This window comes from Pezoporus flaviventris, unplaced genomic scaffold (genome assembly GCF_033815535.1).
Source record: "Pezoporus flaviventris isolate CSIRO_AGI_PZ_B2104156 unplaced genomic scaffold, CSIRO_AGI_Pfla_v1 ptg000066l, whole genome shotgun sequence".
Classification (NCBI taxonomy): Eukaryota; Metazoa; Chordata; class Aves; order Psittaciformes; family Psittacidae; genus Pezoporus; species Pezoporus flaviventris.
Genome location: NW_026892614.1, coordinates 24,560,061 through 24,848,418, shown reverse-complemented (window position 1 = coordinate 24,848,418; position 288,358 = coordinate 24,560,061). Strand labels below are relative to the sequence as shown.

The 288,358-nt window shown below is 39.2% G+C and overlaps 4 protein-coding genes across 9 annotated transcripts; 2 read left to right on the top strand and 2 right to left on the bottom strand.

Annotated features, from left to right (window-relative positions):
- Positions 1 to 38,145: 38,145 nt before the first annotated feature.
- NOX3 (NADPH oxidase 3) lies at positions 38,146 to 76,175 on the top strand. The gene is given in 13 exon segments (XM_061471606.1): positions 38,146 to 38,254; positions 38,914 to 39,009; positions 39,056 to 39,166; positions 40,917 to 41,001; positions 49,516 to 49,661; positions 52,931 to 53,112; positions 54,662 to 54,791; positions 57,864 to 57,956; positions 59,091 to 59,344; positions 62,927 to 63,089; positions 70,320 to 70,466; positions 73,456 to 73,580; positions 75,781 to 76,175. Coding segments are annotated over 13 exon segments (1,704 nt in total). The 5' UTR covers positions 38,146 to 38,209; the 3' UTR covers positions 75,908 to 76,175.
- A 21,920-nt stretch (positions 76,176 to 98,095) lies between these two features.
- TFB1M (transcription factor B1, mitochondrial) lies at positions 98,096 to 126,741 on the top strand. Of its 3 annotated transcripts, none has more exons than XM_061471603.1 (8): positions 98,097 to 98,118; positions 99,256 to 99,411; positions 100,886 to 101,037; positions 105,243 to 105,351; positions 106,485 to 106,636; positions 111,794 to 111,913; positions 123,074 to 123,201; positions 125,794 to 126,741. In XM_061471603.1, exons 2-8 carry the CDS (start codon positions 99,279 to 99,281, stop codon positions 126,041 to 126,043), a joined length of 1,044 nt encoding a protein of 347 aa, XP_061327587.1. In that variant the 5' UTR covers positions 98,097 to 98,118; positions 99,256 to 99,278; the 3' UTR covers positions 126,044 to 126,741. The 3 variants fall into 3 exon arrangements, with proteins under 3 accessions (XP_061327589.1, XP_061327587.1, XP_061327588.1); XM_061471604.1 differs by lacking the exon at positions 98,097 to 98,118 and adding an exon at positions 98,399 to 98,895; XM_061471605.1 differs by lacking the exon at positions 111,794 to 111,913 and having other exon boundaries at positions 98,096 to 98,118.
- On the bottom strand, positions 116,453 to 117,142 carry CLDN20 (claudin 20). Its single transcript, XM_061471591.1, has one exon. It carries the CDS (start codon positions 117,140 to 117,142, stop codon positions 116,483 to 116,485), a length of 660 nt encoding a protein of 219 aa, XP_061327575.1. The 3' UTR covers positions 116,453 to 116,482.
- TIAM2 (TIAM Rac1 associated GEF 2) lies at positions 126,667 to 261,330 on the bottom strand. 4 transcript variants are annotated; one of them, XM_061471592.1, is made up of 28 exons: positions 261,206 to 261,330; positions 237,483 to 237,571; positions 213,812 to 213,923; positions 211,565 to 212,767; positions 205,335 to 205,770; positions 199,997 to 200,169; positions 198,738 to 198,962; positions 190,386 to 190,571; positions 189,047 to 189,193; positions 185,612 to 185,674; positions 180,139 to 180,306; positions 177,408 to 177,509; positions 176,910 to 176,991; positions 175,934 to 176,026; positions 174,625 to 174,885; positions 158,174 to 158,277; positions 139,577 to 139,756; positions 138,005 to 138,073; positions 137,510 to 137,635; positions 136,349 to 136,457; positions 135,544 to 135,723; positions 134,176 to 134,294; positions 132,978 to 133,086; positions 131,324 to 131,382; positions 130,377 to 130,482; positions 129,526 to 129,613; positions 128,809 to 128,963; positions 126,667 to 127,943 (listed from the first exon to the last, which is right to left on the bottom strand). In XM_061471592.1, the coding sequence occupies exons 4-28, from the start codon at positions 212,759 to 212,761 to the stop codon at positions 127,291 to 127,293; spliced, it is 5,190 nt and encodes a 1,729-aa protein (XP_061327576.1). In that variant the 5' UTR covers positions 212,762 to 212,767; positions 213,812 to 213,923; positions 237,483 to 237,571; positions 261,206 to 261,330; the 3' UTR covers positions 126,667 to 127,290. The 4 variants fall into 4 exon arrangements, with proteins under 4 accessions (XP_061327576.1, XP_061327577.1, XP_061327578.1 ...); XM_061471593.1 differs by lacking the exons at positions 237,483 to 237,571; positions 261,206 to 261,330 and adding an exon at positions 248,317 to 248,459; XM_061471594.1 differs by lacking the exons at positions 158,174 to 158,277; positions 174,625 to 174,885; positions 175,934 to 176,026; ... (11 more) ...; positions 237,483 to 237,571; positions 261,206 to 261,330 and adding an exon at positions 149,968 to 150,116.
- Between the last annotated feature and the right edge of the window lie 27,028 nt (positions 261,331 to 288,358).

Here is a 288,358-nt window from a genome sequence, read left to right as displayed (position 1 = left end):
AACAACTGACTGCTAGCAACAACTTGTTACACAGCTCTGGTAGAAGGGACTAATGAAGTGTTTTTGAAAGACTTCCACAAAAAGTACTGTAAAGTATGTGTCCTAATTAGTAACAATGGGAATTACACGTTGTCGGAGAAAAATAGACTACTTAGTTCAAATTTAGGTGCCTAAAACATAATTCAGCTTATTCTGGCAGTGTTGTGGTCTACAACTTTTTGCTCTAAGAGTTTCCCAGTGAGCACATAGAGCACATCACTATTAGGCAAACAAACAAAAATAGTGGGTTTGGTGTGTAATTTATCTACTTCTAATATTAGGTGCTCAGGTTTAAATTTTGGGCCCAATTCCCAAGACATATTTCATTTGCTTTGGAAGATAACCCAGACCTTTGTATTAAAACAAAGCAGAAAAGTTTTTATATTAGTGCTTACCAGTGGATTCAAGTGGAGTTCAGACAGCCAAAGTTTCTTTTAAACCACCAAGACTTAAATAGTAGCTTAGAAAAGCAATGGATCACAGTTTGTTTTGAAAAGGAAGTTTGACATATTTTACTTGATGAGTGTTCAGCTTTGCTATATGAGAACTGATGCAGCCTCTGAATAATATTCTTTAACATAAATTGCTGTGTATATTTCAGTATCTGAAAATCAGATATTTTAAAGATGATTTTCACTGAAATCCTCAAACATGAGCATATGCATTCAGCTTTGTGAAGATTCCCTTTCTATTGAATGAGGCCTTATAACTGTCCTATTAAACACAGACAAGTTAGGTAAGTGATGCATTATTATACCTTACCAGATGCACAGGAAACAGCTCTTGGATGTTACCACTTTGCATGAACATGTGCCTGCACACATGTGGCACTGAATGACTGGAACTGATATTTATGTTTGAAAAGTCTTAAACGAAAGGCTTGTTTCATTTACCCTGTCTTGTGTGGATGTCCATTCACGTGGGCAGTTTAAACATATCAGAATTACAAAGGAAATAACTTATTGCCCATGGACTTCAAATTGCATTGCTGAGAACAAAACAAAGCAAAAGTTAATGAAACTGTTCTTTGATGAATCCTCAGCAGAAAGGTGATATAAAGCCCTTCTGGGCTTCATTTCTAGTATCTCTTTCTCCTGGCCTGATATTTGCAGATTGATACAAATGAAAAAGAAATCCTCATGGGCTGCTTGAGATAACCTAGCCCATTGTTTTCTGAGCAACTTCAGTGAAATTGAAATTGTGTGTGATAAACCAAGAAGCTACTTTGAGAATGGATCTACCAGGATAATGGCTGAAGAAAATACCCAATGACAGCTGATGATTAAAACCTGTTATTTCAAAGACAACAATAACATACATACAGAGAGGTTTGTCCTTAATGGGACAAAAATAAAACTAAATATATGAAATATCTATTGCAATACAGACATTCAAGAAATCCGGACTTCTTAGGGTCAGAGAAAGTCAGACTGAAATTCTAGAAACCCCATTGTTGTATCTGTACCAATAAGATGCATCTCAGTGAAAAGATGAAGTTCTATGCCATATGTTCATACCACATCACTGACATCACTTTCATCAGAGACACTAGAAGGCAATATCAAACTTCCCTTCCACAGACTGGAGAAAAGAAATACTGAGTACAAAAATCCTATGTGAAAATCCCTGTCCCAGGGTATTAAAAAAAAAAACCACCCTGAATTAAAATAATGGAATTTGGAGAAAATCTGCTGTCAGCTGTGTACGGCTGATACAATTCATTAGCTTACTTGGGTTTTGTCTGGGTTAATATTTATTTTCAGATAGTACCATGGCACCTGAGCCAGGATGACTGCCACCAACAGCAAGATCCACAGCACTGGAAAAGATTTCTTGGAAGATCATGGGAAAGATGAGTATAGATACAAAACAAGGGATTCTGGTCTAATGTAGCCAGAGCTTGAGCTTCCCTACTTTCAGTGGTATCAAACAGATTTCCACAGCACATATATTCAGCATAGTAGCTCTTCAGCCCTGTATCAACAGATCAGCTGGAATGATTGCAATGGGTTATCCCTCTGATACTTTCAATGTTTGGAAAAGGTGTGCTGAAAGTATTACTATGCAAAAAGCATCTCAATAAGAAACGGCAAACATACTTCAAAACGAAAACAAAGTGTTGTCTAACAGGTATTTCTGTAAGTTTCATGGGAGGACAAGATTTTTTTAAAAGTGGGGGAAGACTTTGGAAGGAAATGGGTCATATGACATTATAAAATGTTTGTGCACATAAACCAAATGCATAAATGGAGAAAGACTTACTTCAAAATCAGTACAGGTACAATGTTTGAAGCCACCAGGACTCTACCTAGGCAAGTATAAAGAGCCAGAGTAACCCCATGCATGGAGAAAGTTTAAACCCCAAATATTTCAGGACAAAGAGCTGTTTAAATGCATCTAATAAATCTAGGATGGGGGTCAGGTATTAGGATACCAACTCTGGAAATATTTCCAAAGAGCTATTTTTGTCTCCTAATCAGCTAAATGATCTATTAGTTAGTTAAGTATATAACATATACATGACTTCATAATAAACTGAATTACGGTACTGTATTGATAAAGCACGGCTTCATTTTGTACTTTCAGCATAGAATCATTAAAATCATAGTGTTATATTTCCTGACCATTGTACATATGTCAGACACTAGATTGAAAAGTGTTTACATCATATTTTATCACTGTCAAAAAATATTTCTCTTGCCTTAGTCTAAACACATTCAAGTCCTAACAAATTAGCACATCATCAGGTTTACTACTGTAATTAACTAGAGAAGGTGGCTTTTATATCAAGGATAAATCATCTCTATTCTATTTATCCCACAGTCCTTAAATATTCTAGTTTGGTAAAAAATAGTGAGGTCTTTGTCTCCCTAAAGTCCAGTCTTCTCTTGCTAACTTTCATAAAATAACTAAACCCAAAACCTTTACACAGAAATGAATCCCACCCAGGAAGAAAGGCATCCTGCAGTAACAATAACATGTGTTCACGCATATAAATAAGACAGTAGAGTTAAGACTGTGTAGATCATCTTTATTTACGTTTTCACGCTCTTGAATGCTTTGATCTACTACCTTTTAATGTAGGTGTCTCTACTATAATTAGGGAAAAGCCATAAACAACTTCACCAAACACAGAAGCTCAAAGATTTCTTTTTGGGATCCTACAGTGAGCCTATCACTGTGATAGCTTATGCAATGAAACCTGAAACAGAGACTTAACTCAGATATGAAAATTGTTTGCCTGGATCTGATTTATCTTTGCAGTCCTGAGTCATTCTTATTTAACCTTCTGCCGGCCCTTCTACTGCATATGCTGTAGTGGAAATTTAAGAAAGGTCCTCAGAAAGAATTAGAGCATGGTAAAGATGTCCAGATTCAGCTACATCAGTTACAGCTTCACTTTTCCAACACTGTCCTGACTTGAGCTATGAAAGGATGCATTTTCAGGTAGTGGAAGAAATGTGTTGGAAAAAGAACCTGATAATCTACAGACTATCACACTGTGTGGCTATTTATACAGGCCAAAGAAGGAATAAATCAAGTCTCCACTCAATCTGCAAACAATGCTGTAAAATATAAAAATATAACAGAAGACAAAACCCAGAATAGAAGTGAGCTTATACTGGTTAGTAATGGAGAAACAGAGAAGGCATTCGACAGAAATGCCTTATATAGACATGTAAACTAAGTATATTATAGTAAACTGAAGTGTAGGACCAAAGCTTGCACACTGTCACACAATTGCTCAGTGCTTAATTTTTAGCATACTTTGTATGACGGTTGTGGCAGAGTTAGCTACTGTTTTCCCAGGCAGTGCCCTGGCATGCACTTCTAGATAACGTGGGCTAGGAAGTGATCCAGTAAGGAGTATGGATGGGAGCATCTGGTTAGGAGCAGGGAGAAGGGAGTTTAGCTGGACAGTTGTAAGCCAGCACACGCCCTTGACCTGAAGGCTAGAGAACAGACTTCAGTCACTGTTGTTGGTTTGTTAGTATAAATATGGCCAGAAGTGTACATAATGGAATAGTCTATTTGCTCTCCTGTAGAAAAAACTTTTTCACCCTACTGTTCATATGCTAAAGGGGTAGGGAGGGGAAAGGATTGAAAGTTAACCATCTTTATGGAAAGGTAAAGACCATTAAAATTATTACGGCAATCTCACCAAATAAACTAGACTTTTAAGTTCATCTACCAGAAGACAGAGAGGGAAGAAAGAGGAAATTATCCTCCTTGTTATCAGAATTGTTCTGTGGCCAATACTGAGTAATTTTACTGTGTTTCCATGTAGGAATAAAGATCCCCCGTGGTTTAAACCATGAAGATCTGATTAGCAAACCTCATGAAGATGTTCACAGTTTAACACAAGTGACACTTATTTGCCTACAGCCATCTTTCTAATAAGTGAAATAACACAATGAATAATTAAAATGTTGCTATTTGATACCTGTTCAATTATTCAATGGTAAAAGGGAAAATATAAATTTTTAGGTAAACATTGCTATCCTGAATTTGTTTAGCTGTGGTGCTAAGATCACAATGGAAGCTTTACCCACAGTGACAGTGAAGAATCCTAGACTGTTTTCTGATGGTTAGTCTATGTTCTAACAGACCAAAAGCATTATTTTCAAAGGCGGTAATATTGGGCGTTCTCACACCATGGGTCTGGGTGCAGTGTATACAAGAACTCAGAAAAGTCAGTTTTACGCATTGTACAGCAAAATTTATTTTCATTTTGGTTTTGCCTATTTTATCTTACAGAAAATTTCTAATTCATTACAGAGCACTGCAGCAGAGCATTCTGTTCAGTTATTGGCAACTGGATTAGATTTCCCGGAAAAATGTAAGAAAGGCAAGATATGAGATTTAGATTGAAGCAATGATGAATTTACAACCTGGAAAAAAAAAAATAAAAAGGTTTGCAGTCTCTGGGTTGCACAAGTAAATTGATGACCTGCAAGAATTATGTACAGATAGACTACATATGAGTACATACAGTACGTATATTTTCATAAAAGGACAGAAAGCTTACAGCTAAAATTGAGCAGTCAACATTTCACATGAGATTTTTTTATCAGACTAGCAAAATATACCTACTTAAAAAATCTATGTGTCAGTAGCCCAAAGTTCAGGTCTGCCCAGAGAAACACCTCAGGCCCACTGTAGCAGAGGATCAGGCTCAAGATCATCTTAAGAATCTGAAGGTACACAACTCCATGGGACATGATGAAATCCATCCATGGGTCCTGAAAGAGCTGGCGGATGAAGTTGTGAAGCTGCTGTGCATCATATTTGAAAAATCATGGCAGTCAGCTGAAGTTCCCAACGACTGGGAAAAGGGAAATATAACCCCCATTTTCAAGAAGGGGAACATGGATGACCGAGGGAATTACAGACCAGTCAGTCTCAACTCCATGCCTGGAAAATCTTGGAGCAGATTCTCCTGGAAGGCATGCTAAGGCACAAGAAAAACAAGGTGATTGGTGTCATCCAGCATGGCTTCACTAAGGAGAAATCCTCCCTGACCAATCTGCTGGCCTTCAGTGTTGCAGCTATGAAACTGATGGACAGGGGTAAAGCATCATCTACCTGGACATGTGCAAAGTGTTTGACAGTGTCCCACACGACATCCTTGTCTCTAAATTGGAGAGACATCAATTTGATGGATGGACCACTTGGTGGATAAAGAACTGGCTGGATGGATGCACGCAAAGAGTTATAGTCAATGGCTCAATGTCCAGCTCGAGACCAGTAACGAGTGGTGGCACTCAGGGGTCGGTGTTGGGACCGGTCTCGTTCAACATCTGTGTCGGTGACATGGACACTGGGATTGAGTGCGCCCTCAGCAAGTTTGCTGATGACACCAAGCTGTGTGGTTCAGTTGATACGCTGGAGGGAAGGAATGCCATCCAGAGGGACCTTGACATGCTTGTGAGGTGGGCTGATGCCAACCTCATGAAGTCTAACCATGCAAAGTGCAAGGTCATTCACCTAGATTGGGGTAATCCCAGGCACAGCTACAGGTTGGGCAAAGAAGAGATTCAGAGCAGCCATGTTGTCGTAGTTTAAAACCAGTCAGGCAACTCGTTCACTCACTTCCCCCCCTTTCTTGCCCTCCCCCTGCTCCTGGAGGGACGGAGAGGAGAATCAAAAAGAATGCAACTCCCACCGGTTGAGATAAGAACAGTTTAGTAACTAAGGTATAACACAGATCACTACTGCTACCACCAATGATAATAATGATAAAGGAAATAACAAGGGAAGAGAATACAACACCTCAGCACCAGCCGACCGATCACTCGCCCCCCAAGCCCGACCAAGCTCCGACTCATACCTCCTCCAACCCTGCAGTCTCCCAGCCCTTCCGGCTAACTCCCAGTTACATCCTGGGCATGACGTGCTGTGGTATGGAATACCTCTTTGGTCAGTTTGGGTCAGGTGTCCTGTCTCTGCTTCCTCCTGGCTTCCCCTCCTCCCTGGCAGAGCATGAGGCTCACAAAGTCCTTGGCCAAACCAAAACATCATTGTTATCAGCTCTGTTCCCGAGCTGAAAGTCAAAACACAGCACTGCACCAGCTACCAAGAAGGAGAAAAAATGACTGCTACTGCTGAACCCAGGACACATGTGGAGAAGGACTTGCGGGTGTTGGTTGATGAGAAAATGAACATGAGCCAGCTTCAGTGTGTGCTTGCAGCCCAGAAAGCCAACTGTATCCTGGGCTGCATCAAAAGGAGCATGACCAGCAGGTTGAAGGAGGTGATCCTGCCCCTCTACTCTGCTCTCATGAGACCTCACTTGGAGTACTGTGTGCAGTTCTGGTGTCCTCAACATAAAAAGGACATGGAACTGTTGGAACAAGCCAAGAGGATGATGAGGGGACTGGAGCACCTCCCATATGAAGACAGACTGAGAAAGTTGGGGCTGTTCAGCCTGGGGAAGGCTGCGTGGAGACCTCATAGCAGCCTTCCAGTATCTGAAGGGGGCCTACAAGGACGCTGGAGAGGGACTCTTCACTGGCAACTGTAGCGATAGGACAAGGGGTAGTGGGTTCAAAATTAAACAGGGGAAATTTAGGTTAGATATAAGAAAAAAGTTCTTTACTGTGAGGGTGGTGGGGCCCTGGAATGAATTGCCCAAGGAAGTTGTGAATGCTCCATCTGTAGCAGGGTTCAAAGCCAGGTTGGACAGAGCCTTGGGTGCCATGGTTTAGCATGAGGTGTCCCCACCCATGGCAGGGGGGTGGAACTGCATGATACTACAGTCCTTTCCAAATGTAACTGAGAATATGGATTCTATGATTCCATATATTTTAAACACTCTGTCTAAACTTCAAGGAATGATGTTTTCTAACTCCACCAGGAGTCAGCCAGGACATCAGACTTGTATAGCAAGTCAATTAAATGTTCTGAACTCCAATCTGTGTATAGAAATCAGACTCTAAGTTTGAAGTCCCAATTGTTTTGTTTCTACAACTCTTTTCAAGGAGTTTCCAGTTCTGACTTGACCAAGTACTCCTCTGTAAGCAACATTTTCTTCTAGTATTTGCTCTGCGACAGATGGATGTGTAGGTTATTAACATGCATAGCTTACATGTACTTCATAAACATGAAATGTAGACATCCTTAACCTGTATTGTTATAGATGTAACATTTGGGTTGGCTCTAAAAACCTGAGGTTCTAGTAAAAATTTGCTCACAGTTCCATAGAAGATACAGTGTGAATTTCTAGATTTCTTGTAAAGGGTACTGAGTAATCTTTTCATTCCTTGTTCTAAAAAGGACAAAATGTTGCAAAGAGAAGCATAATGGAATGATTTCCTAAAGTAATTTAATTGTCCCTGGTGCTTTCCCAAGTTTGACAGCCATATCAGAAGAAACAAGGTACTGCTTCCACAACTTAATGATAATGCCTTCATCCAGGACAGCAATAATTGAGTTTTAATGTCCTGCACTGTTGCTTGTCATAAATCCTCTCTATGTGGAACTCTAACCTCTGCTAGGCAAGATTAATGGTTAACAGTGTATATAATATTTGTTAAACCTCTTATTTATATTGCTTGGCAATCTGTGCTGCCATCAAACAACTTGAAATAATTGACATTTGGCGCATCAACCTTCCTTTGACTAAGCAGCATGACATTCATGTAGATAGTAAACATTTGGCAATTGCTGTAAATGTCTTCAAATTTAACACCATGACCTTTTCTCAGGTAAATGTTTTGTGATAAAATGTAAATAGTGATTTGCTCTATGTCAAATATCATGCAATGTCAAGTTTACTGTCTTATTATTCTTGAGAGGTTTGCAACTTGATTTTTACCTGTTGCTTCATCTTTTAAACTTTTGTACAAAATGCATATGTGTGTTTTTTTTCAGTATATTTTTGACTTGAAGACTAAGAGAAGATCATAGAAATGTATTTTTTTTTTAGTTTTACAGTTCTAATGATAAGAACCCAGTAAAATTGCTACTAAAATAAATAAGAGGAGACACCTAAATTTCAGTAAGGTGGCTTTAGTAATAATGTATATGTTAAAATGTTTTCAAATTTTTTTTTTTTGTTGCTGTTATTTGCTTGTTCTACCATTTACTGTGAAGACAGTGTTCAGAAACAAACAAAACAAAATTCACACTAGAAAAAGTAGCTGAATACAAAAGCAATAATTGTTGGATTAATTCAGGTCAAAAAAAGACATTACTACATTGTGATTGAATTTGGTCCAGAATGAGCGCAGCAGGTTCTCATGTTTGCATGTGAGTTCAGCAGGTAGTTAGTTTTATTTAACCACTGTGTTAACGTGGAAAGAAAACCTGGAATATTTCCCTGTATATACCTGTGATTTAGAAATGGAGGTATTTGGTTACTGACATGGTTTCTACTAGTGAAAACACATCCATGTGAGAAAACTGGAGTGACAGGAACATGGAGTTACTAAGAGATCTGCTTTGATCATGGAAGCTGGGAGGTACATTATGAGAGTTAAAACAAGAACCATGCATGACTTGTCTTCTTGTTATGGTACTCCATTGCCATTTGGATCAGCTTCACTTGCTCCTGCCAACCTTTGGTCATTTTGTGAGGCCTCTAGAGGTGATAGTAGCAACTCCCGTGTGAGAAGAAGCCTCAGGTGTTGTCTGAAAGCAAACTGAAATCCTTTTGATACTGCTATTAACTGTCATTTTCGCCACGAATTTGAAAACAGTTTCTGATATGGAGGTCTCTTCAGGATAGCAACAGAGCAGAGCACATGATCTATGATCTGGCTATCACCGCCTATCACTACCGTCACTCGTCTGTTGTCTTTACCTTTCTTTTCTGCAGAATGGTTCTGCTCCTCTGACTCATTTAATCTGCTGTTTACAGAGTATCAGTTTACACAGGAAATTCCAAGTAAAGCACAGAAAGCCTTAGCAAGAACTGTTCATGTAAAACTCCACATTGCCACTACAATCCTTTTCAGTTCCTTCCTCCTATACCTCCACAAAGAGTTGTAGGATACATGAGGATCTTGGGTTGTTATTGAAAAGCAAGCCCTTCTCCAGAAAATTCCATGCAAGACCAGATAAAGGTCTTACCCCACCTTTGGACTGTTCAACTGGTGTCTCTCACATTTGCTCTCAAAAAACAAACAGCAGTCTCTGTTCCTAATCTTCCATGAACATTATATGTGCCAGGAGCAGACTCTTCCCCAAACAACGTATTTCCTTACCAGTAGTCAGTAAAGCTTCCTGCTCTGTCTCTATAGGGCAGAAAAATCCTCTGCATGGGTAGCCAGATGTGTTTGTTGTGACAATTAAGTTTTCAGGCACCTATTCACCCTTCTATGCCAATGTGGCATTAATGGACACTCTTACAATTGAATATATTGTATAAAATTAAAAACAAACAAACAAAACACAGCTGAAGTGAGTAGCTGAAGTAAAATGCAGAGGTTGGACTAGCAAGACTCACTTAGCGGGGAATATATTTGGATTTGTGTTGATGAAAAGGGCTCAGAATTAATGCCATCAGAGTAGGAGAAGCACACAGCAGAAGCCATTCAAACTAGACATCAGAACACACATTTCAAACATTTGGCAAAAAGGTGGATATGTGATAGAAATTGGAGAAAGTCATTAGTGTGGTCATGAACCAGAGTGTAACCTGAGAACAGTAACAGTCATCCAGAAGTTAAGCATACCCACAGAGTAACAAGGAGCAAAAACCCCATCCTAAGACATCCACAAGTTGAAAGACAGAGCACATTATGTATTATTGGTTGGCTTGCATGACTGCTGAAGAAGCAATAAGGATGAAACATATTCTGCCATTTTGTCACTATCTGCAGACTATCAAATAATAAGTGCAGATATGTTTTCTAAACACTAAGAAATAAGCTTTGTATTCACAGTGAGATATTCAGTGACTGAAGATGTCTACCCATTAACTACATATTTGCAGAACAGGCAGTATAAAATTCATTATCTCTGAACTCAAACAACAATCAAAGACACTGATGAGCAAAAGAGCTAACTCCATCAAGTCATCAGTAGCTATAATCAATAACTAGCCATTGGTTTGGCCATCAAACTGTAAATGGCAAGAGAAGATAAAGGCAATAATTTGTTACAGTGAAACGACCTATAGTCAATGATAACCTCTCAAACATGTAAAAGTTGATTTGGATTTCACCAGCCTTTAACTTCCTCAGATACTTTGTTTCTAGATCATATTATTTAGAAATTTTGACCTTCCCTATTGATTAAATGGCAATTTTATATAGCCAATGATTAGATAATCCAATCTTATCTGCCAAAAGTGATCAACTCTATATGAAATAAAGGGCAGAAGTTGTGTAATTTACAATACAAATGAGCTGGATCCTGTGGCTCTGATTAAATATAACAAAAAATCAAATTAAACAGTGATCAAATTATAGGGGTGGCCCTGTAACCATTTTAATTTTTCATTACTCGTTTAATTTAAAACAGAACTTAGCTAAAAAATAAATAAATAAAGAACCCTTTTTACTCCTTCCTTCTTTGAAGTTAATTAGCCTTACTTCAACCTATTTCTTGAAATGCCATGGTGCAAAATACTGAGAGCTATTTTCAAAATCGTCCAAGTATTATTTCTATACCATACATAAAAGTTCTGACAACATCCTCAGTGATAAACCTAACTTGGAAATAATGCTTCTACTTTTTAACAGATTTTCCCCAAGCTGTGTCAGTCCATTCCAGAGAAGTTGCTTCCATTACAATACTGAAAAGACATCTTCAAAGCATCAGCTCAGATTACCGTGTCCTAAAATTAATGAAGCAATTCAGCCTGGCCAACTTAGGTAACTTTTCTTGAGCATCCATCTGAACTCTGTGCCCATATGCAGGAGGACGAGGGGAGGCAGGTAGCTCCTCCAGGACACCGTTCTCCTGGAGGGAGGGAAAAAAATGTGTCTTTGGTCACTGATCTGTGTTGTGTCAGGCATAGATACAGGTGGGCATGTCAAGCACCAGGGAAGTTGTGCTTGCACTGGCAGAGCTATTTCTGGAGATAGAAAAACAATGCAGAGCAAAGTAGTGGTTTAAAAGCAGCTAATTTCAAACAAAAAGGGCTAAATGGAGTTGGTGAAAGTGTGAAAATCTGTTTTAATAACTAATCATTTCCATTCATAAGAAATGTACCAATTAGAATAGGATGTACCTGCCATCCATGCCTCTGTGTGTTCCTTCTCTATTCAAAAGTATGTTTCTACCAGTGCCAAAATCTGTCCATCATTCTAATTAAGCTTCATTTCTCCTTAGCACCATTAAGGAATTGGTGTCATTGACTCAGACATTACAGACCATTTGGTACTGTGTTGGTGCCATTGTTTATCTTGGCTTATTACTTCAGAAATAATTATATTTTAAAAAGGCTGACATTAAGCTATCAAAAATGTTCTGTAGGTCAGTCTAGACAGATGGTCACCCTACGTGTGTATGCCTGGACAGCGGAAACTTCAAGACCTGTTTTTTCTCAGTTCTTTGTATTAATTCACTGGCTCTCAGATAAACGTGGGTGTTTCAATAAATTTAGTACTTTGACATGTTCTCAGTTATGGGATGCTGCCTCCCTGCTACCAGGAGAGAGGCAGCAAGGTGAATTCCAATTAATGATCAAAATAATTACTTACAGTGAGGACAAAGTGTAACTTTGCCTTGTTTGTAACTATTATTTACTTGATGAGCTATAAAATCTTTGATCTTTTCAGCAAATGGTTGAAATTCAGTGAGGGAATCCTACTCAGGTGACAGGATGGATTTGGGGGGTGATATCTATAAGAAACTATGTAGAGTCAATCAATATACAAACCTATGAAATTCCACAGACTCTGAAGAGTCATAAAAGTAGACGACTTGAGTAAATCAGGTAGTGATGCAGTTTCAATATAGTTGCATATAACAGAATTTGTTTTTATAATCACTGTAAATAACATACAAAAAGAAGAAAATTACAGTTGCAAATTAGAGCACATCAAAGATGGCACGCTCTTAAATCAGCTCCCATTTATTATATATCATAATACAGTCTTTAATGACATGATAACATACCTCTACCTCATTAAGTGTGTAGAATGTACTGTGATTAAAGGAAGAATGTTTTACAGTCGGGTAAAAAAGCACCTTCTGTTACAGCACAGGATGAAAGCCCAGGAAAGCTGGATGTACCCGTAATTCTATCACAGACTGCGTATGTGATAGCTATCAGAAGACAGATAAAAAAGATTTCAAATTTGACTGCATGGCCAAACTTGTACTTGCTAATTTCTGAATACTTTATATTTTCAAAGGTATATTTCTCTTAGCACCATTCTCTGTATGAAATATGAGTTACATGCAAGCAAACCACAGCAAAGTTATGAGATGCTTAAGTAGTCTATTACCGGTAATGAATGCTTTCTTATTTCAATTGCATTAAAATACACAACAGTTCTCACCAACAGTAAACTAAGAAGAGTAATTTTCACCACAATGTAAATTAAATTCTAATAAAGGACTGCAAACTCATAAAGAATTGAAAACATTCTTGCCCTTTTAGTTTGCCTGATACAGATTTATACCTAGAGTCACGAAATAATACAAGCTTACAGTATTCAAAATACAAAAGCTTTCATGTATTTGATCTGCCCAGTTAATGTTTTTCTGTACATTTTTTGGCAAACAGTCCCCTCTATAGAAACAAATTCTAATTCTAGACTTAAAAATATCCTGGTACAAAACAAACAGTGCCTTCCATAGCTAAGCTGTTGTTGATATTCTCCAACTAATTTTTCACTAAAACACTTCCTTTCATGTTTGTTTTCAAAGTATTGCAGAACTTGTTTCTGAAAGCCAAGGAGAAAGCACTGTTTCAGTTGTAAAAGATACTTCTTATATATAAGAGGCAAGATAAAGAAGTTGTTAAAGAGTAATTAATGTACTGAATAATTCACAGTCATATGTTAAAATGTATAGAGTTTAGAGATTTATATTCTGTGAGTCACTACTATCTCATTTTATATAGGAACATTATACATTTTTCAAAATGTTAACAGAATTGTAATTGGCACTTGAAACAAAAGCTCAGTGATAGTAAAAACTTTCATCAACTCTTAGTGCAGGTTAAATGACACTTAATACAGTAAGTATTTTAAACCAATATAATGCTACAAACTGAGAAATTATAAACCAGAAAAAAACTGTCTTGATAAGAATTTTCTCCAAAAGGTTGATGCGGCTTCCTGGAACTTACTGCTAGTTCTTGAAGTCACCTCTATTATTTCTTCAAGCCAAAATGTACATAAGAACACACAAGCACTGTTTGTAAATCTGAAAAATAGATGTTTTCAAAAGTGTAATGCAAACGCTTTTGAACACTCAAGAAGTCTTTTTAGTAATTCTGCAAAAAGCAAAAATTCATCACAGAAAAACACATAGGAACTCATGTGTGACTTGTCAACTGTTTTGGAGTAATATAAAACCTGTGATCTGCATTATTAATGCCTAAATAAATTGATCTACCAATAAGTACTTTTTTTCCACTTAAAATATCCTGGTTTTATTGAGTTCAATATGAGTTCGATATGAGCTCATTTAGAACACTGCCGTATATTTAATTTATTTCTGATTTAAATACCTCTGATTTTCTTAAGATTGTAATTCCATATAAATTAACAATTTCGGTCAACAGAAAGGAGTGACTGCTCTTTCAAATGTGGAAAAGAATATAAAAGTAGTACTCAGCAAATACATTAACTGTCTACTGTCAGTCATTAAACTTAGTTCATGTGGACTTAACAGGCTTAGCAACTGTAATTTGAATGTTGATTTTTTGGTGTTGCTGTAAACTGGACAGCTATGTGGACAATTTACGGAAGATCCTTAGGTTAAAAAAGGGCTAACTAGGTTATTTTTTCTATAGAACAAGTTGTTTCCTGGCTATAAAATGTTAAGTAGAACAGCCCAGACTCACTGTTGTCACACTAATAGTATACTGATATAACTTTTCTTTTTCCTGGCTTACAATGAGCTCAAAATAGACTTCATCAGTTATACCATCCTAAGATGAATCAAGCTCCCTGATTTTATACTCCCTATGAAATCTGTATTCAGGACATTTTCAGAGTTGAAGGCTGACTATTAGAAGACAAAAGCTTTTCATTTCCAAGGATGTCTGAAAATGGAGGAGATTCTGCACACAATTTATAATTCAGACCTGAGGGGACCAGTTCATATTAATTGTTTTTAATTTATGGATCAGAAATTGGGCTCCCTGGAATCATTTCTGGCACTTGTTCTAGCTGCCTGCCTGCTTGTATAGAAAGGAGAAAGCAGCCAGCTGTAGCTAGTGATGGCAGAGGCTCCTTCAGCAGCCCCCTGCAGTGGATGTTTCCAGGAGAAAGCTCCGCAGCTGGATGAAGCAATGCAGTGATGGCTTGTTTCAGGGTTGTGGACACAGCAGGAAAGGCTTATTTGCATCCTCCACCCTCCACTGCACACTGAATGCAGCTGAACCAAGTCAGAGAATATAAATCTGCACAGTGTCTGCATGCATGCTGGACATCAGCAGTATTGTAACTCAAGGTGCAAAAGTAGCGCAGATAAATATTGAATATTTAAATGTAACAAAATGAGACTTTGGGAACTCCGTTAGCACTAAAAATGCTTTCAATAAGAGGTTGTTAGCAGCACATACTTTTTAACCTAGAGAACCCAAATGAATGTGTGTAGGGGGTATCATTCCTGTCCCAACCTTGGGGTGACCTTCTCTGCCTCAAAGAGCTGTAACAAGTTATGCAGCAAAAACTACACAGGTAGGTGGGTAAGATCTTGCTATGTTTTTCCTTCTCAGGCTTCCTCTGGCACTGAGCTGAACACCTGCCAACCTCTGGATGAGCACCTGCGTGACAGAATTTTTCAGACTGAAGGCTGAAATTGTTCTTAGACTTGTTTAAATCTTCCCTCTTTAGTAGACTTGCTGGTTGCTCTAGATCACTAAATATGTAAGTTGAGTAGCCACGCAACTTATGTCCAAAAACTCTGATGCTTAATATTTGACCTGTATGAGTTTTGGGGATTACGATTTTGTTTTTTCCTGAAGTTTTTTACTTAAAATTCCAGGGAAAAAAAAAAAGGAAACTTTGAACGCTGTTTATAAGTTCTTGAATCTACTCAACTTAAAATGAAGGACTACAGGAGTCCTGATATCCAGAATATAACTCACTGTATTTGCTGGAGACATGTCAAAACACACAGCAATGCCCTTCACTAAATAAGGTGGAGTCAGGAAACTTTCTTTGTTCCACTTGATACCACTTTTCTTTGAAAGTCATGAAAGCTTTTGCTCATATCCGCAGCCTCTGTAAAAACTGGAATACATATAGAAAGGCCACTCGGGTATAGACTAACCCCTAGATCTTCAATAACTTTAGTTATCAAGCTCCTGAACTGCCACCGACTCCCAAAGGCTTTAGTAACCTAAATAGCTTTGAAGATATGGCTAGAGACATGACCTTTTTTTTCCCCTTCGTACCAGTCCTCACAAGAGTGTGACTATTCAAACGTACCTGTCCACCACCTGGTATTCCTGCTCAATGAAAAAATAAGAGACTCTTGTTTATGTCATTTCTTAGGGAAGGAATGGAAAAGAAACTCTGCGCGATTGGTGTCCCAAGCCCAAATTTATCCCTGAGCCCTCACACACAGCACTGAAGACTGGCTGGAGGGAAGCCAGTGCTGGATCTCTTTTTTTTAAGTGACTCCGGAAGCATTCTGCCCCTCCTTGTGCAAGTGACACAAGGAGGCTTTTAGCATATGCAGAGGATTTGAAGTTATTGAAGCTTTAGTGTTTTCCTATTAAAGTAAAAAATTCCAGAATGGGGAACAGACATGGTTGCTTGATAGACACCCATAAATGAAACCACTTTTATCCAGTGTTCTGTTCTAACAAAAATTCTCTGTGTAACAGAGAAAATTAGGGTAATCAATCTATTTTTATACAAAGGGCAGAAATAATTTTCTAGCACATCTAGCATGTCCTGTGCAGAGATGTCACAATAAATCTTTAAAATAAAATAAATAGCAAAAGTAATCAATAGACTTATGCATACTTTTTGGCTAGACAGACTAAAAAAACCTAGTTGTCATCAGCTCACTAGCATAAAAGAAAAATTACTTTTATATTTTCTAAGCTACATGTATGAACTTAGCTCACTCTGAGGTACCAGGGACTTCTTGGACAGAGTACAACAGAACACACCGTGTCTCTAACTGAGCACTCAGACAAATGCCATACTTAAGAAACTACCAGGAAAAATATTTGGAAAATAAATAAAAAAGTTGTGAAGCTGCAACTAATAATAGAGCTTAGAACATCTTACTTTTAGCTCCTTTTCAGCAATTAAGCAAAGCAGTTATTAAGTGCAAAGAAATCACCAGTTTTCAAATGTGGTTATTTTGAGTACACTTACCCAGTAATAGCTGTACTATTTCAGTTAAAATGCATGCTAGTAAAATGTCTATGAATTGCTAATAATTAACAGGAAAAATATGAAAGTAATCTTTCACCTTTGTTAGTGAGCTGCTGATAACTAGTTTTTTATGGCATTCCAAACACATGTATTTAGAAAAAATTATGAAGCAAATGTTACATAAATAGAATTATAGAAAAATGACAAAAATCAGAAATAGGCACTTGTTTAAGCCTTTACTTTTTCATTGGACCAACACAAGAATTTGTTTTCACATTAAACATTTTATAGTGTACTACACACAAGAATATATAAAATTAAATACCAAAAGATGAGGGATAATGATTTAACTTCTAGGATGTGATCTGTATTTGATAAAACTGGCAGCATCACTGACAGCTTTAGAAGAAGAAAGATCAGACTTAGCTATTAGATTTCTTCCAGCTGCCAGGAAAATCAAGGTCTTAGAAACCTGCATCCAAGTTGGCTGAAATTTGCATAGCAGGAGTCCTAACTCTATAGACAAGTGCACAAATCTTGGTTGCAAGCACAGAATTATCTACCAGGTCTTAAAGGTGACTTTTTGTTGTAATCGATTTAGGCAAACTAAATCTAAATTGAGCTATTTTGGAGCAGAAGAGTTCTCCACCATATCTCATCTTCCATGAAACACAAAGAAAGAGGAAACAATGGAAAAGATAGATTATCTCTTTCTCAACGGAAGTAGCATGCAAGCCATTTGGCGCAGGTTTCAGTGAAATCTGAACAGCTCTGCACTGTAAGAAAACACATTTTATTTATTCAAAGATTTCTCAAGAATGCTGCTGTCCTCAAAGACTCTACTAGAGACTCTAGTGGATTTTCTGCCAATGGAAAGTCCTTTTTATGTTTGCTAATGCACAAGTAGATTGGTTTAGTAAATCAAAAATTTTCACCCCTCTTTGTATGCTTACATAGCATATTACTATATTATATATGAACTTGAATTATTTTCCTACGTGGAGCAACAAAATGGAGTTAAATTACTACTACTCAACTACTTAAGTGGTCTGTTTTCTGGGGTTGATCCCAATACCCTTCTCCCTGTTCTCTATGCAGTCCTTTGATAGAACTGGTTTGTCTTTTCCAGTGCATCTTTCCACACAGGATGTTTACAGAAATGTAGGATTACAGCTTGCAATCCTTGCACCTAAATGCTGTGAATGCATGGCCAGTAGATGAATTTGACCTATGAATGAAAGCATCTGAAATGATGGCATGACAATGTTGTTATGGTAATGCCTAACATACAAAGCCATATGACACAGTAATTTCAAACATACCTTGTCTAAGAACTAAGTATGAATTCTCAGTTGCATCACCAACAGACATATGGTCTGAAATCTGTCCTGTGAATGTGAAAATTTTGCCAATGGAATTTATAATTATTTTACAGATTGGATTAGTTGATAAGGCATTACATGCGATTTGTTCATATTGATTTAAAATCCTAGTGAAGAAAACAGCATCATTCAGACTATAAAGAAATTGTGACATTTTCACAAATCAGCCAAAGTGTGAGTTAAAGGTACACTGTAGTCTTGGTTTAAGCAAATGAGTTGTTATTAACAAGAGGCTGTGAATGCAGTTGCCGGTATCAATCAGAATTGTCATTACTGAATGTACCAGAAAGGTCATTACTGAAGCAGAAGTCACCATGTGGAAACCAAGAAGAGTTACCTAAGTAGTGAAATATCTGTAGGTCATGAGTGAGAGATATATGTATTCAATCCCTCTCTTCTTCTTTTTTAAGTAGAAAGGAGGGAGAAGTGGCAATCCCTCTCTTCTTCTTTTTTAAGTAGAAAGGAGGGAGAAGTGGCAACTCTTTCTGAGCTATTAGTAGAAATAACAAATCATGGGGGAGGTTCACATGCATGTTCTGTAGTAGGGATGAAGTTAGAGGGGGAGGAGGCAGAGGCTGTCACTCAATTTACAAGTATTACGGGTTATTTTTAATGTCCACTTCTCTACTGTAATTCCTGACTGTGCTTGAAAAAAGGTAATAAGAAGCCAGAATAAAGCTATCCATAAATGTCTGCAAGATTCTCAGTCATATCCTGATGTCTGGGAGGAACAGCTTCTGAAGTGGGAGAAGCAAATGAAATAATTTCTCTCTTCTGAAATGCTCTTGCATAGAGCTTCTGTTCTTGATCTTTTGTTCTCAAGACACTTGAGACGAAAAATGTTTATTTTTAAATGACTCTATGTATAAAGATTGAGCCCTAAAGACAGATTATTTTTCCAGCAGCAAGAAGTCTCATGCTTATTCACAGAAGTGCTCTTTGCCACCAAAGTTAAACTGCATATACCATAGTCTCCTTTTTCTTTTCTTTTTCTAGATGTCAGCGATACAGAAATTCAAAATCTTTTCTCATTATATTTGGCACTGATCTCACGCTTAATTTGAAGCATGTGGTGTAAGACACAGTTGTGCTTCTGTAATCAGTTGCCCTTTAAACAAATAGACTTAAAGTTTATGGCAGACACATTATCAGTAAAATTAACCATTTAATTCCATTTCACACTTATTCCTAGGGACAGCTTATCATAGCAAATGTTAATTTTTCCAGCCAGTGGAAGTGTACATCTTCCAACAACAGTGATATACCCCTGGATTCTTTCTGCTTTGGGCACGCTGTAACAGGCTGCTGTTTCTGTCACAGGCTACACACTACAGCTCAGGAATCACAGGCTTGGCAGAATGGTGCTGGGTAGGTCTTTATTCTCCCGATACGCACTTTTCCTTCCTGTGCACTAAGGAACCTGTAATGGTTCTTAGTTATTTCTGAGAAACCGAGTAGTTTTACCAGTCAATGAGGGTGTCTGCAAAATGTACGTTTCAACTTTTTTCTTATATCATATTGAGGAAAATGAACAGAGTCTGGCATTGTTAATAATTTCTCAGAAACACTGATGTCACTTGGAGTGAACAGCTAAAGGCAGTGAGGCTGATGAAAAGCAAAGGAGATACCTCTCAGTGTTCTGTATCTTCCGTCAGTATGTGGTTTTCCTTTTTAATGGGTTCACTTTCATGGAGGAAAAGATCTCAAGGTCCCCACATAAAACATTTATGTCTAGATCTCAAATATATCACAGCATCTGACTCAAAAACTAAGGCTGAAGAGCCAAGTTTCATAGAATCATGGAATAGTTTGGGTTGGAAGGAACCTTTAAAGGTCATCTAGTCCAACCCCACACCTGCTTTACACAGAACCCCAGTCTGAAAATATTTCCTTCTCAAACTGGTGAAAATTGGTCCGCCAGCAACAGGCCTAACTTCCTCTGCTTCCTCCTCTTTGCTCTCCACAAGACGGGCAACCTCTTTGAATCCCATTTTACGCCCCTAAATGTTCCCAGACAGCACAGTCAGATCTTGAAGCGTGCCTCAAGCACCACACAACCTAGCTCTTTCCCAGACAAAGCAGCGTCCCCATGGAAATTCCCAAAGTTACTTCCGCTACTAGAAAGCATTTTCAGCTATCACATTTCTTCATTCTGCGGGGGACGGGTGGGAGGGAAGACTGACTGGATAAATTGTATCAAGTTCCAACTGCTCAGTTTAGGTAAACTGACATCAAGACAGCAAGTATGGATGTTTAACCAAACAGCATATATAGAATTAATTTAAAACTCAATAGTTGAATTTAGAAGTTTAAAGCGATTAACATTACCATAATATTAATATTAAACAAAAAGCATATAAAATACAAAAGTGTTCAGCAATAAACTCAGTAGTAGTACAATCAAAGCCTTAATACTGTATTAAAGGCAGTATAATAGCTAGATGTGTGTGGTTTATCGTTTTGGGCTTCTTAACTAATATTTTTATTCTTATCTCAGGAGGACATCATTTAAACTAAAGGTATATTACCTTTTGGAATACCAGAAATGCCAGAGCCAAAGCATAATTTGTGACATGCAGTATAAAGCAGAATGAACGCATGAACACAGGCATAGCCTTTTCAGTCAGATTTATTCTGTGAAATAGAATACAATTCAACTACTTAACTATCAGATATCAAGACATGCTCTCAAGTGCCTTTTAATCTTACTAAGGTTACTTATTTTCTTGAAAGAATTTACAGTTAAAGAAACACAGAAACCCACGGGTTGGAAGGGACCTCAAAAGATCATCAGAAGTTCATCAATTAAGAGGCTTAAAAATGTTGCTTCTTACATTTTGCCTCTTCTTTTTTATTTTAAGTCAATATTTTTTTTGTAATGGATGGTGAGATAGTTGCTAATTTCTATGCAATTTCTTCACCAGTTTTATATTATTCTATTTTCTCTGAAAACCCAAGTGCCTTCACGGCAAGTTGAAAACCACTGGGCGATAACTTTGCTCTGCTTAAGTCGTTGATAAAGTTAACACAATTTCAATCACGATGTGTAGGTTCATGCTTTTAAACTCAGTGTTTATAAGAGTAGCTAGCAGAAATACCAGCTGGGTATGCAAATCATGGTGATTGCGATATGATATTACACATGTCAAAGAGTGTCTTGAAGGCCCACCTATACAATTAAGTTTTTGAATGGTTTTGAGACAAGTTTATGATCTTTTGTACTGAGAGAAATAACTTCTAACTCCACTTTGAGTACATACTTTCTATTTCTCTATACGAAAACTCATTAGGCTTGTAGTTTTGAGCTAATGATTTAATTAATATATTTGGATTATCATTAACTACAAATCTTTCCCTAACCACTTCAAAATGAAGCTTAACTGTGAATAAAGTTTGAAGCTATCATAGTGAAATAAGTAAGTTGTAAGTAATTCAGTACCCAAACTAGGTAAAGTACTGTGACTGGAAAGTCGGATGCTAAACTGTACAAATGGTACCAGAAATCAGCAAAGCCAGTAAAGTGTATTTGTAGTTGACTTTGCACCTCCTATACTGTTAATTCATTAGAGAATTTGCTTCTGCTCTTTATCCCAATGCACAGAGACTGAGAGATTCTTCAATGATTACAAAATCAGATTATATCACTGAGCAAAAAACTCTGTTACAGGTATACTGGCAAAAGGTTTAGATGTGTTCTTTCCTATCTGACACTGAAGAATTAAATTTTAGTTTCATGAACACGGAGAAACATCTTTGTATTTCTAAACTTCTGAATTTATATTAGGCACTTACAGAGATTAAAGATCACTTTAGATGATTAAACTCAGACAAATTGAGTCCTTGACCTAGTGCATATTCAAATCCAGAGCTGTGGGAAAAAAATCTGAGGGAAGAGATCAGCTTGCTTCCACAGATGTAGTTGACTGTTGCGTGGAGTACCAATAAATTCCGTAAGATATCTTGCAGAACTCCAAAATTCCAGGGTTTATTTGCTTTTACCTGCCACAGAGTACAAAAGTCACTCCAGGAGTACCAGATCTTTGTATCATATCAAGGAATACATATTCTGCTTTCAGTTTGCACAGTCTTGGAAAACTGGATGAGAACACTTTTTAACTAATTCCCCAAACATACCATGTTGAGATTCTGTCCCAATAAAAGTAATATGCGAACTTGTATTACCTATAGATACTGACAAGCAGCCTTAAACTAAAGAATGAGATACAGAGATGCCCGTAATTACTCACTTGAACAGAAAAAGATTACGTATTGTCCTTTTAGAAAAATTCACCAAATTAAGATTTTTTTTTTTGATCATTATATCTTATTGCAAAATGCAATTGCACTTTTCTTTTAGGTAAAACTGATTATATAAAAGCCTTCTGGATAATTTGATAGTATACAAAACAAAAAGAATCTATGTTCCTATTAGAATTCATTGAAAATAATAGTTTCTGTATTGTTCTTAAGTGTTAATGAGTTCTATATTTTCCTATAAAATAGAAAAGTTCATTTAATAACCTCTAAATTTTTTTTTTAAGGTTACATCAGCATACTATTTAGAGAACAACTTTGATACCTTTCCATCTTCCAGGTGTCTCCTTGCTATCAGCAGCTGAAAAGTACTTTAAGCTAACATTGCCTCAGACACTTTTAGGGTGGAAAATGAGAGACATAACAGTCGTTTTCAGCTGTTCAACGAGCTGAAGTAGTTTGGTTTGTTTCATCAGCTGCAGTATAGCTGGAGGGAATGAATCATCATCCCCCTTGGTCTGTGCTTCTGGATGAAGCTTGGACAGCTTTTCTTTCCTCTTCACCTTCTTTACTTTTTACTCTGCACATCAAACAATTAAAAGCAGGGTAATGTCATGATCAGGCCTTCCGACACAAGGATGAGCTGAATGTGAATGTCACCACTATAAAGCAAAGACAAGAAATGGCTCTGGTGCAGGTTCTCTTGGCAGAGATACACTCCAGAATAACTGTCCCTTACTAGGAAAACATGGCTGGTTTCCTCTCTGCTGGTGATTACTTTCAAAGGTAATCAGAAATTAGACCCCCAGCTACGCACCTCTACCTTAAGCTTGTTAAATTTATAGAATCGTAGAATCATAGAATAGTTAGGGTTGGAAAGGACCTTAAGATCATCAAGTTCCACCCCCCCTGCCATGGGCAGGGACACCTCACACTAAACCATGGCACCCAAGGCCTCGTCCAACCTGGTCTTGAATACTGCCAGGGATGGAGCATTCGCAACCTCCCTTGAGCAACCCATTCCAGTGCCTCACCACCCTAACAGGAAAGAATTTTCTCCTTATAACCAATCTAAAATTCCCCCGTTTAAGTTTGAACCCGTTACCCCTTGTCCTTTCACTACAGTCCCTAATGAAGAGTCCCTCCACAGCATCCCTATAGGTCCTCTTCAGATACTGGAAGGCTGCTATGAGGTCTCCACGCAGCCTTCTCTTCTCCAGGCTGAACAGCCGCAGCTTCCTCAGCCTGTCTTCATACAGGAGGTGCTCCAGACCCCTGATCATCCTCATGGCCCTCCTCTGGGCTTGTTCCAACAGTTCCATGTCCTTTTTATGTTGAGGACACCAGAACTGTATACGATACTCCAAGTGAGGTCTCACAAGAGCAGAGTAGAGGGGCAGGATCACTTTCGACCTCCTGGTCATGATCCTTTTGATGCAGGCCAGGATTCTGTTGGCTTTCTGGGCTGCAAGTGCACACTGCAGCCAGCTCATGTTCATTTTCATTTTATGGTATTATGCACTTTCAATCTTAACGATAAACTCCCTGATTAGTCTGTTAATATCCATTGCAAATAAATAAATTTTATACTCTAAAAGAAACACATGAAGAGCTTACTCTTTTAAATGTAACACAATAGACCACCCACCAGTTAATAGCATAGAAGTCGTTTTTAAAAGTTAGAATTTTAAACAAAGAAAATTGCTACCTACCTGTATCTCTCTGATAAGCAGGAAAAGACTCCACCTGACATTATGCAGGTAAATATCAGGTTTCAATTGCTCTTCAGATTTCTGGAGCCAATAAATAAAGAGGGCTCACACGCCATTACCATTCCATTTGCTTTTTTGGTGAAAAGTAATTTCTTAGGGTAAATTACTTATTTAGTGGTGTACTTTAGTCTTTAGAATTTCCCAAAGACACGTGAAATTTCTGCTTAGATCAAAACTTCACCATGTCTGTGGTAGTTAGTGAGTGTTATATTGATTCAGCTTTCATTTCTAATCAATGGAAGCTCACTGGAGAAGTTGTGCCAAACCGATGTTAATTCCCCCATCATGCACACTGTCAGAAGACCATGTTTATACTTTGCCCTCTAAAATTGTGCCTGCGGGCTGCCCCTGAAGCAGCCCTGAGGGTGGGCTGGAAGAGAAATCACACAGGAGCTTTCCTAGACAGGGGAAGGAACAACTCTTTAAATTGTCATCACTAAATGTGTCAGTCAGCAGAGTCCTTGCCAGTGCAGTCAGGCAGGTTGCAGGAAACAAAAAGTAATATACTGCCTAGGCCTCTTTGTAAAGTGTTAGCTATCTTCAAGATTGAGTGCTTTCTGGATTTTTTATCCCTTTTGTTTCTAGGACCATGAATAAGAATCATGTTATTTAGAATAAGAACAAAGAAACAAATACCACTTGTAATAACAGAGGAGGAAGAAGGATTTGAAAATACCTTGGCTAGTTAGGAGTGTCCCATTGTGCTCCTATCATTACAGAAACAAAAGTAAAATAACTAGAAAGACCTGGGCCCACTCAAACAAGAAAATGATTGTATATGTCCTTAATGACTTTCCTTTACGGATTACATGAGAATACTAAAGATGCATCAATAGCCATAAAACATAGCTTCATTTTTCCAACCAGCATGGGCAGTTTTGCAAAATGACTCTTTTGACCAGCTTTAGATGTAAGACAAAAATCTAATTTCATCTTGGCAAAAGCATCCTCACAAGTAGAGCAAGATTTTTAGAACAGACAACAATACTGATGTGGGACAGGCTATCCATTTTTCTGCTTTACACTGTGTTGGTTGAAACTAAATTATAAGAAACCTTTAAAAGCTTGTTTATTGTATTAAGTGCTTTTTGGAAGCCATTAGTAAAAACTGTTTTCCCAAAGTAGTAAGTAATATTTTCAGGGAGGTTTTTTTCCCTTCTTTTTATTTGAAAAGAAATATTCCTATAAAAATTCCTGTTGCTTAGAAGTACATTTTTTCCACACGGATTTTGATTTCAAGTCAGAAAAAAACAGCAGCAGCAGCTGATAAATTCCTATGTACATATTTTTATGCAAATATCTCTAGTAATCAATTGGAAAAAGTGATAAAAGAATGTATGCTCTAGAGTTATTTCTATGTAATTTTTTTTCAGAACTTCCCATAAGCAGACACTACTTTTTAAAAGGTAAGTTGGAAATGCCATCCTTAATCTAAAAAATAAAATAAAAATCTATGGCAAGTTTTTCACAATATATTTATGAAAGGCCAAGAAGTAAAGATTAAAGGGTGCATGCACGGTCAACTTTGGAAAGTTTCCATTAATTAAATATGTGGACAATTCTAGCTATTATATTGAAAATATGTGTCTGGGAGAGCATCTAGCCTAACACCCTCTGTCATCTAGTCACCAGGTTGCTGTCAGGGAGAGCAGGTACTTCATCACCCAAATACATACCCCAAACCATCTAAACTAGGTGGTTTTATCACTCTTCTACCATAATACAAATTTGCCCTTTCTCATTATTCCCATTAAACTTGCCAGCTGCCTGGTTTCCACTTTAGCTCCCTAGAAGGCACACCACAGACATACAGTGAACAGGGAAATGAAGCTAGAGTTAGCTACAGATGCACAATAGATTGTCATAATGGATTACATTTGCTTGTATCACTACTTTTTACTCAGAAAGATAAAGCTGCCAAGTCATTCAAAGACAAATTTCCAGAAGTCCAATTTTAGAATTCTTCATTTAGCCATTCATGTTTAGGAACACATGCAAGAAGTTCGTAGCTTGCGTGCCCTGTCTTTGAAGACACCTGCAGCTTGACAAACACACATAAAAGAAAGGTCAAACTTTTCCTGCATGGTCTGTTCTCCAGCTTACTCCCTTCTACCCACTCCGCCTCTGCCCCTTGAGATTATTTTTCAATTTATTGCATGTAGTCCTTTTTTTTTAATCCAGTCCCTTTGAGGCATTTTTCTTCAGAAGCAAATACAACTTCTTCCACCTTTGCCTTAGGCTTGATGGAGCCCTTCCAGCTAATGATGGATACACAGGCAGCGGTTATCATTTGCACAACAGCTTTAAACCTATCAATCGGCTATATACTATTTCACCCAAATACAAGACAATCATGAATCTAAGGCAATCCTCTCTGTCAAAAGAGTAAGAGTCAAAAAAAGACATTAAAAAACAAAACTTCATTTGCTCCTCCTTTACCTAGATGCCTTTCCTGTACCACTGCACAGCTCACTTCCCCTGCAGTCTGACTTCATCCCTCATCCTCCTCCAGCAGATAGGTTCTGAGTAAATAGGAAGCTAAAGAAAATTCATAAAACTTGAGTTTATCCTCTCACAATGACATTTTGGCTGATAGAGGACCTATGCAGACAAACAGCCCTTAGGTTATCCACAAATACATGGTGAGCTGTATCTTTCTGATCTTAATTCCCAAGGACAAAAATCTAGCTTTATGCTCAAGTTAATGTGTTGAAAATTTCTTAATATCAGCATTAACTCCTAAACTGTTGTCATGATTTTACCTGGCAGGCAGCTAACCACCACACAGCTGTTCGCTCACTTCCCCCTCGTGGGATGGGGGAGAGAATTGGAAAAAAGATTAGACTGGTGTGTTGAGATAAAGATACTTTAATAGGACAGAAAAGGGAGGGGAAATAAATAATAATAAAAGGGGGAATAATGATAAAAGAATATACAAAATAAAAGAATATACGATACACAATGCAATTGCTCACCACTCACTGACCGATGCCCAGTCAGTCCCCAGGCAGAGGGCCACCAGCCCCTGGCCAACTCCCCACAGTTTTATTGTTTAGCCTGAAGCCATGGTATGGGATATCCCTTTGGTCTGTTGGGATCAGCTGTTGTGGCTGTGCCCCCTGACAGCTTCTAATGCCCCCCAGCCTCTTCACTGGTTGGTAGTAACAGCTGAAATGTCCTTGACTTAGTGTAAGCATCGCTCAGCAACAGCTAGAACATCAGTGTGTTACCAATATTATTCTCACACTAAATCGAATCCAAAACACTGTACCAGCTACTACACAGAAAATTTACTCTAACCCAGCTGAAACCAGGACATTGTATTGAAAGGTTCCTTAGATCATTGCCCCAAATTGATTGCTGATCAGGTCAGGGTAAGGTCAGATTCATCCTTCACTGTCCTTTGGGGAAAAAGTAGATAAGGTACAAACCAGCTCCCCTCAGTCCACCTCCAGTATTAATAAAACACCTTAATTTTGTAGTAATTTCAGGATGCATTCAGCTGAAATATATTCACACACTTATCAAATAAATACTTAGAAAACTATAGATTCTTTAGAAAGAAAGAAGATTTTGGGCAAAAAATCAGCTTGGGAAGATCAATTCAATATCAGTAGAAAGGTAACCAACACTGGGCACAAATAACGTCCTGTTTTTGACTTCTTGACTGCACTCATCACATTAAAAAATAAGAAAAATCAAAATATTTGTAAAATTCTTGGACAAAACCCAAAAGTAATAAGCAAACACATAGTCATGATGATGGAATCTTTACCAGGGACTTTTATCAGCACACTGTTTTATTGAGATCTGACACTTTTATGAAATTATCTGTTTTAGTTTGTCCATAAAGATCATTGTTAGTGACAAAAAAAGATTTTTCTGTTCAATGAAACTTTCAGATTTGGAAGTGTTTTGTACTCAAAATTGGGTGAGGAAACAGCATTAATAATACTCATTTCCAAAGCTGCTTAGGACAGTTAAACTACTTTATTTAAAATATATGCAGCTGGGTTTGACTGTTTTAATGTAATTCCTGATAATTTTTCTCTGCAAAGAGAAAAATAAAAATTGAAAATTAAAACCAAAAGTCAGTTTAACATGGTTTGAGTATAAAACACCACTGTAAAGAGATATTGACAAATTTAATATCATCATTTTGACCATTACATCTTGGACCAAATAGTATTTTCTGATGAAAACTTGAATATTAACAAATTTTCTAATGGCTTTGAGGATCAGAAATAGGATGAAAGAACATAGAAGTGGAAAAAAAAATGTACAAATTGTCATTCAGTTGACGTTCAGACAGTGTAATTTACATGTAAAGGAGACAGAAGGAAGTCATTAAAGGGAAAGCAAATTATGGGATAGTGTAAGTCAAAATCTGTTCCCTTAGAACTTTAATTAGCTAGCCTCATCATTGCTTTTCTCTTGTAGGCACTTCTGCCCCATCTCACTCAATCTATACCAACCTAGTGCAGCGCCTATATTCAGGGATAAATTATATGTTTTAATAAATACACCCATTCTCTGACAGGCTCAGTCTACAGCTTGTCACTGTTTATGATGTTGCCAAAATTAGGCCAGTTTTGATGGAAGATTCACTCACTCACCACAGATCTTTATTGATCTGTCTCGGAAGCACAATCTGAGGCAACCTTCTTATGTTTTGTGGAACTTCAGTGAAAATTTTATGGCAGCAAATATTTATTTTTAAGGATTATTCTATTTGATTAACTACAACAATGCACAACATGATTTATATGAAGTATCTGGTATTACATTTATTTCGTAGCATCCGTGCCACTTCAGTTTTCAATGTACCATAGGCTGTTATTTGCAGGTTTGACTTAATAGCTCATTCATACATGCAGGACAGTCCATGTTCCTCAGCAATCATCCTGTGATGCCTTTAAGGTCTGGAAAGCATCACTAGATCAGTTTATATTTGATTTATATTTTCAAGCCTGTCACCACAACAACAAGGTTTAGGATGTTTTTTTATTTATTTGTCAACTGAAAGCTGAGATTCTTCAACACTGTTCCTGGGCTGATGCATTTTATTCCACTGTATTTGGAACTGACGATGTGCAGAAGTTTTTCAAAATATGGTATTATCTTCAGCCCTGACCTTTGTGGCTATCTTCTCTATCATTAACAATTCTTCTACATCATTTTTGACTACCAGCTCTGGATACATTTTGTTTTTTTGATTTTACCAGTGCTATAAAGCATGCCATATTCCTACTCCTACTCAACTCCCACAACCACATAGCCATTGGCTTGCTCAGGCAGCTCACTGTAAGGAATTCGGAATGACTCAGTTTTCTGCTCAAAACCAGGAACCTTTCAGAAGTCACTTCTTGTCAGGAAACAAAGCTTCATACTGTGAATGCAATTTTAGTCTTAAATACATAGATTAGCACTTAGAGTCCGTTTTGTTTGAAATGGTCAAAGCTGCAGCAGGATGAACCAGCCTGCAATTGTGGCCGGTGTATCCTCCCCAGCCTGGGCAGAGGATGGAGCTTCTTCCTACACAGCAGATCCTGCCGCAAGGGCAAATCCCAGTCGCCAAAACCAGCATAAGACCTAATGTCAGGGCAGGGATGCTGGAGCAGGTCTCACAAGGTACGGCAGCAGTTTCCCATTTAGGAAGTATTAATAATACATGGGTGAAAAAAGACTTTGGAAGACAAATAATGAATTAAGCAATAAATCTCCTGTCATCTTCCTTTTTGTTTCTTGCTGCCATTCTCTCAAATAATCTATCAATTCACAGTAAAAACATTTGGGTCTAGTGATCACACATTATCATTTTCTCCACTACAATAACAATTAAGGGTGCAGTTTTCATGTTCTCACATATGAAGAATGTTTTCACTTTTTTCAAAACAACAGAAAAAATATTAGTCTTGTGAACTGCTTATAAGTTACAACCTGTTAACAGCTGCTGTGACTTTTTGGCAAGTCACTTAATCTTCCCTTCTGATTTTTTTAATAACTTATCTTTTTCCTACAGAGTTTGATGTAAAGACCAAACAGAAATGTTTGAACAGTAATTTAAGTATGACAAGAGGAACCAGAAAAATTAGTGCATTTTCTTGAATGAAAAATACATTATTATATAATAAAATTATATGACTATAACTTTGCAATATAAAGTACATTATAAGAAAAATACTGTCAATTGAGTATTGAAGTAAACGAAACAGAATATTTTAACTTTTTAAAATTAAAACAATTTAAAGATTAGCAAATAGATTTTCCTCAAGGATTTATTTCTAAAAAATAAATTTTAAAAACGTTGCTCAACTTTAAAATTACTAGCATTTTACTCTTAGTCCTTTAAGTGTGTTTTAATGCCTTTATTTTCAAATCATAGGCAGTTGTTGCAACTATTATGAGATCTGAAATGAGCAATATTTGAATATAAACCAACTTTAATCTCTTCTAGTTTAAAGTACTACATTGGAAAAACCTTTAACAAAATTGAATTCATTAGCTTAGGTTGTAACTACAATATAAACCAGCATACATTAAATACTATAATCACCACGTCCTTGCAGTTACCTTTACGTGCATACTTACAATATGGTAAATTTACAGATCCATAGAAATTGCAGGCAACTCAAAACCTAGACACACTTGCAACATTACCTAAATTTAGAGCAAAATGATGTAAGAGCTGTCTTACCAGAGCCCTGTTGGAGAACAGGCATGGCTGGGGCAGGACCATGAGGCCAGGGCAATGTGGTGGTACCTGTGGTGCTGACAGGTCAGCAGGGATGTTGCTGGTTACTTGTAGAGCTGATGTGCTGTTTGTGCTGCTTTCTCAATGAAGCACTGTGGCAGAAGACCAGCCTGCATCCAGGGAGGGAGTGAGGAAGATCCTGTACCTTGTCCAATGGAGAAGGGAGGTGAAAAAAGAGCATGAACTGGTCTGCTGCTTTTTTCTCCATGCTCGGCCTCAGACCCCTATTGATTTGGAATCACTCCGCTACAGGAGAGAGAGAATAAAATCAGGGTCTTATCAGAAAAGAATCACTCAAAATTTAATTCCAACTGCAAGGACCAAATCATGATATGTGTTAAACATGTGCAAACACTTGACCGTTTGGGATGGATTAGATGTCCTAAAACTTCACTGCTTTGTCAGCAACGTGTTAAATCACATGTATCACAATTTTTAAGTTGAAGATGTTTTATCTATGCACATTATTGCCATGAGATGTTGAAACCTGAGAAAAGACTAATTATTTTTAGTTGCTAAAACCTACAAGGTTTTTATAAGAAGTTTAGAGAGGGATTAAAGATATGGGGAGAAAATGTTGAAAGGAAAAATAGGTGGAATCAGGCATCATTTGGAAACCTTTGCTCACAAGGGTACTATTGCTTAGACTATGAAAATGTTGTTTAAGTGGCTGTCATCCTCTCACTTTGTCTTTATTCATTGTTTCTTCACCTCTTCTTGGTATATCTGATCTTTATGTCTCCCACCCCCCACCCCCCCCCCCCAACCTATGCCTCTTCATGGCTTCTCACAGCAGATACTTTACAGAAAGTGCCACCGGTTTATTTGAATTTAAGGTAATGGAAGCAAATAACATTTTAGTGGCAGAGAAATGAGTCCAGAACACTTACAGCTTATGCTTTTATATATCGCTATACTGCAGTGTTAAAAATGATGGCCTGTAATTACTTTAAAATACAATTTCCACTTCAAAAATGTTAGATAATGCTTTCTACTAGGTGAACTCTTAGCTCTTGACCTATGTTCCTGTGCACAGCTCTGAATAGCCATCTGGAAGGGCTGCACATATTGCTACACCTCCTGCATGTGCATATGATTACTGACACCAAGGAGTACATAGGAGTGACCTTTTAATGCTCCTATACTAGGCAAAATGCATTTCATTTTTAATTTAATATGGAATAGGACTTAATAACAATGTAAGAATGAATTTGGGAAGGAATATAAAGTCTAAATGAGGAGAAATAGTTCACTGAAAGCCATTCAGATAATATAGAGTTTTATCAACTCTTGTAATTTTACTACTGTGCAAATGAGGAATTTACATGGTGATGTGTTTTTTGGAAAAAAAATTATTTTCAGCACACAGCCTTAAAAACATACCTACAAGTCCTTATATTAATTTTATGAAAGTCTTTATATATGTTATTGCTACTCATTGTACAGGTATATGAAGTCACTTAAATACCTGTGTTTCCTTCTTATCCTTGTTTTTGGTGAATTTAAGACTGCATCAGCAAAAATTGCTTTAAAATATTCCACTGAAAATATTAATTGTAGCACTCAAAAACATTTCATCCTCATAAAAACAGACTGCTAATGGGATCACAAAGTTCTGAATAAAAGCCAGAAATAAAACCAGACTAATCTAATAACTTCTTCATAAAAATTTTAACAAAAGACAAATTAATTTAGTTAAATTAAGTGTGCTCATAGACTAGGGTGAGAAACTTCTGAATGTTCCATTCACTTTGTTCTAGTAAACTTAAGTGGAAATCACAGATATCACAAAATGTCTGAGGCTGGAAAGGACCACTTGAAACCACCTGGTCCAACCTCTCTGCTCAGAGCTGGATCACCTACACAATGCTGATCAAGGCTTTGTCCAGGCGGGTTTTGAGTATCCTCAAAGAGGGAGACTCCGTATCTTCTTTGGGAAAACTGTGCCAGCTACCCTCAAAGTAAGAGTTTCCTGATGTTCAGACAGAACCTCCTTTGTTTCAGTTTGTGCCCATTGCCTTTGGTACTGTCACCAGACATCACTGGGAATAGGCTAGCTCCATCTTCTTTGCACCCTTCAGGTATTTAAACACATTGATACGATCAGCTCATCTTTAATCTCTTTTTCTACAGCTTGGTTCCTAAGAAATAGCTAAAAGGAAAATTCATATGAGTAACCTATGGACACATCTTACAAGATCTCAGCTGTTTGAGGGGTTGGGGTTTTTATGAAGCTGGAAAACAGTTTGTGTGGGAAAACTAGAATTTTGCACCTGTAGTTAGGAAGGTAGGATACTCCTGGAGATGCACATTCGAGAGCTGGGAGATTCTGGCATTTACTGAAACAAATAGTTATTCGGTGTCTGAAATTGCTCTTGAGTATATTTTGATTACAGTGTGAGCTTGGTAATAAAGGAGGCCTTTGAGAGAAAAAAGATTTGCAGTCAAATATTAATATAATTTGGAGTATCTCCCAAGCTATAGCTGTTGAGTTTCTCATTGATAAGCCTTTCTGCTGACTTGTGGAAAGAGTCAGAGTTGTTGCTCTCTGCAAACAGGGTGACGAGTCCCGCTTCAGGCAGAAACAACAGTTCCCACACTGGTCAGTGACAGTTTCCCTTTTAGCGCCCAAAATGACCTTTGATTTTGATCCCAGACCTTTGCATTCTGCCATTTTTTCAACTCCATTTCTTGACTCCTGTAGGCATCATTGAGGTGTGCTGCAATTCCAGATACTGGCACTACTTGGCAATTGAGGTACTACTAATACCAGTATCAGGTCTTCTAATGCTGGGAAAGGAAGTGGTTTATCGCACTGTGTCTGTTTTATTGCACTGGCTTGTGGAGTTCAAGAGAAACTGGACCTGTAACCAAAAGACTTATTTTTAAAGGGGTTCTTAAAATTTATTCTGCTTTTCTGGATAGACACAGAAGACTTTCTCTCCATTTCATGCCTTGTGACCACTGATGGGATTTGTGAACATAGTCAATACTTGCTATCCCATTGCTAATTCTGCCAGCTGCATCACAAGTGTTTTAATAGCTGCATGATTTTTTGTTGTTGTTCAAGCCCACTTCTGGGGCCAATATTTTTAATATTTTTTTTTTTAAATAAACACAGTGTTACTGAAAAAAGCTGTAAACAAGAAGCCAGATGCCCTTGAAGTCTTAATACTCAGGCAGCTCTCTCCCCCAAACTGCATAATCTTAATTTCATAAATTTTAGAACAATCTGATAATTTTTGAATCTTTGGCACTGACAAGTCTTTTAGACCTTTGCAGTTCTCAAACTGCAAAACAGTTACCTCATTCATAATGTGAGTACAGTTCATAAAAAAATCCATTAACATTAATGAGGTAGTTAAAAAAAAAAAGACACCACACTATAAGAAAATCTCTAAAAATTACATAGCTGTTTTTCTGCTACTAGTCACCCAGCCACTGTTAGGAGAAATTCATTAAGTTTCTTTTACGAAGCTAGAATCAGAGCCCTGAAGAACAACCAAAGCTGAGCCTCATCCTCTATTCCTTCAGTACCATCTTTAAAAGAAAAAAAGGGGAGAAAAGGAAAAGGTTTGCACTCTGATCAGCTTTAGCAGTTTCTCTCAAAAAGTTGAGTGGTTTATCAAATATATTGTGTCACTTCTTCATCCATTCAACAAACACAAATCTCTTACTTCTTAAACATTATTGCAAAACATTACATAGAAATAATGTAAAAATTAGAGAACCCAGCAGAACCACCATTTTGTGTGGTCTAATACAAAGTATACACTCTTGGTATAGTCAGCAATTAAATGGTTGTCAGATGGTCTGCAAAATTAAAGCACTCTGATCCTCTGGATCATTTGTTTATCTATATCCATCTCTATATGTAGCATGGTAAAGCTTATCAAGCTCATCCAGGTTACTAACAGACATAAAGTCAAGCACACAGGAAAACTATGGAATGGCTAGGGCAAAGTTTAGAGTCAACTGAAATTATTTTGCCTTTGAAAAACAAGGCATGCATATCTAATAGTACAATTAGGATAGCCTAGCAAAATGAAATATATATAGGAATATGTATACAGTCTCATGCTAATCATGAATTTGTCTTGTAAAGGGTAAGTACTATTGAAAGTACTTTAAAAAATTACTAACAACCTCAGATAGAGGTTGCTGTCAAAGAGAATATAACTAACTGCGATTGAGATCTGCAGCAGTAATTGATATAAACATTGACATTAATGTCGAGATACTTACATGGAAGAATTCAGCACCTCATAAACCTTTTTCCATGCAAAAACTGACCTTTTAAGTTAAAGACAGAGTTGCCTGTCTCTTGCATAGGAACTCAGCATGCCCATCACTGCTTTTTCCCCAGCTGCCGGAACATATCCCTTTTCATCCTTCTTCTATATCCTTTTTAGGACAGTTGCAGTTTATGATAATGATAAAACAATAACAAAATGGAATATTTCTTGTGACTTTAGTTAGATCTTTAATCAATAAAATATACTTCTCTGAGTCTTACCTGAATAGTGTGTGTTAGAAATTGGCTGAGACCACTGCAAATCAGTATAAAATGATGATGACCAGCTCCTTTATAGAAAATGAAGCAATAAAGAGCTTTTGTGTTAGCTTTATGTTTTTATTGATAGATACCATACTACAGAACACACACGTTGCCGTTATATATGAGAAAAAAACATAGCTGTTTCAACAGACAAAAAATAAGGTGCAGTTGATTCATCGGCTCCTTTAAGAGAACTGGCATCTGGACCACATGCACTTCAAAGTTAAATGCTGTACTGAGATGTACTGCTTTGAAGTACAGCTGCTGATCCAGACAAATTTTGGAGCCGAAACCAGCATATGAATCTGCTGTACTCTGAAAGAAAAAAAGAAAAAAAAAAGACTATTTCAGATGCCAGTTTTGACTCATTTTAGAAAATTGCTGTCTGGATCGGCTGAACTTCAAAGCAGAACATCTCAGTGCAGCGCTTCCCTTTGAAGTGCAGCTAATCCAGATAGTAGGTTTTCACTCCCCCCCTTTTTTTTAAGTAGTTAAAATTGGCATCTGACCTTACCAGTATTTCTCCTCACCCTCTGCACATTCTTCTTCCCTTTTCCCTTATTTCTTCTTCTTTTGACCTTTCTGAAAAATACAGCAATACTCATTACCTTGTTAGCTCCTGCATTACCAAAGCTACTATAAAGAGGGTGGTTGTGGGAACAGCCTATTTCAAGTCACATAATAGACAGTGGCCAATTACTGCACATGGTTTATCACAAAGTTTGTTAAAAAGTAATGTTTAATTTTATCATTCAAGAGAAATAAAACTCAAAATAAATCCCTTGTAACTGCTTGCATTCAGAGTATTCAAAACCATATTCCCATGGCTCTGCTAACTCACATTAATGGTCATTAGCCCTGGTATAAAAAGTAGCTGAGTTTAATAGCATTTCAACTTTAAGAAATTTTTTCTGCGACAGAAAGTTGTCCTTCACAGCCAAGTCAGGAAGGCCTTAAGAAAATGGGTTTACTGGGGAAGGAATGAGTTTACTACAAGCAGAGTTTGTATGGCTTCTGGCAAGGGGAGCCAAGGGTAAATGTAATGTGCTCACCAGGATGAGGACAAAAGAGGAGCTAAGACTTGGTCAGCCATGAGGACTTCCCTGCAGTGGAACTGACCATGTTTTAAAGCAATCTCCTCCTTACCCCAGTTGTTGTCAGTGCTATTTTGTAACAGAGGCCAGGGGGGAATGTATTTCCCTCTGGAGAAGTGTATTAAAGTCAACAACTTACTCTCTTAGTAAAAGCAAATCTGGAAATCTGCTCTTCATATTGAATATAATCATGGTGTTGGCTGCTCAAATAACCACCTACTATAGAAAAGTTTTGAATAGACTAACAGCATTCTCTGTTACACTGGCCTGTCAAAAAGTTTTGATCTTTTGATTGAGAGGTACTCAATCCTGCTGACTTATTTTTGCAGATGGCTTGTTAGATCATCACAGGAGTAAACCTCTGAGGAGAAAGAAGTAGGCTGAACAGTCCTCAGGACAAACTCTGAGGAACAAGAACATCTGGTTTTATAAATAAAAAGCTGATCTTGGGGGGAAAAAAAAAGGCTAAGCTCTAGCATAGGACAGTGTTTGTGGATTGTATTTGGAAGAGTTTTATATTTCCTGAGTACCTTAAGTCCTGCCAAAGCAACATCACTTTGCAGACAAAATGTGGGAGCAGGGTCTGGAGTGCATGCATGGAGAGACCTGCTCAAGCCACATGCACAAATCAGGAATGGTTTTGCCTAACCCCTCTGGGCTCAGATCTCTGAAATAAGCATCCTCTCCTCACCTCACAGGTCATGGGTGAAGGCAGCTGATGTTTGTGAGGCTTGACACAGGAGCCCAGTAATTGTTACTTCGCCTAGCAGAGAGGGAAGGAAGTAGGATTCATGTCCTCACACAGAACAACATAATAGGAAAAAGAGAAAGTAACTGCTTATTTTAGGACTGAAGCCAAGTGAATGAAAAACTATCACGCATTTTAACATTGTCAGAATCTATAATTGCAAGAAATCCAGATGAATGTTAGAGGGGCACCCTTCATTCTGACAATTCCCAACTTCTGACTGATTTTGCCACTCCCAAGATCTTTTAGCAATGTACATGTAAGGAATGCTCCCATTTGACACTAAATTAAAAGACAAATCTTGAAGACATGCTGCCCTCTGTTAAAACTGCAAAGACAAAGCATTCTAGTACAGCAGGACAATTTAATGACAGCATCTCATTTGCTGAGAAATAACTCTGCAGAGAGAAAGGACTGGACAATGACCAGCATTTTATTTACACAGGTCATGAGACATGTCACTTGGGTGATCTGCTCTTGTCAGGCAGTCCTTAATTAGAAAATTCCTAGAGAGAGCTTCTGCTCCCACTACGTGCTTATTAAAATCTAAAGACAAAAGGAGTTAGTAGAAAAGCCTGAGAACTCAGGTTATACTGGAAGGCAGAAGTCAGCTGCTGCTAACATAGGGAGAGGCACTCAGGATGGGATACTGGATTTTGAATGAAAAACTCTTGGTGCTGTTATTAGTGAGTATTTTTAGCATTAAAATATATCTAATTGGATACATATAAATATTTTAAGCTTGTTTAAAAGACATTTTATGGTTTGCTTACAGTAATACTCCCAAGCTTAATGTAAAACTTGCTATAAAATATTCATCAGCCTTTTTATAACTTGTCTTAAAAACAATTTAAAGTCTTTCTTATATTTTTTTTTTATTATTTTTAAGTTCATGTACTTTAGACCTCAGATAAAGGGAACAAGGGTTTGCAATTGTAATTGAAATTATTTTCCAGAAGTTTTGATGATCTAAGTATGGGGGACAGGAAAGGAATTTCCTCAGCTTCTAACTCCCTCCATTTCTGGAATTCTTTAATTTTAGCTTTTATAGCCTTCTTAGAGACCAGGCTAAGACCTGTGTTTAAAATCAAGTTTAGCATCACACAGTAAACACCACCTATCTCCTCTACTGGGGATATGGGAATAGGATTGTAATTGTGCATTTGCTGAAAGATAGCCTCATTCCAGCAGGCATTCATGATTTCAATCGTCTGTGATCAAGAACTGCACTGCATGCTGATTTTGAAGTATCTCTCAGATACTTTAAAAACTATAACCATAACCACTTTATATGCATTAAAAAATACTGTAAGTGTCACTAATCTGTAGCCTGTCTGCTTTGTAGCTGGTGTGGCTGGGACTGAATTTCTATTTGTTTATTGATACCTTCCACTGGTATGAAGACGAAGATGCTTACATTTACACACGGATTATGCTGGGAGTAAGTTTGCTTGTAATTTAATTTCCTTATACTGTTATATCTACAGTCAACCCTGGCTTGGGCAAGAGCTTCTGCAACGTGCCTTAATTTTAACTGCATGCTAATCCTGTTACCCATCAGTAGAAACCTTATTTCATTCTTAAGAGGAGCAAGCATTGTAAGTATCATTTCTTACATAGCCACATTATTCTCCCTTTTTTATTTCCATAGTTCAGCAGTATTATCCATATCAAACATTTTCCAAGGAATTTTAATTTTTGATAGAGAAGTCTATACACTATTGCTTAGTTATTACCACTTAAATTCATGACTGAAGAGAAAAGAATGGCTTGTTTAACACAGTGCTGTAAACGCAACACTGATTTTGGCAGCCACTGCATATCATGGAGTCATGAAGAGAAAAGTGAGGACCTACAAAAAAAGGGAATGTAATAATGCAACTTGGCCAAACGGAGGAAATATGCATCCATCATGTATATCCTGTGTAGCTACAAAGTAAAAACTGCAGAGGGAAAATGTACAGACAGATAAAAGTGAGGGCATAAGGATAATAAGGAACATATTTAAACCCTTTTGCCTGAATGGCCACCATTCAGGTCTTACTTTTTTTACACACGTTTTTGTAATGGAGTGGTCATCTGTTCAGATGCAGTGAATTCACTTGCAGTGGATTACTACAGTCAGGGCAATTCCAATACCACACATTTGGGTAAAAAAAAAGCACTGATCACTTCATGACTTCAAGAACAACAGGAATTTATAAATGATAACATTATTTTGTTTTTGTTTTTTTTTTTCCTTTTTTTTCCTTCAGAGTTAGAATTACATTTCAAGCAGTCTGTAGGCTGGGAATCAGCACCGTTTTATCATTGTCTGAGACCAGGAGCTGAGCATTTAAGAAAGCAAAGTCTCATTGGACTTCTAAATCAGTTTGTGAATTAGCATTAAATATATGCATGCCCAGTTACATGCTGAGTAAGAACTCAGCAAACTGGAACTCTTCTCATAGAAAATCAATGTTTTGATCTCTGGACAATATTCTGCTTCAAGGAGCATGGTACACAGCAACTTGACTGGCTCCAGCATGGTCAGCACAGGGCTGCATCCAGTGAGCAACTCTCCAGTGAGGTGCTGCAGTTTTGGCATTGCACACAGCAGTGCTCCAGATACTTGAAAGATTTATTAGTTAGGAAACAATGCAGATACACGCCAGGATCTTTGTCATGGCACTGTGCCAGGTCAAGAGATCAATCCAGGCACCCACAGCACCATTCAGAGACTGAATTAGGTCCATGAGAGCTGTCTACGTTCCAGCAGAGCATGTTCATTTTGTCTCACTTCAGCCTGCCCCAGCCACAGGCCAGCTCTCTGCAGAGACAGCCAGCTGGCCATGAACACACCACCATGAGCACTTCTAATAACGGGAAGACAGCTCAGGAACACAGAAGACACCTGAGGTCTAGACAGCCTCACCCTCCTGGGGTATGCATTTCATGAAAGCAGTGAAAATGTTTACATTGCAAGCTGGCTTTGCCAACAGTTCAGCTGTGTTTATGCAGCTAAACCTGAGCTTGCAGAGCAGTGGTAGCCCATGATGGTATCCTTACACCAGCAAATGAGTTAACCACCAGCCCAGATAAACCACTCGCAAATCACAGTTAAATGCAGCAGAGTTTTGTCAAGATTGTTATTGAGCCCCTACATGAGCTTAACAGCTTAAGAAACTTTGGAGTGTCACTATGCTGAAAATAGTCACCTGAACCCGAAAGTTAAGGCTAACCCAAAACTTCCACTGAAAGCCTTCAATATTCCATTTTTAAAAGTACTGAGCTCCTCTCTTCTTTCCAAAATGTGAGTTGTAAAGAGTAATAGGAATGATATAAAAGAAGTTCTGCTTTTTCACCAAGTGCTGTGGAGGAGCACTGAGGAGATAGCTTGACAAAAACATCACATTTCACAAGATGGTTGCCTATGGAATAGCTATAAACGCAAGTAAGCGTTTCCTCTTTTTTTCTTTGCCTTTGAACTGTTTTGAATTTCACAGTGATTCTGCATAATGCTGTCTGTAATCCCTATCAGCTCTCAGGCATGCTATTTTAGTGCAATCATTTGGTGACTGCAGCTTTAAATAGGTGTAGGAGTCCCATCTGATTAACTATTTGTAACCTTTTTGCTTGAGAAAAATTTGACTGTTAAGTCAATAACCTCCCAACCCAATGGCAGTACTAGCTGCCATTCAGTCAACATGAGCAGCTTATATTCTCTTAACATTTAGTGTAAATGAGTTTCATTAAACTCCTGAGGGTAGATGTTGGGGAGATGACATGGCATTACAGTCTGATTTCCTAAGGAAATTGTGCTTATGAGTAAAACCACTCATCTGTGCACCACTACCTCTTCTTCAACAACTTTTCAACTAAGTAATAAATTTAATCTGAATTTTTGACAGGCAGCTGCCTCAAAACCTTAGGTTTCTAAATTTTTATTTTATTTTTTTTTTTAAATAGGGGATGGGTACAGGGAACTAATGGCACCCTTGAGGGAAAAAATGGATCTTGAAATCAAAAGTTACCTGTTCTGCTGGTGCTAGTGACTTACTGACTTATAGGTTGAGCCTCGCTGGGAAGAAGACATGGCATCTTCCTGTTCTCCAAGTGATTAAAGGACCTGAAGAAGGCTGAAGCTTGTAGGAATTAAGAGAACATGAGGCGAACAGGAGATAGTATGGGGAAAAGGGATATGCAGAGAAGGAAGAACAAAAGGCAACATAAGGAAGTACATAAGCACATAGAGATGGAGAGGTATCTGAGGCATATAGTTTTCTTAGAAAATGTGAAGGAGGCACAGGTTTATTTGCAAGCATAAGACACTGCAGGGTAACAGTTCTACCCCCAGGCTGTTAGAGTGGATCCTGGACCCAACATTTTTTCAGTCTACATGGGGGAGCTTCCTTTGTGTGTATAGGCTTCTAATGTTCCCACATAGTGAGACAAGAATATGAAGTCAGGATTGCCATCAGGAATCAATAGCTGAAATTTATCCTTTGTATGGAGTGCTGAAGAATTCAAAGGAGATTAGGGATGAGAAAATGCATCTTATAGGGCATTATGATGATTTACTTATCTGTTATGGCCATTAATTTATCAGAGTTAAGTTTCAGCATAAAGCAGATTCTTACAGAATGCAACATTGCTTCTTTAATTAACAAATCAACCCAGGAATGTAAATTAACCAACTTCTACTTGGTGTATAATTTGTCATGCTCCAAAAAGAAAGCAAATCTGCGCAGTCAAACCTTTAATGTTTTTTGGGTTTACATTCATACAAAAATGTTTGCTAGTGCATTAAGGTGGATATTCTGGGAAGTGCAAGTCTATCAGAAAAGTGATTACTTTATGGCTTCAGTAATCCCAAGGAAAAAGGCACAGGAGATGACGTGAAATGACAGAAAGCACCATTATTTAATTCTGTCACTCTCTAGGGAAAAAATGAGGGTTCATCGTTGGGTTGTTATTTGGGTTAGGTGTTTTTTCCAGAATATAAAAGCAACAAATAATCGACGACATATTTGAGGAAGAAAATAAAATACAAGGAGGTCTAATGAGCAAAGCATGACGACTTATGAACTTATGCTTCCCTAGCAGACAGGCGAGAAACAATTATCATATTTGGGAAAACACTGCATTACTGCATAGTCAGACTTGGGGAAGAATGGCCAGTTGCCTGAAATTAAATTTCAAATTAATTAAAAAAAATAAATAAATACAGTACATATGGTGAGAGATACATTTCAGAATAAAGAGGTATCCGTCAGTATACCGAGTCCTTTTTAATAAAATTTAAGTGTTAAAATGATGTGTAAACATGCCACTTTCCTTTCAACTGACACATTATTTATCCAAGTACTACCTATATTGCCTTTGTTACACAAAAACATAGTCAACTTCTATCAGTCTATTGCAATTTAGTAACTTTTAGTCAAATTAATGTTCTTCCCTGTATGATCAATAGCCTAAATGTGGTGGCAAGAAGTTAAAACAATTTGAAGATCAGATCAGTAATCTTAGCCTCACAATATGAAATTGTAGACGCCTTTATTATTAAAGTAACATGTATTCATCTCAGCATGCCAGGTGGTGTTATTCCAGCATACTTATTTAATAGCGTGCTAAAAATAGTCAGTACAACGTTAGTATTGTCTGGCTTCTAAGAGGCAGCCAGCTCAGCCAAGGTGCACATGGCCTTGGAAGAACTACATCTATAACTTCTATTTTTCATCAGCTCTAATACAAATTCAAGAGCAGGCTTTAATTGGTCAGGTCATAAAGGGATATAATTAGAGACTAGTGGAAGAGCGAAGTTGGAGGAAAGAGAGAGAGTAAACAATGCTATCTATAATCAAGGGCATCATTGAAAATTCAGTAAAGGGAATTCTGCTTAGTTTGGCTCCCTGCGTTCTGCATGCCTGTCTCTGATAAGAGCTGTCTGGGAGTTATTCACCCACTAATAAATCTTCCTTATAGACCCGTAACTCTGCTAGAATAAAATCATAGTTTCATGCACTCTCAGTTTGATCAGTGCAAATCATTCTATGCTTTCTAATGCAAAAGAGACTTTTCAGTCGAGACACAGTTGTCTGGAGCCTAAAGATACATACAAGTGATAGTAAATAACATTTCATACAAGTCCTTCCTCTTAATGTATTGTTTTTAGCCTCTTAAGAAAGTACATTCATATGTTTTCTGATGTGGGAAGTGTTGGGAGAGTTTTATTTTACTTTGACATACAGTGCATATTTTGAAGAACAAACTGCTTCTTGTTTTGATGTTTGCAGAAAGGCTATATAGATATATTGCTCAAACACTTTTTGAACTATGATATGAATAAAGCTTAAACAATTAAGGGAAAGGAGGGGAAGGACAGTAAGGCTCTTTGTAGTTAGGTTGTTTGAGATGGTGGTTGCTGCTCCTTAAAAATTGCAGCACTGCAATTTTCTTTAGAAACATGAAAAACACAGACTGAAATACAGCAATGCCAGGTACGTTTGGCTTCGTACAAGCACTGAAAAATCTATAGCTAAAAATACCAGAAAACCTTTCCATTCACAACCATGTTTTGGTAGTGGTAGCTGTGTAAAAAGCTTTGGTGACCTGACTCACACTTTTGTAGAAGTGACGAAGTTTTCAGGGAAGGAGATGCTTATCTTCAAGAGGTTGAGCTGATATCTCAGTGTTGTACTTCCAGAAATGACAGGAAATCCAGTTTCCATTAAACTGCATTTTTTTTAGACATGCTGCTTAAATCCAGACTTAGTGTAAGGACTACAAAAGAAACTACATTAAATTAAAGATTACAAGCTTCCCGCGAGGATAAAAAATGGTCCAAGCCATTGAATTCTTCTTTGATGTTTATGACCATTCTAAAAAAAAATAATCCAATGCAAGTATGTGTATGGTCACTATTGTAATTTTTACAGAACCTGCACCTTTTAGTCCACAAAGACATTATGAAACGGAATGAAGGTTCCTGTGTAACTAGAAAAGGCACAAGGCAGTGTGTGGCTAAAAAATCCAGGCTTGGTCAGGCGCAGAATTCCCCATGCCTAGGTTAGCTGCTTGCAAAGCTATTCTCTTCACTGTGGGCAGAAAACCCAGCATTTGACTCTTTGATTTTATCGTGATGGGTTTGTTAACCAAAACATTTAACTGCCTGCAGCAAGCTCCAGTTTGATTATTATCCTGTACAGGCATGCAGAAAAAGAGTGAAATCTTGTTCTCAGATAAACACATGCAATTTCTGTTTAGTTCAATCAGAGTTGTGCATGCTTCACTGAAGGCACAATTGGCTGAATAAGACTAGCTAAATTGACCAGACTTTCAAGATAATTTAATTACATGTCTTTGCATTTAAGAATATGTACAGTAAACACACTGCTCTAATAGCAACCCTTTTCCTTTCTCCCTCCTCCCAATAAAACCTTTTATTTGGTCTCAGAGATGGATTAGATGTAACATCTTGGGGTCAAATACAAATTAATGTATGTTAGGTGCTCCAGACTTTCTAGATGATGCTAAAAACAACAATGAAAAGTCTTCAGTCTTCATGTAAAAAAAATGTTTGTTTAAAAGATTACATAATTTATTCTGTACTTTATATTTGGTTATGCAGAATGAGAAAAAAATTGAAATGAAAATCCTAAGATATAATACCTTAAACTTTGCTCTCATGGTTAACTTCCCTAAATGGTGCAGGGAAAAAACTCACAATTGTTCTAAGCTCAGATTTCAGAAATTTGCATATTAATTTTGGAATTGCTTAGTAAATTCTATACACTGCAGATGCAAAGACCTTCAGAAAATGCACTTTAGGGATGTAAATGTAAAATATTTTAGCTAATGGTAATGTATCCAGTGCAAGACTTTTTAGTCTGCCACAACTATTGTACATTAAATGAACCACACTGAAAAGGGAATTAGATCTTTGCCTTACTCTTACCATCCAGCTATAATTCACTTTTAGATTGCATTCATTTTTTCCTAGCAGCACACAAAACCCATCAGAGGCATTAATCTAATAACACTCTAGGCAATATTTAAGATGATGGGACACTCAGGTAAACCAACATATTCAGTATATCATTAGCTTGAATGTTAACATTTTCAGTGTACCATTAGACTCTGTACATTAACAACTTCCACAGAAAAGCTTGTAGAAAAAAAAAACAACCAAAACTCTCCTGTTCGTTCTGGAAGTCTTCTATGCTTTCAATATCCTCTACCCATTAGCTGAAACCTGGAGGGAATATCACCCAGAAGGGAAGGTGCGGTAAATCTCAGAGAAGTGGGTATGATGATATTTCCATTGACATAACACTTACAGGAAAGCAGAACAATATGCAGATAGACAAAATGGTGTCCTTTAAAAACCTGCAGAAAAATCTGACTAGGTAAAGTTGCAGAAAGTGGATCATTTCTTTCAGGGAAAAATTGCAGTATGACTACTCCATTAAATCTTCGGCTCAAGACCTTGGGAAGCTACATCCATTCAACCCATTTTTTTCTGTTCAAGACTAGAAATAAATACTCTGATAGGAAATGTAGACCTCTGTCTGTCTGAAAGAAACTACCACCTCATTTCACCCTCAGCACCTGGCATACACCAGATAGCACCAGGTTTCCTATTGCTGCTGACATAACTAGAATTTGTACAAATCATGTACAACCCTGCACTTTGAGTAAAGTGTGGGATTTCATAACCTCCTAAACAACGGAAATGTTGTAATTTCGTGCAGACTTCACAATCTGCAGCACTGCTTTTTAAAAAATCTATATGTTTTGTAGGTGAAAGAGAGAAAGTGTGTTATGCTATGAACAGATTCAAACCTCTGTTTGTAGTCAGTTACTATTCTAAATGAGCAAGGACAGTCAAAAACCTGCAGTTTACATGCTGCGGAGAACCCTTGGTAAAACAACACTGGATTATAACTGTGTGAAACTTACATGGTCCCAAGGCTATGGTGACTATTACATCATACCAGAGTTATAACGAGCATCCTGCAGGTGTAGAGCACAAGAGGCCCAAGCACCAGTAATCACCAGCAAATGCCAAGATATAACTGCTCAGTAGATTCACTCAGAGAACCACTGTCAGGGCTTCCCATCCTTTTAAAGATTTCTCTCCCCTTTCCCATAGTCCAGTACCACACTACATGCAGCATGTAACTCCATAACCTACCACAGACTGTGGTCTGTTACCCCACACTCCTGTCCTCCGAGTTCACTTTGAGATGTCAGAGAAATCAGGTCCTTGTCAAGCAATGACTTGGTTCTCTTCCAGCTGGATCTGATAGCACCCTTACCAGGCCAAAACATCTGTTCTGAAAGGAGTCACTTGTTTGAACAGTTTCCCCCCTTCTCACTCAGCACTTAAAAGTGCTGTTACACTTAAATACATAAACAGTGTTTATATACTGCTTATACATCAGTTGTACGCTGGGGAACAGATTGCCACAGCCCCCACACAGATGCCACCTAAACCCTGCAGCTCAGAAACTCTCAGGCTTTTAGGTTTTGACAGCCTGAATCCACACATTTCACTTGCTGCCTGTGGTCTAGTGTAACCTTCCTTCCAGCATCCCAGCACTGCAGAGGTGATGGGAGCACCCTCTCACATACAGATTTGCAGGAGCATTTTCTGCCTGACGCTGGCTGGGTTGTTTCACATGCAGCACCTAATCCATAACAACGACATGCCAGGTCACTGAGTTCAATACCCTCTAAAGCTCAGTCACGTCATATATGCTATTTCATAAAATGACCAACCTTCAGCTGAAAGCTTCTTAGATTGCTTGATCCCATTATCCCGTTTATTGAAAGGTTATTTTAGAGTCTCATTCCTTTGATGGCTTGAATCTGTCTTCTAATTTCCAGGCTCATTTTATCTCTGTGCAGTTCATACCCATTTGGATTCAGTCTCCATTCTGCTGAAGCTATTCCAGCTTGTATAAATAATGTATTATTCATTGTGCCAAAGATTCAGAAAAAATGGGAGCTTGGTTTTGCAGTTTGGGTGCTCAGGGCATTCCCTTGGGATGCTTGTATCAGTAAATGTTTGATTATTTTTATTAAGGGTGTCATTAGGAGACAGCTCACAAGCGAATAAATAGTCAGCCCGGTGACTAGGACATGTGATTCAGTTTAAAGCCCGACTTCAAATTCAATGTAACAAGGATTTTCAAACAGGCCTTTCATCTCTTAGTGAGCACCTCAGCATGGGGCAATGAGGTGAAGCAGGTGTTAGGGAGTGGCAGGAGGAGTCCCCAAGGTGACATCATATTTTGAATGAAATGCAACCTGAAAGTCAGCCAACCCCAGCACATCTACTGATCTAGAAAGATCACCTCAGGAGAAGAGAGTGAAAATGACCTCGCTTCAGCCTGGACACATGGACTAACCTACTGTTGGGGAAGAGAGCAGTCTTCTACCTTTTTGCAATGCCTGCTTTAAGCATGTACATGGCCAGCAGCCTACCTCAACTCATATTCCCATGCCCACAGCTCTCCCTAGGTGCTGCAGAGGAGCTTGACTCCAGCACCAGGGTGAGGGAGCTCTCTGAGCGGATATGTACCTAAAAGACTTAACAATACCAAAGTATTGATGCATTTAATCCTGTGTTTTCATCTGTGATTACACAGTAAGACATTAGTTTTATGCAAACAGTTACAATTAAAAAAAAAAGAGAAACAAAAAGAGGAAGAAAAAGAAAAGAAGAAAGAAGGAATAAGAGAAAGAAGAGAGAAAAGGAGAAAAGAAAAAGGAAAAGGATAAAGAAAAGGAGAAATAAGAAAAAAGGAAAAAAGTAGAAATAAAAAAGGAAAAAAGAAAAAGAAAAAGATAACATAAAAGAGAAGAAAAATAACCTTATTTTGCGAGAATGTTGGTCAGGGAAAAAGATTGCATTTGGTTTACGACAAATACTGCCTTTCAGAAAGGTTTTTTAAATGGTGAGGAACAGGAACAGATAAAAGCTGAAGGAGAGATAACGGGAAGCTAATTATAAAAACTAGAGATAGCATATCCTAATAGCTCTACTGTAAACATATAATTGTTTTTCATTGTAATTTTTTTCATCCTTTGGCGTTTAATATTTTGCATTAATTACAACTTTACTGTAATGGATTTGAGAATCTCTCATCCTGAAAACTGAAACTCTGCATGATTATGACTTTACCTGTTAGCCAATTATAAAACAGAATTCTTTTTCTTTTCTTCTTTTGAAATTATTGCCTTTCCCCTGAGGAAAAAAATTACAGGGTTTCTCACTTCACTCTAAGGTATTTTTCTAAACTGACCATTTCATATACCTTTGGGAGCAGACCAGAAGTAGAAGAGATATATGAAGCTCAGAGTAAGTCAGATCTAACATTGTGATTCAGACTTCTCCATTTAAGCCATAGCTCTGGTGGTTTTCCCAGGCTCCACCTGTGTAAAGTAATGCTATAGCTACTTGTTAATAGGGGACAGATATTGGACGCATCTCTTAAATATCCCCAGTGCAAGCTGCAAACTGGTCTATGCCTAAAAGAGATAAATTAGTGACCTGCGTAGCAATATTAGACCATTGCACATCCTAATACACTAACGGGGGAAAAGGGGGATTTTAATCAGTTTAGCTCATTTTGAACAATTTAAAATTAGAGGCAAACACCTTTATCTCATCTCTCAAGAGGTTCTCCTTTGATGACACCAAAGACTGTGCGGGCATTTGACTGTAGTCATGGAGGTGACCTCAGAGCTGTTTGTCTCCTCTCCAGTGTGAAGCAGCTGCTTCACATTAGACATGTATTTCATAAAATTTTCCTTTTCTTGTCACTTTAACCCTTGCAAAGTCCTCAGTGTATGCCCAAGGTTTTCAAATAGTTTGTAATGTGCTTAATGAAGTTACTTCTGGCACTGTGGACACATACAAGTGTGTCTGTAATTTCCCACCACTCTTTCTATCATGAAGCCATCCATATTGTTGCCCACTTGATCAACATTGAGCGGTATCATACCAGCCAATCTACGGAAGCTGGGGAGTTACGGAATAAACTCTCTGGCCTTGGCAAGGGTCCAAATGAAAGCTATTTGAACCCCATCAGGACCTATGAAACAGTAAGCTGTCACTTTCTGGTTTTCCTCATCTAAAAAGTTTCCTCTGTGGATTCTATTGTCGGTAAAACTGTATTTCAAAGCCTTTTAACCAGAGTGAGAAGGTGCTGCCAAAGGTTAACCTCAATTTCAGCTGAAAACACTTACTGAGAGCTGCAATTTTCAGGTTACTAAGCTCAAAGAAATGTCTACAGTATTTTAATTAGTTTGTCAGGAGACAGCTGGTGGGGGAAGGATAAGGAGTGTTGTGAATTGTAGACAATGAAATAAACCTGCAAAGAATTAAAAAAAAAAAAAAAACAAACCAAACAACAAAACCTAAACTATTAATACATGGAACAAACACAACTTCTTTCTAGAAAGAAAAAAAGATAAATAAACCAAACCCCAAACAAAACAGAAATAGCACTTAATAATATTTCTTTCACAGTTGCTATTTGCCTCTCCCAAGGTTATGCAGTATTTTCCCAACCTGGGGGTTGATTCTGCCTTGTTACATGTTGAGCATGGTGGTCCAGGAAGAGCACATGTGAAAACACCCTGAGGCTTTCTGTGTATAGGAAGCAGTGCATGGGGAAACTGTGTACTCTTCTGAGCTAAGCAGGACTGTGCAGGACTCAGCCCTGCAAATAAATGGTTCTGTTTACTTTGTGGAAAAAAAGTGACTGTGCCTCCTGTCCACCTCCTTGGTGTCTCACGACAGCATTATAAGCTAACCCTTATAATACTCATAAAAGAACCCGGCCCCTTTCTGCAAGGTGTGCATGTAAAACATGCAAAAGCTCATCAGCTTTTTTCCTTTTTCCATTACTCTGTACATCACATTTATATGTTTGCTTGTGTATAATGTAATATACTGTTACATATTAGAGGGTTGAAATGCCCTGGTGAGACTTTCGCATGTATTGGTTCTGCTCTTCAGAAAATTTCCACATAGTCAGCACGCAATAAAGATTGCTTGAACACCATGGTGTGAGGCTCTTTTGATCAGTAGTGTGCTTCATTGAAACAGGAAACAAAGTGAGACAAGGGCTGCACAACCACTAGCAGGATTTGACAGTACTTTTCAGATCCAAAGCATGTTGCTCTGCTTTTTCTCACTTCCTTTCCAGTTTAGATAGGGTGATTTTTGCATCTTTCAAAATAAAAAAGTAAATAATTCTCAAGTTTGAAAAAATCAAGCAAATAAATGGTCTCAGCAATATGAACACAAAAGTCTTCATGTTAGTGTTGACGAAGTAGTCAGGTTTAACAGAACAGGACAGTGAGCCAAGGATGCAGCTGCACAGTCTTTCAGAACAGAGTGCCCACTCTCACTGCACGAGAGATTCCCCAGGAACCGAAAAAAAGCTCTATAAACATGAACCTTCTATTTTTCAGTATGCATTTTTTTCTTCACTAAGCCTTCACTTAGGTGATACAATTGTGAGGTACGCCTCTAATTAGCAGTAACATCTTAAATACCCTTGAGGAATTAGGCTAGCATTTTTTGAGATACTTTCCTAGATTTTTCACACTAATATGCCCCGCAATTGCCTTCTGATTTACAGTCTAGATTTTACCCCAACCTCCAACATTTGTATTTCTTTTATCAGCCACTTGTGCCTCAGTAGCTACATTCAGAATTAATAAATTATGAAGGAAAGCAAATAAAAGATTGTTTCTACCTTTGGAGAAGAAAGTTCTGAAAGCAACAATTCAGGCTTCCATTTCAGCTTCATCCTACCCCTGCAGCAGCAATGTACTAAGTGTCTGACATTTTTTCTTGTTTCATCTCAACATTCAAACTAGCCACTGTAGTGTAAATGTTCAAAATATTACCTAGATCGATGCTGCTAATAGGTAATAGGATCTGAACACACTCTTCACAGGCACCAAATTGAAAATGTACTGTGTGCTGCCAAGTGTGAACATTTGAAAGAATGATTTTACTGTAAAAAGTGACTGGAAAAATGGCATTGTGGTATTTTATCACCTCTAGGATTTCCATATCAAATCAGAGCACTTTACAAGTACAATATAGGGTTTTTTTTTACTCCTAGTATATTAAGCTGTAGAACCAACTCAGGATCCAGAAGGCATGCTGAGTTCCTTCATTCTTGAGCATCAGCACCAAGAAAACTGATATATATGCTTCACAGGCCAAATGACTTCATTTACATTTTGCTGGCATATTTAGCTTGAGTCTCGCCTTGTATGTGAGATTTTTACTGCTGTTCTTCATGATTTGCACATTATAACTGAGATCAGCATCTGACTGTTGTATTCAAAATACATCTTCATTCTCACTTCAGTTTATTTTGGTGGGTTTAGACAGATGTAACAAACCTGTGATGATTCCTGTGAGTCATGAACAAGAAGGAACATGTTCTAGCCCAGCATAGTGACGTTTCATCACTGACAAACATAGAAATGTGAATTTAAATATGTCTTTTAAAAAATAAACCCAATTATTATCCATTGTATCTCCAGATAAATGTAAGAAACAAGTAAATGAGGGATTCTCTTAGGTAAATGAGAGCATGCTATTTTAATACACCATTTCAGGGCTGCTAAAAAAAACCACAAACTTTGAAGTAAATTAATCACAAAAGAGCTGCACACTTTTATGGTTCCAGGTGTCTTAGCACCTCGTTTTATCACCTTAACATGAATAAGCTGGTTTCTAGTGCTGTTTTACTTATTTAATCTCTAGGACTAATCTCACTTCTCTAATAATTTCCCTTTTTTACTGAGATACTTTCACATAAGTAAACTAAATAAAAGTACTATGGCACTGGAAGAGTTTGCCCAAAGAAGTGGTAAATGCCCCATCCCCAACAGTGTTCTAAGGCCAGGATGGACAGAGATTTGGGTGACATGGTCTAGAGTGAGGCAACCCTGCCCATGGCAGGAGGGTTGGAACTTGATGATCTTAAGGTCATTTCTAACCCAAACCATTCTACGATTATATGATTTTACTAATGAGACTGTCTGATCTCCTTCTTACAATTCCTGAAATAAATAAGTGATGTAAACATTTACACGTGTCTGTGATAAGCCTGAGTGGAAATAGAGCAAAGGGATGTTTTTCCATGCTTTTCTGTGGTAAAATTGAGGTTTACCTCCAGGTCTTGTTCTGGTTTTCTTCTTTTACTGAAAATATATCTTAGATTTTGGCTTCATATGTAATAGCAGCAGCAGTAGCAATAGTAACAGTAACAGAAGTAGTAATAAAAAGAATGATTATAAAAAGAATAACTACTAATACTAATAATGTATTCTTATTCTAGAACACAAGAGCAGAGGTACTAGCTACCATCGCTGGAATAACTGGAGTTGTGATAATTGTGGCTTTAATTCTGATCATGACTTCATCTACTGAGCTCATCAGAAGGTCATGCTATGAGGTGTTCTGGTATACCCATCACCTCTTGGTAGCTTTCTTCATTGGTTTAATAATCCATGGTATGGGGTAAGTGTCTGAATAAACTACATGGTGTATATGTACACAGTATGAGATAAAACACGATTCAAATCTCTAATCCTGTGCCTTCCTATTAACAAACTGCTGGGATCTTTGCTTGGAGTCAGATTGCAGATTGATATTGCCCACCACTAAAGTGCCTAAAGACCACTATTCTCTGACACAGAGGAACTTTCTAGTACCGTGTGCCTGCGCCTGTGTTCTGGAGGTACATGACATCTCCGTGGAGCAGGGAACAGGCGACACAATGGTTTGTGGTGTGTTACTTTTCTCACCTCTTTCCTTGCAATTTGAGAGCTGCCACATTCAGTTTGGCATTGAGTGTCCCTGAAATTGGCTCAATTAATTACTCCCGAGTTTCAGAGGCACAGCTGCAAACAAATGCGGTAAACTGTATCCTGGCCCGATTAAAATGGCCCCTTCCCCTCTCTCCAGCAAATCCTTCAGAATCCAGTTTCAAACAACTGTAATGAACCCTGTAAGCCTCCAGCTTTACAAGCACCCTCTGCCCAGCCAGCTGATCGACACTCCTCAGCAAGAGAATTCCCTGAAAAGGGTACACTTCTTTAACCGCTCTGTCAACAGCATTCAATGAGCACATTGCTTGCTCCAGACTGGGAGTGCACTGCAACAGAGCAGCTCCCTGCTGCCCCAGCACATCCTTACCACTACCTGATTTCTGAAAAGAAGTCAAAACACAAGGTTTTGTTCTCTTCCCATGTGACTGAACAAAACTCACTCAAGTCTACCTTCTTTTCTGTCCTTCTGCCTGAACTGGTGGCACATGATAACACTGCCATGTAAAAGAAGGCAGTACTTCTTATCTCCTCGTCTCTTGTTAGACTCATGGGCAAGACTGGCTAGTGTTTTAGAGACAAAGTATGTATGGAAAAATGGAAAATTCAGAGAAGAGTATGAAACAAACACCATTTCCCCATAAAAATCTTTCTTCTCTATCCATAATCAACACCAGCTGAAACCCATTTAAACTGAACAGTCAGGATTTATATGTTTGGGAGAATTCATATCATTCTCAGAAGTAAAAAAGCTAGTATTTAATATGTTTAGAGAGTGTACATCTAATTACAGTACTCCAACTTTATTTGCAGCTTTTAAAAATGCATTTAGAAAGCAGCAAAGGAAAGAGAAGGTCTGTCACTATTAAGTTTTATTTTTTTTCTAACAATGCAAGATGCTCATATAGAGAGGAAGTCAAAGTGTGTGTTCTAAAGAACTTGGAAATCATTCTGATTTTTGCCACAAACAGCAAAATGTACATTCTCTATGCAAGGACTCTACACACTTCAGCTGCATTGGTGTATACCGATACTATAATGCACTTCTTGCATTTGGTCAAAAAAAGTCATGGCAAAGCTAAAGGAAAGGTAATTTGGACAAGAGAACAGAGCAGGGTTGAAATGGCCAGTTCTTGAACTTTCAGTTATCTCCAAATCTGAATTTAACTAGTAATTCAAAATGCACAGATGCACAGAAACCTTCAAAGAAGCATATCACTGATGGACATTTTTGTTTTAAGTCAGCTTGTTCAAGGTCAGACGCCTCAGAGTTTGCTGCTCCACAACGTCACTTACTGTAGAGATCACTACTGGGAATGGGAAAATGCCACTCAGTGCCTTTTGCCTCAGTTTTCTGGCAACAAACCTGTGGTAAGAGTGCTGTTTGCCTTCTGATTGTAACTCAGTGTCCTTCCTTGGAAGGCTAAATGTCTTAGGGAGCAGGGAGCTGAAGTGTATGCTAGTGACTGTTTAGAGAGTAGCTGCACATTTCTGTTCCATGGCCTCTCCCTGTGCATTAAAATAGTGATCCTGACCTCTTTTATAATCAGTATAGACAGGTACAGATGAAGAGTGATGAATAAAATTTTGGTGTCATTAATAACAATTTTTATTTCTGGAAGATCCTTTTTGTAAGCAACATTCTCTTTGTATGGATTTCATGAAGGGTATGGATTTCAGAATTACACTCTATTTAAAACTCTTCTGTACATTTATTTTTAATTATTTAGTATCAACAATATCCTTGATGTGCTCGCTGCACAAACATAGGCTCCACGTGAAAACCTTATGAGGGTAGAGATGCAGAAAATACAATGGAACAGTAAAGCTAGGAATTCAAATTAGTATTATTATTCTAACTAACTGTACTTTAATATGGATAGTCTAAACACCATGGGAGAATAAGTCAGAGTTAAAATTATGTCCTTGTTTTAGGGCACATTCTTCATACCATCCAGCCTTGATGTCTTAAGTTAGGTAAAAAGGAGAGAAATTGAAACAATGAAAGGAAAAGGCAGGAAAAATGTCCCACGGAAGGGTGACTTTCCTGCAACAAGATTGCAAATCCACAGGGGGTAATTAAGTACAGACTTGTACAGTATGTCAGATGTCTCGCATCCAAACACAATCATTTAACATTTACAGCTCAAGATTTAGCTTGCTCATATGCAAGTTTTTGTTGTTTCTTCCAAAAAGAAAAAAACATACCAAAGGAAATCCTGAAGTAAAGGAGAAAAATTAGCATTCAGTGTCTTGTAGCTCTTTTAATGGCTGACGCAGATTTTTCTGAAACTAAACTATTGTTAGCCACTATCCAACCTGCATATTAATGAGAAAATGAATGCCTCTCTAAAAATTTCAGCTACAATGTCACCATAAAAATCAATACATGGCTACGCACCATGAATACAGACACAATTTTGCTTCCAACAGCATGTCTTGATATTCGTTATCATAAAGCCAACTGGAGAGAACTTCCACTTCCCTATGTTAAACCTATTTTGCCAGGCTTTCCTGAATACCCACAGCCATATTTGCAAAGTCACATTATTTTAAATGAATTGTGATAATACCATATGGCATATAGATCATCTGTAAGAACAGTGCAACAGTGCTTTGCTGGATGGGTAATGCACTATGGCGTGATACTTGCTAGACCCTGCAGATAGCACAAATTCATTCAGAGGCTAAAAAGCTTGTGCGGCACAAGCAGGGGCAGGTGCCGATGGGACTGAGAAGGGAAGGGACAGCCTTGCTGGAGTTGCACGAGGTGACACTGCAGGGCACACCCTGCTGGCCACGCTTCCCAAGGGAGGCTACCACGGCAGAGACCCTCTCTCAGTCATGTCACATATGATCCGCTGCTTCGTATTTCAGCCTGATCTGGATCCTGCTTGAGGACAATGAAGCATTTCTGTTGCATGCAGAGTGCCCAGACTTTTATCCTCGCAGCCTCTCCTGAGCCATCACTGTCCATCTCAGTTCATTCTCATTACAGGAGGAAAAACCACTTGGGCAAGAATACTGATGCCCCCATTAGTCAGCCAGGAGCTGTTTCCTAGCAGCCCACCCTTCCTGGTGGTAGCCCTGTTGCCCCAAGACAGCCAAAAGATATTTTGGACTGAATGCTCTGCTGCGCTGTAGCAATGGCACATTTGGAACATCAGCTGAGCTCACAGAGGGTAGCCTCCAACCTTAACATTCCTGTCACATGCTTTTATTTACAAGTAGCACAAATGGAAAGGAGGAAAAACAGGTCTCATCATTATTGTGGCTTGATATATGCAAATATATTCAAGACGTGAGATTACCCACTGTGCAGAGACACCTGTAGTATTTAAGGACAACGGATGTGATGAGCTTCTGCTTTAACCAACAATCTTCTGGCTTATGCTGGTTGCTTCCCATTATTAAATCATGCATATTTTTATTTAATTTTCAAGACTTAACCTTGGGAAATTGCCACTCCATCCTCTTAGCACTTTCTAAGGAAGCCACATAATTTTATGGCTTGCTTCTCATAAAAGATACTTTATAACCCCTGTTACCCAGCTTGTGGAGCAAAGTCAATGTTTCAGCAAGTAAAGTTACTCTTTGGAGGTTTTAAAAGCCACACAATTGTGGAGTCTTCAGTTTTCTAGAATGAGCTGTGTAATTAAAAAAAAAAAATGGAAATAAAACAGTATCTCTTCTAGAAAAAAAAAATCATGAAGATTCAATAACAGCCAATTATCTTAGCTATCAGTACAAGTCAGTGAAATTGTTAGTTAGTATACTTGAATAGCCAAGTATCTCTGTTATAGTGATCAGTACATGAGATTAGCAAGTAGAAGCCCAACAATTACCTGCAATACTTAAAGTATGACCAGCTTAGTATCCTAGATAAAAAACCCCACATTTATTGATACAGAGACAAGTCATGGATTAAATGGAAATGTATCCCATTCCTCTAATTGAATATTTGGGACTTAATGCTTACTCATACAGTATCAGAAAACTTGCAGCTGACAATAACAGCTGACCCTTATGAAATACTTTAGACTTTGAAGAGGAAAAAAATAATAAGGCTATGGGTAATTTTGTATAAATGTGTGCAGCCCTATGTCTTCAGGTCCAATGATATCTATATGGAACACCTAAATTCATTAATCCTTTTGCCTTTTAGCAGGAAAAGATTTAAAAGGACTCTTCTTGGCCAGAATACAGATGGATATTAGCACTGCTTTTAGAGTGCATCTGTGAAGGAGTCCCATATGTTTGTTCCACAAGAAAGCCAGAACTGCTACAGTAGCAACAGAAATACTCCCTTGAGAAAAGCAAATCAGAAATCACAGAAGAAAAATCAAATTAATTTTATGCTACCCGCTGATTTAAGCCAATGATGCAAAGCATTGTTGTAGACATTCAAATAAATGTTCTTTTTTAATATACAACTGTCTACAGGCTTGGAAGTGGGTTTTAAGTCCTGTGGTGTTGTACATCTGTGAAAGAATTGTTCGGTTTTGGAGATATCAACAGGAGGTGATCATTACTAAGGTGCGTAACATACGTTGCATGTCTGTGCAAAAAAAAAACAAAAAAAAAACTATGTCAATGAATTTCTTTTTTTTACAGGTAACTTGTCCATTTTATGACCTCACTTTTCACTCCTAACTTCAGCAGCTCTTCCATCACTACCGTGGTTTCAGCCAAGTATCAATATCAGATTTTGCGTTTATTCCAACAGCAAGTCCATAAGAATATCCCATACAGATCCAGACTTGATTAATGAAGTGCCAGGCTTTACACCATCATAACACAAACATCTGCACAGAGGTTCCCTCTTTTTAATGAACTGAAACCATGTCCCACACCAGTAAATGTGAGAGATGCCCTTGCCTTCAGTAAGACATGGTTTTTACTTTCAAATCTGGAGGCTTCTGAGAAGATTAAGGGTTATATTATCAGAATAAATAATCTAAGCTTCATTAATACCAATGTAACAATTTATCCCAGTTGTAAATATCTCTGTGTGCTAAGGGCCTACATAAGTCACAGCAAAATGGATGGGGAATGGTGCTATTGAAGTAGCTGAGTCCACATGTATCAAGACAAAGATCAGAAACTGTGGTTTTTTTTTTTGTGAGGGGAAAAGCATGTTAGATGATAAATCTTGCTGCTGATTTCACAGAGGGTCTGTGAATCTTAGTATATATGACATACAAAACTGGCTGCTTAAATGCGATTATCTCTTAATAATAGTATGTTAGAATTGAGCTCATAGGGCTATTCTTCTTGTTGAACCAACAATAATCCCATTCATGTTAATACTGTTACGCAACAGTAAAAGTGGGAAATTATTCCAGTCTATTAAGGAAGAGGCTCAACTAAAATAGAAAGATCACAAACTCTTAAATTGTTACAGCATTTCCTCTGCCTCTTACACTCACAAAGCAAGCTGCCCCACGATACACGTTGTACGTGTTCTCAAGCTACTGGGCAATACCAGCACTGCAATGTGCAGTTTAGGATATAAACTACAAGACACTTAATAATTACTGTGCATACCAATTTGCATTAACTTGTTGTTGAACTCAAGTAGAAGTGATTGCAAAGTCACCTGTAACTTAATGAAAACAAACAGCTATTCTTCTGAAGGAAAATAAAACAGGTTGTTTTATTACTGTTTAGGTGGTGACGTATTCCTCTGGAGTCCTTGAGCTCCACATGGAGAAATGTGGCTTTAAAATGGGACCTGGTCAATATATCTTTCTACAGTGCCCATCTGTCTCATGGCTGGAGTGGCACCCTTTCATCCTCACCTCAGCTCCTGAGGAGGACTTCTTCAGTGTTCACATACAGGTCATTGGGGATTGGACTGCAGCCCTCTTCAAGGCCTTCGGAGCACAGGAAAAAGCTTTCAAGGAATTGTGGATGTTACCAAGGTTTGATTTACAGAAAATACATTTAAAAATGTTAATTCTGCATTTTAAAATAAATGTTAATATTTTAAATTTCATGAATTGTGTATGTGTTCTTTATGTTAGAGTATTAGATAGTAGTTCTGGATACAAAATATGCCATTATGCTAAAAAGAATGCAGAAAAACACAGTCATGAACTTTGGCCACAGCTACCAAGAAGACATGATGACTAATCCAAGATTTAAAGTCCATATCCATATCTATATGTCTGTCACTATCATTTACATCTCTAACCTCTGTATCTACACCTAAAGTAATCCATTTTGACAGATTAAGAGCTGAATTAGAACAACACTGGAATCTGTCTGCTACTTTTGTGCCTCTATGTTTATGCTCTCATGGCACCCATCCCCTGCTATCCAAAATTCCAGCTTTTCCCTTTCACTTACTTAGACATTTTTCATTACTTAGACATATGGCCCCAGAAACTTATGCTTGAACCTTATTTATTTCCAACAGCGTCCCTCAGCTCTGTCTCTAATTTTCAAACTCTGCTCCACTGGTTACTGGTGTTCAAATTCTGTATCTCTGACAACTTAATCCAAGCAAAATGTTGATGCTTTGTTGTTGCAAGTCAGGAGGGCTCCTCTGAAGTTAATGGAGCCACCCTGACCTACACCAGCTAAGCATCTGGCTTTATACATAATGGATTCAAACCATGTAGCTCCTTGCAGGCATAGTGGCGATTTTCAGCAAAGAAAGGTCTGGCACAGGATCATTTCAATTCTGGGGGAGTGTGTAGAGCCTGGGACCGAAAGGCCTATTTTCCCCCTGGAAAATTGCTTTTGATGAAGCAGTTCAAGTAAAACTGAATGGCAAAAGGCACTTGTTTAACTAGATTTATATAATTTAATGGGACTTGGATGTTAGAGAACATTCCCCCCAAAAGCTTCTAGATAGAACTGAGCTACAGAGGCATACTAGAAGGTAAGGGCAGAGAAGACAGTCTGTTCCAGTTCTTGCATTGTATCAGTTAATAAAAATTACAACTGAAAGACACACCTTTGTTAAAGGCAACTGGAATGAGAAGTATACCATTTCACCACAACTGGAGCAAAAATGGTCCAAGGTGATTGACAACCAGTGTACAGAATGAGAAAAACTGTTATCAAATGCTGCTGGCAACAATGCAGAGCTGAAATTAACAGTGGTGTCGTATATAAAGACTCTTCTTTTTAATCTTTTTAAGGTGCCTAATGCCATCATTCAGTTGCTTTCCTGCAATATATTAAAAAGAATATTTCAGTAGTTAAGCTAGCAAAAAAAGCAGAAAAAGAAAAGCAAGTCTTTTCCAAAGGTTTCAATATCTAAGCAACAAATTGGTGACTATATTAAAAATAACAGCAGAAACTGAGCAGAGGATAGAAGATCTTTAGAAACTGAAAGATAAGGTAAGGTTCTAAAAATAAAACCTTTATATTGTAAGTAATAAAAGAAGACTAAAATAAAAGGTACATACATATATATATAGGTAGTAAAGACAGTTAGCTGTGATTTATGGCCAATTTGGGAGATAAGACCATAAAAAAGACTATTGCTGTAAAAATAATCAAGTTCTGTATTATGCATCTTTGGGATTTTTGGCTCACTTAATTGCTGTTTTAGCACATTGTCCAAAAATCTAACTTCTCTTACAGTCAGGGGTACTACACAATCATGATGATGAGCAAATGTTTAAATTCTAAAAATAGTACAAGAGTCCGTTATTGTTACTTTTCCAAAACTAATACCTGCCTTCCCCAAAAGTATAAAGCTTCTTTATAATCAAATTGTGTAGATGGACACAAAGAATATGAACAATCCAATGCATAGTTAGAACCAATCTATAGCCCTATTTTCTACTCCTCCCTTGGCAAGCACAAATGTAGCATTTGTTTTCATTCTGCTTCCTATCTTCTTACCTTTCTCCACCCCCTCTAGATCAACTGAATGGGTTGTACAGCTCAGTTTATCTTTCTCTGTTTTCTCCTATTTCTCTGAGCCATTGTATTTGGCTAAGCTCTCTATCTACAGCTGAGCAATGTGTTCAAACCAATAACAAGTTCTCTGTCACCTAAGGAGTTAGGAGCAGACTGATGAGACAAATGTCTGTAAGGAATGATTCAGAAGTCATTGATCTGTCTTGTATCAGAGAAACAGTTTAAATAACCTCTTCAAATTCCTTCGCAATGAATTTTTTCTCAGTCTACTAACAATAATGAGAATTGCTTCCAAACCCACACTGAACTTCATAGAAAGCTCAGTTTCACACAGGCACTTCACACATATACCCTAAATTAATCATATTTTACAGTGTTAAAAGTGTTTAAAAAGTATAGAACTGGGCAATAATACAAATAACAATACAATTTTTTAAAAAATATTATTTTGTTTATATCAGATGCCAGTTTTCCAGAAGTCAACCCTGAGTAGCTGTTTCATTTGATACAGCACATGCAGAGCATCTGGAATCTTGAAATAAAAGTGACAAGTACAAATGAAGGGGAAGATACTTGCTAAGACTTTGGTACACATTAAGAAAGCAATGATAGGGTTTCAGATACATTGTTTCTCCATATTTGTGTGTACCAATTACTCGGCGATCCCTCCGTCTTTTCCTGTTAGAGCATTTCATTCTTCTTGCGTATTTAAGCTGAACTTTAAAGATGATTAATGCAATAAAGTGCACAAAACAATACAAAATCTGAAAGAAGGAAAAAAATAATTTTTCCTAAGGACTGGGTGTTAGTGAAACCATCTTCCAGAGCACTTACATTGTTTAAAGACAGGCTAGACAGAGATCTCCAAAGTACTGCATATATTCACATTCATGCTGCTAGAGGAATGAATCTGATTATTTAATAAACTTTTTCATTTCTAATACTGATCAAAATGAATGCCTCAGCATCAGCAACCTTAATTATAGGAGGTAGCAACATAAACAAGCATTTTACTTATATTTTGCCTTTATGTCAGATACTAAATACAGTTTTATTTCCAAAAATGTATTTTTAAAATATTGGGTTTTTTTTTTCAGAAAGAGCTGGGAAAAAAGGAGTTTCCTTGCATACGATGACCTCTTTCTTGCTTTCTCTTTTATTACTTTAACATATATAAAGAACTTTTCAAAATTATTCGTATAATCTGTCCCTCTTTACTTTGATATACACAGTACAGAAAATAAAGCTCTAAACCAGGATGCTTTTCAGTAATTCATAATTAAATATGCAAATTCCACAGCTAAATTTGGACATGCAATTATATGACTAATCACATTTCAGAAAGCCAGAAAATTGCAATTGCATGCTTAAATAGATGGCCAGGCCTCAAACCCACATGGGTGCTCTTGTTCTCTCACTTCAGAAAAATCAGTTGTTTTGCTATTAAATTGCCCCCACTGAAAATTAAATGCGTTTCTATGGGTAATTTCTGTGCCAGCTTAGACATGTCTTTTCTCTTTTATTTTAACAGAGTGTCAGTTTTGAAAATATGTAGCCCAACAAATGGTAACCTTTCTGTCATTTTACATGTTGCTGACCCTTGACTAAATGTCTTGATGCTGTAGACTGGCTGTGGATGGACCATACGGATCAGCAACCACAGACGTCTTCCACTACCAAGTGAGTGTGTGCATTGCAGCAGGAATTGGAGTCACACCATTTGCCTCTATTTTAAAATCCATTTGGTACAAATACTGCAACCCTAACACAGAACTGGTGCTGCAGAAGGTATGTAGGGAAGTTTATCGGTCCATCAAAAAGTTACACAAACAAACCTATTTCACCAGGTGAGAGAGGCAATTCAGAGCTGGAGACTCATTTGAGTGCTTTAACTCGCTCTCAGAAGCAGGCAGTCATTTTCCAGTTGTGTCAGGAGGTGTTGTTGGGTAGGGTCTCCTGAATTCACTGTCATTCTCTGAGGAAGAAGGTAGCTCTAGCTGCAGTGTTTTTAGTAAAAACTGAAGAATTCAGTTTTCAATAGCAACTGGAGATAAACGTGGAACATCTTTCATAGCTGCACAGATAGACTGAGAGCTCGAATAGAAATCTGACCTCTCTCCTACGAAAAATAAATCCTCCAAGGTCATCTCAGACAGAAGTGAGGGGTGGCACTTGTTCCTTGTCCAGCTCTAGGTTTCATGGGGCCCTTTGGCTGCTTGTCCTGGTTGAGAATGCTGCATTCAGTAACCATTATCTGCTTTTCACACCTTGCAAAGTCAGGATATTTTCAGGCATAGAAGGAATTAAAAAAAGGCATTTAAGCTCTGGATGAGGTGCACATATCAAGATGCATATTACTGCTTCAAACCACTTTAATCATTCTGTTGAAGAAATATATTGGGGTCTGTAAGGCATGGATGGAACCAATTAAGTTAACATACTCTCGATCTGCTTACCTGTTATACATCTTCTGCTAAGGATACATGAAACAGCACTGGGGAAGGATAGACAAGAGATAATACGGGTGAAGTAGGGAGAGGGGTAAGTAAGTAACAGAAAAGAAAATCAGCATTAAAGACCTTGTTCCCTAGCTATCATAATAAGTGGTTGGTTGTGGACCTTAGAGTTTCTTTTAGCTAATTTTCCAACGTAAAAGCTGAATCAGGAACTGTTCCTCATTCACATTTAAGGACAAATGTTGAAATTACATTGGAGTAGACAGATCTCTGAGAGGGTCAGTACATATGGAGCTGATTGCAGGACCCACGGGCTGATCTTTTTAAATGAAAGAGTGTTAAAACTGGCATCTTAATGACAAGCTGCCACTGAAAAGGCATCTGGGATTTTAGTAACTGAGCAGTTGAGGACAGGTTCAAATTGCCAGGGGGGATCTTTGAGGCAGAAAAAGCAGTGAGAAGGGAGGGAAATATAAATGAAAATGTGTTAGATGTGAAGTGTATTTGCAAACACTATGATTGTACCAGAATTATCGTCTCCAAGAGAACTAAATATACTTATATGCACATTAGATATGTGTATCCTGTATATTCTATATGTGTGCAAGTAAAATTGTTCTTATTGTCATTGCTGTTGTTATCTTACAGGGAAAACAACAGAATTTAACTATGCATTGGGAGTATAATATACTTCAGGGTGTTCATCCGTAGGTTAGGGAAAATCTTGGGTAAGTGTGCCTGCAAATATAAATGCATGGTGCATTCTGCCACATTTTTTCCGCTATAGAGTTCAGTTTTCCTGAATTCTTGTGAAATACAAAAGTACCATGATTTCTCCATGTCCTTTCTCTGTACCCTTACTGGTGCAGTGGGAACAGTGATGCTCATTTTTCACAGGTGTTAAGAGGCTAAACTGCATTGGTGCTTGTAAAATATTTTGAAAGCCTGGATGAAAGGTCCTGGGGAAGTTCACAGCAATACTTAAAAAATTTAGCAGTCATCTTAGTAAGAACGATTAATCTCAGGGTAGCTCCACATTTATTTTTTTTTCCCATTGGTTAAAAGCTTCCACTTGTGGTATAATTACAAATAATTTAATCTTCCTCAAAGTATTCAGCACTCTCTTTCTGCCATGATGAGTACCATAGAAATGTCTATTAAGGAAATAAATAAGAGGTTTTTCTTTTTTTAACAACTTCGTTTTGATTTGAGTACAGCTATCATTACGCTCATTGAACTAATATTTCTTAGTGTTGCCCACATACGGTTCAGATATAAATACTCATAGCTTCCCTAATGTCTGCAGCTGTATAATTTAAAAAACCCAGCAAATCAAAAGGAATACACATTTATCTAATTGATTCTTCACAATTAAATAGTCTTGGAGCCTTAATTTCCTTGTCATTTTTCTGTAGTGAGGAAGGGCACTACTACTAGTCATGGCTGGAAAGTTTCTACCAGCTTTAGTTATGTGTAAAATGATCTTTCTTTCACATTAGTTGTCTCATTTTTCAGATCAATTAATGCTGAAACTGATGAAATCATACTGATCCATCAGACACTAATACTAGCAAACACCCACTTTCACTTTTACCCTATACAAGGATGTAAGAAACGTCCTACTGATTATCACCAAAGATCCATCTAGCCCAAAATCCTGTCTCCAACAGTGGCTCTTCATGAATGCCTAGGGAGAAGTATACAGCCCAGAAAATCATATGGTGATAAGTCTTCAGTGGACACTTTCTTGACTTTGAGCGACTTCCAGTTCAGTAATGTCTTGATACAAGAGCTGCAGCTCTCTGCTTAATATCCTTAGCAGTTTTTTCTTCCATGAATTTGTATAACTGCTGTTTGAATCCATGCAGACATTAGACAACCAGAGCATGCTGTGGTAGTAAGTTCAACTACAGACTGTGAGGAAAACAAAACTAGCCTTTTCCATTTGCTTTGAGACCAACTGTCCTTGCCTGAGGTAAGCTTCTGCTGCCAGCTCTACCCTAGTCCACAGCCTTCTCCACAAAACATCTTCCCCCAAAGACCTAAAAACCTGGGCTCTTTTTTTCTGCCAAACATAACCATCTTTCAGAGCTGCGTTTGAGAACAGTTAGGACTCCTGCTTCAAATTTAGAGGCATGAATTCAAGCCTTGTCCTGCATTTACACAAAAGGCTGCTTGCTGCCACCCTAGCTCTAAGTCAGTGCCTCGTGTAGGTGCGCAAACCCCCATCCTCCCCTGCATGCTCCAGGCTGCAGGCACTGTTGCGTCTTACCTCTAGTGTTCCACTGGGTCCATTGATTAGGCTGAAGAAGATGTCAGATGCTCTGGTATGCTGCAGCCCACAGGTAGTGTGATATACTCAGGAGCAGAAAGGACTGGGGTTTTGCAGGGAGGTACTCAGGTGCAATGTGTAAGAAGGTTTTGCAGGGACTAGTCCTGTCTAAGAGGGAGAAACAAAAGTCAGGGATGAAGATGCCTCCCTGTGCATCCCCTGCTTCATCACCTTTTACAACCCTTTGATGAAAAGCTGGCTTTGCCCAGAGCTGCTGCTCCACCTCTGTCTTCAGGGAGAAACAGATGGATGGTCATCAACAGATAATTATTAATGACTTCCCACATGATGGAAGCTGATTTACAAGGTACCTTTTCTCACCTTACAGGAAAGAGGTATCAGAACTCTTGCTCTAATCTGTTGTTCAACACTCAGGATGTGGGAAACTGAATGATAAATATGTACACATTGTAAGAGAGCAGAGTATTAAATAAGCAGCTACTCATAACCCTGCATTATGGATCTGATTAATAGCAATACTGCATCTAACTCAATTTGCAAAAAGAGCACTTGGAAAATTTAAGACAGTTTACTTGGGCAAGCCATCAAGCTGATGAATGTAGTCAATGGGGGTAGCGTGGGTGGAGACTAATGAAAAATATATCTAAAACAGATTTTAAGGGTCCTAAATAATTGTAGTCAGTTAATAGCATGAGGCTTACAAAAAGAAAAAAAAGATTCAGAATAATTGTTTAATTATAGAATGCACTGATGCTGGCCTTATTCTACAGTTTTAATAAGGATTAATTTTATTGTGCATTTATTGTATTTTAATTATATATGTAATATGTTATGCTATGCTATGGGCAGTCAGTGTAAAGAAAGGAAGACTTCTCTGTAAACACCATTTATTTTAGCATGTTATACTAGAAGTCCTCTTTGATCTAAGGGGAACAGGAACTTTTTGCCCATGGGCCATCCTTCTTCATTACCTCTTTTCTGCCTAAGATTATAATCCTGGCACAAAATACTTCTTATAGTGACAGTCTTTCTTCATTACCAAATGCTTTCCAACTCAAACATGAAAATCAGCAGCAGTGCAAGGGGTACTGCTTCAGCAGAACCACACCAGGGATGAGTTTAAGGAATTATTGCAGCTTCAGAAAGCTACATCTTTTATTGAGAGGACTGCGACAGAGGAGGCTTGACCCAATTCAGTTGGACTGGCTGTTACTGTAACAGCTAGGTTTGCAATCAGCTAAAAGCATTCCTTCAAGCTTCATAGCCTGATATTCTGGAAACCAGCCCCCCATTTGGGGGAAGACCACATCATCTCAGCTCATCACCTAGCTTTTCTTCCTCCTTCCCTGAATGTGCTTGGCTCTCAGTCCTGCCTACATGCTCCCAATTGCTACCCCATGCACAATTCATTATTCATTTAGAAGCACTCCATACACATGTACTAAATATACGTTTCCATAAAATGAACTGCTGAAAAGACTTGAGAAATAAGCTGATCAAGTAGACGCTGGAGGAAGAAATTTCTCACTACAAATCAACAGCCGTGGTATGATACAGACTGACAGCACTCAGTGGGCTGATTTTTGAGGTGCTGAGGATGTGAAACAAGCAGGAAATTCAGGATTCAGACACAAAAAAATACATAAAGGTTAAGGCTCTAAATCTTACTGAGTTTGGGTAATTTAAAATAATGCTATTGTTGGTCACAGAAATGAAATGCTATAAAGTGAGTGGGCTTTCTCCTCCTTATGTATGCCAGTGTAAATCAGCAGCAACACCCCTGTAAAGTAATAAGGTCATATTTAAGGGAAAACATTGAAACAGGAGGGGAAAAAGCAAACAGCCAAGATGGTTTGTACTAAAGTTCTGCAGGCAGTCCTATTCCTGGGCTGTAAAAATACACTACTTAACCCTGAATACTTTATCTCTGTTTCCTGGGATCATACTTCATTTATATTTCTCACAGAAACCACAGATGGTCCCTTACAGTACACTCAGATCTAGGAAACATCTCAAATTACTGTTCGTCTCTGTCACCAAATCTCCAGTGAATCATGGTGTTACCACATTTTTCTCCCACCACCTCACCAGAAGTCTGACAAGCCAGTATATTAAATCTTTGGGAAGCCTCTTTATAGCTCTCTGGTTTCTTCTCTGATTTTTTCACTTCAGAAGTGTCTAATATGCATCTTTATCTCATTGATCCTACAGAAAAGGGCTACAATTTCCAAAACATCAGAGCTTCCACAATGATTGCCCTAGGGACAGACCTTTCAGACTACCTTTGACATTGAGGCATAATAAAAGACAGAGGGACTGGTGAGCACAAATTGAGATGGGTTGGAGGAAATGAAGGGATTTTGCGACAAAATAAAAATCACAGTTCCAATGAAAAAAGTTCCAACCACACCTTTGTTATAAGCTTATACATTGCCCTCAGTGCCATTCCTTCTTAACCTGAAATTGTGTATTTTCAGATTTCCACTGTGTTTGTGAATTACTTCTTTGGAGGCACTATGAAAATAATTACACTCAAAATTACACAGTTCACAGAGGCCCATTCAAGGTCTGGCAGCCTCTGTTCAAAAGTAATGATGGATTGCATGGCAAGAGCTACAGAATTCAAGTTCTAAAAATGGCAGTCAGATTTGCCTTGTAATTGTGGTTCAGCTGGGCACCAGGGTGGTGCCTAGACAGCCAGCCAGGGAACTTCAGCCGTTCATTCTCTGCGTGCTGAAGGAACTCCCAGTCTAGTCAACTGCACATCTGGACCTCCCTGAGACAAGGAATGGAGCTGAAATCAGGGGATGGGCTGTGCTCCCACTCCCCTGTGCAGCACAGCATTGCTGGAGGAGATTTCCAGGTAGAAAATTTTGACTGCCCTGAAGACTCCCTGAGGTAGCTCCTGCTCGGCCTGGGACAACCTATGTCTTAGTGTGTTATTTCAGATCCTGAGAAGGGAATCTCATCAGTCCCAAGGCTCCACAGATAGTTCCTGCTGCAAAACTGATGAACTTGTTCACAGATAAGACATTTGCAAATGGTCAGCAGAAACTGTTAATGCAGGAGTGGTCACACAGGACAGTCATTTATACATAGTTAATTAGCTAGAAAATGCTTTGTATGTAAAGGGCAATAGATCACATTATATCATGCACATGCTTGAGTGGTCACAGCAGTCCCTGGGCCAACTGGCTATAAGAACCGAGCAGAAAAAGGGTTTGGAGGAGTCTCAGCTGATCCAGCTGAAAATGCCACATCAATAACTCCTGAAATAGAAACTCTCATCATATGGACACTGACTAACAATCTTGTTTGAAATACTTTATTCCCTATGCAAGCATTATCCTATGCCAAGATCCTAATGAATTAGCTTTTTAAAAGATAAACTCTCTGCTTTGTTTCTAACTGACTGCAGTCAAGGAGGAACAGACAGAAACAAGCCACAGGAATATTTTAAGGATGAAAAATTAGTCTCTCAGTGACAGATCCCAGGAATTTTTGGTTTATCGAGAGGATTATAGTATGACTATATAGATGCCAGTCTCTAATTCCTACCTGTGGAACAAAACTTTAATAACAGGGTCTCCAAATCAATAGACAACTATAACAAGATCCAGCATATGGAAGAAGAAGCTAGAGAAATCTGGATGAGAAAAACTGTGTAAATTTTTCATAGAGAGGAGGTTTTCAACCAATAGAAAACCAGTCATGGGATAGTGGTTCAATTTACCCCTCTAGCAACTTTAAAATTAGAACTTCATGTTTGTCTAGAAATTATGTGCTCAAATTTAAACAAGAAATACATTATAAAAAAGTAGGGACATGTTATACCCTGTTTTATACAGGGCATCTGACTTAAAGAACATAACTCTATCTTTTCAGCACTTCAACTGTTAACCTATGGCATTAAGGTTTTGAGAAACTGAAATTCCATTTTAAACATAACTCAAAATAAATCCAAAATTTTAAGGAATAATGAAGTTGTTTCCAAGAAATGCAGCATTAGGCATTGTAAGTCAAAGTTGAGATGCACTGGCAAGGGGAGATGTATACTGCCTACCTTCACTAGTGCATTAATATATTAACTCAATGTTTAAGATGAAATTTTTAAGAGATAGAAACTACATAATCAAAATGATTTGCAATTATGTTTAAATTTTACAGTGGAGAAGAGTCGCACACTATTGATTAATGAATTGAGCCAATCATTAAGAAGTTTGACTGAAATTTTGCTTCTTGTTAAATCTATTTACTTTTATCTGACAGGTTTATTTTTACTGGATTTCTAGAGACCCATCTGCATTTGAGTGGTTTGCTGATCTTCTGTTCCATTTGGAATCAAAAATGGCTGAAAAAGGGAAAAATGATTTTCTAAGCTATCATATATCTCTTACAGGCTGGGATGAAAGTCAGGTAATAATGAAACTCTTATGAGTCTGAGTTAATGTACCTTGCTTTTCCAGTATGGTAACATATGGAACAGGAACAGCTGAATAAATGATGGATGGAGCAGAGACCTGAAGGATTGTAAATATAAAGACACCAAGCTGTCTGTTTGCATCTTGCATTTAGGAAAACAGGAACGGAGAAATCAGGCCAGCCATCTTTCCAGTCCTGTATCTTGTCTTGGGGAGCACTGATTACCAGATGTCTCACAGAAAAGTGCAGAGCCTTTCAGGAGCTTGTGAAGGGACACTTTGTCCACATCTTTGGAATGGTCTTTAAATAGATTCTGGCATTTTTGTTCTGAAATATGGAGGGTCGTATAAAAAGTGTTAGTTTTATTTACTCTTTATTCTTTACTGTAATTTTGGTTGTCCACATATACAGCCAGTGCATTTTTGAAACCTGCTATGCTCAGAATATTTTGCCAACAAACTGTATGGTCTAATTCATATTGTTTGAAAAGACATTTTCTCTGATCGACTTTAAATTTGTCATCTCATAATTTTATTGGATCATCCCAGCTCGAGGCACTTAGTCCTCAGACAGGGTGATTTTACTCAACTTCTTTAGTCTTTAGCTAGACCCAAATGAGTTACTTTCTCTTTTCTTTAAATGGATCACTTGGATCACACTTTGACCAGTTAGGCACCTGCCAGAAAAACTCTCACAGAAAAAGTCTTTTCTTTACTGTTTTATTTCCTGCTGCCTCTGTTGAATGAAGGACTGTCTAGCATAGGTTAAAAAAATAGATTTCATAGAGCTTTTTCCTTCCTGGCTCTGCTGACACAAAAAAAACCCACATTGTTTCTTTCTGTTTGCCTTAGGGTTTCTGTCACGTAATGAGGCATGTGCATAAAGGTGTATTCAGAAGAACCTACTCTCATTGTGAAGTATATGGCAGTTACAGAAACGACCACTCTGCATTAGCAATATTACCTAAACCTGCTTTAAAGAAAACTATTGAGGAACTTAACAAAACGCAAAGTTGCCCTTATCTCTCAGCTGTCATCATCCCACTTCCCTCTTGGGCAAACATCAGGCCTGACATCAGGTAGGGAGACAACTATTCTTGCTGAAATGCCTGACTCTTCACTCATGTGCCCTACACTTTTCTGAAGTGCCTCCTTCTTCTCTTCAAACCCCATTTTCCAGTCTCCTGTCAGCACTGACTCGTTATCCCACGCTGCTGGTTAGGTGACACAGGAGCATCCCTGAAGCTGTGCCGCCTCCCAAAGGCCCCTATCACCCTACCTCTAAAAGGTTGTGAAGGAAAAGGAATGTGTTTCAGTGGCCACCCCTCTTACTCTGACCAACTCTAAGGAAATGTGCTGGGTAACAGGTTCACCTTCTTCACGCATCCACAAAGCTCTTTCTTCTTATAAGTCTTACTGCATCTGTAGTAAATTCCAGTTCATCACGCCTCAAAATCTGAGCTTCAGCACCAGTAATATTTGGATGATGCTTTATTTTACTTCACTTGTGCCTTAGCAAATAACAAAACCTACATTCTCTCCCTATCTCACCACATAGTCTTGACAAGTAGTCAGGTGTGGCTGAACTCAGTTAAGAGGGGTAATTTACACTTTCTAGTGCACTGTCCACTACTGGCAGGTGTTTATTCCTTGCATATAATATTTGTTCAATGCTTCGAGATCTTTGTAGATTCCATGTTGGGAACTGATGGGCAGTTATGGCACGTGTTTGACTCTGCTTGAACAAGAACTTAGTTTCAACCTCTTGCTCCCTACACTGCCCCTGACATTTCTAAGCAACTTTAATGCTGTGAGCAATAGCAAGGGCCAGCACCAAAATTTCTGGAGAAGTTCCACTTAATGTGGACAGAAATAGCCCATCTGCTCAGTGGCACAATTTCACTGTAAGCGATTAAAAAAATCCCACAGTTCCCCACCTCCCACTCCCCCAAGCACTTTCAGTTATTTCTTAGACTATTCCAAGTTATCCGTGACATTGGCCTGAACTAACAAGAGCCTCTCAGAAGCATGACCTTTTGTGACAACTGTGCTTGACCAGAATAACTGAGCTGTTAAGCAACATGGAAGACTCATTAGCACAGGAAATATACAATATTCCATAATAAATTTCAGCAATGACTTCTGCAAGAGATTATAATGATGCCTAGTTCATGCTAGGGCCTGAACTAAATGTAAAGCCCATTTTTTAACTTAGCTTTGCTCTGGTAATTTCTTGACAGCGATAATAATGATGATAGTGTGTAGTGAAAACAAGCATATTACTCCTACACAATCACAGCACAATTAGGAGAGATGGTGGTTTTGTTTTTAAATGCACCCAAGAAGTTCTCAGATAGCACAGTAATGGGCATAGCATAGACGATGAAAGACAGTAAATGATCATGAAGATCAGGATTTGTTTTCTTGGCACTGGGAGCTGTGCAGTTCACTTAGTTCAGTGCTTCACCTGAGATGATCCACTTTTGGCACCTGCCTCCACCTAAGGAAAAGAGTCAAAACATTCAGGGTTTTATCCCTGTTGAACTGGTACATCCGCCATCTCTTCCATCAGCAGCAAAATGCTCTGTACTTACTTAAAGTGCATGTGATAATATTTATTGTCAAACTCTACTACAGTACACTTTACTCCCTTTCCTAAACTCCAACTCAACCTTAAAATGGTGATGACTGTCACTTCAGGATCTGGAATGAAGAAAATGTAGAGTGAGATATTTAAAGGCTGAGAGCTGCCTGTAAAAGTGATTGAGGCACTCAGGCCCAGGCTAATAAAGACAGGTGTTTAATCCCAGCTCATCTCAAAAATTCCATCTCAGGAAACTGAACTCCTTGGACACTTTTGGAAGTGCTTTTCACAATTCTAGTAACTTGCATCTCTCACAGCTAAGCAGCAATATTGCTCTCTCTTCTTACCTGGAGTATATGTTGTTGACTCTAAAATTACTATCTTGTAAATTTGCCTTTAGGCTACTCACATAGCCCTACACTATGATGACAAGATGGATGTAATTACTGGATTGAGACAGAAGACCTACTATGGAAGGCCAAACTGGGACAATGAGTTCAAGCAATTAGCCAAAAACCATCCTAGGTAAGTAAGGCAGATTGGCTTCTAAGTTGGTTTAGGTAACTCTTCTCTCAGCATAAACAGTGGGAGAAGGGGAGGGCAAACCTTTCTAAATGACCCTTTTAAAATAATTTCATTTTTTCCTGTGTGGAAAGAAGATTTATGCTTAATGAAGCTTTTAATGAAGAAATCTCGGAAAGAGAATGCCAATAAAATCTAATTTTTGGACAAGAAAATCTAATATTTAGAAGTATTTCAATATCCTGGCCTTTGTCCAGATATAATTGAAACACACAATCCAATTACTGTTCTACACAAAGGACAAAGTAGCATTAATTTCCCTTGAAGATGGTTATTAAAGAGATAAACTGTGATTTTTTTTTTCTTATGATGTCAAGGATATGTTTGTTCCCTAACATATTTGGCTGCTCTTGCAAGACTATGCTGTTCTGTTATTAGCTCATCTCTGCTGGCAAAGACAGTTCATTTGAACTTGGTGGATTCACTACTGGTCTGAGAAAAGCTTCTTTGTTCCTGAAAGCCTTTGAAGCAAGAATTTGAAATATTTTGTGTTCAGCAGTAGAAAATTCCAGAATCTTTGTGACTCTACGATTTCCAAACATTTACCTGCTCATACAAAATAAAGGCTTGCACTTGGGACACAGAGATACAAAAAGAAGAAGACTTTTTTTTTTAAGATGAAAAAGACCCAAGAAGAAGCTGAAAAGGATAAGATCAAAGAGAATACAGTAAGCTACAAGAATACCATAAAACTGCAAAAGTAACAGTAATAGAGAAACTACTTCATGGAGGTCAAAATAAATACAATCAGGAAATATGAAAGATTAAAAATAGAAAAAGGCCAAGAGTAGAAAATATGATTTTTGAAAGACCGTTTATAGGGATCCTACTGCATAAACAGAGCTTTCAAAGTTATAGTTTAAATATTACTCTTTGTTGCTTTTGTTAAGTACAACTGAGAAAAACCTGTTTTTCTGATGCTCAAGGTGGGAGATGAGCATTAACTTTCTATACTGGATCTTGTGGTACTTCCTCAGAAAGCCAGTACTAAAATGACAGCAAAAATCTGCATTTGGTTCTGAACCTAAATGCCCTTGTTTATGGCTGAACCTTTTAAAGAAAATCTTGCATGACATATGGATTTCTTATGAGAAAATAAAATACCCTACCTTTTCATGTTCTGAGCTACAGAAGGTTCAAGAGGCAAAGAAACTTAAGAGTTTCTGATCTGTGATGGAACAATCAGCTTTTACAAGCTGACTAAATTTTGGATCCCCACACTTAGGTCCATGGAATTTCCTTTGGCTGCAACAGTATCTTTTAGTGGCTTAGCAGGAATATACCACTCCAGGTTAAACCTAGTGCATTCGAGCACCACAGTAACATTGGCACTACTTCTGGAGACTATGACTTGGGCGCCAAAATCTTTTCTAAAGCCCCTTCTTCACAGGAGCAAATTTTTTGAAACTCATGCTGTCACTTGTCATTTGCACTGTGTGTACATAGATTGAGCTTTCCCCAGCAACACAGCATGTTCATCTGTGTGTACATATATAAGTTTTAAAGCAATATGTGCTATGTACTTAGAAGCAAACCCTCTAAGGCATTTTGAAGCAAGTAACCAGGTTTCCAGCCTGCTGTAACAGACTTGTGTGCTTAGGAACACAATTATTTGTTCCACTGGTCATGTCCTTATTTTACCAGAACTACATATTTACAAATTTTATTATTAAATCAGACATCTAAAAATTGCCCATAGGCAGAACATTTTAAAACAAAAGGGGGAAAAAAAAAAAGAAAAAAAAAAGAGGAAGAAAACTTAGAAGTAACTGAGAATTTGGGGTATATTTTTATAAAGAAAAAGTAAAAATTAGCTGGAGGAAATGTACTGAAACTTTTTCAGCACAAGTAGTGTGTTTGTTTCCCTGATTAAAAAAACTATGAAGATCAAACCCAAATAACTACCATTTAAACCAGATTGTGACCTCTAAAATAGCAATCCAAATAAACAATGCAGTAAGACATAATAAACACTAATGTATTAAAATAATTATACTGCAATACTTTGTGATAGTATCACAAGTTTTTTCAAATGTATTTTTCAAAAGCCATTTCAAAAGATGCAAAGCCGGAGGCAGCCAAAAGGTACAGTTTATGCATTTACTCTCCTACTTTCATTTTTTCGTTGTTATTGCAATTACAGCAACAGTATTGGAGTATTCTTCTGTGGACCCGAGAATCTCTCTAACATCCTTCAAAAGACATGCAACTCATATTCATCAATTGATCCAAAAGGAGTTCATTTTCACTACAACAAAGAAAGTTTCTAGGCTGTATTTCTTAACTGTGTAATAGGTATTACCAAATCCTGTATTTTTATCTCACTTTCCCCTGTCCTCTACTCAATCTGCACCATTTAGGCCAGATATTAGGAACTGTAAATTGACATAGGTACATTAACTTCAGTAGAAAAATGCCATCTTAAGGCCACTAAAGATTTGGACCTCATCCTTAGCCTTTCCTTCAAAGAACTGAAGAGCTGATTCTTCTTTCTTACTTAATGATGCTGTGAATCCATCTACATCTGTGTGAAAACAACCAAAACCACTAACCTCTGAAGCAAAAGGCATGAGTAAAATGGACATTTAGAACTGTTCCTCACTGTTGTGTATGATCAAACTACTACCGCAGGCAATACTCACATTCCTGCTGTTTAAATCATGCCCAGGCATTCAAAGCTTTTTCCTTCCTGGTGTTCTGATTTTGCACTGTTTATAGCCTCCCACTGCAAAAACATCCATATCCACATCCCCTTTTGTGCTGTAGCAATGCTGTTTATATGTGCACTGCCCAACAAATCCTTTTCCTTACCAAACCATGCACCATTTAAACCTGCCATTTCCACAGTGATGGTGGCTGTGCATGCCATAAGCTAATATGTTCTCAGAATTAGTATGCTTAAGGAGACTCCATAAATTTTTGCACTCAGCAAATGGATGTCCTGAGACAGGCAACTGAAACTATGGAAGAAAGTTCCAGGAGCCTTTTAAATGTCACATGGCTTCACAGGCACTGAAGAATGGGCTTTAATAGATACAGAATCACAGATATATGACAGAGTGACTGAAGTGGGAAGGCACCCATAGAGATCATCTACCCTAAACCGCTTTCTCAAAGCTTATTCTTTGAACACAGGAGCATTCTTACAGTTGTCAGGACCTCATCCCATCGCCATGACCATTCAAAGATAATGAAGAACGGGCAGCTCCCTCAGAATTGTGGGTGAATCCCATCAGTTTCTATGGGCTTATTTAAAAGCTTCCTTGCCTGATCTTCCTTCACTAAGTCTGAATTGCTTCAGATTTTCCCACTTGTTTGAGAAGCCTGTGATCCCTGAAGGTCAGCCTTACCTGAGGTGAAAAAGTCACTCAGTACTTCTACCTTTGCCATGGCCCTTGGCATCCCCATCCTATTCAGAAGTGGACCAACATTTTCCTAGTCTTCCTTTTACTATTCATGCACACGTAACAGCCCTTCTAGCCCTCCACCTTTCAGCTTCAGCTCCCAGTGGGCTTTGGCTTCCCTAACCCCATCCCTCCACACTCAGTGTCTCTATATTCTTTCTGCATTACCTGTCCCTTCTTCCACCTCTTGTACACCTCCTCTGTGCTTGAGTTTTGTCAGGAGGCATTTGTTCATCCATGCAGGAGTCCTATCACCTTTGCGTGACTTACTCCACTCAAGAGGAATCATTTTTGAAGAGGCAGTTCTTGAAAATCTTCCAGTTTTCCTAGACTCCTCTTTTCTCCAGGGCATCACGGGATCCTTCCAAGCATGGAAGTCAATCTCTGTCCTCTCCATGCCACATGTGTTAGTGTACGGGCACTTCAGATAGACATCCAGTCATATGGGTTTTCCAGAAGAGGTGTTACAGCTGTCCTGTAGGCCCTTGCTTGTTGTGTTCCACCTTGCACCCTCAAGTATTACTTGTACTTAGCTTTGTGACTTTAGCACTATTAAGCACATGGAGCACAGGATAATTTTGGAATGAGGGAGAAGCAAAATATAAAATATGGGAATGTTGTGACATCCACATAAGCTAGAAAAAGGAGAATCATATTTCCCTATTCTCCAGCACAGAAAATTAAAGAAAAACTATATTTGAGTTGGACTGAGGTGTTAACTAGCATCCTATAATACATTTACTCAGCCACACAATAAAACCAGAAGGTAGAAAACATCCTGTGTATGTCAACACTCAAGTAAGACAAATGATAACATTATGTATGTATACTTATACACATACACACAAAATGCCCACTAGAGGGGACATAACTGCACAGACAAAAGAAACAGAATAATAAAATTTATGTCCCAGAAGACTCCATATTATTTTATACCTCTTCTATTAGGGGATAGAGTATGTGTGAACAGAGATTGCTGTACAAGATACAGTTGTATTATTATTAAGTTTAGGGCAATGAATCTTTGTTTTAAAATTGTTGAAGTATTTTTAAATGCCTGCCTATGTGAAATGATTAATGCGGTGCATACTGTGTAGCAGTAGAGTAAGTGGAGAATTAGAGCCTCTGCCAGTTCACCTAGAGACATTTATCTTTTATTTTTTCCCCTGGTGCCCGTGCTGAGCCTCAGGGTAAGCTGACACATTTTTTAATATAAATTAAGCTTCTTTTTTTTATGTGTGTTGAAAATCTTGAAGGAAATAAGAAATGTGTGTAGGCACCAATACCAGCTGCCATTGCATCAAAGAAAGAGGTGACAATTTCCTGCAGATTCTGAACGATTGTTTTAATGGGGTTGGATCGGAGGTAACGAGCACAAAGATATTGTGCTGCCAGAAAAACAGGATCTGTTCTTCCCCTAGCCTCATGCAACAAGATGTAACATTTAGCTTCTGGCTCAACATGGCACCTCTTCACTGCTTTGATTTATTCCCACTTTTGCAAATCACTGTGGTACGCTACAAGAGATGCATTTAATGCCCTTGTTACAGTTCATTGAGTAGCACTGCTGTTGTCACCACCAGAGGAGAATTTCACTTGTGTCAGGACTGACTGACCTAGAATAAAGGAAAAATAATAACAATTTAAAAAAAATGAAGTGGGGAGGTTTGTTGGACTAGGAGAAAACTTCATTTTAGTTGAATGAAAATCCCTTTATTACAATTTAAATCAAAATGGGAACTTGGAAGATTTGGCTTCCTGCCTTGTTCAGAATAACACTGAGCACACAGCAGCTATGATAATGTGAGTGCATATGTAATGCTCTATTATTATGTTTATACATGGAAACATCATTCACTGTCAGGAAAAATGTAAGATATCTTCATGGATTTGTCCATTCAGCTTCTTCAGAGGGAAGCATTCAGCACTGTGTAAGAAAATATTATTAAATAAAATACAGTCATAACAGCACAGACTCACCACATCCTGTGACAGAAAACTAATCATAGACAAGGATTATAAATATAGAGATTAATTACTTTGGCTCTTACAATAAAAAGAATGGCATTATAATGATTGAAGTTGTGTTATGATAATTTAAGTTTATTCACTAGTAAGTATAAATTGAAATACATGGGTTTATATGTTCTGGGTTCCTCCCCTCCCACTCTCCTCATACATTTTGCATGTAGTAGAAGTTTGCTCATTAGTTTACACTGAAAGATTAAACAGAAACTGTCACCTATAATAGAAGGTCCATCATATGGTGCCTGTCCATATCATCACCATTATAAGGACTCTCTTGTGTCTTTCCTGCTTTTAAATATAATTAAATGGTTAAGACGAAATACTGTTGTCGTGGTTTAAGCCCAGCTGTAAATCAGAACCACGCAGCCACTCTCTCACTCCCCAACCTTCCTTTCCCCTGCTCCCGGAGGGATGGGGAGGAGAATCGAAAGAATGTAACTCCCATGGGTTGAGATAAGAACAGTCCAGTAACTAAGGTATAACACAAACCACTAGTGCTACCACCAATAATAATAATGATAAAGGAAAAAACAATAACAGGCGAAGAGAACACAACTGCTCACCACCTGCTGACCGATACCCAGCCCGACCGGAGCAGTGATCTACCCCTTCCGGGTAACTGCCCCCAGTTTATATACTGGGCATGACGTACTGTGGTATGGAACACCCCTTTGGCTAGTTTGGGTCAGGTGTCCTGTCTCTGCTTCCTTCCGGCTTCCCCTCCTCCCTGGCAGAGCATGAGACTCACAAACTCCTTGGTCAGAGTAAACGTTACTAAGCAGCAAATAAAAACATTGGTGCTATCAGCACTGTTCCAAGGCTGAAAGTCAAAAACACAGCACTGCACCAGCTACTAAGAAGGAGAAAAATGACTGCTACTGCTAAACCCAGGACAACTGTTAATGGCAAAAAAGTGACAAATTTTTCATAGGTTTGAGTTCTCCTGATTTGTAGGAGATTTTATAAGAACTGCTTTAAAGACAGGTCACATGCCCTAGAAAAATAATAAACTAAATAACATGGTAGGTTTATAATCAAAACTGGCCAACAATTTCAGTGTGGGCTTTTTTGGTTTGTTTTTTTTTTTTGGGGGGGGGGGGGGGGGCCGGGGGGGTGTTGGTTTGTTGGTTGTTTTGTGTTTTGTTTTCTTTTTGAGGGAAATTAACCCAGATTTCCTCAGAAACAGAAAAAAAATAAAGAAAAATGTGAGTGCTTCCACCCAGCTTGCCCTCTGAATACTAAAAGCTTAAATGAAACATGCACAGTCAGTCAACTAATAAGGAAAGCAAACCCATATACAGCAGAGGAAAATTGTCCTCAGGTCATCAGCTCTTCTCCTGACACTTCTTAGACCATCAAATACCATGTGTGAAGTCATCTTGGTGACCACATGTAAGGTGGAGGGCACTCTACTAATGACTGGCTGGCCTGAACCTTCCTAGTGCTGGAAACTGGCTGAGCTGAGGCTTTCTCACCAAAGTCAGGTTATCTATTCTGCAGCAGCAACTCTAACTCCTCCAAGTACTTAATTGTGCATCTCTGTGGAATAAATTTGGGCATCAAATTTAGCCACAAAAAGAATAATTTTCCAAGAACGTCTACTTACATGTCACTGATCATGTTCAGTGACAGTGGACTGATGATCTGCATTTTAAAACTCTAACTAGTTAAGACTATCTAACGAGTCTTCTTGACCTTCAACACCTTATGGTGAAAAAAATCTCACTTACACAATGGTCTTAATATATGTGAAAAAATGTGTTAGTTGACATGGAAACATGCTTTTTCCCCTTTCAAAAGCAGGAAAGGACAAAAAGGCTTAAACACTTTAAAAGATATGTTAATATCCTTCCAAAATATACAGAAACAAACAAAAGTTGTATAGTATAGTCAGCCACTCAAGCCAGCATATTTCGAAGGCTATCTGCTTCAAGTATTTGCAACTATTATTACTAAACAGTAATGACTTCTAACATGGCAAGACATTTGTATTCACTGAAGATAAAAGCCCAGAGCCTTCCAGTACTTACACATGTGTTTTACTAACTTCAAACAATCTTTTTACTGTCCTAGAGGACTAAATATGGTTTCCTTTGAAGCTCATGCACAGAAGACTGATGTCAGGCTCAAGGCTGGGTCCTGAAGGCTGATCTGTATTATTCAGCTGTTAAACTACTGGACTGTCTTGATTCCTGTCTGAAGACCATTTCTCTGGTACAGTAATTCTGAATATGAAAGACAATTTACAGTCATGCTTGTCTTAAGGCACACAAATAAGATTGCACTTACTTCAATAAAAGTCTGTTTTTCAGGGGTCTTACAGCTTCTATTAAGCAAAAAACTGTGGGTTTGAGGAAAGTTTTTCTCTTGTTTTGGTCAAATGACAAACACACAGATCTGAACATTTTATTATGTGAATATAGGAAATCAGCAGGAAAGATGGCAGACACAAGCCCGTTCTTTTGAGACAGAAGTCCTGGTGTCCAGCCTACTGCTGATCATTCCCCAGCATCGCTGCCTTGAACATTGAATATCTTGGCCTACTCAAAGGCCTGTGCCCTTGCTTGAGAGAGCGATTCTCTGCACAACAGCAGATCTTTCCTTTTGCTACTGTCAAAGGCTGCAAAACCTCTCACTGATGTCAAAAAAACCTGAATAAAGTGGGACTTTGTCAGCAACAATAAGGAAACATGCACAAGTGCAATTTAGCACACAGTAGCTATGGCATGACCGCACACAGGAAATCTGTAGAAATCTATCTGGTTTAGGTCTCATAGAAGCTGATGTCCACAACTCCCTCTTATGGTAACAAGCACAATGTATTTATTCTCATGTTTCCAGGAATTGATCAAGGTTAAAAAAATTAAAGACAAACTTTGAATTTAAAAGGTCACAGGCATACAATCAACCTGCAACACATCACACTCATTAATTATACATTACTATACAATTAGATTACATTTAGATAAAACTGTTCAGATTGAAGAATGCCCATCATTTGCTCATTAATATTACGAAAATATCCATGCAATTTTCTGAGTTTGTGTGCTGCTAAGGAAATTCAGAGGACTACACAGAATGCATACCAATGTAGAGTTAGCCATTTAAGATCTTTCTTTTTTTATATTCTTTACCATGCTGGCAAGAGGAAGATAGTTAAGAGGCACAGCTGGAGAACTTTGAACGCAATATCAAAGGTTTGAGGATGAAACAAACAAATGTATGCTGTGATACTGGTTAATACAGGAGCTACTTCAAATATAAATCATGTGGAGAACAGCTAGATTTGACTGAACTGGACCTTGTGTAATACAAACATGCCCAAATATAATTTCTCTGGCAGGAATGTACATCAAATATTTTATTATTTAATGGAAGCTGTGGTCATCATTACAAAGATGCATCTATATTAAGAGACATCAAGCATAATCACAAATGCTGGCCACCCTATGTATTAGAGCAAGTACATCAACATCCTTCTGTAACACTGTGCATTCATAAATAGGCCTGAAAACAACCTAAAAATGGTCTGATGATGGGAGGTGCTGAGCTGAGAGAGATTTTAGTGAAACCAAAAGAAACTGCATCTCCTCGGCATTCTCTGGAACCAGACCTTTGGAGTCCAGACAATGAAATTAACTGGAGTTTTGCCAAAATGAGGACAGAATTTGACTCAGTCAATGTCAGTGCAGAATGATATATTGCAAATATCGAACACTGAACTCTGAAGGAAAAAAATAATTCACATCAAATTGTCTGACTTGTTAATAATGAAATAGCCAGTGCCTTACCACATGCTGACTGTCTTACCGCTATACATGTAGGCAGCCATCAATAATTAAATCTGCAAGTGAGGACACACCTTTTGGGGGATGGATGCAATTATATCCATATATATAATACATATTATTAATGTTACTACACAAGGCTCCATTTCAGCAGAGCATTTGTGCTTATGCTGAGTTGAAAGTGTTGAAGATGGGTTTTTTGTTACAAGGGGTAAGACAAATGCCCAAGGCTCAGTCCGTATCTTGAGAGCTTTTTTCAAGCAAGACACCAAATACCTCCACAGGGAAGTTTTTCCTAACTTAGAAGAGACTTTTCTTACAGGTTTAATGAAGAAACTGGGAATCTCCTTGGCTTTGCTCTCCAAATAAATCTTATATAGGGGTATGAAATTGGTTGTCCCCTTTTCTGGGGAGCCAAGTATGACCAATCTCAATTCTTAGATTTGCATTTTCCATAATAACTGGTTGCAATGTGGTTCCTTAAAGAAATAAGATTTATGCAGTTATGATGTGTCTGTCTGTCTACTGTGGTTCTCTTTTCTGCACCTCTATTCCTCAGCAAATACTGCTTAATTTGCCAACCAATTTCAACCAAGATCTAAGATACGTAATCTTATTCTAAACTCTTAGCATGTTTCACCAAAAAAGATCTGAATACTTCAAAAGCTTTAACAAATGGGCAATGTCACAGAGCAGTCACTCAAAGATAAACTGTTTGAACACAGGCAACTGAGAAGCTGCACACCTCTGGGCATGGCAAGCATGCCAAACTCATAGCATACTGCTGGACTCCAGAAATTAGTGACACTGAAGAAGAAACTGAGGCTTTGCTTTACTAGATAAACATCTCATCACATGCACTCAGTAAAATAATGCAGCAAAACAGGTAATTGTTCCTTTATACATGGGAGGGATGAGACTAATACTGGCATATTGCAAAATATTCTATTGAACATCTTAGGATGTTAGTAAATTAGGGTAAAGAGCCACAAACATATTCAAGGACTTCAGAAAACACCTTGCAATTAAAGGGCTCAATCAGTTTAGCATATCAAAAATTAGATTATGAGATGACTCTATAACAGCATACAAGTACCTTCATGTGGAGAAAATCCAGGCACTACCAGTCTCTTTAATCTAGCATAATTTAAAGCATAACAGAACCATTTCAAAGAGGAAAATAGGCACTCACTTGCAACAGAGGAGGTGGATAGCTACTGGAAGGCCCCAGTGGAAATGGTAAAACCTCTATCTCTTGCTGTCATCCAGCCAAGCCTGGGTGCTACTCTGGAAGAGATCTATGCTCACTAGATACAAGTTAGGCTCAGTTACGTGGAAGTTATTGGTGCAACTCACTGAGTTCAAACTATTGGCTGCTGCTACTAAAGCACCAAGGGTAAAAGATGTAACGGTCCCTCTGGGGCTCAAAATGCTTTTGAATGTACATTTTCTCATAATATCCTTGTCAGGTCAAAAATTTATTACTTCCAGTTTTAGATGGAAAACTGAGACATAGAAATACTAAGTGATTTGCCTCAAGGTCTCACAGGAATGGCAGAACAAGGATTAAACCACAGTCTTCAGGACCAAGACTACAGCAATCATCCTCTCCCATAAACTGTATTATGTATATTTTACATGATCCTTAAAAATGTCTGTGAGCTTTCTGAATGAACATAAAACTGAACTGAATTATTATCTTATTAGTTGCCATGGTTAATATTGTTACTAGGCAGCATGCCTTTGAAAGGCAAGTATTCTGATTCCCAGGACCAGCATGATACATGCTTGCTCACTCTTAGAATTATATGTATGACATAAAGTCTTTGCATGAAAAGTAGGTCCTGTGACATACAGTGAGTAATTTCTGTGATAAAACAGGTGGTTAAAAAAAAAAAAAAGTATCAGAAAAGAATCAAGATTTTCTACTAAGTGGCATTATCTAAATGTCTGCGTACAGATTTTGATGCTGGACTCAAGCCTGATCCTACTCTGAGCAAAGAGCACAGGAAAATGCTTGTTGCCTCACACAGTAATAGGATCCAGCTAAACACCACATAGCACAGCAATGTGCTGTCAGGAAAGCCAAGATTTCATTTTCATGTAGAACATCAGGAAATTCTCAACTGTATTAAAACCCTTCTTCAAATATTTCATGTAAAGAATATACCAAGTAATAAAGCTAGGTAAATAAATAAAATTCTGCTTCATTTTTCTGGGATACATTTACCCCTTTATGACTATTTGAGGCCACACTACATTTGCTTGCTTTCTGATTTCTGCCATCTTGCTTATACTTAGATAATTTTCTAAGATTACAAAGATGGACCTTGCTACTTCTTATGTCTACCCTCCATTAACAGCTTAAAATAAATTCTAAAAGAATCAGATATGAAATCTTCATCCCAACTCTTTATCACCTCTCTTACTGGCTCCAAAGTCCTAATGGTATCTGGTTATTGCCCTACTTAGAGGTACATTAAAGCTGTGTCTGCAATAATACTATTTACAAAGTAAATTCATTCCTGCTCATTCCATACACTAATATTTTCTATTAAATTAATGCTAGGGGAGGAAGGATTTAGTACACTTCACCTCCTGCAGAAGTAATGAGAAAACATTTATGAACGTTTGCAATTGTGATGCAAGGAAGAGAACAGAAGGCATTTTATTGTGCTGATTATATCCTATTTCTTTTGACTGGTGTTAACTAGTGTACAAAAAAATGAAACTCATTGGAGAAAATGGATCTATAATTTTTCAAAATTCCCTGTCAATAAAATAAGTTGGGGAGGAGGGGGAGAAGTAATTCACACTTTACTGTGTAAGTACAACTCTGCTAGCTGACAACACCACAAAGCACTGGGACAGACTGTTAAGCAAAGGAATAAAAACTATTCTAAAAGACAGTATGAATCGAGAAATTCAGTCATTGAAAGCTTGCTTCATGCACTGAAGCTAATTAATGCTCTCGCGTAGGGTTGAACCCAAACCATCAGAATGATAGCAGCTCCACAGCTGAATTAGTTTTTTAGTATGCTGCCCCTTAAAGTTCCTCCCAGTCACTAAAAGAATGGAGCACATGATTAAATTCTGCTATGGGAAGGGAAAAGGTGAACAATCAAATTAAAATCTCCTACAAAACAAAGATCGCGTAAGATATTTAAATACAGAACAACTTAATATTGAAAAAAAAAAAGAAAAGCTTTATGCAAAAAGCATCCTTTAATTATCTGCACAGTTACTCCTTGCACCGCTCTGCTGGGAAGCTCTAGAGGAGGTACCCTTGTCAGCTCAGTCTTACACAGCTGCTTCAGTAAAGGACTGGAATTTCCTAGCATCAAAGCACAACAATGACACTGACAGCATCAACTATGCATATTTTTTTTTAACCAGAATAATTTGTCCATGCAGATGTCTGGAAGAATATAAAAATAAAAACCAAGCATAGACTGAGCAGATCACTTTCCCTTAGGAGTGGGAAACAACACAGATCATTCTTACATAGGGTATGAGACTGGAATATTTCCAAGTTACTTTCACATTTTGCAAAACGACTTTAACTTGGGACACTGTCCATAACACTCCTTTCAAACTCTTTCAGTTTATTTGTATTCCTAGCTGCTCTTGTTTGGATACTTTGCTTTCTCAAATAGGCAAGAATGAGATTCCTATGTGTGTTTAGGCTGGGAGAAGACAATCAGATGTATATGGCTATAAAACCACATCTGCTTATGTCTCTAAATGATGCTACAGCTGCTGAAAATCATAACATTTACTTGGCTAGGTTATCAACTAAATCAAAATTATATTTACAACTGGATTTTTCATCAAATACATGGGATTATCAAAGGTAACATTTCAAAAAGAATTGAGTTAGGAGACTAAATCACATTGACTTTCAACACAATGCAGGCATCTATGTGACATAAATATATGGCATATATAGATTAGTATTTTCAATACTAACCTGTGTTAAAGGTATGAGGCCTTTCACTGAATTGGAAAACAGCACACTGTAATTCAGAAGACGCTAAGGGAAAGTGAGGGGCAGAGGAAGCATACCAGGGGGCACAGCATTTGTAGAGGTCATTCAGGGAAGCACAGTTTTGGCCTCAACCAGGAATAGCTGGAAGGCTTCCTCATGCTGCCCTGAAGGAGAATTAGCATCTTCTTCTGCCTGGTGTTTGCATTTGTTGTGATTTATGCAAACTAAGACTGCTTGTGAGATGCAAACCAAAAAGGCTTTGGCAATTTTTTGTAATAGTCAGAAGATATAAAGATTAGTCCCACAGTGGAGCAAATGTACACAATGAGGCCACGGTCATGGAAGAATGGATGCCAGGGAAGCAGAGGCTGTAGGAGGCTGTAAAGCCTGGGGAGGCCCAGCAACAATTCTGTTTCTAGCCATTGGACAGGGCTCAGATTTGTCACTTAAATGTAGTGGCACACAAGGAGAGGGAAGGCTGATATAGTAGCAGTTTCTTTACAGATGTTCCGGAGTCATACGAAATGCCTAGAAATACCCTAGGCATGTATGGGCTGCGTGACTGAAATGGTGCATAGATCAGCCATCCCTGACTGTACCTATGTGAGTGAAGATGTCTACTGATGATGACTTAGGCAGGAAATGTTCTTTTCAGGACAACATCACTGCAGCTCAGAATTTTGTGCAGCTCCCCCAGAAGCATGTTTCCCTGCTGAATAATTGATTTTGCAATAGCTTTCTACCTTGCACTATACAAAGTTTTGCTTCCAGCAATGTCTCTAGCCCTGAGGAAATGATGTAACATGCAGAAAACTGATAGAATTTTATCTTGAGGCTTTAGACAACCAAAAAAGCCAAAAGCCTAAAGTCTTGAGTTTTTAAGTTCGTCAACTGCTTCTGAACTTCTAGGCAGCTCCCCTTCTAGACCGGATCAACTTTCTTCTGTGTATTTACACTGGGAACCATGGTAGACAACAAAAGTGATTTAGGAGTGGTGAGCACCTTAGCAGAAAGGAGAAGTCCTTAATTTATTCCACAGTGAATAAGTCACAAACCTAATGTCTATGGTTCCCTCATTTTGAGTACATGTAGATGAATCTCAAAGGCTGATGAAAAGCTTCTAAAACTACAATGGGAAGAACACAGCAGACAACTCAGAACTCCCAAAGCTGAGTAACAGGCCCCAGGCATGTTTATGGATGCAGCTGTGGATCCTACCACATGGCGAAAGAGACACTGATGCTGAAGTCATGTAAGGTGAGGATGCCAAATGTCTGTGACCCTGTTCTATATAGGTTTAGGCTTGAAACTGGAACCTAGGACACTGATTCCTGTTACGGATCATTATGATCAAGTTCTGTACACTTGTGTAACTGCTTAGAAGAAACCATCATTTTCTCGTATCACTTCAAATCAATGAAAATTAAGTCCAGGATGGTTGCTCACTGGAAGATAATAGGGTACCCTCAAAAAAGAGGCTCTGCAGGTTGACTTTCTGGGGCAGAAAAAATTCCAAGAGGTGAAAAGGTTGTTCCATTCACTCTTCAAATGACTGGCAAGTGAGATGCCAGTTTATCCCTTAATAGGATTCCCAGTACCATAGGAAAGGTGCGCATCCTGATGAGGATAGCACTGAAAGAAGTGATCAGGTCTTTCCAACATCAGATCTTGATTCCCAGAATGACAAGATCATTCAAGAGCAACAGAATCCCAGGCTGCATTACGGAGAACCAGTTGAGAAAAGTGATCTTTCCCCTCTACTCAGTGCTGGTGAAACCTATCAGGATTGCTGGGTCCAGTGCTGAGCTACCCAATATAAGAAATGCAACAGACTTACCAGAGTGAGTCCAGCACAGAGGCACAAAACCAATTATGGGGCTAGAGCATTTTTCATAAGAGGACAGGCTGAGAATGCCTGGAGAAGAGAAGGTTCAAGGGGATCTTATCAGTGCGTGTAAGTACTCAGTGAGAGAAAATGAAGAAGAGATCCGGACTCTTCTCAGTGGTTCCTAGACATAGAACAGGAGGATATAAGCATAAACTGAAACACCGGACTAGATTATCTCAGGAGCTCCCTTCCAACCTAAACAGTTCTGTGATTCTTTAAAGACACTGCTGTATTTCTTGTTTGCAATTTAACAAGTCTCAGAGTCATCTATGGAATTCTCCCTTTCCATTATTATACATAAGGTAGCACCAAGGAATATTGAGCATGCAGGGAAAAAAAACCCAAACAAACAAACAAAAAAAACCCCACCCATACACAAACAAAAAAACCCCAAACTACCAGGAACCAGAAGTAAAAATGCAATCTGACATACCCTCAATCTGAAGAAGTTGCATGGAGTTAGATCCTTTGTCAAGAACCTATATGCCACACAGTATTCTCCATAGTAATGCAATTCAGCAGCTTACCAAAAAGCTGATCAGATTTTGCTTTCTGATGAAATACAACACCAAATTATCAGTAATTGTCATGTCTCATTTGAGATATCAAGGTTAGGGGGGAATCTGAAAATGCCATTTTTTTAGAAGGGAAATTTGGCCACAATAGTCTGCAAGTTTGGAAAACAGGGAAAACGTGTTAAATTCAAAGATGCCTGTCCAAACTAGCCATAACAATTCAAGTATGTGTCTTGGGAGAGGACCTGAAAGACTCCTCAGAGAAAACTTATCAATCTCAAAGAGGAAGCAACATCATTGGTCAGGAAGGTGTCAGATATGTTTACAACCAGGTCAGCTAAGCACCTTTATAACTATATGGAATCATTGCCTAAGTTAAAGGAACATTTTGAGAGGTGATTGTCAAAGACCAAGAAATACTTGCAAAAAACAGTTCATTTAAGCATCTTTGAAAAGTCCCAATTGTTTTAGCTTGTAGTATCTGCATTTTGTATTGATTACTACAAGGGTACTAAAAAACAAAGCAGCTGAATTTGTCCCAGTCCGATGCTTTGAACTGATGAAATGCAAGAGATCTGGAGAACAGCCATTGAAAAAACAATCTTGAGTTAATGAATGTATATTGGCAAGCTCTGTTACTCCTGAAAACCAACAGTTACGTTAACTGCCTCTCTAGTTCTTACATCAGCTGTACCTGTTCCACATACTGCTGTTAGGGCTAAATGGAATGGTTTGACAACTTGAAGAAGAGATAGTTTGTTACTGTGGATATTCAGACATACACCTTGATACACAACCTTGTGAACTGAGCTCTTGCACAGACAACTCCTCAAATCTCTAAGGACTTTTTCTATAACAGTGTCACATAACTGACTGCAGGCTTTAGTAATATCTAATAAGGTGTTTAGATCCTCTGCAGCTTAGTTACAGTGGGTTTAATCAAAGGAAATCTCCATTTCTCTCACATCAAATATAAGTCACTTATCTTCACCCCAAAATCCCCCAATGCCCTATTTCCACTCTTTTATGATCTCTTGTTCACTAGTGTAATACTACAAGTCAGTAAGTGGATTCCTGCTGATTTTAATTCCTGGTTTAAAGCCTTTTATTTAACACAGAAACAAAATTTCTGAGGTACTCAGAGCAACAAACTTTGAGAGTCTTAGTTTGGTCTCCTTCTCCATGATCAGCTGTTCTTCTAGATTGTAGCCAGATCCAAGTTTTTGTATCCTTCTCATTTACAGCTTCAATCCTAGTAGTCTCCTCCTATCCTTTAAATACTTTCCTAATTTTTTCTCAGTATCCACTCATGGAGTCTTTCAAGAGTGGTTTTTGATCTTGATCTTCTCACTTTACTCTTAGCATATGCTAAGGGGGCAAAAGTTAAAGCTTCTAGTGTGTAGCGGTGTGCCCAGAATGAGGCCTGAGATGGCATGGTCTGGACAAAAACATGTTCTCTGTGCACATTCTTAACTATATGTTTTCTGATCACTGTCAACTATATTACCACTGTGCTCCTATCTATTCTTACAATCAGATTATCGTTATTCCCTTGGACCTCTAACTGGGGGGCCTCATTCCCAACCCTTGTCATGCAGATCTTTCTGCACAACATCTGTAAGATACTTTTTCAGTCATGTAGTTAAAATTTTCATCCAATTCCCAAGTCTTCATACCTTGCATATGAAAACCACCTTAACTCTGGCCTTCATAAATGCTTCCTTGTCCCACCTGTCGTATCTATCTACCTGTCCCATCACGTATCTATCTACCTCTTGCTCTGGCCAAATCCATCCTCTCTTTACACCTTCCACTGCTTCCCCTTTTATATTGCAACACGTGCCGCAAACCCTCACGTTCACTTGCCCTTTACAAAGTTTTCTGAGTCTGCTTCCTGGAAACTTACTCATTGTTGAGAGGACAGCTGGTTCATGAGAGCAGCCCATGTTTCAAAGCAGCACCTTGATGTTTCTTCCTTTCTGCCCTCCCTGTAAACATCTTCAAAGTTCCCTTTATTTTACCCTTCAGATCCTTTTGTGATGCTACATGAAAAATGCTGCCTTGCTGAGACCACAGTTTGTCATGCTGACCAGTACTAACTCACTGCCTCCTTATTCTCTTAATCTGTTAGTATCCACTTTTCCCTATTCTTCTGGATCACACGGCGAGGTTTTCCTGACAGAGGTCATACCTTCTGCTGTGTTAGTACAATTTCTGACATGGAGTTCTGCTGGGGGCTTCTGGGTGTAACTACAATTAAAAAAAAAAAAAATCATCCATTCTAAGCTTTGAATACACCATTGAATAGCGGGCTAAACAGACACATTCATTCCAAATTAACTTCAAACAAGAGTTTCACAAGTGAAGAGCCAGAAAACTAAAATCAGTCTATCCTCCATCTCCCTACGTTTTCAGACTGCAGCATGACAGAAAATATCTGGAAGCAAGCAGATCACTGTTTTATTTTCAAAGATGTTAATTTTGGTTTTAAACCAAATCAAACTAAGACGACATAAAAGAATTAAAAAGTATTCCCACCTGCTAGAAGTCAGCACAGTCACCATGACTTTAACAGAACTGTAGCAATTTATGCCAGGTAAAGCCTCAGCACAATATACTTAGAAAAAGCTGACACTGCTGATTAGGGGAGCAATTTCTTGCAGATGATTTTTAATTTCAGTCCAGCACTTCCCTTAGTCTCAACAGAGAAACCATTCCAGCTAGCATTACTGTCCCATGCTCATCACTATAGCAGTGGTGGTCATTTGCCACCTCAGAAACATATGGTCAGAACACTGTGGTAGCTGCAGCACCCCCATGATGTACGCAGGTCAAGGTTCAGATAAAGGCATCACGTTTTATTGTACCAGCTGCATTAGATGCAAAAAAGCTGACTTAAAATTTAGCAGTTAATGAAATGCTTTCTTTTTAAAACTTATTTTTGATCAGTCTTCTTACCTTTTTCTTAGAAAAATACAAATTCTGACCTAGCCTACTTAGGAGCTCCCAAAAAGCAGAGTAACTATGATCAACAACCTACACTTTCATGTGGTATATTCAGTAAACCTGAATCTCCAGGTGTCACGGCTTCGATTTTGCTTCCTAAATCTTCCATTCTTGTTTACCGTAAGTGTCTAAGTGACCTTCTGCTTTTTATTTCTGCTGGGCAGACTACACAGCATTCGTATTCTGCCAGCCTGACTCGACGTAAGAACATAAGGTGGAGTCAGTTAACTTTCTGGTCCTTGCTAAAAGACTATACAGTTCACTCGCCATGGAACAAGAGTGGCACCCAGTGGCCAGAGAGATTGAACCAAAACTCATGTCTTGAAGTGTCTGCCTTCTGCATTTCATAAATCCCCTCCCAGCATTTTGAAGACAGAAAAATCCTTCTGTGTTCAAGTTTGCAGACCCCACTCCTACCTCTGTACTTGAAAGGCAGAAGGTGGAGAACTGAAGAAGAAAGGTTTCCTCTCTGTACTCTTTTTGAGTACTTTTTCTGAGAGCATAAATAATCCACCACAGGTATTACAGCACTTTCGAAAGAGTACTGCTGATTTCTGAGGGATCAGGCAGTGACTGACTTGTCTGACATAAGCACAGAAGAAGGAGTTCAAAGACGTCATCTAACTCTAACACATTGTCCAGTAAGTCCAGATAAGGTAAACATATGTTTTTAAACTGTCCCCCAGAAAATGCGGCAGCAGGAAAGGAGAACCCAGGGTTGGAGTCTGCTTTTTGATGTCCCCTCATGGGGAACACACAGGCTCTGTGCTGCTCCCAGTCTGTGGCTGGGTTTGGTTTTACAAGACCATAAACTAGATTGCTGCATAGGAGGCATAGGTGGTGACATAGTGTGGTGATGAACGCTGTTACCTGTGTGATGGTACACACTTCACAGGCATCTCAGAGGTTCATGTAATTTCATATTAATTTTTCATGATATACAATCAGACTATAAGTCTGGCTTTCAGTTAATACGGTATGCTGTGCTTTTAATGAAATTCTTTGTGGGAGCTGTTGCAAGTAGGGAGAAAGCTTTCTCTCTCATTTTTTTCTTTAATTTAGAGACACTTAATGCTTAAAACTGGAACATCAATTTTGAAAACACTCTGCCAGACAGCCTAATTAAGATGCAAACAACTATTACCTTCATAGAAACATTCTCCAAGATGGAGACCTGGGTATTGAGTGAACAAGACCAAGCTCTCTAAAACACCAGTGCTCCACAAAGCTGCAACATTCCCAATCATAAATGGGTGATAATGGTGCAGTGGCTTGCAGTGCTGAGTCTGCACCATTAGTTTTGTGGGTTTGGGTTCTACTTGCAAGTGTGAAAATTCCCATTTCTACAGATAAAGTCCAGCAGATAAAGTGAGAGTAGTTTTGATTCTCCTAATTTCCTGGCACTACGAAAAATTTACTTTGCATTAACTGATATTCATTCTAAATGCTCTAGCACCGAAAACAGTACAATCAAGAGGAAATCAAAACTGTCAATTAAAAATAAATGTTCTAGTATGGATGGCTATAGCTAGAACTTGGCAATGTGACCCGAGTAGATTAAATGGCTCACAAATCAAAAGGCACACCAGAAGAATCAAGCATTAAAAGAAATTCTAATGTTTCGAAACAAATACAATGATTTTTAGACATCTGCTATGGCAATACTGAAAGCCATGGATCACTGTACTTCCTGAGTTATGATAGTAAAGAACTCAGCAGTCTGGACAAAATTTTCTGCCAGATTTTCTGTTAACAGGAATTCTTTGCTCTTTGACTGTTTAGTTTTTGCCACACAATATAACTGAAGCGGTAACAACGAAAACACTGTTCTTGATCATAATGCGGCTTGATGAATCCACAGTGGTAGACTGACAAAAGTAGGAAGATTTTCCCCATAACTGGATTGTTTTGCTCTAGGGAAATACATTGATATAGTAATATCCTGGTTTATTTAACACTGAATATAACTATTGCATTAAGCAAAACATTTAGTTCAAAACCAGTCTAAAATGCATTGCCTCCACATTAAAGAGCAAGAAATGATCTTGCAGATCCTCTACAGTTAATATGGAAGATGTTTCATGACAGTTTTGCACTGCTTTGCAGCTTGTGGCTTCTAAAATTACTGTGACTATGGAAATGTACACCTCTCTGCTGCTATCATACCTAACCTTTTTCCTATTTGCTAATTTATTTTCTTCTGCATTTTATTTGGTAACAGAAGTTTTCACGAGGGAGGGCAGTCACTGTGTGTTTGTAGAGTGCCAGGTGCAATGGGCTTCTAAAATCTATTTAGGATCCTTATGAGCTAGTGCAATAGAAAAAATAAACATCTTATTTTAACAAACAATAGAAAACAGTGTCTTTGAGAACAAGCCAAAGAATAGACGCCTTGTGGTATGAAAGTACTTCCAGCAGGGTGGAAAACAAAAGATTTTCTGTATCTAACCTCTTCTGGGTATTACATTTTCCTGTAATTTTTCAGTGCAATCTGACCACTAACAACTTGTCATCTTATTTACCTTAAGATGGTTTAAAATAATTGTCAAATGTATTTTTTCTGTCTCACATTTTTAATGGAAAGTGGCATTTCAAAAGCATGGTGTGAACCCCATTTTCTACAACATGATGCCGTAACATGAAACTAGTAACAATAATCCCAGCAACACAATCGTTTTAGGTCAGTCACACTGTACTTTCTTTTAGAGGGGGTTATTTTTAAATTATAACAACCTGAACAGAACCAGTAAATAATTTTAGTACCTATGAATGAGCTCAGCAAGTCTGCAAAAGACCTGAAATTGCCACTGAAATTCTGTAACTACTGTGGAAGCCTTCCACTGGTGCATATGCTCCTTCATGATAAAGGCCACAACTTTGTTTTTAACCCTTGCAACTTGAACTGAAGCTGCAGTCAAGAGAGAAACTCCAAGTAATCCCATTAGGGTGTTTCTGCACAACTGATCTCAGGACCTAAATCTGAGCTGCTTCAAATGCCCAGCGTATTTTTCCCTGGCATCTATCTGATCTGTGGAAAACATGCTTAATGTTTTATTGGCTTCAAAATTAGCAGGCTCTGCCTCTAAGGTAAAGACAAAATGGAACGATAAAATAATTCAGATGACAGATTCCTGCCATTCACTGGCAGGTTGATTTTTGGGTTTTGGGTTTGTTTTTAGTGGGGTTTTTGGAGGTGTTTTTTGTTGTTTTTTTTTTTGTCAACTTCTGTCACCCTGAAGGAAGGAAAGAAAAGAGATTTAAAACTTCTTTAATAGATTCTTGGGCCAACATCCAGCATCAAAATGCAGCTGTTCAAAGTCCAAGTTGAGGAGTCATGAAAGTTTTATTATTGCTATTTATGGTAGTGCTTTCCATATTTCAGCTGCTTTCTACATATTTAAGAACTGTCCTGACCATGGTGCTCATAACCCTTTGCTTTTACACAAATACCAGAAAAATCAGTCCTATGACTCTTATTACCGTAAGAGTTATGGCTACATGAAGTACCTGAAGACTTCTGTACGTGCATCTCATCAACAAAAAGCTTGTACTTTAACTATGGCAGAACAGTATTTGTATACAAAGACTGAGTGGACTTGAGGTTTCGAAATGAAAAAGCTCAGCCTTGGTGACAATTAAGTATGAAATGCATCTTTAAAACAATATTCTGATATTTGTTATGTACTGAGAAAAAATTTCAAACTGACATCTTTTTTGCTTTAGTGCTAAAATAGCCGGGATGCCTCATCCGGTCATGAAACTGATCCATCCCATGCCATTTTCACACCCGCTCCTCCTAAGACACAGCCCATATTTCTTCAAATTTCTCCAGATTTTTAAGTCAAAAAATTACCATACAATTTTCTCGTAAAGCCCTTTTGGAACTGGACAAAGTAACAAATTTTATTTGAAATCTCACTCTTAATTCATAACTATTTTAAAATCGAATAGTATATATTAAGATAAATGCTTTATACTTCACAAACTCAAAACTCCAGTGTTTCAGGTAAGAGTAGGACCATGACATTTTATCCCAACATTCCACGTTATGTAAACATTAAAACCTAGGCCAATTTCTTTTCTTCTTGACACCAACTGCAAAGTTCCCAACATTTTTATTGACTACAAAATCAGTTCCATTTTCATTTTTCTTTGAAATGAGGCCCCTTCACAACATATTCTCTTTCCTGTTAGCTCTGCTAATGCTCACACACATCTTACTTGTCTCACATGCCTAGGGTCTAACTGTGATAAACTGACTGATCTCAGAACATGACTGAACCCTCATCTCTAGAGAGATACTGATACTGATATTGTTTATCAACCTTCTTCCACTCAATTCTTCACAGGACAACACCAGAACACCTTACCGAATCTGCTGTTATTACTTAACTAGAACAGGCTACTGATGGCTGAAGCCATGTCTAATGCATAAAGCTATTTACAATTGCACCCATTATTTATCCTGAGTGAGGAATTACTTTCTGCAAATGCTTCAATGTCTTCGTTTTCTTACATCTACCTAACAACATCCTCAATTATCTGTGGCTTTTTAATAGCTGCTTAGCTTTCTGGAAACATCTTAACATTCAATTTCACTGTGGTAACAGTCATTAAACACAGAATTTTAAATAAAAATGGAAAAAAAACCCTTAAAATCCAATAATTGTTCAAAGTGCTGAGAGGAATGGAACTTCCTTAATCCACTGTGACAAGAAATAATGCAGAAATACTCCACCAAAATGGCTCCTGATGCTACCAGTGAATTTTAGGATTACTAAAACTGGACAATATATACACAAACATACATGCCCATATATATGAACACATGGACTTACATGTGGGTACAATTTACTGCAGCTACAATTCTGTTGCAATATGCAATTTCTCAGTTTATAGAGTGTAATTACTCATAAGAACACTATTATGGCACCTTCCATGTTAATTTCCCGGTCAGATTAAGACCTGTGTGTTGTAGGGTAAAACTGAAAAAAACTTTTATAGAAATACAGAAAATTCGTATTTTCAAAGAAAATGAGCTATCGGTTCTGATCACACTATATTAATAATTACATTCTATTAATGATTACATTCTATTAATTTTGATACATAGAAATAAGCTGTACCATCCATGCAGTATCCAGGCTACCTGTAAAATGGCCTAGCAATTAGAATAAAAATGACAATAGAAAAAACTCCACTCTAAGTATGGAGGCCAATTCAATTCTACCCTGATCTGCAAATCTCTGAACCTGCATTCCAATCTTACTTCCACGCCATCTGAAAACATACAATCAACGCTCAAACGCTTTTTCCTGGAGTCTGCAAATAACAGTTCTACCCATCTGAAAGGGAGTCACGAGTTACCCCAGGACAAACTGCACTTTAACCCACGATAATGTCTGACAACAAGGTGTTTTTATTGTCTAGAACCTCCATCGCGGTGGTAATGCGCTCACCCGGCGTCACCCCAACCATGCCGTCCCAAACCAGCAAAGCCCGCAGCTACAGCGGGGCCTTGCTCTGGGGAAGAGAGGCAACATAACCCTCCCGGGCAGCTGCAAATGAACGTTTTCTGTACAGTGCACATGCGCAGAAACACCTCTGCGCCCGACCCGAGCAGGCAGAGCCCTTAGCCCGCGGAACCGCACAGGTAACGCACAGCGCCCACCCCATTCACAATATCCGCCCGCCGCGGCTACACGGACAGCACGGCGGCCGCGTTCCTAGCAGCATACTCGCGGCCATGCCTCCCCGGGACAAGGTGCCAATCACGGCGCCGAGCAGCCGGATACGCCCGTATGGAGACACGCCGGGGCAGAGGAAAGATACTTCCTTTTCCGGGTCAGCTCCCACTGCACAGAGTAAGGAGGCGCGGTAGTGCTGCTCCGAGTTTCCCTTTTCGTAAGAGAACAGGGAAGGAAGCCTGTGCGCGGCCGGATGGCGCCTCTGCTCTGGTCCCGGCCCGCTCGGCTTCTCCTCTGGACCTTGCACCACCCCGCTTGCCCCTACGCTAAGGGCCTCTGCGCCTGTGTGAGCACTATCGTGCCATCCCTCTCGTGCTGTCACTAAGAGCATGCGCACTGCGGAGCCCGTCTTCGGGGGGCAGAGGCAGGAGTAGCCAATGTGGGGTGGAACTTGCATGCTACACTGCTACGCCTGGCCGGGATCGGGGCCGTTATGGGGCGGAACCGGGATTCGGCTTCCTGCGAGGGGCTCTGACCCAGGCGGAGTGGCTTGTGCTTCATGCGCTGTCCCCGGCCTATCAGCAGCTGCCAGTGGCGTGTGCACTTGGAGGCTCGCCTTTTCACGCCGTCTAGTCCTGCTGCTCCACGGCTTTGCCGCCATCAGTCCCTGTCGTGAGGCCGCTAAGAGCTAAAGTGCGCTTGGCGGCCGCTCCTCGGACAGGCTGCTGCGTGTTGGGCTTCAGCGTTATATGGCAGGCCCTGCTACCCCAGGGTGGGCGCTCGGTGCTGGAGCTTGTTGGCCCCGGGGTCTGTAATGGCGAGGTCAGGGGTGTCAGGTGCAGGTAGAGGAAGGTGAAACATTTGGACCTGTCATCCTCAAAGTAAAAAGAATTTTTATTCTTAATTAGTTAATGTTACTGTTTACGCTTGGGATTCTTCTCTTTAGAAAGGCAGGTGATAAAAAATAACTCTTTTTTGATGATACTTTAAATATATTATTTCTGTGATGCCATGAATTCAAGCAGATTATCCTTAATGGTCCTTTTTTACAGTAATGAAAGATGGACACTGGACAATTGTGAGAGGGTTTTTTTTTTTACCTGGTGTTTTGGCAAAGCTACAGAACGAGAGTTGCCTAAATTGCATGAACACGTGCAAAGCACTGCATACAGTAGTCAAAATACTGATGTTTAAAATTGAGCACTTGCATAATGATTTATAAATCATGTATTTGTAAACTTTGTAGTGTTTTTAGTGTTAAGTATATTAGAATTTATTGCATATGCTAGAACCATCTCTTAAATGTCTCTTTAGGCGGAAGTGGGAAAAGTTACCATATGGCAGCTCCAGGAAAGGCGGCAGCTTTCCGTCTGCCTCCCCTGCCAACTATTGGAGAGATTATTAAACTCTATCGCCTTAAAGCACAGAAACAACTTTCCCAGAATTTTCTACTGGATTTGCGACTGACAGGTTAAATATTTTGTTATTTTTTTTAATCCTCTATAAAACACGTATCCTGCTTCAAAATCCTGATTCTAGCTGAGGAGATGGTGTTTGTATGATGAAATCTGTCAAGTTAATAGCAACTTAGTGGTAAACCTTTAAAGACTTATTTTAGTTTTAGCTTAGACAAACTTTACTTGTAAATGCCTAGAAAATGTGTTTCTGTATAAATAACTTTTAGGTAGAAACTATATTCCTATATGAAATATGGATTATTGACTGAAATGCAAAAGTCCAAGCCTTAATAGTATTTTTACCATTCAGGTGCTATTAATAGTTTACAAGTTTGATTTAAAAAAATACTATTTTTTTTTGCTTATTATGTATCATAGAAAGTACTGCAATTCATTGCGCAATTTTAGTTAATGTATAGCCTGGCTAGGAAGGTAATTTGTCTTAGTTTATCAGAAATGTAGCTTTTTTGAACCAGCTTTATTGTTCTGAACAGTTTAGGTTTCTGTATTTTTATGTCTACACTGATGGCAAAACTGGCACTGTTCAGTCAGCGGTGGGTTTCTTTACTGTTCTAGCGGTGGCTGGGTTTTGCAGTAAGAAATGCAGTGCAGCTCTGTAGCTGATGGTTTGAATACATTTGAAGATTCAGGTTGATAAAGATTTAGAGTGCAAACATGAAACATAGCTCCACTTCCTGAACAACTGGACTCTTACCTTGGAATTAAAATGTCTGCATGCATTTAGTAAAACCTTATGAGTAGGCAGGTCTTCAGGTATTTCTTATTGCATATTTAAGAAGTTACGGAATGAGCAGTGAAGTTTCTCTCAGCATCTTCTCTCCATGCTTCCTAAGGATCCCTTTATTTCATTTGCTACATTTTTAATGTTTATTTTAAAACCTTAATCTGTTTTCTTTCCTGGCTGTAATGCCTTCCAGTATTGTATCTTTCCAGTAATGTATAGGTATTCTTTCTTCACCTTTCATCTGACCCACCTTCTGTGACTACCAATTGCCTGTATTCCAGCTGTTAGTTTACTCCAGCTCCTCCCTCATAACAATTGCTGGGTTCATATTGAAATCTTATTATCTTTTTAAATTTCCTTGAAACATAGGCTCTAAGGAAATGTAGTGAAATACTGTGGCGAGACTTTAGAATGTTGAACACAGCTGCTTACTTGCAGGAGAATAGTCCTGATGGTTTACAGATGAGAAGTAATATTTTGTTTTCATTTGATTCTGTAATGAGCAACAATTATATTACATTAAGCTGAAAATACTATTTTAAAAGTAGCTGATGGTGTCTTGCAGTATGAAACAAATCTGATTTCTGTGCAGTGTAGCAGGTGTGTGATTAACTGGGATGTGTCACTGTTTATGTCTGTTCTGAGGTAAGCACACTTGTGGTTTAACAATAAACAATGAGTTTGTTAAGTGAGCTGGATCTTCTGCAGAATAAAAGCTTTGTATGTTCTTTGTGTCTTGCAGACAAGATAGTGAGACACGCTGGCAATCTGAAAAATGCCCATGTTTGTGAAGTGGGCCCCGGGCCAGGAGGGATTACCAGATCCATTCTCAGTGCTGGTGTTGAACAACTCCTTTTAATTGAAAAAGATGCTCGATTTATTCCGGGATTACAGGTACCAGCTGGAGAATAATTTGTATAAATGTATCCACACTATTGAATAAGAAGACTTTAAGAACATAGAAAGGTGCCAAGTGTCTTGCTGAGATCTCAGCGTTGAAAATAGGTTTGCTTCTTTGGCTTAAATCAGAGCTATTGTTTGCTTGAAGATAAAAATGCACAGTATAACAAGCAGATAATTGCTCCTGCTTTCTCCTAGGCCCCTCGGGACCTGACACTGCAAATGAATTAGTGCTGAGTCTTTTTTTTTTTTTCTTCTGATTGAGATGTTTCAGTTGCATTTCACCATTCAGATGAACTAGTAGTTTGAGGGCTCAACATAATGTCTTTTGGTCTTATTTTGAATTTTAAACCTAATAATTATGCTTTATAAAATTGTGAAATCATATTTCCACTCCAGTTCATGTTCAGTATGGGTAATATCATAGAATCATGGAATAGTTAGGGTTGGAAAGGACCTTATCATCTAGTTCCAACCCCCCTGCCATGGGCAGAGACACCTCACACTAAACCACGTCACTCAAGGCTCTGTCCAGCCTGGCCTTGAACACCGCCAGGGATGGAGCATTCAGAGATGGAACTTCCCTGGGCAACCCATTCCAGTGCCTCACCACTCTCACAGTTAAGAACTTCCTCCTTATAGCCAATCTAAACTTCCCCTGTTCAAGTTTTAACCTGTTACCCCTTGTCCTGTCACTACAGTCCCTAATGAAGAGGCCCTCCCCAGCATCCTATAGGCCCCCTTCAGATACTGGAAGGCTGCTATGAGGTCTCCACGTAGCCTTCTCTTCTCCAGGCTGAACAGCCCCAGCTTTCTTAGCCTGTCTTCACACGGGAGGTGCTCTAGTCCCCTGATCATCCTCATGGCCCTCCTCGTGGCTTGTTCCAATAGTTCCATGTCCTTTTTATGTTGAGGACACCAGAACTATACACAGTACTCCAAGTGAGGTCTCATGAGAGCAGAGTAGAGGGGCAGGATCACCTCCTTCGACCTGCTAGTCACACTTCTTTTTATATCCAAATACAGAAGAATAAACCAGTGTTTATTTTACATTAAAAAATAAAAATGCCCTTAAACTTTGTTTCCTTTCTTTTAAAGTTGGTATAATTTCACAAGTTGTTGTGGCATTTTTCAAATGCCATTTACTTGTGTTGCTATTAAATTTCCTTGTTCATGGAATTTAGATATATAAATCTATGAAGAAAAACAGTTAAAAAATCTCAGTTTAAATAAGATTTAACTGTTTTCTTGAGCTTCTACAATCTCAAAGGTCTTTCCTTGTATTGTACTGTGTCTTCTGTAGCAAATCAGTGAAAATAAATAGGCAGTTCAGTTGAGAACTGCTACCATCTCTTTGTCGGACAAAACCAATCTAAGATAAGAATGAAAATGCTCATATACTTAAACCTGAATATGCATGTAACTGTGTCGTTGTAGGCTTAGCCATTAATAATTTATAGTATGCCATCCTTACTTTATGAAGTATGAAGACTTCATGTTTTCTCTTGAGTGGGGCAAATCTGTATTTCTGTTTCAGATTTTAAGAACTGTTTTGGATTTGGAGAGAATTTGAGATTCAGTGGTACTTGGTAACAGGTTTTTAAGTATTTACACGATTTTTCTCATCTTCCAAAATGCAGCCGTTACAACAGATCTGTCTGAATAAAAGTATACTTTCAGGGTCTGTAATAAGGTTTTGGTATATAATTATCTTTACTGTTCAAGTGAGTTAACATTAGTCATTATTTTTAATTAGCAACCTCTTTAAAGTAGAAATAAATATGCCTGAAGTTATTGACTATAAAGATGTTATAATTTGGTAGCAGTGGATGTGAATGAAAACTATATCTGTTGCATCCATTATTGTTAAATTTGGGGTTTCCCTCCAAATAAGATGATGCATAACAGAATGAATCTTTCTTTTGTGATAATGCAGGTTGTAATACCTATTTTTTCTAGTTTCCTGTTAAAAACATCAAAACCAGATGCTCATAAATGGGTTGAGGTTTAAATAACAAAATAGCAGAGATTAAAATAACAACTGGGGACTCTTACTTAAAAATGTTTGTTTAGATACTTACAAAATCACAAATTGAACGTGTACAGTGTTTTTTATTAACTTTTTCAGGCTGTGGTCTCTATCAAAAAACTGAAGTTGTCATCCTCTTTACTTCAAAACTGAAATATAGTGAAAAACATACATGTACAGAGTAAAAGTTTACACAAGCTGGGAGTCTGTCAGTTCTGTCTCACTCTTAAAGAATCACAAACTCCCTGTGCCATATGCCCTGACAGTTATTAGGCTGGAAAGATTGATGAGAAGAGAAAGGGGGCTCTCGTCCAGAGAGTGGATTGAATACAGAATTCTTCCAGGAACACCTTTTTATTTTTTAAGCTGTGCCCTGTGTGTTTTGTTCATGCCCTTTTGGTTGTGTGTGATCAGCTAGAGGATCTGTGTGATGGAGAATCACTTGACTAGTGTGCTTGGTGCACAAGAGCTCCTGGAACACTTAGCTGCACACATCAGCTTTAAAGTGGAGAATGTTTCAATGGGTTTCCAAGTCTTTATTTCCAAGTATAAATATACAACTGTGGTTTTTCTACTCACAAATTAAATCCAGTTCTCATTTATGTTGTGATACTCAAAAAAAACCCAAAGTCCTCTTGACATGAAAACCATTATTAAAAACAGTATAACATATGTTAATCCATTACTGTGTAGGCAGCTGTCTGCTTCCTCTTATGCTATTTTCTAACTTTATTGATCTTACATTATCATTCATCCTGTTATAGCATTTATTACAGCTTCAAAGAAAGATTTGACAAATCATGGCAGATCAGTGAATCTGTATGCCATGTAATTGCTAGTGTGATGCTGAAAAAGACATAAAGTAGTTTGGAGTTGATGTTAGATGTATTTCTTCTATTTGAAAATAATTGCATTTAAATCCCATAGGAACATGTAGATTTAGTTAAGATTTCTTTATTTATTTTTTTTTTTTAGTATTCTACACAAAATTTAGCTGTTTTGATGGTTAAAAAAAAAAAAATTTACTCAAAAAAAATCATGTCAAAGATTGTAGAACAGTATGAGAAAGCAGCTCTTCCTTTGGCTCAAGAGATCTGTGTAAGCTGTTTGTGCCCATGAGCATATAAACAGGATTCGGACTGGAGATTAAACTAACAATGGTGGGCAGTTTATTTCAGCATCAAGCCACTAGCACTTAACTGTTTATGGTTTTGGATTTCTGTGCAAAAGCAAAATTGTTCTTTGAGCCATTTTTCATTATTCTGCTGTAGGAATAATAAATATCCCCAAAATCTTTGTAAAAGTTGACTTTTGCTTTTGAATTGTGCTGTTTGTGCAAAGCTTCATACTTAAGAGAAAGATTAGTGCAGCACTAAAAAACTTAGCTAGTTGTGATTGTGTAAACTGACACCAGAAATGAAAGAGCTGGTCATCAAACCACAGCTGGTTCTGAGTTTGCATTTCAGTCTTAATTAAATATGAGGTAAGCTGCAGAAGTAGGATAGAGAAGTTGGCAACAGACTGAATTTTTTTGAAATGGTTAAGAACTTACAATTTTTTGAGATGTTTCTCTACTGCTAAATACTCATTCCGTCATTTTGGGGAACTCCTTGGTTTTTAATGGTGTGAGTACAAGCTACTACAGAGGGAGTACTGAGAGATTGTTTTCCCCCTTTTTTATGTAAAAGAAAAACCGACTAAATTTTTGTGCGGTCTTCTATCACATATGGCTAAAATTGGATAATAGACCCGGCAGCTGCAGGGGAGGCAGAATAAACAACATGAGCATTGTTTCCAAAGGTAATGAATCTAAAAACTTTTCAAAACCTGCTGCTCGCATTATTACTTAAATCAGGTGGGTTTCTTTTGGTGGCCCAGGTTTGTTAGTTGTCCTTATCAAAAACACTCTTAGCAGTCTTCAAGTTTAAATTCACTGTTGAGAATTCTGTGGCTGTGAACAGTGTTTACAGAGTTACACATTAAACTCTTTTTGTTAGTGTTTGCTTTTTGAAAGTAAATGCTTACTAATAGTACCTCGGTTTTAACTACTATTGTGCTTTTTTATGTATTGAAGATAAATACACAGCAATGTTTTATTTCTGCTGTGGCTGAAACTGGAAATCCTTTGGTTAATACTCACTGTGAATTCTGCTTGCGTGCTTACAAACAGTTGTTATCTGAAGCAACTCCAGGAAAAGTGCGCATTGTTCATGGAGATATCCTGACATACAAGATGGAGAATGCTTTTCCAAAGCACTTAAAAAAGAACTGGGAGGATGGTTAGTATTTGGATTTGGTTTATTTTTAAGGCTTCTTGTATCTTAAGTGTGGTGGTATAATTGGAGTTCACTGAGTGCAGGTGTTACTCTCTTCTGGTACATTTTGAAGGTGAGAAGAGAGAGATGAGCTTGTTTTCTTCCTTTCCAGAAGGAAACAGAATCCTAAGACAAAACAGTGAAACTGATGTGACATTCATCTTAGTCAACAGTGAGGAGCTTTGCAGTGATTAACCTTTCAATGTCTTGACTGTACAATAATGACTCTTGGAAAGTATAAAAGCAAATATTTTTTCTGTATTACTGTCATTTGAAAATCTGAAAGGCTGGTGGGTTTTAGAAAGATACTTGGCCATCTCTGATACATATGTAATACCACAAATATTCTAGAAACATCACGGCCTTAAAAGTGCATAGTAAGTGTGCCAGAAAAGCAGCCTGAATTAATATTATCATAGAATCAACCAGGTTGGAGAAGACCTTTAAGATCATCAAGTCCAACCATTAAATGCATGTTATTAAATGCTGTAGTGTCTTAAGAAACAGCACGTGCATTTGTTTTGCCCGATTCCCTTGCACTGCTGGGTAGACATAAGGATCCCTGCTAATGCAATGCCTGCTTTGTGTTTGTACAACACACATACACTGATAGAATCCATAATTGAAAGATACCTATCACTTCTTAATGGTTAAGTCTTGTACTTGCCCTAAACCCTTTTAGTTTCAGAGGAGATCTCTGTCCAGTTTGGTCTAGATGATTATTTTGGGGATTATGAAGAGTTCATGAGCTACAGTCTTGTAGTTTTGCTGTTACAGTTTTGCTGTTCTGGGGTAGCTCAGCTGAAATTTGCTGATGAGCTGAAAGTCAGCTGAAAGTTACTGGTATATTCAAATGTAAATGAGAACCAAACCTAACCACTTTTTTCCAAGTAATTACTGAGAATAGTAACACAGTTTTGTTAGTGTAAGACAGATGTAAATGGAAAGGCATAATTCTGGTGAGGCACAATAAAAATTGTTTTTGTGTTTTAAGTCTAAGTTGATACGTGCATATCTTTCTTTCTTACATGTTCTTTCATGCAAAATCTCATCCAAAACTCTTTGACAGTTGTTTTTCTTCCATCAAATGTTAACAGAGCCACCAGGTATACATATCATTGGGAATCTCCCCTTCAGTGTTTCAACTCCTCTAATCATCAAATGGCTTGAAAATGTTTCCAAAAAGGATGGGCCTTTTATTTATGGCAGGACACAGATGACATTGACTTTTCAGAAGGAAGTTGCAGAGGTAAGATACTAATGTTTTCCCAAAATTTTACAGATGCTAATTTGAACAAAAGTTTGCAGCCTCTTTAAAAGTACAAACCTAATCTTAGATGGCTTTAAAAAGAGCGGAAAGAGTTGGTTTGATTTTTATTTGATTTATTGATTTTTATTTCTGTGGCTGTAAATTATGAATTTTAATGTTGAGTTAATCATCTGCTCTGATTCTTTTACAGCGCATAATTTTTTTATTTTTTTATTTCCTTACAGAGAGACCTATTTCCTTGAGGTATTTAATCTGTTATTTTCTGAAGTATTGATTTCTTAAACATTAATAAATTCCACAGCACTCTTCTGTTTTTAACTGTCTTCTCTCTCGATCGTTCATGCACCATTTCATCAGTCTGTTCTTCCTTACCTTTTAATCCTCTCATGAAATACACTGATAGTTTTTTCCTTTGCTCTCTTAATTAAAAATATTTTCTTTTCAAAAGATAGCTTCCTTGAAATAAGGAAGAATGGAGGGTTTGTATTATTTCCAGTTGTGATTAAACACTTCACACACAGAAAATGTTCATCAAGACCATGGAAGCTGCCTTTTGCTTTTTTGAATGAGACTTGATAATCAGAATTATTAATGGATTGCTGCCAGTCTTGTGTGTGTAGAAAGGCATTACTGGAGTTCTGTCAGAGGAAGTCCAAGAGCAAATTGAGATTGTACTTTTTGTCAATAGTTAGATTCTCAAAACTAAACTAATCTGCTATGTAGTATCATTAATTCTAGATAAGTTGATACTCCTCAGTGCTTTCAGATTTTAACAGTATATTTCTGTTGCCATTGGATGAAATATATCATATTGCAAAGGCTGGAAGACTTTTTGCTTTGTATTTATAAAAGCAGTATGGCTTCTTACCAGCATCTCACTTGCTTAAGAAAAAAAAAAAAAAAAGGAAAAAGGAATTGCACATCAGTCTGAAAACTGAATTTCCATCTAATTAGTCCAGTGTTTGTAAATATCAGGGGTTTGGTGTGCAACCTAACATGTGTGGGTGATTTTAATTTTAATCTTTGAATGTAAAAATTCTAATAGTAAAATTTTGCTGGCCTTTGTTTGTGCATAAATTTGTAATAAGTATATATGCAAGTTGGATATCTGTAGTAATTTGGGGGGGGGTCACAGAAAACCATATTGTGCTGTCATTACTCTAGCCCTGCAGTCAACATTCAAGACAAATACTGATATTTCCAGTAGATGGCTCTAGAGAACACCAGGGACAAACATGAAATAAGCTGGATTTCTTAATTCAGCTCTGAGCTCATGTGGTTTCAGGTATTAAAAAAATCTAGGAACACTTTTCCAGAAGAACTTCATGTCCTATTAGATCATACCTTGTTGCAAAAAATGGACTATGACATAAACTGCAAAGTGGTAATGGGCAAGATGCAAAGTTTTGTGACAGTGAAAAAATTGGCTTAGCACTGAGTGAGAGCATAAGTGCACTCACTTTATATAGCTGTAACTAGCTGCATATGCTTCTTGTGACATGCAGATTATAGTGCTTCTTCACCCAGCATAGCTCATTGAGATCTTACATACCATGCACTCTTTTTAAGTTTCTTGTACTTAGAATGATGAGAAGTTAGAAACACCAGGAAACTTGAGTATGTTGTTCAAGGTCATGCAATGAATAGGTGTTCATTACTGAGTTTACATTCTGGGATCTCTTGATTCTTTTTTCTTACATCTATTTAAACTCTGAACTTCTACTGAAGACTGAGTTGTTCAAGGTTTCTGGTTTGTGTTTCCATCATTGATTTGACATCATGAAAAACTCTTTTGAGAGAAACTATTTTGGTTTATGATTAGGAGGAAGAACGGTAATCAAAATCTCTGTCTTTTTCTGGCCCTCTGGAGTTGCTTGGTAATTGCAGTTTGACATACACAAGCATATTCAGTACAAGGAAATAGAGAACAATGTCATGCATATAATAAGTTGCTACTGATATTTTGTGTCTGTGGTTTGATATTATTGAAAGGGAAATGTATGATACCCAGAAGTTTGATGTCCTCAGTCATATTTCTAAGCTTAGAGTGTAAATATCAAAGAAGTCTCAGTGCATATGCATAAACCCCGCAGAAGGGTAGGAAGCTGTCATGGAATGAAGCCATGTGCTTTATCATTAGGATAAATTGATGTTAACAGTAAGAAAATAAAGTATTATTTGTGGTCAAGCTCAGTTTTGCTAGTATAACAGTAGAAAATACTTTTGCCCTTGTTGAAGTGGTAGTTTCCTGCTCTTCTGTTTCCTTGTAGTGCAGGTATGCTGGCATGAGTTATGTCAGTACAGACCACTCTGTTCTGATATGATTTGATTAAATCGATTACAACTTGGTTGATGAGAGCCAGCAGTTGTTATATGCCAAGTTCTGAGACCTGTTAATGAGCGTAAGACCAGATATACACAGCAGTAAAAAGGGTACTTTTAAGTGTTGAACAGATTATTTTTGTCTCTCTGTAGTTTAAATTTGTAAATTGGTTAATTACTTTGTGGGTAAGAATTTTTACCTTGCCTCAGATTCCTCAGACCCAGCCCTCCATCACCTTAGTCTGCAGCCTAGGCCATGTACTTCGAGGCCCACTTCCGTTAAAATGAGGCATATTTTAGTTCAACTAGAAGATCATTGTAAGTCTCTAATTCTGAGTAAAACTGGGTAGGGAATAGTTTGCCTGAACTGCTCTCCCAAAATGATCTGCAAGCTGGGAGGTGGGGTACCTAGAAGACAGGCGTGTAGAACACTTAATCATTTTGTATCTAACGCTGCTATTTCGAATGCTAGGCAAAAGGTGCTAAAAAAGTGGAAAACAATTCAGCTCTTTGAGCAGTAAACAGAAGAAAAAATACTATTTGTTTTCATAACTGATACAAGTTGGATATAAATGCTTACTTTCTAAAATAAAATAGTTGTTTTGCAGAAAGTGGTGTGTACTAAAATGTATTTAGTATTCCTTTATATGGTCAGCTTTGATAGTCTTGTTCTTCAGGTAGGTTAATTACTGTGACAGATATTGCAGATTCTTTGATAATGGTTTTTTAATATGCATTTATGAAAAGCACAGTTGTATGGTATAGCTTACTGAAGAAAAACCAGTCGTTCCTGAAGTTAGTCAGTGGTTGATAGTAAACAGCATTAAGAGATGTCAGATACCACTGGATTGTATTAAGCTTCAGAATCTTTGTTGTGCTTCATGCCCTGCAAAGATTTTAATAGAATGTTTCCTAGTTAGCTGAACTTCAGTGTGTGTTCATATGCAGTTTCAGATGCTATCCCTATTTTAAACATAGGAACTAACTAAATTTTGAGAACTGGGAGAAAAAAAAAAACCTACAAAAATAGGATGTTACAGAAGTATGAGGACAAACTTTTTAGCAGGGCCTGTTACAACAGGACAAGGGGTAGTGGTTTTAAACTAGAAAAGGGTAAATTTAGACTACATAAGGAAGACATTTTTTACAATGCAAGTGGTGAAACACTGGAGCAGGTTGCCCAGATAGATACCCCATCCCTGGAAATGTTCAAGGTCAGGTTGGATGGGAGTGTGAGCAACCTGATCTAGTTGAGGATGACCCTGCTTTTTGCAAGGTGGCTGGACTAGATGACCGTTAAAGGTCCTTTCCAACCCAGACCCTTCTGTGATTCTGTTCTCATCATTTTTGTGTTCCTGGAGCAATGTCATACACAAGTATGTTCTTGCTGTTGTGGGTTGAAGTATTTTAAGATGTTACTGCCCAGAGGTGGATATTAAGTTACCCCTTCTGCAGCTGAGAAGTGGGAACTATCTGAGGCTCATTACATGGGTTCTGTGGGAAGACTGGCTTGTTTAAATTGGCATTGGAAGGACTAGAAGCCGTGTCATTAGGTCTGCTTCATTTCTATTTCAGAGGTGAAGAAGTGTGTAGACTTTGCAGGCTGTTTTGATTTTTGTTTTGGTTTTGTTTTGGTGGTGTTTTTTTTTCAGAGAATAATAACGGTGGATAGAGAGGGTTTTATTCTAGTAGGTTTCCTCTGAAACAGTGATGACAGTAGTTTTAAATGCTGATGTAGGCAAAAAGCACCCAGCTTTCAGAAAAGTCATTAAAAAGTGTTTTATTTGCTCTATGCTCATACCAAAACTGCCTTTCAGGAGAGTTTTTTTTTAAAAACAAAATAAAACTTCAGCAATAGGTTTAATTTTATTTTTCAGGGATATTTTTAATAAACATGGCAGCATTTCATGAGTACTCTTTTCATCTGAAGCTATGTAATGTACAGATATTGCCAGATATGCAAATTGGTTTTCATATTTCATTTTTTTTTATTAAGGTACTGCTAAATAAGAACAGGAATCTTGAAAATCCTGTTTCTGAATAGTTAGTGCGATGTCTTTTACCATTTGAGACTTGTCTTACTGGATGCTTTTTTTTGTTTCAACTTTGTTTATGCTAGCAGAGCACACAGAACATGTTTCTTGCCGGGTTATGAAAGTGTAGACGACTTCTGTCCAGGCTACTGTTTTGATAATCTTTATAAGAAATCTCTTGGGAAAATCAGAGGAATGCTAAAATGAGCATATTAAGTATTAAATGCTCTTACTGTTTGGTATGCAAATTTATGTAAAGTAGATCCAGCTTCCTTGCTTATATTGTAAGCATAGACCAGTCAATAATGTAGAAAATTTTGGTTTCTATCGGATTCTGAGTTTATGGAGCTTTATTTTATCTTGAAAGAGGAAAAAAAATAGTATTATTTGTTACAGAAACAGTGGAAGAAAAGGCTGTGAGAATGTGTCAGCTGATGTTATGCTTGTTTTGAATCCTGCAGTCAGAATAGTTTTAATTTTCTCTTGTGCTCACACAGAATTATTTGACATCATTAAGTTCTGCAGGAGTTCAAGGAGCATCTTTTCACATGCATTTGATTGCAGGATATGGGCTGTAAATTAGGATGGTATTTTAGTGAAGTGCTGCTATGCTGAAGGGAAAAAATCTAGATTAACTGGGCATAGACTTCGACACAAATTTTTAACAGCTGTTTGTTTTAGTTTGTTTTAGCCTTTGATTATACTGAAAATCAGTCTTTAATGTAACTCACCACATGTAAATCTGTGAAACTGAATTGACTATGTTTTGATTCTTCAATAGAGGCTTACAGCTAATCCAGGAGGTAAGCAACGTAGCAGGCTGTCCATCATGTCTCAGCATCTCTGCACTGTTGAAAACTGTTTCGTGATTCCAGGTGAAGCTTTTGTTCCAAAGCCAGAGGTAAATTTTGATTATTTCTTCTGGGGCTTTTTTGTTCATATGTTAGTCAAACAGTGTATCTGATTTTGAGTAAGGAACACAGGTGCTGTAGTTCCTCTCCATACTATGAAGTGATGTGATTTTCCTGTAAACAAAACATACTTGCTTCAATAAGGTGCTTTTTGGTTATTCAGAACTTGGCTTTGGCCTTCAAGCTTGTCTGCAAGATCAGAATACTTCTTTGGGTGCTTCTGAAAAACTGATCAGGATTTAATGATATGATACCTCGTTAGGATTGTAGCATCTTTGGAAAGCCTACAGTTTTACAGTTTGCATTTATAAACAGTTTGGGAATTATGCCTAGAAAAGTTGATGGGTCTTTTGAAAGACCCTGATAAATAAAAGCTTTTCATTTGTCATCTTTGTCAAAGATCTCTAATTTTACCATGTCTATAATCTTTACATTCCACCCTACTCATCTTTATCATATTTAACTCCCTCCTATTCACTATAGCACTTTGTCAGTTACATCCCACTGCCTATTTAAAAAAGTAATGATCTTTTCTCCCTTTGTTCTTGAGTAGAGAACAGTCTCTTTGCTGTCCTATTATCTGCTGGTTTTTATTAATAGCCAGTATGATTATAGGAGTCAAAAATTAATAAACTGTATTTTGGGCAAGAATGTACCTTATTTGTTTGTTTGTTTGCTATGTAAAAATGTGTGCCTGACACTTGAGTGGGGTCTGTTTTCCCTGAATGCATACGGAAATGTACTGTTCTGTTTCAGAAATGAACTTTCAGCTTCTGAAAGTTACTCTTAAATTGGTTAGTTCAGCTTATCAGTACATATCACTTCTCCCTTATTGCAGTCTATTTCCTGGTCTTTCTACCCTTCAGGCTTACCTCTTGACAATGTTTGCAAGATTATTCTCTCTCTGTTTATCATAGAATCATAGAATAGTTAGGGTTGGAAAGGACCTTAAGATCATCTAGTTCCAACCCCCCTTCCATGGGCAGGGACACCTCACACTAAATCTTGTCAACCAAGGCTTTGTCCAACCTGGCCTTGAACACCGCCAGGGATGGAGCATTCAGAGATGGAATTTCCCTAGGCAGCCCATTCCAGTGCCTCACCACTCTCACAGTAAAGAACTTCCTCCTTATAGCCGATCTAAACTTTCCCTTTTTAAGTTTTAACCTGTTACCCCTTGTCCTGTCACTACAGTCCCTAATGAAGAGGCCCTCCCCAGCATCCTATAGGCCCCCTTCAGATACTGGAAGGCTGCCATGAGGTCTCCACGCAGCCTTCTCTTCTCCAGGCTGAACAGCCCCAACTTCCTCAGCCTGTCTTCTTACGGGAGGTGCTCCAGTCCCCTCATCATCCTCGTGGCTTGTTCCAACAGTTCCATGTCCTTTTTATGTTGAGGACACCAGAACTGCACACAATACTCCAAGTGAGGTCTCACAAGAGCAGAGTAGAGGGGCAGGATCACCTCCTTCGACCTGCTGGTCATACTCCTTTTGATGCAGCCCAGGATACGGTTGGCTTTCTGGGATGCGAGCGCACACTCCCGGCTCATGTTCATTTTGTGATTGACCAACACCCCCAAGTCCTTCTCTGCAGGGCTGCTCTGAATCTCTTCTCTTCCCAGCCTGTAGCTGTGTCTGGGATTGCTCCAACCGAGGTGTAGGACCTTGCACTTTGCATGGTTAAAATTCATAAGGTTGGCATCAGCCCACCTTACAAGCGTGTCAAGGTCCCTCTGGATGGCCCCTCTGGATTTATCACAATAAATTTTAAGGCCTCTATCTGGGCATATTCTGATGATAATTTAAAGTTTTGTTACTATTTTTTGAGCAAGTAATTGATCAAGTATGTTCTGTTATTAATCATGACAGCAGTCTGCTGTGAAGAAAAATGACCACGTTTAAGACATTTTTTGCTTTACATTTTTAGATTGGTGGTGGGGATTTTTTCCTGTCTCCTAGGTGAATGAAACATGAATTCAGTATATCATACCCCTTTTAAATATGTGAAAAAATCTCCAGTAAGGCCAAAATTCCACTTTTATGGTGGTTTCTCAGTTGTGGATGCAGTGTAAGGGCACAGTAGAGCTAGTGTAGACAAAAGTCGTGCAGACTGTGCCTCAGAATTAGGAAGCTGTACCTGATATTCCCGTTTTCCTGTGCTGAAAAGACCACAATTGGTTCAGGGATAGGTAACTTATAGAATTGTGACAAATGTTTAATATAAGCAAAATCCTACAGTCAGCTGATGCTCTGTTGAATAAAAAAGTCAGTACCACTAAAGGCAAGCATATCTTTATTTGATATATTTCTTTGACTTAATACCATTTGTGTTGCAAAAGCAGAAAGTACAAATTTTTCAGACAGACCTAGCACCTGTTTTGAATATATTTTATTTCCTTCAAACTTCTGTTTTACGTGGATCTTCTGCTTTGTCCCTGTTCTTTTAGCCATATACTGACATGTGGGTTTAGATACTTGCATTCTGATAAAATCTTTTGTTTTCATGGAAAGCTCTTCAGCATATTTTGAACAAAATGGCTCAGCATTTGATTTTTGTTTCATAGGTATACGAAGAAGTTTAAGTACTTCTGTATAAAATTCACTGCTTTTGTAATCAGTGAATATTTCATTTTGCTTATAGTTTACAATTCTTCCATTTCACTTATGCCCTCCTGTAAAAATGCTGTTGGTTCTTATTTTACAGTGTTAATTTTAATTCACATACATAGCAATGATCACACATCAGTGTCATGTCAACCCCCTTACAACAGGTGGAGATGCATGTTTTTGGGAATGAGTTGTTTAACTTATTTGCTCACTGAATGAATAGTACTTCAACAATACTATGAATGTTGAGATGCGAAAGGATTTTGGTTTATGGAGTGTAATGGTACTGCGCAGCACTTTCTAAGCAAAAGAAAATTTGGCTTTTTGGTCAGTTAAGTCTCTGTAGTGCTGAATAACTAGTGATACTAGAATTAGGATTAGTACAAAACAAGCTCCTTGATGAATGCATAGGAAACTCAAAGCAATTGTGTAATGTTAGTAACACAAGCAAGGTGTAATTCCATTCTGTGTGTATTAGAATAAAGCGTCTTTACACATTAGATGCATAAAACATTCCACTTTCTCAAATGCGACAACAGAAGATCTTTTTCCATCAAACTATACATATGTTAAGGCCCCTTTTTACTGTTTTAGTGAATTTCAAGCTAATAATATGGGAAATGAAAGTTGTATATAAATAAGTAGCAGTTGGTCATGTTAAATGACTTGCCCAGCATTATCATATTCCTAAATTTAAAGGCCTTTATTATATCCCTTTTATTCTCTTACCTGTGCTAGCAAATTCACATCAATTTAATTCTCATTTAGGGAAGCATTTAGATAGACCATACTCTGCCAGAGATCAGTACAAAACAAAATCTGTGTGTTGGAAGAAAAGGTTAAAGGATCCAAGATTATTAATCAAAGTCAGGGAGTTACTTGTCTCCTTATCACCACTGTATATTAAATTTTACAGTAACAAAATATGTGGGCCTGAAACAGAGCCTAAAGTGATCATTAAAAAGACTTACAAAGTTCTTGTAGAAGGCCAGAAACATAGAAGACAATAAATGGTAGCTATATTATTTGGGCTGTTAAAAGCTACTTTGAGGAAGTAAAAGCCAGAATGTTCCCAGATTTTTCTTGAACATAGATTATTTAGTTTGTATCCTGTATGTTACAGTTTGCAGGTGTTTTCATAATCGTGGTTACATTTCTGTGGTTGTATTGCTCCTCAAATCTAATGTTCATTGTGTAGTGATAGATTAGTAGCTATTGGTGAATGTTGAGTAGACATTTCTTTAAGAATAATAAATGAAACCCACAGCAGGTGGCAATTTGGGGCAGGAGAGCCATTTTTGGCAAAATCTGAATGGTACTGCTGATTCTTCAGCCTGATATGTAGCATATACAATGCAGCTGAGGTTTGGGGCTTACGGGGGTTTGGTGGGGGTTCTGTTTTGAGGCTTTTGTGTGTGGTTTTTTGTTTTGTATTTTAAGAAATCTAGTTACTGAGGCAATTTAGAGCTGAAAATGAAAGGCAGATTGGTCTGCTATTTAAAAAACATTCAGTTTGGCTCCTTGGACAAAGAGTGGTTGAGGGTTTTTTTTCCTTGCACCATAATTAAAGATAAAATTTAAAATACACTATAAAATGTTGTATGTTATTGATAGCCTGATTTGCTAAATAGAATGCAGTTAGTTTTTAAGCATCTTTGCTGTAAGAAGTTATCAGTATATTAACTGTACTGTCAGTTATGTTTTAAAATAGTTCCTGTTCAGTAAATGTTACTTGGAAAGTCACAGAGAATGGTTTGAAAAATCAGCAGAAAAGTACTCTTGTAGCAGACTTAAGCATTATTTCTTAATTTTATTCTTTTTGTGGATGCCGCTATAAATTAAATACTTTGCTTAAACATAAGCTCAGATGTAAGTGCTATGTTATACATTCTTTGAAATAATCATACTACACTTAGCACAAAAAATGGCATCAATGGATAGAAATAACTGTATTTACACATAGTCCTTCAGGTTGTAGCCTGTGTTGCTCTCCTGCTCTGTAGATGGGAAATGGTGCTGCTTTGGAGAGTAAATCCATGCTCCTTGCTGCTTTTTAAAACATGAAGTGCAGAAGATAACACCTGCGGTAAGCAGAAACCCTGCTGAAATAAATCCTGTGTAAACTGCTCCTCCTGGTTCATGTTTACTGCTCTCTGGAACGGTCTGGTCCAGAAAATTTGAAATAATTTCTTTTGTATACCAGGATGTTGGTACTAATCCAAAAATTCCTGCAAGAATGAAGCAGACTCCTCCAGCAAAACAAGCGTGACTTTTGCTGTCAGTGTCCCCTCCCAACTTTGTACACTTCATTCCAACTGTAGTGATGCAGATCCCAAAGGCCGATAAGATACAAGACAGTACCATGGTTGTCCGTGCAGCTTGGATGTAGATGGGGAGAGAGAGAACAGAGTATTTTAGAGTACAGCTAAACATCCCAGTGCTGTACCATGTGCAGTCCATCCAAAGTCCTTGCATCTGTGTTATAGCTGTTATGATATTTGAACCAACATCTGCATTTACCTTCCAGTTTGGTAGCAAGGTGGCTGTGATATCTCCAAAAACACCAAACAAAGCCAGAATAAAAGCAAAGAACTGCAGACTTGCTGATGCCATGTTGATTATCTGCTGTCACCTTTTGTCTGCCCTTTCTCTCTTGTAAATGAGTGTAACTGGTTGGTAGCTTCGTAGCCAAGGCTGTAGCCCTGTGTAACAGGGAGGAAGGGGAGGGAGGAGAAATGCAAGGGGGAAAGAAAAAGAAATCAGCAAACCACAAAAGCTTGCATTTAAAATTAGAGCTATCTGAATGAATATCTGAGCATGACCCTGAAGCAGATGAGAGCAGCCGAGCAGCTGTACACAAGGTACTTGAGCATAAATGATGGCAAATGGACAGTGTTTTAGAATTGCATGTAACAAGGAGCTGCTGCCCTTTCCTACATGATTGCAAGCCATCAGGCTAAACTTATTTTACGGTAGTTGTTTATAGCAGTAGTATGCAGATTGCAGGCTTGCTAGACAAATATATATTGTCAATGGAATATTAGAAACTTGCAGATTAGAAATCATTGCAGAAAAACACTGTGGTAGAAAATATATTCTACTCTTCAAGTACCTTCCTTAAATGTGTTTATGGCTGTAGTCGGTTCCTGTTGACTATTTTATAACAATGAATATTGATAATATTTTCTTTTGTTTGAAGAGTGGTTAAAGGTAACCCTTTATTTCAGTTATTTTAATGTTGTCCTTTTGTTTAATAAATTACAACATTTCCTGGGTTTGAAGGGGAATAAGATTGAATTTCTTTTTTGCAGTATTTTCACAATTAAGTCATGTGACTTTTGTAAATCAGTATTTTATTTTCAGTCAGTGATTCATTGACTTAGAGCAGCCTGTCTGAAAGAATTTACAAATTTGCTATGAAGTGGCAGTTTTAAAAATGCATTAAAAAAATGCTCCTTGCTATTCCTGCATAAAGAGTCAAATTTCATTTGCCAGATGAGAATGTTTTAGGCAGTATGATAACTGCACCTGGAAAGTCAGAACCATTGCTGTTACAGAACTGGACTGTTGGGACAGCAGATGAAGAACAATGGTTTTAGACCCTTGTAAGGAGGATTAGAAATGGTGGCCTGCCTTTCAAGTGGGTCTGTGTAATTGGCAAGTTTTGTCTTTTATCAGAGTGATAACAGAAAGGGCAGTCCTCTTTTCTGGATTATGCTTCCTGAGACATTATCTCGAAATATGAACAATAATATTAAAATTGCTGTTTAGCATTAGAACTTTTTTGAAAAGCTGTGATAATAAGGGTTAAGATTGAAATAAGTGGAACACAGTATTTGTCGCATTGTACTCATTTCATTATCTGTAAGACGACAAGGTTTTGATCAATATATATCAGTATTTGGTGGCATTACATAACATGTAATTCTCTAATTTATATATTGTACTTAGTGCAGGTAATTGTTCAAGGGTATGCTCACTCTCTCCAGCATACATCTATTTAAAAATTATTATAGTTAAGTATTTGACTATTCACAGCTACTTATTCTTAAAATCATACTTCAAAGACATGCCTATTTCCAAATCCCTTAATTTTGTTCAGACTGAAGAGTATGTCATTTGCTGTATCAGGCCTATGAGAAAGATGACTTAACTTCCTTTTACAGAAGGAACTGACATGTCTTGGTAGCTCAGAACTCATTCAAAAGCATATTCTGGACCAGCTAATTAGGGTCTTGAGTTAGCTTTTTTCATTGCTTCCTTTTTAAAATTTCAGCGTATAAAAACACACGAGCATAAACGCAAATTACTGCAAGTGGTAGTCATACATTACATTTAATGGGATGAACCAAAGTAAAGGCAAATAAATCTAAGTATATGCACTGCAAGTGTAATAAAAAATAGAGTTATGTTTCATTCCTGGTTTTGTAGCACTTACTGCTGGATGTGAGGTCTGAGATGTTTTCTTCACTGTAGACGTCCTAGAAAAATGCAGTTTTTCTTGAATGGAATTGTCCTTTCTCATATAAAACTGCATTAGCAAAATTTCTTGGAATGTTGTTTTTTTCTCTTCTCTACAGCAAGTGCATTACTGCTGTTTGTTCGCTCTCTTAGTTCCATCCACCCGAGAATAAAGGAGTACTTTGTTTAATGAGTTTTGTTTGACAAAATGCTCAGTAAGGGAAAGCAAAGAGATTACGGAGGAAAACACATAGAGGTCCTTAGTCCTAAATACATAATGATATCCAGGTTCTGTGATGAAAGCTCTGGGCTCTATGATGAAAACTGTGAGCAGTGATTAAAAGGAATAAAATCTTGGGAATCCAGAAACTGTAGACTTAGGGATTGGGGGGTGAGGGGGTGAGAGGTGGGTTAGACGCTGAGGTGGGGGAGGGTAGGTTTCATTTAAGTTGAACTGAGACCTGGAGGGTTTTGTTGTTTGTCGGTTGTTGGATTTTTTTTGGGGGTTGTTTTTTTTTTTTTCATCTCAGATAATCTTATTAAGAGTTTAAATTTCCTGGGAAAGAACTATGCAATTTATTTTAACTTGTAATTGGAACAGCAGGGCATTTCTATTAAGTACACTTTTTGCTTATCCTTGGTAGCCTTAGCCTTCTGTAGGTCATTCTATAACTTACTACCTTTGTATGCATCTGTATAAAAGGATGAAAGGATAAAGCTGCTAGAAAGGCTTGTGTGGTAACTGCAGCACATCAAAGAAGCGTCCTTGACAATTTGCTGTGTTAAATCAAGTTAGGAGAAAAATCTTGCCGACTGCAGCAGTGATATATACACATGGGTTCTGCACCTGACTTTTAGCTTCCTGTGATCCTGTTTGTGATCCTAGTATGAATGGACTAATTACAAAGCTGTTCTTACAGAGGAATTAGATTATTGCTGTTAGTGTAGTGGCACAGTTATTTTCTGCTGAAAAGTGAACCAAAATGAAGCCTTTGGATCAGAACAAGGTTGCTAAGAGGTACACATATGTGGTGTTAGATGTAACATTTATCTGTAGTAGATAAAATTCTGGTACTGAGCATTTAGCTTGTGAGAGTGCTTGCATAGAAGTGTCTTAATAAGATCTCAAGCAGTCTGTTTTAATGAAGTTGTAATATGCTGCTTAGGTTTCAGTTCCCTGTGAGGAAATTGTAGCTTGAAAAAGGATCTTTGGGTTTCTTTTAATACAGCCCTGTTGCAAGATACATGTATTGCCCATCATGAGACCCTTATTTGTCAAGAATTATTAAGTAAAAATTGCCTCGTTTAAGCTTATTCTGATTTATAGTGTTGGTTTCACCAGTAAGGCAGCAGACTTCTCTGAATTAAATTGTGTTCTTCCTACCCTACTAGAACGTAAACTTTCAATGTTCAGCTACCTTAAGCCAGCAAGGGGAGAATAATTGCCATACTACTGACAGTTCAGGGTATATCAGTTGAGTAATATTCATATTCATTATGTTGTGAGAATTGAGTATTGTTTTGTAAATATGTCTGACATACTTGGTAGGGTGAAAAAGAAAAGTTTTACTGGTAAAATTATCAGCAAATTAATATATGCTGTTGTGTACTCTGTTGGCTTTCATAATTCTACTCTATGCATATTAAAAAGCTTAGAGAAAAATAGCGTGTATAATTTTAAAGGAGTGGCCAATTACAAGCAAAAAGCTTTCCCCCTGTATCTGTTACTATAGTAACCAGGCAGCTTTCCTGGGGTCCAAAGAAAACAGCGTTTATAATGGAACAAATGCTGAAAAGTGCTGTGTTTTGTTTCAGAAGCAGAAATTATTGCCCACTGGCCTTGAGATTACAAATTGAGCTGTTTTTTCTGTTAAACTGTACACTGCATGTAGATGGTGTTCTTTTTTTTAGTTCTTCAGAAATTTTTGTTAAAGGTGCAGCTCCAGCTCTCGGAGAAACCTCATATATCACCTGTGAGCAGTTCTGCAAAACTGAGGTCTCAAAAGATCTTTCTGGTTGTTTTCTTATCCCTGATTTTGTGGAGAAAATACTTTGTTTCATTTCTTGACTGAAGCATAGGTAAACATATACGTATGTGTATGAAAGCCTTCAGTATGTCTGTGAAAACAGCTGGTTGGTTATGTGAAATACGTATTTGCCCTGTTCCGCCTCAGTGTCAGCATAAGGTTTTGCTGTCTTCTTGTGGTCTCCCTGACAGGTATCCGCAACCTGTGGCAAAGGTAGAAACTATTGGCACTTCAGAAATTCAGAAACTGCTTTGGAAAACAAGTTTATGTGTCTTTCACTGCAGATTCCATATGTCAAATTTTCTTTGTTACATAGTTTTTAAATAAGTTCTTGTGTCATTACATTTTAATAATTTATGTTTTTTTTTTCCTATCTTATTCTTAGCTCTAGCTTTCAGAAAGGGTGGAAAAACAAAAAAACATTATCTGCAACATCTACTTAGGTTAGCACTGCTGATACTGGAAACTCGCTGTAGTTTTTTTCATCAGCACCGTTAATCAGTGGTTATTTCCTTTTCCTAGCCAGTATTTTCATTTAGCTTCATAAGTTCTGTCTATGTGAAGAAACTTGTTTGAATTTAATCATTTCTGTTGAAAGCAAATACAATACCTCTGCTGTTGAAATAGTTGTAGCGGATGGATGTACTTGACAGCTGAGCTGTTTCCACTGAAAGTACAACATGGATGGATGGCACTTTTGTGCCAGAAGAATATGTCCACATCAGAGGTTACTACTATTTAATTGATTTTAAAACCCTCCACAAACTTAGAGCAGTTTTGGTTAAAGCAGTAGAAAAAAACACCTTACTTTTTTTGAAGTATTCTTTTGCTATGGGTTTTCTCAAACAATTGGTACACTGAGAGTGTGCTTAGAACAAAAGGTGTATATGAGTATATGTCTTATTTCACCCAGAACAAGCACGTCTTCAGTTTAATGTGACATAGACTGTTCCATAAATGACAATATTGGCTTTCAGACCTTTTAAAAAGATGGATTATTTTTTGTCCATCATACGAGCAGACATTTTTAATAAGAAACTGAATATTTTTAAAAGTCTGGAACTTAAAAATTTTGTAGTCATACAGCACCAGTACTTGTAGAAATCATATAAATTGTCAGTGTCCTTCTTCACAGGAATTTTTCATTTATATTGTTGTTAATATCTAGTGTGGAAGGCAAACTGCTTTAACTTGGTGTTGTGCAGAAGTGGATTTTTAGCACAGCCTCTATTTTTTTAATACAGAAGTCTGAATTTAGGGCATCTTTGTGTAATACAGTATCTCTATAACTGCATGACATATATACATATTTTGGGGGTTTATATATATATGTTTTCAGACACAGGGAAAATAACTATTTTGTGAACAGAGCTGATTTTAGAACTATAAAAAATAAAACAGTTGAAAAAGATCTTTGTAGAATTATTTCAATATAATTTTGGATGAACTGTGATACACACTATAAATAGAGTTGTATGGTCACTTAAAATGGGTGCAAACTTATTTTAACCTACCATTCCTTTAAATGGACAAGAATTTTACACTCTTAGTATGCTGAAAACTTAATTCCTTGGCTTACATTTGAAAAAAAGCCCTAGAGCAACAGAAAACATATAGGGAATGGGTTTGATTTCTAATTATAATACCAATTTTCTCCAGCTGCCCTTCAGCCTGTATATCAAATATTGCCTAATTTGTGTATCATGTCAGAATTATCTTGTGGAAGGATTTGAAGAACAGAGTGCTAATTACTTTACAGATTACATGGAAGTTGTTCTAGATTGAGGAAGTGCCATGGGGAAAAAGGTACTGAGTATTAATGGCATATGAACTAATTGGAAATATGTAGATAAGTACGACTAAAATTCTGTAGGGCCGTGAAATTTGAGCTGAATTTTTATATTCAAATACCATGACATTTGTCACTGCAGTTACGTTAACTGTCACAATAATGTCTTCCTATGTTCTGCCTGTTTCCTGAAGTCTAGCTGGTTAACATAGAAATAATGTGTCTCAGAGGAATACATACTCAAATTTCTCTTTCTTTTCCATATAGGTGGATGTGGCTGTGGTGCATTTCACTCCACTGGTGCAACCAAAGATAGAGCAGCCATTTGAACTCGTAGAAAAAGTGGTTCAAAGTGTTTTTCAGTTTAGAAGAAAATACTGCTTCCGTGGACTTGAGTAAGATCTCTTATGATAGCGTCTCAGATACTGGTTTTGAAAATGCATCGGCACTTGTAGCTATACATTTGATTTTATTCCTCCCATTTTAAATTTGTCATCATAGTTTATCAGATTTTCCATTTTTGAATAATTTCTGGAGGCAAAGTATGAGATGAATCTCTGCTGTAATTATGTAGTAATTATTGTTAGTGTAATTCAAGTTGTTAAAATTACTAGGATAAATTACTGATAATTTATGTCTTGGAAAGAAGCAAACAACAAAAACTATGGCATTTTTTGGTTGAGTTACAAAATGAAAGTGTCAAAATTCAGAACCCATGAACAGGGAGAGCATCACCTGTGGGAAATTTTACTTATTTGGGGTTAATGTCAAAAGGTTAAATTCTTTCTGTGCTTGCCCTTGTATGGAGTTCTTACTGACACTTTAAAAATCCCTAGGTTTACTGAGGGAATTTACTAGGTTCTCTAAGTGATGTGAGAAACCTGCAGTCTCTTCACCAAGGATCCTGTTAAAACTCCAGCAATGGCCACGTGTCTGGCTTGGTATGGGAAAAACCCAGCATTCAGCATTGTAGAATGCAGGAGAGAGCTGCTGTTAGGACTAGAGGTGTGCTGTTGCTGGGTGGGCTAGCTGAGTGTTACTGGGCATGGTCTTGGCCCTCATGTAGTCCAGAGTTAGGTAGGATGCCACCGTATGGAACTACAGGCCTTAACTATCACTATTTTAAAGGTGATTATAGAAATTTTGTGGGGCTGTTATTTTTTTTCTTGAAGTAGTAAATGCCATTGATGTAATGGAGGCAGACACTGGATCTAAAATGAGTATTAATTTACCTGTGTTAAGGTTTGAGGTAGTTAGAAAATGATGTAGTCAATCTCTAGATGAGTTTGATTTACAGGATGGTGGTTTGGGTTTTTTATTTTGTTGGGGTTTTTCTCGTTTCAGTTGACAGTGTAAGCAGAAGGCATGTGCAGTCAGCATATCTACTTTATGTAGAATGTATTTGGCAAAGTTAGAAAAAAAAAACACAACTAATCTCAAGTGGCTACTAACTGCTCAATGGTTGTTTTTTTTTTGAGGCAAGGAGCCAGAGCCTGAACTTTTGCACATCACATATCCCATAGCAACTTGTGCTTTAGTCCTAGTGTGCAGCTAAGAAATACAGTCCTCTTATTCTTCAGCTGACTTGAAAAAAATAGCACATTTTGGGTGTGTAGTAAGTCTGAGTTCATTATAAGGTATTTGTCTACCTATGCATCACATACACTGTACAAAACCAAGGTAATAGAATCAGTTGATATTTGTGTGTAAATTCTGGGATCTGAGACAGACATAGTATATAAAGCTGTTAAATCCGCAAAGAAATGTAATATAGCTCAAGTTGCTGTTCGTGGACATTTATAAGATGGTTCTGTATATAAAAGGTGATTAAACATTTTTGGCTTCAGATACCTCTTTTAACTAGCAAATCAAAGAGTGAGTTAAGGATCGGTATCAAAATAAGGATTGGTCCATTTTAACCTTGGTGCCCTAGATGCTGAAGTAATGGAGACATTTTTGACCAAGGCCTGGAGTAGCCCATACCTGAAATCAGGTTATTCCTAGAAGTTCCATCCTTCTCTTGTAATTTTAAACCCTTTCTTGACTTTGTATTCCGTCTGCTCACCAAGAGCCACCTATCACTTACTTGTAGAAAACATTTTGAGTAGCTTGTCCGGTCAACCTGTGAAACACAGCTAGGGCTGTGGGGGTGTTAATGTATTAGGTGCATAGCATTTTTAGGTCTTAGGTATGTATGATAGAGGCAGATCATTTGAAAATTGAGACATACACATCAACCATGTGCAAATTTTCTGCCTTCCTGACCCATTGTAGACTGAGAACTACTGCTAATAAGAGCCAGTACTTTCAGTAGTTTGCATTTTGTAGTATGCATTTTTATGAGACATTAAAATTACTCGAACTAATACTATTCATTGAAATTTAGGGAACTTGTGAGAGGTGCTAATGCATCTGGCAATAGAGTAGATGATTAACTGATGAACAGTGACAAAATCTAGGACTCCTAGCACATACTCCAAGTGAATGATAATTAAATATTCCTTTCCTCCTCCTTGGCTTTTTTTTTTCTGGCATTAGAATTATAGTATTAATGACAAGTGATAATATTTTTCCCATTGGAATAAAACACTTACTTACCATGAAGGTCATATGGTTTGGATCTGATCTGTTTTCCAGTTTAATCTGTTGTTGCTCTCTGATTATGAGGTGAATTCTAACTCTGTGGCTGTATCTATCTGTACCCAGAGCTCCCTTTAAATACATGCATGTTTGTTCCTGTATGTTAACATTAACATACAATGTATGTATATGCTTTTCTATGTTGTCATAATTTGCAGAAAAAGGGCCCTTACATATTTCCATTTGCTTAGATAATGATCTATATTGAGTGCTAAAGCTAAAAGAATTACATATTTAATATAGGTTTACTATTAAGTACGTTCTTAAAAGGATTCTGTTACTCTTAAAGGAAACTGAATTGTCTGTCTGAACTCTGAATTTGATTGTCTTCTCCCCACACCTTTTAGGACCTTGTTTCCTGAAAGTGGACGTTTGAAAAGAACAGAACAGCTGATGATGACAGCAAATGTTGATCCAACTCTGCGTCCTTTTCAGCTCTCCATGTCGCAATTTAGAAATCTGTGCAATACATACAGGAAAATGTGTGATGAAGACTCTAGCCTTTTTGTGTACAATTATAGAGAAGAACTAAAGGAAAAGAAGACAAGAAAATTACTTAAAAGTACTGAAGAGACTGAAGAGGAAAATGAGCTGTAACAGCTGTAATTGCAGCAGACTGGTTTTTTTATTAGTTTTAGCTCCTTAATCTAGAGTTGATTCAGTAAAAGGAGGCTTATATATTCCTGCATCTCTGCAGGGTTGGAAGAATTACTTTTGAGAAAGTGGTGGAGAGAAAGGGCTTTCCCATTTTATTTATTCATTCCATTCAGCTGCAGACAAAAGTGAAAAGATAGTCCAGTTACAAGGTGCCTACGGGGTTCTTTTACTTCAGGGGAATGGCTAGAACACATACCGAGAACAAGGTATGTTGTAAGACATGTAATTAAGTTGGGATGCTTCCGAAATAACTGAGTTCTATATGAACAAAAGTGCATTATTAAAATGTAAGAAAAAATACTTTTCATACTTCAGCATGTAGACAGTATTTGGTGTTTTGTGCTCTTTTTATCCTGGAACAGCCTACTGTCCAGGGTAACTGAAAAAAACAAAAGCCGAAATTCCTGTATAAATATACTCAAGTGACGGGCTTACAGGAGGGTAAAGTGCACAGATTGTCTCAAGGTCTCCTAATACTCTTCTCATTTATGTAAAAGCAAAGAATTTGGGATTTAAAGCTCCAACTAGGGAAAAGCAGCATGATAAAAAGTAGAGAACATGGCTAAGTACAATACTTATTTGTCTTTTACTGTACAGGCTGGTATAGAAAACAAAAAATACAGTCAAATAAAAGATTACAGGCCAAGCTTTGTTTTTGTATTTACACATATGTATAAAGTATAAACAGCATCTTGAAACTTACAAAAATGAAATTCTTGCACTATTGTGCACTAAAACACATTAAAAATAACTTAATTCTGCTTTAAATAAAGCAAAAATTAAAACGAAAGAACTAAAATGCCCAAGGTATTGAAAAATTCATTTTGCAATGCTGCTTCCCATTGTAAACCCTTTTGCCACTCGCTAGCACCTTTTCCACATTACTTACTTAATCTACTAATGAGGCCATCCTTCCCCTCCCCTGGAATACTACATCATCTTAATAACTGCTTGAAAGGGATGAACTAATTTACAGACCTTGGCTAACTTAATCTATTTTTGAACCACAATAAATTAAAATAACTTAAGAATCCTTTACAGCTGTTTTTGTGGAAAAATGTCTTAGTGCACAAAATCAGAGAGAAGTTTTCCTGCAGCTTCCATAAATTTACTAGTTTTAAAGCAAAATAGGTTTGTTGAATTTTATGCGGACTTCAAATGAATATTTTAAATATAGTGCTAGAAAGCTAGGATTTCCCATGCCTCTCCGCAGCTTCATAAAAACAGTCCTCATTAACTACAGATGTTAAACTCTGGACACTAAATTCTCTCTCCAAAATAGAGTTCAGATCTAGATTTGCAGCATCAGAGTGACTGTCGAGGGACTCGTGGTGTTCTTGCATTGCCATTAAAGTTCCCTTGTTGCGCTTTGTGCTGTTTACTTTTCTCTTCACTGGGCAGAAATGGCCACGCACGAGCTTTGGGTGCTCACGCATGTCTCCTGTCTCAAAGCCATCTCCTTCTTCATTTTCAGCAGCCTGATCCCGTTCAGAGTCAGTACTTGGCTCCTCTGAAATTTTCAGCCGTTGGAACTGTATTTCAATGTCTTTTGTAGGGCTGCCCTTCTTTAGGTTTCGATAGGCATCGTCATCATCATCATCACTGAGAATATCAGATTCTTTGACAAGAACATTAGAAAAGTCAGATGCACAGCTCTGTATGTGCTTATCATGAGATGAATTTTTGGGCTCCTGTATGCTCTCCGTGGTGTGGCAGCTGCTGCTCTGAGTACTACTGCTCAGGCTGCACTCATCGGAGTCCGGGAAAGTGCCCTTCCCTGGATCACCGTTCCACTCACTACTGGATGAATTCTTCAGTACCTTCAAGGACCTCGTGGAAGCTGTGCAGAAGAAAAAGACAGGTTTATTTTTGCAGCAGAACATCAGCTGGTTATACTGTTTGTCTCAATCACCCACTTACAATTACAGTGTACATAGTCTCATTTGATAATCATCCCAGGCCGGATGTGGCAGCATTCTTTGCTACTTTGTTAGTTTTTTTAAAAAAGTTACTTTGCCCATATCATACAGTGTGATCCCATAGAGTTTTCATTCCACCTACCCCAGGGCTCTATGCTCGCCTTCATGTGGACTATATACAAAATCTTCCAAAAATTGTAGTAATGTTTTATACACTTATGCAGGAAAGCAAGATGGATTCAGGAACTGCAAGCACTGGAGAGCCAGATTATAGGTGGAGGCTGAGCTGTCCTGGTTCCTGTGATGTTAAGGGGATTTTATAGACAACTGATAAGATGGCAAACTTGAAATACTAGTAGCTTCTCATTTAACTAAAATGTTTAAAGCCTGTACTTAATTAGGGTATCTGCTGGGATGCCAGTTTAGTGCACTGAAAGAAGCAAGACTTCTGCCTTTTGCCAGTTGTTTTAGCTCTAAATGTTATCAGGGCTGAGTTACAAAAGGGAACCCAGAGGAAAGAACACTAATACTGCATGCCAAAGGGAGTCTCTTTCTTCCCAGCACAATTAATTTGGGCCTTGTTAAGTCTTCCCTTAAGAGAGCTAATGACACAGCACAGCTGTGGGGGGATTGAAAGCCTGCTTATCTCCTTTAGCCTTTGCCATGCACTGGGTGGTGGTGAAATTCTACAATGACACACTAGAGTCATGGTAATAATTACAAACCTTCTGCCAGTGCCAGAAAACAGACTCCATTTTTCACTTTGAGAACACATTTCTTTCTTACCCAGTTTGGCTGTTGCAGGTACACGGTTCTTGAGTGGAACAAGGCGCTCTTTACTTGTTTTCTCCAGTGGTAGCTCACATTTTATGTGGCGTCTGAAATTCTCCCGCAAAATAGAACGGATCACCTTCACAATGTTAGTCTTGTTCTCACAGTCACTGCAAGTTTAAGGAAACAGATAACTTACTTAATTTTCCCCTCTGAAGAAGACACTATTGGGATAAAGTTTGCTTGCCTTCTTTCTGCTGACATGCTTTAGTGCAGTGGGGTTTGCCAGTAACTTGCTTTAGGGGTGGTTTTGCAGCTAACATCTTTATGTCTTATTAGGCATTTCACACACTTCAAGATCTCAGTTACTTCCCCTTAGGCAGACAGCCCAAAAGGTAACTTTATACCAAGGGATCACCCATTAAGTGGCCTTTGTCAGAAAGTAATTTCTGCTAAGCAACTGAGAATCTGATAAAACAGTTACTTTTCCCATTTCACACTGGAACTTACGAGCATAGGTCTGTGCAGATTTCTGACACTGGATCACTGTGCCAAATTCCCTCTAATTTCAAACTGCTACACTTTATGCAGTTAAACGCTGACATAGTGCCTGGATTCAAGGAGAGATGCACTGGAAGTGCTGAGGCAAGGGTCATGGCAGGGGAAGATATATATAATTTTTTTAATTCCATTAATGTGATTCATTGAATACAACCTTCATGTAAAACTTACCTGCTACACAACTGAAAAATTGTTTCTGGCCTGCCTTCCAGTTCTGACTTGGTGTGAATCAGTTCCCAGATACAGCTGTTCTCTGTTCCTGCACATGGAAGAAAACATTATTTCTGTATATATTTCACAAAACCTTTGTCATTAGATGAGTGTAGAGCTCCTTCACTTCCTGAAGGTGGTGTTAACATAGCCATGGGTGGATCCACAGAAAACCTCACCCAAGATGGAACCCAAAGGAAGGTCTCCTGAACTCTCCTGTTGCAGCAGCCTAGCGCTCCCTTTAAAAGGTGCTTGCTTGGAGAGTTGCTTTCCCCATTCTTACTGCTTTTTGCTGCTTTCCAGCCTTAAGCACCTGCTCCAAGGTGCGCAAAGCATTGAATTTTTCTCTAAATACCTAGTATCACCTTTTACAGAAGATACAGAACTGGATAGGATCATAAAGATCAACTCAAAGGGAGAATAAAAGTGCAGCCCTCTACTACCACAAATTACAGTCATGTTTCCCACGTGGAAAAACAGAAGGGTCGGCCCACACACAGTGTAAGGGCATCACCAGGACATCAACCATGGTAAATCACCTTCTGTTCATGGTATCTTTTCATTGTGGATTTCCATTCTGTCATTCCTTTACATCATGTTGCATCTGCCTGAACTTGTGGAAGAACCCAACATACCAAATGAAGAAAGTCTGTTAATGTATCAAGCTCCCCTGCATGCAAGACACAACAGCAGATGGTATTTTCTCCGCACCTGCCCATTTCCAGAGGCTCCAGAAAGATGTATGGAAGAAACAGTATTACAAAATCCCAGAAAAGCATTCAATCCTAAAGTATTCAGACCAAGGGGATTACCTGCTGTGTTCCCCAGTCGAACTTGAAGAGCAGATAAAGGAATCAACCAACGAAATTTAAATGGATCCAAGTCACCATAATTATGTACAGCACGAACATTAGTAGGCTGCAAAAAGAAAAACAATCAAGGATATTTCCAAGAAGCAAAAAAACTGGGTGCTTTTTTTTTAATTACTCTTGAAGACCTGCCTCTGAAGAGAAACTAAATTCATTAGACTTTGCTACCTTAATATGTGCTTGCAAATGTAGCTGAAATGGTGACAGACACAACATTTGGAATTTGTAATTGCTTCAACTTCTAAAAGCACTTGGTTTTAATGGATAAAAATAATACTTTGCATATAAGTACTACTAGTGAACAAGCCTTCCATGAAGGAACCTGCAGACTGTTGATTAGCCGAATACATTAATCATGTAGCTGCTGCTGCTACTTTTAGAGCCACTCCGCCTGTTATGGTAATCTTGGTGCAGTACTTCACCACTGGTACTCAGAATATGCAACCTGCTACTTGGCTTCAGCATTCCAGTTTTTTAAATGGGGGACAGAGGAGGTTATGTTTATAATGCCCCTTTTCCTTCCCTTCCAGGGTGATCAAGTGTCTATAAACAGAGGTTTTTATCCTATGCACTATGTTAAGGAGGGCATTATAAATGCCATCTGAAAGAATTAATGATTCCTACATGGCAATGTTTCATATTCCACCTGACAAAACTAAAATGGGGCTCATGCAGAGAAGATGTTGCTCCTCACTAAGTAACAAAAAAAAAAAGTATGGGTACACAGATACTGACGCACTTGTTCTGGCTGTGATAGGTAAAATTCCAGCCTAGTAAGGGAAGGTGGTGTCATCACAGTCAGTCCCCCTTCAATGCTGGTATTGTGCATCGCACACTGCAGTAGGATCCCGTGCTTAAACACCTACCACCGCCACTGATACCTGACTTACCATTTTCTTTTTCAGTTTGTAGTTCTCCTTATACACCAGTATTACAGCCCTCTTAAAAACTAAAAAAGAAATCAGAAAAGGAAAACTTAATTACAGGTGTAATATTCAATGAAAACATTGTCTCAGAGAAGCTGTTTATTGTAGGCATTGGAATGTGAAGGACGAGATAAGCAAATGGATTTTAAAGCACCTGCCCTGCATTAAAATGACAATTAGGTTTTTCATCCTACACTTGTTCATGCAATGGCAGTATTATTTCCTCAGATTTTGTCCAAACATTTAGGATTAAGCCATTCTGCACATTTATTCTGAAATTAGCAGCAACTTGTCTCCTGTAAGTCTTTACATAAACAAATACAGCAGATGTAGGTTAGATAAAAGTTCAGATTTCCTTTTTTGCAATCAGAAAGGCCTATACAGCAAGGGAATGCCATGTAAAAGGACACTAAGTCTGTTCTTCCTGCAGTTCAGCATTTGTTTTGTTGGAAACTCAAACATCTCAATTTCTACTTTTCCATCTGCAGGAATTCTCTGGCTTCCACAACATCTGACTGGAGTGGCTTACTAATGTTACCTAATCTTTCAGCTTCCAGGGAGGCAGGGACATGTTCTCTCTCAGCTTTAAGGAGGAACAGAAACATGGGGGCATTGAAGCTGCAGGGAGCTCTACAGAACAGTACCAGAGTCCAGATTGGACTTTAGGACAGTATAGCTCTGCTTGTGCAGCCATGTTTCCTTCCAGTGGAAGAGGAGAGAGGGATGATGATACGCAGTTGTCATCCCTACATGAAGCTTGGATACAACCATAGCAAGCACAGCATTAACCCTAGAGGTTGTCAGTTTCCGTCAGTTCCATATTAGGCACATTTTCTAAGCTGCCCACATAAGATTTAAAGTGAGAATAAAATTTGGTTTCCCAAGTGGCAGATGATCAGCCTTAAGCTAAGCATCAGGCCAAAGTCCTTTCATTCGTATGTGTCCTTCTGGGAAGTGTCTGGCATACACAGATCATCAAGCAGCTTATCCAAGGAATCTGACACATAGTTACTGTTTGTTCTGTTAGAAGCAACCCGTCTCCAACCCATCATGCTTCTGAGGGAAGAAGTACATGACAGCCCTGAGAAAGACAAACTTGTGTCTTGTCAACCCGGAGTCATTCTGTCATTGTTTATCCAGTGACATTTTGGACAAGTGCCTAAGACGTTTCACTGGAAGATTTAACTACTTAGGTAATTAGTGAATGATTAATAGTATATATACTATTAAATAAAACTCTTGTTTGTATGCTCTCATTTCCACATCCATTTTTCAGGTTAAAATAATCTGAATGGGGATTTTTCCACCAGCCTTCCTAAACTTGGTTTAGCAGATTGCTGTAATGACAATATTGCCTCTTGAAAATCACTTCATTTCCACACTTTACGTATAGGCAGGAGAGCAGCTGAGGCTGGCTCACAAAGCAACCAGCAACAGCAAACAAATGGAAACTTTTCTCATATTAGGAAATACGGCTATGTACTTTTTCAGATGTTAGTCTGCCTTAGCTATCACATGGCTACAGGGAAAGGAGCTGGTGGCTTTCACCTTGTTAGAAGATTTAATGTGGTAATCTTTAGATTTGAAAGAGCAGAGAGTCATTAAGGAAGACACTTACCAAACACTGTAAGTTCAAGATCTTTTCTTGCTTTGCCCAGCGAGGGGAAAGGATTCAGCCAGGAAACTGTGGAGTGCATCAGAAGTTCTCCCATTGAAAGCTCTGTCACCTATATTAAATTAAGACAGTAGATAATATGTGAGTGAAACCTTAATGAGTACATATCAATATGTTTTCACTATGTATGGACAGAGAGAAAGGCAGAGAGATGTGTACTACAGAAGGATAAGCATGAGTAATTCCCTTTTTAAAATAGGTTAACAGCTGTAAAAAGTAATAGCCCCTAAGTTATGGAACCTGGATAGAAGTTCTTACTATTAATAACTTAGAAGAATATTAAGTACATCAGATGATCTGTCACATATAGCCAGTTCTGAACTGGCTGATTTATTAGCTGTAAGTATCTTTAATTTCTATAGAGTAATTAGTATTAATGACACTGCCAATGGCAGAATTAATGGAGGTCTTGTACTCTGGGGCTGCTTGCTTCTGTGAGACAACATGACACTGTGAAGAATCTCCCAGGCTGCCCAGTTTTGTTTCTCCATAAATGATGAGATACCAAGCAGCCAATGGGAGAAATTTGGTGCTTTTACTAGGAGGAAATAAAACAACTGAGCCAGCATCTCTCATATTTGATCTCCACCTTCATAAATTTCATCTGCTTATAATTGTTTGATGTAAATGGCTAAGTTGAGACCTTGCTGCCCCAGTTCTGGGAGATGCGTGCACACAGTCTGTTTAACTAATGGGTTTTGCTCTGACAAATACCCATGGGTGCCTCAGCACTGGAAGTGTAGAGAATGAGAATAACAGACCTCAGTGTGAAATCCCTTGAATTGCCATTTTCATTTATACGGGTGAAAAAAAAATCTTAAGAATTCTATAGCATAAACCCTGAATGCCTTGGGGCATGGAAAATCCCTGCAACATTTGAGAAGATTTTTCCTACTGAGAACTATATCTACTCCTGCTTGCAATTCTTGTCAGTCCAGAAGGCGTCTCTGGCAGCTGTCTGAAAATTTTACCGTAACCTACTGACAAAAAGAAACTTGACAGGCAGATATGAAACAGAAGTTAAAATATTAAAGGAAAATGGAGGAAGCCCAGCACAAATAAGTTGACAAAATCAACTTCAGGGAGAGATAAAGACCCAATGGCAAGTGAGATGAATAAAAAGTTCTGTTCCTTCTCTTACCTCCTTCTCTGTTCCACTTTGATCTGCAACCAGTTGGTCAAATACAGTGCCGTAATCTTCATATATCTTCTGCATCTCATTGATGTGACTTGCTACTTTTTCCATTGCCTTCAGTGCTTCTACAAGGTTTAAAAATTTCATAGACAACTGTGTAATTCAATTGTATTCTCTGAATTCCACTTGAGGCAGGCAAAATGATCAAATGTCCCCAAGGTTCGGTGGACAGTATTTTCTCATAGCAACAGTGGAAGAAACGCTTTCTAATCAGGGTAAGTGAAAAACGCTCATGTGGTGTCATGAGTGCCCGGAAAGACTTCAGTAGTATTCCAGTGATAAGCCTCAGATGTTTATAGCAAATACTTATAGCAATATGATAGTAACCACACTTAAGTTTTGCTTCTTGTATATATAGAGCCATTTGGCTCACCACAGAATGGACAAAGAAATACAGTGCTAGATTGTACAAGTTCCTTATAGACTGTATGTATAAAATAAATGCTGGTGGCCAGGTTTTGTTTAATTTTTGTTTTCAAAGCAAGAATGATGCTAGAATTCATTAGACTTCTGTGTTAATTTAGAAAGGAGTTGGACAAGATTTCTCTAGTCCTGCCAGCTCTTAATTGACCTGCAAGTAAGTTACCCCCAGTTTGGTTGTAAGGGCAAGGGAACATTATTAGAAATTCCCTTTAAAGCCAGCAACAGCCTTGTGACTTTTTGCTGACAATGTATTTTGCCTGAATGTATTTTGTTAAAATGACAATCAACCATAAAATAGATCTCTAGACTTTCATCTACCAGGTGATGACAGACCTGAACTGGAATTTGCCAGGGTCAAGTCCCAAGCATCTGAGCCTAGAAAAGCAATCAATCCTAATAAACGTTAGACAAACATGTCACTCTACACGGGAAGACTGCAAAGCTTTGACACAGATCTCCTCTATGTATGCAACAGACACAGCCAAACCTCAAAACAATTAAGATTTCCTTCTGTGGCACCTTTCAACTTTGAGTTAAAGAGCTAAGTAATAACCACAAGATGGAGCTTTGCTCAGTGTTTCCAAGTGGGAAAAACAGCAACACTGACCTGACATGCTCCTGTGCAGGAAGTGAGGAGAAAAGACCCCAGTCCTATTTGCCATGGCAAATCCTAGGCATATCAACTTCTCAAAGGGACTTGGACATACCAAGCAGGACTTTTTGCTATAAGCATGGAAAAGTTACTTCTTATTTTTAAGGAGAGAGAGGGAATTTCCTCTAGGTTTTGACAAGTCTGTGCTATCTACCAGAACGGCTACCTCCATCTTTAGAAAGGGCTGGAAAGAAAAATTTAACTCATATTCATTCCTGTAGAAGAAAACAGAAAGTTACCTGTCAAATGATAGTGCTCCTCACTCTCGTTGTCTGTCAGAGACACCAGCTCTTTTAAAAGCAGAGGATATTTCAGCACTCTCTGAACAGGCTTTATGAGATATGACTCCAGTGTAGATGAGTGCTGCTTTGTGGGATTTCGGGCATCCAGAAAGGCCTTAAAGGCACTATCTGTTTTAGCTAGAAGTAAATAAAAGAGTTGGTCAGTTGAACATGGAAGTCGGAATCACAGAACACCAGGTTGGATGGAACCTCAAGGATCATCTGGTCCAACCTTTCTTGGCAAAAGCACAGTAGAAGCTACAATCATTTGAAAACACAGAATTGCAACTTGTAACAGGCACCAAAAGCCTCACCATTTTTAATAGATGGTTTACGAAGTAGTTTACACTATTCATTTCATAATAATTTCCTGCATTAAATAACATATATAAGGGCTAAGCAATTATATCAAGGTGAGATCTTCAATGTAATTTTTCCACCACACTGCAGTGGATGGCAGAGGAAGGCAGAGGAAGTAACTTCTACCATTTGTTGCTGCTTTTTGGAGCATGAGCTGGATCTGCAAGCAGGAAAAACTTGTGGAAGATGTTTCTGTAGCTATTCAAGCTACTGTCTGGATGTTACAAAGAAGATCTTACCCCTTCAGTTCTGCAGAACCGCAGATCTTAGCTATTTCAATTGAAAGACATCTATTAGTCCTTACTTTGCACTAATATTGTCTACAAGTCAATGAGATGTTACAGTAGTTCTCAGCAGTTTAAATTCATGCAAACTAATTACAATAATGAAGAAAATAAATTACCTCTCTCAAGAACTTTCTGAACTTTGATGTGGTTTGCACAGAAGCCGCTGTACAGTTTAAAGTGGTCAGCATAATACAGAAAGGAGCCTCCGAGGGAAAAGAGCAATTTCTGAAAACACAATCAAAATATTAATTCATTACTAGAATCTTAAATAAATATTCAGGCACATAGCACACAGGCTCAGTGGTGTGATTATCTGCTCTTTCTATAAATATCCTGTATTTTTATATGTATATATATATTTTACATGAATACACTACTGGTAGTAACTCCATGACATTGCTGTATTTCTCTGAGTGTAGAGTTCAGCCTATTTAGTCAAAGCCTACAATTTTCTCCTTTCTGCCCAAACAGGTAACACGACTGCAGATACTTTGTCTTCTGTATCCTTCAAGCAGCATGGGAACAAAAATTAACAGACGCATACCAGGGTATATTGTGCTGGCAAAAAGCATGAGCAATAGGAAGCAAGGCATAGAAGTGCCAAAGCCAAAGACGACAGTGTAAAACAAACACAGAGGATTGCTTTCCAGCTGTTTTCCTACTTTCATGAGGGGGTAATCACAGGGCATCTCTGATGTTCTTGGATGAAGGAGAGGTTGGGAAGATGTGGGAGGGACTCAATCACAAGGGAGATGTTTTTAGAAAACTGCTTCGCAAAGCAAAGATAAGAAGAGTAGTGAGGGAAGAGGAGGGAGAGGAGAGCAGAGCCCTCTCCCTCTTTAAATCAATGTTTGCTCCACAAAAGGCAGCATCTGGGAGACCTGCCAACAGTCTCACCCTGAGCCACACATGAGGCATTTAACAGTAAAAGCTCCCAGACAGTAGTGGGTGAACTGGGCACAGCTGGGAGGCACACCTGGCAGGGCAGAATTCAGCACAGCAACATAACCTTTCTACAAAGGAGTTCTGCATCATTAGCATTGCTAGTTTAAAACATATTCAAAGTCCACTCTGCATCTTCCGCGTTTCATCTTCTGCCATGGCAAAGAGGAAGATAAAACCATGACAAAATACACTTTCATAGCTGAATAGATGTCTGTAATCCTAAGTAAAGCTTTAAGCATAAAAGCAGCCATATGAAACTTAGAGTTCTTAAAAGCCAGATTTCACAAACATTTGCAGGCATACTACAAAGTATCAAATGACAAAATATTTACCCGGAACTGGGATGGCGTTTCCAGTGTATTAAAATCTGAGGATGAAGATATTCCTTCTTCAAGGGTCTCCAAAAACACCTTCTGGAAATTCAGCATTTCTGGCAGACTGCCAAACAAGGACTCCATCTGTGAAAAACATCAGGCTATGAGGGACAACACTTCATGCACCTAACACTGGTCTTGAGAAATACAGTCCCATAAGGAGATGGGCACACAAAGAGGCCAGTAACATCTTCATTAATGATTTTCAAATTGTTTTTTTTATTAAAAAATCCTCACAAAAAAAAGCAAGGATTTCTCAGCAGTTAAGTCAGAAGAACAATTACCCTTTAAAGTGACTGAAGCACAAGACAGAAAGGTACTGACTGATGTAATTCCTATTGTAATCTTTGTTGTTTGCTTTTTCTGTCATGCTCTCAGCAACAAAAAAAAAAACAAAAACAAGGGGCAAACTTCAAAAAGAATGAAAAGCACACCTTTCAGTTTTTCCCTCACCTCATCCTGGGTAAGGAAGGTTTCATTCTGAAGAGGCTCCAAGTATAGCTCAAAGAGGCAGCTCAAGTCCTGCAAAAGAGAGAACTTGTTCACTTTTATGTAACCATTTGAAATTGTTCTTTATGATGTGACAGCTGTGGGATAGGGGTAATTTTGGGGAGCAAACTAGAGATGCTCCTTTTCTATAATAAACAATACCTGCGTGTCATTAGCCCTAAAGTGATGGCTAAATCGGACACAAATTGATTTGAGTAATGTTTTTGTTTCATCCTTCAGGCTTCACAGCTTGATTATAATGAATTATATTCGGAATAGGATGAGGAGACATGTTACAGACGATAACTTTCTAAAGAGTCCATGTGTATGGACAGCACCAAATGTCTTAATCATGTACGTTAGATAAACCACATAGCCACTCATTTAAACTTCAGCAGTACTATTCAGAAGGGAACCTAACATTTTAAAATCCTATTAGTTATTAAAGTATTCAGTTATGTTTTCAGGGAGGATGTGATCAAGGGCTTTTTCAGTCACTTCTTCAAAGAATTGGTGTCACTTCTGAAGACTTACTGTCCCATACCAAAGCATGACAACAAGGCTGAGACCCAACAAAGGGCTCTCTGAAGCTGAGAAGGGATACAGCAGAAATTCTTATGGAGGAGTAATAAGCATCTCTCTGAGAATGACATAATGGGTATGTGCAATGAGTACGTGCCAGGATTTTGCCTGGTGCAAAATTTCCCATATGTCAGTGATCTCCAGGGTCATGTCTTTCTTCAAGCAATTCCCCTATAATAAACACCAGCTGGACATATGTGGGGGTTCATGTTCTGCAACGCTTCTTTGAGCTTTTCAGCATATGGCTGCATTAGTGCACTGATGGAGGTACTAACAATAAAAGCCTGGAAGTGTTTTCTCTTTTTCCATATGCAATATTGCAGTAAGTGCTGTTATCTGTAAGCATGTGCTTTGACTTCCGGTAAAGTAGATGATTCCTCCTTTCTGAAGGTCAGTGAATTCAATGTTTTCAGGTTTTGGTATCCAGTCACATGAATTTGGGGTTTACAGAAAGAAGAGACATACATCTAACAAATCATGGACTTATCAGGGCAGAAATAACATATGCATTACGCTACAACCAACTGGAGTCATGCCTTTTAGTTGTGCTGATTAAGAAATGATTATGCATCATTTTCCGCAATTAAACTTTTTTCCATTTTGTAGGAGAATATTCTGTTCTTCTACCAGATTTATTTTCATCTTGAAAATTAGGGAAACGTCCCATGGCAAATCCCTATGTTAACATACTGCAGTTATCTACTCCCCACAAATTGACACTCTCCAGTATCAATACAAATTGAGTAGACCTAAAGGTACTAGATCAAATCCGACAGCCTCTATCACAGGAGCAAGGCTGTTGAAAACAACAGGATAAGCAGACTTTATAGATTATGACCCTTGTAGAGGGCTGGTTATATAAAGGGTAAGCATGAATATGTTAAGACCATCCGTAAATCATGGTCAGCCTCAAAAACAAGGCTGTAGGTAGCCAGATTTTATTTTACTTTTTACCTTAACATAAGATTTCTCAGTGTCCATAAGTTCTTGGATGACTTTCCTCAATCTATCTGCATCAGAAAGGTGGCGAGCCAGTGGCCGTGGTGGTGGGTCCTGGTTGTCCTTCTGTCCTTCCATGCTGTTTGTTTGGACTTCTTGGAAGTTCCGGCACAAAGCACTGATCTGTTCTGCACTCTGTTAAACGAGACGAAAGGGACAAGCGCCAATGTTTTAGACTACAAGCTGTACTACAATTATTTTTAAGTTCCTCAAATTTTGCTCATGTTCCAAATTCAGAGGCCAGAGCATGCCATTGATTTTTGTCAACTATGTATCCTGACAGCTCTAAACAGCTTGAATATACAGCAGATCCAGATCACACTAGTAAAATGAAATGAAAATTTTCCAGTGATTTTCCAGCACAGATTATTTTCCGTCTTCAGACACAAGCTTATGGGATGCAAAACATGAGAGAGCCCTAAGGTATATCATATACTTTGCTTCTTATGACACTAGCATCACACTGTTTTCCATCTCTCTTATTTTGCAACACTGACTTCATAAAATAGAAAGAATTACTAGATAAAGATCTTTTAAGCATCCAGAACAACTGTTTTATTTGTCACCTGCTGCCTATATTGTGCGGTGTTTTTTTTCAGACAATGAGACATGGAGATGAAGGTTCAGATTCCAATGTCCTGGCGTTGTCAAAAGATATTTAGACGCTTTCTCTCCAAGTAAATACATAGCAAGATTTTGTGCTTTCAAGAATGGCAAATGGAAACAAAAAAATTGATATTCTTTGGAAGAATGATAAAGATTATACCCCCCCCCCCCCCAAACCCAAACAAAAACAAAACACACAAAAAAACCAAACAAAAACAAACAAGCAAAAAAAAACAACAACAAAAAAAAACAATAAAAAACCAAACCACCAGGAAATTTTCAAGCAAGGTAGGAATTTGAGATGGAACAACAGTTAATCTGATAAGGAAAAGATGGGAGAGAGATATTTTTCTGACATTAAGAAATGGCTGTGTAGCTCACTCTTGCATGATCACCACCACTAATACCCAAGAGCTACTTTTGCAGGCAATAATCGTTAATGCTTACCTTGAAAATTATTCCACTGTTCTCCTTCTTACATGATGTTTTCCTGAAAGCTAGAGTATTCCTGCCATTACTCAATTCTACCATAACAGCTGTTGGTATCCATCTCTTTGTACTACATGAAACAATTCTTCAGTACTATCTGTACCATCTAATATCTTCTATATTCTTATATATATCTTCTTGAGCAAATGCACTCCAATGAGGACTACATGAATGCTGCCTTATTTCAAGTGGAAGTCTTGTTAAGAAATTGGGATGAGTGCATTTCAGAACTGTCTTAATCTGCACTAATTTATTCCCCACTCTTTCAAGTGGTTCTTTGGGGGTCTCCTGATTCACCACTGGTTGTCTGTATAGCTAGATTCACCAACATACTAGGCCATCAAATAAGCAAATGTAAAAGTTATTCTAAAACTGAACTGAGCTATACAAAGCCGCCTGTAAGGTGGAGGCTAAATGCACTAACAATATTAAATCACAAACATTCATGTGACAAAACATAAGTACATCACTCAGACACATATGATGGGAATATATGCTAAAGTATCAAATATTTGCCATGTAATCTATATTACTCTGTGGTTTCCAGTCCCCAGTTTTTAACACTGCCATGACTAAAAAAAATTCTTTTTCTCGCTCATATGTGCCACCATCTTCACAGTCCCTGCAGGACTATGAAATTTTGATACATTTTGTATTTACAACATTTTTTAGGACCCAACAAAACACAACATAAACTGAATGTTTGTTGGAATTACAGCTGCACACTGATGGAATATATTCAGAAATCAGTCACACTCTGAAACTAAAATTAATTAATGCTTTACAAATAAATCACATCTTAATTTAGGAAATGTGCGTGTATTTTAAAGCAACTTTTAGACAGCTGAATGCCAATGTACTTGAGCTTTGTTTTCTTTGTTTCTGATGTTAGAAAGATCTGTATTTGTATCAGAATTACTCAGATTTTTTGCTCTCTACAGCTCAAGATGTGCGTGGGCAGCTACTGGATACCCGGTCAAGGACACTAAAGGATATGAGACAGCCTATTGAAAGCGAGTCAAACATCATCATGAGGCGCAATTTTATAAGGAAGACTTAGAAGTCCTCTATTCTTCCCCAACTACCTTTGCACATAGGCAGACATTGGAGAACATGTTACATTCTCTATCCCCTTCCATTTTGGGGCCAGAGCTGCATCTGCCACCAAGAGGCACTGGATAAGAAAGCATATGGAAAGAGATGGTAGCCTTCAACATAAATACTATTTGAGCATAAGAAATTTCATAATAACAAATAAGTGGAGATTAATATAAGCTATTCTTGCTTACATTTCTTCCCAAAACACCCTTACCACCCAGGTTGGGATCTCTGCTTTTTTCCACACTGCTCTGGATGCTACTCTCTGCCTCCCACACTAAAGGATGTCCTGCACTCTATTATTTTTGCTGTTTAAAATAAATCTTTTTTAGAAAGGTTCTAGTGACAACCCCTGTGAACACCTCCTTTATAACTTTAATGTATAGGCAGAAGAGGCTCAGCCTCTGCCCCGTTACTGATTGTAGCTGCGATTTCAAAGCTACCAAAGCTACCTGGGCATTCTGGATGCCAAAGCATAGTTCAAGCAGTCCAGTGTCCTTAAGCCAAGAAGTCTCAAGAGGAGTCCTAAGTTGATACTACAGACACTCACCGTAATCTTGAATTGACCCTGAATTTGCTCTGACAATGACACTGCATTAGCTAACACAGGCAGATGTGACTCTCTTGTACATCTGGTAAACTTGTCAAGAATATAGCTTCTTCTTTTATTTGCAACAAGACTGTCTCTACTTAGTAAATGGCAAAAAGAAATTGTTTATGACAAACTCTATAGTGTGCAGCTTATCAGAATGAAATAATTTAAATTGACAAAAAAGAAAAGTGCAGATGCCTGACTATGAGCAAGGCTGCAAATTAACTGGGTGCAGAGAAAAAGCTGAGGAGGGCATACAGTGGATTGCTACAAACTTTCTCCAAAATCCATCACTTGAGCTTACATATGCCACTGTCAGCAACACGCACAGAAGACTGCAAGCATCTTCAGCTTACCTTTGGCGCCGAACAGAAACAGATAAGGTTGAAAATGCAAAAATCTAGACTAATAGTGATAAAGAGTTGGGAAAGCCAACTGGAGCTTATGCAGGGTTTATAGAAAAAAAACAAAACTTGCATTCTAGAGAGGATGAAGTTAAGTAGCACTGTACAGTTTTATTGGCCGTTTTCACAGATTTCCCACAAAGCTGTATAAATCCTCCTGCAGACCTAACAGTTAAGGGAAGCAGCCTCCTGCCTCTCTCCTGGCCTCTAAGAGAACAGAAAGATGTGTAGAAACAGCCCTGAGAATGGCTTTTCATCCCTGGATGTTTGGACTTGGACTTGTACCCATGCTCTTTTGCAGGGAGTATTCCCTGTGAATGTGGATTACTCACAATAACCTTAGAAGGGGAAGTTCCAGTGCACATAACTGTCAGCTTCACCCACAGCAGTCAGCTAATACAGTGATGCTCAGATTGTCAGATGGAGATGAAGCACATCTCATTTTCAAGAATACTACTAATATGAAATGTTAAAAGATTATTCCTTTAAATTGAGCGAAAGGATACTCTTACAAAGAACTTCTTGCAGATTTTCTTTGCTTCTTGAAGACAAGCATATCATAATTTGAGGCTGTGCTATCCCCACCAGAATTTAAAAACTCCATAAAATTAATTGGTGAGAGAGCAGACGACATTAATCAGCAGTGGTTAAGCATTAGTAGAACAATTTCATGGCTACCCTGTGACTTTCTACTGAATTATACTGATTGAGCATAAATGCTGCACAAGGTCAATTAGCGTTATGGTGTCTCTGCTCATTGCTGTGTATTTCACCCTCATTTATACACCTCATACGCTCCATCACTCAGTCAGGGTTTGTTTGAAAAAGTGATGAAAAAGTGTATTTTGAGTAGGCTTAGAAAACTCTACAGCTTAAGAAAGACTCCTTGAGGGGGAAGAGTGGGTCTTAAAGCCATGCCTTTTGACGAGTTTCCAGATTTCTGTAGCCTTGAGCAGGACATCGCCCACATCTACAAGGTGATCACCAGTCTTTTGAATTCCTTATCCAAAGAGGAAGCATGCTCAGAAAACATCCTGCAGAGATAGATTAGTCTTGTACCCTCCAAAACCAAACAGCTAACAGTTCAGCTCAGCTTGATGTATGCATTTCCAGGAAAACTGAATGCACCATTCAACAGAAGAAATACAATTACATGGGATTCTGAGAACCGAACAGCTGGCCTGAGACTTCTGAACATCCTCAATCTGTGGAAAGAGAAAGCTTTTGGAGATGTACATCACTTCTCCTTTGTGTTAGAAGATGCTTCTCTCCAGAACAAGGCAGTCATAACAGACCTTTTTTTTTTCTTTTTGTAGGTCCATCACTCTACAGACATCTCTGTCATCCTCAGACTGGGAAGTACTTTGTAACCAAGCAATGTGAATGGCTAGAGAGCTGCAGGGCTTAGCTTCCTTAAAGACCACTGCCTTATATTATGCACCAATGCAGTACGTGCACTGCCCTTAATTGTTTATTAAGACTTAAAAATGTTAGTAGAGTTTTACTGAAAAATGCCTTGTGGGATTCCACTATATGTATCTGGGCAAAACTGCCACTCAGCTTCAGGCAACAGAAGCTAAAACAAAGTAGTAGCCTCAGTTATCACTTACGTTTTGGCACTTCTCTTTTTCATCCCAACTTCCAAGAACGTGAAACTGTTCCTGACTGACACTTCTGAAATCCTAGGGGTCTGTTTTGTTTTGCTGTGTATCTTGTATGTCTTCTAATTAAAATGTGTAAAACACTGCTAAAGAAAAGGTATTTTTTTTTAAAGTGTCCACTCAGATCCTCTGTAGCAATAAGCCAAGCATAGTTACAATTATGCTTTAAGGAGGAAGAAACAAGCCCTTTACATCGCATTATAAAAAGCTGCCCTACCAAATACTACTGGACCAGAAAACAGGGGAGGAATTAACTACCAACTTTAGTCTTTGAGTCAGAATTTCCTAATTTCAGGGAGATTGACTTTAGCAAAGTCAACCTGTTCCATAACTCAAGCAGGTGTCACCACCCTCAGTTAGAAATCACAAGTGCGGTAAGAAGAGGGGTTGATGACCTAGTAGCTCTTTCCTGACAGCACAGACCAAGGTCTGAAAGAAGGCTCGAATGCACTCTATGTAAAACAGCTAAGATGCAACCCACCTGACATGGTGCCTGAGCTATTAACATGAGTTGTGGAGTGGCAAATCTTCCCTCTCACCTGCCATACAGAGAGAGATGCCCATCCTTCTCCTTGGGTGTAAAGGAAGGACTGCTGGTGATTTGAGTACTTGACTGAAATGGTTGTTATAAACCAAGTCACAGATACCTGGGCCCAGGAACCTGCATTGACCAGGTCCCAAGGACTAGCAGCTCCCACTTTCATAGATGCTGTGGCTCAGCTTCTCTAAAATCAGTCTCTAAAGTCACCTGACCCAGTCATAACAAAGTCAAAGGCAAAACAGAAGTCACTTCCATTGTGAAATGCTAAATCCTGACCATACAAATTGTAAAGCTGAGAGCATCAGTAAAATGAAAAGCGAGGAGCCTTGACAGCCCAGGTCACAAAAAGGAGACTCTTGTCAGATAATATTAAAGCACACAATGCAAGTTTTCCCAAACCCTGACCTTGTGAAAATACTGTCATTCTTTCATTTTGCATGTCCTTATCCTGATGTTGGCAACTTTTAATGTATTTTTCTACCACCCGGGTAACATATTTACAGCCTTCTTATATTCCCACAGCAGTACCTTGATTGTAGCTCTTTTTTTTTTTTTTATCCCTGTTTCCACAATCCTACATTATTTATGAAAATCCAGAAAAATAGTTAAAACATTCTTGCTGCAGTTCTTTCCAAATTTCCCTGAAGAATCTTATTACAACCATCCCACTTCTCTTCAAAATCTGGATTATGACTTAGTCCTTCCTCTGACACAAGTGAGAAATAACTATTTGCTTGAGCCCAGCAGCAAAGAGTGCAGGCAACCAACGAACCCTTCCCTCCCCCAAACTTCAAAAAGCCAAAGCCTTTTCTCATGCAGAGTACTGGTAAAAAATCACCCAACACCACACTTTACCCGACTCCATTATTTGATGCTGGGACAGTCACTGCTTATAAAGCTCAGACAGCCTGGAATGCTCCTGCAGCCCCATTCACCTACCTTAGCCTAACTAAGAAGCACTCCACAGCTTAACCCGTGTCGCTGAAGAACTCACCACAGAAAACATCCTGTGCAGGGAGCCGTACGCTGCTGCTGCCTGCTGCTGGGTTTTGCGAGCCAGCGCCAAACTCTTCGCTCTGGCTTTACTCCTCCTGAAGGCGGGCATTGTGGCTTGTCAATACAAACTTTGCCAGAGGAAAAGGCCCCTCAGAAGGAAGCCACAGACGTTGCGATCCCTCACAAACACACCTTCTTCTCTCTGAGCTCAGCTGCTCAAGTTTCTCTTTTGTGCCGATTAACGAAAATCAGAGACACTGATGACATACCAGTGTAACAGAGCTAAGCAGCGTACGAGAGAGCACAAACAGACCTGCAATGCCTCCCTTTTATTACTACAAATGCAGGGAAAATGTGCCAGATGAGAATGGTGTTTTTATAAATAGCTTGATGTAGTGAATGCAGGACAAAGTGCAGTCATGGCAAGGGAAGATGGGTTTTAGCTCCCCAGAAAGGTACCTGCCTGTTAAATTTACTGCATAAACAAAACATCAGGTGCTTTGAGAAATTTAGCCAAATACCTAAAAATATCTAGAGGGCGTTGACCGCCCTGAAGGTCAGCATGAATTATCAATGGTACTGATGCTGTCTCAAGGGTATATGCTGCTAAAAGGTATGGCATACAAATATTCTTATAATGATAAAGTGAAAAACAAATAGGCAGCTCTTTGGATGTCTTCTTTACATAGTTGTGCTTGTTCTTTGTTTGAACTTTTTAGTCATAATTACATCAATAAAAAGAAATCTAAATTGTGCTCATTAATAAATTCAGGCTTGAAAGGCGAAGTCCACATGCTGATACATATTCACACAAAACCAACCAGGTCTACAGACAGATTATTCTAAAACCAATGTAACTTTAAAGAAAATATAATAGGACATGACACCACTGAGCTTAAGAGTTGTAAGACTGACAAGCAATTCATTGAAAAGACAACAATACCATTGGCATAATAAAACTCCCATGTTCCCTCTATCACAGCTCTGACAGTATGCAATGAAGCTGAGCTATAAGGGTTCATTCCACACCGCCCTTGTGACAGCCTATTGCTCTCCAGAAAACTCTTTTCTAGAACCCAAATGATACATCCAGCCTGGGTATCTATATCATTGGTTATGAGGGTGCTGCTTCAGAGGTTTCAAGGATATTCACCTTCATACAAGCAAGGGAATGGTGCAGCCTTCTCCTTTAATTACTGCAATTAAACTTACATCCATCTCTTTCCAAATCATTAGCACAACTTGACAGCTCAGCATTTGCCAAACTGCAGAGCTCAGTTGCTGAGCAGCTGCTTATCAGAGGAACAATGATGCGAGCCCTGAAACAACACTCTGCTGATAATGATGCAGTAGGAACCTCTTGCTTAGCTGATGTGCTTTGCCCTTTTTTCCTTTTTGGAGACAGATTCAATGGGTGAGAAGACTATGTAACAGAAGACTGAGGAAATGGCCTCAAAGGATTGAGAGAAGTTTTACCTGCTCCCTAACATTTCATTTTTCAATGGTCACACAGCTTGGTTTAAAAATCCAGTTATATGGACTACTGTGTAGCATGTACAAGGCTTTTCTTATCCACCATTAGTGGTTGCCTTTGCAGTAGTCCACAGACCCTAGGGATACACAGAGCAATTCTGAAGAGAACTAAAAAAAAAAAAAAAAAAAAAAAAAAAAAATCACTACTCTGTGGAAATTAAAGGTTTACAGCACCACATATGTCATTTTAAAAATAACACAGGTCAGGTCACCAGATCCACATTTACTAAGAATATAACTATACTGTCTGGAAAAGTACTGTTTCTTCGTTTCCTATCAGCATGAGTTGTGGCAATTTCAAGCTCATAACAGATTATGTCTTAAAACACAGCTCATCCACTGGGACCTGGGGAAAAAAAAAACAGGCTGCTAAATTTCAGGCCCAAGCAATATCGTCAATCTTGATGAAAAACAATGACAGGCCTTTTCAGTTCCATATTAGGAGTTATTCTTCCCAGATTTGTTAATTAAACCTGTGTTATTAGCTAGCCATATGCCAGCTAAAAGATGTTACCAATTAACAGCTTTTTTTAAAGTATGTATTCATTAGAATAAAACCCAACTATGTTTTAGTAATCCTTCCAGCTTGTATTGAGGGACTTGCATAAATCAAAAAAGTTAAAAAGATGCTAAAATAAGCCAAATTAATGAAAGCATTTTCTTTAGCCATTCTTCTCCTCTAGAAGCACACAAACACACACTCAAGCCCTTTTCAAGAACATGTCTCCTATGTAAAATTTACATGTAAAATAATCAATCACCTTAAAATACTTTTAAGATGACTGGAAAAATTACATAGCCTTGTTGTTTGTTCCTGTGTGCTTTGAGTAACGCACATTCCCTTTACAGACATCTGGTTTTCATCTTCTCATTTTAGAGGCACCAGGCTTGATAGTTAACATAACAGTAACATCCTTTGTAATACAGGCTTCCCTCTATTGTCCTGCTATGTCTAGGTGCACTTACCGTCATCGAGTTCATTTCCCATCCTGCTTTTGCCCTTAATGCATGAAGGCAAAAGGCTAATTTTGCTCGGTCTGTATATACTTTGAATGAAAGGAAACAGCAGCTTGCCTCCGGGACAATTCTGAGCATTGCAGGCTACTTTGTAAGTTCAGTCTGGACCACCAGTGAAGCAGAAGCATAATTTGTATATACATTTTGTATTTTTTAGATATTTGTATGTGTGTGTATATACGTACATATATGTATACATATGTATACACACATCTACATAAACATACAATATGTACATACGTATCTTGGATTAGGAGTAGCCCTGTGACATTAGTGGTCTCTAAGTGTTATAAGCTCAGGTTTAATTCAGCTGGTCTCCAAATCTCTACAGTGATCTAGAGGAACTCTGCTTTTTACTTTTTTCAAATGGGGGGGGTGATGATTTTTCTGAATATTTTTCTGTTGCACTTATTATACTAATAACATGGCTTTTAAATGCCTTCAAGATGTATTTTCAAAGCATAATTTGCCACAGTGAAGACATCTATTTTAATTCCAGTGCTGAAAAAATAGTTAACATTCCAAATATTTAAAATGAATTACTGTTTAATTTTTAATTCCAAGCATTGTAAATACTGTTTGTAACATTCTCACCCAAAGTCTTTCGGGCTGAATGCAAAAACTTTTCTCAAGAGCTGAATTAGAAACTATGGCAACCGCTGAGCCATTATCTTTGCATTCATCTTCCACAATATATTTTTGCACTGTGCCTTCTTTGGAGTCAGAGAGGGCAACACTTAATCTCTTCTTGTTAGTAACAGGTATATTGCATTTCAGATGCTAAAAGACCAAATAATCCCCTGTAAAATACAAATACAGACCCTCCAAACTCCACATCACTCTCCCCTAGTTTTGCTGGGGTTTCATTTAGGCACTACAGAAGGATTTTGCTGCCTCAGAAGCAAATAATCACCGTGTGAGTAAAGGTCTATGTAAATTATTAAGTGCAGACAGGCACATAGTGCTATGGACAACAGGTACCAGAACATGAAAATCTGGTGGAACTTCCCTGTGCGTCTGACTCAACTGACCTCTTATTATCTCTGATTTTGCAGAATCAGCTGCAGGTAGCAGATTTTATTAAGTTTCGGAATTGCCGGTCTACCTGTTGTCTTACATATTGCTGACAGCACAAAATATGGATCAAAGCCTCACCGAAGTATGTAATAGCACCCAGGATGCGGTATCTGTCTGAAATTCTATACTGCAACTTTGTGAAACCTTAAGAGACTTTGTGTCTTATGGGTAACTGCTGGGCACATGACATACCTTGACATGCACTAAAATTGTGCTCCAGTGTTCTGCATCACAAGGGGAAAACACATACATTATAGTCAGCACGTTAACTGAATAGTGTCAAACTCTTAAAACAAACCCACCAAATAATCTACAATGGGCAAAGAGGTTACCCAGTTCCCTGGGTCTGTCAGAAGTGTGATTAGATAACTGCCTTTCATTGCAAAGCGAAATGCTGCCATCATATCCTGCACTGCAGGTGACAAGGATTGCCTTTGGAGGCCCAGGGTGGTGGACTCCCAGGCGACTTCCTGCCCCTCACTGGTGAAGTCGCAAGCATCTCCAGAGGCACTGCTAACTGTATCCTGTCGCAATGAACCAGGACTGCTGTCATATGCTTCTCTTTTCATCTGCAGGCAAGCCTTGTGGATTTTTCCCAGAAGACTACAAAGAATAGCTGCATTGTAAGAGATTCTCCCACCGGCTTCTTTCATTTGCAAGCATCCATACATCACAATTTCTTCTCCTGATCAAAAACATCTGCACATTTTGCACTGACAACTGCCACAGTATTTTCGAAAGGACATTTCCTTCAGCCAGAGGAAAGACAACAAATATCAATTCCAAATGCCAGTGACTCAGTGTAATAGCACAAAACAGAGCAACACAAGTTCACACCTCTGCATACAAGAACTGCAGTTTCCCTTTGCTCTTCTTTCTTGGAATTCTTATGCCTCCCTACCAGTAACTATGCACACAGGTCTCCATCCTTGACCCTATCTTGACCTAACATCTGGTTACAGATTTCACTCTAAATAAAGCACCTTTAATGCTTTGAGCTTTATGGTTTCAGGGCTCCTTACTATGTTTGCCAGTCAACTGCAGTATTTGAATCTGGGACAATCTATACTGTGGGTCTGATGCATTTAAAGAACTACAGGATCGAAACAACGAAGTGAAATCCAGGTCTGGGGTTAATGGCAAGCATTCTGTAACCTGCAATCCATCAATTTTGGTGTCTTCTCTGAGGGATGGAATAAAATCCTGAATTAATGAGAAAAATTCTTACAGACTTCTAACAGGCTACAATTTCATTCATATCACTGACACTCTCCTCAAAAGGCACATGATGACAGCAGGGGCCCAGCCATGGCTTCACACTTCTGGAGCCAACAACTCTGGTTGGGCTCACTATAGGCTGGGCTGTCTGCAAGGGAAGCACAATAATTAGCAGAGCTTCCTGTAGGCTTCTCCTTAGATTTTGATGCAGAACTGTCTCCTCCAGGCACAATGGAATCAAGCAAAACCACTGCTGATGAACATGCTACGTTCCCATGTTACCTCTTACACTCCCTAAATGCATCTCACATCTGGAAGGAAATGACACCTGTATTGCAGAGAAATATACATGATTTTGAGAGTACATCATTGTTAACCCCCTTCCTACAAAGGACAGGGGAAAAAAAAGTATGTTAATTGCAGATTACTCCCCAAGCTTCTGGATCTCATCAACTGCTAAAACGAAGTTCTCACAATTAAAATAAAGGAAAGATCCTTAATATCCTATGGATGCTGAGTAAACCTTCAGGCAGGCAGCTCTCCTGCAATTAATGACACGCTGTGCAAGTGCAAACTGCCTGGGCAATGCAAAATAGAGCTAATGAGAAGCTATCACCATGAACATCATTTAACCGAGATTGCCTCCATGCAAGAAATAGGTTTGGAGCCTTATGGACATCGTAGTTTTTTCTTCCTCTTATTTTACTTTTCCCAGAGGGACCTCTGTTGAGCTTCTGGTCATTTCTACTTGGCTTTCTTTCAATGTAACTCAACAATTGATGTTTATTTGAAGAATAACATTTTACAGTCTTTGCTTAAAATTCATCCACACACATTTTTATTTTGCTTTCTTTTGGGTTTGGGGGGGGGAGTTGTTGTTGGTTGGTTTGTTTTAGATTTCCCCTAGTTTTATTTCAATATTAACATTTCTTTTGGGATGTTTTGGGTATAAAGGTCACTAACTGACGGGCAAGAAAGGATGCCACTTATACCAAATGGAGAGAAACACAGCTCTGAAACCTACCAGACACATGTTGACATACATACATACACTGCCACACCATTCTAAATGTAATCAAAATACAATTTGTACTTGTCAGTTTTTATGTTTTATGCACCATATCATTACAAATCTTCTTTCTGATTCAGTATATTTTGGTAAATCTTTAACTTTCTCACTGAAAAGTTTTACTAAGAAACTGTTGGACTTTGATGGGAAAAAAAACACCACATCTCTCGACATTTACCCACTGAAAGACAATCGTCCAATTCTTACATACACACACCCAGAATGATGATCCTTATCTCATCTCTGAAAGTAAGTGAGTGTCATCACCAGATCAAAATAAGTAATTTAACCACCATGACCACATATATAGCATTTACTGACAGTGCCAAGAGAAGGTCATTGGTTATGTTTTGAGTAATGGTGTACCGAACTATCCTACAGCACATATGCTACAAATCACATGCTTGTACAATGTTTTCTAGGTAACAAGTCAGAAGAATACATAATTCCTAGCATTCACTTGCTTTCTTTTGGAAAATAAAATACCATTCAAACAAACCATAAACATCGAACAATTGTGTTAATTTTCTGCTGGGATTGGACTACATGAATAATGATTACTAACTGCTTTTGCCTCTACTATTCCATAGCAACTGTCATAGTTGCCCACTTCCTCTCCCCAAAAATCAAACCACATTTTTTAGTTTAACAATTGAGAATTCAGCCACCAGCAACAGGACAGGCATTCTTAATTCAGGTTTCAACCTAGACCTGAATGCATATTATATCTCAGGATTTTTACCCTTAAATTAGTCTGTCTGAATGAGAACTTGATGGCTTTAGCACTACTTCTAATGAAGGGGTTTCAAAATCAGTTTGAGACAGTTTGAAGATAAAATACTAATTTTTTCAATTTATGAAAGCCATCCCTTGGGTACATGGGTATGCTGTATATACAGGAGGCCAAAACCAAAAGCGTAGCAAACTCTTTACAATACTTGTTGATTTTCATTACAGAAATAGCCATATGAAGTCAGCTAATAGGTAACACAAGGATTTCCTTTTTGAAATCATGACACATGTTTTTCATCTGTTGAAAGCACTGTCTTGGGAAACTTGTGGTGGTAGCTGGATGATGCAGAAGTGGGAAGATGGGTTTGCTTTCTGACCCAGCCTCAGCATTCACACTACTTGGGCAGCATCTGATATGCAAATCAGCAGCTCAATTGCACATACACTTTAGATTGGAAGGGTTGGAGAAAAACCTCGACAGTTATCCAATTTAGGCACATTTGCGCATTGGCTCCTTGAGCACAGGAAGCGGGACTGCATGCAGGAAGACCAAAAACCAGATTCCTCAACATGGTCCCAGACACACAGAGTTCATGGAAACATCTGCTTGTTGCTGTACTTGCAAAAACTCCTGTCTGGCAAACGGAGGACTGTCCACAACTGGCATCACAATAAACAAAATACACAAACTTCAACAGCACTGGAAGGATGATTTGACATTGCGTAGGAAACTTGAGCATCCAAAAGCAGACTTCTGAAATGCCCAAGCACATAGGTTTTTCTACTTTATTTTTTTCCCTTATATCTATAAATATAGACATTTCAAGTAGGGCCATAATACTGATCTGCACCTCATCCCTATAAAAAGCTGAAAGTATTTGATGAAAATGTTCCATCCTGCAGGAGATGAAGATTTTCATTTGCCAAAGATGCCATTCGGTCTGCTGACCAGATAGACGGCAAGTGAACACAGGAGTGGAGAAGCAGTGAGCTGAGCTAATCTAAAGCAGTCCATGCTAAGGAAAGGTGTTCAGAAATTTTTCATCATACTCTCTGTTCATCGCATTAAGAATGATATTCCCAAGGAAAAAAAAGTTTTCTCCCTCTGCAGTGAGTAGTATTTGTTACTTATTTTTTATTAAGAGGTGGTGGGATAGACTTGGCCATATATACGCATACTAATGAATGACCAGTAACCCATTCTGAGAGTAGACTGACTATTTTAAGAGTTAACAGTAAAGCAAAGGCAATTTCTGTAAGTCTCTATGCGCAACTTATTGCCAGAATCAATTTTACTTCATTGTTTGAAAGAAATACAGCACTACTTCAAAAACATTATAAAATCAAACCAGTTGGCCATTCTTTAGAGGGCAAATTCTTGTTAACATCCAAAATGTCTCATCACTGAGTAGCTTCCGTTTCTGCATCTGCAATGTTAATTTTTGAAGATGCCAGCATAAAACCATTCTGCATTCATTTACTATTTTTACCATGATTACAAACCATCACATTAGCTATTTTTACTGGGTTTCTTAGGTTTCATAAAGAACTCTAATATACAGCTGAGACTATAATGAAGTTATGTGAAATATTTCACAGACTTTACTCTAAGGCTTTTTCTTAAGATCTGTAAAATAATATTCTCCCTCACACATGCATTTATATGAAGTTCCTTCTTTCTGTCTGTTCAAATTTAATATGATTTTGGAAATACTTAACTCCAATGATACTCAAAAGATTCAGAGCAACTGGAAGTCAGATTGCAGCACTCTTACAAGAGACCATAGAATAAGAGGTACTTAAATGGTAAAATTTCACCTTTTAGCTATGTTTGTCTTTCATAAAAGGATATTTTTAATATATTGAAAATACAAATTAAAGATAAATTAGTAACAGACTTCTAAACTTCATCTTTAAAGAAACTGTGGGTTAGAGAAAGTATTTCTAACCAATGCAGTTCGCAATTAGAAATCATGAGTAGCTAAAGGAAAAGTTGCATTTTTTTATTTATTCAGCTTCATGCTACTTGGATGTACAGAGAGCTTGATTCTTGGCAACTGTCAACACACCAGGATTTAACTGAGCACCAGAAACACAGATAATTAGTTCTCAAAATGAATAAACACAACTAAAACTAATTGCACTGACAAGCATATTCAATTCCTACATTTTCTGAGGTCCTCTATTCTTCTGTCAACAGCACGCCTACATACTCCAGAACCAACAATTGTAAGGACGATATGCCACAGCAAACAGTATTTTAACACAGTTTGAAAATGTACTGCAGCAGAATGTGTTAGAAGTATAACATCTAACCTTGTTAAATAAAATAGAAAATAAAGTTAAAGGTGTTAAAGGTATTAAAGGTATAAATGGGCATCCCAGAACTACAGAGCTGACAAAACTAATGAGCATCTTGAATTAATGGCTCTTGATGTCCATATGTTTTTAATATTATTTTATAACTAAGGAATAGTTTCCTTTTCTGGAATGAAACAATCCTCTATTGCCTTTCTAATTAATTTTTTAGTTCTCACTTGAAACACAAACATACAACTATTCTAAATTGATTAATTTCTTGGGCTACAAAAAATGAATGACTGAATGAACCCATGTTTGAATGTAGTACACATGCAACAAAAGACTCATTCTTGTGAGATTACAAGGAACTTCTGAAATGCCTCACTGTACTTTCAGTTAAGATGATGCTTAAGCTTAGGTTGTTGGTATGAGATGAAAAAGATAATAATGAAAAAAAAAAAAAAATGCTCCAAATGAGAAACACAAAATCTAGAAATCAGACATGCAGCCATTAAATCCAAAGCTTTAAGACTCCCATTATTTACTTACATTTTATGGGACAAAATTCAACCCAGCTTCAAAGGAGTCTGTCCCCTCAGAGCCAAGTAATTGTATCTACAGCTTCTGACAACTGGGAAGTGAGCATCTCTAGCTGCCTCTCCCCTGAAATATCCCAAGCTGTTCCTGTTCCAGGCTGTGCTCAGGCTGTGCTCAGAACCTCTTAGCGCCACCAACATCTCCACAGAGCAGAGTCTACAGATTTCCTCTCCCCCATACTTCTGCAGCATTGCCTAATGCTGAGGTGTCTGCACTCCTACTCTCCCACAGGCGTGGGTCAAGTTAGCATGTGCAGGAAACAGAAGGCAAAAGAGAAAAGAAAAAATAAACCCAAATCCAGATGCTGTGCTTTTGGAGGCTGCACAATTTCCTCAAAGTAGCTTTTATTAGCAATAGCTGTTGTTCATCTGGCGAGCAGTCTCAAATCACAGCTATAAAGACAGAAATCATTTTAATTCCTTTTATACTCAACCACAAAAGCACCTACTATATACACATTACCTACATTTACTGTAAGGTCTGGGTGTTTTTAATTCCACATCTATCAGAGAAATCAAAAAGCTCAGATAAAAAGCTCTGACAGTAATAGGCACCTTCCAACAGAAAGACAGCAATCAATTACAAACCATTTGCAGAAATTGTAGAGCTGTCACAGGCTTGTTTACAGCTGCAGTTCAAGTCAGACTGCCTCTGCCAAGCCGTTTTTGCCCCTTGCACCTACAAAACTAGGACAGCTTCAGATAATTCTCTAAAAGGGCACTAGCAGACCTGCATGCCAACCCAAGAAGCAAACTGCCACATGCCATAGCCCATTACTTCAGCAAATTGTGTACAAGCCATTAATATTGCTAGACATGACAGATTTAAGGCTGCAGAGAGGGCAAGGAGTGGATCTGTGTTTCCCCCTCTCCTTTTTTTTATCTTTAATTGCAGCACGTCATTTAGAGCATTGGGGCATATTTAGTACGTTCAGCGCAACAACTAGTGTACATGAATTGTTCTTCATGTATTTAAATCCTCTTGAACTCTCCCTTTCTGTCATCTGGTGTATTTGACAGAGATGATCAGGACTGGCTTTGTTTTTCTGCTAAAGTAAAGCTGATGCTCCAAAACCTCCTCCCCTTTATCAGCACAGGAGCTCAGCCACGTATATCCACACAGTGCATGAGGGGGTGTGCATATAGCCAGGTCAAGCAGGGTACCCCAAGGCACCTGGGGGAACCTGCCCAAGCACTAGCCTGCTGGTGCAGTCAGCTACAGAGTCATCCTAAGCCTTGGGGTCACCTCTTCTGTGCTTCTGCAAAGATCCTTGCCCCTAAAACACTGCAGAAGCCTTGAAACAGGACAGTACAGAAATAGAAATCTACATTTTCCCTTCCAAAGGAACAATTTGTCCTAGGGGGGAGGAAAATCCAGTTCATTCTTGTCTGGTTGCAGAGACTTTTAGTAGTGTAAGCAATATGTTTCACAGGATATAGATTATCTCTGTGGGAATCCCCTGTGCAGCAGGAGGTGGGCTGAAGAGTCACAATCACTGGGCTTCTCATTACTTTGTCAGGAAACTGCATAAAGTCACCTATATAGACTAAGGCAGATTACAAAATAATACCAAAAGTAAGACAGGATCAGCTCCCCTAGGTACGGCTAGAGGCACAATATATCTTCCCTATTCTCGTCTTCAGAGTTTTTACGTTCTGCCTTATCTCTACCAATTTTTCATACAACCTAGTACAAGACAGTAATATATTGCAGAACCATAAGAACTTTATAACTTCATTTGTATTATGCAAGAGTGTAATGCAAGTGTTATCCTAAATTTGCTTGGAGATATAACCAACTCAACAGAAGTAACAAAAATGTTTCTGTTGTCAGGATTGCAACGCCTAGTAAAATTACAGCCACCAACATGAGAACACTCCCACGGTAGCAGCGGGATGTTCATCTTGGACACAAGCTGCAATTTGACTGCCTCAGAGCAAAATTGCTCTGAGACCAAAATTGCTCTTCGAAGACCAACACATTTTAAGGTGGACACGGATTCTGGGGGTCCCTGCCTCACCTTCCAAGGTGCTGACTGAGAGAAGATCTGAGCATCCATTACTTCAACCAAAGTCAAACAGTAACTGCAGACACACAAAGGCACTCCAAATTAGAGATTGGGCTCCTAAACACTGTTCCTCTCCAAGTCTGCAGTCCAGTGTAAAACTACTGACATTAAGCAAGTATTGCTATGGTCATTGCAGTCTTAACAACAGCCGTAGAAGTAGCAGCAAAAAGAAAACATGAACCAAACTGAATCAATTTGAAGGAAGGCTGTAGCAGCTTTACGGTTCTCTGAGAACTGGCTTCAAGCAACAAAGAAAGATGAATTTAACAAGTTTCAACCTATTTGCCATTTGTACTCATCACACTGCTTTTGGAGACCCACCAGCTGTGCCAAAGATGATGACCTGTCAGGTGACCTCAAGATAATAAAACACTAAACAAAGGTAATACACATAATTGGGGTTTTTGTCTGTTACTTCATTTTTGTTGGGTTTTCCTTTTTTTTTTTTTTTAAATTAGTGCAATACATTAAATTCTTTCTCACAAAACACAGAGCGTTAACACTACAACACTCTTTTTGTTCATAACGACTATTACATCAAGCATGTTCTTACCCTGAAAGGTGGATCAATCTTCTCCCTGTATGGCACTTGGTCCAGAATGCCATCAGTACTGCTCCTTTTCAAGCTGGATGTGACATCAGGCACATTACTAAAATCTGCATTCAAAAGAAAACAAAGAAATTAGAGTGTTATAGGACAGGAACAGGAAAATTATTTGCTTTTATCTGCAAATACTTTTGGTACTAGCCAAAATAATAGTAGAGAAGGAATACAAAATCTGTGATCCTCTCCACCTGCCAGAAAAAAAAATAACACAAAAGGTCAAAGCAAGGAGCAACTGTGCCTGGAAACTCTGCTTTCAAAACAGCAGCTGGGCACTTAAGACTGTCTGAAGCAATGTACAAATCTGATCTACCAAAATAAACCTAACGCTCTTTCTAGCAGTGTGCTTTCAAAGGTAGCATTAACTGTAATAAGCACACACTGAGCTGAGACAACCAGTGAGGATAATTAAATGCACTCAGTAGTTCTCGGATGAGCACACTATTGTTCATCATGACTTACTCCTGAATCCCTTAAAGATTTAAGAAAAGAGAATTTTGCCTTGGAGTAGGCACCACAGTTCATAATACAGATAACATCTCTTCTTGCTACTAATAGTCCACCAAGTTTACCAAGTTTGGAGTCCATGCACATAGTAGCTGGCACATTGTAAAAACCAAAGGAGGCGCTGCCCTGCTCTACTTATTGACAGACTGTAGCTTTTAATAACATTTATATGTAAACTCAAGATCTATTCAACAATATTGAACATTCGGATAAAAATGATGGGTTTTTTTCTTTACAGTGCCTCAATTGGCTGCTTAAAATCTGCAGAGACATTTACATGGAAATTCTAATTAAACTTCTAGAAGTAAACAAGTGATTTTTGAGCTGCAGTATTCTCAATCTGAGTAGCCTCAAAAGATAAAATAGTAATAAAATGAAGCCTTGTTTTAATTTGCTGCTTTGTTTTCTAGCCTTTAAGCCTCTGGGGTATAATTCACACCATATTACCATATTTTCAAGCTCTTTCTCAACACCTACAAATGCTGGAGATTTATTTTTAAGTGAAAGGCAAGATTCTCATTTAATCACTGACTCCAGCAACTGATGTGGTAATTAAAATAAGTATCACTCATCTTGCAGCAAAATCATGAGAGTTAGCAATAATGAATTGTGAAGGACAACAGTATCTCTCTGCCTGGGTGCTGCTGTGGTCCCTGCAGAGCAGGACCAGCTCCTCTCAGCAAGAACTGACAAATATGGACTGAAGCTGGGAGGAAAATGGGAATTTTATGGCCAAAAGAGCACCTTAGGCCCAGGAGGAGTCTTCCTGGGAAAGACTAAACATGGCAGACAGACCTATGCAAATACCTAAGCATGATCTCATCTCGATATTTTATTTTTCCATATGTTACTAAGGTGTCTATGCCAAGCTTAGCATAAAGGTTGTCACTTTTCACCCAAAGATGTGACTACTCTGTCATTTCCCTATCCTTGCAGAACCAAGGTCCCACTGCTTTTCTCTCCTCAAGCTTTTTTACCTTTTCCTCCTGGAGACAGGTGTGGCTCCTGATATTTCAGAGCCTGTGTAACATGCAATACCCCAAGTTATCACCTTTGCAGGAAAAACATTTTACACAACTCCATCAATCAACCACCTATCTTCTTTAAGAACTTAAAAAGGAGTGTGACTTGTCTATTTATTTTATTATGCTTTTATCCCTCTTCCTCTACCAAGCCTGAAAAATTTTCTCCTGCCCTCTACTTTTAAAGTAATTTTTAGTCTCTCTTCCATATATGGGTAAAATCAGGAATGCCTATTGACTTTCACCACTGTCTACTCCTGGGTATACAAAAGGTAAGCCAACTCCTAAAATTTGAACTGACTTTTAAATAACGTTTTTTTGTGGGGGTGAGCCAATGCCAAGGATATTACTTCCCATTTTTTTCTTGGTTGTGCTCTTTGTACTTGCCTTCTGGGTTTTATCACTCTTCTCCCCTATACCTCCAAGCAGCATGCAATTGAGAGATTCTGCAGTGGCATAAAGGATCTAGAGTTTAACCTCAGGTAGCTATCTAATGAGAAAAAAAAAACTATGTCTTTTCTCTGATTTTACAAAGTGAGCATTCAATACATTTGTCCTTTACAAAACAGGAAGTAAAACTAACCTACGTAAGCAATGAAGAGAAAGTATAAAAGTAGGAAGAGGAAAATAAGATAAAATGATCAGCAGACAACAAGAACGGAAGAAATCAGGATGACACCACCCAAGTAGGTAAACAGAACATTATATCACTTTGTCCAGATGATATATTTTTTCCTCCCTTCACCCCAATCTTTGTTTTTCCTTTGTAGTCTATAGGACTGTCAGCAGTAGGTCTATATAGCCTTGACCATTTTAATAGCACTTGCTATTGGCAGAATGCATTGCTGATGGTAGTTAGGGTAAGCAACAGCAAATGTTATTTTAAATAGTAAAACCTAAAAAAAGTTACACGGAAAGGATCCAAGGTGGAAAAGGACATCCTACTGCACGTTGCATGACAAACTAACAGGGGGAGGGAAGGAAGGAAGGACGTATGGCTCGCTGATCAGTTTAGCATCCATATCCTGTCTCTCTTTCCTTCTCTTACTGTGGAAGCAGACTTCCTTTGGATCTGCTCCTATAAACTACCAAATTATTCCCAAAGAGCACAGAAACACCAATATCAGCTACATAGCTAAAAACAAACAAAAAAAAAACCCAACCAAATTCAAAGGGCAAAGAAAATGAGTATTACCTTGGAGAATGGGTAACTTCAAGTGCAAAGCCTAAGGTCATCAATACAGCAGCAAGTGTAATATTGGAATTCTCTCTGCTTCTAGTACTACACGGAAAGGGAGCATCAAGCCAAACCATACAAAATGTATTGTCTTTGAACATTCAAATTTAGATTTAGCTCTACAATGGGATTCTTATTAACAAAGATGTTCAAAAGTAGTAGTGTACCTTACAGGCAGGTAGCCACTACCATTTCAGGGAAAACTAGCAATAAAACTGTAGAGACTATGAACTGAATTAATTCAAAGATGTGAGAATATGAAATCATTCCAGTATATAATATTCTGGATTAATGCTGGGCATGAGCATAGGAAAGAATGCAAGGAGATATACATTCCTAAAAATCATCCAAATGTGAGTTCAAATCAGCACTTCCTGACAATTTTTTTAATTAATATTATTATTTTTAGAAAGCTATCTCTAATGTCACTTACCTCACTATAATTACATTACTGACTAGTTAAAGAGAACACAGACTGTTTTGCTGGAAACCTTGCTTAAAGGACTTTACAGCATAGCAGTGGTGAGTATACCATGACTCAGTCTGACTATACAGCTCCATTACAGTAGTACATCAGATTTATTCTATTAACATACTTGTGATAAACCTGTCTGGAAGAAAAAAAAGGAACTGATAGTACTGAGTTAAAACTTGGAGCTGGCTGGCATTGGCTCTATCAGACACAGGGTAAGCTTCTAGAGGCTTCTCACAAAAGCCACCCCCTGTAGACTCCCCACTACCAAAACCTTGCCACACAAACCCAATACAGTCAGCAAACAAGAAGAGTCGCAACCTCAGATAAACGCTAAAATTCTCAGAAAAGTACAGGTAGAAAATGCCATTATGTGAAAAGCTTAACTACATCATATGAAATGCATAACAAACTTTTTGCTTGGTATCTAGCAATGACCAACCAAGTACTAAGAACCTGCTTAGCACCTTCATCTGCCAATGGCATCAGCAAAGAAGAGTGCCATTACTCCTACAATATTGTGTCTTGCTCACAGGCAGATACGTGACTCACAGCCATTCAAGAGAAATTACAATGTAAGCACTGAAAACTGAAAGAAAGTATACTTCCTAAGTCATGCTCCTCACTACTCAACATTCAGTTAAAAGTAGGCATAGAGCACACAGGACAGTTGGTGAGAAAAACAAACACATACAGCATATCCTGGAGCTCTGTACGCCTACAGCAATGTCGCTTTCCCACATCACTGTGGTGATACACATAGAAGTGGTCAATATGGAAGTTATTCACATGTTTGTGAGCAGTAAGGTACAGTGGAAACACATCCTCTAGCAGATGTGTGAGACAATAATAATTTGTGCTACAATCCCAGCCAAGATACCAAAGGAAATCAACTGGAAAACATCAACATCGACCATCCGGCAATTCATTTACCATAAAGAAGCCATCAACAAATGCAAATGTCACTTATCTCTTTTTTTTTTTCTGTTTAATTAATGAAGAAGCCTTAATTACTTTCTAGTCAGCACTGCTCTTACCACTTTAGCCACTCACTGCAAAGGCAAAGTTACCATGAGAAGAAAATAGGAACTGAGGAACCTGTTTCTTTTATGATTTCTTTTTCCCCATAATACTTCAGAACTTGTTCTGGTTTATAATATTTTTTTTCCACCAATTTAAAAAAAAAGCTAAATAACCATCACAAGCATGTCAAGTGTTAACACATGTCAAGCACTATGCAGGTGGTGTAACCACCCCCTTTTCAAAGTACAGCAAGAGGGTGTGTTTCTACCTGCCACTCTACTGACAATGGTAATTGAACACAACATTCCTTCCAGCTCTACGTGAGAAGATAACACAGCAAAATTAAATGTACTCAGTCACTCACTCCAAGATAAATTAAGACCACTGTAGGGCACCATTTTCAGGCCTAGCAGGAGCAGTAGTTCAGTGCATCACTTGATAACTACCCTCAGCAAGTAAAGAGGCACCCTGACAGGCAGTCCTGACCTCAGTAAAAATATAGTGACTATGCCAATATGGAAAATCAGGTTTCCATTCTGCAATGTTTCTGAGATTTCAAAGACAGTTTGCTTTGCATCAGAATGAAACCATATCCTTTACATTATCCCTAACAGAGAGCAAAAAGAAGTAGCTTGACACCAAGATGTTCATCCATGATGTAGGAGAGAGATGAAATCACCTGTTCTGTCAGATTCAGGTGAGGAAACCAAATGGGTTCTGGGTCTGTTCCAGTGAAGGTAAGATGCTTGATTAGCAGCTAGCAGCTGTAAATCTTTCCTAGTATCCATGACTCCACTGATCCACTTAATCATATCACCAAACATTCCCTACAACAAATAGATTCAGAGCCTAAAGTTCATGGTAAAGCTAGTCCCATAGGATGTGACTGACTCAGGCTGAAATTTGTCTGTCCTCAACAGAGGAGAGTGAGGCAGGGTAGCAATTAATGACTAGAAAATTACATATTTGAGGTGGGTGCAATCAGATTTGAACTCATGCAACTCATCAGAGGATTAAACTTTCCTTAGCCCTCAACACTGTAAACCTGGCATATGAAATTGAAACTCAAAGAGCACTGATTTTAATAAATGATTTTACTGATGATAGGGAAAAGTGGATGATGCAGCTGGTGAATAACAAGCAATAGCTACGTTTAAAGAAGAAACAAGAATGCTGGGGAAATCTAATGAGATCTGTGACCTATGTAGTAACCTAGGGCTTTCACAATCAATTTTAGGAAAGAAAAATTTACAATGTGGAGATAAATTGAAAGTTATATACATACAGTATGGGTAAACAGACTGTGTCAAAATAACCTGACATCTGTCTTTGGTAAATTCAACCTTCTGGAAATTCAGTTAAAAATAAAAAAGTAAGTAAGTAAATAAATAAATAAATCTTTATAATATCCCGAGGGAAATTATTAGCTAAAATGAAAAGGATGGGAATTAAGGCAGAACTGCTAGCAGATAATATAACAGTAGATCAGCCTGAATGTACTTCTAAGCCCAGGAGAAGCTAATGATAGATTTTGTCTAGCATGGATTTGGGGACCAATTTTACTTGGTGTTTTCATTATTTGTTTCATTAAAGAAAGTACAATAGGAATTACTCTTATTAAATACTTTAATCATTCAAAGTTAATACACAGCATTAATTAAGAGCATGACTGGAGATGCATAAAGGAGGTGCAACATGACCTTGAAGATGGGGGCCACAGTCCCATAATGAAATTACATAGAACAAGGTTTCAGGGACCAGTAAGAGCAATTCCTTCTATAAGCTGTGGCTCCTCAGTTGGAAACATGAAAGAAGCATGGAAGTGTGAAGAAGGGTTTAACAACATGTAGTTGTGAGATAGAGCTACTTAAGCAATGGTCAAGGCCAGCAGATATTGTTATAACATCAGCCAGGAATATGCCTCTCTCTTCAATACACGTCTTCAATATATATGTCTTCAGTTAAAAGACTGGCTTTCAACCATCACATAAGCAACTTACCTGGGAGCACACAATAAAACCACTCTATCCTATTTTAAAATCAAATAGGATAAATGCATCAACAGGGTTGCTGAAAGCCTTGACTAGCAGAGGACTGGACTCACTGAGCCTGGAAATTGTTTCCCATTCTAGGTTTCTCTGTCACCAATGTAGCACGAGTATTACACAGATACCTAAATACAGCTGCATGGACAGATCACTGAAAGGCTCTGTCTGTTCAGTAGAGTGCAAGAAATACTTTAAGTTTCATTAGTACTGATGTGTAAAGATACTGCAAAGGGTGTTTATGGGTAAAAGAATGCTTATATCACAAGTGCACATTGGTAAAGAAACCCCAAGAGCTGCCCTACACCCCAGTCACTTGCTCATTCCAGCTCAGATGTTCATTTAATAAGGAACTCCAGCGGTTACTCTGCTACAAACTGATCTTTTTCTCATTTGTAGTTCTTTGGCACATGAGAGGGAAATGGGGCTCTCATTTCATGTCCTTGCTGATGCAGTTTTTTTACCTGGAGTACTTAAAACACACATGCAGAGCTTCAAGCTTGGTCTAGGCTTTAAAGTACAGATACCCTGATCTCAAATCAGAGTAACTGACAGCATTTTTAAACACTAGTATTATCCAGTGATTTCAGATAGATGTTACAAAAAAAGTGGGCATCAACTTATTTCTGAGAATACTAATAGGAATTTTAGCTTGAAAAAAAATTAGGATCTGTAATTACAAGGAATTATAGGAGGTCCAGTCTATCCACTAGGAAAGAATGCATTCAATATTTTCACTAATTCCCAAATGCTCTAGAAACTGACAATAAAACACAACACAGCCAATCTTCAGCATGTAGAATATTCTCCCTCTCCCCATTACAGAGCTTTTCCATAACACAGCTGCACGGTTTGGACGGAAATGAGATATTACATTCGGGTAATAAAGTTAAGCTAGGTGTATGGAATGCTGCATTTCTTATTGTTGTGTTAATTCTCCAGACTGATCAGTTAATTATGATAAGCTTGCAGTTCCCATATTTTTCTAGCCAATGTTACTATCAAGAGAAAAGTAAGCTTCCAAGAGAAGATAACAAGTATTTCCAAAATCCCTGGTGCAAATCATACTAAAGTCTGAGCCAACTCTCAGAAAGGTACAAAGCCTTGGTGGTCTTAATGCCTTCAAACTTACTGAAAAACAGGGAGTGGTAGGTGAAACATTCCAGCACTGCCTGGAGAAGTATCAGTGTGGTGAACTCTGAATGTACTCCTTTGGAGTCTAATACCTATAACTTAAACAGTTCAACCTGGCAGGTAGCACATGTGCTTATTTCTTTTGGTTTGATACAACCAAATATATTTCAGGTTTTCAACAGTATATTTACTCTTTTGTAGTGAAGTTTAAAAATAGGTATGTAAGCATTTCCTTCTGTTTGCTTTTTCTTTCTGACTTCAAGAGAGATCTTTCAAAAAGTAACAGTTGATCCACAGGAATTTACTGAATGGCTTTCAAGAGACATTCTCACAATCTTTGTTAAAGAAAGCATCCAAGTTTCACCAGAGAGATATGAAGGGTGCTGGGTTCACTAGTTCAGTTATTCATAACTTGTGTGTCTTGTTATTTGAGGATCAGACCTTTCAGTTCTTTGGCTTATGTTATCTCCTGAGATCAGCAGAGAACAGTGTGCAACTGGCATCCAGTACAGAGCCCCTGCAGTCTCTGCAGCCCTTTAAATTTCTATCTAGGTTGCAAAGAGCACATTAACTGTGATCAGGAGAAAAGCAAGAGAGCTCTAAAAGTAGAATTCAAACTCCCATGGAGGATTCATTAAGTGTCCCACAACAGACATTTGCACTGGAGAAGGCAGGTAGGTTGCAGCCACTTATGAGAAATACCAATTGAAACATCAATCTGAAAGCCAAAGCAATTTAATTCACCTTTCATCTTCACTGGGGTTCTCTATGAATCTGGGCAAATGACTAAGGTACCATGGACCTTAAGTACAGGCTCCTATTAATCTCCAATTAAATTTTCCAGACTTATGGGGGTGTTAGTTCAATTCAGTAATTTTAACTGGAATTTAACTGAAGTTTTTAACTATTGCACAGTTCCAATTCAGTTGTTACCCCACAGCCGGTACTAACAGACATGTATTATTACTAGGCATTCACACTCCAATGCTGGAGTAAATTAAAACCAATTTGCGGGTGGTAACTGTGGTTATTAACTGTACAGTGGTTTACAGCTTTCATTCTGCTTTAGCCAACAGATAAAAAGACAGTGAAACAATAAATTTGTTACCAATTCAAAACCCTTCCTCTTTTTTGCCTAGAAAATTTTCAAGTTCTTCTGAAAGCCTCTGACCTAACTTCAGATACCAACAACTAGCACATATTCTTATTGCTAAATTAATATGACTTGAGTCTCCTAGTAGATGTAACTTCAGTTTCTAGACAGCTAAAACTAAACATGCTAAAGAAATTCACAAAAAAGGCACTGGATTTTAATAATTCAGAAATCTTTTAATTCTGCAAGGTATTTTGTCTTTTATCATTTGTTGCTTTCCAATGCATTTTGCAATCTGTTTCGGGACTGGCTAGAAGGTATGTTCTCAGCTTAGCATAAAGGCTGTAACAACTGACTCTTTGGTGTAGCTAGAAACTTCATTCAGAAATTCATTCAAGATGTTAAATCTGGGAAGAAAATTAGCATACAGCTGTCATAACACCAGTCTTCAAATAGGGTTCTTAAGCACAGAATTACTAGATGCCTGTCACTGACAAATTGTTACCAAACAAGACATGCAATCACAGGCCAGAGAAGAAAGTTCCCTTCATATCCCCTCTCATCCCTTCAGGGAGCAAACTACGAAACACCGGAAGGTGCTCTACATGCTTCCTGAAGGACAGTGTAACCAGGCTGCTTCTTTTTGCAGATCTGATACTGCCTAGATAAAGAGAAACTCATACTTCTAGCCAGGGTCTGAAATGCTCAGGCAGGACATTTTCTTGTTTAGAAAAAGCCAGTATGTTAATGCAAATATTCTTGTATCGTACAGCTTGCTTAAGACATGTTGTGCCACATGCTGAACAGTGGCTTAGCTCCAGTCAGCCACCTACTTGTGCAAGTGTGACTTTCTGTAGGTTGCTTTATGCTCCGTTTTTTGTTGTTTTTTTTTTTTCGGGGGGGGGGGGGGGGTGTGTATTTTTTTTAATATCTGCAGAAATACCCATTTTGAAGCTGGAGCAGAGTCCTTTAGATCCCTTGGGAGTTCCTTTGTTAATTTAACTGTTCATGATGAAGCAAAGTAATTTGACTCATTTGGTAATTCAGTAATCAATAGGAGATACAAATTAGCAACATAATAGGGAATAGCTGCTTGCAATTCTGTAGCACTGCCTGATTAGCCCTCTGCATGTCAATGGTATGTTTTTATAAGGTTATTTAGCTTTCTAAACTTTCTCTGTCCAAGTTCTGCCAGTGAGACAAGAGTTCAGGCTTTTCAGTTTTAAGCTTAACACTCCACACTTGCTTCTCAATTGTTATTTAAATACATTTGTTTCCTAAGTGCCTTCTTTATACAGTCTCACTGGAAGCCAGTGTTAGCTGTAGCTATGTATCACCCTTCTACTCCAATTCAACAACTGGGGCTATGTGTCTGGGATATGGAGGAGGAAGATACAGCAGAGCCCATGTTGGGTGGCTACCATCCTCTACAAGTGTCAGCAAAGGCTGCAGCCCACTGTTGTCATTGGGATTCCAGGCTGGGGCTACTGGACAAGCAGAGGTTCTGCCAGTGGTTCTTCTCCTGGTTTCTGCTGCTACTGTAGGATTGCTCACATAGAATGGTTTTGGCCATTCTCAGAGGTCATTTGCACTGAGGAGAGTTGGAATGCAAATGGAGCTGGCCCTGTCCAGGTACCAAGTGTACCACCTTACTGGTACATTTTCTTCTTCATCTCAGATTTATAGGCACAAAAGTAGTGAAAACAGAAAGAAAAAAGAAAAAAACAAAAAACAACAAAACAAACAAACAAAAAAAAAACAAAAAAAAAACCCACACAAAAAAAAACAACAACAAAAAAAAAACAACCCAAAAAGTTACTTAATAGTTTAGCAAGACTTTGTGGCTAGCTTAAAGAGGTTTTATAATTACTCAACCTATCTTACCTCTGTGAAACACAGAATATCTGCTGTTTGATGTGCTTTAAGTCATGCCTAAGACACTGGTCTATATCTAGATGTCTGTAACTTTATCATCATAATAAATCTTCTTGCTGTCCATATTGTCATGCCACAGAATTCAGTAGGACAGGCAATGTCATGATTTATGCCTACATATTGTCACTGAGCCTGAAGGTGCAGCTCCACAGGCTTTAATGGAGTTTATACCAGGAAAGAACAATTAGGCCCGCTGATTTTACAGGGACTAAATCACAGCATCACTTAGCAAAGCAGAACAGAATGCTCTTTCAGTAGAAAAGCACAACGAAGAGCATTTAAGGCTGTCCCATTTTATAGCATAAACAATCTTCTAATTTGTAGCATACGCATCTAGCAGGAAGCCAACAGGACAGTTTGTCAAGTGCCAGCAAGAGCTCATTAAACCAACACTCTTGGGAAACACTGCATTGCAAAACATGCAGCAGGCAATGAGTGCTCCTGTAGATCAAGCTTCTGAACGCTAGCATACACTGAAGAGGCAAACACTTTGTTTGAATTAACCTCTATACTGCTAAGGTTCTGGGTATTGTCACAGGCCAGACCTAACTTTTACCCAGTGATTCACATGAGCACAGGACAGACACTTGCATTAGCGGCACACAAATGGCTGGAGTGGGAGCTAACCTCCCACAATTGTCCAAGTCTACTGTAAACACACACCTCACTTCTGAGCTTGCTTTGATGAACAGCCACTGCGTGTTCAATCACATCTGTGTGGCTTCCTGCTGAAGTAAATTAGGTAGTGATTAAAAACAAGAAAACCCAGCAGTCATCTATCTTCAGGCAGATAAGCAGTCATGTTGCATAGGCAACTACATGTCTATGTTAAAAAGAAGCAATGCATTTCTCGTGTGTTGCCCCACACCACACAAAACCACCGGATGAGATCTACTAGGCAAGAGTGAGCGATGTGTGCAGACCTGCACAACTAACACAGATCAGGACTGTGGGTTCCCTTAGAACTTGGGAAGCTAAGAAGCAATATTCACCTCTTCTGAGCTCAAAAGTTTTCTGTGAAAGAATAAAAAAATTCTTTGATTCCTCACACATGGAGTGGAAAGAAGGCCATGACCTACAGCACAATCAAGAGAATTTAACTGTTGAAACAGCAGCTAGGTGAACAAACAGGACTTGGTTTGGGAACTGCTAAATGCAGAAGTTAATTTAGAAATGTTTCTCAGTTAAGTTTTAGTTTTAAAAACTAAACTTTATATTAAAAACTTTATATTAAAAGACATGGACAAAATGCTTTAAAAACTACAGGCAAACAGCAACAAGCAGAGTGGTCTGAGCCAGTGCTCCAGGCACAGCTCCCAGCTTCTGGAGGCTACAGATGACCTTAGTTTCACATCCTCCTGACTTGTCTCTAGTCTTAAAAGGGACACACAGGTCTTTCTGATATTCAGGCTGGATTGGGGCTGGAGGAGGATACAGGGACTGCTTCCTGGGGAGGTGTGTGCAGCAACATGCATACAGCCAGCTGGCTGCAGAGTCAACCTCTGTCTCCCTTCTTTTCCTCCCTCAACTTGGTGGTATCTGACAAACCTAGTTGGAGCAAGTTTTCTGGAGAAGCTGTGACCTGCAGTTACACTTTACAGAGGCACCTAAACCATCTAGTGAAGCTTATTGAAACAGAAAGCACCTTGGAATTTAACCCAAGCCAATTAATTTTAAAAACATGCTCTCAATAATAATTTAGTCATGTCAAAATTAAGCTTCTGGCCGACTGATGTGCTTTGCTTCTGTGAGTGCTTACTAAGCTAAAAATCAGAAATGGCTCATGTCTTCAGCAACAGAAGAGCCACTTACCACATGAGGGGAATAGGTTCATCAGGAGTGATTCAAAACAGCATGTCACAGACTATGCTCTTTTTCAGGAATCAGTGCAAGAGGTGGGAAAGCAGAAGGCAAAACCCATGCTCCAAAATGGGAACATTTTCTGAAGATGTTCAAGGCAAGGCTGGACAGGGCTTTGAGGAGCCTGGCTTAGTGGAGGGTTTCCCTGCTCATGGCAGGTGGCCTGGAACTAGATGATCTTTAAGGTTCCTTCCAACCTAAACCATTCTAGGATTCTATGAAAATGGCTGAAGAGGTGTTCTGTGGGAAGGTCAACTGAAAGAGAGCTTGCCCTCTCCGACAGTAACTCTCCTTGCAACCAGCTCTCCGCTGGCACCTGCCTGCTCACCTTCATCCTTATCCTCCTTGCCTGGCTCTGGCTCTTGTCAGACCCCTGCACCCACTGGCTCAACTCACCGAGTTTGCAGGGGAGGGGGAAAGAAAGTTTCCTCCTCGATTAGCTTCTTCAAAGGCTCCAGCAAGTGCCGCTGCCAGCACAGGGGTGGGGTGAGTGCTGTGGGGCTGGAAGGGAAAGCTAAGGCAGTGCAGGGGAGGAGGAAGAGGAGGAGCAAGCCTCCCCTTTGTTGGCAGCACCCAAGACTTCTTCATGCTCCTGGGGCCACACCTCTAGAAAGACGGGCCAGATAGGAACCGAGACCCTATACAGAAGGTAAGTGCCTTTCCCCAAAGCTGAGGGCTACAACAGAGAGCAAAGGAACAGCACAACCATCTTTATTTTTCCCATTTAGCTCTCTAACCCACCAAGAGGAAAGTGTGTTAACTCATTAAAGCATATCGAAACTGCCATTCACCACTTTTTTCTCTCCCTCCCCCTTTTTATTTTTTTCCTCTTAATTACAGAGACCTATTTACAAGTTAGGGTTGATTTCAACAGTGTCAGCGAACCAGAAATGACAGCCTTTGTGGCAAAACCCCACTTTCTGGGGGAAAAAAAAATTAAGTACAACTCAGACAGCAACTCACATACTGCAATGAGTTTTCACACCTACTAACACTTCTACCTCCTACCTCAGCACTCTATAGATATACCATTAACCCACACAGGGTTGCCCTAAATATACAGTTTTCAATCTTGCGCCTTCTCTGTTGTTTATTCCTCAAATATCCACTGGGAGGAAAATATGAGGCTTTTTTTTTCTTCCCCAGCTGTAAGAATTCCAGTCCAATTCCCTCATTTTTTATTTCTACACAAATATTTGTTTAATTTCCTTAGCACTGGAGCTTGAAGCAAATTCAGTTGCTCTGTTATTTGGTTTTCCACATTTACAAGTGCATTTTTTAAAAGTACTTGATCTCATTTCTTTTCCAGGATAAGCTTATTGCTAGCCAAGTGGCTAAACAGTCACCACATAGCATTGCCATGTGGGAGATCAAATGATATGAGCACAGCCGGTCCAAAATACAGCTAACAAGGGTATAGCAACCTCTTGGAGAAAATGAATCACTCTCACAGAAAATTCCCTAGGAATTACTTTTAGGACTGGCAGAGCTAGTGGCTTTGGAGAAAGTCAATCATAGAATCATAGAATCGTTAGGGTTGGAAAGCACTTCCCTTCTGTACAGTAACGGCTGCCAAAGTTGCCATGAGATACAATTGGGTATCCTTAAGATAGCGTAACACATAGAAAAAGGCATTCATCACAGTTGTGCTAAGCAGTTACAAAACCATAAACAAATGTGGACAAACTGTTACCATCCAAGTTATATAAAGCCAGTGATTTAAAGTAAATTCTAGTTTGTTTTTGCCTGGTGGTTGCCACCAAGCACCAGGCAGGGTATTACCACCTGACTCAGCGCCGAAAATTACTATTTTCCAAACACTTTGTTAATTTTAGCTCATTAACACTCTAGAAAGATAAATACAGTCAGTTAATTTTTAAAAGCAGGCAGGTGCCAGCAGAACCATTTATGGTTTTAACTCCAGGTATGTACCTTGAGCCAAATTGTGCTTGATTTTTGAAAGATGTTCCCCTCTGCTGGCATTAACTGACTTTCAAAAGCACTGCCTTGGAAGAACAGGCTCAACATGGACAAGCAAATGTCACAAATTATTTCTGAAAACTGTGGTCTTAAGAGTGACTCACTCAACTCTACCAAAGGAGACAGAACAGTATTAAACACTGGATATGAATTTAGGAGGCTCTGGCCTCCAAATCCCTGCTTGGATCATTAAATGCTCCCTCTTCTTACCTAAAATCTTATTAAAATCCTGAGCGACAGGACACAGAACAGTTAAACCCTTTATGATTATCTATTAATTCAAAGTAATGCCATTTTCTTCTGTTTCTATTTGAACTCGATCAGGTGATCAGACACTAAGCACTGAATTCAATAAACATGAAAGTCCTTCTCACAAAGCTTAATTTATAACTATTTGTTCCCTTTCAGAATAAAATAAATCTTCCTTAGTTGCTTTTAAGCAGAAAAGCAAATACACTATGTCCCTTTATCCACTAGTGCTTAGAGTATAATACATACTCCAGTAATTTCCTATTATAATGGAATATTTGCGCAGGTTGCAAATTTATCCCGGAGGAATGAAGAATCTAGTGAATGGACACATACATTTATTATATGGAATACTCCAGGTAATGCTGGCCTATGATAGCAAGCCAACAAGCTGAATGATAGCCCTGGTATAATTATGTAATTAATTAGCTCTATCATAATTTTTGGTTTATGACACTAACTTTTATGTGCCACTAGTCAATTTAATGGCATTTTAAATTGAAACAAGGCCCCTGAGAGAGATGCTACTTACTATATCACAAATCTTGTATTCAGATTTCTTCTAATTTCAAAAGATGACCTAATAAGATTGCTTTATAATTAAATCCATTCTAACAACTTCTCCTATGTGATTCTTTTTCTTCTCCTATTTTTAATTACGAAAAAAAAATCCAATCAGAAAACACTTGCCACCATAATTATATACAAAAATCGGGATCCCTTTTTGCACCTCTTGCTGCGCTCCTCACAAAGCCGTGCGCATTGACTAGCCTTCCTGCAGAATTTTACTAGCATCCCCCAGAGGTGCAGCAAGGAAACTGCACCTTTTACACTCAAGAAACGAGTTAAATTTGCTTCTATCTTGTTTGAAAAATAATCAAGACGTGGGAAGGAAGGAGAGCAAATCCCCACATACTTTCTACTTCAGACAGACGTCTGCAAGTATTCTGTTATCACAAGATGAGATTCTCATATGAAGTAAGAGCAGCTAAAGGAAGGAAAGGGTGGTCACAGCTCTCTTCAACCCAGCGCAGCAGTACCCCTCTATGTGACACTATCTATTTCCACCTGAAAAGGCAATCCAGCAATGAGTACTAGAACCTTCCTGGAGGCTAGGGAGGGCCGTGTGCCATCCAGGAGCAGTCCTTATCACATAGGCTTTTGGCACCTTCCCTGCCTGGTGCTCCTCATGGAAACTCATCAGGATCTCACTCTGAAACAGCACTTTTAAAATATTACCTCCATGCAATGCTTAATACAGTGATATTACATTAAGTAAGAAATATAAGCAGGTAGTAGCAAAACAATTCCTATGAAAGTTGTTTTCACAGACTTTCTTCTACGCAGTGAGTAGCTGTGTCCAATGGGAACACAATATCACTGGGTGGGAGCAGAGCTAAATGACTCCCTTCTGAGGCAAATGTGATTTTTGCATTAAAGTACTCTGAATGCATGTGGTACTTTACCACATGTAAAGCATGGTAAACATAGAACAATACTTCTGCCTCAAAAAGTCATTGCATCATTTCAACCACCAGTGCCTGGGAAATAGATGTACTAGAGGTACCCAAAATGACACAGAACAGTTAAGAGAGCACTTGATAATACTGGATGTGCAACTAAACAGATTAAAAGAATACAATTTCCATGCAGAAATTCATATTCTCTTCCATTTCTACTTTCTAGAAATTAATATAACAACAGATGCAGAGCATAAATGGAACTTAATTTGCACTTGGGTTTCTCACTAAGGCAAGCACAGGATTTTAAACATAACTGAGCTTTAAAAAACAGTGGTATTGGAAGTAAGGTGAAATTAAGGGAATTACTGCCAACCTCTTACCATTTGCTGTGTTCTTTTTGAAATTATCTAGAAACTCTTCCAGGAGCTGTGACTGGTTTGGAGGGGGCAACAAAGTTTTTGGGTCCCTGGAAATGTCACCATCAGACCAGGATGCACATAAGGGTTGCTGGGTCCCGTACTGGTTCATTCTCAGACTGAGCATTATGCTTCTCTCTGAAAACAGTAACTCCATCTGCCTGAGGTCAAGATCAGACACTGCCTCTCCATTTACGCTCAGGATTTCATTGCCTACTCGAAGCCCTGGGAGCATATGAAAGGAAAGAAGCAGAAAGAGAAAAAAAAATAGGGAATACAATTGTAAAGGGTCACAAAACAAAGCTTACACTGATTCACCATCTATTTTTATGGTTTTAATTCAAACAGCCTAATGCTGCAAGAAATCCATTAGAATCCATGGGAGCTTTATTTGTGCTATAAATACACCCATTGACCTCATGCTTACTTTGATAGGTGTTACACACAGTAAAGCAATTGAGTTGTGTCTTTCAAAAGATACTACAGAATTTGTGGATGGGAAGGCAGCGCATCTTTCAAGAAGATTAGCATAGAGGCACCTCTCATGAATCAGATACTACCAGTGTATAGGACCACAACACCTAGCTCATTATGTGGGAAGAACAAGGCACTAGTCACAAGGGTCAAATAATTCATGCAAAACTAGAACAACTGGGGATGGAGTCTTTATCAGCTTTTGTATAAATCTAAACAGTGGCAATCACTGCCTTTCAAGGTCAGCTATAGCCAAGTGGTCATTACCCTCAGATAGCAAATGGAACTCGCTGTTGTCTTTTTTCCAGGTTTCTCTCTCTGCTTTGTGGAGAGCAGAACTCATGTGATCCTGCTGTGCCAATGAAGAGAAGCACAGTTTCTGAGCAGTGCAGTAAAGAAGGCACTCACAGAAACATATGCAGAAAACTGTTTTGGGAAGGGAGGCTACTTTTCGTTGCCAGCAAAAGTGGAAATGACGGGTCTTGGAGACTGACCAAGCCCACGAGGTTCCCCAGTGTGAGATGAGCTCCTTTGAGCAAAAGCACTTGGTCAGATGGCTGAACAAAGGTTTTGTTTCCAAGGCTGAACAAGAACTCTCCCTGCTATATTGAAAGGATAATTCAGCTACTCTTTGTACAGTATCTTTCCTAATATCACATTTTTCCGTGGTCTTCAGGAAAGAAAACCATGAATAATAAAAGACAAGAACCATTTCAGACAGTAGTACTAAAGCTCCTTCATGTTTGGGGCTTTAAAAAGATAATGAAGTACAGTTTTAAACATAAATATGACATAATACCTTCCTTGTATGCCAGTCCATCAGGGAGAACATCACTTACAAATATATGGGTGAGATGCTGATTTTCGTCAACTTGTGCTGTGACAGCAAAGCCTAAAGCAGAAGAGGTTTAAATAAAATAAACTCCCTTGGGAACATTTCCCTTTTTTTGTGTATTTAGTAGACTACAAAACAAGAGGAAGAATTTTTCTCATCAGAACACATCCACAGAGCAAAGAAATTATCACATTGTTTCTCAATCATTGCGAGGTTAAGTTAAAGTTAACAGAACTTTTCAACTTCCAGGAAAAGTCACGCTGTGCTGTAAAAAAAACCCAATTATATTAAAAAAAATTTCTACCTCAGCCCCATATGACATTTCAGTAACACAGCCCATTGTTATAGTAAGAGTTCTATAGTGCGTCCATCACACATAGAGGTCTCTTAAAGAGATCCAAAACCTGGAAACCCAAACTGTAAAGCAGAAAATCCATATACACCATGAGTGAGACAGCCCAGAAAGGAATAATTTATACCAACACACTTGCAGTTAAAGAACAGCACAGAGCTGCCTTACAGAAGTATCTTTGCAAGGGACATAATTATTCCTAGGTATAACTTTCTCCCATGCATAAAAAGCCTGTCAGAATTTGACCAAAAGACACACTGTTGATAGTGTCCCAACAGAAGATCCCCCTACCAAAAAAGGGCAGACCTTGACCAATTTTATTAATCCTGGTAAAGGACATTTGTCTTGTGATAATTCCATTCTTCAGTCATTTTGGACTGAAGCAGCAGTGGACCCTTATCAAACATAAAAAAATTGCTTGCCAGTGTAAAACAACCAGTTTTGTCTTTGTTGTAATGCCTCAAGTCCTTTGCAGACTCAGACTTTGAGCTATTAAGGATGGCTCTACCTGCTCTCAGATACAGAAAAGTCCTAAAGAAAGAAAGAAAGTAATGAGAAGAATAAAAAGAAAAATTCCTGAGAGCTTACCAAAATCACTTATGTTTTCAGTCTTTGTAAGATGAATGTGATAAACATTTAATGGACAAATTTCTATTTCATCATACACCTGTTGGGAAAAAACAACAGCAGTCATCAAATTATGAAACTGCAAACATCAAAACCCAAACGTACAGCACGAGAAATAAGCATAATATTATTTCTATCAACAAAGAGCCAAACTTTGCTGGTTTTACACATAGAACTTGCATTACTGTGCAAGCATCACTGGTATCAGTGGGACTAAATGCATAGGAAGCTAAAGACAGTAAACTCAGCCTGCAGGAGAGACTGACACTTTGCTTTTCCACCAGAAACCCCACTTATGTCTGCAAAGGCATGGAGTGTGCGAAAGAAGATGGTAGAATGCAACACAGGAACAGCTTTAACACTTTCATTTAGATATAAATCTCATACATTCTGGGGTGATAATGCAACTGTAGTTACAGACATCATGAAGCTTTATCTAAAAGGAGTCACACTTTCCTGGTCTACTATGTATTCATATGGTTCAGGAGCACAATACTCAGTATTTTCATCAACCAGTCTTCTGAGTTGTAGGCCATAATGTCTTGGCTCCAGCTGTTTCATCTAAGGAATAAAGAGAATGGGGTTTGGATTTCCAGAGTCCCAGAAGACAAAGAAATGACACACACACCCACACCCCCTGCACCCCCCCCCCCCGAAATCATGCAAAAGCAATCCTCAACAAGTCATTTTCTAACTATTTTTGTGGCATAAACAAAACTAGCTGCAATGCTTAGAAGATAAGGTTCAAGTGCAATTTCCATTTTCCCTTATGATCCTCCCAAATCTTTTCATAAACACCTATCTTGGCTATTAGATTAAGTGAGCACTGCAGTATGTTTCCAGAGATACCAGAACTGTTTTCTGTCCTTTTGAACTTGCACTCACAACCACCTTTTTCTGTGACTGTATTTAATGACTCAGTTTTGCTCAGCAACTTTTTCCTCTGATGTAGGAAAGGTATATGCACGTATGGGCTGTTAGGAGAGGGGATGGGATGGAAAGCAGGTTCCCTAAGGGTTTGCCTTTATTGGATTTTATTTTTATTGCTGGATTTAATCTATGATCAGAGAGTTTCACCTATTTTTTTTCCACCATGTGAGGTCAAAGCAAAAATCCTGTCTTAACAGGAAGTAAAAGGGAAATAGGAATATTGCCAAAGGATATTAGCCTGAAAGTTCCAAGCCCCTGATGGAAGTCTCTGAGAATCAGGATGCTGGTGAGACCACTGCACAACAGTATTTCATTTTTGCATATTAATAGATCAACATTTCTAAAGCAGGAGGAAGCAACGTTTCTACAAGACAAAGAATGACTGCATCCCTGAGGGTTACTTAACCTCTTTAACACATCTCTGCAGCTTACAAAATCTAAATCTACTGAGTAACTAGCAATTACCTTAACGTTTTATTATGTGCAACAGTTTACAAGTTGCATATGTTCTGTATCCTTAACAACTGTATTCAAATGCACACTTTTTTCCTATATGTGCTACCCAAAAGCCTTGGATGGAAAAGAGAAATGAGAAAAGTATAAACCCAATAAAGTACGAATGAAGAGGGGAAAAAAAAACAACAACCCCTTTGAACTTTATCCTTATACACATAACATCCAAACATGTTCTGTTAAGAAGAAAGATTCCTTACACTCACCAGAGCAGAATGAAAATGTAAGAAGGAAAAGAACCACGACAGATGAGCAGAAAGTATTCAGCGTTAGAGAATGCTTATGAAAAGCTTTACACACAGAATAGAAAGAACAAATAAAACAGAAAAACATTTAAGAAAAAAAATCAAATAATTCAAAACTAATTTTTTTTTAAATGCGATACAGACAATGAAAATTAAAAATCAGCTTTACAGTTGCAACTACTTTGGAATGATGGAGTAAGAGAGGTAAGGAATTTCCTTTTCAACTTAATTCTAAGTTTATAAAATTTATTTCTTCTTTCAGTGGTCTTGCAAAGCGCCGTAACTGTTCCAAATGTTTCAGCTCTACCGCGCCATCTTGTGGTCAAATAACATCTCAGACAACTGCTTTAGCGAATGTTCAAACAGTAAAGCCAGGCATTAAACTGTTTCTCCAGTATTCAGTTTCCACCAGCCAACGCCACGAGAAGATCATTTCCTCTCAGTGATGCCAGTGAAATGCATTGCCACTTGGCTAAACCAGTGTGCTGGTTTTGATTTAAAAAAACATAGTTCACCCCGGATTTTTAAAAACTTGTATAATTTTTGTTTGTTTACAACATTACCAGCTGCAAAGAGCCATTAAACTGGGTCTTTTCCTCCATTAGAAGACTCAAAAGTCATTAACTTCAAGCCAGTTGAATGAGCTCACCTGAAAGTTCATGCTAACTGATACCAAAAGCTACAGCTGGATTTTGTACAGAGCAGGACTCCTTTTTTTCCTGTTTTCCCCTGTACTCGTGAAGTAAATAAACTGTATTTGCCAGTTGTCAGAAAACTGACCATGGATGTAAGAAGTTAGTTTTTCTAAAAAGCTTTTTTGCATGATTCATTAGAGCTAAATTCAAGCACTGACACGTGATAAGACAAAGGTGCCAGGTCCATTGGTATGTTTTAGAGGTGCTACTTTTGCCTGTAGTTAAAATTAGTATTTCTACTTTATCTTCAACCTGTGATTCAGTTTTCTGTCCCAAGACCTATAGCAATCCCTCTCAAATTGCTGGCACTTGCTTTCAGAAGAGAATGCACTCTGACATTCACAAGTAGAGCTGGCATTTAATTAAAAGCTTAAAAGCATTCTTTAAGGAGCAAACATAGATGATAGCCTTTGTCACAGCAGTCTTAAATGTCTAATCTCCTAGCATTAACTAAACCAGTCCCCATGACTCCTCTGTGATTAATTTGCACAGAACAATTGGGTTCACTGCAATGACAACATAACACAATGACATGTGCTGATTACCTGGCAAACCATCACTGCTCTTTAAGTATTCCCTGTGTGCTGTCTCAAGCAATGCTTCTTGAAAATCTTTCTGTAGCCCTGCTACTTTGGCTACAACACATAAATGACACAACTAAAGGAAACCTGAGAATGTCCCTAAATACAGTGGGAGAGAGATGCTGGTATTATGCTCTCACTATTTAGTCATCCTCTGATATATTACATTCTTTCTCAAGTCCACAGCTATTAACAAAGGGCAATCATACACTAAAAAAACGAGTACCTTGCATGCCAAAGACAAAACATCTTCCACCCTGTGCTCTGGCTTGAGAGTCAGTGCCACTCCTTGGCCATCACAGAAATGAACATATGTCTGTGTTTCCCAAGCACTCTCCTTCTGGATGCTCTCTGGCACTGAGTAGTAGCCATTCAAAAAGTCATCGACTTGCTGCTGGGAACAAAGAAGAAATGTTCAACATATGTGGATATTGACAAAAAAAAACAACAAAAAAACACCACCAAAAGTACACTCACATTGGCAGTTTACTGTGGACATATATTTTGATGGTGCTGTGTGTTTCCCCATGGCAAGACAGGGACAAAGTTCTGTTACCTGCTCTCATTCACTATCAAAGACTTGATTCTCTTGAGAACAGATTTCACTCTGCATTCCCATCACAGGCTTTTGTGCCTTTATGAACTGTTGATTTGACTCAACATGAAAATATGTAGCTACCTGACATTATATCACAGTGGGAACAAATTCTTAGGGAGAACCGACTATTACAATTTTACCTAATTCACAAGTGTGAAAAAACAAGCAAAATTACTGCTGATAGAAAATTATAACATAGTAAACTTCCAGCAGAGAGCACTGTGGAGCAAGGCTTGCCGTAACATAATAAAGGACTAAAGCAGGAACAAAGTGTTCTTATTCTATTTAGAGTTTAAGAACAAATTATTTCATAGGTAGCACAGGATATTTGCTTGTTTACCATTCAACTTCACAGTCATCCTTGTTCCAGACACTCGGTCAAATAACAACATCCACCCTGAATAAATTCCCTCTCATTTTCTCACCCTTCATTTTCACACTTCCTCCTGTATTGCACTTTAGGCTACAGGTTTCAAAAGTGTCGTGGTTTAAACCCAGCCAGACAGCTCGTTCTCTCACTTCCCCCCCTTCTTGCCTTCCCCCTACTCCCGGAGGGACGGAGAGGAGAATCAAAAAGAATGCAACTCCCATGGGTGGAGATGAGAACAGTTCAGTAACTACAGATCACTGCTGCTACCACCAATAATAACAATAATAAAGGAAATAACAAGGGAAGAGAATACAACACACCACCAACTGATAACTCTCCCCCCCCCCCCCCGACCAACCAAGCACCGACCAATACCTAGTCCAACCCTTCAGTCCCAGCCCTTCCGGCTAACTCTCAGTTACATCCTCGGCATGACGTGCTGTGGGATGGAATACTTCTTTGGTCAGTTTGGGTCAGGTGTCCTGTCTCTGCTTCCTCCTGGCTTCCCCTCCTCCCTGGCAGAGCATGAGGCTCAGAAAAGTCCTTGGCCAGACCAAACATTTGAGCGTTATCAGCTCTGTTCCCAGGCCAAAACAGCCAAAAACGCAGCACTGCCCCAGCTACTAAGAAGGAGAAAAAATGACTGCTACTGCTGAACCCAGGATAAAAGGAAGCCACCACACAAGGAGAATTAAAACACGGAAAGTAGCTTGGAATTTGGAGCTTCATGTTTATATTTGTGTCTGCGTATTCTGCACATCACTTAAATACCCATATCAAGGCATTTAAATTTAGGCAGATAGGGTCCCTCAATTCCCCTTATAGGCAACAGAAAGGGACAATAACTCCATAAACTGGCAGAACTGCCATCCAAGATGTATCTTCAGATGTCCTGAGCTGTTCTCAGTAGCACCTACCTCCCTAATGCTTTTTCTTTGTATGTTTGTGTGAATATTTGTTTTGGTATGGGGAAGTAGGGGGGCTGTGCCTACATAAAGGCCCTTGACTATCCAATTCTTCCTCCTGACTCTGCAGGGACACAAGCCCCGGGTGCACTGCAATTAAAAGCTGTAGTAAAATCACTACATAGGGACTGCTTCCTTTGCTACAGGCAGCAAAGTTATTGACAGCAATCTACCAGCAGCAACAGAGATCAGTATTATTTTGTTTTACAAATAACAACCATGGCTATGAAAATGATGTAGTAAGCAGTCCTATCCAGATAATTACCAAACAATGCAGAAATTCAGGTTGCAGCCAATCCAGAGTATGGCACATTAATAATCTGATGTTAAAGTAATGCTAGTTTTGATGGAATCATACTAATGAACTAATGGCATTCACATATCATCAATCTCTTGCTCAACTGTTCCTTTTAGTTAGTTGAAAATGAAATTTCAGTTAACACAGGTCCATGAAATCCTACTAAAATTCAGCAACTACTATACATAACAGGAATCCTGTTATGCTACTGCAATTAACGGCGTGATTAAATCTACACCAGGTTAAGTTTCATCTTGGCAACTGTGGTTCCAGACTGCTCATAAAGCATAACACACTGGTTTTGTTGAAGAAGGTAACTCCCACAGAAGTGTGGTCCTCTCAGCACTAAATCAAGTACTGGGAATAAATGCTGACCTCCTTCCACGATGTAAATAACAGAAAGGAGAAAGGGCAAGGCAGCCAGGTTGTGAGAGTTTAGCAAGAACGAGTTGGACTAAATTCTCCAGTGGCTTCCTCTAGGGAAAACCAAAGCTAAGTTGCTACAGCAAGGCTGACGCTCCTAGCAGCTCAGAGGTTTGTAACTGCCACAGTGGTTTATTGCACTGCAATAGCAGTTCTTCAAATCTGTGCAACTGAAATACTATTGCCAGACACGTAGAAAAAAAAACAAAACCAAACTCAAAACCACTGAGGATTAAGGTGATGAGAAAGAGGTTTTTAAGGCCACCTTTTGTTTCAGAAGCTTCTAAGAAAGGACAAAGTTCTGCAGCCAGTGTGAGATACTTCCCTTTCTTTGCCACGTACATTGGTGCTCAAGTATATGCCTTGAGATAAACTTGCCTCTGTTATTAAACATGACTATGTTCCTTAACTGCAGTCAAGGTACTGTTGCTTCACCCACATTTTCCATCTCAGAAAATCTGACATGAAAAGAGAGGGGTTGTTTTTTTTTTCCTGTTATGCCTGCAGTGACTAATTCTACAATAGTTCATTCATTTGTTGCCACATAAAGTTATAACAACCCATCCAGTTTTCCAGAAATAGGCGCCAGGATTTGCAGACTGTCACATGTTGTGCCACAGGGCTGCAGGACCAATAGGTTACTTCATAATTTCCTTCCCCTATTTGCCTCTGGTTTTATCATCTTTTTCAGGGAAAAGAGCCTCCGTGGCAGACTTCACTATTTGTCATTCTTTGCACTCCTCAGGTAACATTTTATAAATGTTTTGATGCTGGTTTGTTTTTCTTTTGAAATCAGCCAGTGAAACCAGGTTGATGCCAAGGTAACGGTTTTCAGAGTTATGATGAATCACTTCTGAGGTGTCGTATGAATCATCAAATGTCAGGATCTTACAAATGCCCAGCTATATTTAATTGCCATTAAAAAGAAAAAAAAAAGTTTAGAAATAAGGCTGAAATAATAATAACAGTTTTTCTAGAAATAAGGTTGAGCTCCAGAGGTCTGCTTCAGCACCTAAATTGACACATGGGTTTTAAGTTTTGAAACACAACCCTGCCAAGCTTTGTAAAAGCCTGGCCCAAAATCTGAAGTGACACTGTCCCCCTCTGCTTGGGGAGTGGGGCTACGAGCCCCTGCCTGAATTTGGAGAAAATGCTTTTGTCCAGAGCTGGGTCAAGAAGTCAGACTTTATCCATTCCCTGACATGGCACCAAAGGGAAAGGACTTAATTCTGCCTCTCCCTGGTATCTTTCTGTGTCTCCTCAGAAGTATTCAGGAAGAGCAAATATTCTTGCTAGGCCAGAGGACCAGAGACCCACAGCAGACCCTGCTGCACAAGGCAGCACCATTGACCTCCCAGCCCTGAAAGGGTTGGTGCTGAATTGAGGGACTGGCCTCACAGCCCTTCAGGAGAAACCTTCAGGGCGGGCACCCAAGAGATTTTGCCTATTCTCAGTTTTAGAAGGGACCAAAGCTGTCCATGTTTTAACAAGCTTGGGCAGGGATGAATTGAGTTTGCTGTCTCTAGGGTGGGAAATGGATGCCATCTCACACCACACCCCGTGGTACATTCTGAAGGAATTTGTAAGTGTTCTCTATAGGAGATCATTTCACCCAGAAATCCCTCATAATTATAATTTATTTTGAAAGGAGAGGAGTGATTTCATTTAAATGCTTTCCTGCCCCAGGAAAAAAAAATGAGCAAGTGGTCAAGTAACTGAGGGTATTTCAATATACTTCTTCAAAGAGCAGACAAAACGTGAAGATCCTTTGAGGATACATAACACCATTATAGGATTAGCTGCTGTCAGTGGGAGATGCCTCTCTCAGTGGTATAACTTCTGTGTAATTATATATTTCTTTATTACCTAGCCATTAAATGAATACACTTGATGAGAAAATAAACCATGTAGCACATAATGATACAAGAAAACCAATCTAAAAATGTATAAGAAATTATGAACTTTGTCCAAACCTTCCTAATGCAATTCATTACAGCTCTTCATTATAGTTGATAATTTTCAAGAGTAATATTTCATTTTTAAATGCAGGTTTTGACTTTTTGTCAAATACCTGGCATACAAACTCAGCTGAGAAGGAACAGTACTGTGGGATCATTTTTTAAAGTCTTCAACTGTGTTGGGGGAGTATCTGGCTCAGGGAACAAAGGACAAAAAGAGACGGGTGTAGATGGGAAGACAAATACCACTTTGAGTCTGGCAGATGTTGCCATTAAAGAAATCCAGCTGTAGCATACCGGAAACAAAGTTCAGAAATCCCGTGCCTAAGACTTAGTTTGAATTTGTCACTTGGAGCCTGCACAAGCCTACCAAGGGAGGACTCTGTCTGTGTAAGCCCCACAGTACAGAGTCAGTGGTCCTAAATGTAGTTATGGATTTTGGAGCATCCTGCTTTGCTTCCAGACTGGGGGACAGCAATGTTATCCTCAGGGAGGCTGTGGGAGCTGAGAGGGACTGACTCACACCAGGCAGGGATGAGCAGCAGCTCTCCTCCCCTGAGCACTGGAGAACATCAGCCACAGCTATTTACTTGGGTAATGCTGTTGAGGGGACATCATTTCCTCTTCCTTTGCTTGGGCAGCCATACATTAACTCACACTTCTCTGCTGGTATTCTCCACAGACTTTAATTAGACTTCATACCCAAAATACACAGGTTCTGTTGAAGCATGCAATTGGGAAAAATACACCTTGGGTTTCACCATACTGTGAAGGATGCTTTTAAACAAGTTCAGTTCCAAATCTCTCTTAGAGAGCGTACACTTTTGTAAGGATTAGGGCTATGAAGAAGGTTCTAGGAATTTTTTTAAATTATTATTATTTTGAAAAAGACTACCATGCATGTTCGGAAGCTTACATCAAAGTGGCTTCATTAGCACAGTTATAATCCTGTCATCTAATGCTAACTGCTTTTTATGAACCTCTGTGGGGTTTCTGAACCAATCTGATCAGACACTTAGTGATTTACATTCAGGAATTTAAAACCAAGATGGTGCGACAGTGCAGAATGAGGACAGGCATATATTACCTCAGCAGAGTTGGCCGAATCCTGGACACCAGCAAATCCATGTCCTTCGGCTGAATCAAAAATCTATTAAAAATATTACAGATGAATAAATAGGTTTCCTGTGTTAATTCTTTGAAAAAATAAAAACAAAATTAATACTTACCTATCAACCTGTTAAACCCTGGAGATACTTTTGAATTTTTTATCATTTTATTCTGACTGGAAGGAGTATTAAAGAAATCTAAAACTTCCTCTATAAAGAAAATTTAAGTGAGTGCTCTCTTTCAGGCTCCATGCACTCTCACATTTAAATATGTATAAAAGCATCAATGTCCTTAGTTTTTTCCTATTTACTTTTCATCAATAAGACTGAAGTCATTTACCTTCAAATCATGTACTATGATGGAAGTAACAGTTTCACCCTTTGGGATCCTGTTAGGTACAGCTACAAATCCCATAATGATATAAAGGGACTATTTCAAATAATTGTTGCTTTTTTCTAAAACTTCTTACCCTATAGTTTTTCATCTCTTCTAACCAAGCATTTAGCTCGACACTATTGATGGTAACTTTTAGCTTAGCTTTAAAGGCATACTTGACCCAAAACCTGCACTATGAAGTAATAAAAATAGCTGACTACCATGTCTGCTTTGAAAGTGCTGAAAGCAGAAACTGAGACTTACGTTCCCCATCTGTTTTGAAAGCTTAACTGCTTGTATCTTCCAAGGGTTTTAGGCTTATTAATGGCATTTTAAAAGATCCATAAATAGCTATGGATACAATCAGATATTTTGATGATAAGGGTTGTATAAATGCATGGATAGACCTATACAATTTATCGGGACAATACCAAACTTATATATGAGGTTTTTTTCTTTTCTTCTTTTTTGGTACTAGCAAAAACCTTTTGGATAATCCACGACAACAACGAACTCTCTCTCTTAAAATTTCATATGAAATCCTGTTTCTGCCAATGCAAATAAAGAGCACCACTTCTGAACTTCCTCTTCCTTGTCTCATCCACAGATATAAAGTATTTTATTGTTTATGATTCCTCAAAACAATTTAGCATTTAGATACAAGAAAGCAGATAAGCATTTAAGAAACTGAGGATAATGTGAGCCTAGACATCCCCCATCTGCTACAGTGCAGTTTTATTAACTGATTTGTAAAAGACTCATTAATGTTTACAAAAGCCTCCCAGCACAGAATCTCTGAACCTCTTCTTATTAATACCATAAAATTAAACTTAAGATAAAATTAAAGACTTCTCTGACACAATAATGCTCAAGAATATACCAACTAAGTTTGAAGCCAGGGTACAACAGATTAAAACATACCAGCTCCTGTCAAATGAAATTTAATTAAATACAAGAAAGCAAGAGATTTTTAACCTATTGTTTGACACAGACATCACAGCACAATGAGCAGAGAAGCGAGCTCCACTTCTCTGCTTAACCCAGTTTCCCAGTGGGCTGAAAGAGACAAGAAGAAAGGCAGCCTCAGGCCTATTCTGATTTTGCTATACAATTATGTGCAAATACACAAGTCTGAGCAAGGATGTGACTCCGTTTTCAGCTACCTCCTTAGGTTTATGGGTCAGTTTTCAAGAAATGCCCTTAAAAATTCCTTACATTTCCTTAATTTTACTGTTTGATAAAAAAAAAAGAAAAAAAGGCAGGAACTCAGCTCATGGATTAAAAATGAACATGCTTTTGGGCCAGCTGGTTGCAAGGTTTGGAATAAGTAGAGTGAGGACATGCCAAGGACACCTTCATCTGTGCCATGGCTCCCTCCTCCATGCTTGGAAAAGTGCTGGGTGGGCAGCAGGCGCCTCCTCTCCTTGCCATGGATATAAGATTCCCTATTCCCAAGCTCTGCAGAATCCCCTTCATGGACTATAAAGCATATGGGAAGATGTATTGCCCAGTTAAGACAGTGTGAGGTATCAGCTCTGCTGGGAACAGATCTAAGGGGCGTAACATTCTCAGCAGAGAAATAAAGGTGCAGGACTTGCAAAGAACCTCATCTACTGGGGAACATAGGGGAAATGACGTGAAATGGATGGCCTGGACAAAATTTCACCTTCGATTCCTTCTTTCATAAGGCTGACTTGAGTTCTCTTATTCAGTTTCACCATGTTTCTTGATCGGTATGCTAAAATGTGCAACAGTCACCCAAAGAAGCTTAATCCTAGTGTAACATATAGATAAATATTTACCTACTAAAAATAGAAACCACTAGACCAGAAAATCCTGACATGTTATTTCACAACATTAAATCTGTTGCATCAGCTCTGGGACTACTGCAGTATATGCGCAGATAGGCTTGCTTAAATATCCCACAAGCAGATTACCAGACATGCAGAAACAGCCAATTTTCAAGCACTGATCATAGATTTCTTGACTAATAAAATCAAAATGCAAGGGCCAGGGAACAATAGGAACATAGTCATTTAATGAACAATGCACATGATACTGCTTTGTGGGAGAAACAGCAGGGGCTGGTGAAAGCAGTAATGTCCTGAGTGTGGGTGCACCAATATACGTTCTGCCTCCCCATCAAAGGATTGTCTCTGTTGTAATTTACCTTTTTTTTTTTTTTTTGCCCCCATGAAGAAGGCAGCAAACTTTTGTTCCACATTTAACTGTGGTTTTATTGAGAAAATGCAGACTCCTGAAGTGCAAGGTTTACACCACATGCATGCACGGGGCATTAATTTCACAGGGAGAAAGAAACCATGCGAGGGGCTGTCATTTCATTACCAATGCAGCCCTTCAGTGGGGGGCACATGAGCCCAGCCCCTCTCCCTGTGGCCAGCCTGATCAAAACTGCACCAAGCCTTCATCTGGCATAAAATGGCATGGCTTTATTTGTATACACTTACAGCTGGCCTCCTGCATGACAGCAATCTACTCTTGCTGGCTAAAATGTTTCTCCAAGCAGCGTGTGTTGAGAGGCCATACCAAAACTGATGTCTTTGCAGCTGTATCTTTGGTTTCTTCCTTGAAGACTCACTTGTGTTACTCTATATTACATTGCAATAGTACCTTCAGAGTCTCAATCCTAAACCAGCATACACTGTGTTAAGGACTGTGCGTACAGGCTATCTCCAAAGAATCTCTGCTTCCAAACAGTTTGCAATGTGCCAGAAGACAGGTTTTCTTACAAATTCAAACCTGATGGTCTTGTGCTGCTGCTAATAGACTAAGCCACTGGGCCAAACCTCTCATTCACTATAATCTTATTTATCACAAAGGAACACAAAATTAGATATACATTCTTCTCAATTGGATGCTTCCATTGCAAATCTGCCATGTGTACTGAAACTCCGAACACAGGTTTGAGGGACAGACATCTCCTACGCCATGCAGCAACAGCATTTTGTGGGATGAGCTCCAGCATAAAAAAAAACAACAAAACAATTCTATGCTATCCACAGCAAACAAGATCTACCTGAGTTATAGAAGGTCGCTTCTCTTTTCCTTTTCTTGCCAATGTGTCCAGTCCTTTTAGCGAAGAAAATAAACCCTTCTTATTTCGGACCCTTTGTGACAGGGATAGGGTACGTTTCCTGAGAGCAGCTTCATCCCTGGAGCAGACCTATTTAAACATAGAAACAAGCCTTTCTATATCACTTTCAGAACAGCAAAATACTGGCAGTTATTTCAGCATGAGACATCAAATGAGAGTTACTTCAGTTCATCCCAATGTAACATCCCAAAGTGCAAGGACAAAACTTTAAACTTTCAGCAGTGATGCTTATTTTGGTATTCTAACAGTGTGATAGTCCAATTTTTTTGTCATGAGGTGAAATTAGAGGGTCATAAGAAGGGAGGAACTGAGAAAATATTGCATTCTACAACAAAAGAAGTTAATGAAAAGGTTCTGAAGAAGAATGAGAACCTATCATTCAAATATGAAATTATTAGAGGAAGAAAGACTCTAAAAATTGCCAGAGATAAATGTTTGATGGCATGAAGTTATTAAGAAGCAATGACACAAACCACACAGATAAAACCAGTGGCAGACAGAAACACATTCCGAGATAGTGGTAGTCCTGACTTCTCATGCAGCAAATGTGGCCCATCCCTCTCTGCCAAGATCAGCCTCACAACCCTGCCAAGGCTAAACAGCAGAGGTGAACCTGCTGTTGCTGTACTTCCCTTGAAGCCAACAGGCCGACAACTCACAGCAGCTGAGGATCTCCCTCATTCTTCTTTGTAAACACAGCCCACAGTTCTTAAAAAGTGATTTATAATTTTGGATTGTCTCTACTTCCAGTCTTCTAAAAATACTTCCTCTTCAGGAGGGTATTCAGACTGTTTCTGAAAAATGGAGCCATCTGGGACCTCCAAAATAAGCCAGCTCAAGATCAGCTGGACTTTTGGAAATTTCAGCATTAACCACTTTAATTGCCTTAGTTCCTACAGACTGTAAACTCTTCACTCAGTGCAGGTGAAATCACAGTGACACCACTTCAACACAATGATTCATTTACATCTGCAGAATATTTTGGTTTGTCTCTTTTTTTTTTTTTTTTTTTTTTGGCATAGGTCAGGAGTACCCAATTTTGGAGTCCTCGGGGACCAAATACAGTCATAGCCAAAGTCTGTTTCTGGAAGACAACATATTTGCAGTCAAGGGATAGGCAGAAAGGGTGAGAAGGGAACAGGACTGTCTACGCAATGCATGAGGCTGCAACCATGTATTATCCTAGCACAGTTCCACATCTAAGTACAATACTAACAAAGACTTTGTGCAACTCACGCATGAAAAGAGCATTTAGACTTACCAATGCATGGAAGGATGAGACAGAGAAAATGCCGAGCCGTCCCAGTGCCAATTTTGAAGGACGACTGGCAGCAGCCAAAAGGCTCTTTGGGTTTGGGAGCTCCCCACCTTGCAAACTGGCTAGGTAACATCGCATTCGGAAAAGGTCCATGTTAAATTTTTCCAGGTTCTGTTCCCACTGCTGGATCTGTTTAGGTATAAAAAGGGACAATTAAAAGGGGAAAAATGTCTCTGCGGGCTGCACTGAAAATTCAAGCTCTTCCCCAAACCCATAGTAAATTACTTTCATCTGGTAGCCTATGGATTAGATTAGTTATTCCCTGCCAAGACACATTCAGTCATATTGTGTTACATTAACCCAAAAGACGGCTTGAAATAAAACAAAGCTGGTGGTCTTAAATGCATACTGACAAGATGAACATACCATGAACTTTGGGTAGTTTGATAGTCACAAAAGCAGTTACATAAAAACAACCCTGTGGTTCATGAAGGCTTTTTTTGTTGTTGTTTCTCCACTTCTCCCTCTCTCCCTTTTGGAGATTAATTTTGTTTCCTTCATTTTTACGAGCTTAGATTGTACAGCTGGCTGGCTGAAAGCAAAGCAGCATAGCTACACCAATACACTGGGCAAAATGAAGTAACACTGATAGGTCTCACTCACAATTTACTACCGTCCTATGGCCTTGCTATCTGTGAACAAGAGACAATCCTGCCAACACAAGCATGTGTGGTTCTTTGTCTGACTAATAGGTTAAAACATGCTTATGTTCAGGCAAACTGCAAATACGAGCTATATTTACACCCGACACAAACCACTGGACCAAAAGCAAGAACGTACGTATACTCTTCATGTAACTTTTAAACATATCTAACACAGGTACAGATGTAACAGACAGCTTAATCCAGTTTCAATGTAAAAATAGGAAAAGGAAAGAGACTTATATATTGCTAGACAGATAAAGTTCTCAATCAAGGCTTAGATGACACATCTTGAGTATCTGTGTACATACACACTCATCTATACAAGCATATATGCTTATGCACTGCACGGAAGTAAAATTTTTCTTTTCATTTCCCCAACTTACAGATTGGTAGTTGCAGCTAAAATTTCCCCTGTGGTGTACAATATCCATTAATAATGATTCATTCAAATAAAAAGGCAGTTGTGTTTAATGGAGTAGGTACATTCACACACAGGAAGGCAGAAAATGCACATCCATTAGGTTAATGTGCACCAAGTTCATGTACTGAAGATAGTAAAAATCCTCTAACAATGCTGATCTTTCAATGTCAGCTCCAATCACTTTTTGTTTGTTCAACCAGTGGTTGAGGGCCGCGGAGAAAGTTCATTATATTTTCTCTAAGGTGCATTGACTTCATACCTTTCCCTGGCACACCCTGCCTGACCCTGTGCACACAGGACATTATCACCCTGCTTTGAGATTAGCCAAGGCTGGGCAAGCACCCTTGTGCCTTAGAAACAAGCTGACACACATAATAAAAATCTCAGGTGAACTATGACCTGCAGGCTCATCTAGAAGCAAAGTCAGTTCAGTTTCCTTATAATTGGGCCAAATATCCTAAGAGCTAAACAAGTATCTTGCTTCTTTCAACCATGAAGTGAGCAATAAAAGGGCAAAAAAAGCCCTGTTAACAAAACAGTCCTGAGACTTGTACTACAACTGATAGAAACTTTACCTAGTCTGGCTTTCTTACATGTATGCTCACAAACTGTGGTATCAGTTATGGCTATACTTTTGGAAGTAAGAGGTAATCTTATTAAGCAGGTAGGGTGAAGAAAGGGAAGACAAGATACTATTTTGTACATTTGCAAATGCAAAATTATGATTTACAGTACACTAAAAAAAAGTTTTTCAGGGAATCAATATTAAAAGCAAAAGACAGAATTTACAAAATATTATGAGAGCAATTCCCAAAAGTCCAGCGAAAAAGAACAGACATGTCCACGTTATGAAGATGCCACATCTAATCTCTCACCACAAACATTCAAAACATGCATCTTTGAAAGGATAACAAATTTTTTCTTGGGTTTATTTGATCATTGCCCTTTAGTTTGCTTCCTTTGTGCTCTCAGACAGTCCTCACAGAGTCCATGTTTCTGCTTGCCAGTACTTTACATATGGTACAACTCAAATAGGAGGTTTTGTGATGAGCTCTTTCTCTGTATCAACACTTAACTAGAATGAAAACATGGTTGTCAGCTTTTCACAAAGCCAAAAGCTACAAGCTCAGGTGAAATCTTTCCCTTTGGGATGAAACCTTCATGGGTACAGAGCCAAGCCAACTTTTAATAGCTCAGGAACAGAGCAAGGCTTGTTCTGCATGCTGCTGGAGTGGAGCATCCTGTCCCTGTTGAGCACAAGCTGAACACAGGCATCCATCTGTTTCTGTGGCCTTCTTCAAAATCTCCATTAAACATTGTACTGAGTTGTACTTTAAAATAAAAATAATCTAAAGAAGAGGGAGTGGGGTATAACACAAGGACACTCTGAAGAAATAATTAAATTACTGTGTTTATCAGTCACGCAGGATGCTAGCTAATCAGCTCCAAAAGAATCGGTAATCACAATGTTACATTTAATGGCATTAGCAAAAGCTGTAGGCAGGGAATTTCTGGGATTGTCTTGTAGTCTTATCAAAACCAGGGATGTCTGCAACCAATTGTAGACCACGAAGCAATACCAGCTGCTATTTGTCTAAGCCTTTTAAACTATGATAATTCTTCCTAAAGATTTATATTCTTGAAGAGTAAATGGGGGAAGCACACAAATAAAAAAGCAACAACTTCAAAGCACAGTATGAGCTGATCCATGAAGTTAATTTACAGCCTGCAGACTAGCCACTGCTATCCTTATTCTACTATTGTGTGAGGCAAATCTCCACCCCATGTGGGAGGACTGCCCAAAAGATGCTCAAGGACTTAACTTCATCATGCACAGACAAAACAGCCCTTTCAAAATCTGCTCAAAAGCAAACAAGAAAAAGTGGAGGCACCAGGCAGCCATAAGAGCAAGAATGAGTGACAAAGGCTAACAACAGCGTGAAGTCTGCAAAGAGAAAAGATATACGTCCCAATGTGAGGCACACCGAAACAGCCAAACACACATGAAATGCTCCCCACATGACCTGCTCAGCTGTTGCCTGTACTACCAGCTACAGTACCCAGGGCATCCAAACCCTCCTCTCTCAGTCACTGTTTCAAAACCTCCATGTGAATTTCTAGTAAGAGCATTAAAGGCTTTTCCTAGAGGAAAAGGAGGATGTCATTCTCAGTACAGGCACATGCTAGGCAAGAATTTCTGGGTTTAGTGGCAGCCTGGGAAAGCCTGGGAGAAAAGCAAGGAGGGGCCACCCAAATAAATGTCTTCAGCCTAATAGGAGCCTGGTAAGGTAGAGATGAAAAGGAGGCTGCGGAAGAGAGACAAAGGAGTGAAATGTAGGAAACCTTAAGAATTAGGGTCATTAATTATTTAGCCTGGGCCCCCAGGAAAACTCATGCAAGGAAGCCTCATGCAGGAGCAAGACAGTAATTACATGGGGAGGACTAAGTGAGGGGACAAGCTTTTGCATCAGAAACAGTTTCAAGAATGAGTTGTTTAGAGTTACTATACAAAGGAACATCAGCATGATACTTTCAGCAGTACGTTCATTGTAATGATCATTTTCAGAACATAAATAGCTGATTGTCCTCCAGGTTAATGAAAAAATCTATTCAGACACCAAGAAACAATCGTAAATTAATTACATTTTAAATCTCACAAACAGATGGCATAAAGGAAGATGCTTGAAAGCAGGTGTCTGCTAATTCAATAACCCTGCTAGGTTTTCTACAGGTAAACTGAAGTGGGAGCTTGGGAACAGCAAAGGAGTAAATGCATTCAGACCACACAATACAGATCTGTGGTTTCCAGCAGGCGATATGGAGATCCATAGCTCTTACATGTTATACAGTTCTCTCTGTAGGTGACATTTCTAGTGTCACCTTCACTTGAACTTGCTAACGGTTTGCAGACTCAACAGTGTGGCTCTGGAATGGTCCCTGGCTCCTTGCCCATCTTACACTACAGGGCAAACAGCATCTTTTGAGGGGCTGGGGAAGGACTGTCTCACTCTCAAATACCCGTTTTGTAAAAAAGCAACAGCAGTTCAGTGTAATAAAAGCCAAACCAGTATGTGAACTGTGAAAAGCAGTGCCAGAAATGATGCCGTATCAACTGGAAGTAGCAATACTTCAAGAACCTGGAGGAAGGATGCAAGAAACTTCTGGACAGCTCAGTTAATAACAGAATACCAGTTTTCCACTTGGCACTTATTTAAGGCTGCACAAAAGAAGATGCACAGGAAGGAGGGCCTTCTCTCAGTGCTTAAAAAAAATTGACTGGATTTAGTAACACTTCGTATACCATATAGAAACATGAGCTCCTGGCTGACACAATTCACTATCTATAGCAGTAAAAAATTCAGAATTTTCCCCTAAGCAGTATCATCTTCCCAGATGGAAAGTATCTCTGCAAGCTGATGTAGGGAACTCTATGGATTTAAAAGAAACTTCTGCTGCTGTTTTATATGAACAGCTTTTCAACCACATTACAAACAACACCAAACTGCATTCCAGTCCCTGGTTCTCAGACACAATTCATACTGTTTCCATCTGGATAAATGAGTCACTTGGTTTCTGGGGACAAGAAAAAGATTTTTATTGTCATTACTTCCTAAAGAACACTCAGAGAAGCAAAAACATCACTCTCCCAGATATTCCATTACTTTAAAGGACACGACAGAGATACCATCATAACTTTTAGCTCAAAGAAATAAAAAGGGAACATAATAGAGCTCAATAACAATGATGCACAATTAGCAATACCCTTTAATCTTAATTCTTCCTAGTGACTTAAAAAATTATTAAGAAAATTTCCTGAAATAACAATAGTTTTTTTTTCACAATAAATGTTATTTTTCTGCTTGTTGTGGGAGAACAGCATTTTTATTATTTCTAACCAACACAGGGGAAATCTTATTCCCAATACCACGGACAGCACAAAATTGCACCCACATGTACTCAATTTACATTCTTGTTAATAATCTGATCGAAACTGGCAGTACCACATGTATATCTATAGCTAGGGATGCAATGAAGAAAGCCAATGAATCTTATCATTCAGCTGCCCCTCCCCCCCCCCAAAAAAAAAAAGCAGAAGACGAGCCCTTTCTACACATTTTCCCTACCAGCTTCATTGTATGAGATCATGATGTGCAACTCCACATTCAGGAACGGTATATTCATTTTTCGTTATTTTATACTAAATCCTTGCAATACAAAGACTGAAATTCATCCTTCTGCAAAACCGTAATTAGAATGGTCAGAAGAATGAGGATGACCTTCCCTAGCTTTCTGTTGGCCTACTCATTTCATTCCTTAGAGACAGTCCACTACTACTAAATAGAAGGATTTTGTGAATGATGCAGGGAGGGACCATCCTACACTGAAGAGTGATACCTGAAAAGAGTATTGAACTCTCAGAAACTGGAGCCTTGCTCTATCCAGTTCAAAGACTACCTAACCTGAAGATCTGTTCTAACCAGTTTAGATGTATTTTTTTTTAGTATAGGATGGTAAGAAAGAAAAGTAACTGTGTATCATAATTCAAGTTGAATTTGTATGAGGGAAAACTGGCAAGTGTTAGCAAAGTTCCCTGAAAAGATTATTTTTGAGTGTTGTTATTGTGAGTCTTCATCAGACGCTTTACAGAAAATTAAGATGTGTAATTTGGATTTGGGAAGCCTGAAAAAAAAAATTCCCAAAACGATACTTGTCCTCTTCCTATAAATGTGAGAGAAAAGAGAAAGGGTCTAGTACATTTTAAACAAAAAAAAAATTTAATGAAGTTACGCTCTGTGTAAAAAGCCAAAGACCACTAAAGGGAAGGGAAGAAAGGTACTAACAGATTTAATGACTACTCAGAGTAAACAGCCCACCACCTAACCTACACCCTCCTCCCCTTTCTTTTTTACAGTAACTTTTAGTTGGAGGACACATGAAAACTTCTATTAAGAATATCTCCAAGCACGTGCCTGTTCTTCTCATTAATGCCTTATCATTCCAGTGCCTGCAAGTAAATACCTGTGTTCATAACGCATCTGATAAGTTGAGTATCATGTGCAAAGAAAATATGAATCACATCAGAAACCTCTGAATACCTTGGAAAACATGATTATACCAACGTATTTAAATTTGAAAAGAAAACCCCATAATGCTTTCAAGCAACTATTGTTCATATTATTCTAAAGCGAGACAATGGAATAGATTTATGTACCAAGTACATAAAGTACACCCAAGAGCTGTGGTGCCCTCACTGTGAGGTAGATTTTCCATCCCATTAAAACCAGTTCTACAGGCACAGACAGCCCCACTTCTGACTTAATGTGCAATATTTTGTTAAAAGAGCTCCAAATAAATGCTAATAATCCATTTTACGAATTTCAGTAGCAGTTAGACAGGGCTCCATATTCACAGAAAACACAGAGCTTTCTCCAGCAGGTTAAACAGTGAGGAAAAGTAATTTTTTCTTAAAGACAGGCTTTGAAATTCATCTTGGTGCCAGGGGATTTTCAAACTTTCATCCTAATTCTCTTCAGTTTAGGGGAGAAGTTACACCCTGGGGGAATACCAATACCCACAACATATTTATTGCATATAGAAACAGAAACACATGTGGTTGTAGGTAGTATGTGCCAACCTGGGATTTCCAGCCATGCTGCCAGTGGCATTGGCACTGCTACTACTGGCACTGCCTGCTCTGTGTATAATGCTCTTGCAGATGCTTCACTTACCTCTTCTAAGCTGCCCCAAAATACCAACAGCTGTGTGAATGGCTGCCATTTTCTCTTAAACAGTTATTAAGTCTATTATTATTACTTGACCAGATAGACAAGACTCCCTGTCTTCAGGCCACAAGGCTGAAGACATTTTTCAAGCAGTTCAATACAATCATTACTTTAGAAAACCCAAATTTTCCTTGTAACTTCTTGGTTGCATTTCTGTTTAGCACTAGGTTTATCAACTGATAGCCTGCAAATCCACCAAGTTTAAAAGACTGTATCGGATGAGCTTCTTCAGCTCCTTTGCTGAACACCAAAAAGAAACATGTATGTACATTAAAATAGGTATAGCAATTTTAGAAGTCCAGGTTTCCATACTGCAACTGCCTTTTGGCTGATGGTAACTGTGAAACAAAAGGTTTTGCTTGCTTGTAAAGCCCTGTGAATTACTAAGTCTTCAGCAGAGAAGTACTGGTTTAAAATCAATACAGATGTTAAAGAAAATAGAAAGTTGAGGTTGGGTGGTTGCTTTCCTGAGGAAGGAAAAGGAGAAAGGATATAGAAATCACAGTTTCCAAGGTAATGCCCCAGTGGAAATAAATTAAGACTGTGCCTCATCTTTCTACATAAAAAAAACGCCATGGTCCTTCTGAAGTCAATCACACCATTTCCGCCGACTTCCCAAAATACATCACCAGTGAAGTTTTCCAGCACAGGATGTAGGGCAAACTTACAAACTACAGTGTTGGCAATACAATATACATCAGCATGGTGGAATGATAACTGCCACATGATTGAAAACACCACCAAATTTACACAAAACCAAATCCAGAATTCATATTCCTCTTGTTATTCAAAGTGGGAAAAAGACAACTAAATAACCACAGCTACTAAACAACTGAGCTACATACATGTAAACTTTTCCCTCAGGAATGTTTTTTGAGAACTGTTAGCTTACTAAGTATATCAAGAATTCTTGGTTACTAATTGCATCAAGATTTTTTTTCGTTGCAAAAGTCAATCTCTGAGATGTCAAATCAGAAGATTAGGAAACCCAGTTATCTATTGACTTTTCTCTGAAGTGACTTTGCCAAGTCCTTCAGCAAACTTCAGCAACAGTAAGGTAAGATTTTATAAAGATCAAAGGGATCAAGACCAGAGGAAAGGCTCATTATAAATTTATCATTTGCTAACTAGTGGATATTTGCACATGATCCATCTCACACTCTGTCTCTCTGGTCTGCCCTCATTCAATATTCTTTCATAGGTAGAAGATTAACAGGCATAAATCTGCAGCCCTAGTGATGGATTTCTGTTCCAGGAAAATACAGCCAACTTCTTCCAGGGACTGAGCTGGAAAACCATGGCAGTTGTTCAAGGACAGAGTGTCTAATTAGCAGATATTAAAAAAGCAGCATTAATACTCTATAGCTCACTCTAAATAAACTGCTAGCATCAGTCAGAGCCCAAAATAATGGTAAACGCACTCATGTAAAAATATTGTTTCCAGTACCTGATTCTCTATGGCCTTCCTGTTTTTTGGATCACTAACGATTGAGAGCTGCAACTCTGCCATCTTTTTCATCTTGCCATCCATGTCAATCTTCTGGAATAGACTCTTGGTTTGATTTTTTAGCAGCCTAACGGTGTCCTCTTTCCCAAGCTTCTTTGCAAAGAGGGAAGCACAGGCTGAATGTATGGCAGTAACCCAGTTTTCTAGATCTGTCTGGCTTGTTGCCTGTGAAACAAATCAACAGCACAACATTATGACCAGACAAGAGGGGAAAAAAAGATAATAAAAATCAGCAGCTCTAGGACATGAAGTGCTTGACAGGTTCTCTGTGATCTTAGGAGTTTATCTTAAAACAAGTGAAATAAGGTTTTATCTTTAAAACTGTGCAAACAAAGGAAGCTTGAGCTTTTCCTCCACTCCACCATAACTTGCTTCCAACCTTCACCTTCTGCTTCTTAGACCTGCAAGGTCTGAGAGCTCCAGGAGCACAACAGAACCTCATGAGCTGTGGGAAAGATGTAACTCCAATTAACTGAGGTAAACCCCACCAGATTGCAAAGATGAACCTCCTCTTCTGCAGGTAACATTGCAACAGAGAAGACTGTACATGTAAGGTCTGAGGAAAAGAGTTTCCTTCCTTAAAAAATGCCAAGTTAGCGGAGAGAGGACACGCAGGTATCTATGCACAAGCTATCCCTGGAGTTCTGTACAAGCGTTGACTATGAATCAACATGTTTCTATGCAGGCAGTTCTACATAATACTGTTCTTTATTAACATTTACAGTGGTGCAGATAAGGAGCCAAGATCTTTAGATTATTTTTAGCTTTCGCTTTTGAACATCTTGCACAAGCAAACTCTCTTCAAGGCCAACAGATTCCGGGTTGAGCACACCATTCTGTAAGGGTGGAATGCTAACAGATGCAAAAGAAATTGATAAAAAAAGCTGATTTTTTAGAAGCTTGTAACAACCATGTACCAAAGCAGTTTTGCAGATTTGTGATCTTTGTTCTTTTTGTATCTAAACCGTAAGTGACTGAGCCAACTGGTGTAATACCATATACCTGAAGTCATGTCATACACATAAATCAATATTATAATAGTAGAGTGTAATAGTGCAATTATGCTATTCTTTTTAAGTTAAAGGCACAGGCATGATGTCTGTGTGCATATGTATATACAAACATATGCACCCATGTGCATACTCATAAATACATTCTAGAATGGAAACAACTACAAAGTTCCGTATGCATACTGTTACCTGAAATAGGTAAACATCTCCAAATGAATTGCTGAGACAGAACACGTTTTCTTTCTTGGGATGTTCTGGAACAGACTGCACTATACTGTCTTCTGCAAACAGGGCGTATCGAGGCAAACTGCTCTGCTCCATCGAGTTCCTTCCATAGGTCTCATAAAACAGCAGAGTGCAACCTTTGCAGTTCAGAGGACAAAAAAAAAACATAAGAAGAAGGTAAGTTCTGGATCTCCCATTTGAGTTCTCTTACTTTAATGCTTTTGTGAATTAAGACATCCTTCAGCAACTGCGAACATCAGTTCTGATCAGTCCCTCTTCTGAACAAAAAAAGAACAAATGAAGATCATCTAAACTGGAAAAGAGGCAAAGACAATGATGAAATTGCCAATGAAAATTGGAACAGGCATCTAGTAGGGACATAACAAACATTCCTGGATTTAAAAAATAAAACAGGATAACTCAGAATGGAAGTGTCAAAGGTCAGATTGAATGGGGCTTGAGTAACCTGATTTAGTGAAAGATGTTGATGTCCATGATAGCGGACTGGACTCTATCTTTAAAGGTACCTTCTAACCCAAACTGTTCTGTGATTCTATGAATAAACTCAGCCTATTAAAATTTTAAAACCTGTAGAAAAGATTCATGCCTGCTTAAATTGACTTTTCTGTTTATTAAATTAAACCAACTTTCTCATAAAAGCCACCTAAGAAATCTTTGTATTTGATGGAAAGATTTGCAGCACCTCTTATCTTTATACAACATGTAGTGAATAAACTTCTCAAATTTAACCTGGATTTCCTTCCCCTTACCTGCAAACTGGAGACTAAGACAATTCTGATTAATTTAAAACAGGTTTAAAGGGGCTGAGTTTCAGGATGTTTGGTCTTGCAAATGGTGTAATATCCAAGGTACAAAACTTGCATCCTGAAAGCATGCATTATCCTTGATGATGACAATCCTGAGTGTAACAACAGGAATTACTTCTGGAGAACAGCAGAGGAAACCTGTTCCCAGTCCCAGACAATATGACTACGTTGCCATGTTGCCTTTAGGAGTGAAGTTGGCTCAAGGAGGCCTTGTCTCCTCCATCCCCACTAGCCTTGCATTCCTGCCTCACGTTAAAACCCACTGTCTCCTGAGATGTATCAATTTGCCTGTTCAAGGGATCACCAACTGAACTAATCTAGTTCCAAATTAGATTTCTCAAGAATTTCTAAGGCTAGTTATGCATCCAGAAAAACAAGTAAATAACCCTCACTTTCACCCCTGGGAAATGGCAGCTTAATAATGGAGGGTTTGGTGCCTTTTTTTTCTTTTTAATTTGGAAGATAAATTAACACTATACTGTGGCTGAAGGTTTAAGCTGGAAGAACTAAGACCAGATACTGTAAATACATTCTGAAAACTGAGGATAAGCTAAGCAGTTAGAAAAATCTGAGGCTGATGATGGACTCTCCAGCAAGGCAAGCCTTCCCCAAAAGATAAGCTCACATTCAGTTAGGAATTAATTTAAAGACGACCTATGGCTATTTTACATAGCAAGTCAGACCAAAGAATCACAGTGGTGCCTTAGGGCCTAGTAATCCATGTATATATTACTTCTGTAAGATCAATACATATTCAGTAGAGGACTTAAAATTCAGCCAATACAAGGCTTGAGTTTTCTTTTGCTAGAGCTACAGCATTGTCATCTCTCTATCCTGCTTTTTGCTGTTTTTTTCTTTAAAATTAAAAAGGCACCACAACACAGGGCAGCACCAAAACTGAGATTTGGGTTGACATGCTGATTTTCAGTCATTTGTGTGTGTGACACAATGTGTGTACATATGCACATGCACCTAGGAGCGTATCAAGGGGATATAGCCAAACTTGTAAAACAGAAATGTTTCCTCTGTGAATGCTTGCAAAAGACTTAGGTAAAACCAGAGTTCAAACTTTATTTTAGCAGTTCTCTAACATTTGCACTTAATGCTGCACTAAAAATCCCAAACACATCATCCAAAGCCACATAAATTTGAGGGGAACTTCCTCAAGGGTAAAATCTGACATCAGAACCAAAATCAAGGGGATTTTTTGATTCTTCTGTCTGATAAAGGGGAAAGCTGGGCCTACTAGAGTTTATGGAACACATTTGCTGTAACAAGTTATGAGGTGGAATACACTTGTCCTCATACAACCCGGATTTCAAGTGTACAAAAAGTGAGGCATCAGAACAAGCATCAGAAATGGCCAGGACAACTCTCCAGAGGGCCAGAAGCTCTCTGCTGTTTGGCAGAGACAGATTCCAGTGATCCTCAATGGAAGTACTTTATACCTGCTCCTCCACTGCATTCAGGCAATCGCATTCTCCAGTGCTAATGTACAGTTACAACAAAAAGGGAAGTATGTATCAGAGCTTACTGACCAAATCATCTGATAATTGAACAGTTGTCAAAGGAAGGAATCCAACAAATAGAAATGCTTCTATACTGCTTAAGTGCACTTTTTCCTATTACTGTCCAGAGTGTTTGGCAGAATATTTAGGATAAGAACAAATCCTATGAGTTGATCCCATCCTTTCCCCTTAGCAGCCCTCACTTGATCTTTATGACAGAAAAACTTGGAGATTTCTGCTGTTGGAAAAGAAGGATATGGTTTGTTATATTCTGCGTATCAGGCATGGCACTTGTCATCATTTTAACATAACAGGGCAAACTATACCAACAAAACCAAGTCCCCTCTTGTACTCAGCAGCAGCAGCAGGACTGTACAACCACTACAACTTCTGCATTTTAGGAAAGAAAATTAAGTTCTATTTTAAACTCCCATATGCTCCCCTATGTGTTATCAAAAAGGTAACTAAAGATATGTCACTTTTATCCTGATAGTTTGTATGTACATTAATAAAAAATTCTGAAGGGCATGCATGTGGGTTCAGGTGTATAGCACCCCAGGTGTATGTTTAGGTCAAGCCAAATGATCCCAGAAAGCAGCTAGTTTCATAAACTCTGAAAGACCCACTGGGACTGATTAGCATCCAAGTATTTTAATCAGAACTTGAGGCGAAGGGGGAGGGTAATGGGAATGCAATTTCCCTCTTTAAAATAAACTAATTAGACAGGACAGATGGAAAAGAGAGTTCCTTTTGTTAAAGGGTTACTATTCCAGCTCAGGTCTTGGTGGCCCTGAAAGTAGAGCAAGGGGCCTCAGGACATATATACTTTGAAGTCTGGCAGGTAACCAGATGGTTATAAGCCTTCTGCATATTTATAATTAAACACATCTCAATGGAGTGCAAAGAAACATGCTGTTCTCCATTTGCATACATGGCTATTTTTAGCCATATTTTTAAATACCTTGGCTATTTAAACTTCAAGAACAAATTAAATACAGATTTATTCAAAACTCTGTATAAGGAAAACTAAAGCAAGCGCCTTGATCTTGATATAGCATATTATGAAAACAGAACTACGCCTTGATATCCAGACAGGCAAGTTTATTTTGGCATCAGAAGTCTCCACAGGACAATAAAGGTACAAGATCAAGGAAATGAAGAATGTATATTTAAAACAGCTAACAAAGCGGAAGAGATTCTGCACCATGAACGCAGCCATATCACGCACCCAAAGTAAAAAGCATTGTATTTAATACGTCTTATAATGTTAGAAGTTAATAAAAGTTTATTACAAAGAATTTTATTATTCCTTTTTATAGCTGGGAAAATTCAGGAAGCAAGAAGGGATGCCACTTGTTCAAGGTCACCAATGGGCCAATTTTACAAAGAACTGCACATGAAGTACCTAAATTCCTTTCCAGAGCTTCATTATCCTACAAATGCATGAACTACTAGTATAGAATGTACTTCAGTTTAGAGTGTTGATAGGTTTAGAAATTACTCGTATTTTAGAAGAGGCAAATCAAACTCATATTCATATTCCAGAAAACAAACACATACAATAAGAGGGTAGAACACAGGTACTGTGTTTCCCTTTTGTATACATTGCTTGCAAGCATGAATCATGCTATCTGATGATCAAGATAAGTGATTTAAACTGTTAAGAGTGCCTACATTTTGATCCCTTGATAACGGGTCTCTGAATCATTAGGCAGAACTGCTACATTCCTGCATGTGTGCTCCTTTCAAATCAGCGCTATCAACGGCAACATGCCCAACACTTGCTGTTTGCTGTTCATTTTCCTTCAGGTCTACACCCATGCAGGATTTTGAAAAGGGCAACCTGTGGGAAAGCTGTTATTTTCTCTCTTCCAGTCCCAGATATGCTAGGAAATTATTAAGTTTGATCATTTCCTTACTCATTAACTTAGCATTATATTTACTGAAAGGCAAATACTTTGGATGCAATTCAAAAAATAAAAATAAGACTATGAACTCACCCATTAAATTCCTCTTCCTCCCCACAATAGATGTTATTTTTCGTCTCACACTGCCTGACACCCATGCACTTCTTGTGGCACACCTACCTGCTCAATTACCCTGAGCCATGCATGCACACTGTGAGAGCAGCAATCGCACCACAGCCCCATTAGCAGCAGCCCCTTTTAAGCAGATTCCTCCTAAAGAGCTGTTTCACAGCAGGAGCAGCCAGGGAAAATGGGAAGATGGGCATGCTGAAAGCCAGAAGGGATTGGCACTGCAGGATAAAGTGAAAGGTCATCAGGGAAAGGAGGGAGAATGGCAAGCCATGGCATTCATGTTGTTCATGGCAGCTAAGCCTCAGGCACCTCAGGATTTCCCCTGCTCCTACTTCAGCTTCCTCTGCCCTGAACTGCACACTTTTCAGTGTAAATGCTCTAGCATGGGAGTTCACCTCTTCACTATGTTGCCACATGAGGTACTGCACATGAATTGAAATTTTTCACATTAACTTTACCCAACTTTAAGTAAACCTCATAGAAAAGCCCAGGGAACTGTGTGCCTGTGACTGGGAATTGAGCACCCAGGACTTGTCCTGATCATTAAATTTTGAATCCCCTTGAGACAGTGGTGTGGCTTCTGTATTTTTCTCAGTTTTGGTTCAATTTGGTCTTGGATCTCCTCCATCCAAAAGGATCTTCTAAACCCCCAATTCTAGAAACTGGGAAGTCAAACAAAACAACACTCTTGCTATGGTATGAACCTCAAGCCTGCACATACAATCCCAAAGACATGAGCACTACCTCGATTAAGCGGGCTTCTTAGGCACATGCTCCACTTTAAGCATATGTGTAGACCATGTAAAGTTAGGCATGAACTTCTGATCCCACTTAACCTGGTCACAGGAACCAGCACATATGAAAAGTTGCCGAGACACAATGGAAACAACTGCCACTGCAAAGCCTAACGAGCAACACGATGGTTTACCTTTGAGTGTGACCCAGTACTGCTTCCACTTCCGCCGTGTGACCAGCTCCAGCTTCTTCTCCTTCTGCAGGGTCACCAGGGGCTTAAAGAACAGCCACCCTGCCTTGCGCACCACTCCTTGCTCTTTCTCATACAACAAATCCAGCTGTTCCAAGGAGCTGAGGGACTCGCCACTGGAGTCCTCTGTTTCTGAAGAAGTCTCAGTGTTCTCTAGGTTTGTCCTGCTCATCTCCAGCTCCCGCATGAAGTTTTCATAAATGTTCTGCCTCAGAGCATCACTGCTGACTGCGTTGGTGGACTCGCTTCTCTGGGACAGGACATGGCTGGAGCCGGGTGCCCACAGCAAAGCAGAGAGCTGTGACGGTGCCAACATGTCTGTAGTGAAGTTGTCCATTCTGCTGTCAAAGTATTCACTCCCATCTTTACACTTTGGCTCCTGTGCAAAGGAAAAAGGAATTTGTCGGGGATCAGTCACCAGAGCTACGATGAAAAGACACACATATTTGTATTTAAATTTGCTTCAAGTTTAGCCACAGCCAGATCCTTCATCAAGGGCCACCTCTTTTCATCATTACATCATAGATTTTCCCTCAGCAGTCATTGACACTGTCAGTGCCACCACTTACAGTTTTCTCAAAAGGACCCTGTTAAACCTTAACCACTAAGTCTCTGAGCTTTGGTAAGTCAGACCCCTGCGAGTAATATCCAAATTCACTACTAACTGCTGGGACTTCCTCTGGCTGAAACCTGAGGGACTGCAGGAGACAACCACATCATCCATCTGAAACCCAACAACCACTACTTACATGCCTGTTTGAATATAAGCAGAAACAGTGTCACAACAAGTTTCTTTATTATTGCAGGGTTTTCAATACTTTGGTGACACCTATATTTAGCTTCAGCAGAGCTAGGCTGATTTTACCTTCACTTTCTATTTGACATATAAACTTTGCTTAGCCAACACAAAAAGGGTCAAAAGTTGAGACTATTTTAAGCTGACAGTATTGACTAATTGACAAAAATCTAACTTGTGATTAAAAAAAAACAAAAGATGTGCTTGCTGACTGGCACAAATCCAGTCTCCAGACCGCAGAGGTGTGCATTTTCTTACTTCTTGGAAACCCCCAGAAGCCTGACTATTTCATCAAGCACTGCCAGGCCTTTCTCCTAATTGCATTGTGCAACTTCATCCCCTGTACTGAGAGGCCGGCTAATGTTATTTGAAATACCCATACCCGATGGTAGGCCCATTTCTTGCAATTGCTTATTAACATGGGACATTGTTGGCATATTAGTCCTTTTCTTTCTTAAGCCTTTCCCAGTAATGTGCTGAAGGGTCCCAACTCTCTCAAGGTCCAGTAATGGACAGGGATTTTCATCCTTGGTTAGACCCCTTCGTCGAACTTCACTGTTGAGAATCACATCACCCATCATACAAAACCATTTATTGTCTTTCCAACTGAAGCATTGCTGATGCTTTTTAAAAGCAACTACGATTTGAGAACACAAAAAAAAAAAACGATGCCTTTTGCAGTAGAAGTGTGAGGGAAGAGACTGCTATGAACAATTCAAAAAGCAAAGCTATTAGCCTCAGTAATAATAAAAGTATTATACTTTCAAGTTTAGACTGCCTCTCTAAAAGCATTTATTTGCTCATAGACTTCTGCACATGAATGAAGTAAATAAACCTTGGTCTCCCCTGAGCTGCTCTCATCAGCAGCTTTGAAAGCAACTACTTTTTGTTCCTTTGCTTCCCACCCAGTGCTCTTCAAGACTTCAGTGGAAAAGCTGTGCCGTGTTTTGATAGCATCAGGACCTCCAGAATGTAGCCAAGAGCAACAGTGGCATCACACACCCTCCCAAGTGTCACCAGACAGCCACTTCTTAAACAGCAGGACGCTGCTGGTCATGGCCTCACAAAAGCCAACTTGAACAGAAACCCACATTCTCTTACAGTACACTGAAGTTCAAATCTGGCTTTTCAGATCACTGTGTCTGGTGTCAACAATTCAATTCTTCTGGGTAATGGAGCACCTTCCTCAAATCTTATTGCAGACTGTTAATCAAAGAGAACTCCCTAAACATCTCCCTAGGGAGAGTAACTCCCTGAACATCAGCAGGTTTGCTTTCCATGTGGTAAAGGGAGAGAAATAGAGGGAAGGGAATAATCAGGGAATAATCACACGTGCAATGTGTTTATGCCCACAAAGCAACTGTACAATATGGATCGTACAACTGCAGATCGGCCATCTGCAGTTCAGTGGGAAACTGGAAGCTTTCTTCACCCTCTTTTTAATTACTGTCACTGTACATGTGTGCCAAAATCCTCTATTTTAATTGTTTGATTATTCTCCAGGAACTGACAGTGTCCTTTAGAAGACTAACATACAGTTTACGAAAAATACATGTTTCTTTCAGTCCCTAAGCACTAGTGAGAAAAACAACATGAGATGGTGTCTGCTGTGAAGGGCCACTACTGAAACAACAAGCATTAATGAAAAGGGTGGGATACAACCTGTCCACGAACAACCACTAACCACATCCTATTTTTTTTCCATGCACACAGAAAGGGTAGAAATGAGGAAGTACCAGAGCAGAGTAAACACAGGAACCAAAATTAATATGTGCAGTTCACCATGACAACATCACTTGTATTTTGTTTTTTTTCTTTAAAGAATAGAATTGGCAGAGTCACGCAGTCTCTGCTGGTCCTCAGTGAGGGTGTCACTATAGCAGTATCTGTTCACCACTGAAAAAGTCTGACCCAAATTACTGCTGGTGGTGGTGGTGGTGGTGGTTTCCCTGCTGGCCAACTCACCACTTGTTTACTCTCTGTTGCATCTAGCAGTGAAAGAAAACTACCACTGTTTCTGCTCAGCTGCACTCAAGCAGGCCTCTCAATGTCTGAGATACACCCTGGAATAGTTGTAGATTATACAAAAGAAAGAGTGGCTAAAATATCAGTTAGACAAAGTGATGCATGTTATAATAAGCTGTGAAGAACAATACAGGAAACAATGAAGCCTGCTAAATTCATTAGGGCCCAAGCTCAAAGTAGAATCTAAAACTAATTTTCAAGCCAAAGAAAGAGGTTGTCTCAAAGTACTTTTAATTCTCTTTACACCACACTTCAGGGCTCTGGCTTACGAAGTCAGGAAATGTCAGAAATTATTCTCATAAAGAGGCTATTTACTATTTAATCTACCTGCAGCAGTATCTGGTGGCTGGATTTTCATTATAGATAGCAATTTCTCCATGTTATACAGCTGCACACTGACCTTACATCACCACCTTAGCCATGGCTGACTGTGCAACAAGCCTGCCTAAATTCTCTCCACAGGTTGCACATGCATCATATATACCTTGCTGCTCACACAGAATGCATCCTGATATACCATCTACCTAACACCATTTCAGCAGCAATTAAACCAAGTGAGGACATACCGTGCAGCCGAGTGCCAGGGAACACATTAGGACACTCTCAAGCCACAAAAGCTGGGTCATGGCACAGAATGGCTGCAAGTCTTAACATGAGATCATTATTAGAAAGGCAAACTAAATTCCAGGATGTATCAGATCAAGTATCAGATCAAGTCAGACATAAGGAAACATCCAAGTCACTAGACAGGGTACAGCCATGGGCTCCTCTGAAATATCCCATATCCAAATCTGTTTATGGATGATTTAAAACAGGTGCAGAGGAAGGGTGCCAGAATTAAAAAGGAAACAGACTTCCTATCTTCAGACAGCAGACAAAAAAGAGTCTGCACAACCCCTCAAATGTGGCCCGAGAAAATAAACCATTTCTCCCTTTAACCAAATCAGAACAGATTAAATAATAGGGAAGAATAATTAATGTAGCAGACAATGCTGGCATCAGAACAAAATGGCGAGGACTACATTTACTCTACAAATTAGCAAGTATTGGAGTAAGAGGATCTGGAAACAGACTTCAAGATGGGGAAAAGCTCACTTGATTTTAAATTGCAATTTGCTCACAAAGGAGATTAAATTCTACTGCCTTTCTAGCAGCAGGGCACCGGCCTCAATATCCCAAGACTGTGCCTCCTGGTCCTGTGCCCCATGAAGCAGGAGGCTTGGCCAGCTTGTTTCCACTGGGTCAGCTGGAGGTACCTATCCACCCAGTCAGCACTGGTGCTTAGGCCTACTTACAGGGAAATATTCCAGCTTTCACCTACATTCAGTCCAAGTGACTCACAGTCAGTTATTAGTAATGTGCTGAGGAAGGGACACATCGTTCAGAGCAAAACACGAAGGCGACAATCACTGTGATTAACAGTCTCACAAACAGCGATTTAACCCTCTGACACATCATACCCACACACGGTACTTCTGCATTTTTAAGCCAAAGGACCCAGTGAGAGTTTAATCGTTACCAAACTACAACACAGCAACCCCCAGAAGAGATGGCAGGTTACTCAAAGTGTGCAAGGCAGAAAGGAACTGACCAAGCCTCACGAGGAAGGCAAAATCATAAAGCATTCAGCACCCCTCTTATCCCTCCTGTCACTGGGTATTTGTCTGATAAAAATCAAGTACTATACCCTATGCCTTTTCCTAAGAAATCACCATTTTTGAGCTAGGGCTTATTTCCTTCTTCCAGAATCAGATTCAAGCTTGATGCAATCTCACCAGCCAAATTCCCTTGCTGTGTCTGAAGTCAGCTCACTGCATAGCGAATTCAAAACAGCTATGAATCGTGCACCATAAATACCATTCTGAAAATGTCATAACTAAGCAATACATGGCAAAGGTCTGCGATGCAGAGATCATATGTAAAGCCTGGCTGTAAAATCCAGAACAGCTACAGATGTTGAAACCAGTGAAGAATCCCAGCTCTAGGTGCTGAGGCTTTCCACTGATTCCAGTTTTTCTCCCTCACCTTCTCTTTCACAGCAGAGTAAAAAGGTGAAGAGACAGCATCTGATAAAGTACATGAGCACCAACTCACAAAAGAAGTGATCCAAATAAACAGCTTTCATTTTCATTTTCCCAGTTCTGTAGCCTGCACCTAGGATTTACACTGTCAAACCTTATGCCGACCTTACTTCTGAGCCTAGAGGTCTGTCAGTGGTTTACATCGCTATGACAGGTGCCTGCTAAGCACAATAGCTATCTGAATTTCCAACATGGGAGACAATATTTGCTTTACATGCCACATAAAACGTGTTATGATCTACTGCATAGCTGCTGCCTAAGTTACAGAAGAAGGTGTTGCCTTCACTGCTCACTTCTGAAGTGGTCAGCACTCCAATGTTTCTGAAAAGGAGCAGATCCTTCATTTAGGGAAGCACAGTGACTCTTCCTGTATAAGAGACACTAGGGAAGATTAAAAAATAAATACAAAAAGATGCAAACCAAAACAAAAAACAGTCTGTGCCCTCCATTTCAGCTTGTGAACTCAGAGGCAGAAGTGCAGGCACAGTCTGGCATTTAAAGAGCCAATTCTGGGACCTACAGCTAGAGATGAGAATTTCATTACTAAACACAGGCATCTTAAATTCCTGTTAATGGGATTAGCCTTAAATTCTTCTAAGGAAACATCCTTTCCCTCCATCTTGTCCTCCTCCCATCTCTTTCTTCACACCACCATCTCCCAGCGAGCCAGATGGCAACTCAAGCTTTCCCATCTGGTGAACTAAGCACCATGTAATGCCTTAGTGGAGGTGGAGGCAGAATCAGCAGCCCTGGTCCATACTCTACAGCTGCTTGCCTTGCTAGAGATGGACCAGCAATGAAACCAAAGTGAATGGTAAAGCAAATAATACGAACAGAGAATACTTTCAAAGATATTTATAACATCCTCCTTCTACTGCTCTTTCCACACTCTTCATAAACATATGCTGATTCATGGCACAGGTGAAAAAAAGAGAAGGCTTAAAAAATCCAAGTTACTTTTTAAGTGATGCAATGATTTCAAAAATTATTTCAAAAGCTAATTCACTGAGAGATTAGGCTGCAGAGACTGGAGTTAACTAAGAAACTGACAAAATAGGAAGGAAAATTTGCACATACAAACATTTATCTTTTTTTGCTATTGTATTTCAGACAGCTCCAGCGATGCAATGCTTCTCAGAATTCCACAAATTACTAAATCAGATTAGCAAGTAATTATCCTGTGAGAAAGACAAACATGATGCAATCGCTACATTTGTAAGAGAAATCTACAAACCAACTTTCAGGCACTTAAGCTGGGGTTTCCTACATACCTGCAGCTTCCTCTTCTTCCTCGAGAGGCTTCCCGTCCAGTCACTGATGCGTCGCATACGGTTTTTTAATGTATCCTTCTTGGATGCATCCTCACTGAGGGGCTTGGACTTTCTGCACGGGAGCGTGTAGGAGGAGTAATGTGCAGGACTTCCCTGCTCTACCCTGGAGGGAACATCAATGTCTGAGGCAAATGAGACACGGTTGCTTAGGCTTCCATGAGTGTCAACGTACTCGTCAGACAGCCTGATCCCAGGTGAAGGAGTGCTTTCCAAATTTGTATCCTTATAGAGATCTCGGAGTGAGGAAAGAGATGAACTTTGGTTGAAGGACTTCTTGTTGTCGCTTGCTGGGAAACTGGCATGAATCCTCGTATCTGGAGTGCTCCTGGTCAAGTATGGACCATCCAGCTCATTGATATCCCCAGCATTTCCCCAGAGAGAGTCATACCATGAAGACTCGGAACTGAGGGAGCTTCCTTTACTAGATCGAAGCCTTGAATCGGTAGGTGACAGACGATGGCTTGAAGAACAGTCTGCACTGGAGTTCCTCCTAACATCAAGCAGGTTATTTGGCTTAGATTCCAATGCAGGTGAATACCTCAGCAACTGGACTGGTCCACTGGACTCCTCAGTCGGTACCTTGCTGTTGCTGCTATTGTGGAACTCGACCCTCAAGCAACCATCCAGCTTCCCCAATGTTTTAATGAGAACTTTCGGACTTCTCCTGTCCTCTGATGGGAAGGTTGATGCAAGACTCTCATTCTTTCCGTAGCAATTTAAAATGTGTCCATTGCATTCTCGAGAGGCAGTGTGATTGTTTCCAGCTTGAAGGCCAATATAGTGGAAACCGTTCTCTGGCAAAAACACTGCGCTACTTCCTTGGCAGTAGTCCCCCGAGGTATTTGTCCTGTGTTTGGCGTAGGCATTGCTTTTAGAGACCTTCACCACAGTGTCACCAAGTCTAGATGAATAAGGCTGACTACTCTTGAAGTGTGAGAGGCAGCTTCTGGCAAGGGACCTTGATTTGTAGTTTGAGCCACTATTGGTATGTCCCCATCCATGCATAGAGCAAGACTTTTCATCTTTAGCATGAATGCTGCGAATTTTCAGAGAACAAGGCTTCTGCTTGGCACTAGCTGTAGCAGCAGCATGATTTTTCGATCCCTGAAGACTGTATTGGCTTTCTGAATTCCCCATTTTCCCCTAAATTAAGTAGAGCTTCATTAGAAACAATGGCTATTAGACAGCAAAAAGTAACAGACCATTTTTACCGTCTACACAGGAAAAGTGCCTCTTTAAAAATAATATGAAACAATTGTTTCAAAAAAAAAGCCATTAGCCATTTACAACATTAAATTCATAACTGAATTTCTTTTAGGGGCAAGCTAGGAAAGCCTATTCTCTGTGGTTCATTGCCCCTCTGTTATAGAGCTGGAATCTAACTCCATTGAAATCATGTCAACACCTTTCTCCACCCACACCCTTGGCAACGTCCTTTTCTTATAACTTACAAAATCTCTGGCTCCCCAGAACAATGGCATAATGAAAGGGAGACAGCAAGATAATCATAACTTAAACATAAAGTGAACTGTACTTTCAAAGAAATCCCTTCTGTCAGGAGACAAGCCCACTGCAGTTTCAGCTTGGCTGGTTTCTTTGCAACCAAGTGTTGCCTCAGTGAACTGTTCAGCAAACCCCAACTTTGTGTTTAAGTGGAGTCAATACAGGATAAAGGAAAAAGAAAATCCAAATAAAAAATAACTCGGTTATTGAACAGCCTCATCTTCTATTACAGCACAAAACAGCATTATGTTTGTTCAGCATGGCACAGTTTGGTAGTTCAGTTAGTAAAATGCTTTTCAGCTTTTTACTAAATTCACAGTGAATAGCACACACTGGAGCAGTCAAATTGGTCCCGTGAGATGACAGAAGATTTTGAACATACATGAAGTGTACCCCAAAGTAAAAGAGATTGATCTGTTTTGTTATTTGGAGTGAATCTCCACTGTTTTGTAATTTACAGAAACAACATCAAAGTGGTTTTCCATTGGCACTACGCTTCTTTGCATGTCGGATCTCAGACTATCACTCTTAGGAAAATATACTATAGCCTCATTAAAATTTTGTCAAAATAAGCCGCTGCAAAAGCATAATCTTATCTCCTAGAGTCTGCATATATTTTAACATTCCTACGTCTATCCCTTAGCACTTTTAGATGAAAAGCATAGTACAGAATGAAGAGCAAACCTGTAGAATCACTCTTAAACACGGGCACAGTTAGCAGCTAACATGCTCTGCATTGTCTTTGTGGCCAGCCATTACACTTGCCAAAATCCGGATGGAGTTGCACGCAGCCTTCCTAGAAAACACCAAAAAGACAAAGAAGGTTTTTCATTCAAATAGAACTTACACTTTACTAGAGCTATAAGCAAAACAATTACAAAAAAAAAAAAACAACCCACAGACTGAAGTTAAAAACAGAGAAGAGAGGTCTGTTCCAGGGATTCCTGGACTTTTTTATACACGGACTTTTTAATACATTTTTATACACGGACTTTAATAACTGACATTGAATTAACAGGATTAAGTCACTGGGTGGTTTTTTTCTAATTCTGTCCTTGTCCCCCCTCAACAACAAATTAAGGCAAAATTTGAGCCCCCTCCAGTTTTCTTTTTGAAAGACGAATTACAGATGGCAGGACTGTTCAGTGATCTTTACAATGTGGACTAAACCGGTCAGAGCAATGTCCCACAGCACCCGTTTATCCTTCCCCAAACCTGGATTCCACTATGACCCCTGCCGTGAAAGGCCACTGTGCAATTCACTCCATCAACTACCCAGCAACCTCCCTCTTCAGGTTTGTTCTGGTTTTTAAGTTAATCTGCCAGTAAAACAAGAAAAAGACAGCACCAAGCGCTGCCCACACACAAACGTAACAAGACCTAAGTTCTTCCTGACCATCTGAACATACTGTCTCTTCAGTTGGCACACAAAAGCCACAACTCAAATCAAAAGGACAGAAGCTGAATCTCACAGAACACACCAGCAGTTTAGAGACTGAAACACTCAGTAGAAAAGACAATGTACAAGATTGCAGGCTCAGTTCTAGAATACACATTTTTAGCTAGAAACCATTCTTAATATACTACCCAAAAAAATATTCTTCTCTGCATAAATTCAGTGGCTGCTGTTCATAATTTTTAACTGAATACCCGCTTGATTTGAACGTGTAGAGTTTTGGGTTTTTTTACTTGCTTTGTGGTTATTTACTGTATAAGAACCTTGAAGATATTTAAAAGAATTCACTGGTTAACCTAGGTATTTTGCTAACCTTACCAAAAACAAAGGTAAAGACTGCAAGCTAGAGCTAAAAACAGTCTCAAAATGCCTAGAAAAAATTATCTTTTATCTTATTCTAACAATTTGGAACATTCATGTTTAAGACACTCTTGCCTCATGGATTTGATTTGCCTATGCTGTTAAGTGCACACATTTATGTAAACAGTTTTAAAAATGTCAGATGAAACATGGATTAAACAAAAGATTGAAGGTAAACAGAAGACAACACACAAACTTCCTACACTCCAAGCTGCTGAACAAATTGTGAACCCCCAGCAGAACTGCCTTCCTCGATCCAACAGGCACAGACCACAAATGAGCAATGAGTTTACATTCAGAATTCTTCATCTGGGAGCAGAAAGTACATTCAACAAGGGGCTTTGAAGGGTTTATATCTATTCATAAGGGAACACTGAACCCAATTTGTCTAAAGAAACAGGCAAAAAGACCATCTGGTCTCCATAGCGATTGTGCAATGGCAAGGTAATCCTTTTAAGAGAGTGGGTAGCGAGCAAGCTGCTGTCATGAACCTCAGAAGATAGACATTCAATTCATCAAGGCTCGAACTGCTGCTACCAGGCTCTATTGTACATGTCTGATCCAATACACAGGTCACATAATGGGTGAACGAATAAATTTATCTCGGGGCACAATGTCTACAAAATAGCGCCTCAGTCTGTGAAGGAATCAGTCAGCAGTACAACAGAACAGTCAATAAATCCCATAGAAATAGCCCCAAGGAATTTCTCTCAGCATCCTGGCTGTCCAGAAAGCTACGGTAGGCTAAACATTCGTGCACACTGCAATAACCAATCGGGGCATCTGCAAGGCTGCACAAAGACCATCAACCTGAAAATCAGCTGTGGTGCCTTTCTCTTGCCTCACACTTGTATGAAGCAATTTTCTTTCTGCAGATTATAAAGGGGATGGTGTAGGGGGAGAGAGCAGAGTGAATCAGCTGGTGCCCAAAGGCAGAGGGACACTGGGGCAGGCAGGCAAATGTGGACAAGCTCTGGCTGTGCTTGCTCCAGTCACACATTTTACACTATTTGAACTGTGGAAGCACTGGAAGTTACAGTGCAGGGAACAGAGTTCAGCTTCCCCTATATTTCCCACAGCAACCTACCACCGCAGACGAAAATGTGCTTTTCTCTCTTCTTACACAGAGGGATGAATACTTCTTGTGAGTAAAACCAGTTTCTATGAATATTTTCTTCAGTTATAATCAGCATATTTAGAAAGCAGCTCACTGTGCCTGAAGACGACTATTAAGAGTTTATTTGCTTTCAATTATACCACATTCCCTAAAAAAGAAGTTTTTAATCTTCACCCTGGTTCATCTTAACACATTCAAAAAACCCAGCTATGCAAACATACTAATCTGGGGTGATTAGTATGTTTCCCCACCACACCCAATAATTAGCGCAAATCATAACCCCAGAGCTAAAAACGTATTTCCCCACCTTTGGGCTTCTCCACATTAAGTTCCCTTAGACTTTTTGGGCTCCAAAATACAAACACGCGAGCCGTTCTGGAGAAGCGCCTGATCAGGTCCTTTCCAAGCCTAACTATTCTACGATTACTACCACTGCACCTAGACTGCTTTATAAATGCCAGAGGGGTAAATGCCTTTCTTAAGATGAAGGTGAGTGCACGTACAAGTAGTGCTCTACAATTGCATGGGTGCATTCCTCCTCAGTCTTAATCTCTCAAAATACAGGTTTAGAAACCTTAACTTGCTAACCATACTGCAAGCAAAACTGAACTATAACAACAACATCCCAGTACTAGGTTTGCTTATAAGATACAACAAGGAATTATTACATTATGAATTAGCGGGAGGTCTGAGTCAAGGGAGACAGGCTCCTGTGTTGGTCTCATCTGCTACAGTGGGAACACAGACCAAAATGATTTTGCTACTGCCAGCCATCTGCTTCCTGTACAGTCACACTAGCCAGGCTGAGACCCTAAAACTAGAGGTCAGAAAATGGCAAGCTCCAGACTGATGGGAGGCAAGCACAGAGCCATAAGTAGACTGAATGCTCCGCAACCACAGTCAGCATTGGACAGTAGCTATATACCAGTTACAAAAAGGCAAGAGACTGCGGTAGCATCTTCCTAGGGAGGTTCAGCAGGTTTCCCTGACTGGAACTGACTATTTCACCACCCAGGATGTTGAAAAGAGCTCAACTAATTTCAGCCCTAGCAAAGTTAGGCTTTAGCCTGGATCGAGAAGTTACCCCCATGAGGCACACAAACACATCCACCAAAGCTATCTCTCTGATGTATTTTGATGCCTTTATTCCTATGGATGGCTGCTGACAAGGAATCTTCACTGGCAGCTGTATAAAAAGTGATCTGCAAACCATTCAATACCTGCTGAAGCTTTCCCAAAAATCTGCTGATGAAGTAGAGGGAAGTTGATCTTCACTAAACAGGGCATCAGTGCAAAACCAGCAAAAACAATGGCAAAAAAAAACAAACAACAGGTCTAAATGAGGATAACATCATGCCATAAAATAAGCACCAGAGTGAGGACTCATTAAGAAATGCAGAAACTCATGAGTCTTCAGCAATACCAGGAACAGGAACTCTTCATGCACATCAGAAGGGCTTAAATTAAATGTTTTTAACAATAAAAAGGCTTTTAAAAGAAGTGCTGGATCAAGAGCTAAAAATAGGTAGGAGCTAGAGCTACCCGTCTCACCACTAAAAAGTAAAAGCCTACATCTTTTCAGTTCTTGACAGTGACACACCAGGATACAGTTTAAACTTTTTAAGAAGGAATTTCCTTGAGGAAATTATTCAAGAAAGAAATAAGCTAACCAAGTGTTTTATTCATACTTGTAGCTTACACAGCCACCATGTGTCACCACCTCTTCATCAACAGGAGGATTGTTACATGCATCAGTGCAGTACCTTTAAAGAAGGCACCTGCCTCTGGACACAGTCCCTTCTCAGCTATCCATACTGGTATAAATATCTGGCAAAGTAAGGCAGAACTTCAACTCATTCAGTGGCGATATAAATACTTGTGCAAAGAGCCTTTACATGCAAAGGGCAGAGTATATCCCATCAACTGCTCTCTAGTAATGAAGCAAGAGGAGAGTCTTGCATGCTTTCTGCTGTATTTGAAAATCCTATTTCCACATGGGCAGGTAAGGACACCCAACTGCAGAGTCAGACTACAATGGCCATCTCCAGGCTGCACATGGTGGAGAGGGGAGGCATGGAGGGAAGGCTTCACCAGAGTCTTTACACAGGTGGCTGCTCTGAGTGCGTGGTTCATAAGTGCAGAGCAGGAGACTGTCATCAGGATCAGTGGAACTGGGATAATGGAGAATCTGAAAGCATTTCAGAGCAATAAAAAAAAGAAACAGAAAGCCCCCTCATTTATATGAAATGACCAACTTATTTTCTTTTAATGGCAGATCCAGTTAGAAATGTTGCATGCTGTCATGTACAGCAACTACATTACTGGCTTTTTACATCAGGAAAAGCCTTTTCTGTTTTTGGTTTGGCTTGGGTACTTTTAATTGACAGAGCAACTCGTACTTTTTTTTTCTTTCTTTTTACATTCTCTTTCACTTAGTTGTTAAAACACTGTCCATTTTAAATGGCTTATGTAAAGTCCTAGAAATTGAATATAACTATCTTTCACATACTAACATGTTCGTAAGCTTTGCAAGCAATCAGTGCACTTTGTGAATTCTTACAGGGATACAGAATTACAGGTTTGAAGTTTAATTAAGTTTTAATCTACTTGGGGTTTTAATGCAAAAGTAATACAGAATGCTAGAATGCGAACCTGTCCTCCCCTTCTTGCACGTATGGATGGATATGTGAAATTAATGAGGGAGGCAGGTTAGCACAACATTGTGTCTGGATTAAATGTAGAATTTCTTACTGGAAACAATTTACTGTATTTTTTAGAACTACGCATTTTGGTCACATGCTTCCACAAATCAGAAGCAGATTTCTTATTCCTGCAATCTCAATCGCATTCCTATTACAAAAATATACCATAATAATTATACCATGGTATTCTTGGCAGGATACTTTGCATTATATACCACTGCATTCAAAGAATGAATAACCAAAACACCACAAGTATGCCTTTCTTTAAAAAAAAAAAATAGGACTATTTTGTCTTAAAAATCCAATTTGAAGCCAGAATTCCTCACTCACTCATTAGCCTTTTTAAAGCTACAGACTCCTGCATTAAGAACTGCTTGGTAGCTCACAGATCAAATCAAAACAAATAGTTTTCTTATTAAAAATCAGTAGTCATTATGACCCCAGAAACTTCTTTCATGCTGTGAATCATACCTACATGGCATATAGACTTCTAATTTCACAGTTTAAGCAAGAAAGGGACACTCTTCTTTACCAGGATTCTTTTCTTTAAATACATTAATCCAAACAGGTCTACACTGCATCACATATATACTGCATCAGAATTACACATTCCTTACCTGGGACATGACTCCTTCTTTTACTCAGCCTATTCTTCTGGGTCCAAAACATTGGCAGCTTAATTAAATTATGTTCTATAGTTTTCAAGTTAGGGCAATATGGAAGACTGAGTCAAGCCTAGAGATCCTTATCATATTACACTAGTGCTTATACAATCTAAATCTCTAGGGACTTTTTCTTTGGCAGGAGAAACAAATTTCACCATCTGTAAATGTTATTGAAATTATACACAATGGCTAAAGTGCACATCCATTTAAATAAAAGCCATTTAGCTTAGGAAAAAGAAAAAAAAAAAGAAAAAAAAACAAACCCCAACAACCAGGAATGCCAGCTAACATCTTGGCTTAATGCAGTAGCTGCAGTAGTTAAAGAGTTGATATGTCAAAGGGTCTATTTCCTGCCCTCAAAGGGGAAATGAGCCCAGTGATTTGAAAGGTCTTTACTCTGGTTGTAAGCATACTGGCAGGTCCCGATGTAGATTAATATGGTGCTTTCAAAGGATTTCAAGGCCTAGGGGAGAGAGGATGGTGCACCTGAAAGGAGCCAAGATGCTCCAAGCAAGGGATCTTCGGCTCCAGCCTCGCTGCCTGCCCTGGGCCAGTGAGTAACAACATTTCAGAGACCAAGCTCAGACCTGCAGACTTCCTGCCTGAGCTTAGACATAACCCTGAAGAGATCGCTGCCTTAGACCTCCTTATTCATGGTAACAGCTGGAGGTGAGACTCTGATGTTCTTGTCAAACTGGAATTCCCAATCCCCACCAGGAACATCTGCCCTCCTCTTGTCTGTTTCAGTAGCAATCACAATCAACTCATGTCATCAAATAGTCATAGTCAGCAGGCAGCTATGGGGATATTCTCTGACCTGTATCCACCCAAAACTGTAGATTACAAAACATCAGCTTTGAAGAGGGTAAAAGAAATGTTATTTCTGGACTAGGACACAGCTCACAACACCATACCCTGAGCATCCCTGTAGACAAGCAATCCCAGGTAGAGCAGAAGTGAAGGCAGCAGAGCAATTCCAGGCAGGAACATTAGCCCATTCTGCCCCAAAAGATCCTCCCAGGTCTATTGGACCAACTCTGAACCCTTGGCACCAAAGAAAAATTTGCAGTAGCAACTGCAAGACAGTGGGCTTCAGGCTGTAGGATAGGGCCTGGGATGGCTGTGGGACTCCCTGCCTGCCACCTCTTACATAGCCCACTCCACAAGTGGGAGGGGAACCCATGCTGCATTTGGCATAGTCTTTTCTATTTCTCAGTTTACACATTCATAAACACTTGAGAGTGTCAGTTCCAAAGTAAATGCTTTCCCACCTTCGGCCCCGGGACTTCCTGAAGAGGACAGAGGATCTGGGAGTTAGACACCCGAGGTAAACCTGAGACACAGCCCTTTGGAAAATTAAAAGCAGATCTTGATTTTTGCATGCCAAGAGCCCTATAGCAGTCACACAGCTCTGGGCTTCCTTTTCTATACCCCTGTAGTACCAGTGCATTACTCACACATCAGAAGAATAAAAAAGTACTCTGAGGATTAGGCTTCCCCACTGAAACACTTGCTTTGTAGCTTCACAGCTACCGACTGCACTATTCAGAGTCCTCTCTTCCATGACATATGGATATCTCTTTCCTGCTGAAGGTGATCATGAAAAAAATACAATCCATCTATTGCCTCTAACTAGTAATTTGCCATACATTGTATAGTGTTAATGAATCGTCCACCCAAAAGGGAAAGAAACGCACCATTTCCAGAAGTAATACATCAGCGTACAAAATTAACTCTGTGACCACATCAGCAACAAGCATAAACAAAGTAGCAAACTTTGGTTGCATTGTACAAGCAATTAATCACCCCATGCTTAAAAAAAAATTGGGGGATGCGGTAGTGGAAGGCACTTCTCCATTTCTGGGGCATTTCTCTCTTTTTTACTTTTCCTGTGCCACAAAACATTGATTTTTAACAGTTTTTTGTACAGTTACATATTAAAAATCTACATAATATCAAAAATCAATGTAGAAAGATCAAAACCTGTGCAGGATCTACCTCTGCCAGATGCAGGAGCTCCAGTTTTCCTTACCACCCCAGTTCAGTGGTGGTTGTAGTGCTGACTGAAACTTGTCCTCTTAACTCTTCACAAACATATAACCCTTGCTTGGATACACTGTCTATTTACTGCAGGTTACTTGGAGTATTCAGGAGAATAGACAGCATAATAAAAAAGATTCACAACGATTATTAATCACACTGTATTAGAGAGTCACTTTAATGTTGCAGCAACTGTAGCACTCTCAAATATACTTTCTCATAATTTGCCTTAAAAGAAATCCAGCCCTGTCATAGCAGAGCTGAAAATGATCCTAGTGGTGGTTTATTTAGCAATTCAGGCAATTGAGTTTGACAGATGACCACCGAGAACTGTTTTCTAGAGGAAAACCATTCATCGCGGGCACAGACAGCGATAGCCGGGGCAGCGCGAAGGCTACAAGACCTGGTGCTGCCGTAGCCTGCTCTGCCCTTTGCTTTCAGAGGCTTCCCAAGTCTTTCCTTACTTTTCTTGCAGTTTTCCAGGTCTGTCCGGCAGCAGGCAAGCAGACAACTGAATGCTCTCCCCCAGCATCTCCCTCACTGGCTCCAGTCCCTCTTCCCGCTTTCACTTACCTTCCCCAGGGCACTGGCTTCAACCTCCTAGCTGCCCCAGCTCTGCCATGGCGACACAGACACGCAGGCACAAGGACTCTCCCTGCCCTGGACACGCCAGGAAACTGTGCCTAACACTTCAAAATGCTCAGCCGTTAGGAACTAAAAACAGATCTTGCGCGAGGCTGGATGTATTTTTGTCTGCAGGCTACACACCCTCCTCCCGTTCAATTTTTTCCATTGGTGGAACAGCATGATGCAGACTTAACCAGAGGGTGGTTTTCCACGGGCCGCCTGAAACGATTATGCGGGCCAGCCTGCCACGATGCTGGACAGCCGCCGGAGAATATGCTGTGACTGGGCTCTTGTCTGACCCCGCATTCCTCAGCCTCCAGGCTGCTTCCACAGGAAAGCTGCTCAGAGGGCTGCTGAATTGACAGGGGTTTGCTTGCCTGAAGATAGCTCCAGGGTATCTTGTTTTTGGTTTTTTTTTTTTTGGTCTTCTGAGGTTTTTCTTTTTACCTTTTTTTTAACTTGCTAGGAGGGAGTAGGTATTCCTAACATCCGCGTGAGACGCCCTGGCAAAAACACAACTTGCCAAACCACAGCGGGAATGCTGTAGTCATGAAAACCAGCTCTTAAGAGCGGCTCTCAGTCACGTCTAACAAATGCACAACAGCATCACGTATACAACCGCAAACTCAGGCTCTCTCTTCCTCACTGCTTTCGTCAGACTTTTTATACTGTCCTATGGAGACAATCACTTGGGATTTAATAACTGACCTCAGATAAAACAGGTCTCTTTGGATGCAAATGACATCCCCAAGTTCCAATATACAGAGCTAGGCTGTTAAATCTGTAGTTAAGCACATGAACAATTGCTTTATTATCAGAAAAGCTGAACACTTCATTGATTGCAGCAACAGTTGGTGAGCAAACTCAGCCAAAAAACAAGGCATTTATTCAATATTCTAATAAAATCACAGGGTCACATGCAAGTGCCAAGCATGGAAATACAGCCAAGTTACGCTGCAGATGATGTATTGAATTGAAAATAAACACATGAACACTACAACAGAAATCACTGGTAACCCACAAAAGCCCCAAATCAATATTTATGTCCACAAAAATGAAATAACAATTTGCATAGCAACACAGGAATTGACACCTAAAGGTGGACCTCTGTTTCACTGTGTCTGCTATCCTGTCTCATTACACAGTGAACTCCAGAACCCAGCAGCTTTGGAGTAATTTGAAATAAAATCCTATTTCACCTCTTAAAAAAGCAGTACATGACTTATGCCCATATTCTTAATTCTACAACTTAATACCCATCTGAGGGCTTCACATCTGCTTGTTCTGGTAACAACTTTGCTCTCTGTGAAAAGCAGACTATTTTCTTTTTCCTGTTCCCAGTACAGCTATATTCTCTTCACTTAGCGTTGCTGTGGTCCAACTATTTCACTAACAGGCCACATCCAAGCCCTGGGACTAATGTGGAAGCAATGACAGCTAACCACGAGGTTTCTCTGGTTCCATCCCCCTTCTCACACAAAAGTACTGTACTTCCTTCATGAATCCACCTCTTACTTGATTAAACAAAGCATGTTCGAATGACTCCTTAGATAAGATTAGCCTCCAGCCAGCCCAGAAGCCTTTCATCACCTGTTTTGTCGAACTTATCTTTCTTAAAGGTGAATGTTCAGAAGCATAAATACTATTCCCAAAGATGCCTCTCCAGCACTCTGCTCAATAACAGTAATTCTTCCCTAAGTCAATGAAAATACCTGGACTGACATAACCTAGGACTCAGCCGAATCACATTAGTACTTGACAATCTTCCAGCAACGGGTAATAAAGCTGTTGATTCCCTTCCGCTTTCATTTTCAGAGGGTGACTCCCAAATGTCAACAGGCATTTTTGCTATTAGTGCAAAGCACTCAACCCTGTACTTTCTCCTCCAAGTTCACTACATTTTATCGCTCTAATCCTAGAGGTCATTCAGCTATTTACTACATTATATCTAACCTACCTGTGTATTTACTGTGTCTCCCACTTATCAGCCATTCCCACTTTTCGCATTTAGCTTGGTCTCAGGACTCTAGTTGATACCCCCCAGTTTTTTTATTCTTGCTTCCACCCCTAAAGTACCTTTTAGCACACTCACTGGCATTACACGCTGAAGGCATACTCTTCTGGCTTGACTTAATGGAGCTTTAACATCCTTCCAACTCAGGGCTGCTGCGAGTGCCCTCGCCCTGACCACAAGGCTTCCTCCTGCCTTGATCCCTGAGGAGCTCCTTGGGGGACAGGCAGAAGAGCCTGAAAAGGGCTTTGGTAGAGTCTAGCTTGTTGGTTGCAGCAGGATGGTCCTTGTTTATTACACTAGCAAAACTAAGTCTCCACATCCACTTTGTACCCTTTTTCTACCCACTGCCTTGCCATTATCTATTTGGGGCAATCTAGTAATGAAATATCCTCTGAAAATCAACAAGGAGTAGGCAAGCTCCATGCTGAACACATGACATTAATCTCTTCTTACTATGCAAAGTATTTACGTGCTTCACAATCTTCCACAAATGTATCATCACAACATGGCAGGAAAAGAGAAGGGTGCCATTATCCTCATTTTATAGGAAGCTGCTAGATCACACAGGAAATTAAAGGGTATTTCAATACAGAAACAGGAAGCTCCATAGCTTGTGTTAATGCATGTCTCTGCTAGCTTAATGGCTCTTAACATCTCTGTTTTGCAGTAAAAACAAACTGTAGTTTGTACAGTGAAGTCTGTAATGGAATTAAAAGTTGTGCCTTGGATAGCAGGTTGGCTATATAAACATTCTAGATTAAAAAGGTGTTATGAAGGTTGTATGTTAAACATATGCTCTACAAAATGTTTTAAAGCCAAGAACTTATTTTTATAGATGGAGATGAATGAATGATCAAAAATAAAGACAGCTATTTTAACCTATGTTCTACACTACTTTTACACTACAAAACCACTTAAATTTTACTTTGAAAGTGCTAAGACATCCCATTGTCACCACTGTTTTGTTTTCTAAGCAATGGAAATTCATTAAGGAAAACTCAGAAAATGCACATATTCACAGCATTCATGCTAAGACAATACACCTCCTTCCCTAAACTCAGCCCACTTTTATAACATATGCCACCCCTATAAAATATCTTTTCTTAGATACACTCAAGTCTGCTTCTGAAATGCCAGTTCACCACTTGCCTTTTGCCCTCTCCTGCCTGGCTCACCTGACATTCATACAGCTGAGCTGTGTGAAAATCCCTGGTCCATAAGGTCCCTCTGCCAATACTCAACAAACAGGCACTGGATGGTCATGGATGAAGAGATTTTGGTATCTTGCCAATCATGGCTTAACCACAGACTGGCAGAGGTGTAAGAAGACTTCCTGTGAAATCCAAAACATGCACTTATGTTCTCCAAAACAGAGTTTGGGTAGGAATTAAGGAAGTAGAAATTGCGTTTCTCAAATCAAAAACCTCTAATGGAGCTCTCAAGAAAGCTGGGAAGCTGTGCTAACTGTAGCTAAGCTGTTAAAAAACAATTACATGTTATTGTCAACAAAATAATAACCAGAGATGAGATTCAAAGCCTTGATGATTTCATTACTAAAACATCTGAACCATGCAACATCTGCTAGAGAAATATTCTCATTGAGCTGTACTCAAGGTCCATCCTTGGTATCTTCAGCCTTGAAAGAGAAATGCAAAAAAGAAAACAGCAGTCTCTCATTCAGCCCATGGTGAAGGGAAACCTTACACCACATGAAATTCCTCTAGAAGATGTCAATTCAATTTCTGAGAACTTCTCACCTTTCTGCAAACCAGTGCTCATGCACTGTTATTGTTAAAACAGTTGCTTAACTCTGATTGAGAGGAATGTGGGAAATGAGTAAATAGAAGCTTATGTGAGCTTCTCACCAAAGCTCACAGACCCCAGCAGGCCATTTCACTTACTGAATGACAGCATCAACGTGAGTCTAACAGCTCTGGCTGTAGGTCAGAACAGATGTTAAGCAACAAAAAATAATGCAGATGAGCACAATTTTATATCCTCAGCTATCACAGAGACTTACAATGCCCTAAATGGCTACCATCTTCCTGTCAGAGGCTGCAGTTCTCCCTGTGAAATGCTGTAATTCAAGAGATCAAAGGGATGCTCCCCACTCCCACCTTTCTGTGGAGCCAGCATGCTCTTGCCCAGCTCAGCAGAGAGGGGCTGCTGTCCAGGCACTCTCCACATGTACCTCAATGCTCCTCTCAAATGGGTTTTCCTAATGTCTGAAACAGGGAGAACCCACTGACACTGAAGGCATGTAATATGCCATACCTGATGTCTAAAGGAAGACGAACTTTTCCTTTATTTTTGTGCTGTGTGGTTCTTTATCACTGCTGTAGGCATGGGCTTACTATTTGTGGTTATGATCTATTTTCAAGTGAGTTACAGAGAATAGTTGGGGAATCAAAGTGATTCTGGTTAGTGTCTTATTAATTTCAGTATGATTAAATGAAGAAAGAGAAAGCATGCTCGTGATGGCAGGGCATGTGGCAGAAGCATTACAGAAAAACAGGAAATCAGGAGAGATAGGTGAATTACACAGCAAACCTACCTCCTCAATTTAGATGACTAAGCACAATAGAAGAGGGAACCATCAATCAGTACTCTTGCTCTGGGTCTTGCTGAGATGGAGTTAATTTTCTCCATGGCAGCCCCTACGGTGCTTCTGGATTTGTGACCAAAACAGTGTTGACAGCACACCAGAGATTTTGCTGCTGCTGAATAGCGCTGGCACAGCATCAAGGTTTTCTCCATTTCTCACTTTGCCCTACAAGCAAGTAGGCTGGGGTGGGCAAGAGGATGGGAGGGGACACAGCCAGGACAGTTGACCCCAAAGGGCCAAAGGGACATCCCACACCATATAATGCCATGCTCCGCAAACAAAATGGAGGGTTGCTTTGCCAGGGTTGCTGTTGCAATGTCCAGGACCACTGAGGCCCTCATAAGAGTTAATCTCTGAGCCCCAGGTGATGGCAGCTCACAAGTGGTAGCAGCTACCACTACAGAGAGGCTTGCCCTGCACAGCCTCTGAGGCTCGCATTTTTTAATAGCCTTTTTTTCTTCAGAACTAAGAAAAACAAAGTGAGCAAGAAACACTGAATCACAAGATCAAGATGGGAACCCCTTCTGAGCAGTATTTGCTACTTTCTGTATCACTAGAGCAGAACTGAGGCATCTGTTTTGACAAGCAGCCTATTTCAGCAGTACCCTTTTTCAATACCTAATGGACAGAAACAAGTTTTAGTTAACTAGGTAACTCTATCTTCCAAGCTATAATCGGAAGTTCTTTTACAACCGCAGGTAGATGTGTAAATGCTCTCGACTTAATCACGTTAACTTTGCAGGAACAAAAATCTAATGAACAACTGAAATGCCATAAAAATAGGAGTGGAAAGGTTTACAATGCATTCGGTTAAAAAAATGAGAACTGAAGACTTCACACATGCCATTAAAAAAAACCTATGCCTATTAGACATGTAAAAATATTTGAAGGTGGAGTCATTTGTCACAAGAATATACTAGGAGATCTTACAACATAAATATTTATAAAACACAGACGTTATTTCACATTGCATTACTACCATAGCTTGTTCCATTAACTGATCCAACAGATCAGCTAATTGCTTGTGCAAGCTTGACTATTTGCTACCACCCATTCAAGAGAGAAGTGCAAACAGTTGCTGGGGGCGGGAAGCTTTAAGGGGTTGTTTTCTAACTAAATTTATTAGATAAATTTTCATTATAATACTGATCACTTCTTCATCAATTAAGTTAAAAAATCTGCAGACATAAATAAACATTACAGAAGGATAATTATGGCAAAGTTTCTAAGAAAATTGTGTTAAATCAGTATTTGCTTCAATAGCATGCCCCAAAGGGCATATAAAAGAGATCTTGTTGCATAATGAGTTTTAACTAAAGTAGTCCTGCATATGCATATGATTTTATAGGAAGTTTCAAGACATGAATGTTTCCCCTGAAACTGCAGCTCCTAGGGTTATATGAGAGCACAGCAAATTCTGTTTGACAATACCTCTAATCCTTCTGTTCGTTGATAAGCACAAAATGCAAAATAAGGAATTAACACAACAGAAGGAATATTAAAGAAGTCAAATGGGGGGGGGGGAATGGTGTTTGTTTGCTCCCTTTTTTCTTTTTTTTAAGCTTTGATTGTGATTTCTCATTATAGCTGGCTAGCCAACCTACTAAAAGTGGTATATGGCAACATAAGCAACTTATCACAATATCATTAAATTAACTAAAAGAAATACTGTGGTATAAAACCTAGAAGTCTGGCTAACATGTATTGATTACACCCACACACACTGCCTGAAAGGAGTGATGCACAAATCCTGTAAGTAGCTGCAAAGCTATTTGCCCAAAGCAGAGTGAACAATGAGAACAAGTTCAACATCTGCCAGGGCGTCCAACTGTTCACAATCATTTTTCTGGTCAGAGGGGGCATTGTTTAAGTTGACAGGTTCCTAATGGTCTGAATTATTCAGCAATTCTCAAAAGAGTCTTTCTACTCATTAGAGAGGAAAATGCAAACCACCAAAGCCAGGGCTCCCAGGGAGCCGATCATGCTAATTGAGAACATCACAATGTGTCCCATTTTAATCACACAAGTTAAGCAGGCAAGAGGCTTCTATTATCTCCACTGTACAGTAAAAGATGGAGGGCATCAGCTTCTGCAAGGATACACACCACAGTATATCATCTCAACATTTTTTAGGAAAACTCAGTTTAAACAAAGAGGACATATGTTGCTGATAAGCACTGCCCCTACCAAATGAAGTAAACAAATTATACTAAAGAGAAATCTGAAACATGCTGTTTCAAGCCTGAACACTCAGTGAACAAAAGTAAGCATGTTAACATACGGAAAGTTATAGGAAGAGGAGGCAAAATAGCTATTTATTGGTTTTTCTTCTCATCTGCCATAAGATAGATGACAGGTATAAACAAATTAATGTAGCAGCATGATGGGTTACAGACAAATGACGCTCATATTTGAAGAGCCAGATCATTCAATGATATTCCCACTTCTAATATCCCTAGAAATGAAGGGGAAGACTACTAGTAAGGAAGCAAAAAAAAAACCAGCAGCTTTACTTACCAAGGATTATTTCTCAGTCATTTATCTTAACAGTAATCAAACATGCTCTACAGCAATAATTATCCCATGTAAACCTAACCTTTCTGAACAAGGGAAAAAAATGCAACAGTCTTACAATCGAGAGACTATCTTCTTCACAGAATCAAAATACCTCTAAATCTGAAACACCTAAAAATTGTAGCACCTGAATAAAGTTCCTCATGTAAACTTTGTAAGGAATGTTAGTAATTACGAATGCCTGCAATAGACCTCTATTACCAAAACACAGACCATGTGTGAGAAGAAAGATTTACAAATGAAATGCATGCAAAGGCTATAAGGGAAGACATTTAAATATTTAGTAAATTACTGCATGGAACATAACAGCTAAAAGGAATTAACAGTTTGATGGAAGTACAAATGGAAGGAGAAGACTTCAAAATTAATCTTATTACTTCCGTTCCTAAGCAACGACAACATGGATAAAAAATAGCAAAAATAATTTACCTTAAGGCATATAATAGGAGTTCAGGAAATTCTTTTCCCATTCTTTAAAAAAGATGCCACAGAGATAAGCCTTTCAATTAACATGAGCAAAAAGTAAGCCACCAGTTTACACAGAAAAATCTATATTTTTTCATCTGCATATAAGCATTTCCAGAAGCAGAAGACTGAGTCAGTGAGCTAAATGGAAAGACATAAAACATTTTCCCAGCATGACATTGTGAATAAATAACCAAAAGCCCAAAAAAGCAAAGAGACAACATGATGCCTATTCAGCCATAAAATTCATTTCCAATAACCCCATTTCAGCATGCAGCTTAGATCATATGTAGCATTTTCCTATTTGAGAGCATGCAAGATTGATTATTAGGGGCTCAGTTGTCCCATACACAGGCAAACAACATGTAAGGAATAATTAAATCAGGAAGATTCCCTCACTGAGCCTCCTACACAAGCCTACACTCAGGCAAAGGAGAGGTATGGTCCCTCCAAAGAAAAAAAAACATAGGATTATGTGAGAAGCCTAACACCATCTGCACAAAGTCATGTGGCCAGAGATTTCCTCTTCCCCTTGCCGTGTACAGGGCATCCTTTCCCACTTCCAGTCTGAGCCATGTGGAAGGCAGCAGAGCCAAGCTTAATTCTCAGCTCCAGGACAAAAAGGAACCAGGGAGCAGGTTTCCAAGGTCCTCTTTGCCCATGCTTACTGCCTTCAAAGATAAGCCACTTAAGAATGTAATCCTTAATACCCCAATATGCAGAAGCCCACAATGTCTGGGTCATTGTGAAATTCTGCATACTCTGGTCCCAGCTGAGCGCTGCCTGCAGCCTCCAGAGCAGATCTATCCAGGCACGGTCATCCTGCTTCCATCTATCTCCCAATCACAGAGGCCTTTCCCCACACATATCCCAGTTTCATGTGAGGCATGAGCATTTTTTGTTTCCCATTTTCTCTCAACTAATTTGAGTTTCTTTCTTCCTGGCTGAGGTAGAAAGCTCAGATCGGGGAAGAAAAAAAGTGTTCTTGACCTCAACAGGGTATCTTGGGATGGGTATCTTGAGGGTATGGCAGCCTCAAGAACTCTTTCCTCCTTCCTGGCATCTGAGAAGGGGGTTAAAATTAACATTCTTGTTAGCTCACTTTTTCCATGAGGCCCAGAGGGGAATTTGATAGCATTTTTCCATATATAATGAAACATTAACTCTATTTGCAGTAAAGGCAACTCACAAAGCAATGTTTGGATGCTCTTTGACTTCAGTATCCCTAAGCAACTTGCAGAAGCAGATCTGTTTTTCCAAAATGCTCTACCCTTTCTAAACAGTGCTGCCTGCATGAACAGTCTACCACGAAGCACTGATTTCTAAGCCCTGCCTGCTCTCTCCCACCTTATCAAGCTGTCTTTCAGCTTCCTGAAATATTATTGCTGAACTAATGACATTATTAAGATGGAGCCCAATCCAAGCCAACCACAGACAACAGAAAGGCTCCCATTGACTTCTGCGGGCTTCGGATCAAGCCAAAACCAGCGAAAGTACCCAGAAAATGAAGTTACACAGATTTGCTTTTCGTTTCAGTATGGCCCTTAAAAATATTCTTGACTTTGTGGTGGGCTGGCAAGGTACACTGAGCCAACATACTAAAACATATACCTTGTCTCAGCTTAAATTCAGATTATTACATCTTTACTTCGCTGCAAATTTGAGATTTTTTTTTTAAAAACATTAAATAAAATCAAGAAAATGTTACCTTCACATAAAGCAAACTATCATCCCATTTAACTGTGCTAAATATAGAAAAGAAACACTTCGCTCACCCAACACACTCGTTATATACCGAGTTTATCAATGATGTCATTGGTCTTGCAATGTATGGGACAGTCTGCAACATGTTCTTGTAGGCTGCATTTATGTGAAATGCAAGATGACCTCAGGGCCATCCTCAGGAAATCTTTAACTCCTGTCTATTCATCAAAAATATCAGGCACTCATTACCTTCCAGGTCCAATCAAACCTTATTAAATATCCTCCAGTGACATACACAAATTGGTCAAACTTCCAATGTGAGATTCATTTCTCAACCTAGATTTTGAACTATACTCAGAAAGTAGGAATGTCTGGATCAAAAAGCTTCACTTAACTGTGTCTGGAATAAATGAAATCCACAGTCTAGCTTGCATTTCAGCTCTACACTTTTAAAGTGGTTCCAGTCTAATATTTTAATTTGGACAAATTACTACTTTTAGCAGAGGTGCTTGAAACTTTTCAAAAATCACGTGTTTAGTAAAATGCTTTTCTTGAAATGTGCAACTTTGGAAAATACAAAGTCCATGTAAAAATCTGCAACACGCTCTGGTAACTAACCATTTTTCAACAAACTACTAAGTCTGATAACTATGAAATGAATAAAGGAACACACATACAGAAACACAATGCAGAGCACCTCACTTTCAGCACGGTGGTCTGTATTTACAAGGTCACTGTCACTGACTCAATGCCCCTTACTGGCAGCAAGTCTTCCAGGGGGGGCAACTGTCAGATCCACCAGCATCTGAAGAACTGAGTGAAACTATACCAATAGTGTGGCAACAGTACATTGCTTTTAATAAACCAGATTAATTACAGTTACCTCACTTGTAGCTGCTACAGCAACCAAGTGAACACCTCGACATGAACTGAAGTGAAAACTCAGCAGTGACCCTTGTAGAGCCTGCTACCATTTTTGAGCTTGTTTCTTGTTACTCTGTCAAGGTATGCAGAAATAAACAATTTAAACTATGAGCAATTCCATTACTAGAAAACAGGTATTTATACCTGAAGCTAGTAAATGAGGTTCACTGATTCACTGATATTTGGTACCCTTTTCCATGCTTGCTTTCTACAGGTTTCTAAAATGGACACCTGGTCATTATAGATACTGAAAGCAAGCAGTTGTTCTATTTACATGTAGCACATTATTTGGCAATAACAGGCAAAATGTTTTTCTTCCCTTGACTCTTAAATACAAGTTATAAATAATAATAAAAAAAAAAGGATGCATGGGCATTTCTTAAAGACAGGATTACAAATCAAACTTCACTCCTCTGAAGAACACTCAGCTCCCTTCAAAGTAGTCTCTAGAGAAGACTGTTTCGTATTCTGCAAGTGCAGGCTGGGCATCAAATTTGACCCATGACAATATGTAGCATTTTTCTCCTGCTTTGTACAGCACAAATGAATGCACAAAACAGAAGGTTCTTGAGAGATGTTCCATGTTTAAATGAATTTTTGTTCAAGAACAAAGTGGAAACAGCAGATCTGGTCTTTCCTTCTGTCATTTGTTCTTATTGTTTTAGAAAATAAGAAACAGTTATAATCGAGCTTGTCTCAAGTATGTTCGGCAAGGAGAATAGTCTTTTCAAAATAAGAGAAGCTGGGTTAAATAAATAGCTGAGTTCACAGTGCAGACTCAGAGGATGGCATTTCTGGCAACTGTACAACATGGTCTAAGAAAACCATATCATGCTGTTAATCTGGGAAACTGAATTTCTGGTGACCCCAAGTACCATTTACTAACTAGGAAATACAATTTCCCTGGAGAAAAGCATTCTGCAGTTCTTCTGCTATACACATATTTAGAACTATTGATTTCTCGTTTCTTTCTGTATTATTGCATTCCTCATACTACATTGAGCTTCATGTAGGTACACTTAGGAAGCCCATAAACAGCAACCTTCTTCCTGTGCTTGGTTTATACTACTCACCCATTGTACTGCTATTTCCCCTCTCCTCCCTGGGGACTAGAAACACCAGTTCCTTTCACTTTCACTTATAATGCAAGTCTTGCTCAGTATTACTTTTTATGTTTTCTATTGTTACTTTGTACTCTATGAGGGGATGTAGCCATTCAGGATCCAAATGAGGTGACAGATGAAACAATAACTATCCCATAGGCTCCAGGTTGATAGCAGAAGTCAGGGGTAGAACACACACACAAAAAAAAAAAAAATATGAACCCCTCCTCAGCAAAATCAAATGCAAAACCTCATGGTTTCATTGTTTGAATGACTCTAAATAAGAGGCCATGTGTAAGATTTTTCTTTTAGTGGATATTAGTTTTTTCTTTAAAATAATAATAAAAAAGGGCACTTCTGTGGTTTTTGATTTTAAATCAATTGATTTTAAATCAATTCAGTCAGTAATACCTATAAATCCACCTACGAGTCCACCTGCATGACAAAGACTGCTACTAACAAGGCCTGACCATCATCTTTACATCAGGAATAACTCTAATGAAATCACTGCAATTATTCTGAAGCAAAGAGAAAATGACAAACAGGCTGATTCACTGTGTTTTGTTTATTTACTATAGTTTCATCTGTTTTTCTTCTTCCTCTGTATCATCAGCTGAAGGCTGAACCTGCAAGGACCCTCGAAAACAGGGAAACTGAGAAGGTTTAAGTGACTTACATAAGTCAACTTGGGAACAGCAGGGAAAAAAAAAAATTAATTCCTTCTGAAAAAAAATGGTCACAACAGATTTTTCTGAAGACAGGGAAGGCTATGGGAAATGATGCTGGAGCACTGAGTTTTCAAGCTGTCTTTGACCTTTGAGAAAACACAGTGTAAAGCTGACAAACGGGAAACCAAAACCAAAACATTTCATAGAATCATAGAACAATTGGGGTCAGAAAGGACCTTAAGATCATCTAGTTCCAACCCCCCTGCCATGGGCAGAGACACCTCACACTAAATCATGTCACCCAAGGCTGGCCTTGAACACCACCAGGGACAGAGCATTTCACTTACAGAATATTAATCCAGCAGGAACTTCATGAACTGAACAAATTGAAACTGTGGTAACTCCCCCCTCGCCTGAAAAGAGCCCACAACAGATGACAAAAGTGTCATAACTGTCTCATTTTCCCACTAAAAAGGCCTGAAACCAGATGGGGTTCCCCAAAGACGCACAGCCTGTGCTCCTACTTAAAGTTAAAATTCAGATCTGATCATTTTAATCCACCACAATGAATCCTGTTTGCCTAACCAAGAGTTCAACTAGCTAGCACAGCTCTCCTTTCTCTGCTGGTTCAATGGGTGCCATCTACTCTGCTTTTCTCTGTTTTATGCACTCAAGCTCTTACGAGCCACAAGTCATTACTCTACAGAGTATATGACATACATATTCTTTATTCTTCATCTTTTGGGAGAGAAGTTCTCCATTTTGATTTCTCATCTGAAGCTGTGGACGGCCCTAGGGTTTGGGGTGGGTTGTTTATTGTTTGATTTGTTGGTTTTGTTTTTTTTTTTTCAAAAAGCCACATCTGTGGAAGTTTTAGTTACACCACTAGCTGACAGAAGAGGAAACCTGCACCTACAGTAACACAGGTCATTAATCAGCCCGTTAAACTGTTGTCAAGACCTGGACTAAGTTCACAGACTGCTCAGTGTTCATAGAGTTTTCACAGAACATCTGCAGAGTGGCAGAAGGAGTCTAAAGCACTTAAGACAATTGATCTTGCCAAGATTAGATTTAAAAAACATACAAAAAAGAAACAACAAAACCCCAAAGATCAGTGTTCAGACCACATATCTTAGTGTGCCTCCTTTTAACTTAGCTTAAAAAACATCTTTCGGGCAAATTTTAATCTTTTTCCCCAACGCTGTCCTCAAATACTCATTGCAGTCCTACTTCCTCCTTCCGCAATAAATTCCTCCTTGGCCAACATCACACTGCTTCCAGGTACCATTTAGTTGCTTCCATACTTTGCATCATTTGCTCTTCTCATAAGGAACTGGAGGCCAGGACATCTCCATGCCAATCAAAAGGGGTACAGAAACACTAGGGGTCTGCTGATTTCTAGCTTCTCCCTCCACTAGCAGTAGCCTGCCTGGGTGGCATGGAAAGGGCTGAGAAGGAGGACACCAGAGCCACATTTCCATGGGTCCTTTGAACTAACTTTTGTTAGTTCAGTTAAATAACTGCATATTTTGATAAACTTTCTCTAGTCTCATCTTTTAGCCACTCCAGTTAAGATGTTCTGCTCAATAAACTAAAAGAAATACATTGTTTATCCATTTTAAAGACAGCTCAGATTTCAAAAATACAGAACTTGCCACAACTAGAGATTAACAAGCCATGAAAGCATCATGTGTAAACGTACATATGAACGTGCCAAATTAAGAATTTGCTAAAATTAGGTACAATCATACAAATGTTTAAACAAGAATGATTCAGCATAATGTGGTTCAGCATAATTCGGCGCAAGCACGATGACAGCTTCTCAGCTGCAAAACTAAGCTTGTCACATTAATTAACCAAGGAGAAGCAACCCAGCTCTATGAAGACAACTAGTACCCAGTACAAAATAAATTTAACACACTCACTACTACCATACATAGGTGACCCTTAGCATAGCAGCACAAGTTGCTCCAAACCCTCCCATGCTGATGAAGGCCAGTTTCCATACATACAGGATATGAACACAGCAAAAGCCTACAGTCAGGGATGCCAGACACTGGTCTGGTTTTCTCCTACCACAAATCAGTTCACGTTTAAAGCTCTGGTTTATCACCAGGGAGGTAAGTGGGTTGGTTCACTCTGCCCTCCCTTCCCACTTCCCTCCCCAGGCCACACATGAAGGTAATATGATTGCATAATAAGAATCAGACGAAATGCCATTTACTGCTTCATGCACATACAATAGCTGTGCTCAGTTGGGGGCCTCTTTGCATGGAAACCACATGAGGAGGCAACCCCAAAACCCTCCTTTTCCAAGACTCTTCCCCTCAGATGGCAGCTAGACGCAATAGCACTTAGCTTTGAGGCATCTTATGCCACCTGAAAAGACAACTAATGCTTCTTGTCATTTTTCCAGAACAGAACAAACACAGTTTTGAAAAGAGAAGGAAAGGTCACACACAATCCCCCACAGGCAGGGTACAGCCTCTTTATGCCCATTCATACAGCCAGGGAAGTGATGAATTCGTGGCACTGCTACTTGCAATTTAACTGGGCATGAGTCACTTTCTAGATGTAAACAAACATTTTTGTTATGCAGCTAATTACTCAACTGCAGATGAGATACTTCAGCAACAAAGAACAAGACCCTAGGCACCAATTTCACTTACAGTGAAGCATGTATACCAGATTTACATGACAGTGATCCCACCACTGTCCAAGAAACTTTATCCATTTGGAGCAAAGCATTTGAGCCACAAGGGCAGCAAATAGAGACTGTAAGCAAGGCCAGGCAGCAGCCAGGTTCTGCATTTGCTGGGAAAATGAGCACATCTAGCCCAAAACATCAAACCAGCAGATGGAGGAAGCTGAAGAAATTCAAGGTCATCGAGGGAAACACTTTTATCCTGGCCCTGAGATAAATCAAGACAGTGCTGTCTCAATAAAGTGATAGTTGAAAAGAGGACTTGGATGTTAAAGAAAAGGAGAAGATCAATCCTACTGCTGGATTCCAGCTGCCTGCTGAAGAGGGAGCTTTATATAGTCACCATAAAGGAACAACGCTTCCTCAAAGAAATGCTTCATTCTTTAGGTCATTCTGCTTCCTAATGTAAACAACCCAAACAGCAAACCAGTACCAAAAAGCAGGCCACTATTTTACACAGGAAATGTTACTGAGATCAACTGCTGACTTTCCTTTAAAAAAAAAAAAAAAAAAATAGCTTAAGGACTGATATCTGTTTGTTGGTCTGGCCTCTTGGGTCCTTGAATCCACTTTATTATGCCCAAAGAAAAGTCTTTTAAGGACACTTGAAAATATACTGGCACATACTCCATGACGGAAAGTTATTCTTTTGCTCTTCATTCCTCTGAGACAATCCCAGGAAGCTGCAACTCTTGAGATCTCCTGATCAGCTTCTCCTATAATCACAGTCGAGCAGCAAGGTCAAAAAGGAAACAGTAGCCATAAAACAATTTTTAACACTGCTATTATTTTTTTATTTTTTTGTCTCTAAGAATTACATTGCAAGTAAGACCAAAAAAAAAAAAAAAAGTGCAGTTTCTCTCAAAAAGGAAGCATTTCTCCACTTAGATTTCAAAGGTTTTTCTTTCTTTTTAGCTTTAATGCTTTTTTCCCTTCGAGAGAGCGAGGAAAAAATACACACACACACACACACACACACAGAAAAAAAAATACATACACACAGAGAAAAGAATCCCAGCCAGCTTCCTGTCCTGGTTTGCATCAACAGTGTCATGAAATGAAGAACGACATAATATGCAATAGTTCCCCCGGCTTTGAAAAACATATGTTAGGGTGGTGCATACGCTCTAGAATACTGCAGCCAGAGTACTTAACTGGAACACTCAGGTTTTCATTTGTGAAAAACTTCAGAAAAGCATTTTAAGCATAAGTTTAACTTTTAACATATCTTTATCCTACTGAGGTCCTGTACCTTGAAATACAGCTGAAGGCTTAACTGATGCTTACTCCTTGTAAAAAACATTATTTTGATGAATTTTCTTCCGCATTCCTGAAGGTGAACTCTCAGCTGGACCAAAATTAGCATGAGGTAGCTTACCGCAGAGCTAGCATTTCACACTCAGTTAAGAATTTTCTTCAGATTAGCTTGGACAAACTGTGTCCTTGAAGGTGCAAGAGTATTAGACAAACAGTACAGAACTGTACCCTTGCTGTGCACCTTTCTGCCTATATTCTCCATGAGAGTGTTGAGCTGTGCGGGTAGGGCAAAGGCATCAAGGAGTCCAAGGAACACTAGCTAAAGCCTGGAACTGCACAAATAAATGACAAGCAGGGTTTTGTCCACTTTCCTTGTAAGGTCATCATGTCCAACCCATTTTTCTTCCCCTCCCATAACGAAAAAGCACAAGGCAAGTTACATGCAAGTCTTTTAAGAGAAGAGCATAGAGACTCCAAACATGATCTGACCCCTCTTCCCCACTGTCCCCAGTCAATGTCCCAAAAATCGGGGACCCAAGCTTTGCAGAAATCAGTATATATCAACACATGCCACTTTTGACAAAGCTTTTTAAAATTCTTTTTAACTATTCCAACTACTTGGTGCTGCAGCAGCCAGCACACGTGGGTTCTTCTCTTGTTTTCATGGCAATCTTGATGTGCTTTCCCTCACTGATGTCTGAGGAGGCATAGCATACAGCAAAGGTGGTCGGGTTAATCACTTAGCAGTCCTAAACTGCAGAATCCCTTGTTTTGATAAGGATGTATGTTTCATGTTATTTCTTCCATTATGCAGCCATTAGTTGGAACCTGGGGAACCTGCAGACTGGGCAGGAACCAGGGAGAAGGGAGATGACAAAGGTACTCCAGATGATGAATTTTGCATGGCTGAGAAGTGTCATGAAACTCAGTGCACATGCACTGTATAGGGAGGGGGTGACTAAGAGCGGGCGATAGCTTTAAGTCCTTCTCCATCCTGCCCAATAAATATGTGTCTGACAGATCCCCACAGGCCTGTATATCATTCTCTCTTTCTGTAATTAGGAGACCAGCTGCAATTCCTTGGCCAGAGCCCCGCCAAGCTTCCCATGCTCCTTCCACAACTTCTCCACTAAACAATACTAAGAAGCAAAGAAACTGAACACAAAATTTAGCATGTGACAAACTCTTCCATGTGTGACCTCTGCACCACACAACCTGTGAATCTATGTGAGAACGACTTTCTGCATAAGGTCACAACAAGAAAAAAAGATGGACCTGGACAATCTATGAACTGTTTCCTACCCAGCCCTTCCCATTTTCCTGCTTCTCCACACATCATCTACCATTTCTGCTCAATTTAAATGAACAAGAAGCAAAGATCCCAAGATATATATGTGCCATCTAGAGAAGGGTAGTTCCTTGTTTGGTTCAGGTGAAGATACAGCTAGTTATATTCTTACTGGTGGGAATCATATGGCCCCAGGAAATATTTTTACAGAGCATGAGAACTTAATCCCTGAAGCAGGAAGAGGCCAGTGTCAGAACTCGCTTCCGTTCTGTATATCCAAGATAATGAAATATAGCTTTTGCAGTGTTTCCCCTTCCTCTTTCCTCCAAGGAGAAAGCTACTCTTTCAGGAATTTGCTGGTACCTTGAGACTGGCCATTGGATATAGCAATTGCTTGCAAGAGGCTGGAAACTGGAAGTAAATCTAAACAGTGCATGCCAGTCTGCCACCAGTGAGTTTAGGAAGAGTTAACTTTAACTGCTGTCCCATGTATCATCCATCTGCTGCTCCCCCTATTTCCTCCTGGAACACTCCATTTAAAATAAAACATTTAAAAAAGGAAATATCACAGATCAAAATGATTCCCCAGCAGGCACTGAACTGTGCTACACAGGCACCAGCAGATTTGATTAAATCCTGTGAGCTCGTTTTACCCTCAAAGCTTGGCACCATTTTGAATTTAATTCTTTCAAAGAAAAGGTAAGAAACCCAGGACAGGTGCTGAGGGGCTGCTACAGCACTGCCTGGAAAGGTCACCAGTCTGACTGCTGCCCCTTCTAGTGCTGCTCTGCTGTAGTAACAGGAATCAAGACTTACCCATCCAAGTCCATGCTTTTGGAAAGCAACAGTGGGGATGCTCCTAAATCCATTTCAAAGTTTGTTTCACCATAAGTCTGTATAGTTTCCATGATAAGCAGCACATTTCGTCACCAACCTAACTCTGAAAATACCAGACACTGCTGAAGTAGCTTCTTATCAGTACAGTGAATTGGCAGTGCAAACACAAACAACTAAACTCATCACTCCCTCCTGCTCCCATCCCGAGTCCCACATCCCATTTCCTCACTCATCTTTAGTCATGTCCCCAGCATGTTCATCAGGGAGCAGCACTCAATATTAAATCCAGGGCCCCTTCAAACCTAGCCAGATGGATAAGAATAGGTCATATTTTTAATGGAGCTTGAGAAGACCATTCAGAAGAGATGAAAGGACAGTGGACAAAAAAAATACATGTTTGATTCTACCTCAGTCTTTCAAGATAGCGATCAGACAGCGGGTTAGTTTTGTACAGGATATAAAGGGGGGAATCATGCTCCACACTCCTACAGACTACACGCTCTTATCACTGTAACTGCTCTGCTGTTATAATGATAGTCTCAGTGTCCAGAACTAGTTAAAAAACAAATGACTGCTGGGAATGACAAGTCTGTCAAGACATTAGGCTGCTGTGAAGCCAAGTGCACTTAAAAACAGTCCATGCCACAACTCTTACAGGAATCCAGTTCTGTCCTATAACAAGATATGGCAGATCATATGTTTGCTGTAAGACACAAAATACTGGTAAAGGGCTTTCTAGGCTTCCTAACAGATGCTCTAACCTCTAAAAGCTTGGCAGGATGGTGAAATCGCGTTGCTGTGCTCCCCTGGTAGGTGCACACTCTGCGCTGGGGTGCGGGCATGCTGGATTCTGCAGCTCCTGGACCCCTCAATGGGGAATGTCCAAGTGGCAAAGCCTGCATCTGCAATGTGCCAAGAGGGAAGGCCACTGTGGTAAACAGGCAGCTAGGGATCAGAGGGTGAAGAAGCAGATGGCCACAGGACTACCTAGTGCACCACAGCAACATTCTGCCACCACCATCCCACATGTACCAGGGGTTCATGAGCATGACTGTGCAAAGATGGCAGGTCCTGGTCTTTCTTGCAAGCCGTAAATTCATTACACAGCTCTAGCCCTCTAAAGTTATAGATAACACATTAGAAAACACTAACAAGATCAGGCCCCTAGGGTGAGATTAGGCTCCACCTATGCCTTAGAGGATACCAGGCCCATCCAAAATCACCCCCAAGAAGTTATCTAAAGACTTAGGTAATCAATTTGGTCCGCTGCTCAGTGTCCTTTGCCCCCAGTTATTCATCACTGCCCTGCCTAATTCACCATAAAGGAATTCCTGAGGAACTGCCCTGCCGTCAGGAAGGCTCTGTTTATTCAAAGGCAAGACCAAAAACCACCAATAATTGAATGATTTCACTTGGCACAGACTGCTTAATTTAAGCAGATTTCTTTAGCAGAGCAACAGCTTTGAGGTGGAAAAAATTAAAACATTAAAAAAAAAAAAAAGGAAAGAAAAAGAGGCCATGTGCCCTAAGTGCTATGCTTTGCTGTGGACCCTTCAGCATTCCTGCAGAAAGCACATGCTGCAGCAAGAAGAACCACTGCAAGTTCAGGGCTTCTGGTCCCCATTGGCTTTATACTTTATATCACATTTCTGGAGTGCTGGGTGTGACCAGTGGAGAAACTGGTTCCTGTCCATAACTTTTGATTAACTTATGCTATTGTCCCTTACTTTTACATTTTAAGATAGGGCCGTTCCTGTCACAAAATGTCTGAACCACATTGGCCAATACTGGCAAAATACAAATTATTAAAACAACAAATGCATTAGCACTCATATATAGTCTTTTTAATAGCAGTATAATATTATTTTTCTTCCTCAACACTTTCTACCCCATTTTATATGCGCTGCAAGCAGCCACTCTACACATCAGAAATACCAGCCACTATAAGGCAAACAAGCTGTTTATGTTTGCAAATGGTATTAGGACTCGATATTTGCAGAGCTGTGATATAATGCATTAGAAAGAGCTTTCATTGCTTTATTTAGGTAATTTCTGTTTAACCTTTTCATTTCCTATCCCCCTCAGAAATTCAGAAAACAAAAGTGATGCGCTAAAGCTATAGCAGAGACTCGGAAAGAAAGGTGCACATTTAAAGTATTTCAACTCTAACCCAGTGATTACAGCACAAACCTAGCATTTCATTTCCCAAAACATAGCACAGGACAATACAGGATTAAAACTAAATAGGAGGACATTTGATAGAAAGCTAGAGGAAAATTGGAAGTGTACCCCACAAGTTCTGCAGCATAATAATCTCTCTGCGATAATACCTTCCCCTTTCTTGCAAAGTCACATGAAAACATAGGTTGCATAGACACAAATAGATACTCCTACCACAGCCACTTGGCTGTATTATATCACCAAGTTTAGCATTTGTCACTAGTCACATCTCTAAAAAAGCGTCACTGTGGGAGTCCTTTCCAAGAAACCCTTCTGCAGCATGTTGTTCCTGGCCTGTACCACGTACTTAGTGTCAGAAAAGCAAAATAATCATTTCCAAATTATTTGTATGAAAGCTTCACACTCTATCAATTAAAGCAGGAAATGGGATGTTAAAGAAAAAGCTCACACCTAGATTTTTCCATAAAACCTTTGCTATTAATATACCCAGATTCACTCCATGCTGTGTTTATGATTAGAAGCCCTTGCGGAAACATCAGCTGGTTAATAATCATCTACATCTGTCACAGTATCCCATTTATGCCTCAGCCTACATCCTTCCATTGTTTTATTACCTACCTTTGATAAATGATTGTCAGAATTATTTCCTCTCTGTTTGCAGGAATAACCTGAAGATGAAAGGCAAGAAAATAAAACCCAAAAAGGTGGCGCTGACTTGGAGTATAATTGGGATGGCACATAAAGAAGATTCTTAAAGGTCTCGTGCATTGTTCTGCCAGTAAAACAGAGTGTTCATTAACTAGGTTAATGACTATCCCCCAAGTTCTGAAGGGTCTGACTGACCAGCCCCAGGTGATCTGCCCTTTCTCAGGGTTCATCCCAGCAGCAAAACCCCGTGACCCCAGCAGCTGAGGGCACAGATGATTCACTCGGGAGCCACCAGTGCTGTTGGCCACTGCCCCAGTGCTGGCAGGAGGCCAAGGCAGCAGGTCTCTGCCGGACCCCTAATCAAGCCCCTGTCCTGGGGATATTTATATATAACCCATGATAACACAGCTACCTAGCCTGCAAGAGGAACCAAGCCCAGAAACCCCTGCAGATGTCTGTCAGGTAAATGCACAGCTTGTTCAGTACTGTCATGACCAGTGACATCAAAACCTCTGTTCTGTTGGATTCTTAACTGGGAAAAAAGCTAGAGATCTCAGTGGTTCCACAGACTGAAATAAATTGGTGGGACAAAAATGCAGTCTATCACTTTCACAAGAAAAAAGGGAGAGAAAAGGACATTTTGCAGGTAACAGAGACCTACAACCACATCTATAGCTAGGGCAGTTTCCAGACTGATTTGCCCCATTTTACAATCTGTTTTCTTATTTAAAATGAAGCACGTGACCAATTTCCCCCAGAGGTAACACAACATCATCTGATCACTCAGGAGCCTGGGGGCTGTCCTGGCGGATTGAGGAAAGCCCAAGCAGTCTGAGGGGGGGTATGTAAGCACAAGGCTACACAGCTTCTTTGTGAAGTCTTTGCAAGGACAAAACCGGCTCATGTCTCATGCTCCCTGCCTTAAAGGAGATTTGGTTCCCCTTCCTTTGATGCCCTCAAGAGGGAAGCATCTAAGATGGTTTGGGTTGATGGGTAACATTATCACAAAATGCTATAAGAGAACAACTAGCACTATTGAAATTTAATGAATGGTGATGGTAATGGAGGTAACATTGCCAGTGTCAGATGTCAAACAGTCAGATTGCAGAGTTAACCAGAGGCAAAACACGTTTCCAGCTGCCAGGTGAGAAGCAGAAGAAAGAAGGTTCTTAAGTACATATAACGGGTGTCTAACGGTGATCAGCAATCTACTAGAAACTTGCTGCTGAGATTATTCAACTGATCCACTAAAAAGTCACTAAGAACAAGCAAACATTGCTGAAAGCAGTGTTTCAGGATGCTTGTCAGGCTAGCTTTTGATGATGCCTGCTGCATATTAGTGCTTTTGGGTGCATCAAATGCCTTAAAAGAAAACAATTACAGTGTGCAGAGTATTATCTGAGCCTCCATTTGTGAGGAAGACAAACACTGGTTCCACTGAAACCACCTCATGTTTTGGTTTGCCATTGAAAAAGGCAGTTAATTTTTCCAAAGTGCTTTAATTAATCAAGCCTTAAACACAAACATTTGACCAAGGGAGAATAAAACATTAAAACAAAACAGCATTGTTTTGTATGGTGTGGAACAGGAGATATATTTGTGATTTATACATGAAAGAAAACAGTTGTTCAGTGTTAGGGGGGTGGAAATTGCAATTTTCCATAGCCGGTGCGGGATGCAGCCCACCTAGCCTAGCTTCCTGCTGAGCAGTGAAGGCACTGGCATTTTCTAATCAAAGTGTATTAAGGACAGATAGTTCAACTTGACTCAGAGCTCTGCGCCATAAGTGGGAGTAGAAGAACACGCTGCCTGAAGCTTTTTTGTAGGTAGGCAGACAGGGCAACAGTACCTTGCTCCTTGCCTGCAAACAAAAGCACTCACCAAAACAAAAACCTCTGCCAGCATACCTGAGAAAGAGAGGAAGGACTGAGGAGTAGCCAGAGCAGATGGAATAAAAGAAGAGAGCAGCATATGACAGTCTGGCCCTTGGACTCAGCAGAGCATAAGTGGATGGTCAGCTGCACCTTAAGACCTTGGTGGCACTGAGCCCTGCAATTCACAAAGATCTTGCCTGCTGCCCACACCCTCATGGACCACACAGTCACACTCTGGCTGTTACATGCTCACTTCTGGCTACTTGTGAGTTCGTGACAGCATCATTGCCAGTAAGAATAAAACTGTACACTCCCCAGCTTAATTAAGTGCATACAAATGTTCAATTCCAAGTTTCATCAAAATGTTGACGTTTCTAAAAAAATATGTCTCATATCTTTCCCCATCTCCTCTCTGCTCCACACTTGAACTCTGAGCAGCCTCGCAGTAGCAGAAGCACAGGAGCCCCAGCCCAGTCCAACACTGGGCACAGGCACCTGCACAAGCAAGCCACTGGCAGAGCAGAGCACGGCCACCAGCTGAACACCAGGTACGACCACGTCCATTTTTATACAAACATCCAAACCCAAGAGCTGGCTTTCAGAAAGGAAAGCAGAAGCTGTCACCAGGACTGCTCCTCTGCACCCCACTAAACCCCCAGCACTTTGTCACCTTGCAGGTGACCCAGCAGCCCACCCTGGCTTCTCTCAAAGCTGCACAAAACTGTCCTGGGAGCTGCCCTGGAAATAAACTAGTCCATATGAAAAACAAGAGCTGGAGACTTACTATATACACCAATCAAATATTGTGCACCACAACCACATCATTTAATAATCCTGGATCTTATGAGGTAAGGAAAGAGAGGCAGATACTGTCCTACAGCAGTTAAACAGATTGCTTTGATCAGTATTTCACAGAAGAAAATTATAAAGCAACAGCATCTATTCAGACTCGTGGTGTCCCTCTCAAGGTTTTCAAGATAATTCAGAAGAAACAACCAGTTCCTGCATGCCCAAGTACACAGCTGCAACAGGCAATGGAGACTGCCTTCCAACACAACTACTTCTGTACAAGGGAGTGAGAAAACATCAGGTACTACAGTGTCTACAGTGTCAACAACTACCTAAATTCTGGATTTAGATTAATTTCACTTTAATGAACCACGATTTGAGAAACCACAGTTAAAAAACACACACACAAAACAAAGACTTGCTCAGAAGACCACCAGGAAGGAGCTCCTGGGCTTCAAATACCAGTGATTTGCACCTCACATTTAGCTTCTCCAATGGCAAATTGAAAAGAATATTACTTAATCTATCTGGGAGGAGCTGTTAAGACTGTGATTAACAAGCAGGTCTAACAAGGCCAACCACATAACTGGACAAGACCATTTCTTTGTAAATACTGCAGGTAACCCCATCTCTATGAGCAGCATTAGCTCAGTAGACAAAACAGTCTGCAAATAAAAGACAGTTCATACTGTAATTCACACTGTGTTCACATTCATATTCTAATTCATCATAAATATCTCTACCATTGTTCATGCAGCCTATCAAGATGCACCTCAACAGAAGCGTGCATCACAGCTTCACAGGAATGCTGGTGGAAGGTTTTTGCTCTCACTATGAATGCTGATACTACTACCAAGGATGACTTTGCAAGAAGGCAGAGTGTAGTAATCCTGGATGAGTTTTCTGCATCTGGAAAAGGGAGAGGTTTCCTCTTCTGAATCTGCTGCAAACGTATGAACCTCCTGGATCAGCTTCTTATCTCTGAGTTCTCACCACTTTTTGCAGGTTTACATTTGCTACCAATATGTGAACAAGCTGCTGTGGTCTGTAAAAACAACTCGTTGGGAAACATCTTGGAAATTTCCAAACATTTCTTACATAAATTAAAAAAAAAAAAAATACAAAAACTGTGTTAACTAAAGGCTTTGATAATACCGTACTGGTTAAGCCCTGTAAGAAGTACAGGGTGACAGACCACAAAAGCTTTTGCCTTTTTTATGCCATTTTTATGTCGTACGAAAATTAAAGCAGCTTCAAAACAAAAAACAAAACTTTTGTGTGCTTGCGTACCACCCCCGTCTCAAACAAATGTTCTGCAGCCCTTCACACATCAGAACAATGGCTCCCCAAGTGACGGAAACGGCACCATCCAAGAATCCCAGCAACACTAATACTGCAGCGTTTCCTGAAACCGCTACAAGCCATAAACAACCAAGGAGAAGTCAGCCTGAAATGCCATTTTGACTCCATCTGTGCAGCAACGGAACAGTGCACAAGAGCCAGCATTTGCTCCTGTTTGGGTACAGCACATGGCTCTGCCACACAGGCCAAACCTTGCCAAAGTGCCGCCTGGACACCCACTGCATGGCTCTTCTGCGCTGGGCACCTCCAGCAGTGAGCAGAGGGGAGTGGGATTAATCTCCTCTGATCCAAGACAGCTCTGTAAATTAACCAGTAATCCAAATTCCTGCTACAGTTAGTGGAATGACCCAGGCATTTCAGAGACTAATTCATCCTCTTTTAAATAAGTGCCAGAGAAAGCTGGGGGCTTGTATTAGCTGGTCTCTTCTGAGTAATCTTGCAGCAAGAACATATGCATGCATCCTCTCTTGCTATGAAAATACAAGATATAACCTACTCCATGAGGTGGTTTTAGTTTTGTTGAGTTTGGTTTGTTGTTTTGTGTTGTGTTTTTTTTTTCCCCAGTAACATACTCATCAACACTTTCAACTGCTACTTTTCCTGGAAATGAGCCTTTCCTCTTTTGTGACAAGTTGCACATCTTGCAGTAACTGAAAAAGGAGAGCACCAGATAAGGGTATCCTGTCTGCCCTGAAATAATTCTCCTGCTCCCTTTTCCAAGAAGATAATAAACATCTGTGCATAGGGACATTACTAGATGAAAGCTACCTCTCTAACGAAAAACCTAATTAAAATCTCAAACAATTTCTAGGTAGAAGAATCCTCATGGATGTAGTCCAATGTAGCAATTCAGGTATGTTACAACCTGAGCAACAAGGGGGTGCCGTCGAGCTGCCCAAATTACTGGCAATATTTGCTTCTCATCTCATTGGCTTTTTGCTCACCAAGTAATTATAAAACACAAACTACACCATGCATTGATTCTCTCTTCCGTGCTTCCCAGATTCTTCTTCCAGCTATTTTTTCCATCACCTCCTCTTCCCATCTCCCCTTACTTTCACATCAGCACCACAAATTTCATCTGCTGAACAATTCTCCATTCCCACTCCCACCCTTGCAGAAGTCCCCCTTCTTTGACACATGGCTGCTCCCACCACCCCACCTACTCCTCTATTCCCTACCTCCCATTCTGAACACAGCCCGAGAATGAGCACCCAAAACGCACCCAGTTATCCGCATGAGGTGACGTGACAGGTCGGGTTGTGACCCCTTGGTTCACCCAGAGCAGCTTTTTACTGCGAACACTAGGTTGAAGCTGGCTGCCTGGGAACATCAGTAGCAAGTGAGGCTGAGCTCCTGGCAGAGGGGAGCTCCTCCGCTGCACCACCCTGACTGTTACAACTACCTAGCTCTCCTCATGCTCTTATCTCACCACATCACTTGTCTGTTGCAACCTGGCCTTTAGGATACGGGTAACGTGTTCTACTACAGCTGCCTGCTACAAATCTCTCATAGGAAAATAACTAAGGACGTCTGTGCCTATGCCTGCGAGACAGCCAGATGGCCATGCTGTCATCCTGTGGGCTTATGTGGGCTTTCTCCCACTCACATCCTTGGATTTCAAGTTCCTCTGCCCCCCCTGACTAGCAGGAGCATCAGCTTCTATTATATTTAGTCCGTCTGTGCAATGGCATCAAAACTAGCTTTGAGTAATGTTTGAATAATTTTTGCTTCCACTGTAACAGTTTACTAAAGAAACAAAATGAAGCAGTGAATATGAGCGATATATTATGCAGAGACAGCTCTGAAGCTCTAAAATCAGACAATAAACCAAGATCAGCTTTCCCCTGTAATATAAAGTTATTGGTAGATAGCTGCCTCTCAGGCTAAATGCACCATAACACCCGAGTTGCTGAGTTTTTGTTGCCCTGAAAACAGAAAAGGCAAGCACAAATGTGTCCTAACCACCAGCCAAGAAGAGCAGAGGGCCTCCAGAACTGAACCATCACACAACTGTGGCATACAGGAGAGCAGAGCAAGGTGCTGCCTGCGCCCCTTGCACCAGACCTTTCCCCGACTGCTTCAAAGTCTTGAACCTGGGAGAAGGTCACCGTCAGGCCCTTTTGTAAGGGCATTAAGAATGGCTCAGCCCAGACAATTGTTCATGTGTTTTCGTACCCACCTTCAAGGGCAGGATATCTTCCCAGCAGCTCAGCCCCTCCAATAGGCTCTCCAGTGGGTGTCAGGTCACAAAAGGGAAACCCTGGGAGGGACCCCCTTTCCTGCAGCAGCTCTAACAGCTCCTGGCTGCTATCTGGTGACCCAGGCAGACCCCAGCATCGATTACAGCTGCCAACAGCAACCCCAGCAAAGACCACACTGCTCCCTGACACACCCGATACTGCACAGCCAGTCTCCAAATGCTCTACTATCTTACCAAAAATGCCTGAATGCATTTTGATGCAGGAACTCTACATCAGCACAAGGCCCAAGAGCCCTCTCAAAAGTGCAAGGAAGGATATTTGACCTGTAGAAGCCAAGCACAGAAACACAAGCCCCACCACCCAATTAAACAGATAAATGCATCATAACATTTTGTAATTATATCCATCTACCATTTTCCTTTCTCCTGCTAGAAATATCCCAACTGTGTATTTGCTGAATTACACCAATAAACTTCTCTGAACATGTGACATATTCTTGATCAAAACCAACAGCTCCATCCCGTGTCTTTCACACCGGTACAACTGGGAACCAAAATGAAGTCCATGTTATAACACTCGGCTGAAAAGCACGCCCTATAAGTTAGTCACAGAATGACAAGCCTGGAGAGTAGCTGTCGTGGTTTAAACCCAGCCAGACAGCTTGTTCACTCTGGGGCTGAGGCACACCAGGTCGACTAAGGAGGGGTGAACCAGCCCGGGTCGGAGAGGGTGGATACTGTCCTGGTCAAAACACAACGCTGCACCAGCTACCAAGAAGGAGAAAAATTGACTGCTACTGCTAAACCCAGGGCAGTATCCCAAATAATTTCCTTAAATAAATGGAAATTAATTTACATTTCCTTTCCTCATTCAAATCATCATTTTTATGTTGTTGGTTTTATTTTTTCTTTTAGTACTTTTTCTTTTATTTTCAGGTATGCCTGAAGTAGGAATGACACTACAACTACAAAGACACAGGCACAAAATGAGTCAGCAATATTTTAAAGAAAAATAAAATATTGATTTTTTTTAAATTATTAAAGATGATAATTAGTTCATCAATAGTGTTGGAACTTTTAGAGAACTGCTTTGTTCAGTTACGTAAAAGAAAGACATAGGCAATTTGAAGAAATGAAAAAGCAAGAACAAACCTAATTAGAAAAGAACAAAATATGGAACACATAATATTCTTCCAGTATATAAAAGTCTGTTATCGCTTGATTTGGGATCAGCTGTTGGTCAGCCTCATCAAGAATAGATGAGAAATAAAATAGCTTGATTTTCAGCAGTGAAACCTTTGTATAGATGTCAGCGAAAGCTTTCTAAGTATAAGGACATCTAAGATCAAGCTACTTTAGAAAGGGTACATATACAGACAAATGAGTAAAAGAGGCAACATGGCAGGGAAATGACGTATTATCCCTTACAATGGTGCTAAAAGCCTCTAGCAACTGACTGCGCCAACAAGAAACAAAAAGTGATTGTTGCAAGTGTCAGCAGGTTGGATCCATTTTTCACAGAAATAGGCAAAAGCAATCATTTCCAAATAAATAACGCACAGCTTACAAGTAATGTCTTTGAAACTTTGTAATACTGTATTCACTTTAAAATAGCCTGTTCAGATTTAGACTGCATTTGGGGGAAAATCACAGTATAAATTTTCCATACACTCCTTGCATAAGTGTTTGGAAAGAAATATCCACTAGCTGACAGCACAGTTCTGCTTTTTTTTTTTTCTCTAATGAAAACTGATCTTCATGACAAAGTCAGTTTTCTGTATGACAGATTATTTTGTTACTTTTTAGCCAAAAACTAAGCTACCACTTCACTCTAACACTTGCTCTTTTCTTTCCACAGTCTAGACAGAAGACTGTAACTACAGTGATTCTGTAGTTACACAGATCTCCAAATCCTTTCAGTTATAAAACCTGGGGTTTAAAATTTTAAAACATTTTAACTAATGATGTGATTCTGACCAGGACTGTCAATAAATGTGTTTGCTGCAGGAGCAACACTCAGAAACACAATCAGAGATTGCCATCTCTGTCCCAGTAGGGAAAATCTTCCTCAAGTTACCAAGGGCAGGGGGAGAAAGGAAAAAAAAACAGTGGATGAATGCTGACCCAGGTCTCATTGAAGGTAAAATCCCCACAGTGTTCAATGATGCCAAGACCTTGATAGGGAAATTACTACAGTTTTCCACTATCATAACTACCTAAAAAAATCAGGCTGTTTATTGCTGGTACCACCTGCTACTGCCTGGCAAAGCATGTTCAAACCATATACAAGGCATCATAATGAGCCGGGCTTTTCATTTTCAAATCGAGAAGTGCTGTGTTGAAGAGGCAAAATTATCCCCACTTGAGGGCAGGGGAGTGGAAGGGGGAAGACAGGGAAAGATGGACACATGGACAAGAGGGCTTCTCTCAGCAGAATGGTAGCCAAGGGATGGATGGGGCTCAGCTACCCCAAGCTCTGTTGTTGCATCTTTTCTTGCAGGCTGCACACTTAATGCAGCAAGAAAGGATTTCATGTTGTACATTGTTTGTCAAAACACACGCAGAAAAGCAGCAGCTGGTAAAGCACCATATATTGCTTATTGCATCGCATTCTGCTGGAATCTGGAAGAGGATGTGGTGGGTCAGGCTCACAAGTCCACTTATCAGAACCAGTCTCCATCAGTGACCAGCAGCAGCAGAGTCAAAACAAGGTTTGGGGGGAATTACAAAATTCAGTAACCATGAAGCAGTCTACCACAGATTGAGGCCTATTACCTTTTATTTAAAACAAAAATATGTGAACTAATGTTCCTTTAAAAGGAAAGAAAAAAAAAAAAAAAAAAATCAGTCACGTAACCTGTATTATTCAGGAAATCAAACTGGATGATCACAGTGACCACCTCTGGCCTTGCAATACATTAATTTTAAAAAATTATCAAAAGTCAATTTCACTCTGTTTTATCCCATGAAGTCCAAAGAGCTTAGGAAACTACCCTTCATCTCCTGGATTTTACTATAAATCTTCCTTTATTGATTCTACAAAAGCTTTGGAAATCAAATATCTTTTCATTCTGTGAATAATCAAAACTTTGTTCAACACTATGGCTTTTATTCCAACACACATAAATAGCTCCTTGACTTGCACAAAACCTGAAACCACTTTAATCAATCAGCTATATATAGTCTGGATAAATACTGATGTTGAGGTTCTGGGTATACAGCCAATCCTGTGCTATTTGCTAATACTTTGATCTAAATTCACATTATTTTAAGAAGAAATGAAAAATAATCTGGGGGGAACAAAGACCACAGTAAAGAAATTTGAGCCTGTTAAAGCTAGAGGATATGCACATTAGCTAAAAATTCAACTAGTTCCAAAAGCGTTTCAAAAGACAGAAATACATTTAGACTTAACACAAAATGAGAACACAAATATCCATAAATTTGTTATTTTGTTACTCCCACAGGAATTCACTCTCAATTTTCCAGAAACCTACCACTATATTAAGTATTTTTAATAGCATTAGTAGACAGCACTACAGTCTTAATGCGTGTGTACATAACATACTGCTCCATTTTCTATGGCAGCGTTATAGCACAGGTGATTTATATCTGCGTAACAGAAAGAGCTATTCTGTATAAATATCACAGGAAATGACACACAGGAAATAAACCAACACAGACATCTTACAACCATTTCCTAAGCTCTAGTGCAGCAATCTGCTGAGCTCCTGAAACAACCCAGATGCTGCTGACGCAAGGAATGAACAAGCACTAAAAAGGCTTTCCTCTCCCAGCACGGTTTCTGGGTCCTGAGAGGATAAAAGGATGAACAAGGCAACAAGTTATGGCACAGTTAGTTATTTGCCACCTGGAAATATGCTTTATTGGGTATTAACTTTTCAGGACTGCCATGGTTCATCTGCAGTGGCTATGGACAGATGGGGGGACCTGTAGCAGCTGTGAAAACAAGAAAGGTGAAGATCAATGTGCGGTGAATGCTCAAGTAATGGCTGGGGAAAAGAAGGCCACATGGAAAAAAGTTGCAGTAAGCCTCATGCCAGAGCTTTCTCATCTTCTCATCTGTCTCCCTCATGAAAGGGGGCTTATAAGAAAGATGGGAATAGACTTTTTAGTAGGGCCTGTAGCAACGGACAAAGGATAATGGTTTTAAACTAAAGAACGCTAAATTCAGACTAGATACAGGGAAGGAATTTCTTACAACAAGGGTGGCAAAACACCGGAACAGGTTGCCCAGAAATATGGTAGATGCCCCATCCCTTGAAACATTCAAGATCAGCTCAGACATGGTTCTGAGCAACACGATCTAGTTGAAGATGTCTCTGTTCATTGCAGGGGGCTTGGACAAGATGTCCTTTCCCTTCCAACGCAAACCACTCTGTGAACTACCCCCACATCCATTCAGATAGCACCATGTTAGCATGTGTTACTCTGCTCTAATGTTCAAAAGCATCCACTCACTTCCCACAAGCTCCCCACTGCATTAGGTAGTAGACAGAGGAAAAAAAAAAAAAATCGGCCCCTGCCCTCGAGAACACTTAATTCAGGTTACAGCAAGATACCAAGAGCTATAAAGAGGAGACTGCTTTTCAGTTGGGTTTGCCAGCATGCAACAGAAGACATGTCCTGGAAGCCAGATGAACACAATAACACTTTAACATGGATTTTATTAAGAAATGCTAGGACATAGCTCATAAAGGTTTAACTGAATGCACAGTAAAGAGAACTGCTTTTCATCTAAGTAAGTTTTACCAGTTAAAAATAGCCAGAAGATGGAGAAATAGCTCAGCCTACTATCTCACTACTGCTCAATATTCTATTCCCACTCACCCTTCATACAGCCTTTTAATAGAAATTAAAATAAATGAAAGCCACATATGCAGATACATATACAATACATTTAAACAAATGCATCTGACATTAGTGTCCTAGGCTAAGAATCAGTATAAGAATTTTTTATACTATTATTTTATAGAAAAAAAAAGCAGAAGTATTCTATATGAATCCACATACGGAGGTCTAAGCATGCAGATTACACTGGCACACACTTTAAATGTAATTATTTCTTCCCATTTTTTCTTACCCACTAGAAGAATTAACTAGGGCTCTTTCAAGATAGCAATCAGGAGAACATCCATGTAATTCCATTACACTTGTTTGTTTTTTTTTCTGAAACAGAAGTCCTTTCCTCAAAACATTTCATGTGCAATTTTACCATTATGTACCCGTAGCTGGTGAAATATCTAAAGCACATCAGTTAAGCAGCAAAGAAATACATTACTAGTTTTACTACTGTATAGCTTCAAAGTCAAAAGATACTGTTAATTCTTTTCCTAAGCAGAAGTCAGTCTGCCAGTCAAAATGCCCTTTCCTGTAGAAAAAAGAACGAAGTTTTGAGAAAACCAGTACAAAATTTGCTGTAATTAGGTGAAACTTCCCACTGTAAAGTATAATTTTCTTCAGGTAACTGAAAACCAGGGAATCATAAAATACACACATGCTGTGTAAACACACAAACCATATTAAAAACACCATTGTCCCAGTAAAGCTGATGGCAAACTTCCTACTAACTTCAATAGCAACAGGATTTCATCCATTGTGCCAACTCATCAAGCAGAAAAGAGTAAAGAAAAAACTTTGCAACCTAAAACTAAACCAACAAATAATCACCACTTCTGATGCCTTCAATCTTCCAGGCAACTTCTGCCCCTCCCTCTGACGTGACAACAAGCTGATGGTTCAATGCTTAGGTAGTTGATTTACTGGTCCCTGTGATACAGATTTGGAACATGCCTGGCCCCTTCCACCGTTTCATGCCCAGCAAAACAGAACACAGCAGCTCTTACATCAGTTGCATTTTAATAGTGCAAGAAAGGATCCACAACATTAAACCTCAGTTTTGCAGTGACTCAATCCAGAGCACTGCGCTTCCTAAAACTGGGGGTTTCTTTTGGTTTTGTTTTTTTAAGGCTAGAGGGAAGTTCCTCAGCAATCAGTGTGCAAGATCCCTTATCGCCTTATCAGCAATGCAGGAAAGTGGGTGGCACCATTTGTTTTCCATTCAAATTCCACTAGGGTCCCAAATGAAAGGGAGTTCTGCAATTATATTGTCACCTCTTCAAATACACTGCACAAACTTCAAAGGAAGAACATTTCTGGAAAACAACTGGCTTAGTAGGCCCAAAGGGAGAAATATACCTAAAGGCCAAATGTCTTTCATAAGATACTGGACTCTAACAGCAGCTGTTACTCATGCACAAACTACCCACTTCTGGGCAACATAAACAGCAAATGTATCAGCATATGAAAAGCAGAGCTTTCTTGCACGACCTTAATGAATGAGCCGAGGAGCTGTAGCTACATTTACCAGCCCAGCTACCTGAAAACTAAGTCCTGCAGCTTCCACCAGATCAGTGTTGCTACAGGGTAGTGCTTATAAAACCCCCAAATTTAGCATACCTAATTTGTTTGTTTGCTTTTTAATTTTGTGTATCAATCTTTATATTCTGAATCCCAACAAGAGGCTAGACAGAACAGCAATAAAATTTCAGGTCACATATAAGCATACTACATGGACCATGCACTAAGTTTGCTTGTAACAGCAAATATAAAGAGGCAACATTTTCTTAAATGCTGTCTTTTAGAGAGAAAACATACACCACAAATTTCTTTTCAATACTGCCCACAATGCTTTTAAAAGACATCAAAGGTTGTGCAAGACATGAGCATGTGAACAAGAAACACTGACTCTCTTTTGAAGTGGGGACACTCAATATCCATTATTTTCTTTTCTGGATCTTCTATTTCCAATATCGTTTTACTGTCCTATTTGACATTATCCTTTATTAGACAGCCATCGGTTTTGAAATATGTAACATACATTTTAAGGGATTAGTTCTATACACAAGACTGTAGGGAACATGTGATGAACATAATTTTAAGAAGAAAAACATAACCAACGGCAGACTTTTCTGACATATCAGAATAGAAGATAATATATCAGTACATCACACTGTAAGGTTTCACAAGACACTGGAAAGAGAGAGCAGAAATGAGAGCTCATCCTTACCAGAAGGAATACATCTCTGAGCAGACAAAAAGCAGCAGCTGTTGGTACCTCCAGCAGGGATTTCCAGAGCAAAATGTCCATTTCATGACAGTGATAAGGCTCAGGTGGGAGAACAATGATCTACCTCGACTGACAGTGAGCTCAGCTAAAATGCCTCTTGGAGAAATAGAAACACAAATACTCCTTGTGCTGCTGTGTTCACACATAGAATACCACTGTTTATGTTCAAGGCCTGGATATATCAATCGGGAAAAACCTGGGGTGATGCTCAAGGCATATCAGCTACGCCACTTACACGTACCAAAACCCTGCCACCTTATGTTACAGCGAAGGAGGATAAGCTCTCCAGCATGATGGATGAGATACATCTTGCTGACCACAGAGCAATAGCAGGCACACAGGTAGTTATCGTAGTGGGGCTGCAGGTCAGCTCCCTGTGCTTCCCCAGGAAGTTGCATTCCCCTTCCCATAACACACCCCAACATCTCCATAAGGGAAAGGTGCCACTTCGCTCCTTTCACCCCAGCATCTTCCCACCAGTCCCAGCTTACAGAAGTGTCAAACTGAATATATGTAACAGGGAGAGCAGCCCTATTGCTGGAGGGTAACATCATTAAACTTTGTCAGGCGTTTGCCTAACTTTTTGGTGTCACCTTTACTAAGGCTGATGATCCTTGCTACCTGCATAGTAGAGTTGTCAGGCAGTGGAGGATGAAGCTGTGCAGAGAACACCAAGGCAACGGGGAAATTAATGTATAAATAGAAAATAAGGGTAGACAATAACTACAGCTAGCCAGCTTTGGAGATAGAAATATTACCTCAACTACAAACATTTAGGATCTTATATATTCCTTCTAAAATTTCACTGCAAAAAATGCATACACCAGATTGACTTTTTAGGAAATCAGTTACTCAGCTGTATTGAATTTATCCACCTTTGCCTGTCAGTAAGAAATTGTTTCCTGAATACAGAGCTTTAACAGCAGGCTACAAGGTTTCCCTCAGCAGACCAATATTTTCTTCTTCCTCGCACTTCTCCTCCTGTACACTGCGCCTGAACATCAGCCACAGGGGCTTGTCCAAAGAGCTACAAAACTTCCTTCTGCCATCTCCCTATCTTGTTTCACATGAAGTTTGAATGTACACTGTACTAACCTTACATGTTCCTGAGAGAGTTTTTAAGTCTGCTCTGTTCCATGGTTTATGTGAAGGCACTGGTGAGTATTCTCCTCATGTTTGATTGGCTTCCTGATCATTCTATCACAAATGCATTTCTACACACACACACGGAGTGTTTCTACACACACACCCCGGGCCCAGGTCTACAAATTTGTGGCATTTTCTCATGCGATCAACCACATGAGTAAGACTTTCACTTGAAAAGGACATAAAGAACCAAACCTTGTTTTTAATTACTTTAACCTAAGAACAATTTGTTACATGAGTTTACAGATGGAGTTATGACCATATCTTAATTAAACATCTGAGTCCACAGTCTTACTGCATATGCCAGCAATGTCTGAGCCATAATTAAACAGCTATTAAAGTAAGCACACAGTGACCTACTTAATTATGCATCAGCAATGCTTCAGAAGAGGCTCCTCTGAAAAATTAGGTGTCCATCTTCCTCAGGCTATACCACCACTGAAGATCCCACGTGAACACATACCAGTAAGTACTTCACTCTTACTACCTTCAGCGTGTTCGTATCTCATGCTAACCAGCTCTCTTTCTAACTCAGGCTTTCTAAAGCTCACACATGCACAACAAGTCATTCGTCAGAGCAGCCTTAGAGTCAGTGTAATATGGGTGTCCGTGCTTGTGTCCTCTGAGTGGTGCCCAGAGGCAGAGCAACACTTTGAAGCCTATGTGCAATGGGCAGCAAGCAGGTTCTTCGGCTGCACAAACCAGGAGCCCTCAGAACCAGATCCCACCACCCTGCAAAGGGAATGGTCTATGTGCCTTTGTCCTGTGGGAACTCCAGCAGCAAGAAAGAGCTTGCTCCTGCATAGCCCAAGGAAACATACCTTGACAGGTACCTTCTTATTGCCCAGCGCACATTGTCCCTTTCCAAGCACACTCTAGGCTGGTAAATTAGCACAGGGTCAGCAGGATATTAATGCCTTCTTCATGAGATTAAGTTTTAAAGCACCTCTATCTCCAGCACATACTTTATTGGAATACCTGAGGAAGTTCAAGCGGTTATTAACAATAACACAGTCTGCACACCTCTGCCTGTACAGGCTATCTGCTTTAACAAAATTCAGCTGCAACATAAATGCAGGAACAACCAAACGTTTCTGTGATTCTCTGAGTAATTTCAGGTTGTAAAACTGAACAGATGGCACTTGTGAGCTTTAGTCAATATCTTGGACTTTTTAATTAGATTCTTGTTCAAGTCAGTCTGCTGGTCTATAGCAGGAGACCCCAGGTTTCAAAGCAACCTTAGGAATCCCATTGCTCTGCCTGCTAGAAACCACTACATCAGAGAACTGCTGCAGGCCCAGCTCCTGCTGTGTTCACCCCAGGAACTGGTCAGCAGGTAATTAAAAGAGCAGAATTAAAGGGATAGCCCAAAAACACAGCTACGCCTTAGCCAAAATGCAAATTAATGCTTTAATGCACTGTACTGCTTTATAATTTTAGGATGCTCTCGGTATGTTTATCATTAGGAATCTGCATACTGTAATTATGTCTTCCATGTCTTCGCATAGTTCTCAAATTCACCTTCTTCCACTGACAAACTCGCACTCGGTTTTCACTGCTTTTTGGAAAGCTGCATGTGATCACAAGCAAAATGAAACAAAACATACTGGCTGCTGAAAAGCTGAACAACTTGCAAGGCAACACACTGTGCATCTATCCCAGTGCACCGAAACGTGGTGAAAACCACCAGCACGCTCTGACAGTTGTAGGACATAATGCTCCAACAGACATTAGTCTCATTATACTTTAGAATCAAGTCCAATACTTCCTTTCCCCAGTACAGATCAAACAAAACCAAAACCCAAGCCCCCACCAGATTGAATAACATGACAAATTACAACTTTTTATGAGTGCTGCACTATCTAAAATCTCAGTGACACTTTTAACCTGAGGCAATAAAGCATGGCACAACACACTGGAACAGTAAGTCTAGTTGTATCAATCACAGTGGCACAGCATCACAGCTGTCCTTTTATCAAAATCAGTTACCAGTTGCTTCTTTTGGGGTGGGTTGTTTGTATTACTTAACCTTTTTGAGGAGGGAAAACTCAAAAACTCAGAAGAACTTCTAGACTGTTGTACTCATGTTCAACATAACACTGATGACTCCTGAAAATCCATTTTCATTTTATAATATATTCTGAATGTATAAGCTAGTATTAAAAATAACCTGTCTGTTTTAGAAAAGAACAGGCTAAATACTCTGCTAACCAAACAGCAGCAAATACAGAGCTTGTGCATATTTGCTTCTGTGGCACTGGTGTCCTAAGTTCCTTTGAAATGGCGAAACTTTGAAGTCATTGCAAAATTAGCAATGCTCCATTATGTACCGATTTTGAGAGAGATGAGTGGGTTACAAAATAAACTAAATACATATTTTTTAACTGTTTGAATATTATATAACAATCAGCTCTAACAGTCACCTGCCTGGTGTTCATCAGTCAGAAAAAACCTGCAGCTTGGAGAGTTCCCTTGTTTATTCAGCATCATCTTGCCCCAAAGCATTTTTGTCAGGCAAGAAGAGCAATCTTGTCCTAGCAAGGGATGAGACCAAATCCCTCTGAAACTGCAGCCCTCACCAGCGGATGTGCTTAAACTCCCGGGGAATGAGAATGAACTGGATGTGCTGAGGTCCAACCCTACTCCCTAGGACTTTGTGATGTGCAAAACTGCCCATAGGCCTAAACTTCCTAAAAGCTGGCTTTGTCAAGGTTGCCCAGTGGATTCCTGCTACAAAGCCCAAACACATATGAATTTTGTGTTAACTAGTAGCATACATGATGTAGCAGATAGTATAATAATGGCAAACAATGCTGAAGCAATTGAAAATAATGAAAAGTTGAATAAAAACTCTCATCACCCTTTTCTAAAGCATCATGATTAACCCTTTTTAAATCTCTAAACCAACCCTTTTATTTCACATGACAAAACTAAAGGGGGTGGAGGAAACCTGCCCTCCCATAAGCTCAGTTGCACCAGGTCTTTCAAGCACCCAACCAAAGTGTCTCTCTCTCATGTGCAATGCATAAAGAGTTGTGACTACAGCAGAAAAACATCTGATGATCACCAGAACAAAACTTTATCACTGCTCTGTCCTTCAGGGACAGTGAGACATCAGGAGTAGGGCATCTCTTTGCTGATAATTTTCTGTCTAATTCTGGAATGATACAGTCCACACCAGAAACTGCTGATCTCTTCCCCCTCCATTGACAGACAGGCATCTACCACATCACAGGACTCTTAATAGCTGGGCAGGAAAAAGCCTAAAGCCCTCCCTCTCCCTCCTTCAGCATAGAAAACTCCATCTATGCTATTTACAGATTTGGATGCTTGTCAGCCTGAAGTTTTGTAAATACAACCTATTTTGAAGTCAGAGGCATTAAAAGTTGGATGAATGCCTTAAGAGAAACAATTCAGATAGCCTACATTTCCCCAAGAGCTGGTGCTCGCTATTGGTTTACTCTAAAACTTCAAAGGCAACCAGCCAAAACGAAATGGTAAGACCCGGGGACTATGGCAAATTTTAAGCTGGATGTACCTGGACCTTGGTCTATAACGTTTCATAACCCAATTTATACATTCAGAAATAAACAAACCAAGAAAATAAAAACAAACCTTGCATGCTATTTGCTCTCTGCATGCCTTGTTTCCCTATGCATCCTGGGGTGGAAGCACAGAGGAAGGGTGGGATGTATTCTTAATGCTGTCCTTGCAGCTCCACGAACTGAAGAACTTTTTGCTGTAAGTCTCTGTTTTGGTAGCACTGGCAATCTGAAAAACAAAAACTGTTTTGTTAACAGGTATATCCCTAGATACATCAGAAGTAAGTTTCATTCTGAAACACTGCCAAGTAAATCATTAACCTCTCCCATGCAAAGGCAACAACTCACATGTGAAAAAAAGGGCATAGAAACATCTCTGCTCAATTCATATCTCAATTTACATGTTCTGTGAAGACAGCTCACAAGCAGCAGCTAAAAGCTTTCTGTACAGAAAGGAAAGCTGGAAACTGATAATGCAACACATTACAAACACGTGCTTCAAGAGGAGCTTTCATTAAGCTGGTTTATGGCTGTTTCCCAGGTTTCTATCTGGGAAACATATCAGCCAGGAAAGGCTGTTTGAAATAGGCCAGCACTATCACCGTCCCTTTTCTACAGTGGTGGCACTGACCATGAATGATCCCTGCACCACATGACTGCGATTCATGCAAGATAACCTTCAGGTCCATTCCCCCATATTTTCTTCTTTAAAGCTTCTTACATTCCAGGACTGGACAGACCATCAAAAGCCCAGGCAGGACCTCTACAAAATAGCTGCACCTCAGCTAAAAAGATCTCCCATGGAAGTTTTCTTGCACCAGCCGAGCCAGCCTCTGAAAAGCTGGTCACTGCTTTTGAACAAACTGATATGGACGAGACAGCTGCTTTTTTGCCCACATCACCTGAAAATGGTGAGACAGAAGACATAGCCACTCTTCCAGTTCAATGCAAATACACTGAAGATGGTGTCTAACTAAGCTCCCAAAAGCTGGCAAGGAGAACTTTGTGCTGTACAAAGTCTGTCATTCCCATGCTGCAAAGTGTCAGACTGTACAACAATATTTTCTGAGAGGTTTAAATTAGCACAGCTGATTTTCAGCAGCTTCTTCACGGCACACAGCACCTTGTCATAAAAATATCCTTATTTCTACAACAGTTAAGCTGACATACCACAGAATTAAAACCAACACAAGGATTTTATCGTACTCATGCTTCAAAAGGCACATCTTACTGAGAAGCCTGGTGATGGAGCCAACATACAGCAAAATTAAAATGTTATGTATGAGTACGTAAAATAGAAATTAGGGGTTACTCCTCCATCTAAAGCATACAAATAGGGCAACACAGTCTTAGAAGTTTTCTTTTTATAAGATTACTCAGTGGAATTAGAGCAAAATCCCAAACTGACTTCATCGAAAACAAAGGCTGTCCCATTAAAATAAAATTCAGACAAAACAGCAAATAATACAAGCTTACAAAAGGGACAAACTAACAATGGGCCAGCAAACTAAAAAAAAAGCAGTATCGGGCTGCAAGCTACACCCAAGAGGAAACATGAGTAATAAGGTGTAAGTAATTTTTTTTTTTTTTTTTTCTCCAGTTGTTGCCATAAAACCACTTGTAAAGTTCCAAATACAAAAACAGAGACTCACTTTGCTGGTGGGGAAGGGTATGCATCTATCTATACAGAATATTTAGAGCACAGACCACCAAAACCCTCCTCATCATCACTGTGAGACACAGAGCCAGGTACTGCAGGGCTGCAAGTGCCACAGTGCTGGCATTCAGAAAACACCATTGTGACCCATGTGTCACAGATCCCTTCTGTTTGCAAAGTTCACAGCACTGCTACCGTGCCTGACGTGGACTTTTTGTCATATTTACTTTTCCTACAGAATGGCACAGCATGGTTCCAATCCTCAAAGAGACAGCGCTTCCTTCACCATGGAACCCAGTTCCCAAGCACCAGCAACTAAGACTCAAAAGACTTGGACAGTAGTTTGTTCCCACCCACATGACTGCAAAATCACTGAAGAATCCCTGAGAAGTGCCCTTTTTTTCCCCATGTTCCAGCTCAATGCAGAGAGTTGCTCAGGCGTTTTCCCTCCCTGCCAGAACCATATGTCCAGCTCCTCGCAAAAAGGGCTTCTTTACTGATGCTTTGATAGACATGAAGTGAGTCCTAATACGATGCTAAATGCAAGACACGTATCAGCATATACATGTAATCTCTCAATGTAGAGTTAAACTCTGCCCTCATGAGCAAACCTGACTCCCCTGGATTTTTGCAACTATAACTAGGAGAAATGCAGCTGGCTGTTAGGTGATTACAGCCATGGTGACCTCAAGGTACTAACAGTCATTCTAGATTTGCAAATGTACAGCTAAAATATTTCAGTGTGGGCAAGAACAGGCAGAAATATGAGCACAATGTTTACAGCAAGTATACATAGTGTACTACTTTTGATATAAAAGAAGCAATTTATGGCAAAGTAATACAAGAGCTCCCTACCAGTCAAGTCTTACTCAGAGACTTACTAAGGATGATATCCTGCTCTGTTTGAAGAAAACTTCCTGGCCAGGGAAGAGAGCCAGATTTTCTGAAGTGCTTCCAGCACTCCCAGCAAGCTACCTCTCAGGAAGGTCACAATGCTCCTCCACAAACAGTCCATCAAGCATGCCATGGTGAATGTAAACTTCCCAGCAATGTTCTGCCAGCTCTGTGATACCCATTTCCCCATATCTGCACAGTCCTGAATAATCTGATTTTACAGCACCCCTCTTTCGCCTTTCGTTAAAACAAGTCTTTTAACACCAAGGATTCTCACTGAATTTCTACCAAGAGCAAAGCACTGCTGAAGAAATCAATCTGAAAAAAACAAAAACAAAAACAAAAAATATTTCATGCATCAAAAAGAAAGGGAGAAGGGTATAAAAGATAATGTAGCACTTTAAAGACAAAGAACTGCTATCTAAATTAACAGTCACATAAACCTCACACATCCCAGACTGAAATTCTAGTCCCCTGTATACTATCAAAGACAAAATCCCATGCACTAAACATGGCAAATACAACACCATAGGATCTGCCATTTAGTTAAGGACAGACAGGTAGGCATAACTGTGAATGTCTTAACAGAGTAGATTAGACAGTAAGTGCTATGGTACTGCAACTTCAGTTTGTCATGAACCTTGTGCTCACACTGATTTTCCTGCTGAATAGGGGACTGTGCTAAAATAAGCACCAGTAAATGGCTAGAGCTGGTACAACAGTGAAGTAAAGACATTAGTACAAAGATACCATGGGTCCTTCTCACTCTATTGTAAACTAACAGCAAATTACATTGTACACTCAATAGCAACATTCAGTGTCACAGATGCAGTCCTTCAATTGCTATCTGAGAAGGGCTGTGCAAACTCACTGTAGGTGCCACCTGCACAAGCAGGGAGCAAACACCAATTGCTGGAGGTTTATTCTGCTGCATTCCCAAACATCTTCAGTACAAACTATAGCCCCTCGTTAAAGCCAGTGTACAATGACCAGGTGCCAAGCAATTCAGGATCACAGCTCAACAAACAACTCCATTCCTTTCAGCTGTAGCACATCTTGTCAAAAAGGAGGTAATGAGATGCTACCAAACCTCAACAGATCTGGCAAGAAGGAAGCAGACAGGTGGCACTTGTTCGTGAGGCTCCGCTGGAGGGTGAGCTGCTTGTAGCCAAACTAATGACGGCACAGTGCCCTCCTACCAAGTGCACTGCAATCAGCTCTCCAGGATAGTTAATGCACAGTACATAACTCCAGACCTTCACCTCTCAATCATCAAGAAAGGAGAGAGATTCTAACTTCAGTGCCACCTGTGTTCAACCAATAACCAGTGAACAGCCTTTAGCAGCTGTTGCAGCTGTATGCAACAGTCCATCACTTTGCTCCCTGTGGTATTCTTGTTTTCTCTTGGATTTCAGCACCTCCCATTTCCCCTGGAGAAGCTTGGGTATAGTCTGCAGATCGGATGTAATACCATGGAAAGCTGCTCCTGCTTACAGAAAATAAAAATCCCACAACTTTTTCAGCCCCACTGAACTGTTTTAATTGTGCCAACGTACTGGACACACACATCCAGTATACATTTGGTAGAAGAAGCAGCAAAACTCTGGTTGGTCATCCAGGCTGCCCAGGGACACACTGAGCATCAGCTCAGTTCCCGGGCAGTAAAACCTCAGGTCAGGACCATTTACTGGGTGCATCTATTTGGCCTGACCACAAGGGCAGGGCTGTGCCATAGCGTGAAGCTCTGCCCAGAAGGCAGAAGCTGTTTGCACAAGGAAAACTCGACTTCACTTCCCTGTGCCTTGCTGCTTGTTTCAGGGTACTTTGCATTCCCAAGCAGAGTTTCAGGATCTACACTAACTGCTATGCCAGGTGCTGAACTGAGCCAAGCAGGTATATGTGTCTGGGATGATCTGAGGCATTTCTTTTCACATCTTTCTTGCTATTTTCAGAACATATTTCTGCAACAGCTTGAAAGTATTTTATTATTTTTGTTGATTTACATTTCAGAGGCAGCACATGAACAAGTGCTGACCTTTTTCCTAACCTTTGACTGATCCTATGAGAAAAGGAAGATCATGGATTTTACACACAACAAAGGATCAGTATCTAAAGCTTCTAACTCTCTGCTCAGCAGTTCAAGTAGAAAGATGATCATCCATTGAATTACTTTGGGGAAGGTGTGACTGAACAGAGATCACTCCACCCCAGAGAAATGTGCATTAATTAGTTCTGCATTAAGCTCCTTTCCCCTTTAATCAACTTCAGAAAGAGCAAAAACCCACAACACAACAACATAAAAAAGACTTTCAGTGTTAAAACTTCTGAGGTATTTTTTATTTCACTTAATTCTTTAGGAAGCCTCATGTTTTGTTGCCTTGGGTTTCATAGCCACCTATTTAATTTTTTTAATTACTGTGTTTTTACAAAATAAAAAAACTCAGGCTGGAAGGTCAATACATGCTTGCAAAGCCCTGCCAAAGAACTGCAGTCATGAATTAGCTGGCTTGGGCAAGCAGTGAAGGATGACACTGATACTTGACAGGAATGTACAAAGCATTAAGTACATACCACAACTGAAACCAGGTATACTGTCATGCAGCAAGTGGCTTCAGTCTGTCACCTAGGAAGACAGTCAAAGAGAAAACCTTACTTATAGGCTTCCTCATTCTTTTTTAAGCTCTCATCAAAATTTCTCCAGCTTTCACCCCTGACAAACAAGTAAGCCTTCCCTGACCATATCTGTGCACCACAGCTCACACTGCCGCTACTTTGGCAAAGTTCATGCTTCACCTGTCCTTAGGGTCACAATTCTGTCTGGGGATGCTCTGAACAGCAAGAAGGACTGGCTAATTTTTCTCTAGTTCCATGAAAATCCCCTCCTGGTCTCTACACATTAAAAGAAGGCATCCCAATGGCATGACCTTCGCCTTGCTTACTGCCCTGTAACCAAGGAAGAAGCCATCTCCTTTCAACAGGTCAACAGACAAAACCAGCAATCCCCAGGTGATTTCAAACAAATAACTCTCCTGGTCCATCTCCTTATGTCCAGGGAGGCCTCCTGCAAGGTGGTACATTAAGCTGGTGACTCGACTCTATGTATCCAAGCAGCCCATTCATTCTCCAGGTCACTAGAAAGGGACATTAGGAAGGTAGACATGGGGCAGACTGGACAGCCAGGCTAGGTGGGGTAGGGAGGGAGAGGCAGAGCTTCCTCCTCCACATCCTAAATTACATGCTTCAGATCGTCTCTTCTCCTGTGTATGCTTCTTTTTGTAGCTGGCATTATTTATTCACTTTCAAAGGACCAGCCACTATGCAGGTCACACTACAGGCCTGCAAACTCCTGGTATATGGTTAGAAAGGATTTTTCTATTGCCCTCTGTCAACTTAATGACTAACCAATACATGCCATCAGCAGAAGGCAGGGGAGAAAGCTGATCCTACATCAGCATGCCATTCTAAGAATGTCCAGAATCAACCCAGTGTGATCCCCTTCTCTGTTGCTATTGTGCCTGCTTGTAGAAAGGTGGGGTTTTTTTCTAAAATTGTTTATTTCAAGGTTATTTCATCATCAAGTTATAGCAAAAAAAAAAGCCTACGTTCTTGCAAAGGACTGGGACCAATAATCAAATCTTACTGAGGCTTCTGATGGTCTTGCCAATATCCACAGATCAGTTCAGTGATACAGATTTTAAAAGAGAGCGACCAATGGAGAAGGGACAGAGAAATACCAGAACTGAGCCTCATCTATGTGAAGTCCATCACAAGACCATAGCTTTCTAGTCATGAAAGGATAGGATCTGCAGAGAGTGCAAGTGAGGCCCCATCACCAGTTTGGGATTCTCAATTACAAAACATTTTTACAGTGAAGCAACTTTAGCAAATAAACATTCCTAGCTGGGCAGAGATCAGTCATAAATGTTTTCTGAAATGGAGAGGAACTCTCTTATTGCGTATTTAAAGCAACACTATAAACCAGGCCATATCTATATAAAGCAATGCTGTGGGCTTAAAGAAACAGAGACATTATTCTCCGACAGAACTCAGGCTGAATACCTCAGGAAAAACCCACAGAAGGCACTGCTGCTAAGGATCTGTGGGTAGGAAGCTCTTAATTTCCTAGGCAAAATTTCAAAAGAAATTAAAACCTTTTGAAGAAAATAAGTTAGATACTATGCCTGTGAGATTCTTCACAAAGCTAACTAAAAAGGCCAAAAAAGTTGCATGTAGAAAGGCAAGCCTCAGACTTCCATAAAGCTAGAAGCATTATCAACAGGTCATTGCTCACACTTGGTGGCAGGCACCAAATTTAACACTTAGATATCTACATTTTACAGGCAACATGCTGTAAGAAGTGCTTCAGAATATACTGCATTAGCTTATACTTTTCCAAGTACTTTTTTGTATGTATTTTCCCTTTTCCAGCTCATTCATCCAGCACATAATTTTTAAGTACCTTATGTCATGCATAAGAAAACAGTCCAATGTTTTAATTCTGTGTTTTCATCGGGACATTCATAATTGGTTGAAAGCAACAGAAATGCTGGGGAAAACTGACTTCAAAATACTAACCTGAAATACAGGCTGAAATTTCATCTTTTTGCTTAAGTATGTTTGTAAAAAAATCAGCACATCAGGATAAATATTTAAAAAAAACACTAGAGTTTTCCTTCTTACCTCAGCACACAAACTCCCTGGGAAGTTACTCACCATTAACTCCAGCTGCCAAACAGACAAACCTGTAATTCTCCATACTGATTAAGTCTCATCTAAGATTTTATAACACATGGTCTTGAACTGCTTAATTGTTTTATTTCACTCTACATCCCTTATGTTTTTTTCCAAATTAAAAGCATAAAGTTGATGCTGATGATAATATTTCCACTCGTACAAGTTTTAATTAGTGGCATTTTTGTTGGTGGGAGCATGCTTTCAGATGGGCAGTCTTAGTGCTAAGGAACGGTCCTTTCAGAATATCAAATAGCCTGAATAGGCTGAAAATGCTAAATGGTCTATCATGACTGCTGCAGGTTGCTAGGACATCCATGGTGACATTCACCTTTGGGTTTGAAATATGAATACAAATTAGAAGGGAGACAAACCACCATTCTTCATTATGGTTAATACAACAGATTAACTGAGAGATTGTGAAAACAACCTAGTCATTTATACTCAGCAAGCAATTACCTATTTGTTGCAATCCTGAGCTATTTCTTAGCCCACTAACTTGGCCAACATGAGAGGCTGGCAAGCACTTCTCTATATCTTTCCACCTCACATGCCCAAATTTAAATTTCCCTTCCAGAAAACCTCCTGGTGCCTTTCAGGGATCACAACAGAGAAAGCAAAGATCTAAAGTACTTCTCACTAGGAAGAATATTTTGTGCTTTCTGAGTAAGCTGAATATGTTAAAAGCCCTTAAGACAGGGAGAAGCAAGAGTTATCAATGCCATTATAAATGTGAGAGAACAAGAGGAATGTGGGAGGAGAGAACCTGAAGTCCATGAAGCCTTTAGACCCAGAGCAATGCTGACATAGCAGCAGCAACTTCATTCCCACCCTACAGAATGACTCAGACTTGACCACAGTCCTGCCATCAGCCTCAAGTCATCCACCAATACCATCCCAATTCAATACCTTAAAGATAACATATGTCAGACTCTTGGTTTTGTTGCTTTATTTCAATCTTCATAAAACATTCCAGTAGTACTGTCATGCTTAGCTATTTTTAAATAAAATAGATAGATCCATCCCTTCTATGGAAGTCATGACTCCAAGAGTTGTGACTTTAAAATAACAAAGAATTATCGGTAAAACCCTGAAACCCGGCAGTACTAGAGCCTCCCTGCAGTCTGGAAGAAAGAAAGGTGGAAGACAAAGTTATTTGTCAAACCTTGTTCCCTGACTTTGGCCATCACACCTCTCATCCTAGGCACTCCTGAGAGTAGTTTATGGAACAGAGTATAAATTCTACTCCCAGCTCCATCAGAAATCAATTGCTTTTCAATTATTGTCTCAAGAATGGCTTGGCATAAAGATTTACTGAATTTGTAAGACCATTAAACACCCAGATACCTTTTCCTCTGACAAAGCAGAGGCAATGGGGACCATGGAGCTACCCAGCTGGGTGCCCAGTACCACCTATCATACTCATCACCCCAGGCACAGACAGATGCTGGTGGGGTTGAAGCATGTTCTATAAAGTGGGAGTATTCAGAGATTGTATCAGCAATCCTCTAACCTACTCTTACGAGCACATGCAGATAACAATTTTCACCAACTCTGGTAGGTTGGCAAATCTGAGTTAATTTCTATGGGGCTGCAAAATGCATCTCGACTCACCCCCCTAACTCCCTGAAGCTATAAGAACTCTTTGAAGGAATGGCTGGCTAAATAAAGTTGACAAACCTCTCTAATTTTCTGTAATACTTTCTTTTAATAACAGTTGAAGTTCTGTTGAAAACCTTTCCAAGAGGTTTCAGCCTGAAGCAGAAAAAAACACTGTTGAAATTATTTTATATGAATGACTGAAGGCTAGCAAGAACTAAACATGGGTGAAATTATGATGTTGGAGTATGCAAGGAATGCTTAAAGGTGCTCCTACCACCTCTATCATATTTTATGCATAATATTGTATGATGCATTGGACATGTGAAGGCATATTAAAACAGTTTTAAAACATTAATGACCCACCCTTTCTGTTGTTGCTTCAATATTTTAAACACTGTAAGGCAGAATCACTGCAGTTTTAGTGAGATGAAGTATGAAACATAGAATCCTAGGATGGTTTGGGTTGGAAAGGACCTTAAGATCCCCTAGTTTCAACCCCCCTGCCTCATGCAGGGACACCTTCCACTAGACCAGGTTGCTCAAAGACCCTTTCAACCTGGCCTTGAACACTGACAGGGATGAAGCACTCACAGCTTCCTTAAGCTGTCTGTTGCAGTGCCTTGCCACTCTCACAGTAAAGAATTTCTTCCTTACGTCTAACCTAAATCTGTCTTGAAAAACCCTCTCTTGGGATCTGAGGACAGGAAAAGACCACCTGGTACAGTAAGTCCTGCCACAAGCAGCCAGGCACTGCAGACATCTGGTTTGAAGGGTCTGTGGATCATATAATCCACCCATCCACATCACAACTCACAAAATACGAGATTCAACATGAAACCTGCAGGCAGCAGGAAGGCACCAAAGCCAGAGTCACAAAGCATAAGAAAGAGCAAGAGAGACTGCAGACCTCACAAGGCTCCTGCTGCAAGAGGCAACTTTCTATATTAAAGGACACAGCTCAAGCACCAATCTCCACCACCCATGGGGAAAAGTAAAAATAAAGAAATAATTAACTAAAAAAAACAACCCACTGACTCCCAAAAAGGATTTTGAAACAAATTACGCACTGCTTATAGCACAAATCACAGCAGGTCCTTTGCTGACAACCACATCCCTCCAGGTTCCCATATCAGTGCACCCTATACCACCCCTGGGGCTAATGGGGTGGGTGAGTCACAGTCAGAAGATGACATCAAACAAAATCCCCTCTAGATATGACCCTCTCTAATGTGCACACAGAGAGGGTAGAAGACCAAGCTCCTAATTTAGCCACTTCAGTAGACTGTGTGCCTGAGACGAAACAGATCCAAGTCACCGAGTATTTTTTCTACCTCCTTTTAAATAACAAAAAAAAAAAAAAAACCAAAAAAAAGAATGGAAATGTAGTTTAAGAGGCCAATACCCTGCTAAAAACTTAAAGTTATAATGAATTCCAGGATTCACTCAAGTACTCCATTCTTAAAAAACACAATAATGAAAGGCTTACATACGAAATTTAGTAGTAATAACTTTGGGGTCAAATCCATACTGATTTCTTTGGCAAAGCTTTCACTGACGACACTTAAATGTGATTTCAGTGGGTGTTCTGCCTGAGAAAGGACTCTGAGATTGGCCCACACTCTGTATATTTAAGTCACCCCAATCCCAGTATTATACAGCGCCAAGCAGTCACAAAACCTAGCATTATTTAAACCATTTGCACACCAGAATCTCCAATTGCAGGGTGCAAAAGCCAGCAGGAAGCATTGATCATTCCCTTAGTAGCAAACAAAAATGCAACCTTTTTTTACTTGGCTTTCTTATGATATCATTTACCTTCTATAATAGCAATTGCTTTTTTTAAAATGTGGATTTGCACAGTATTCAATTTGCCAGTTTCCCCATATAGATGTAAATTTACTGAAATAGCTGTTCACAAAATCCAAAGCCCAAGGGTGGAGTCCTAAAAATAAGTACATATAGTTTAAGATCTTTTACTTCCATAGATGATAAGAAGTCTGGTTCTTTTCTGGTGAGCCATAAAAGGGGAATAATGGGAAAACCACAAATAAGCAAACAGAAAATAAAAATCCATATCTTTGCCCTCCCCCTTCAAAATTGCACGGATACTTCAATGCAACCACTTGGCTAAATGTTTCAAATGTTGGTTTTTCAAAGTATTTAGCCATATAAACTACCCTTTTGTTTCTGTTGGCTTCAAATGTTCCTAGGCTCATGATTTTTTCCTTACGTCTTATTATTCAAACAGCCAACATTGCCTTTATGGAGCAAGAAAAACCTGAGTATCATTTTCCAGTTAACTCTTCTGGATCTGCATAAAACTGAAATCAGCAACAGCCATTTCACATCAGATTTTCTAATCATTGCAAGTAATCGTTACCATTTTCAAGTAGTACCATAGAAAAACCTCTCCAATCACAATGCAAACTCAAATCACAACAGTGGTGGAGCACGCGCTCTAAAAATTTGTAATGGTCTATACACCATAAAGAAGCAGCAGTAGGTGAGATTTACTGAATGCCATAGTCCCAGGAATATTTCAAACAGAAAGTATTTAATTTTTAATTTTAAAGACTTAACTAAGTCAGACCTGATGCTGATTTCCTACCTTCCAAACTCAAGTATTTCAGCGAACATAGCCTTCACTGGCACTTCTGTGCTGTACTTTTACACTACCACGATAGGACATTTCATAATCATCACCCTCTTAATTTTTCAAGCATTTCTTCCAGTCTTTTCTCTGGCTTCTCTAATCTGAGATATCAGTGACTAAACAACTGATACACCTCCACTTACGTATTTCCCACTTATTTAACCTCACACTCAAATGATGAATTTGTGACGTAGCTTTTTCTACATAAGGTTGATGACTTCACAGCCAGCAGCTGTCAGTCACTGTCTAAACTAGTCCATGAAAAGGCTGCTTCAAACACCAGCAGAAATAAAGACAACACAAAGCAGTGAGGTCTCCCTCTTTAAATACCCCGGGTACACAATCTGCAGGTCTTGCCCTTCACTCTCCAAGACCTTCCTTCCTGTTGCAGTCTACAGGACCAAGGGAGGCAGCCAGGGCGAACTCCATAGAATTCCAAACAGAAACATATTTTCCCTTGCAAGCATCTAAGTTTCTCCACCCGAGCTGAGGAATGAACTCTGTAACACAACAGTGAAAATTTGCATGCTGCTATTTTTTTCTAAAGCAGCACTGCCCATCCCAACAATTCCTGGATGAAAATAACAGTATTCAAACTGCAAAACCATAAGCTTATGAGTTGACTCTAGTCAGAGAAACGTGATTGCTTCCAACTTTAAGGAATGCAACAATAACAGCAAATCTGACCCTGCCTGATAAGTGGCAGGCAATTCTCCATATAAGGTGAAAAATGTGCTAGTGCAGCTCATGCAACACTGCTAATGTCTTGCCTATTCTCAATATTCAAGAACATAAATGAACATATAAATCAATTTTGTAAGTAAACCTTGTGCATGCTCACAGCTACAAACCATCTAGACCATGCTCAGCGTACAAAGAATTTTGAACTTAACCATTTAATCCCTTTTAAACACAAACTGCATCTACAGTTGGTACATATATTGCAGTAGCACATTAATCTGAGAGGTCCCTCTCTTGTTCAGCTCCTGAATTCCCTTTATACTTTACCATTCCCTGGTCATCCCATGCATTCCACCCCCCAACTAACAAACTTGCTGCTGGCAGCGCAACTGGCACCCAAGGAGAGCAGCTAAGAGAAGGGCGAGGAGGGGGCTGAGGGCTGGGTGAAGCCCAGCAGGCCAGCAACCACTGGTTATTTATGCATCTCCCTTGGGCTGACTCAGGGTGGAAGCACCAGAGCATCAGCACGGGCCTGTTGCTACTACTGTACAGCATTTTTATCTGAGCTCTGATCATTCAATAATCGCTATGCAATAGCAGCAGAAAAACATGCAGCATTCACCTCGTTGTGCATTACAAGAGGATTGCAGGCATTGCTTGCTAAGAGACTGATGGAGAGACTTCTACTGGTTTTAATGCACTCCACACCAAGCTATAACAGCAGAGAAAAACTACTTTATATGATCCCTTCCCCACAAAGCAAGTTACAGCATTTGCAAGAGGCAAATGGTGATGAAATCCACTTTGGTTTTAAGTTAGACTCAAGCCTCAGTCCTCCTCCTTTCACTCTTGTTAACACAAGGGTGTCAGCACCATTGACAGTTATCTTAATGGTCTCACAAACTGCCCAATGAACCACCTGGCACACCAACAAACTTTCTTTCTTTGTTCTTTTTTTTTAGGAATGAAGTATCAGTGGCCAAAAAGGCATGAAAGAGAGGAGATTCAGAAAAATTCCCTTGGGGTCTTTTGAAAACTACTCAAAACTGATGGGATTATCAGGGGCAGAAGACTTGCTAAAATTGGAAAATGGGAAAAAAAAACCAAAAGCATTAATTTATTTTTTTTTTTAAACAGGAAAAAAATCGTGATTACCACAAACAACTCTGTGGAAGTTATACTTTAGAAGACAGCAACTTGTATGAAGGGCACAGAGGGGAAGTTTCCACACATACTGAACATCTACATAAGAATGTGGGTGGGGACAGTGGGAAAAATAAGTTCATATTTTTCTTGAACCTTTATGAGATGACCTGGAAAAATCTGATTTGATTATTTTATCCACAGGCATGTCTATACAAAGAAAGATGAGATGATGGCTTCAGATTGCCAGACTTCCTAGTAACATGATGTGCTCAGAACTGTTTTATTGCTAGCATAAAGGTAGGCTTCAACTACATCAAATACTAAGAGCCCAAGGGTGACCATAGCCTGAAAAGGAGAAAAAGAACACATTAAATATTTCAAACAACAGGGATGAAAAGTTCAATCAGCACATGAGTTATACTAATGTTTCACTGCTTTGCTTATTACAGGTCCCATGAAGTTCAGATTACGGGTCTTCAGGCAGAGCACAACGTGCTGCAATGTCAAGTCTATTAATAAACTCAACAACCAGGGATGACTGGCTACAGTGACTTTGTCTATTAACCAACAACAAACACCTTGTCAAAACTATTTCACTTTTCCTTTAATACATTTTTGTGTCTTACCCAAAGGACCAGCTTCTGCACCAGGCAGATCTTCAGCCTCTCTCTCTGTGACAGTGCCCTGCCACAAACAAACTCTAGAACCAAGAGGGTTAAAAATTAAGAAAATAACCAACATGCATTTACCAGCCAATTATCCTGCACTGGGCTAATGATGGTAGTATTACATCATTTATGTTTGCTGACAGCACCATGACTAGCTTGTATTTAACTTTCTGCATCTCAGCTTGCACTTCAGTAACGTGCCAGCACTGTCTGGTCCACAGAGCGTGAAAGAATTGCCACCTGTGACCCATCCCATACTGCTACTGCTCCTGGGCTACTCAACTTACTTTTCAGAAACATCTAGAAATGTTTGTATCCTATGATTAACCCTTTATTCCTAGGATGACTTCAATATTTAATCATTTCTAATTATTAAAATACTCAGTCTAATATACCTTGATTGGCAAGTTACTTTTGAAGGGATTCCTTTTTTACATGACAAGTTTAAACTAATTTCTGGGATGCAACTATGCAACTTGCAGAATTTGATTTGAGGAAGCATTAATGAATCTACCAACATCCCCCCCCCCCCCCCCCCCCCAAAAACAAAAAAGCCAGGTCTCATTGACGTGATCATGCCGCACACACTCCACATTTCTTGCCATTTATGAAGCATTAAGGTAATGTTTCATAATTTAGAAACTTGCCTCCTCGATGGTTTTGCATTTCAGAAAAGGCAAACATAGAGTACAATATAAATCTGCTAAAAACCTGAAAAAACAATGAGGTTTGTATCAGACCACATCCCAACCATTTGCAAAATGGACTTTAAAACAAAGCAAGCCACTACCTTGGTGGTTTCAAAAAATCATAAAACTCCATGAAGCCTTAACAACAAATATCAAAAAATACATCCACAACCAAGAAAAGAAAGGCTGCATCAGGAAAGCTTGACAGAATAGAATAACAGCATCAGGAGATTAATATGTTTAATGTTTCTGGGAAACAGAAAGCAAAGAAGAGGTCTACTGTAATTACAATACTTACTACTTAATAGAATACTTTGCCTGCACAAAGTAAAAACAAACCAAATGAACAACCAAGAACAACACCTCAAGGTGAAATGCATTTCTTTTTGCAAAATAAGTATAAACCCATATGGGACTGCTAAGCTGGATAACAAGCTGACATTCTTCTGTCACATAAGCTCTAACCCAGAGCAGCTAGTTAACATGGGCATAATCCCAGGCACAAGTCTGCTACCACCTAAATCAGCGGAAATAGTCATCTATTTAGCACTGGGTATATACAGGGCTCACGGGAACAACCAACCGTTTCATTCAGCTAAAGCCATTATTATAATTAAAAATTTAAAAGGATGCATCAGAGAAAAACAGTGTTACCATATGGACAGGCAGAGAGCAGCAACATCCACTTGCTGAAGAATGATTAACTAAACAGCTTTTCCACGGCAAAAACTCCAGGGAATTGGCGCCCTGCCTTCAGGGCACTGACCTAGAGCAATGTCAAAGGCATCACTTCCTATTCCAAATCAGCTATGAGACAAAATCCCCACCCACTAAAAAAAACTTCTGCAGAAGTTAGAGTTTTGTTGACTTTTCTGCATAGCACCTATTGCCTTACTATGTAACGCAGCACAGTCCTTGAATTACTACTACAAGGCAGCAAAGCATCTGGATTTTAGGACTCAAATTACAGTGTTTGCCATGTTCTGTAAAAGGAAAAAATAAAAATAAAAATCAGGAGAATGAACTCTAAGCATTATTTAATTCTTACAGAATAACCCTTTTAAGCATGTTTACAGTCATTCACATCTAAAGCTTGTTCTCGTATCCTGGAATCTTATCTAATCCAAATTCCATACGGAAGTTTTTATTGGTATATTAAGATGCATACAAATTAACCACACTCCGATTCATTCGGATGAAATACAACAGTAAATTTAATAGGGATGAAACCAGAGCTGTCAAATTATATCTGAACTAACAAAAAAAAACTGTTTTGTAAAAATTTACTCTTAAAGGACCTATTACATAGTCTTAATTCAGAGGCTAACTCTGATGTGGTTTAGGACAAATATGCTTCCAGTTGACTCACTTTTTATGCAGGGAATGCAAAAGGGAATTTCTGTTACCCATGTGATAACAGAGAGCTCACATGGCAAAACCACAAACTTGGAGCTTTTCAGGGTTTAGCGCATAAAGTTTCAGAGATTATGGCTCCTACGCTAAAATCTGTCCAGAAAGCATGGCAGGAACCAGGATAATGTACAGCAGAAAGAATTTTTACTGTACCTTTACTGATACAGCTCTCCCCATAAACTTCCCATGAACTTTTGAGGGTGCCATTTAATCATTCCTATCTTTTCTCTGCAAGATTTCACATAAAAAGTATTACAAATGTGTATATCATTAACACATTCAATAAGTATAACAATATATATACTTATAATAAAATGCCAATACTGAATGGAAAAAATGTTACTCAAAACAATGATGAATACATACTTCATCCCATAATATTAAGTGCAACGTAGTAAATTATGTGCTACAAATTCAGCTTCTACTAACAACCTAACTATAGCAATTCTACAAAGAAATCTATACAGATGAGAGAAAAAAAGCCATCAGCAAAACATAAAAGTTCTCCATAAAAAAGATCTTTCTTTGGCTGAAGATGATAAGTGCACAGTAAGAACCTTCTGTTTTAAGAGGATATAGAGAACATAGGCAAACAAAAAGTTAATGTCAAGTTCCCATCCTGAGACACAAAACCAATTAGCTCCACAAAGCTGCTTGAAGTATTTACCAAACATTTTATGTGGGACACTGTCTTCCCTATCAGACAGAAGTCCCAGTGAAACATGAAATACTGCAAGAAATAAGAACAATGTCAACATGTAGATCAGAGGAAATAAAGAACTGTTCCAAACCAAAGTAAATTGGTTTAAAAGAAACAAAATGTTTAAATAGGCTTATTGGTTGAACACAGCTCAGAAACTGGAAACATTTGTGATGCAGGAATAAGAAGTAGTAAAAGATTAGTATTTTAAGTAACCATAACAATTTTTGTGACGATTCAGCCGTATTTGTTACTCTTTATAGGTGGTAGGCCAAATGTCTTCATTTCTATACCAGTTTTATACAAGTAAGAAGTAGCAACTGCTTAAGAATTGTCTCAGTTTGAATTCAGCATTTAATACCTCCTCTCCTGTGTGACTGGGATTCAACATTCATAAAGTGCAAAAGGACAAAAGTAATTGACTAAAAGGTGAATTTGAAAGCAGTAATAAAAGACACCCTTTACACTTGTCCTCAATACACACTGGCATTTACAACAGAAAGTGTAGTGAATGATCTATCAGTATTAGCCTTGGGTGAAACCTTCTCCACACAGATAACTGCATGTGGAGATACTGCAGGACACGTTCTCTAATAAAAACGCTGACTCAGAGATTTGACAGTGACAATTCATCACAAATATTTTCAACCCAAGCATTATACCAACAAAACCCCAAAAGTTTTATTGTACTAAACCCCTGTATATCATTCCAGGAAGCATTTCATCATAACAGCATCGCTGATGGCCAAATACTGCAGCCAATCCTCATCCTGCCAGTGAAGGGTTGCCTCCCAGCAATGCACAATCTTGAGGTCCTGCAGAGCCTAAACTTACATGTCTCTAAGGACAGGATTCCTATCCTTTCCCCAAAGAAATGCCCTACTACTTATGAGATATAACTGTGAAGATGCTCTTCCTTTTATTCAGATTAAACTCGCTACTAAGTTTACTACTTCCAATTGTCACCATTCATAATCCCTCATGCTGTCCTTAGTAACAGCCTCTTCTGCACCAGGGTTATAGCTTTCAGGTATGCCAATTAGTATGTTAGCCATCTCCCTATCACCATTAAGCTAAACTAACCCATGTTCACATCTTAGCTTACTCCACTTGAATCAGCCTTCAGTACGTGATCACTTGTTACTATCTTACAAACTCTCTTTAAAATACAGGCAAGGTCCTAAACACCATAAATCTTTACAGATTGCTGGCAACTGCCTGATCATTTATATACATCATATACCTTCCTACTGCTGCAGTGCCCAGTCCTGAAGCCAATAATCCAGATGTCTACTGAATAACAGGTTGCCCAGAGAAGCTGTGGCTGCCCTATCCTGCAAGTGTTCAAAGCCAGGTTGGCCAAGGCTTCAAGAAACCTGGTCTAGGGGAAGGTGTCCCTGTCCATGGCAGGGGGTTTGGAACTATATGATCTTTAATGTCCCTTCCAACCCAAACCATTCTGTGATTCTATGTAGCCCTACAAAAATTGCAACAGACCAGCAGTGTTATCCCCCCCCCAATTTCTATAATTCCATTTCTGGTGGTCAGTCTACATTTCCAGAAAACACTAAGTCTTCAACTGCTACTATCACCCCCTGTGCCTGGTCCCATCTCCTCTTTCCTCCAGTTATTCTCAGTTTCATCAGTGTGCCTCAAACTCAGCCCTGTCTCTTCAATGCTTAGATCATCCTGAAAGATTTGCAGAGCATCTTGAACTGTTTATAAGTACCAATCTCTTCCCTCATTCCTCTCCAGAGCAACCCCACGCTACTTTTGAAGAATGCACTGGAGACGGTCAGGCACATTCCTCCTTTGCCAACATTAGGGGCAACCAGTGCCGAGTGCTGGGGTCATGCACAAAGGCTCTCTCAAAGCCTCATCTGAAACACTTAGTGATGCCACAAAATTAATGAAATCTTTTCCATTACCAGCAGTAACAGGAGAAATCCAAGGCAGCAAAAAGGATCTGTGGCTTTATAATACACTACTCAACATATCTGCTGATGGTCATAAGACAGAAAGAACAAGCCAAAAAAACTGTATGATGCAGTCAGCTGGCAACTGGGGAAAATCACACACAAAATGAAATGAGTTCAGCACTGTAAAAGCAGGGCTGTGGGAAATTGTTGGTTCTCCATATAAGGATCCAATATTTTTTCAATTTGCCAGCATAGCATAATGCACATAAAGTCTTAAAATAAAATTCTAAATGTTAACCATGAAGAACACTTTTTACAATATTTCTTAAGAATGTTAATTCTGCACACCCACGAGTCCCGATTTTACAATTTGCAGCCAGCCTAAATGAAAAATTGGAGTTTTTAAATTCTCCATATAAAAAATTAACCACCTTTTTAATTGAGAGTTAGAAAACTGTAATTGAAAATTACTAACCTCAACACACTCATTAGTGACAAATCCTAACCCCAGTTAAACACAGCCCTAATAGGATTAAAGAGGTATGCAGGATGATGTATGTAGCCCTGGTATGTAAGAGAAGCTGAAGAAAAGTCTAGATCCATGTGTACAGCAGGGATCAGACAGAAAGCTCTGGGAGCAGCAGTAGCTTGGGGCCCAAGCTGCACTCCTCCCTTTGTTGTTGGAGCTACCAATGCTACTCACAGGCACCCTCAGAACTGCAGGAGGTAGGAGCATGCCCCACTGGCACCTGGAGATACCACTGCTGGAACTAGAAGCTGCAAGGTCACCCAAGCTCCCACAGGAAGTAAGCAGACAACAAGGCATTTTGCAGAGCACAGATGCCCTTTTCATGTTTTTAATGGTCCTTCACCACTTCCCCCGCCACACAAAGCTCTACAACAAACAGGCAGTTTGGTCTACCACAGCTACAAATACTGCTCATAGAGGTAAGGAGGACGTAGGACGAGGTTCATGGTCGCAAGGTCCTTCCATGGGCATCAAAATCATTCAGCATGAGATTTCTTAGTGATCACATGCCACTGGCTGCACAACTAAGGAGGCTCAGGAGGGTAAATAATTTTTTTCCCAAGTCAATTATAAATTGGCTTCCCAAATTGTCTCCAGATCCTTTCCAGACAGCAGCATGGAAATAATCAGAGGTGGTTGGAAAACGGAATTTTTGTCCTGCGGGAAAAGTCCGATAGCCCTATACTTATTTTTATCCAAACACAGGCCAAAGTGTAAGAGCATTAAAATATCTAGCAGAGCAAAATAATGCAAGGTATTCTGATATATACTGAAACAGCATCCCAAACACACTTTGACCTATTTTGCTCCTAGATAAGAAGGCAAACAGACAACACCTTGAGCTCAATCACCCTGATGCCAGCTAGAGGTGAGGGGTACAAGACCCTAAAGGTGCTACCACACATGAGCAGGGGAGCCACGGGAGGAGGGAGCTGGCCAGGGAACCTCTCAATACTTGAGGGTGACCTGCAGCACCACGCAAGGGCGACCAGCCCTGATGCCTAAGGGCTAGACACAGGCCTGGGCTGGCAGCCACCCCAGCAGCACTGAAGGGCATGAGGTGTTACACAAAGGGCACTTGCCAGATTTGGCAGCACACCCCACATGTGACACAGCGCTGCACTGCTCCCTGGCCCCATCATGCAAAGTTACACCCAAAGCATGGGAAGAAACCAGGCCATCACTGCAACTCCCAAATGTAAATGTTGTACACAAACCGTGAACAAGAGTAGAAGGGGGATTCACCCTCAACACCTCTTTGGGAGAGGAAAACCACATCTTCCCTCCTGTTCACCATGCACAGCACTGTGCCTTCTGCTGCCTAACCAGAGATACACTGCTGAACCAAGGACCTACGTAACTCTAAGTCAAACTCTTTCTTCCTGACACCATGCAGAAGGCTGCTTCATGCAAGTCATACAAATAGGATGCCTCATGGGAAAACCATCAGAGCCATCAGCCTGTTAGAGGTCTTCTCTGCAGCTGTCTAGCTGACAGAGTCATGAAAACCTGAGCAGATGCAAAGTCCACATCACCTGATTCTCAGCTTCAACAAAATATCTTTGGCTAGTGCTCTTGATGAGGATTACACCTCTGTCTCTAACTTGCGCTAAACCACCATTCCCTCAATGCAGCTTTCTAGTATACAGCTATAAGGTCTCGGCATCTCTTCCTCTTCAGGTCATCTGGCAACTGTTCCCACAGGAACCTGCAACATGCCATCCAAGCACAGCTGAAGCAGACAGGGCCTGAAGCACATAATGGCTGGACATGTACACCAGAAAAAATGTTTATACCATTGTATCTTTCCGCAAAGGCTCTCTCCAAGGCAGACCAAAGTAGCAGAGGAAACAAGGGAGCCCTCAGTTGCATATGAGGAAGGGAGTGATTACATCAAGTCAAAAACTTCTCTCCTACCTTCTCACATGAAAACACTGCTTCCAAGAAGCTTTACACTGAAGACTGCCTAGTCTGATGGTACAGGACTCAAACAAGGTGGCTTGATGAAGGAGGTGAAACACTGTCCAGAAAAGATCTTTGGGTGTTGTGAACTTAAATGGCCACCAGATCAGGAATCAACTGCTTCTTCCTCTTTTAGTATTTCTTCTACACAGCAAGGCAAGTTTTGCAAGGTTAAAAAAAAAAAAAGAAAAAAATCAATTAACAAACTCAAAGGCAGCCAAAGAGAGGCAAGATACTAAACGATGCCAGTGTCCTTTCATCAAAGATGCAGAAACATAGAATATATCTATAGGTTATGATGATGACAGGTTCAAACTTGCACTGAACAGACATAAGGAATGCCTGCCCACACTGAGAGATAATCAAAAGCCTTTTGAACACTTAGTATGGCTCTTGTCCAAACTAATAAACTCTGCAGAGCCGCAGGGACATCACCTTTAGCTCTGTGCCATTACCTTGGGCTCGGCACATGCTGGCAGTGTTCATAATGCTTCGTACCAGCTCAAAACATGAGCAGAGTTCATTCCCAGCTGCCTTCTCCAGAACACACAGAGGGAGCTGTTGTCACGCTCACAGCTTTGTCTTCAAGCCTTCACTTCAATCCTGGGGCCATTAATAAACATTACCTATCAATCTAACAAAAAACATTTCAGGCCAGTTTTTGACACTCAAGTGTCCATGTTTCAACCAAGTTTTTCACTTGAAGGTGATGAAAGATTTTGGAAATAAGAGTCTAACTAAAGCATACACTTGATTTTAGCTTTGAATTACACTGTTTCACAACAGCTTTTCTATTGAAAATTAGGCATTTACATATTTGTGTGAGACTTCCAAAACAAAACAGCATTTTTATTCAAGTGTTTCTTTGGAAATACTTCCTCAACCCTCAGAACAGCATGTCTGTTTAGTGGGTGGGTGTGGGAAGCAGAAGATAGGATGATGAGACTTACACTCTGTTTACAGTAGGTAGAGCTGCAAGGCTTCTATCTGGCTTTAAGACTTACAGCCTTCGAAAGTCCTTGTGTTTGGTCTTTGACTCAAAAATGACATCTCTACAGACAGAGGAATATGGGACTGTAAAACCAAAGCATATTTTCTTAACACTGCTCCAGAAATATCCTTTGCTAAGCGTGTAACAGACGCATGTTCCTCATTTAAAAAGTGTTGCTATACATTATGTCTTGGCTATAGACAGATTCTGGCAAAGCCTGATACACTGTGGACATATAATTCATGTGTGTAGTACGTGAACTCTGTACCCTGCGTCTCAACCTGCTGAGGTCCTGTCGTGGATCTTGGGCCATGGAAATGGGAGGGAAGGGGAAAAGCAGATATGGATGACCAGTATGAGGCTTATGCTGTAACAGAGAAAACAGCAAAGCTTTTGGATGTAGTTTTCTAGACACCCAGCTTTTATTCCCGCGTGTGTTCCATCAACCGGAAAAGCAGCACCAATTCCAGCTACCTTTCCTTGATAGGAAAAAAAAAAAAAAAAAAAAAATCATCACTTCATGGTGACCATTTTGTTCCTTGAGTCATCTCTCACCTTTTGCTGAAATTGAACTTTCAGGTTCTTGGAAAGGTAGGTCCTAATGATGAATTACAATTTATTTTTTGGCTGATTGGTGCTTAAAACCAGCCCATCGTAAGCATAACCTTGTAATCCACAGGGAGACCCTCAGTTTTATTCCTTGCCTGGTATTCAGACTTCCATTTAATTACTGGTTACTTAGATTTATAGGCAGATTTGCTAAAAACAGTTGACTCTCTGTGTGCGGACAATAACCTTTTGATGGGTATGGTAGTAAAACTGAAATTCCTATGTAAACAGGACCAAATTTTAAAAGTAGCTGGTGTAGCTCTCTAATGAAATTGGCAGCACTGTGTGGGTACTTTGTCTTGGAGAATGCTAAATGGTGCATAGCCAGCCTTTGCTCCATAAACTGTCAAACAAGAGAACCGCAACTGTTCAGCGATTTGTTTTTCTAACGTAGTTCTCCACTATGGGAAATGTCTTTTCCATGACCAAATGTAGCAGCTGTCAGGATCCAAAAGAAATAGAAGGGAGAAAGAGGATGTCTAGAAGGTATCTCCCAACAGAGAATAAAGGTAAAGGAAAACATTTCTCAAAGACCCAGGCTTGGTAGTGTTATGAAAAAGCACAACGCTTAGGAAAGAACTACCTTAAGGTAGTTCTTAACAATTAATGCTATAATTAATTGTTAAGCATCAAATATGCTGCTGTAACACTCAACTCTCTTTTCCTTCATTAGGCAGTACTGATGATTGTTGCATACCTCAACAGGAAGATTAAACAATACACGCATCTCATAACTTTCTTCTGAGGGCCTTCTACTACCTCACAAAACAAAGAAGACCTCATCACCTTAGAATGGCAGAAAATGCTAACACCTATCTTTCACTACTCATTCATTTAGGAAACAAACACTCTTCAAGTAAGTGACACCTGAGCTACACCTCAGCAAATAAAGCAGTTCATGAACACTGGTCCCAAGTTTCCTATTTTGCTCTATATTCCTTTTGTCAATTCATTACAGTTTTAGGCTCACATCAGTAACTGAGACAACAACCACCACAAAAAAAAAGGTAGTTTGCTCATAATAACAGAGGGTAGGTAAAAAGGTAAAGCCTTTACTGCTGATAAAAGGAAGTCCATGAGTCAGAGTTTAAAAGCAACCAACAGGGACTGACTTCAGTTCAGATAGGTGCTCTGGTGAATTCTCTCTCAGTAATGGAAAAAGCAGCACAACTGTCCTTTTTCCTACCTCTGTTTGGACCAGACAGGAAAAAAAAAAAGGAAGAAAAAAATAGAACACAGATTTCATTAACTGGATGTAAACTTCAGCTGACCCAGTCTTTAGGAAGACACACTGCATTTAAGTATTTGTGATGGCTATTAAGGGGCTGATTCTGGAGAAGTAATCAGATACACAGTATTTTTACTGGGGTGCAAGCATCCACACTACCCAGTAAAATAATCAAGGCAGCCCTGAGCAGACTGCAAGACTCCTCTGTATGTGTAGATACTTCCCAATGGCGCAATTTGAGCTGTTAATTAGGCCTTGCTCCTATCTACTGCACACTTTCAAATGGCTGATATAACAGTTCACTGCCCACTACCCTACAATTTCCCTGCCTGCTGCCAGCCTAGGAACGGGTTGTTAATAATGAGAGCAAAGGTAGGACAGGACTACTGCTAGGAATTCGAGAGCCATTAGCAATAATATGCCAACTACAACAAATCTGCTCAACAAGAAGGGAGTGTCAACACATATCAGTAGCCTACATCATGATTGCCAAGAATCAAAGTTCACATCATTTTATGTCCCTGAAATGTCAACTCAATTGCAAATTTTAAAATAATAGTTTTATCACTTTGCCAGTCAGAAGACAAACCTTAATAATCTTAGTAATGGTGTGTTGGCCTTGACCTAGCTTGAGACAAGTAAGTCACAGATGCAGAGAAAAACAGAAGCCTACAGAGTAGTTACAAAAAATAAAAATCACAGCCACAATATGACAGCTAAACCCTTGTTCAATCTCTGTTACCAACTGCAATCTATATTATCCTTGAGGGATATTTTTAGATTATGCTGCCTGCCAGCAGCATCTTCTTTTATCAAATGTCCAATACGTTTACTGGCATTATATAAACAGATACCAAGTAAAACATACCAAGGGAGAGGGAAAGATTCATAGCAAGATCATGAATATGAGGTCACAAAAACACAGACAAAGAAAGAGTTAAAAAAAAAGTCAGCATGAGTAATTGCACTATATTAAAAAAAGAAAAAGACTTACAATTATTCATAACAGCTTTTCAGGTGGTATTTGTGCTTTGTGATAATGAAAGAACATAATAGCACTTAGCACCATTTAACATTTTTCCACATACAAAAGATTTTATAGGTACAGCATGCCAAATGGGGACCACAGTTATGTGGATAAATAGCTACACTGAAATCGCTGTGGTCAGGCAACACTGATTTATTTTGTCAGTGAAAATTAATCTCAAACAAGAGATCTCTTCCACCACTGGTTTCTGGCTTTAGCGCCAGTACTATCACAACTGGAACTTCAAAGCTTGCACGCAAAAAGCGTGATGCAATTAAATGAACAAATGTATTCCTCCTACAGAAATAACTAACTGCCGTCATTTTTGAGCATCATCAAAGTGTTAGAAAAACTCACTGGACTTCATGAGATAATATGCTCTCTTGCTTGCAATGTATAGAGCAGGCTGAGAATTTCCTTCCCTTTTTTAACACCTTCTTCAAAAGCTGATGCCGAGTTGAAGATAACATGGAGAATAAAAAGCAGGGGAGGTATCTCCCACATACCCTATTCTTCCACCAACAGCTGAATATGATAGACAACTAGAGGGGTTTATAGAGTCAGATCATACATTTGTTTGGCAACAAGAAATGAAAGCTCATGGAAGCAGAATCCTTTCAAACTGAATTCAGTTATGCCTCCTGGTGAGCAATGGGATGGAGCTGAACATCAGCCGGCACACAATTTGAATGAAAGAAGCATGAGGATCAAACTAATCACAATCAGAATGATTTTAGAAAGCTCACATTCAGGGCAAGTCAACCCAACACAGGCATGTATTCATTGATGATTTCAACTTAATTAGTTTAGACTGAAACAACACCTGAATGTATTATTACTTACCTGAAAACTTGAAAACCTTCACACAAATATTTCCCCCCTTGAGATCTGATAAAGGGGATTATCTAATAAAAAAAATTTAGTTCAAATAAAACATTCTTGTTGGTTTAAAACCACAGGAAAAAGTAAATAATTTTAACAGTTTCTTTTTTCAAACAAGATGCCTTGCAGTCAGTTGGTAAAGCTTGAACGTTTCTAATTACTTAACAAGCTTTGTAGTCCAAACAACGGTAATCTTAATGGTTCAAGTTTCTCTTCTTTCTGCTGTCATATATACAATGATCACATAAGTTAATTAAAGGGAGTTAACACTGCCAAATATCTCACACTATTAGAAATCATGACAATTATATGCTAATTATTGGTACCACTACCACGTTAAAGTGCAATCTCTCTGTATCCATGGGCAGGGTGCATTTATGGGCAGTCAAGATAAAATCTGCGCCAACTGCCCTAAAGAAACACTCTGTGATAGGAGCACGACTACACCAACATCAGCTCCAGATCCAGGACTCGGCCTTTCTGCATTAGACTGGTTTCTTTAACTAGAATGCAAGGTGAATATCCTATTTTTACAGAGGTGCATTTAGTGTTTCATTTTAAAAGCTATTTTATTAATATTATGGTGCTTCATAAGGGAAACTAATTCCTCATATACACATAAATATGCCTCCTACCTCTGAAGAGGTAATAGCATCTAAGAACATTTTCAAGTGACTAATACCAGAACAGATCAGCAATTTAAACTTTACAGCATCAACTGAAGAAGGCATTTTGGCATTTAAGTATCCAAACTCTTCACAGCGTCCCTGCAGAACAGGTCTATAACTCCCACTTTTATACTCAGAGAAGACGCACAGAGCCTTCCAAATGACAATGATGCAATCTAAATGATTTAATTAGAATAATATGCTCTAGTCCTTGGCTACTCTCTTACTATAAAGCAGGAATTTCCTCTGGGCAGGCATTGCACACAAGCCAAGCTGCGTCTGCTTCCCCCAGCTCCAAAAAATGTAGTTTTACTTCCCACTCCTGTGGGACACCAGAAGGGTCTGCTAACTTTTTTGACATGTTTCCTTTCTTCTTCAAGTCTAAATCCATCCTAACAGTATAAGGAAAACAGAAGCAGCCATTACTGCAATACAGGGTTTAAAACACACACAAGAGCTACTGAAAAGGACGCACATTGTGTGTACAGTCTGATTTACTTTCTGAATCAAAACTAGAAGTCTGTTTCTTCCCCCGAGATGTTTTATTTTTTTAATTAAGAGACTTTAAAATCCAAAC

Excerpts from the sequence above, each read along its gene's own strand:
- CLDN20 (XM_061471591.1), bottom strand. The coding sequence starts at position 117,142 with ATGGCATCAGCAAGTCTGCAGTTCTTTGCTTTTATTCTGGCTTTGTTT.
- TIAM2 (XM_061471592.1), bottom strand. The coding sequence starts at position 212,761 with ATGGGGAATTCAGAAAGCCAATACAGTCTTCAGGGATCGAAAAATCAT. Across the intron at positions 198,963-199,996 it reads GAGATGTTTACCTATTTCAG|GCAACAAGCCAGACAGATCT; the intron begins GTAACAGTATGC and ends TTTGTTTCACAG. Across the intron at positions 176,992-177,407 it reads CATATGAATACATAGTAGAC|CAGGTGTATGATGAAATAGA; the intron begins CAGGAAAGTGTG and ends GTTTTTTCCCAA.
- TFB1M (XM_061471604.1), top strand. The coding sequence starts at position 98,853 with ATGTTACTGTTTACGCTTGGGATTCTTCTCTTTAGAAAGGCAG. Across the intron at positions 98,896-99,255 it reads TCTTCTCTTTAGAAAGGCAG|GCGGAAGTGGGAAAAGTTAC; the intron begins GTGATAAAAAAT and ends ATGTCTCTTTAG. Across the intron at positions 123,202-125,793 it reads TACTGCTTCCGTGGACTTGA|GACCTTGTTTCCTGAAAGTG; the intron begins GTAAGATCTCTT and ends CACACCTTTTAG.